This window comes from Polyodon spathula, chromosome 6, assembly GCF_017654505.1.
Source record: "Polyodon spathula isolate WHYD16114869_AA chromosome 6, ASM1765450v1, whole genome shotgun sequence".
Classification (NCBI taxonomy): domain Eukaryota; kingdom Metazoa; phylum Chordata; class Actinopteri; order Acipenseriformes; family Polyodontidae; genus Polyodon; species Polyodon spathula.
Genome location: NC_054539.1, coordinates 58,888,512 through 59,176,869, shown reverse-complemented (window position 1 = coordinate 59,176,869; position 288,358 = coordinate 58,888,512).

Here is a 288,358-nt window from a genome sequence, read left to right as displayed (position 1 = left end):
ATCAGCCTTAAAAGGCTGATTGAAAACAATAGTCTTATGCTTACAATGTCTGCTTTTACGATTCACCATCTCCAGCTGTAAATCCCTCTTAATTTTGCAAGCAGCTTTGGTTTGTTTGACATCTGCTGTTGCAATGTCTGCATGAAACCTGTGTTAGACATATCGCTGAGGAACTCTGACATTTTCGTGTCACTGTGCGAGTTATTTTTTTTTTTTCACCATAGAGTGCACACACCTGTGTGTGCTTTCCGTGCGCAATGTATTGTGGGTTATGCATTACATCAGTTTGTTCAGTTTCGATTGTAATGCGATTGCTTTCACACTGTCCTACTTTGAGACTGAAATGCATTACAGTTTCCGTTCATATTTAAGTGAACCTTAGTCCACTTGTTTGGTGTGCAATCAGATGCGTTTGGACGTTTCACACCTGCCAAAACGAACCAAACTTAGGTGTCAACTGAACTCAAGTGCGAATTATCCTCTCCAAACAAAGTAGGTGTGAAAGGGCCCTTAATGTATATTTACAAGCAACAAAAAGCAAAACCATCTTTACTTTCTAGCAGTTTTTGTGCTTCCTCTAGTTCTTTTTCCAGTTTTTCCAAATTTGTTTGAAAATCACGTTGTTACTGAAGGTAAATCCCTCTTTCTTCCTTTGATATTCTTCCTCTGGTATTGATTTCCTCCAGTTAGCACCACCTCATCTAGCAGTGTTGTTCACTAGTCTCAATAAAGCCAAACATTTATAATCAAATTTGAAAATGTTGCTTCATATATGTAGATCATCATGTTGTTATGTAACTGATGGTTTGAGCTGAGCAGAATGATACCTAAGCTATGGTTTTGTCTTCATGCCACAAGTCACTTAAAATGTTATGAACAATGATTGATAACATTCAAACAAAGACCCCAGGCCACTTCATTACCACAACTTCAGTTTTTTCAACTGAACCATAAAATAAATGCTGACTCGAAACAGGATCATAATCATGCTCTAGAAATAACCTCTTCTCAGTACAGTATTTCTAAATTATATATATATATATATACACACACACACACACACATACATACACACACAAAATCATCATTCACATATCCAACCCTATAAAATTGACATTGGTGATGGTTAAAAGAGTGTGACACATATCGGATGATTTCATTTTGGCCAAGTCCAACCTCTTTCAGGGAAAACAAAAAAGATACAATGTCAAAATGACATAACTGAAAGTTGGTTTTGAAAGCATTTTATGAGATTTTTAACTAGAGGTATTGGGAATATCACTCTGCATGCCCAGAGGTTCCGGGGCTGTGCCCCACCAAGACCAGGCACAAATTAAGCCCTGTTTCTGCAGTTCAAGATATCTTGATTTAATCAGATTAGTTTTACAGGAGAGAAAAAAAAAATCTGTTAAATACAAAATTAGGAGGCACAATAATGTGGTCATATTGCTCCACTTATGTTCAAAAGTCTGCTTTGTTTTCGTCTTTCCATTTTAGTGAATTTGTTTCATTGATCTATTTATAAGCACATTTTGCCACTGTATAAAGACCCCTTTCTCTGTGCTCAAATGAGTTGGATGGTTAGTAATGAATTTAAAAATAGCTACAAAGCACCAACTCCCTTAAGAGATATGGTGGCCATAAATAAATAGATAAAATACATCCAGCCATACATACATTAAATAAAGAGAATAGTGAGCACCAAATACTTCCCAAATGATTCACTTTTCAAGCATTCACTGTGCAACATTTTTTTACCTTTATTTGTGTGTGAACAAATCTGAAAATGAACTCCTAATCAGTGCTTTTTCTGCCGTGTTGTTTAATTTGCCATGGCATTATTTTTGTATATATTTTTTTAAAATATTGAATATCGACTACCTACTAATTTTGGAAAAATACAGCTGTTGCATTGTTTTTAATTAATTCAGAGTCTCGTTTGAGTGGTCGACTGTATCATTATTAAAAGCAAACTCCACCACCGCAGGTACTTTTAGTGTACTCTCCATGTTGTTGTTTTTTTTTTTTTTCATGTCTGTGACAAAACTAAAACATTTTCCTCAGTATTTTCTGTGACCAGTGATCAGAAATCTGTCTTTGCTTTCCATCTACACATTTTGATTCCCAGGCTCCCTGCTGCTTGTGACGTCATGATCACAGAACGGTGCTATAGGCTATAAAGGTGTTTTCTATTTCCTTAGCAATGGTCTTAACAACCATGGCAGTTAATTCTCAAACTGAACGCAGTTGGGATTCAAGGAAACACATGTACATGGATTAGGGAGTGGTTAACATGTAGAAAACAGAAAGTACTGATTAGAGGAAAAACCTCAGAATGGAGTGTGGTAACCAGCGGTGTACCACAGGGATCAGTATTAGGTCCTCTGCTATTCCTAATCTACATTAATGATTTAGATTCTGGTATAGTAAGCAAACTTGTTAAATTTGCAGACGACACAAAAGTAGGAGGAGTGGCAAACACTGTTGCAGCAGCAAAGGTCATTTAAAATGATCTAGACAAGATTCAGAACTGGGCAGACACACGGCAAATGACATTTAATAGAGAAAAGTGTGAGGTACTGCACGCAGGAAATAAAAATGTACATTATAAATATCACATGGGAGATACTGAAATTGGAGAAGGAATCTATGAAAAAGACCTAGGAGTTTTTGTTGACTCAAAAATGTCTTCATCTAGACAATGTGGGGAAGCTATAAAAAAGGCTAACAAGATGCTCAGATACATTATGAAAAGTGTTGAATTTAAATCAAGGGAAGTAATGTTAAAACTGTACAATGCACTAGTAAGACCTCATCTTGAATATTGTGTGCAGTTCTGGTCACCTCGCTATAAAAAAGATATTGCTGCTCCAGAAAGAGTGCAAAGAAGAACGACCAGAATTATTCCGGGCTTAAAAGGCATGTCATATGCAGACATGCTAAAAGAATTGAATCTGTTCAGTCTTGAACAAAGAAGACTACTTGGCGACCTAATTTAAGCATTCAAAATTGTAAAAGATATTGACAGTGTTGACCCAAGGGACTTTTTCAGCCTGAAAAAAGAAACAAGGACCAGGGGTCACAACTGGAGATTAGACAAAGGGGCATTCAGAATAGAAAATAGGAGGCACTTTTTTACACAGAGAATTGTGAGGGTCTGGAATCAACTCCCCAGTAATGTTGTTGAAGCTGACACCCTGGGATCCTTCAAGAAGCTGCTTGATGAGATTTTGGGATCAATAAGCTACTAACAACCAAACGAGCAAGATGGGTCGAATGGCCTCCTCTCGTTTGTAAACTTTCTTATGTTCTTATGTTCTTATGAACCTGTTTATGTGCAAAATGACAAGATGACTGCATGTGCTAGAGAGGGCTGCATGTGTTGAAATTAAAATAAGTTTCTTATTGATTTTATCATAACAACCATGACTCGAGTTAGATGGAGATTTTTTTGCGTGACCAGAGTCGAGTCATCTCTTTTGAGCAGGGAGTCGAGTCTAGTCTTTGCTTACAGAGACTCGAGTCAAGTAGAGTCATTTAATGGCAATGGTCCAGGTCTGACTTTTTTATCTTTACAGTCCAATATCAGACCCTGTCCAACATCATCAAAAAGACGTAAAGCACAGGTCTCTAGTTGTTTTTGATAGGACTGATAGGAGCTGAAAAAAAAGGTCGTATCTGATAGACCCACGCACCACAGAGATAACATGGACACAAACAAAGGAGATAGCTGCTTCTGCATCCAGCACTCAAAGAATATAACAGACATTTGCAGAGCTTTTTGAGATGTTATAGTAATAAAATGATGACTTGTGTTGCATTATTGAGGAGTTTGGTGATAAAACAAGTGATCAGGAGAGGATTTATCAGTATGCACGTCTATGAAGAGATATGTGAAAAATATAGCAAACAGGGGGTGGGGCTTGACTGGAGATGCAGTACTGAGTATCTTTTTGTGATTCAGTTCCTTTTAAACCTGTTTTACTCTGTAAACAGCGCGTGTAAAATAAACAATTCTTGTGAAAGTAAATTGGCCCTGACGCACCTGACAAGTACTGAATAAATGGACCGCTAAGGGTTAAAATTATGTAGCCCAATTATGGCATACTTCTTTTATTATAATTTCATTCCTTTATCTCTTTCATGTAATAGTCCTGATTGTACTACCCGTGTGCACTGCAATGCATGAATGAGCAATGAGTAGAGACTGCAATATCTGCAGACCTTGGATCCCTCTTATGATGCATGATCTGAAAATAGGGATAAGAGAATACAAGAGAAATTAAAACATGCCTACTACAGCTGGGATACCATCCTTCATGGTTTAGTTAATTAAAAGGCAGCTTATGAACCTATTAATTAAGTATTACCACATGGCATTACAGAACTGTATTAAAAGCAATTTAAAATGATACATGCATATCTAAATGTGATGAATCATATGAGTATATGGTATCATTGTACATTGTAAAGTGTTTTGATACATGGCTGCATTCATTTGATCTTCAATATAAAAAATCTGGATGTGTTGCTGTCTCTTTAGAGCCCACAAAACAATAAACCCCTTATTTTAACAAAGCATGTAAGTTTCACTGTTATCAAGTACTGAAGTCTTACTTTCGTAAAGAACCGCTAAAAACAGTGCTGAAATGAAGATCAACAATCTTTATATTGTATCCACTGTCACATGCAAACCTTACTTACCTCGGGCAGCTTTGGAATGAATCAAGCCAAGTACAAGGTTGTCCTGGAAGAAAATTTGCTTCCTTCTGCTCTGACAATGTTCCCCAACTCTGAGGATTGGTTTTTCCAGCAGGACAATGCTCCATGCCACACAGCCAGGTCAATCAAGGTGTGGATGGAGGACCACTAGATCAAGACCCTGTCATGGCCAGCCCAATCTCCAGACCTGAACCCCATTGAAAACCTCTGGAATGTGATCAAGAGGAAGATGGATGGTCACAAGCCATCAAACAAAGCCGATCTGCTTTAATTTTTGCACCAGGAGTGGCATAAAGTCACCCAACATCAATGTGAAAGACTGGTGGAAAGCATACCAAGACGCATGAAAGCTGTGCTTGAAAATCAGAGTTATTCCACCAAATATTGATTTCTGAACTCTTCCTAAGTTAAAAGATTAGTATTGTGTTGTTTAAAAATGAAACTGAACTTATTTTCTTTGCATTACTCGAGGTCTGACAACACTGCATCTTTTTTGTTATTTTGACCAGTTGTCATTTTCTGCAAATAAATGCTCTAAATGACAATATTTTTATTTGGAATTTGGGAGAAATGTTGTCAGTAGTTTATAGAATAAAACAAAAATGTTCATTTTACCCAAACACATACCTATAAATAGTAAAACCAGAGAAACTGATAATTTTGCAGTGTTCTCTTAATTATTTCCAGAGCTGTATGTATATATATATATATATATATATATATATATATATATATATATATAGTACTGAACTAGATAATATGTCAAACGGTATGGGTATTAATTGTGACGCCTACTTTGAAAAAAAAAAAAAAAAAAAAAAAAAAAAAGGGAACATAGCTTTGTGTGAGGGAAAATGTTTAATATAAATATATACTCACACAAGAACACATTCTCTGACATAATCGTTTTGAAACAACGCTCGGAAACAAAGAACAAATGAGAGACTGAGAATAGACAGTTATATTATTATTATTTCTTTACTGTGACTCTCGGCTGACAGCAGTCCTTTTTTTTAAGATTTATTTTACCTGTATTCACAATATACAGTTTGGACGAATACTGCCTAAGTGAACCTATTTATTTCCATGGAGCATTGTAATATACAGTATACCAATGCTGCTGATGAAGTCAGTGGGAAATTTGGGCTTGCTTGGTATTGCAAAAAACACTGATCGAGCCTGTGCAATACGATGTGAAACTTTCACTGATTCATAAACATAAACTAGCCCCTGATTGATTTCCTGCTTTAAGCAGGGTTTATTATTATTATTATTATTATTATTATTATTACCTGAATTACAGTATTATTCAAAAGTCCTGCTACAGTGCTTTTTGTCTATTTATTTTTTTGGTCCTCCAGTTAAGAATGGAAATCTTATGTGTAATTATGGAAATGTGTTTACCAGCGTTGCCAAACAAAACGAAAATACAAAGTATTTATTTAAAAAAATACTTTTTTTCTAAATTATGAATTTTTGGCAGAAGTGCCATGGGCATTGGAATCAGGTTTTGCAAGCTGCCCGTGACTGGCAGCTGCAGACTCGAGTTTCAGAAGTACTGTTGGTGGATTCTGTTTTTCATTTTGCAATAGCTACTGACGCCACCCAGGGAACATTAATAATGCTGATGATCTCATCAAAAAGAGGCAGATTTTCCTTCTTGAACGACTATATACCCATTCATAAAGTGCTTTGCAACAGTCACCTGTATTCTCAGATCATTTAATGAATAGCAGTATGGACAACATTCATCAGTTTTAAACAAAATTAATTTTATTACCACAGTCGGCAAGTACTTTTATGAATAGGGCCCTTACTCCTTTAACTCTGGGCTTTAAATGTATGCTAGTGACCAATTTCTGAATAATTAATGCTAAAAGGGTTATTATAGTAGCTGGTGATGTCTAACAGTAATACAAAGCTAGGAGATGGACAGTTAAGGGGGAGCGTTTTAATAAATAGTTTTTGTTTGTGTCTATATCCAAGGCTAACGTCAAGAGTTATTTGCAGTACAGGTATGGCTACTTTTATGTTGTAAAGTAGGGTGCGACTATTTTTATCTATGACCATATATATATATATATATATATATATATATATATATATATATATATATATATATATGGTCATAGGTAAAAAAAAAATAGTAGCACACTATGTTAAGTGTACCATGTGTAACAAGGGGTTTTGTTACATTTGGGTGGGATCACTGGATAAGGAAGCCGGACACAGAATACTGTGCTTGAAACGATGCACAGTTGTGCAGGTTTTATTTACATACACTCACGTGACACTACCAACAATGGGAGTTCATGGAGAACATACAAAAAAGCTAAATAAAACAAAGTACAAAACACTAAGGAAATAATACGCTATGCATATACACCTTGCTATAGTTTAGGGAATCTAATACCCCTGAACTAATCCCTGTTCCTAAAATCAGTTAGCCAGACCCCAGCCCTGTAGAGACACATGGCTGCTGGTGGTTGTGGGCTCCTCCTCAAAGACCCGAACATACACCTACCCCGAATATACACACGGTCGTCAGCACTCTCGGCTTCTTCACAAAGCTCTGATCCAGGTTCACCCAGTTGGCGATCAGAGGATTTTAGCTTGCAGATGTCTTGGTAACAGTCTTAATTCTGGTTCTTGTTGTAGCTTTGCAGCAACGCTGAGGTGTGTAATCTGGACCCTTTTATGCATGACGCTCCACTGGACTATGCCCACCTGGTTAAATATCAGCAGATGGCAATCACATGCTGCTTCTCCCCGCAACCAAACACAGCAGGCAGGCTGCTCCAGAGAGTGCACCAGGTTCACCACTAAACATTTCTACAAATAATCCAACAATTATTTTTGTAAGCACAATACTATTTACAAAAACAACACAGAGACCCCCTTTTCATGTGCAAAGTTCCTGCCCTGCCACACTATAATTCAAGGTAACGGATTAAAGACATGCATTTAGTAAACTTTAACCACTGTATAATAAAACAAAAAGCAAAAGGCACAATTTATGCATACAATTTCTAGTAATTTAATCTTTGTCAAAAACAAACATATTTAAATTAAGGTATTTGTTCATCACAAAAGTATTGGCACCCCTGCTTTTATATTTCTTTTTGCTTTTATATGGCTTTAGACATTTTGATAATTCTTAACCAGTAGGTTACATCTTGTTGGTGAAATCTGGGTCCATTCTGTCTTGAATATTTCCTTTCAGTTTCCTGGTCAGAGGTCACCACAAGCACATCTGTGACAAGTCTAACAGTAATACAAAGCTAGGAGATGGACAGCTAAGGGTGAGTGCTTTAATAAAAAGTTTTGGTTTCTGACCATATGTCAAGGCTAAAGTCAGGGGCTACTTGCAATACAGCTCTATCAGTTATATCTCCTATGATGGATCCAGTTAAATGGCTCTGCCCACTCAGGTCCTCAGGAGGGTGTTTAACAGGGTTTTCATGAGCTGTTTTTACAGGACAATCTGTCCTATATTTAGCCCTTGATAACAGGCTTGTGGGTCTGCTTATCGGCACCTTTGCAAGCTGGGAGGGGCAGGTTACCAGCTGGAGATTCCCTGCAATACACTAAACCACCTGCTCTAATATTTTTGTACTAGTATTCTGTAGAAATAACAAATCAAAATATCTTTGTTACATATGCACAAATTAATCTACCTAGTAACAGGGACGAATTGTCAAGGGTCAAATTGTCATGCACGCATATATCATATATCAAATTTAAGATGTCCGAACAGGGAATGGCTAAAGCAATAGGAAACAAAGCTGACAGAGGATGCTAAAAGTTAAAAGTTTCAAAAGCTTAAAACAAGCCACTTGGGATATAATGTCACTTCCTATTTAAATAATGTATATTGCTCTGTTAGCAACATCAGTATTTCAGAAAGTGTGACTGTTAAAAAGGAGACTTTTACACATAGTTGCTTTGTAGTGTGTTGCCCCCTTTGGGAATGGTATGTGTTTCTGCTCTTTGTCATTTCACATCAATCTGAAGCCTCCAGAATACTTACTGATAAGTAGGTATCTGAAATGTATTGGCAAACATGTTATTACGTTGAAAAGTAGAATTGCTTGTCATTACAAATGTAAATTATTATTTTACCCACTTGCAATTTATGTTATTTGATTTTTTTGTGCTGTACCCCCCCCCCCCCCCCCCCCCCCCCCCCCCCCCCCCCCCCCCCCCACCCCCAACCCCCCCAACCCCCCCCCCCCCCCCCCCCCCCAAAAAAAAAAAAAAAAAAAACTATGCATTTTTTATACAAGTCATACACACTGGCTGTGATGCAACGGGTGACACTGATGTGATGCAGAAGCAACACAGAAGCGATGCAAAAGAAAATAGGACTGGTGTACAAGTTTGCGATTTTGTTGAGCAATAGCTGGGGAACTGACCAAAATACCCAGAGCTGTACAATAAAAAGACACAAAAATGGTGTGTATGATTCATTTACCTTTACTGAAAGCATTCTGAAAAGCTATTATGTATTCTACATTTTTCTTAACAGGACTAACAATAGAAATACATGTATTTTTTTTTGTTTGTTTTTTTTTCCAGCTGATGATACAATCAGAGGAGAGTCTGCCAAACAATAAAAAATTAAATATATGTGCATTCTTTATTATTATTTAATCATAATGTTGATACTTTTCTTGCTTTTGTTATCATCTACGTATGCTTTACAGTACATTGAACTGTGTGTGATTAAAAACATAATCGTTATAGTAAAACACAACAAAAAACACAAAACTGCTATAAATCAGCAACCGTGACAACCAAGACCCTGGAGATTATGCTCTTTCACTGTTAATCACCTCACACCATCACTAAATCTCATATTCTTCCCACAGCGAAACAAATGTGTGATATTATGATTGGCAGATGTTGTCACCCAGTGGAGCTGTATTCTGCCATCAAACGATACAGTGAGTCATTGTATTATCGATATGTCCAATGACATAAGAAAGCAAGTGGTGGAAAGAATTAAAAGGAGCAAGTTCTCTTCATTGCAGATTGATGAATCCGCAGTTACTGGTCTATGTTTGATACACAGGGGAAAACACAGGCAAAGAAGGCTTTCTCTTCTGCAAGGCATTGCCGACAAACTATAGGAGAGGAATTATTTAAGCTTCTTCACGCCTTTATAACAGGGGAACACATTAACTGGAAGAGATGTGCAGGGATCTACATTGATGGTGCAAAAGCTATGTCTGGTAACAGGAGTGGGCTTGTCAGCAGACTTAAAGAAGTGGCTCTAGAAACCCAGTGGACACAGCGTGATTCACCGGGATGCACTTACTGCTAAGAAAGATCCCTATCTTAAATCCATTTTGAGTTAGGTTGTAGCAATTGCTAATTTTATTAAAGAAAAGCCATTTAATTCTGGACTCTTTGCAAGCCTCTGTGGTGAGATGTGATTGGAGCATCAGCACTTATTACTGCACTCAGAAGTTCACTGGCTGTCATGGGGAAAAGTTCTAACACATCTGTTTGGATTGAGAGATGAGGTGCATCTGTTTCTGCTTGAAGCTGATTCACCCGTAAAGAAGCATCTAAATGACATCAAATGGTTGGCAGCTCTTGCATGTCTAGAAGACTGCTTAAATAGAATGAGTCACTAGAAGGAAAAGAAACAAACATCCTTAAACTCAACGACAAAAATGTACTAATGTTTTCAATGCTTAAGAACTTCCCATAAATCTCATCCAGTGATGTTACCATTGATGATATAAAAGAACACATAACTGAACACCTCCCTGTGCTCCAAGCCCAGTTTATGAAATATTTGTGACCTAACCACATTTGACTCGATTAAAAAACTCATTCAACTACCAGCTATCTACAAATCTCACCTTGAAAGCTCAGAGGAATTGATTGACATCTCATGTGATACTGCTCTTCAAAAGCTATTCCAGTGACAGCCTCTGGCTGACTTCTAGGTTTCCCTGGAAGCAGAATATCACGAAATCTCAACTGACACAATTAAAGTGCTTCTCACATTCACGTCCACTTATTTATGTAAATCTGGTTTCTCAGCAGCTTTGATGTACTTGAAGAGCAAGTACCAAGCAAAACTGAACGTGGAGCACAATTTAAGGCTCTGCCTCAGTTCCCTGGAGCCCCGATTGAAAGAATTGTGATACAAAACAACACCTCTCACAAGTGTCCAGATGCTTTTTTGTATATGCATATAGTTGTGTATAAAGTGTCAATAATATATTTATTTATGCAAGCCAACTTGGATCCCTGCTAATAGGCAGCCTGGGCATTTCCAGTGCCATTACGGGTTTAACAGCATTATTACTTCAATATAGTAAGACCAATAGTTATCATATGCGTAGCCTTCAAGCTATAAAATGCAAAAAGCTAACGCGCCCACCGTTACATTCTAGAACATTCAATATACACTCTCTACATCTAAAATATAAATCCTATACCTTATAGCAATGCATCAACATAAAAGAGATAATAAATTAAAATATATGCTTACTTTCCAATATTTGGAAGTGTAGTGTAGGATATATTGCATAAAACAAGAACTGTCTTGTCTTCGACCAAACAGCAATCAGTTTTTCAGAGACCTTCAGAGCATGGACTACACAACTTGTAGTTAGCAAGTCAAGTGATACTTGACTGAGGTTTTACCTTGGTTTTTATTGGATTTTCCCTCCATTGAATACATCAGGAATTTAATTAAATTAAATCTGATCATCAATCTGCCTTGACAGTTCTTACCTTTGAGTTGACGATATATTCTAGAACAATCCAGTCAACTCGTTTTTAAAACTAATTGGAGTTACATAACAATCTTGAAAATGAACTGGATATAACTTCTTTCCAAAAATATTGTAACATGATCTCATAGCTTCTCTTTTCAACCCCTCCTTTTTCTAAAAATTCAGGTGAATCACAGTTCACAGGATCCTTGCTATAATACAATACAAGTTTATATGTGTATAAAAAGATGCTATATATATATATATATATATATATATATATATATATATATATATATATATATATATATATATATATATATATATATATATATATCTTTCTGTATGATTATATTAACCTAAGCCTAATATATTTCCCCTGACCAAAATCTCATCACCCTTTCAGTTTAGTTTACTTTCATATACAGAGTATTGGATAGAAACTGTAGGGGTTTATCACAAGCCTTTGATTAAGCATACAGTGGTTAGTTCAGTTACAGTTTTATATTAAGTCTTATATTAACTTGTATCATGCTTGGACTAAACCTGACCTCTGTGTGTTTTTTTTTTTTTTTTTTTTTGTTTTTAAAGTTGCCTGCACCAGCAGGTTTCCACACACCTCGTTTACTTGCAAAGCCTAGTGTTTTAATTAATATGTAACTCTACTGTAAGCACTTTTCCAAATTCATGGCAAGAAGTCATTTTTGGATAGCAAACATTATCCCAATTAAAATCACTACCTAACTGATAAGGACTGATACTGTAGATGACTTTTCTATTTAAATCAACTGTGTTCATTAATTTCTATGACATCATGAAGAGAGTTTATTTTGAAAGACCTTGGATTCAAAACTGCTGACGACCAGTGAATCTCACTTTTAAGAGCTAACACCAAACCTTGCTTTGAGCTGCCAAAGACCAAGCATTATCATTATCATTAGATTTATCTTTTGAAGGTCTAATGCTTTTCCAGAATTACACTGTGTGTCTGAGACAAACATTTAACAACTTCAACTCTAGATGAAAAAATGAAACCCCTTCAGAGGTAACAGATTTTGAAAATAATAATAATAATAACAACAATTTCAAACCTGTAGTTGCTACAAAATGTTAACATATGATGAATAAAACACAAATAAACTAAACTGTTTTTCATTAACCATTTATGCTCCTGTGTACTACCCATGTTCAACATAGAGATAAAAACAGTTTTTTTTTTTTTTTTTTGAACAATGAAAACAAAAACGTTGCTAATAACAATAATCAGTAAACAGTAATTATCAAATAAAAATCAGACATCAAAACATGTGCCATTATCGACTTGCTCTGTTCCATTTATTGAAATGTTCAATACAGCAGAACCCGGGGTTGCTTTTGCTTTTTTTGCAGTATCTGCTTCTCTTGTGTTTGAGGGATGGTCACAAATGTGTGTACACAGCTACTTTGTGCAGACGTTGTGATGGATCTGGCTGCCCACTACACAGCACTGCCATTTGAAACCAAACACCTTCCCGTTTGCAGCTGGCTTACCTGTAAAGCAGCTGCATTCTCTGTTGTTTGTACAGTTTGTAAAGTTCTTGGCTCCACATCCTCTTCATCATCATCGGTGAGTGACAAGTCAGCATCACTGTTGTTGGTATCAAAATCCTCCGAACCAACTTCACTCCTGTTGCTCATTATAGAAAGACCATGTACATTGCCATGTTTAGCTTTAGCTAAAAACAATGTAAACTACAACTAAACAAGAAAAACTAATAATATATATATATATATATATATATATATATATATATATATATATATATATATATATATATATATATATATATATATATAATAATATTTGGAGAAACTGAACTAATTCTTACATTAATTAAATGAACATAATCTCAAATGTGTCTTAACAATATTTTTATAATATTGTCAACAATATGCTTCTGTTACAATAAACTTGTAACACGTTCTTTCAACAGTTTAACTTTAAATGGCATTATACGATGTTTTTCTAATTAAGTAATTTCATTATAACAGTTACTCTTAGAAATTGTAATATTATTTTAATCCACTGATAAATCTTTTAAGTATTTAATTTAAGGTTTAGTTATTTATATCTAGATACAGGCTAGCAGTAATGTATTAGAATGCCATAAAGTTACAGTTTATACATTAAATGATTTTATAACATGTAGTTCTAATTCAGATATGTCAATATAGCAATCTCTTATAAACTGTAATACTATTTTACTTCATTGATATACACAGAAGGGAAGAGGCTAATTCGTAATTAGGTACCTGTTTGGCAGCAAATGCAACCTTGAATATTAAAACTTAGGACTGCTCATACATTTAATACAATGTTATTAGGTTTCTTATTTAAATATTTTTGTTTTTTCTTACTATAGTCAAACCTAGTTCGATTGCTTCTAGCATATTTACTGTGCTCCATAGATTCTGCCATTCTGCTCTTGCTGGATCAGAATATTTTGAGACTCTGAGTCAAAAAATTTTTTAAAGATACTTTTGCCTGATAAGGGAGGTTTGGAACTTTCAGCAGGCCAGTCTGACCTTCAAGGCAATTAACTCCTTCTCACAGGCCTTACACAGATCTGCTAGTAATATGTTCTATTACAGTTACAGTTATTACAATATTTGTTGAAGTTTCACAAATGTTCAATCTGTTTCCCAAAGATCCGCCTGCTGGTCAGTTTCTGCTCACAACTGTGCTTTAAAAGCCTGATACCTGCAAAAACTTCAATCTTGTTAGCTGGGCTCCCATCTCTACATTCTCATTCCCTTCATCAGTGGGCAAACACATTTGAACTGAATCTGGGTCCATCAAAGACCTGCTCACCCTTGCAACCGAGGCCTTCTATGCTAAAAGAGCTAATGACTTATAGCACCAAACGAATGTGCCAGAACCGACAGCTCGATAATATTTGTATATAGTTCTTTCTCAGTTGAGTACCGATCCTATTGACCCTATTGTGGGCCCTATGCACATGACATTCTTTATACTAAAGCTTTTTAAGGCTCAATAAAAACATCCACACATTGGAAATTAACATGAAATTCTTTAAAGCAAACAAAAGTAATTCAAGGTTCATTTGAGAAAATGATGGAATTGGCCCAAATAGTAAAATACTAAAAAAGTAAAAAATAAATCGATCGCACACTGGTAGGTCATGACTAAGGCTGTATTTTTTTTTTCATGGTTATCGCAGATTTCACAACTTTCATGAACTGTATCCATTGCCATGTAATATATAGTTCCCAGTGAAAATTTCCATTTCTGAAAGAGTAGTGTAAATATACATATTTATCACTTCAGCATAGGACGCATTTGCCTTATTGAAGCACTTCCTGTTACATTGCATTTAGGAACCTTGCAGTCAGTTAACTTTCCTGCTAGTAAATGATTGAACACATTGAATAGAGCTGCACAATTCCTTTAAAAAGTATTTAATTAAAATACCAGATGCATCAAAGATCAGACATATTTCTGCTAAAGTTCACTCAGTTATTTTTACATTTATTTATGTTTTGATTGCATTTGAGAATCCACCGATGGTGGAAATAGAATGTTTGAAAACAACTTGCAAACTATCAGACAATTTGCAAACTCTCCCCTTTCAACCACCTTGCACATTATTTCCATACCAAACCTATTCTAAAAAAAATAAAAATAAAACCTAAAACTGCAGCAAGTAAAACCTTCCATAAAATATTTTAACAAGCTACTTGTGACTTCAAGGGGCTGTTAGTATTACAATTATTCCACTCCACACAATATATTATCACAACACAGTCCCGAACAATATAAGCAGCAGTTTTAGGTGAAACGATAATTCCAATATAGTTACCTGTACCTCAAAAGACTCCGTTTGTAGGTCATGTACTTAATCCAAATTACCGAACACTGTCCCGGTAGAAATGCCAACAAGGAAAGGTAAAGTTGAAGGTGACCGATCCAAAAACCTCCTAATCTGTTGGTTTGTCCCAGTGCAAGGCTTGTATTTAGCTCCCTTCAGACTCACCCTCCCCCCTCCAGCACCACGACGCAGGATCCTGCGTTAGAAGAACAAAGCACTTGATCTCCACACTCCCTCTGTGTTCCTGGTCATTCACCACACATACTTTGATCTTGGCCCTCCCTACTCTAGTTTGTTATTCTGACCCGGCCACTGGTACAGGGAGCTGTCCATCCGTCCCTTGGCTGGTGACTGTTTGTTCATCCGGGGTATCAGTCATGGACGGGTGATACCTTGAAAGCAATACAACACCTTGTCATAAAATACCATTAATACTGATATTCTAAATATTTCTGCCAAGTGTCTTTACTTCTGAAGCATTTGTCAAATGCCACATGTTCCTCAGCATAATAATATTAGCAGGCTTCTTTTAATACAAAAAGCACCACTTGAACAGTAGAATTCAAGGATAAATACTTAGCTTTGCTATCACTTTCTGCCTGGTCCTTCCTTCCATCAGGCTGCTGTGTCTTTATCTTTCTGTATTCCTTTTAAAGTTCCAAATGATCCTTATTGTTTACCATCCACGTCTGTCTGTCAAAATGGCCGACTTCCTGTGTCTTTCCCTAGAACCACATGCTCCTCTTCTTCTACTTTTGGTTGTCTTTTTATAATGGACTATGAATCATAGTTAATTGGTGTAAATGGAAAACACCTGGATGCATTTGGAATTGGGGAATGGAACTAATTTCTTCTTCTATTCACCTATGCTCTTGTACAAATAATACCACACGCTTAAGAAATTAATACATAACACAAAAATCAACTAAGCAACAAAAGTGGCTCAATTTGGGTAATGAACAAAAATAAAGTATGAAACACAACCAGTGCAAATGAAACCAAAATAATATAATAAATACAAAAGCAAAACATAATGTGCACAACTCAAACTAATTAATCGCTCATGACATATGATTATTCTTTACCAATGTCTCTTTTCAGTTTATCTATCTTCCCCTGCTTAGTTAGTTTAAGTACGGTTTAAGTAATCAGAATCTTAAGGTGGCAATTTTAATATTAAATTGAGATTTTTTTTTAATACAATGATGTAATGTTTTTTTTTTTTTATACCTTTTTTTCTCCTACATTAAATATGTTTCTTTTGATTTAGATGAAATGAGGTTGAACACAATTTATAGGAGAATGCTATTTTCACTTTCTCCTAAACTTTTATTTACCTCAGACTCCACTACACCTTTCATACTTTTTCAATTGACAGCCAATCACATTTTTAACTATGAATCTTTGCCAAGGAAACCTTCACCGAAGTCATAAATCAATCACGCAAAGCAAACAACCCTCTGCCATGTGAGTTGGATTTGCAACATTTACTGGCTGCTTTTAATGATTGAATAAGAGATTAATTATTTATCCTACAGCAGTCTCACCTTTACAAGCAAGCTTGAGGAAATCAGATGATGCAGTTCACTCCGGTAGCATGTTTAATAAAGGCCTGCGGATATTCATTTGATTGGCAGGTTGTTAAATCATTCCATTTTTTACTTCTTAGCTTCCATGTAATTTAATTAAGCTTGACACACTACTGTTTGTGGGCTAGTTATTTCAGATAAATCTAAGGTGGAAATTGCTTACACTTCCACCACATGTGCACTGATGTATTTGACTTATCGTTCCAGATGGGGTAACTGGATGGTTTATGACCTAAGATTTTCATACTCATGTATAATATGATCTGAAACAGCTTCATATCAAAATGAATTTACCTAATCAGTTTATTTTTTAGTTACCAAGTACATGTTCTGTCAATATCTGGGAATATAGTTATTAATATACAGTGCCATTAGAAATGTTCAAGACAGTTATCATTACTTTCATTATCGATGGTTTTTCTTGTTTTAGTTTTTTTTTTTTGGGGGGGGTCGAGGGGGGTGATTTCACACCTGGATTTTATTAGAGGGCTTTGCTGTACTGGAATATAGTTTCTCTAACCACATATTTTTTTAGGAGTAATCCCAGGATAGCTACTGGCAAATGGTCTCTGCAATTCAGAGGGACTCCCTAGTGCTGTAAAATGCTTTGTTTAAATGCAGCTGTGTTTTATCCTAGCGGGTGTACAATATACTGAAAGTGTCCATCACAAGACTGTTATATGTTAATTAAACAGTATGGCCCTGATTACCTTGTTACATAAATAATGGATAACATCATTATTTTTTTCTTGAAAATCTACTTTTTACAATATAAAAATAATCCACTAGATATCTGTAAAAAAATAACATTATCTCATTATAGAATAACTCACTAAAAACTGTGGGTTGTTGCACAGTACACAGCTTGTTTAAATGGTGCGTATGGTAATCATTTACGAATCTGTCCAGATCATTTTAACTGCCACAGAGTCATTGCTTATCTCTAGGTTGATCAAAATATATTATTATTATTATTGTTTTTTTTATCTGTAAAAAAAAATGTTTTAGTTTTGTTTTGGTTGTGTTTTATTGCAGAATCATCATACAACTTTATCCGAGTAACATTTGGTAAATATAACTAAGTAGAAAACACAACATGTCCTTAAAGAATTGACCCATATTCATATCACTATTGTTGAAACTACGGAAAAACATAGGAGAAATATAAATTACACTTAGGACCTGCTAATACTTGGAACAATTAAAAGTATATTTGGTAAAGGCTTTCCACATCCTAATTTGGATAGACTCTAAGATAATGATTTTACCTACAGAAAATCATGGGAAATAGCAGAAAATAATTATTAAAAAAAAAAAGAATTGGAATCCACTGAAATTTTGTTAGCTTTGATGCACAAAAAAGATTAGTATCCAGGATATCTTAGGAGTGCCTAAAAGTCTTTGCTTTTCACAAGGTTAAAATCATGTTTTGAAATGTAAATACTCAATACAGCAACTGTTTAGACAAATGGTACATATTGGTACCTTTGAAATCCTCAAGTCTTAGATGAAACCTACTCTCTTCTGATAAAGGGAACTATGCAATCTTGGAAGCTTTTGTTTTGAACTAACATGTAACTGCTGTTATGGTTTCTATATAGCTGTCATGCACCAGAAATAATCAGATAAGTTCTCCACTGTGTGTAACAACATGCTCAACTCCTGAAATATATATCCGCCCGATATGAGATGTTTAACCCCTAGACTAAAAGAGATTTAAATGTGGGATGGATTATGTTTGGTCACTGCAGAGTATCCGGGTAATGACAGCTTCCTCCTGAAGACTCACAGTCACTACCTGTAGACAAAAGTCAGTTAGTTGTTTCCTTGCCAGATGGCTAGTTATTTTATTAAAGGTGATCTGTCTCTTGTCATTTCTGTGTGACAAGCTCTTCTCGTCTCTTTGGCTTTGCAGAATTTTAGCCAGCTTTTACAGGAGATGACAGCTGTGGTACCTGCCTAGGTCTTCCAGACATTGTAATGGTGTACAAGTTTAATCCATGCTTCTGATTTAATGCATGCAACATGTTAAATAGTAAATACGTTCAAATGTCATTTTAATTTATTCATTACATTTCTATTACCCTTTTTATGATTAATATGATCATATTAAGCGGTTCTGTCTTGTTGCTCAAATATTGAGTTATCACTTACTATATACAGTACCTATAGAAAGTCTACACCGCCTTTCAAATTTTTCACCTTTTGTTGCCTGATAGCCTGGAATTAAAATGCATTAAAATATTGTTTTATTTTTTTGTTTATCTACACATCCTACCCCACAACTTCCAAGTGAAAATAATATTCTAGAAATTTGTAGAAAATTAATAAAAAATAAAAACTGAAATTGCTTGGTTGGATAAGTGTCCACCCCCCCCCCCCCCCTGTAATAGCAATCCTAAATTAGCTCAAATGTAACCACTCACCTTCAAAATCCCAATCCAAGTTAAGTGGCTTCCATTATTAAATGTAATATTAAATTGTAGTGATTCACCTGATTTCATGATAAATTTAGCAGTACCTGTAGGTTCCCTCTGCTAGGTAGTGCATTTCAAAGCAAAGACTCAACCATGAGCACCAAGGCACTTTCAGAAGAACTCTGAAACAAAGCTGTTGAAAGGCACAGATCAGGGGATGGATATAAAAAAAATCAAAGACCTTGAATATCCCTTGGAGCACATTCAAGACAATTATTAAGATGTGGAAGGTGTATGACACCACCAATTCCCTGCCTAGATCAGGCCATCCCTCCAAACTGGATGACCGAGCAAAAAGGAGACTGATCAGAGAGCCTACAAAGAGGCCAATGGCCACTTTTAAAACAGTTTTATGGCCAAGACTGGTCAAAGTGTGCATGTGACAACAATATCCCAAGCACTCTACAAATCTGTCTTGTATTTTACTCAAGAAAGCCCACCTTGAATCCCATTTGAAGTATGCAAAAACACACTCAGGAAAGTCTGTAGCCATGTGGTAAAAAGTTTTGTGGTCTGACGAAACTAAAATGCACCTTTTGGGCCTAAATGCAAAGCGTCATGTTTGCCGCAAACCCAACACAGTGCATCACCCAAAGAACACCATCATGTTATGGGGATGTTTCTCATCAACAGGGACTGGGGTTAGGGTTATCAGGATAGAAGGGAAAATGAAAGGAGCAAAGTACAGAAAAGTCCTTGAGGAAAACCTGCTGCCCTGAAACTGGGACAGAAGTTCACCTTTCAGCATGACAACGACCCAAAGCACACAGCCAAAGCTACACCGGAGTTTCTAAAGGAACAAAGTGGTAAATATCCTTGAGTGGCCCAGTCAGAGCCTTGACCTAAATCCAGTCAAAAATGTGTGGCATTACTTGATTAAGATTGCTGTCCATCAATGATCCCCAAGGAACTTGACAGAGCTTGAACAGTTTTTTAAAGAAGAATGGTCAAATATTGCCAAATCTAGGTATGCAAAGTTGGTAGAGATCACAGCTGTAATTGCTGCCAAAGGTGCTTCCACCAAGTATTAACTCAGGGAGGTGGAGACTTGTCCAATTATGAGCGTTCAGTTTTGTATTTTTAATATATAATCTTTTTCTCAATAAAAACTTTTTTTCCCCTTAACAGGTTGGAGTGTGGTGTCTAGATAAGTAGAAAAAAAATCCTCATTTAAATGCATGAAACTCTGAGGCACTGACATAACAAAATGTGAAAAGAAGTTCAAGGAGGTGTAGATTTTCTATAGGCAGTGTATATATAATAAATATAGACTGGCTGTAATCGAAAGTCATTGACCTGAGGGAAGACTATAGTTACCGACAGAAGGCTATAATGTCCGAGGCTGCAGTTCATTTAATTGTTCTTCATCCAAATCGGCATGTCTACTTACTACTTTTGGGATTTTTTGCTGATAATTAGTCATTCAGTTGTATAGCTTTACTGTACATCTGTAACTGTAAACACGATGGCTACTTTAAATTCTGTGAGGCAGTGCAGTGATTCCGAATATGTGACAAGACTCCAACTGTCCATATCCATCCAATATACGGACAGCTGGAACCTTGTTCTATCAATCACATTGTCTCATGGAATGTAATGAGGAAGTCAGTGACAGGCAGTTACAGGTACAATTGTCCAGGTAAACTCACAGCCATGTAAAGACAGATATAAAGAATATTGAAGCAACAGAATCAATTGCCAGAATACCAGAAAGAAAGTAAAGGAACAGTTAAAATGACATTGGCAACTAATTACTCTTCACGAATTATTGATAGTGGTGGCCATGATTCATCCTTCCAGGTGAGCCTCTGGGTCTGTTTGCAGTGAGTGCTACAATTATTTTTAATAGAACAACTGGAAAGCAAATATTAATGGAAATTACTTTAGAAAAAAAGTAGCAAACTGTTTGCCAGATCCTGAGCTTTATCTTCTCCATCCAAATAAAAAAGACAAAAAAATAATCTCTACATCTGTTTTCATGCTGGATATTAACATTTGTGTTGCGGGAGAAAATAAAGCCTCTACTGCTTTTCTACAAAGTGACCAGATGAGGATTTTTTCTAAAACATTTCTCTCTCTCTCTCTCTCTCTCTCTCTCTCTCTCTCTCTCTCTCTCTATATATATATATATATATATATATATATGTGTGTGTGTGTGTGTGTGTGTGTGTGTGTATATATATATATGTGTGTGTGTGTGTGTGTATATATGTGTGTGTGTGTGTGTGTGTGTGTGTGTGTGTATATATATGTGTGTGTGTGTGTGTGTGTGTGTATATATATGTGTGTGTGTGTGTGTGTGTGTGTGTGTATATATATATATGTGTGTGTGTGTGTGTGTGTGTGTATATATATATATATATATATGTGTGTGTGTGTGTGTGTATATATATATGTGGCAGAGTAAAGCTCTGCCGTTTAGAAATTGGCAGGAATGGGGTTAATTTCCCCTACCTGCCTTGGTTTATTATGTTCAGGTGGCTGGGGTTGATTAATTGATTAAATGATTAACTTAATTAACGATCAATCAGTGCCCAGCCACCTGACTTAAAAGGAGGCCTCTGATTCTCATTTGGGAGGAGGGAGCTGAGGAAGCAGATTGGCGGTTGGCGGTTGGCGGTGAATTTTCTAAATCCAGTGAAGGCATTGCCCAGCCTGGAAATCTTTATTTTTGTAAGTTTTGTGTTTTTGTTATTTGTGTTTAAATCTTTGTGTGCTTTCATTTTTGTGTTTATTTATAATAAAATAGTTATATTTTTTGAACTTCAGACTGTCTCTGGGCCTCTATCCACTCACCAGCCCGCCACCTATATATATATATATATATATATATATATATATATATTATATATATATATATATATATATATATATATATATATATATAGAGAGAGAGATAAAAATGTAAAACCAATAATGTGTGCGTCCCAGGTTTGTATGTGCATAGGGGGCTTGGGGTATATTTACTTTTGATTATTCACTACATTCTCCACAAAGCATAATGATTAGTCTGTAAACTATATTTTTAAGTTATTTGTTTTGTTGTTGTAGAATAAATATAAAAGAGAATAGAACATTTCCGATGTGTTTGTGTTGTGAACGTTCAGCAGGACTGCTTACTGCACAAAAATTGGGGAAGTGGAAAATTCAAGTCATTAACTGTAAATTGAATAGGCAGAATATGAGGAACTCTCAATGACAAACTCAGGGGTGTTGAGAAGATTGTCTATACTGGGAAATGCAGTTCAAGGACAAAAACAACAAATCCTGTGGAAAATTAATTAATATTGACTTGAATACAGATCAGTTGAAAAAAGCTTTCTTCTAACCACTTAATTATAGGTTCTGCATATAGTGCTTTTTTCTCAATTTATTATTCTTTGCACAGCAACAATACAACAAGCCAGTGATTACATTAAACTTAGGAAATTGAAGTTGCCATTCCTTTAACTGAATCTTAATGAAGCAGTCAAAATGAAGAGCACAGGGGTTGATAATGCAAATGCAAGAAATTAGTAAAATGTTGATACACTTGAGAATTGGTGAGACTTTTCCCAGCCCCTCTGTTAGAAAAAATAATTTCTTTAAAGTGCAATTTACAGATATTGGAAATTAATTGTTAAATAGGACGATTGACAATTCATTCTGCTAGAATGAAGGACAGAGTTGTATCAGCCCACCCTGAGAGAATGTAAATTTACAGCATAGTGCAGAGTGTGGCTGTTAATTAACCTCTTATAGACAAGCTACCACTGTCTAAACATAATGTGTCACTGGAAGCTGCTGAAGGCTTGCCCTTTATTTAGATCGCCTATGTATTTTTTTTTAGTTTTTGGGCAATAAAAAATTAAACATCCGTGAAACCAATCGACTATGATGTTCTGTTACACATGGTGGAAGCCATGAAGGAAAACTCTCCTCGCGACCAAAGGGGAAAACCTATAGGATGAGAAAACAAATGCTAGAACTGCTGATGAAGCACTGAGAAGTGCTCAGTCTGAGTATTCCAAGTCGACAAGAACAGGGGTTCTTGCAGCTGGTGACATGCAGGCAGGGGTGGTTGGATGACCTGGATGGGTACTTGAATTATCCCTGCAGGTTTTCCAGGCATGCCAGTAGCAGTATTGGGAATGCCTGTAAGCAGTCAGCTCCACAGGTGGTAGGAGGGTCTGTGGATGGGTCTTGAATGTCTCTAACGGTTGGTTCAGGTTTCCCAGCCACTGTATTGGGAGGAATCAGTTGCTCCCCCACACTCCTCAATTGCTACCCCGCAGTCCCAAGTTGCCATCCCATTTCTTACCCACTGTATTCCAAAACTTGAGTTCCAGGATGCAGCTTCAGCAGATGTTTGACTAGTTTGCAGGTGTTTTAAGAAATTGTCCTTGCATTTCCAGCTGGCACAATAGCATCTCTGCACACTATCCAGATACGTTTCCTCCTTTCCTCCACCTGTGGCCAAGGCAAGGGCGTGGGTACCACCACCACAAACATGCTGCATTGGGTAGGACTATGAACTTTGCAGGCCAAAATCTTATAAAAGCCCATACCCTAGCTTGGAGGTAAATTGGTGATCCCTTACATAGCCCAGGATTGGGAGTTAAACAGAACCGAAATGGGCACCTATATTTAACCCCTTTGTAGCCACCATTGGCTGTGTTTTATTCCTCTAGTGGTCTTTGGGTAGCCACCATCAGCTATGTTATTACGCTATGCCTCCCTTCTTAGCTGTGTAACTATGGATATCCATCAGCAAACTGCACCAATCTTTGCATAGAGACAGCTAAGGCTTTTGCAAACCAGCTAGACTGGTCTTGTTTACTTACATAACATGATTGACAGGCAATCTTTGAAGAGTATGTCTTTGATCATTGTTTCCAGCTCTCTGTCTCTCTCACAGGGACTATTGCATCTGTACAAATGATTGTTTTGGCCAAACAAAACATAGTTGTTATTTCTATTTTTGATTTATTTTATATAATCTGTGAAATAATAGTAACTATATTTGTTTTATACTGTGTTTTATTCATTATGTTCAGGTGGTTGTGAAATAAACAAAGTTTATTATATGGACATATACATGTAAAACACAGATAAAATGTTATAGAAGTAGAAGAAGATACTAACAATTTTTATTTCTTCATACATCTAGATCTATATTATAGCTATGCTAAGGTGTTTGATAAATGATTAGGAATCATTTAGCATTTTTGTATATGAAAGCTAATTTTTATATTTATATATTTATGTATGTATTTATTAATATATGTATTAATCAATGAAAATGTCAACAGGTTGCATAATAATGCAAACATTATATAATACTGCTGGTTCTATAGAATATACGGTATCTGGGGTTAGTTGGTTATCTGCCAAGGGATCAGAATTCTGTAACTCCTGTAGCACGAACCTCGTCAGTTTACACACACCATGCTAGTTATTGTGATACAGATCTAAAGGAACAATATTTTTGGCAATGGATAAATAAAATAGATGTATAGCAACACCATTAAAATGTATTTTCACACCAATGATGTATGTTATTTGATGTTAAGTAAACTTCTAATATTGTTACTAATAACAATTACATATGTAGAGTTTGTACCCCAAAACTAATTAATTCACTAACCTAAAAAACAGTTTGACTACTGTAAATAATTTAAACCTAACTACTTTGAGAAAAAGTAAACTATCCTGCTTCAGATTTTAATTGACATATTATAACTTCTACGTTGACAGTTTTCTTCAGAACAATTATCACAATACTGCATCAGCTCAAAAGATCTTCCTCAGACACTTCTGTAAGATTGCAAATAGCATCACTTGGTTTTGAAGCATGTTAACATGTTAGTACATATATATATATATATATATATATATATATTATATATTATATTATATAATTGCTAGAACTATCATGACATATAATAGATGCTGAACACGAGCGAAAGATGAAAGGCAAAACAGTGGTGATGATGAGATGATGATTGACATTAAGACTGAAGTGGATAGAATGTTCAATGTAAGGCAAGGAGAGAAAGCTGAGCAGTACTGAGACTTGTTTTGTACAGGGCATTGAATATTAAAAAGGTGCTCATATAAAAATGGCCTTTCCTTTCACATTGTTCAACGGAACACAAACAGCATTAACCGTTGTATACTGTAATTATGATAACTGAGGTGTAGCATAACAGGGGGGACATACCAATCCTTCCCCTGGGCCCATGAGGGCTCTTGGCGGCCCTGGATACAGCATGCCATTTTGATTATAAAACACATTATAGAGGAGTGTATAGGAAATATATTGTGCTCTGTTTTTCCTGTATACTTTAAGCCTAAATACATACCAATTGTGATACAATTAACCCTGTGTGACAGACAGTGAGTGCATCGTAGTCAGCATTCTCCCTAATGGATGGTTTGGCAGTTCCAGGGTCAGTCGGAAGCCAGCTATCCAGGAAGGGTGATGGGACACGGGACCAGAAGTCATCGCTTTAATGCAATAGGTGATGTGTCAGTCACAGATTGGAGTATTTGTGATTGGCTACACCAACAAAAGAGGGCGTGACTGAGGGTATTTAGGGGAAATGGCCCAGCAATCTGTTCTTTTGGTTGGTTACTGAAAGGAACCATGGGAAAAATGGATGTAATTAATAATCAGGAGTGTTAACGTGTTTTGTTTGTTTGTCAGTCTGACCGTTTCTGTTTTTCTAACACAATCCGGGAGCTGTTGCTTAAGGTCATCTCCCAACCCGGACTTCACTGCACTTGTGTTCACTAATAAATTGTATTGTGTAGGGTCAAAGTGGGTCATAATATCATTCTGTGTATGAAAGTAACTGAATTGAAATATATAGTTGGTTTTTGATCACAAACTCCCCCACTGAATGCTTTTAAAAAGAGTCATACTAACCGCTGAACAAATGGCTTATCTTCCCGATCGCTGAATGACTCCATTGGCGCCTCAACCCTGACAGTTCTGGGTGCTTTGACACCTAAGACAGGAACCAGTCCATCACATAAATCCAGCCGACGGGCCGGAATAGCGGACCAATGGGGCTGAGTCGGAATGAGAACCACCAATGAGAAACACTCCATGTGGACTCAGGCACTGCCCAAAATAATCAAACTATCCAATCACAGGGGTAAAGAGAACATTACAAAAGTATGAGTGCGACACTCAAACAGGGCTCCCGACATGAAACCTAAGCCTGCGATCATCTGGATCAGAGATACTGTTTTCGAACACTCTAATAAGCGATACTATTCTAGTGTTTGCCTTGGTGTGGGAGTCTGCTGCGTAAGATGTCTAAAGTCCTAAAAGTACTTGTAATCAAATCTCTAATTTAGCCCCGAATGATCACCGATGAAAGAGTTGGATGAACATTTGACGTCGACATAAATTTAAATACAGTGTATTCCATTTATTGAGCTAGCAGTGCCGGAGTTTGTGGTGGAATATCCCAGACATAACCAGATGAAGAGTGCACATATTGGTGGAGGAATTGCTGTTTCAGTGAAATATCTAAACAGTTAATGACTCTAGTTCTTTGATCAACCAGCGGGAGTGGGGTGTTGTTTAACCCTTTGCAGTCCATTTATTCAACACTGCTCAGATGCGTCAGGTCCAATTTATTTTCACACACACTATTTCATTTACACACGCTGTTTAAACAGAGTAAAACAGGTTTAAAAGGCATTGAATCGCAAAAGGACACTAAGTACTATATCTACAGCCAAGCCCCACCCCTAGTTCACTGTATTTTTCACACACTTCTTTATAGATGTGCATACTGATAAAAAAAATGATGAAAATTCAACTTCACTATAACCTTCACAAAGTAAAAGTAAAAAGTGTTTGATCCATCTTAATTTTTATAGTTATAGTATCAAAGTTGGTCTTGCTGATTGGCAAGTAATACAGCTGGTCATAAGTTATTGTAACAATATCAGTCCTTGTTTCTTCAATAGGCACACACCTTAGAAGAGGGACGTAGCTATCTCCATCAGCATGATGTGAAATGATATCTGTGTGTACATACAAGATATAAAAGCCTGCTCTGATGTCTGCGGGGTAGATAGTCTTCTTATGAGCACTTTTCAGGGTCATAAAACCCTAAGATCTTTCTGAGTTGACCATTGGCATGAATTAAGATTTTGTTAACACTGATTATACATACTTTTCTTTCTACACATTGTATATTAATTCCATATCAACTTCCTGTTCCCTCAAAAAATTGTACACTGCCAATATTAAGTCCTTAACTGTCTCATAATACCCAGTCGCTATCATAAAATGCTATTTTAATTGAACTTCTAAGTTATGAATATAAAAGGTTTTGTCAGAGGGGCCTATGTTATCCCATATGTGAGAGTATTGAATCTCTGTTAAATGCACCTCCCATTTCCTGGTAGATTCAAGGTTTTAGAAACCTTGATAGTAAAATCAGATGTAGTGTTTTTAGGGAAATCATCCTGTCAAGTGTTTCTAGGGAGAGTCACATAAAAAGAGTTTTGGTCCATCTTGAATACATATTTTTTTAGGATAATGAATCCTTTACCCTCCTCTAAGTCTTAATTAATATCTGTCACTTGTTGGTCGATAACCCAACTATAAAAAAATTTGGCCAACTGAGCCATTTTATAAGATGATACTTTTTACCGTTTTCTTTTTTCAGTGACACAACCTTCTCTACCGTAAGCAACCTATCATTCTTTGCACTTATCTTCTGTAGTTCAGTTTTTTCTTTGTTTCAAACCTTAAATTCATGATTAGAAAGTAGGTAATGTTCTCCATTCCGATCTGTAATAATAAGTTTCATCAATGCAAATTCTAGATTTACTTGGATTACCCCTGCAAGTTTTCCAGGCATGCCAGTAGCAGGAATGGGGACAACACTTGTTAACCTGTTAATTTGTCTTTGAAGTAATCTTTTATCCTTCCTAATAGGTATCTGACATTTATTGAAGAGGGAGTAAAATTATCCCAAAGCTATTCTGAAAAAAAAATCATATCCCTATGCCAGATTTTTTTTTTTTTTTTTTAAGTGTTGCCAGCTATATTAATTGGTTTTCTTTGAAAGTAACATGCCTTTTTTCTTAAAGCTTGCTCTGCTGCAAGGATGGCAAAGTGTTTCCATAGTGTTTAGCATGAGTGGGATTAGAATTAGCCAGCTGGTAAATTTGGCTTACAGACAAAAAAAAAAATATATATTTTACTGAACATTATTCATTTAATCAGTATATTCACCAGGATATTTAAACTATAGTGTGAAAAGCACCAAAGTTTTTGGCTTATAATAAATATTATCACTATGTGATTCTATTTACAGCATTCCTTGGCTCAGGGGAGAAAAACATTTTCAGAAATACTTTTCCAGGATCTTTTCTCATTGTGTTTAGAACTCAATATGTTTTGATTAGTTTGCAGTGTAGTGTGGACAACCAGCTGACTAAATGCATTAGGGTGTTGGCCAGTAAGGACCTCCTACCTAGACAGTTTGTTTCTGCGCAGGGGAAAAAAAAAAGTAATAAAAATAAAAATAAAAAAGCTGAAACAACGTGATATATTATGCAAGTAAGCAGATATTAAAAATATAAAAACATAACTGTAAATATATAACAGGGCTATGTCCTACACTTACAATACATCAGCCCTAGTGTATAAAAATAAGATACTAATTAGTAGTTGCATTTTGCGGACGGACACATCACTCAGGGTTAAGTTAAGGGCGGTAGGTCACTGCAAAGGGGAAACTTCTTTTGTTATTGTTGTTATTGTTTTGTTTATATGGAAGATATCAAAGATTTGTGGATTAATTTAAAACAATACCAGTATATCAAAATCACATAAAGATGTAAAAAAGGGCCAAGTGTAACAGGAGTTAGCCAGAAAAGGATATGATATAAATATATTCAAATTAAACAAAATACAATTAGGACAGACTTGGCATTGTGAAAACATTTTAAACTTGGTCATTTATATTATATATATATAAAGATGTCTATCATATATTATATATTTTTAGACCGTAACTTGCCTGTGATGAAAAACATTTTATAACTTTATATAATTTATAAACTTGGTCTATATATATATATATATATATATATATATATATATATATATATATATATATATATATATATTATTATATTTATTATTTTTTTTTATTATTATTATTATTATTATTATTATTATTATTTTGCGAAACCACCTTTTTAATTATCACATATTTACATGCACATGGATCACATTAGTTCACTGTAAAGCTACGTCTTAGTTGGTCCTTATTTTGGCAAGAGCTGAGTTCAAATCATGTAATGGAAATCATGATATGTCCAGTGACTGCTGTGAATAGTGCAGCTGGAAACAAGGGAAAGACCTTATGACAGCCTTGAGATACAGCGGACAGGAGGAAAGAGACCCCATTGGGGCTAACCCCTGACAAGGGTTAGCTGCCCTTGTCGGCAGTATCCAACTCTGTGTTTACAGGATGCTGGAGACATCAGCCCAAGGCTTCTAAGAAATTTAAGAGAAATATTTCTGCTTGTCTGAGAGAGCAGGGGCGGAAGATACTCAACGTTGGACAACACGGTTAACGACTTAGGAACGGAAACGGATATGAGAATGGAGAGTACTTCACAAAAGACTAGTTCAAGCTCTGCAGTTAGCAAAGACGTGGAACTCCAGGTTTGTGTCTGCGGCTGGAGCAAGGCGACAATGTCAGGGGTTTGAAGATTCATCAAGGTAGAATGAAATGCTTAAGGGAGAAGTGACAAGCACCTTGCATTGATCAGTACTTTAGTCATGTCAGTCCAATGAAATCCAGCGACAGGAAGCAAACCACAGTTTGCAGGATATCAGCACCCCTGTCATAGATGTGAGGAGAACTTGCATGGATACAGCTACTGATGAACCTAACGATCCTTGTGAACCTGGTCAGACAAACCAGCATAAGAGAGAAAAGAACCTAAACGGGCACAAGCCTGGAGTTAAATGGCCAACAGCTTGTGAGAAAACTGCATGGGACACTGTAAACACAGATCTCTGTTTTATTTTGGAAAGGTTAAGTGGAACAGTTGAAAAGAAGCTCGATAAATTTGGGGACATCATCTACGCATATGGAAGCGAGAGGTTTGGAGTTGAAAAAAGGAAGGAAAAATTACAAACTATTCCTGGAAAGTCTAGATGGCAGCAAGAGATTGAACACTTAGTTAAAGAAAGGAGACAGCAGATGAAGCAATGAAGAAGAGCAGAACAAATTCAGAAGGAGGGACTCAATCTATTACAAAGGGTCATAAGAGATAAGCTTGCAATATTGCATAGACTGCCTATGGAAACGCTACAAAAATAAGGAGCGTGCAAGAACTAACTTTTATGAAGATCCATTCAAATTTGTAAAGAAGTTATTCACCAGTCAGAAAAATGGCACACTAAAACATCTAAGTTTGAGCTGGAAAAATATTTGGAGGAAACATACAGATTAAAAAAAGCAGGAGCTTATGACAATTCCTTCAGACATCCCACTTATCGATCCACCAGAATACCAAATGGAGGACTTTGCACCTAAGTGGAAAGAAGTAGAGCAAGCTGTGAAAAAAGCAAGGGCTTACTCAGGAGGTAGTCTCGAACTTGGTTGTCGGCATAACTGGGTTAGATAAACTGGTTTAACTGTAATCTGGACATGAACCGGGTTCGAGTCTGGTTACACAGTATCCTCCGATATCCCCTAGTGCTTTGTGGTTGTACTTTGCCATAATCCCCCTGGTTACAAGAGACAAGAATAAAGAAAAGACAAGCCTGAATTAAAATACAGGAGGATCTATTCTTGTCATATTCCACTGGTACAGTCAGATACGCTAATGTACTGTAGTAGACAAAACTTAAAATGTGTCCAACACACTTTTTAAATTATCTTAGATCCCATCACATATTAGCAAGGTAAAGGTCTTTATTTTGACTTGTATTTAAATTAAAGAACGTCTTATCCGCCCCAGATTTTCCCTTTGTGCAAATGCCCATCTAATTTATTTACTATGGCATGGGCACTTTTTCTCCCATACGAATTATTCCATCTTTGGTTACTTTGGCACTTTCTAGTAGTTCCTCCATTTTGCTCCTGTGTTCAATGAAAATAAACAACAACATTTACGAAGAGGAAAAAACAAAGATGAATGTGTGTACATTACAGTGGTTTCTGGAATACAGTCATCCAGCAAAGTGTTTTATTCAACAACAGCTGGTTTCATTACGGCAATATGGACCCTCTAACACTGTTGGGCTAGGGTTCAGGTAAATTGGTTGTGAACTTGGTTGTCGATTTTTTTTTGCTCGAATGTTGACAAGGCCTTAGACGACCGCCTCAGCGACTGCTGCTTTTAAACTTGAGCTCTTTGACAACATAATGCTGACATTTTTCGTCCCTTTAAGATTTCTCCAATAATGTAATAACAGTTTGTCCTTAAGTGAAATTGATGATCGTTCAGCGCTGGCAATGATAATACTGCTTAAATTACAAAGTGCAAGGTCAAGTTAAAACACCAAGAAGTATGCCTACGAGCACGAAATATGCGCAACACAGACCACTGCATGCCATCGCGGTGCGTGCGTAATAACAGGAAGTATGCACTATCAGAGTACGTACTAAAAGGAGAATTTAGACAGGATTTATTTCGATTTTATTCAGTTCCACTGGGTTATTCAGTTCCAACAACATTTGAATTGAAAACAGGATGGTGCCTGTATATTTATACTCTATACAAAACAAACAAAACAAAAACCTAATTCCCTTCAGAGTGCTACCTATACTTTTGCAAGAATTTAAAGGTAACCGGGAGGCTGATCCGTTTACTGGTGAACAAAACAGTTTAGCGATTCTTTATTGTTTAACTCACAGTTCACTTCCTTCCTTTCTCCAAACTCCCGCCCCGAATAGCCCATCCGAGGTTCATTGGTATCATTGCCAAACCAGACGCAGCTGATCAGCATGTCTTTAATTAGTCAAAGCATTATTCACTTTAGGACATCTTTATCAAGATGCCGTCCTATTGCCTTCAGACATATTAATATGGAGTGTCCTACCCTACCCCAGGGTCCTAAAGCCTCCAAGTTTTTGTTATGGTAGTACACTCCTTTACTATATATATATAGTAATAATAATATAAGTTCGATTTTGAAGTTGTCAGCCTCTTTAACATGTCCTTATTATTTATGGTATACAATTACAAATGTTCATTTCATACAGAATGGTCATTCCAAGGTCCCTATATATTGGTGAATAAAATACCCCATTCAAAAAGTTCAGAATTCCAGTTTGTGTTGTGCAAAAAAATAAAATCTGAGCACATATCAGTTAGTACCTCAGTAGTTTATGAGTCTGTATTCTGTTACACACGAGACAATTCTTTAATATATTGCACTCAGTCAAGTGGCAAACAGGATACCCAAACCATATGGTATGGCTAATTAGATAGTTTAAGGCACTTATCAATTAATTGACTTAGTGTTTATATCAGTCACGGATGAAAGTGTTTTTTCCAATGGTAAAAAAATTAGTTGCACTGTAACTTACATGTACTCTGATTTTCTGCACTGGCCTTTACAAAGCCTATGGGTGGTAGCAACTATTATTTTGAATTCAATATACAAAATATACTTTGTGACCGATTCAAGGACTTAGTCACACACTTCACATAAAAAAGATACTCAGATCAAATTGGAAGACCTCTAGCCTACAGTACTAAAGTCTTGTGTATCATAGTTTAAACTGCCTAGTGTTGTACATGCATTATTTTTCAATTATAAGCAATTTTACCTTAACTGAAAATGTTATTGTGTTGTGTTTTGTTTTGTTGTTCTCTTATTTTCCCATTTCTGGGAGACCAACTTCCTTGTTGGTTACCTAAGTGAATCCCTTGTGCATTTTCAATTTACATACTGGAAATAAAATTCCTGCCATCAAAGTGCAACTTGAAATAACACTGATTGTAGGAATCAAGATTTACCCGCTCACTGCAACAGAAGTAATCATTCAAATACAGCCACCTTATCAGTGGAGGAGAACAACACTCGGGTTAGTTATTTTTTTCTAAAATGACTAGTGATGATGTAAGTTCTTAAAAACATATTTGATATAAACATGTACATATTATTTATTAAGAGATGCATTTTCAAGATCCATGGTCCTGACCACAGTCAAGATAAGAAGTTAAACATATGCAAAATAAAACATAAAATATGTTTAGCATACACATATTTTAGTCAAACTGACAATTATTATAATGCTGTAGCCCTAATAATAATAATAATAATAATAATAATAATAATAATAATAATAATAATAATGCATATTTATATAAAAAAGAAAAGTGAAAAGAGAAATGCTGTTCTGTTGTTTTTATTTTCTTGCTGCCACATTATACAGAAAGACACGTTTAGGCACATTTTCAGAGTTCAGTGAAATTTTAATAATTCAAAGTGTTTGTAAGTACAGTGCTCCCTCGCTATAAGGCTCTCGGTTATAACGGGCCTCGGATGCTCTTACAGCATGTCCCCCAATTCCCTGTACTATTGATTCATGTAATATTTCTAAAGTAAATACAGTACCAGTGTTGTTCAAACTGTAAACAACTTCTCGGTATAACTTTTTCTGTCTCCCTTTTGATACAGTATCTGAAGTGAAGAAAAGCTGTGCTGGCACTTTATAACACAGACATCTTATTCAACATTCCTTTTTTTAACAAAATACATATTAGGCCTATTACGTGGTTATCTTCCCTAATATATTTACTTTTTTGCTGCGAGAGGAGCTGCGGCTTTCTTCGGGAGACAAGATGCTTCAGCTTAACTTCAGCCCTGCTCCGGCAACCAACCTGGGGAGAGCCCATTCCCTCTTCCCCTCTCCCAACCCACGTTCCTTCTCACACTCGGTTTGCTTGTCTGTCGCTTCAAACTGAATTCCCGACCGCCGTTTAGCCCAGTGTTGCCAAATCCACAAAGCAGGAAGTCGTTAGAGAAACCACAAAAAAGTTGCTAGATGTCGCTGTTTAGACAGTCTGAAGTCACCAGATGTGTCGCTAGACAATTTACCACTCCTCTTGGAATCACTTAACCAGAGTAAACACCAATATAAACAATATTAAATGTATTAATGATGGTTGATCATTTTTAAACAAACTACTTATATTTGTCTGGATTATCTATACAGATAATCTATAAAGAGTTAGTCTGATGTAATTGATTTTATTGAAACATTATACATCACTTATCACTGATTTAGTACATTTTGTTTGTTTAACCCTTTGAGTAATACGAACGTACCGGTACATTCTCTGTTCTCTGGTCCCCAGGGAGTACAAACGCACAGGTACATTCTGCAACTTTAAACTTGAATTACTGGGCCTACAAAACCCCTGATCATATGATATTGTAACACTAGGTTTCTGTAACACCTTTTATTGGTCTCTTGCACCCTCTGCCAGATATTGACTGAACTACATATAATTATCCCAGTCACAAAAATGTCAACAGTGTTTGTAAACCGTAAAAAATCACTCAGTGAGAAAGAAGTATTAATAATAATACTGAATTGAGATTCCGATTTAAATTCAAATACATACAATTCTTCCACTGAATCAGATGTCAGCAAATGTGTCAGTGAAGACATAAACGAAGAATATTTACCATTAACATCAAGTGACAGCAGAGGCGGTGCCAAGCTCTGTGCGTTGCTCCATGCTTCAAGGAGTATAATACGCTGAAGCATTATACACTCTCACTCCCTCCGCTCCCACAACCTGTTTACCCAGATTTGATTTATTCATGTCTCCCTCTCTGTCTTTCCCTCTCCCTCTCTCTCTAGTTCAGCCTTTTTTTTTATTAGGACGTGTTGTTGTGGTTGTTCTGCCCCGTTCTTTAATGTTTATTGCCTACATGTTATTTTTTAGTCAAAACCTTTCCTTATGACTAAATAAAAATATACATTTATTGTTTTTTATCTATTTACTATAAAAATGATTTGTCTGTTTTGTCAGTATTCATTACAAACATATAGCTTTCAGCTGGTTTGTTCACTGTACTCGTAATAATCAAAAGCATGCAGTAGACAGAAAAAAAAAAACAAAAACAAAACCTCACTCCCGTAGGACCTACAGTGCATTTTAGAATTCACTACTCAAAGGGTTAAATAACACTATGTAACATAATTTTTGTTCCTGGGTAGTAAGTGTTATTTCCTAATTGCTTATGCCTCAAAAGTATAGAAAATGGCTATTATTCCCCACAAACTTTTGCTTTTGTGACCAGGACAGTGATATTTCAAAATATCACTATTTCCAATGGGAAAATGGGCAAATGTGTGTCTTTTAGTTCACATAAAGTCAGAAAAAAACAACATATGAATCCAAATTAACATGTATTTATACTAAAGTAATACAAAGATGACTACAAAAGATTTAGAAGTGAGTTGTTTTTTGAGTTTTACAATTATACTGTATTTACTGTAATAATACTTTTGAAGCATAAGCAGTTAGGAAATAACACTTACTATCCAGGAACAAAAAAAATGTTTTTTTGTTACACAGTGTAATTGATGTTGTTCGCTTCCATTAACAAGTTGTCAGCAGTTGTAATTATTTGCATTATGATTAGTAGGTCACTAGTGATCTTTTTGGTTCACAGCCGCAACCAGCTCCACAGCAACTTTTTAAATCGGCGCTGGGCTGTGCAGGATCTGCACGGATTTCTGCGGATGGAGTTGAGTGAAGACCACAAAGAATGCATATCTCTGCGATTATGTCCAGAACCGTGCAAATCTGTGCAGAACTGCGGAAATCTGCACTACATGAAGAACGCCACACCTGTATTACTTCAAGATGAGAGAAGCATGGTGTATTGCGCTGTCTTATGTTGTGATGATACAACTTGGTGACTTCTTTCTCTGAAAATCCCTGTTGTCGGCAGTGAAAGTCACTAGATTTGTCACTAGTCACTTTGACAGTATTTTTCTCACTAGCGACAAAATCGCTAAGTTGGCAACACTGGTTTAGCCAGGCAATTTATAGTTTAAAACCTGCTAATTAAAATGATCAAATTAACTGTTTTTGTTTTGTTTTTTTTGTAAAAAATATAGTGTTAATAACATAAGAACATAAGAAAGATTACAAACGAGAGGAGGCCTTTCGGCCCATCTTGGTTGTTTGGTTGTTAGGAGCTTATTCATCCCAGAATCTCATCAAGCAGATTCTTGAAGGATCCCAGGGTGCCAGCTTCAACAACATTACTGGGGAGTTGATTCCAGACCCTCACAATTCTTTGTGTAAAAAGTGCCTCCTATTTTCTGTTGTGAATGCCCCTTTGTCTAATCTCCATTTGTGACCCCTGGTCCATGTTTCTTTTTTCAGGTCCAAAAAGACCTTTGTGTCGACATTGTCAATACCTTTTAGAATTTTGAATGCATGAATCAGGTTGCTGCATAGTCTTCTTTGTTCAAGACTGAATAGATTCAATTATTTTAGCCTCTCTGCATATGACATGCCTTTTAAACATGGAATAATTCTGGTCACTCTTCTTTGCACTCTTTTTAGAGCAGCAATATCCTTTTTGTAGCGAGGTGACCAGAACAGAACATAGAATTCTAGATGAGGTTTTGCTAATGCATTGTACATTTTTAACATTACTTGCCTTGATTTAAATTCAACACTTTTCACAATATATCCAAGCATCTTGTTGGCCTTTTTTATAGCTTCCTCACATTGTCTAGATGAAGACATTTCTGAGGCAACATAAACTCCTAGGTCTTATTCATAGATTCCTTCTTCAATTTTATTTTTATTTTTATTTCCTGCTTGCAGTACCTTACACATTTCTCTATTAAATGTAATTTGCCATGTGTCTGCCCGGTTCTGAATCTTGTCTAGATCATTTTGAATGACCTTTGCTGCTGCAACAGTGTTTGCCACTCCTTCTATTTTTGTGTCGTCTGTGAATATAACAAGTTTGGTTACTATACCAGAATAAATCATTAATGTAGATTAGGAATAGCAGTGGACCTAATACTGATCCCTGTGGTACTCCACTGGTTACCTCACTCCATTTTGAGGTTTCTCCTCTAATCAGTACTTTCTGTTTTCTACATGTTAACCACTCCTTAATCCATGTGTATGCATTTCCTTGAATTCCTACTGTGTTCAGTTTGAGACTTAATCTTTTACGCAGGATTTTGTCAAAAGCTTTCTGAAAAACTAAATAAACCATGTCATATACTTTGCAGTTATCCATTATTGATGTTGCATCCTCAAAAAAACTAATTGTTTCTGGAGACTTTGTTCTTGGTCCCTTTTAACCGCTCTGTAAATTGCCTTTTTTCTCTGAATATTTTTTTAATTGATCTATTGAAACATTTTGCCAATTTTGTTTTAGATTTAGTTTTATCTACTTTTGGGATGTAATTGTTTTGCACCTCTAGTACTACATTTAAAAAAAAAAAAAAAAAAACAGCCATCCTTTTTCTGCGGTTGTTTTCTCTATTTTACGCTAATCTACTTCTGTTAGTATCTGTTTAATACCTACATAGTTTGCCTAAAATTGTAAACCTTAACTTTAGTCATTACTTTTTGGGATTTAAAAAGAATTTCAAATGAGACCATGTTGTGATCTGAGTTTAGCAATGGTTCTCTGACCTCTGTTTTAGTTATTCTGTCTTCGTTATTTAAAAAGAGTAAATCAAGGCATGCCTCCACTGTAGTCGGGGTCTTGACAAATTGTGTTAGGAAGTAGTCATTTGTCATTTCCACGTGTCAATTTCGCCTGTCATGCTCCCCACCGGGTTTTCCCATTTTATATGGGGGAAGTTGAAATCCTCCATAATATGGATTCACCTTTGCTGCACGCATTTCTAATGTCATTGCATATTATTATGCCTTTTGAATTTGTGTCCATTATTCTGACCCATATTGATTCTGCATTGCTTCCAGATTTAACACCTGGGCTTCAAGACTATTTATGAAGTATAGCGCTAACCCTCTGTCTCTTTTGTCCTGCCTGTCTTTCCTATACAGAGTATAATCACTAATATTATATTTGTCTCCATCACTCTTGGATAACCAAGTTTCTGTAACACCTATCACATCATAGTTGCTTGTTAGTGTTGTAGCTTCAAGTTTCTGAGATTTCTAGCATTTAGATAAATACATTTAATGGCTATCTCACTTGAATTATTGACCTTGTTTTAATGTGGTATCCCTTCAGTTTTTTTGTTGATTTCTCCCCCTTCCTTTCTAGTTTTTAAATGCTTCTGAATCTCCTTGAGTATCCTTTCTCCGAGTAGGTTGGTTCCCTTTTTATTTAAGAGCAGTCTGTCTCAGTTATGTGCTTGACAAAGGCTCCTGGAAGCCAGCACACTGTTGTTGTAAGGGGGCCCAGGAAGCGCGTTGAACCTGCTGTGTTTCTCAGTACGTGTTTGTCGAGTCCCCGACAATCATGACCTCTCTTCTTTTTGCTGCTTGGCCAGCACTGTTTATAGGGTCCTATATGTTGTTCCTTTCGTTCTCTTGATATTTGTTTTGATCATCTAAATTTTGAAGTGGCTCAAATTTGTTTGATGTTTTGATTTTTGGTGGTTGTGTCTGACGAAGTTTCTTTTTTTCCCTGTCTCTGCCTACTTGAACCCAGCTGTTATGACCCTCTTTCAGCTCCCTGTGGCTTTCAGTCTGTTAAGGGTACAGTCTTTGAAGAATTGAGGTTGCTGCTCCTGTTGCTATCTCATTTCGTGCATTTCCATTTCTAGCATACTTATTCGTTTAAGTAAGTCCTCAATTGTGCAGCACTTTACACACACTTGCTTTAGCTCTGGTGGGTTTTCTCAGAGTTCCTACATCATGCAGGTGTCACAAACTGCTGGCTTGTAGGCCATGTTATTATTATTATTATTATTATTAATTAATTAATAATTAATTAATTAATTAATTAATTTGTACATTTACATGTAGTTTCTGCACCTGTCATCCTGCTTTCAAATTGTTTCCAACTGCTTTATGCATGGTTAATTCACGGAAAGTTACATTTTTGCTTCACTCTAAGCGCATTATAGAGAAGAAGTTATTTTATTTTGTATTTTAGTCAGATGCATGTAGTTATGTGTCCCACAGCCCCCCCCACCCCCTCCCCTTTTCTAACACTCTCCAGTTATAACATTCATATTGTGTTACGGAGACCTGTGTTACAGCGTGGGAGCACTGTAGTTAAAATAATGAATGAATACAATGAATACAGCCTAAGCAAAATGCCAGTATGACAGTTCAGAATGACCAGGCTTCTGGTTAGGAAAAGGACATGACAACTGAACACTGGTTCTGACCTCAGCTCACAACCACAGCGGTCTATTTTATTTAAATCACTGTATACAGTTACCATTGCAGTAGGTATGTTACAAACATTTGGAAATCACATTCAATGGTGCATAAAACAGAAAATAAAACATGCTAAAACTGATAGGCCATTGAGTTAATTTATTGCAGATAACACTCCTGCACGTGATGCCAGGCAGACTGTATCCTAGTAACTTGATTACCTGTAACTTAGCTCGGGGGAGTCTCGAATGAGAATAATAGATGCATCTACTGAATTTATGGTGGTGCACCAGCTACTACCTGACCAGAAATAATGAAGACACTAATTCTGGGACTGCAGGGATACGTCAGAGTTACCTGAAGCAGTTCATAATTGCAAAAAAGTGTGATCTGGGAAGATAGGAAACAGCACAGTAATGTCCAAAACATCTTACAGGTATTGTTAGACTTTATGTGGATGTGATAGAGGCTCTTCAGCATGGCTAGATCCAAGTGAACAAACACAAACATTTTATTTTGGCTTCAACTACATGTCAAAACATGCAATTAGACTGTAGTTTTAGATTTACAGTGCAGTTATAGTAAAGCATACTTTTAGTTTTAAATTTCATTCGAGTCTGTGCTTTTACTGACTTAACTTTTCAAATTCTCTTTTTTATTAGAGGTTCAGTGCAAGTTCATATTAATTACTGTTGTCATAAATGTTTTAAATGAACATTCTAAAAATGTACACAACTACCAGCTAATTACATTTTTACAATGACTTTCTCACAAAGTAAATTGACATTGACCCATCATTTTAGAGCTGCTCCAACTCAGAAATAGGTAAGTTATGTTGGTAAAAAATGTCAAGCAATACAATCAGAAAAGCAATTAAAAAACAAACAAACAAAAAAAAAACATATTTGTGAGTCATTGTGTAAAATTTTTATTTTTACCTTTTAAATAGCTTCAAAATATAACAAGAAAAAACACTCCTGACCCACACATTTGTTTATCAATATCCAATGGATTCACCATATTATGGAATATTAAATGTAAGGTCTTGCTTTTAAGTACAATCGTTATCTATTATATTCTGATTGGGAAGCACAAAATCATTTAAATGTGGAGGGAATGGGTGCTTAATATTTGAAAGACTCCATAAATTGATGGGTCACTGCTTTTACGAGACATCTTGCCAATTCTCCAATGCATAATTATTCAACTTCTTAATCAAATCTTCAGCCTCCTTATCATCTCATCACTGAACTTCACCATCTGTTAATGCTGGCTTCATATCCCCAGAATAATGTATCTTCCAGAAAAATCATTTAAAAAATAACTCCAATAATGATGAATGTGCATTCTTGTTTTAATACATCTTTAATAACATGTTTAAGAAAATATAGGAATTAGGAATATCTTAGGAACCTGGTCCTTCATTGTAATCTGAAATGAAAGTAGTGTGAATGTATATTTCACTCCACTCTAAAATCTGGTTTAATGGCTGCAATTCAGTTAGGTTTATGTACTGTAATTACACAGTAATAATTGCACATACAAATGTGTAGTAACATTAGGACAATGTGTTTATGAAAATGTTGGTGACTGACTGATACTGTCTTTTATAATTATATTCACAATGTGATTACTAGGTAGCAGTAGTAGAGTGTTTTTTTTTTTTGTTTTTGTTTTAAATCTATTCCATTCATGTGTATGCTTTTAATACATAGCTCTCTTAAATGTAACATCTTAGTGCAAGGTTGTCCCACCAGCTCCAGTAGAAAATCACAATGTTCAACTATAGTTGCAGTTTGTGCAACATGCCTCATGTATTGAAGATAGATAAATAATTCCTGCTGAATGTGAGCTAATCTCAACTTGCATCATCGCAAGCCAGCATAGAAGTGGCATTGTCAAACATCAAACCTACCCATGCAAAAAGCAAACATGCTAAAAAAAATGACTGACCTTGAATTCAGTAGAATTTTTTTCTTTATTAGAAATCTTAAATAATGCTTTTCAATTGGACAATGAGGAATTTAATTGAAATGGTAATCTCATACTAAATTAAATTTTAATTTAAATGGTTGTTTCATAGCTTTTCATATATAAATAGCATGTGAAGTCTCGCACCAATAGAAGACTGATACATTTGTTTTCTTCCACAACCGCAAAGGTAGCTTCCCAAGCATCTTTCCCCACACGGTGTAGTAGGATGTAAAAAGTCAAATAACATATTGGGGGAGATGCTGCAGCTTATAGAAACTGAGCTGATGTTCTATTTTATCATTATAACTTAGATCCCTTTCAAAGAATGTGAAGTGATGGTAAAGAATTAAGATTTTGATAATGAGAATGGCTGAATAACTAACCACTAACCATATGATTACAGTTTGAATACATTTTGATGACACTATATTTATGTCTGCTTTGAAAACGTATTCTATAAAGACACTTTTGTTGATCTAGGCTACTAAACATATGTCTATGGCATGCAGCTAAAACTGAGGAGTAGCCTGTGAGCTCAAAGGACCTTTACTAGTTCAATTAACTGTGGTGGTGCTACCCTTATGGTGGCTTTTATAAAGTATCAAAAAACTAACACTGGTTAGCTGTGTGCAACTGGTTTTATGCCAAATATAATCTTTAATGCTTATTTTAACTGCTAAAACTTCTTCTCTATGCAGCCCTATCAATGACAAGCTGCAAATATCCAATTAGCATTAATATAGCAAATATGTTAACAATGAGTCATTGAGATTATTCAACCCCTGGGGAATGTAATAAATAATAACAACAGTCAATTCTTATCAAGAAAAATAAATGATTAGACTGAAGTTATGGAAGGTAGATAAAATACCATGGTAACAGGATTTTAAAAATTAAGGGCTATTGTTTTAGCAGGCTAGCTGCACACTTTTTGGAGCTATTGGACTGTAACAGATATAGTTTAATTGGAAATAAATCTGACAGCTCCGGGGAAATGCATGGTTGAAAAGAAAAAACCATCAACAGACATCAAGACCTAGGAAAGAATAAAATGATGAATTAAATGCTATGAAGTGCAACTTAAAACATGTTATCCTCGTTATGTACAGTATGTATGATTTGCACTTGGAGCCAGGTCTAAAACAATGCTGGTCTCAGCTGGTGTTCCACAGGGCTCTGTACTGGAACCTCTTCTTTTTAGTAATGATCTTTTACCTTTTGGTCAAATACTTTGTAGCCATGGAATTAATTTTCATTGCTATGCCAATGATGTGCAAATTTATTTACAGGCCAAACCTGTGTTTTTTTATTCTTCTTGATTGCCTGTCTGATATTAAAATTTGGATACAAAATTAATAATGTGATATGATGTTAATTGGTTCTCCCCAACAGCTTCGTAAAGTGGGTAGTGTCAACCTAAAAATTGATGGGGTTGAAGTATGTTGCACTTCTGAAGCCCGAAATCTTGGTGTGATCTTTGACTCGATACTTTCTTTTGACTCCCATGTTAAGAATACCACCAAGATTTCCTTTTTCCATCTGCGCAACATTGCCCGACTTAGATCCTCTCTTACAGCTGTTGATGCAGAGGAACAGGTCCATGCGTTCATGACCACCAGCATTGATTACTGCAATGGACTACTGCAGGGGTCTCTGGTAAGCTCCTGCAGAGACTCCAAATGGTCCAGAACGCAACGGCCAGGGTTTTAACTAGAACCCCACTCTCTACTCACATCACCCCTATTTTAGCATCCCTTCTCTGGTTCCGGTAAGGCAAAGAATTGATTTTTAGATTATTTTACTCACGTACAAAGCCCTGAATAATCTAGCACCAGCCTATTTAAAAGAACTTTTAATTTTCCATACCTCTGCAGGTGCTTTAAGATCTGGGGACCAAAAATTGCTGGTTGTTCCAAAGACAAGGCTGTGATCAATGGGAAATCAAGCGTTCACTTGTTACAAGCCTCGTCTTTGGAACATGCTTCCCCTTGCAATAAGGGAAGCTCTGTCCCCAGATATTTTTAAATCTCTTTTAAAAACTATGGCTTTTTAAGTTGCTTTTAGTTCTGTAAGTGTTTTTTTCTGTTTATTTTTATTCTTGTAATTTTCTTGTATTGCTGTTTTCATTGCTGCTTTTATTATTTTGATTATTGTCATTTATGCATGTAAAGTGCTTTGTGATCCCCGAAAGGCGCTATATAAAATAAATACATTGTACTTATTATTATTATAAGAAGAAGACCTCCAGGAAGGTGGCAAGATGAAATTAGGAAACACGCTGGAGCAACGTTGAGGAGGGACGCAGCAGATAGGCTTTTGTGGAAGAATCTTGGGGAGACCGTCATCCAGCAGTGGATTAAAAAGAGCTGAAGATGATGATATGTATACACACACACACACACACACACACACACACACACACACACACACACACACACACACACACACAGTGCCATGAATAAAGTATTTGCCCCCTGTCTGATTTTTTGCATTTTTGCATATTTTTGACACTGTTATCAGATCTTCAACCAAAATTTAATATTAGATAAAAGGGACGAATGACACAAAATTGTGATATTTATTTAATTTATGATTAAAGAAAATTATGCAACACACAATGCCCCAGTGTGGAAAAGTAATCGCCCCCTTAGACTCAATAACTGGTTGTGCTATCTTTAGCAGTAATAACTGCAACCAATCGCTTCCTGTAGTTATTGATCAGTCTCTCACAGAGCCGTGGAGGAATTTTAGCCCACTCCTTTTTGCATAACTGCTTCAACTCAATGACATTTGTGGGTTTTTTAGCATAAACTGCTCATTTCAGGTCCTGTCACATCTCAGTGGGGTTTAGGTCTGAACTTTGACCAGGCTGTCCAAAACTTTAAATTTCTTGTTCTTAAACCATTCTGATGTAGACTTGCTTGTGTGCTCTGGATCATTGTCTTGTTGCATGACCCAGCTGCGCTTTAGCTTCAGCTCATGGATGGATGGCTTGACATTCTCCTGTAGAATTCTCTGATACAGAGCAGAATTCATGGTTCCTTCAATGATGGCAAGTCATGATTTTGCATTTCTGGAGGTGTTCTTGTTTTGGGAAGGACTACTGTATGGACAGATATGTGAGCGATTTTCCAATAGCACGAGTTTCAGTCATGGAAAAAATTTAGTTGCGATTACTAACTAGGCCACAGTGCACATCAACCACATAATGAAAAATATTGCTTATACCGTGTTATTATTTTGTATTATACACTTTGTTGTTTCATTTATTTTTACATACAGTACTTTGTATAATTTAGGACAGAAAACAAACATTGTGCATGTATTTCAATTATAAGTTTGGGAAGAAACAATACATTAATTACTTAAAAACTAAAGAGTTAACATCTTTGCTAAACTGTGGTAAATACCAGTAGTTCAATATCAACCAAGAGAACATACAGTATATGTAGGCCTACATTTTGCCATGTAGTAGTAGTAAATAGTAGTAAAGTTACAGCTATACTAATATTTAAATGTAAAAATACAACCCTGTCATACTAATATTAGGGATGCAGCATGTCATTAGATTATATTACTGAAACATTTTAATTTTGATTAAAGATTGACAACATTTTGACGTATAAAATAATTTAATATATACATAAATATCCATGATTGCACATAAACTACATCTAATTGACAATGATGTTATAGAAACATAAAAAGATGGGTTTAAAACAATTTACCATATAAAGAGTCGTCAATCACACATTTTAAAGTTCATACGAAAAGACAGTGGCACGAACACAGACCAACATACAGTCTTGCAAATAAAAAGGTCCGCTAAAAATAAAAAGCCATGCAGTGAACCTCCTCTTTAATCAAACTGTTGCCCCGCCTTATTTTGTCAAGTTTTGGATTACTTTACTTGCGCGATCAGCTTATTTCACTCTCAATTTATTTCCTACGACACCAGTAATAAGTGTTAAGTTATGAGTAAAGACTAAGTATGGTGTTGAATTAAAAAATGAAAAGAGGCAAGAGGCATATATTTTATATGGAGAACATTTGTGACCAAGACCGTTTGGTGAATTAAGCGAAGGTGACCACCAGTCGAGTTAACCAAGGTTGTCTGTATGTATATACACCATCTCCTAAGGTGTCATAAAACTTATCAAGCTACAGTGCAGTTGTTACATTATTGTGTTAAAAGTTAGTTAAAATGCTTTAAGAATCATTTAATTACATAACTTGTGGACACAAGTTTAATAGTTATTTTAAGTAACTTTACCAATAAATCTGAAGTGTTTATTGTGTTTTAAATGAATATTATAAACTAATATTCATTTTTAAATATTATCCTTTGATAGTATTATGATGTGTTTTATATGCTTGTAATTGTAGTTTTTTTGTAGAGAATGAAACTGAAATTTGTATGATTCTCCAATGAATGTAACTATATTGAACAGGAGATTTAAATAATAAATGTAAAATCCTTTGATAACAAAACAGGCAGATACAGTCCATTTCTAATACACCCTTTTTGTCTGACATGCAACTGTCTATCAAATACCATGGACCAATGGAAGGACCAACAAGGATTTGTTTACAGTACAAGGGAATGCCTATACATCGTGTTATTTAAACTCAAAACAAGGATTTTCCCTCTTTCTACTCTTCTGTCTGGACTCACTTGCTGGATTAACTCTTCAAAATATCTTCATCAATCTCAACTAATCAAAGTCTGAAGTTCTTCAATGAAGATGCAATGATGTAATCTTCAAAGCTGTCCCGGAGAAGATGGGCTGTCTCCAGAACAATGAAAGCTTTAGCCTACAGTACAGACTTCACAGAGATACTGCATTGCACTACTGCACAGCTAACTTCTACAGAGAGGATGGCTGTGACAGAATAAGTATCAAACTTATATTGTGTGTTTACAAGTAACTGAACTGAAGCCATGATATTGACATCGTCACAATACGTAATGTGCATCTATCCAACTAGATGCTGAATTGTACATGCATGCTTAGCCATGTGGAAGCTGGCACATGTATTTATAATGCATGATGAACTATTAAGACTGCTTCACTAATGCAGAACTCTATGACCAGAGAGCACATCAAGGATTCATTATGAACATTTAACAATGCATTACTTTTCCTTTAATGTTTTAATTTGTTTCTTCTTTATACATATGTTTTTAACTATGAAGCCTAACCTTTATTCTTCTTCCTCTGAGAATATGAATACATGTAATAATAACTTGGATTGTTAGGTTTATTTTTGTCTTATAACAAATACACTTGATTGATTTGAAATACTTAAACATACATAATATTAATTGTTAATCTCTTTTCATCATGAATCTATGGATAATTAAACCAGAATCGCTAGTTCTTACTGAGGTATTGTGCTTATTATGGTTAATAATTACATTATGAGCTATAATGGGTATTTTCTTTAACGGTAATTTACGAGGACACAGTTGTGACATAAACCCTAGATATACAACGTAAATATGCACGACACCATTAAAATAACAACGCTCTGTCTGCAAATTCTTAAAACATTGTAAATTAATAAGAAATCAATGTTGACATATTGTTTACCACCTTTTAAAAATGTGTGTGGGGGTGGGGGTGGGCGTTGCTAATGCATGTTTTCTGAAATCTGTTATACATACAAACACCTTTGTGTTGCCTTCAATTGAAATGTACTTTTGGAAAATCAGTATCTAAACTGTGTAACTGTTTTTTTTTCTTTTTTTTTTTTTAATTCACCAGCTTCATTTTTTTTTCTCAGATAGGGGCACTTCAGAATGCACCTCTATTCAGTTAGTTTTACAAACTGAGAGAAATACTTTCAGTGTTAGTGCTCATTTTTCTGATACATAGTCATAGTGAGTAAAGTGGAACTGCACAGTTCTGTTGAAAAAAACTGCACTGCTTAAGGGTGACACTGAGTTAGTGCCCCAGACATTTTAAAGCTTACACTTGTCAAATTCTGACTGAAACAGCAAATAGGTCTAGGAGTCTATAAAGATGTGGGATTAGTTCTGAAGGAAATGTAACATTTTTTACATCTAGTATCAGTGAAGTCATTAACTCATTCACTAGATGATTTAATTGGGACCTGTTATCAAAAACTCAGAAGCAAGGGAGGCCAAAAAATTATATGGGGCATTTTCTTTTAAATGCCCCCAGGATGATCATGTTAAAAGTTCTTAACACACTGATGCAATTGTAAGTGTAGCAGTTGCCTGCAGCTTTCGTACATCTCATTAGAATTTTGAGAACCCTCATTTGCACTACCTCCGCCCCTTTGCAAATTTATGCAGGAATGCCCATAATTACATATTCATCTATGCTTGAACCGCAAACACTCCCTAAAAAGTAGCAAATAGCATTGTGCTTGTTTAGTACATTTCACCCAAGACATCCAACTCGTTTGCAACTGGCTTGCAATGCAATGTCTGATTCTAGTGTCTGCAACACTTATTCAACCACACACTATTAGTCATATTCAATTTCTGTAGGCAATGAAGCAATCATATTTCATTAATATAATTATTTTTAAATTATAGCCTTATCACAGATGAGGAAGAGGAGTAAGAAGTCTACTAACAAATAGATTTGAGCTCCAATTTAACCCTAGTTTGAACATTACCTATCTGCTTGCCTTCCTCGGGTCTTGCAAGCTGTCTTGTAGCCAGGAAAACCAGAGGTCTCCGTCCAAATTGGGGTTATTCCTCTCCCATGAGTACAGGATATATTTGTACAAGACACATCTACACAGCTACCCACCCTTTATTTGCGATTGAGAGATATTCAAGAGTACAACACACTTCCCGAGGGGTGTTCTTTTAGCAAGAGACTACTGTACTTGCACACGCACGAGTGATAAATATAGGCCCAAGTCTGGGAAAGGATACACCCTACTTCAATGACAGTTTAAAAATGTGCATTCAACATGAGTTGAAACCACGTAATTGCCATTTTCTTCATAAATAATTACATTTTTAGCACATGACAATTGCACATAATTAGGTTTATGTGAACAGTAATGGAATTAAGTTTGAATTTGATTTGTATTAATTAATTCACAAATAAAACCAATTAGATAAGTAGCATGTGGCCATGTTGCTCATTCAGGAAATTGAGTGAGGCAGTTCCTTTTTTATTTGATTTTGGATAATGTCCCCGATAGCATTCTATTTTTTGGATTTGTGGTGCAGGTGGGGGAACCAGGATATTGTGTTTTGGGGATTGGTGAAGCTCAGCCCACAACTTGCACTTCCGTCAGCACTGAGAGTTCAGTAGTCTCTGTATTCCCATCTATAATATTCCCATATTATTTTGAAGAAAAATAATCAAGGTTATTTATTTATTTATTTATTTATTTATTTATTTATTTATTAAACTGTCTCAGGCCCTTCCTTTACTAAATTACTTAAATAGTTCTAGGACATACCATTCAGTATATCCACAGGTTCAGTGGTATAGTCAGGGCACTGGTGGTGGTACACCTAAGGTTTAAGATTATCCACATCAACAAGTAAACAGTTGACTACCTATTGAGGGCAGAAACCAGAAAGAAGGCTATCAACCCAGAGAGATACCATGCATTTACCAATTCACCATGGAAATTTGTGCCAGATGGGCAAGTTTTTTGCTTCCAGAAATTCTTGGTACAGTAATGTTAGGGTTTTTTTTTTTTTTCATGAGATTTCTTTTGGATAAGTGTGCATGCTTTTGGGATGTGCTTTTTGCATGTGCAAGTGGATATAGAGAGATATTAGAGACTCACAGTATCTCATGAAAGCTTTACATTCCTGGTATTGATAATGTATCAATCAGCTTTAATGAAACAGACAGGTCATATAATTTCACTTTTACACATAACTTGAGAAATGGTACATGCCTGTCTTATGGCAAAGCAAAAATAAAAAATCATGTCTGGGAATATCAGTGAATAAAGCACTTGGACTGTTTGAAAGGGACATGGTGATTTATAATAACTGACATATATGATAATTTATTCTATACACTGTTCATACATTCCAGAACAATACTTGGAACATTTCCATTTCAATTAATACAATTATTAATATATGATAGACATATATTACATTCTTCTGTAATTACAATATATGACTGTAATATAAGAAAATTATTTCTGTAGAGTATTCTCTTATGCAGACAACCGTCTTCAAATGCTGTTGTTTTATATTTTTCTTCTCACAAAGGGGTATATATAAGTATAGACACAGTACAAATAATTGCAGGTGCAAAATTCTAATTACATTGTGGCCATTCATTTATTTTGCACTGCGTCCTATGTAAGCTTAAGAGCAATGGAAATTACTCAACATGCACAAATAATGATCTGCAATTATGATAATGAGGGTCTCAATGAGCGCATCGGTCTTGTTAGCTGCCACACTTACAGAGTTAGGAGTACAGAGAGCAGTAGTCAATGTATGACATTTGTGGAGCACGAAAATACAAACAAAACAAAAAGTCATAGTAAAGGCAGCAAAGTCCTCTTGGTGCAAGGAAAATAAGAGAAAAGAAAAGTTTTCTGAGAAGGACCTGAGAGTCCTTACGGCTGAGGAATCAATATAAAATGGAGTTATTTGGAAGAGATTTAGCCAAAATCAGTTATGCTAGTATCCTTAAGAAATTATATTATTAGCCTGCCCTTTTTAGTATGACATCCAGAAATTTGCCTAGCTAGTTCAGAGAACACAGCACTTTCACATGGATAGGGATAGCGGTCCCTAGATCCCTGATGATGGGATCTAGCTTATCACTCAATTCAGCTATTAGGTCTAAGATGACCTGTGAAGTGAGACGATAATGCTTCAGCACCGCATCTTCCGACATCCCAAAGTGACCCTGGGATGGAATATGCAGGGTCTTCTTCGTCTTGCCCGTCTCCTCCGAACGTGTTCCTCCTCTCCTCAACAAGGGCCAAGTGTCACTGCATCAGGAAGTGTACCACAGCAGCCATCCTGAAGTCAATGACAGGTCTCTGCAGGTGTGTGCTTATATACAGCTTTTAGTTACTCGCTTCTACAATGGTTTGCAGCTTGTGAAGTGGTGTAAAGTTTTTGGAGGGTCAGCTATTTCCTAAGTGCAAGCGATCATGTCAAGCGACAGTAGCACAGAGCAAGAAAAAGTAACGCAAGTCAGAACAGCAAGTAATAGGTCACTCACCAAAAGAATACGTAAACCATCCTTCATAACACAGGAGATTGCTATATTAACAGAAGAGGTAGAGGCAGGTAGGGCAATCATTTATTATTTATAATAATTATACAAGGTACATTATGCAATAGCATTGACATTACTACATGTAAAGTGCAAAATACTTAATATCCTCCCTGAACTGCCTACCAGTAGCAGCAGCTGATTCATTTTCTAGCGGATACAAAGTGTTGTTTCACATTCCCTCTGTTTGTAATATACTAGAGTTTCAATATAACCGGGGCTTTGATTCTCATTGAGCATTGTACGTTTCAGTATTTAAGATACGGTTAGGTTCTAACATTTCTTAGCAACATAAATAAAATAAAAACGTTTTAGTTTTAAAACGTTTTAAAAAGAATCAAAGCCTCCTTCTGGCTTTAGAAGAGATGCGACATGCCTGTGTTGTTACTGTGATATGTTTAAATAAAGTTGCTGAAACTAATCAGACTGCAAGCAGTTGTTTGATTTCAACTCGTCATTCAAAACAGAGACTAGTTGCTATAGTATTGTGCTTACTGTATTGCCACTGAGAGCAAACACTGTCTAGGTTATTTTATTTATTTTTTTTATCTTTATTTGCTATACTAAATGTAAATAAATAGATAGGGAAGCAGAATATTTTACATTGACAGACAACATTCAGAAGGAGTTTTGCACTACTAGAATGGAGACTTTCTTTCAACAAGTAGGCAAAAGGTAAAATACACAAATACTGTATTTACGTTTTTTCGGGAGGATTGATTTGGAAAAGTGATTAAACAGTTTGATAGACAACATTCAAAATCCTTCATCAGAGATTTAAGCCATCTTATTGACCAATCAGGTTAAATGAAATCTCAGATCCATTATCTAATTGGTTATAGTGTTTCAAACTAGTTAAATTCATACATTATCAGGCAGCGAAACCGATATCTTGTTTCAGATCTGCCGATAGTAGTGACATATTTCAAACACGGAGCAGTTAACTCATTTAAAGTCGCACATGATACACGCACACACACACACACAGCACTAGCAACAACCAGGGAAAGAAAGGACAGGCATACACCTACAGATACAGACGTGGCGCTATAGTCTTTATGAAAATTAATCTAGTACTCCATTGTATCTGCAAACTAGGATTTTATTTATTTATTTATTTTTTTTTATATATTTATATATTTATTTATTATTTAATTTACAAATAATATTGTTAGTTTCTTAAATTTTGTCATTTTTTGCTTTAGGGTCTTTTTTCTTTTCTTTTACTTTTCTTTCTCTGATTTCCTCTTTCTGTTTCAGTCTACGCGCACGCAGTTGCTACTAAAGACTACTTTGCTTTTTATAGTGTGTTGAATTCTTAAAGTTCCTGATTTCGTTACTAAATAAACCTGGTTTCAGCGGTTCTTAACGCAGTGCTCAGTTGTCTATTTGGGACACCATTGCGGTGTCATCAGAATCGCTTTGGCCGATATGTTAATGATACTACACCCCGAAATTTATGTGACATGTGGCGATGGGGCAGGCACTATATAACGGCACAGGACATGTCTTCAGAATACCATTTCAGTGCAGCTGGTTTTTTTTTTTTTTTTTTTTTTTTTTTTTTTTTTTTTTTTATTAATGTCTCCGCTCCATTTTTCACCACAGAATTGACATTTGCTCTGTGATCAGAATAAAGCACATGTTTTAATACCAGTTTTAAACTCACATTTAAGATTTTCTTTAATTATTGAGCTGTTTGCTGCATTCCAGCCCTTCATTCAAATTATTTTTTCTATTTTAAGTTTTCAGGGTATTTTGTTAATAGTGTATGTGCGACACACAAACCTTAAGTGTAATTTTATTTTTGATTTTCACTGTTCTTGTTCTTAATTTTCTTTAATACACCTGTTCAGTTTAAGCAACATTTTTACACAACAGTACTCACACATGTTTGGTCGCCATCACAACTGAGGTTACCCTATTCTGCTAGTGTACACCACCTCTATGCACCTCTGCATTTGTATGCCAGCTGATATATGCACAGCTGATATACCATCATTACTTTTGAGGTGTTGTGGTCAATAGGAAACAAACAGAATGAGATCACAGATCGAAGGTTGCCCATATGTTTGAAACCATACAACTTTATTAACATCAGTTATACAAATAATAACATTCTATCACATCTGTTTACATGAGCAGAGAACAGTTTCACAAGAGAGAATCCATGTGTCATTGTGTTTGACATTAATGGTTATTAAAGATCTGATTTGCTGATGGATCGTGCCTGCTTTTTTAACATTTAGTTTTCTAAGTGTTGTCATCCACACTACTTTTCACACATCATCTTTATGAATAATAAACTGGGCCAAATCCGAGTGGTGGTTGAACAGGCGTTTGGGTTATTGCAAGGGAGGGACGGACATTACTGAAGTGAACCACGACTTTGTTCCCAAATTATTACTGCATCCTGCCCAATCTGTCCCAGGAATGTAAGGAGGTGTTCAGGAAGGAGTGGGTACTGATGGTGAGTGAAGCAGAGGAACAACTAACTAATCTGCCAACAAGCTGCACATCAGAAATATGAGGAGAGTGCTACTATTAGAGATGCACTGCTATCATTATTTTTGCTTTATTGGCATGACAACATTAGCAGTATTGTAGCATTTGGATGTGTTTTTGGGTCTTGTGGCCCGGGCTGTTTAGGGCCACAAATGTGTCACTTTCATTCATTTAATTTGCCCACCACTGTTCTAGGGGATGCAAAACTTTTGGACATAGCTGTAATTCAGTTGTGTAAGTATATATAATTGTCTTGATTGTCTTTATAATAATTTGTAAGGCTTATTCTGAACCCTAGTGGCCAAGTTATGTTGTAAATAAAATAAAAATAAATAAATATAATAATAATAATGATATTAAAAGTAGGAAAGCAGTACCAGTATTACTAAAGTTTATGAAGAATAACTGTAATGAACTTAAATGCAAAATTTGTCGTGCTTATTAGTGAAGATGCACATATTTTTAGTCAAATTAATATTTCTGTTAGAGACAATTTAAAAACAGCATTCACAATTGAATTTTCTGAGTTGACTGTGTTTATACGCATCTCTTACCTAGATTGTAATATTAAACCTCTGAGACTCTGCCTTCTGGGCATAGATATAATAATATATTATTTTTGTGATTTCTTTCTTTAATCTTTAATTCTTTAAGTTCTAATCTTTTAGACCCCAGGCTTTTCTGATGATAATTTAAGCCCTGTACTATCGATGTTATTTTCCAGCAGCACTATTAACTGAAATTCCCTGAAAAGTTCATATAGCTTTCTCAACCATAGAGAGAATGGGTTGACTATTGATTCCAACTTATTTCGGCAATGTTGAATTATTTTTTCCAAAAGAAACCCACACTTAAAAAAAATAAAATAAATAAGACAGAACCAAGCATTGTGGTATCCACAGGCAGACTAAGGTAAGGCATCTGCGTAAAATCTGGACCGTATATATGGACCGTTGCTGAAATGGGGCAGGTGCCGTAATGCCTGGGCAGTTCATCAACTGCCCACAGCCACCCGGGCTGATGGCAAAGAAAGAATTTTAACTTGCCTTAACGTTCGGTCAGTTGGATAAGTGCCCAAATGCGGCGGGCAGATGCCGAATTAGCTTCAAATTTTATGTCATTTCCGCATCTGTCCTGGCTTGTCAACTGCCCACTGCCACCTGGGCAAACATTAGTAATGTTCAGAAACATATATGATAGACAGATATAACCCCATATTGAAGGAAATACAGCACATTATGTTGTGTTCAGAAAAAAAATGTTGCGTGAGGATTTTAAACACAAAACTCGAAGGCACTTAGCTACCTGTGACTTGGGTCCCAAGATCATAAATAAAAGTTCTGCAAATAATGCCAATGCTGTATTGAAAGACTTCCAAATTGGCACTAAAACACAATTACTCCCCAACGTTAAATTTCACCCAACATAAAGAGATGTTATTTTACGTTTGTAGGGTAACTGAACTAGGTGGGTTTTTTTTCCAACTGATGACAAGTATGCCAGAGTATCATTGTCAAAAAAGGGAAAGGCCGCACACTCGTTTGCACTCCCTTCAATCTGATTCATAATATTACTAGGGCAATACCAATGTTCGGCACAAAAGTTATTAAAGTTACTTTTCTGTGCCAAAAAGTTGGTAATTTGCAGAAATAAATAGGTTTGAATGAAATGTAAAATTAAGGTCTTAGTTTTGAAATTTATTGTAGTTTGAGTCTACATTTTAAAAATAATAGAAAGCCATATTTGTCCTGACTATATTATTATGCGTTAAATGTTATTTTTTTGAAAATGTATTCAGGAAAACATCATGCTCTCCTGTATGTTAGGATAATATAGAACTTACTGTAAACATTGTTTTGTTTTGCAATTTTAGAACAGATCACAGATGCGATTTTAAGAGATCATTTTCTAAGGTTGGCGAATTAAATAGACAGTAGGTTAAACAACTAGGACTATGCCTCCCATAAAATCGGCTGGCTCCTCCATGGAATAAAAGAGCTGGAAGCCATTTCTGAGGCTGAATTCCTGAAGATTTATATAATTTTATTGCAGAGGTGTAGACCTGGTCAAATGTGAAATTGAGAAATGCCCTTTGTCAAGCACTTCTGCAGCATCACCACAAGTTTATTCATCTGGTTGCCCTGGAAGACCTCCATATATCATTTCAAAATCTTATTTGGAAACCTACCTGGGGTATGGATTTACTGTGCCCGATACAGCCATTATGAAAAGAGTGTTGGTCAAACCATCAGACATCGGATGGATGAGATGACATAAGGTCAGTTGGAAAAACTACATCTAACTAAGCTTGGGATAAGAATGGTTTCTGTTTAGATTTCTGTTGGATAAATTGATAACCGTTAACTTATTTTCATTACAAAACTACGAACTATACTAATTGAATTCTATCATAACCAAATTTTCCGATTCATTATATAATGCTTACAGCTTTGTAGGCAATAAAGTTATCAGAGATTCTTAATAATAATTAATTGTATTTTAAATTTCCAGGTGGCAGATTGCAGTTCATGGTGGAATTGATGGATGTAGCCGGATAGTAGTTTACCTAAAAGCTGTGTTCCAGTCTTTCTCGGATGCTGTATGAGAATATGAGCAACCATCTGGAGTCTGTTGCGATAAAGAACGTTAAACACTGATGTTGCAAGGTTCATGGTGTCAGTAATGGGCACAGAAAGAAACAGCCATATTGCGGGCAGAAGTGTTTATAACCAGAGGTAAATTCTTCACGTAATATATATTATAATTTTGTAACTGGTAAGTTGCCCATGTAATGGAGCTAAATGTTTTACTTACATTTTATATTGGTGGGCAGCTTTTTTCAGAACCATCATCAACTTACTGCTATTTATTTGTTGTTTTTAATCATTTCAAGACATAGGTTCACGTTTCTCTGAGTATTGAAAAAATACATTTAAAAAAGCTATTTTGTCTTAACTGTAGACATTATAGATGAGAAATTGAGATAATTTAGGGAGTCTTCTTTCAATCATTTTCATATGTCATATGTACATATGTATTGTCCTCATTGTTAGTAAATGCTTTTGAAAATAAGGCCCCAGGTCTATATATGTTATTTGTACTTTGTGACTTATTACATACATTAATCTGCTTTTAAACATACTGTGGACTATATTTTATTTTTTAAATGTCTAAGGTGGATGGAGAGTATGGTGTTGACTGGTCTTAAGCAGGCCAGTTTGAAGAGGACAGTGGAGTTTTTGTTCCTGAAATTGACCTTGGACGGCCTTTATCAGAGAAAGAGCTTTCCACCCTTCTGAGACCCACCTGCGACCTATCTAACATTGGAGTGGACTTGTGTATAAATACAGTTGATCAACGTAACCATTTTTTTGTGATTAATTTCATAAGGATTAACCTCCAATTCATACACACACACAGTCCTGAAGCAGGAGGTGGATTTGGATTGGATATTGTGGTCATGTAAGTGATGTAATGTGACTTTAATATGAAAACAAAATAATAGGGCTATCCTCCTGAGATTCGTTCGTTGATGTGTCTGAACATTATATAGAAGGCAACGCTTTTCCTAATAAACAGTCATCTTGTACATTTAACTTTTCCCACACTGTTATTTTAAACTATTCATTTGTTCAAAAACAAGTAATTAAATCACTGAAATAAGCCTTAAAACTGTTCTGTTAATTGCAGTAGGTGTAGTTATTGATGAATGGCTAACAAGGACAGAGGTTAACCTATTTTAAATTCAAAAGAAAAAGTTTAAATGTTTGTTACAGTGACATTTAGAAATATTTAAAGTTAAACAGATCAATATATTTGCTGTTGGATACTTACCACAGCCAAAATCAATGTGGAAGCCAGCCTGCAATTTGTTAATGCAGTCGCTTAAAAAGGAACAGCTCATGTCGTCTCCTACAGCTATGTTACGTGAAGCTTAAAAATAATAGGAAGTATAATCTGATCTGAAATATACAATGCTGTCAAAGAAGAAAATTGATAATAAAATTATATTATATTATGTTATGAGAGAAGAGGAGATAATTAATATTTTTTTACCATGTATTTACCAGTCCTTAGCACTGGGGAAGCGATTATTTTGGACGTACCAGGTACGTCTATAGCACATAAGAGGTTAATAACTATGTTAGAAAGTATTAATAAAGCATTAGATATGAGTTATAACCATGCAATACCCATAGACTGAATTACAGTTTTATAAAGGGGACAGTTTTTAACCACCTATTCTACTTTGGGATGTTTAACCAAGCAATAGCCATACACAGAATTACGTTTTTATAAAGGGGGCAGTTTTAGCCTCCTATTGTACTTTGGGATGTTTAAACGTATTTCTTTATATGGCTACTGCATGGTTATAAACAATCTATAATGCTTTATTAATACTGTATAACAGTTAATACGCATCCATTATTCATTTCTACAACATTAAGCAGCAGAACCTTAATGTAAAGTGATACTGTGTAGGGTAATACCTATACTTGTTGTGTAGAAATTAAATTACTAAGACAATAAGATAATTTATTCTCAAAAAAAGTAAAAGATTCCACTCTGAATATCACCATGAGTACCTGCATTCACTTTAAAATGATATCAGATCAAGCATTGCCAAAGTGAGAATAAAAACCCTTGAGCTTCCATGTAGATTGGTAGTTGGAAGTTATTAACAATACTTCCATACATATGCGTTGATGTGGTAAACTTTCTAATCACTGTGTATAAACCAATATGGGGTGTTTCACAGAGCAGATATGTATGATCTTTTCCTGCAGGGTCTTGAACAGAAAACTGAAATCCCCAGACAGTCAAGTAATGGAAGGAACAGTTATACATCTTTTAATCTGTAATTGTGTGTTTTGAGCAACAACAACATAATTTAATAGTCCAAGAGTTGATTTCAATGTCACAAGAAATGAAAAGCTTATATATTTAAAAAAAGAAAATGCAACTCAGTACATGTAAAACAAATATGTAAATTTATCAGCAGATGATCAAAGTGTATTGATGCTCTAGAGACACTGCCTACAAGATTTCTGGTTGAATTTGTCTAAGTTTCCTCCATGTTTCCTTTCTTCTTCCTTGTTGCTAAGCGCCAGACATTAATATAATGACTAAATTATATTTATCCTCGTTCAACATGTAAAGAGAATGATACCAGCTTTGCTAGAATGAGTCTTAACACATTTCATACATCATACATCATCCTAATGCAGTAACAGTCATGTGAAACCTAGTGGCATAAGACAAACATAGTGTTGCCAAAGACGTAATATTTGGAGCTTAGTGACATGCTACAAAAATTACAATGATCTTTGATTTAGTACTTACTTACATGTTTAAGCTTTCCCTTTAAACATTTCCTGTGGCTAAGAATACCCTGAAATCAGAGGTAACTCTGGTCAGACCATTGATGAAAAATAATCACAATTAGAATTCCTAACCTTTACTTTACAAAGACAGCAAGCAAATTAAAATACTGTAAAACACATATGAGTTTAAAGAAAAAAAATACAGAAATGGATTACAGTATGTTTGGATAGTATTTGCAATGTTGGATTGAAATTTCATTCCTCATGTTACCACGGAGGAATGGTAAAACGCTTTGCAAGAAATCACTTGTCAGAATTATGAAATGTGCCAATAAACCAATGTTCATTTCACAACCACCACAGACGTTATTCAGCCCCATGAGACTGACGAGGATGGTGCTCGACAGATCGGACACAAGGGCAGTTCTCTCAGCCAATGCTGATGACATGATCCTAGAAAAAAAAAAAAAATATGACCTCCAATTAGAAAACATAGGCTGATTTGTGTAATTTTATTTCCTATACCATTTAAAACCAAATCAAGTGAATATATGATATGTATTCAGATTCACTTCCATATCACAAAGCAGCTATATCACATACATTTCAATGTTCTAGAACATTTATTTTTAAATTATGAGGCTTTGTATTTTTTTTTAAATAAACTGTGAAATGGCATTTACTATATGCTTTCAATAACTTTTCCATTTTCTGCTTCAGGCAAAAACTATCTATGTATTGTAGGTTTTAGAATCTTCCCATGAAAGAAAATCTGTGGTGTTATCACTAAAGCAGGCTTATGCATTTTTCATGGCTCACAGTCCTTCAAGCTTTTGGTATGGATACATTCTGCCTATCACGAAAACAACACAAGAATAATTCATAAATATTACAAAGTAGTTGGATTGTGCTGATGTACCCTTCTGTCACCTTGAGATGTGACTGCATATAATGAGGTATTTAATGTTTTTTTTTTTTTGTTTGTTTTTGGAAGACATAAACTTTGGGGTTAGGTTTCCTGGATTTGGTTATTTACATTGAAATGAAATAGCACAGGCAGCTTAATAAATATGCTATACAGTCTCCCTTATAGCAAATGTGCAAGAAGCATATCCTAATTAAATGCATATTTATTGTAATTGTTTTGTTGAACAATCATTAATAATCAATTGAAGGGTTAGAATCCTTTTGACAAAAGTGGTGTATAGATTTGTATCTCTTAAAAGAAAAACCCTAATAATAATACAGTTTTAAGATAAGATAAGATAACTTCAAGGTAAATATATCAATTATTCAGGGTGGGGAAAGTCATTTTTGGGCCCCTTTTTTCCACTATTCTATAACGATAAGGCATGAAATACAACTTAAGAATCTAAATATAGCTGTCCTGAACCTCGGAAACTGTCTGCTGCTGCCTTCCCCCATAGTACGAGGCCTTGGTGTGCTTCTTGACAGCAACTTCTCCACAGATGCCCATATCTCCTCCATGGTCCAATCTTCCTTCTACCATCTTCGAAACATCTGTAAAGTCCGCCCCTACCTTTCTCTCCCGGATGCGTAGATACTTTGTCATGTATTTGTCTCCTCTCGACTGGACTACCTTAACTCTATATGGTGGTCTCCTGGCACGCACCATAAACAGACTGCAGCTAGTTCAGAATGTCGCTGCCAGAATCCTTACCAGATGTAAAAAACATGATCACATCACCCCCCCGTATTGCCCAGCTGCACTGGCTACCTGTAAAGTTCAGGATTATTTTCACAACTCTCCTGCTCACCTACAATGCCCTTCATCACACAGGTCCCAAGTACCTCCTCAACATTCTGACCCGCTATGTCCCTGCCCGCAAGCTGAGATCCTCCGACTCTGGCCTGCTTGTTATGCCCAAGCAAAAGTGCACCACACTTGGAGAATGCTCGTTTAGCTTCATAGCTCCAACTCTTTGGAACTCTCTCTCAGCTTTGGTGTGTCACACTGTCGTTTGCTTTAAATCAACTCTCAAGACTCACCTGTTCCTCTTGCTGTCCATGCTCTCTAAGCCTGATATCTGCTATTAGCTTCTGTGCTGCTGCTACTATTTCATGTATTATGCAACTATCATGTATTGTGCACTTTCCACTGTATTTAATGTATTATGCATTGTTTTTTTTTTTTTTTTTTTTTTTTTACTGTATATCATGTATTATGCATTTCTCTGTATTTATAGTATTATGGATTTTCTTGTTGTTAGTGCATCTTGTAAACATTGGTCCCTTGGCAGTGGTTTAGAGAGGGGACCAGATGATGGTTATATTCAATATACCACAGAAAAGAAACAAGGAGGCCAACATAACAGCAGCTGTGTAAGAGATAAAGTTGACCCACACATTCAACCTTGGAATTAATCAAGATCCGTCTGCAGAACTGAAATGATGTAAATTTGTCTGATCGTGTTTCTTGGCTCCTCTATAACATATCTATATTAAAATCTGTATCAACAGTATACACATAACTTTTGTCATGCATCCTGTACCCAGCATCACCAGTGTCTTGCTGGATCCCTTTTTTTAGCATAAGAAAATATACAAATTTACGAAGGAGAACATCACCATTTGGCCCAGCAGTGCTTGTATGTTTCCTAGCAGCTGATTGGTCTCAAATCTTTGACAAGTTTGGTCTTAAAGGATCCCATCAACCATATGCTAAATAACACATTGTATAATATCAGAACTCCCTGTAATGAAGTACCTCCTACCCTCTGTCCTAAGTTAATTTCAACTTAATTTGTAACTGTGTCATTTGGCCTTAGTTTCTGTGCTATGCAGAAAGTATTAGCCAGGGTAACTTTGTCAAATCCTTTTAAGATTGTAGAAGTATTAATGAAGTCTCCTTATTATTCTTTGTTATAATCCAGCTCTCTTCAGGACCACAATGTCCTTTTTGGTAATGTGATGACCAGAACTGAACAATGCAATCTAAGTATGGTCTCACAGGTGTATTGTACAACCTCATAACATCCTTTCATCTGTACTCTACACTTACACATAGTTTTGTCCTTTTGGGTGGCTTCCCTCATGCTGTCTGGTTGCTGATCTTTCTGGAAATCAGCCTGGTCTATAACAGGTCTGCAACCAGTGTTCAGGAGAGAGAAATGTGGTCATGAAATGACTGTAAATGTAAAAAAAAAAAAAAAAAAAAATGGTTCACTGTATTTTTCATTGTTTGTCTGTGGCCTTAGCAAACTCTTTCTTATGACTGAAGTAAACGTGGAAGGTTTGTCTTGGGCGTTGGGAGTGCTTGGGGCACAGTTTTGCATGTGCTGTTGCCTAAAAGTGTGTGTCATTCTACGGGTAAAGCACCTGTAAGAAGATAACTGGGTCTATGCGCTGGTATTAATTATTTCTTAAATTTTGAGTGCCAAATTATTATACTCCCAATTTCTTCCCAATTTAAAGTATTCAGTTATATTCCCACACCATAGCAATTTCCCACAACAGCTTAGGAGAACTGAAGGTCAGTGGATGTCCTTCAATCCCATGACCAAGCTAATTGCTTCTTTATTTTTTATTGAAATATTTATCCAGGTTGGACTCTTTACTGATCATGTCTTCTGACAACTATGGATTTTTTGGCCATGATTATCATGTTTCTATACACTGACATTTACTTTTGTTGTTGTAGTACCATTTTAAAATCAACCCTAAAATGATTTCCTCTGCATGAAAGCCTAAAATAAATTGTGGCTTCTGATGCTTGTATATCTTCCCTGTTCTACCAATTCATCACAAGGGCAATATAGATCAAATATGCCATCAAAGCCATGTTACTGCAGATTTATGACAGCTCTTGCACAAGTGGAACAATATATTACAATGCTAGCATTACATGTTAAAGCTATTGACATTGTGCTGTGGAGGCATTTGTATTGTTCTGCACTAAATAGAAAGAAAAATAAGGTTGTAATGCATACTGTTTAAAATATTTGGAATTCTATGCTTTCTTTCTTGTGTTTTTCATTACATTCTCACAATATGATTTGTTGAAGAAGGTGAAGCAAATATGTTTTCCAATAGAAGAATGAGCATATGCTTATATTTTGATCAGAGGCAAAGAATTCCATTTTGCAAGACATTAACGTTCCTAGCAGTCTACACTTGTCAAAAGGAATACATGGAGAAACAGTATAAGAAATGAATGGGTTGAAAGTGAAAAGAATAGGGTATGGGAAGAACAGCAAAGCCTCTATGAATACATTTTTCTACGTGTGCAGGGAATTGGAAACTAAGTACCCTGCAAGAAAAACTGCTCTCTTGAACAAAGGCATTTGTTTGAGGTGGAATCCTTGTATTATCATTTTGTATGTGAACTTCACAGAAGCATGATTATCTAGGATTAAAGAAATATTTTCTTACCAGTACTGTGGTTCGGTGGTTAAAATCCAGGGCTTGTAACCAGGAGGTCCCCGGTTCAAATCCCACCTCTGCCACTGACTGGCTCTCTCTGTGTGACCCTGAGCAAGTCACTTAACCTCTTTGTGCTCCATCCTGCGGATGAGATGTTAAATCAATGTTCTACTGTAAGTGACTCTGAATATAATGCACAGTTCACAGCCTACCTCTGTAAAGCACTTTGTGATGGTGGTCCAGTATGAAAGGTGGTATATAAAGATATTATTATTATTACTACTACTACTTATCTGTGTTACTATGTCCAAACATGCTGGGCCATTGTAATAGAGTCAGGCCTGTTTGTGCTACACCCACTGGGTATCGTGATTAACATTAACAGAATAAGTTGCCAATCTGTGCAGTACTGAATATATGCAATGGAAAAATATATTTAATAGAATAATGTTACTACACTGAAATAAAAGTCTAATCTAAGAAAGTTTATTTTTAGATTATAAGAAAAATGAATTAGAAGTTGACGTTTTAATTGATGCAAAACTACTAATTAATTTTCTTGAGTCAATCATATTTAGGGAAACAAAGCTTGTTAGAAGAGAGGCTTTATTAAATGTTAACTATAAAATTAAATTATTGTTTTTCTGTATAAATAGGAACTGGTGACCAACAGAATTAGGTTACTGCCACATTTAGACAATGTTGCACCTAAGCGGCGGTGAAAATTCCTGTGCTCAAAGGTAAAACAACTGAACAACAAAGTGTTAATTTGTCATGCTGACTCTGCAGAGTCCAAGTGAATCCTTGTTTCTGTAAAACTGAATATATTGAGAGGTATTTCACTTTAAACATCATTCAAATTTAGAAATAATAATAAAATAAATATAAATTAAATGACAAAAGTTTTGACTAGAAGTCTTTTCAATGTCTTTAAATGATGGAATGTTTGAGTTTCACTATATACTCCAGTGTGGACTCTACTTCCCGTTGATAAAGTGTTAATGGTATCTTAATGGTTTGCAGAGGTTTAAGTGGCTGGTTACAAGAATGGAAAACAGAAGAAAAAGGAAAAAAAAAATTAAAAGCCTGTTACAAGAGGGGGAATACATCTTTTTTTTAAAGATGAGTGGGTGGAGGAGGATCATAGCGTGTGAGTTAAGTGGGAAATATTTTGGTACAGTGGTTTTATTTTGTTAATTCTGAATGGGCTATTAGTTATGCTAGTAATTGTTACTCTTTGTTCTTTCATTTTGGGAATGGTTTGCTTGGTTCAGAATTAACAAAATAATGCCTTCTGCCTGAACACCAAAAAATGAATTTAATGAAGATATTGCTTCTGCATGACACATCACAATCACCAGTAACCTGTGTAAGTACTTTCTCTGCACATCTTGAAATGTACCCTTTTCAGTCAATCTAATTTGATTAAAGAATTGAACATACAAATGTATTCCCACAGACAATTTTCAGGTGAAGGGTGTTTATTAATGATTATAATGTCCAGTGCCTTATGGCAAAACCTGTAAACAATAATAATGATGAAAGTGGTACAGCGGCGTGTATCACTTCTGTTTGTAAATCCAACGGGTTTGACCCGAAACCAAAAGTCCAGTCTTTTCTCACCCACAGAAAACACAAAACAGACACAGTTCCTACAGTATGTGAATTAAGTGCTTGTGGTGCAAAGACAGTTCCTCAGTGAAAAGTGAGTGGTGATTTCCGGGTTTGATGCTCGACTGTGGCTGCAGCTCCGGATCGTGTTAGTAATCTTGAAACAGACAATATAAACAAACAGCATTACAAGACAAAAATAACGAACACTCAAGGTTTCTTTCACAAATAATGGGGGACTCCTTCTATGTTGTTGCTAACCATCTACAAAGGAAAAGATCGCTTACACTACGCCCCCCTATTTATACCCTCGCCCATGACCCCTAGGTTAATGAGCACATCCGCTCCTCCGATCCTCGGATGCCACGCTGTCTCCCGTCCGAGTCATTGAGCTTGGGTGCCATAGCTCAGCCCCCTTCCTAAATGACTGACCTACTCTAAGGAATAAATTGTCATGCCATTTAGTTAAGTGTACTTCATTCCTTTTACATAGTGCCCTCACAGGTTGGAAAGGAGATCTAACATCAAGAATCGTTCGATCTCTGTCACAATGCTATATCATCTGCTTAGTCTTCTTTGTATGATTAACACTTTGCCACTTTGCCATTTGTTCCACAAGATGCTGCAAATACTACTCTGATGATTGATAAAGTCATACAGTTCCTGTAAAGCCCTTTGCTTAAGTACCAAATTCCACCAGACTGCAGGTTTTGAAAATGGAGTGGTTATGTTAGATCCTAACAATGAAGGAATTGCATATGACACACACACACACACACACACAAATAAATAAATAAATAAATAAATAAATAAATAAACAAACAGATTATGTAGGTTCATATTTTCCCGAATATGGTATACAAAGTTAAATACTGTGGCGGCACAGGGTCTCCTTTGCTTTTATTTTAAGCAAATAAATGGACAGACTCAGGGATTGCAGGTGCAAACAAAATATCCACTTTTTAATTTTCTGTAGTACACCCAGTCTCTTTAGGCTAAGACCATGCCAAAACAAAAAAAAAACTATTATCTGACTATCTGGTTCTCTCTCTTTCTCACCAACTCCTGACGGTTCTTGGTCTTGCAACTTTTAGGTCGCTACTCATGGTTACTCTCACTTCACCACTCTCGCTCACAACTCGCACTCTTTCCTTCACCACTCTCGCTCACAACTCGCACTCAAACTGACGTCCCTCCCATTCTTCTACCCCCCCCCCCCCCCCCCCCCCCAGCTGGCATGCTTCCCACCCCAACCTGCTCTCCTCCAATCACTCCAGCACGTCACTCTCCCTGAGTGCATATTATTCAGAAAGCATAAACAAACCCAACATTATGTTATTTAAAGTTACAAGAAGATAATCATCATAAAGAAAATCTGTTGTATTAGCCATAGGCTAATTCACTGGTATATACAATAAATATTAAAACATAACTTAGTCAATCACAGGAAAATCAGGGTCTAAAGTCATAAATACATACTATATAGTGTGAAAGATCTGCACTCAATTGAGGTCGTTTTCCCATTTTAAAACACTGACCCAGCACAGGGTTTCTTGCTTTTTGAGCGTCAGCGTACTTTTATTATTTACAATAACAAAAAAATAAAACCTAAAACAAAACCTAATTCCGTTTTGGAGCGCTACCTAAACTTTTGCAGATTCCTTAGTTAAACACTGAAAGGCTAAACCATTTCCCAGTTACAAAAAAAAAAAAAAAAAAAAAAAAAAAAAAAAAACACTGTAATTTTTCAAACAGTTTATAGCAAAACCCCCCACGAGTAAGCTCCTCGGAGTGTTATCTAACAGTTTGACAAAAAAATACAGGACTCTACGTACATAAGTAAATTTGAGTTAGGCTGACTGTCATTACTCCAAAAACTAAAAAAATAACTCTACCCCTGAAAGTTGTTTCAGTACCAGTTTAATTAGTTCTAGAGTAAAGACAAAGAGGTTAATCATCTTATAGAATCATTGCACATGTACAGTGATAGTATTAAGGTTGCTTTGTGTTTTTTTTTTTGTTTACTGAAGTTTTTACTTTGAAGACAGACCTTATATCCACATACCCAAAACACAGCGATTGTTAAAGTTGGATTTTCAAGAGATAAAGAAAAAAGAGATCGGAAATTACGTTAACGGAGGATAATAGTCCTGGACACCAATGCCTCTCAGACTCTACTGTTAAGGTATTTTAATGGGAACAACGTGGGAACGCTCTCGAAAAGAAAAGGAACAGATGCCCTCTTTTAATTCTTGCATCTTTACCATCTACTGAAAAATGACTGGAAGTGCATTGTAGTGAAATGCATTTGTTTGCCACTTGGATAGTAATTCAGGTACTCATGTTCAATGTATTGATTTATTTACTTTGCAAATTTCAATTGAACTAAAATTATGTAATGGAATGAATAAACATAGGATTGTATGTTTAATCAAACTCATAGGTGTATAGTTGTGTACTCAATAGTTTTTTTCCCCTCTCTTTAACCTGCAGATAGTTTGTTTTGACGCATTCCACTTCCTGGCAGTTTGACACTTATCCACTGGGACAGTCCACTAGCGAGTGATTCTGAAACCGCATGCAAGTTTACCCCATGGCTGCATGAACTGAATCAGACGGGATGGAGGATGCAGCTGAACCTCTGCACTATGGGAAGCCGATGAACATTTTAAAAGTAATTTTTCCATACAAGAAGCCAAAATAAGCACAGCAATGAAGAAGGGTACAAAATGTTTAAAAGAACAGATATTGAAAAAAACAACTAAACAAGAAAGAAATACACATATATTAAAATGAATGATGGTTACAACTGGTGATAAATCAACTGTATGAAATTCAAAGTGGATGGTTTGGTGACTAGGTGTTGGGAGACTATTTCCAGTGCCATTCTCCCTCTGCTTCCATTGGTACATGTTTTTAAAAGGACAAATAAATGTGGCACTGGACTGTTAATTCTGGCCACACATAACAATGTCATATGTTAAGGACATGCTGGCCTAGGGCCAGTTTCAGCCTACAAAAAGGGCCCAGAGCAGAGCAATATAAAAAGGTTATTCTAATCAATGTGCTTTTATTACTAAATAATTAAACTCAACATGCTGGAACAACTGCCATGTTATGTCTACATTAAAATGCAGTGTACATTTTAAAGTTATGTTAAAGATCAGTGCCCAACAGTTAAGGGGTTAGGAGAAATAATAAACACACATTTACAGTGCTGGATTAATTAGCTTTTTGGAATGGTGAGATAAAATCCTTCAAAAATAAACAAATATGAATGGTTTATATAGCCTGGATTCATGTATGTTCAAGGGAATAATAACAAGATCAACAACACCAGCTTTTCTAAACAATTGACAAGTGAAACAATAATTGAAAATGTGTTTACCTACAAAATTAAGTCTAAGTTGATTACATCATGACTAACACATGTTTGGTAATAAAAAAGGGACAAATAAGACTGTTTTAATGAACTAAACAGAAACATATCTAAATGCTATTGCCCTTTAATTTGATATGAGTAATGCAGATGATTCTGATGACCCTTTATTAACATCACTCCATACATTATAACTGGTATATCTGTCTTATATGGTAGGCTAGATTAAATAAATAAATAATCTTTAAAAATCTCTACACCAATATGTTACATTTGTTAGAATGCAAATTTTTTAAATTAAAACTTTAAATTATCAATGTAAAATTAGATGCAAAATGTTAAAGCCACTTAAGAAGCCAAAGTTTGTATTTTACGATTGTCGTTTGACTGCCTTTGATAACACTATGTAACACAATTCTTGTTCCTGGGTAGTAAGTGTTATTTCCTAATTGCTTATGCCTCAAAAGTATAGAAAATGGCTATTATTCCCCACAAACTTTGCTTTTGTGACCAGGACAGTGATATTTCAAAATATCACTATTTCCAATGGGAAAACGGGCAGATATGTGTCTTTTCCTTCACATAAAGTCAGAAAAAAACAACATATGAATCCAAATTAACATGTATTTACACTAAAGTAATACAAAAATGACTACAAAAGATTTAGAAGTGAGTAGTTTTTCGATATTTACGATTATACTGTAAATACACCGCAATTAGGAAATAACACTTACTACCCAGGAACAAAAAAAAAAAAAAAAAATTGTTACACAGTGTAATTTACCAAGTATTATTTCTGTAAAGTGTGTGCAATATATGTAAGGTACTGTAAAGTATCATAACATGCCAGTGCAGCACTACTATCTATTTTTTGGTAATTGTGTACTAAGTAGGCTATGGTAAAAAAAAAAAAAAATCACGCAGTTTCAATTAAAAATGATATTTTATTATTTTCACATTGTACAGTAATGTGTTCAATAGAGCATCATGATTTATTTTGGGTTACTGGTAGCCTATAGGCTAAAATAAAAAGTGTGCTAGGTATTAATTCACTACTGTACTATATACTGTACAGATTTATGTTTTTACATAATGCATTGTGTACACTGCAATGATTTATACATTTAAAATACATTGAGCACTATAAATGTGCGTGCATGATTTTTGTAATCTGGACAACCTGCTTGTCTCCAGACATGTCCAGTTTAGAAAGGAAGGAATGTACTGCATTGACATTTTATTTTTAGAAAAATAAAGAAGAATCTTTTTTTTTTTTAACAGAAGATCCAATAACCAAATACACTGTTGTGCAAAATAGTTAAAAAAAAGATTCAGTTTAGAACACTTCCGATTAAAAACAAAAAAGGAAATATAAAGCAAAGGACTTGAACTTTTAACATGGGCATTAGATTTCAATTCCAAATTATGACAACAAACAAAAATAACTATATATATAATTTAATTCGTACTTATGGTTGTTCATTTTTGTAAACTAACATTTTGTGTTCAAAGCAAAGCAAACAATTTTATTTAATCTCATAAATCCTGACTAATTTAATTACTGTTTGACAAGCACAGGACTGCTGGTGGTAGCTGGTAGCTTATTGTCTTCAGACGATTCATCAACAGTTTTCTGCCTTTTAGACAAATTAGGACGACCAAAACAAACAGCTATTTTTTTTAATTATGTTTCCCTTTCCCCTACAGCTGTCAGGCCATACTTCACGTCTCTCACTCGATATTATGTCACGTTGCACGTCCGTTTGGACTGTGAAGTGTAAAAGCTGTGTGCATTGTCCATTCAGAAGAGTTCAAGGTTGAACCTCTCACAAATGACAGTAAATAGCCCAAATCACAAACAGAATTTTGAAATGCGCACTTTGGCAGACATTGGTCAGTTGTGAGTGGCATTTCATGTGTACACCAATTGAAAGCGGTACTGATTGAAGCGTATTGAGGCCACCAAAAAAAACATATTTTCAGCACTTTTCTTTTTCTGTAATGCAATGGCTAAGCGACTGCCTGGCAGAAATCTGGGGGGAGGGGGCACACGTGACCAGGCGTGACCCCCCTTACGTGTCGCCACTGACCAGGGGAGTGCAGCTGTAATTTATATTATGTCTGAAATTCAGGACAACCAAAGGATCATTTCTAAAACCACCTCACTTCAGAAATGTAACTTTTAGAAACCTTTTAGAACACTGAAAAATGACATTACTTAGTATGTCTAGTGAAGAAGAATAGTACAAACAGAAATAAAGTTAAATATATAAATATATATATATTATATATATATATATATATATATATATATAGATATATAATTATATATATATTATATATATATATATTAAAATAGGTACGTTGTCCTATTCTTAAGTTTTAAGACTTTTTTACCCAAACCACAGTGACGGGGTAAATATAAAAAGAAGTACTATATTTTTCTTCATTTGATGTGAATTTTAAAATAACAAGAGTTTCTTCTTTTTGCAGAGAACCCTGCAGGGTTATTCGATATCTGTCAAAATGTGTTTCTTTTTTGGAGTATTAAGAATTTAATTAGGCTTCTGCATGCTGTGATATGCCATAATCCTGTATCAAGCAATATAAGCTTTTAGTATCTTCAAAATTTTTTAAAATACATTCTGCATGTTTGGTCCCTCAATCTAATTTGCACAACTGCAGGGTGGTTCTTTAAAGTTAAGTCAAGAAGAACTTTATGTGTATTTCTATTGAAATCACAAATACTAAAGCATTTTAGCTTTGCAACAATAACACATCACAACGTGAAACTGTTTTACTTAAGGGCAATGAATTACAGCACACATGCAGATATTTGAGAATCACTATGAATTGATCTTTGGAAAGCTCCATAACAACTAAACTACTGTAACAATTCTTCTCAAACTTGGTAAGCTGCTTATGATTTGATCCTTCTCAAGCTTGGCAGGATGTCTTTATATTTGCAATATATCACTATGGAGACTTTCCAAAAGGAATGTTATTTTTGCCCAAAGAAAACCCATTTCAATTTTTTACAATATTGTTTTGCTACATACAATACATACATACAGGTAACTTGACTAGGTCACAGACATACATGGAGGGCACTGTTGCTTCACTTACCATTTGCCCTGTGGATTTGCATAGTGTAGTCCCAAAATTGAACTGTCACCCCTGGCTTCAAAACCATTGTGGTTGGATTCCAAAGCCCTCACTGCAAGAAAGGCCACCAAACAAGTGATAACACACATTCTTATACACTTGTCAGTAAGCAGAAAGGTAAACGTGGATGTCCTATTGCACCTGTTGTCCTATGATGCATTATCTAGTATCAACAGTAGATGGCGCTGTTAATAAGTATATATATATATATATATATATATATATATATATATATATATATATATATATATATAGATATATATATTAATAAGCTTATTTTTAACCAGTGTGGAGTTGAATAAGATGGCAAAGCAATAATAAAGATGTTAAAATTACACTGCTTGCTTCCTGCTTTAATTCTACTACTAAAGTCCACAGCACGCCATAGGCTATCTTTTGTTTGTTATACAGAGTTGCACTGTATTATTAAAAAAAAAAGAAGAAAATAAAAAGATTTCAGCTGAAAAGCAATATAGTTTCCAAATGATCCTTTCTGTTTAGATGAAAGGTCAAGAAACCCTGTAAGGTGAGTCAAAGGGGTTTCGATTTGTAATTCAGCCTCCTGACGGTGAAAGGTAACCCGAGGCTTTCCTCACCCAGATCACGTGACCATGACTCAAATCACCTTTATGGGGGGGCACCACCTTTGTGAGGGGCAGACGCGTGAGTATGTAAATGCCTGCGACTTGAGTCATGTGAAGGTTAAGAACGCCTGTCGTATCGTGATTGGTGTTCCACTGGCAACGGGGGCAGGATTTGGCATACAATAGGAGACATGTTGCTGTGCTCCATGAAACACAGGAGGAGTCTGTGAAGCATGTAAGTGCTGACTGGTTGTTTGTTTTGTTTCTTGTTTTACACGGTTTGCCCTGACATTTACCGGAGTAAGGAAACAGAGAGTGTGCAGAAATGGTAGCTCTATTTTTCTTATACAGTAATCCCTCGTTATATGAGCGTAATTCGTTCTTTGAAAACTGCTCGTTAGGCGAAATCTTGTATAACAGAAATGAAATCCCCTTTGGTTCCCATGTTATAATCTTCGATTGGTTCCAGAGCCCAAAAGATTTCCTCTTCAACACCTCAAATTTCCCTTAATAAAGGAGAGAATGTTATCTAAATATGAAATCACTGAAATTTTGTGTCAATTATTGAAGAAATTAGCCTAAAGTTGTTAAGTAAATGACAAATAAACAATTTCTTGCGGCATACATGAATCCCCCACATTTTTCTTTCATGAGCTTATCGTAGTGTTAGAAAACGTACGTTATAGTAAATATTAATGAAGTTGTAAAAATGCTAACCATAAATAATGCACAGTAATGAAAAAGAAAATTAAAAGAAAATATTAAGTATAAAACAGAAATAAAAAAGCACTTAATAAATAAAGAAAAGATAGCAGAAGCAATTAACAACCGCTACACACACGAGACAACACAAGAACGGTACAAAGACAAAGAAGGCTCACAGGGCATGCTGGGATGGCGGTGGTGGTGGTGAATGCTGTAACGTACGCCTTGCGCAGACGCAATACGATCGGCCACTTTGCAAGCTCCTTTCTTATAAGAGAGAAAATATACTTTAATGGAAAAACAGGTATTAATTTCTGTGTCTTGTATAATTGAAATCTTGTATATCGATAGCTCATATAGCGAGGGATTACTATATATTGCTGTATATAAAGACTCACGGCATCCTGCGAGACAGTCAAAGCTGAGAAAGTAATTGTTAAAGGAACATTTATGTTTAACTCAATAAATATTTGTTTGTTCATCTTGAGCTCCCACTGATTTTAATATTAATCAAAAGTTAGCAAAGCCCTTTTTCAGTCAATTAAAGCTTCACTATTTACATTTCAGAAAGTGTTTGGTGAAACATCAGTTTTTTAATGTTCAAAAAGTGATGTCATTTGATTGCTTTTGTTTATGACTGCACCTCAACTCTCACTCTGTACATGGTTTTCATAATTTTCTTTTGTATATTTTAAAGCTATTTTACGTATATCCTACTTAAATAGCACATGCACATGGTGACTATATAAATATATTAACATAGACAAAATAGTTGCATATACACCTGCCTCGTAATCTTCATATATCCCAGACTGTATGAGGATGAGTACACTGTAACATTGTAACTCAAGTTGCTTTTGAGCAATCTTTAAAAATGTAATAAACTTTTGCAGGAAACATGAGTTGTTTAAAATGGTCTGTGTTGTTTTTAACAGACATTTTTCTTTAATGAGTTCTGTTGACTCCTTGGTGGACAAAGTGGCATGTCATAATGTTGGTGGCTGCGGTATTTTTGTTGGTTAAGCTCTGCATTATTGAATGCTTTGATCTGTGAAATACTGTCTGTGTTAATTTCTGTTTACTCAATGCTTTAAACTCTGGTTATACTGATTGTACTATTTATTGCATTTACCCATCTGTTATTTGAATTCTTGTGTTATTTGATTTGATTTCCTTCTTATTCTTTTATATGTGTTGTAAATGATCTTGCCTTACCCAGCAATTTTCTTGGATCTATCGTACAATCCTACTGTCTTTGGTATTCAAGTTATTTCAGGGTAGTTTGTTTATACTTCCGTCACAAAATACTTGTTATTGACGTTGCTCTAGGATTTAGATTTTTTAAAGAGCTCTAGCAACATTAAAAAGTCCACCAGATCAACAGATTCATTTGAACAGAGGTAAAGTGAGGTCCATCATTCATCCTCATCATCCTCATTCTGAGATTTTGAGCTGGAGCTCTGAAAATGTTTAGTTTCTTGTGAGTGTAACACTCATTGTGGTCCTTATTGGCACAAGGAAATACAGTTTCCTCTCTCTATACTGATCGATGAGAATAATGCTATTTGTGGTCCCCTTTGGAGAAGGAGTGGACTACTACTTTTTAGAAAGCAGGTTTTACAAACCCCAATCAGCAAAACAATACCTGTGGAATAAAGACAGAGACTGCTTTGCTTCTAAAGGTTTTTAGTTGAGATGATGACAACATTTTCAAAATAACCATTTTGAGAGCTCCACTGGGCTACTGAATCTCATTTAAAATACTGTTTTCAAAGTAGTTCAAACAAATTAGATACATATCAAGAGACATACAAATCACTGTATTTGTTTTTGCAAGGCTTGCTGCTGTGGCGTTTAGAATTGCACTGAACTCAAAGACTGAAGAAGCTGTCTCCTCTTTTCTGTTTTGTTCTTTGCTTGTTTGATATTTTCCATTTTGCAATTTGATCAAAATAATTTGCTCAAAGACCGAAATAAACTTTCATTTCGTTCTTTGATCATTTGTAAATGGCCAAATCTCTAAATTTTTGTCGGCGATTGACCAAATCCTGACTATGAGTGTAACATATATAAATTATATTTAAAAAAAATAAATAAATAAAAAATTAACATGTGTTTTTTATAATACCTTGTAGAACAGGTCATCCAGTCAGGCGTTCTGAGGGATATACAATATAAAAGGCTTTTAGATGTAAACCTCCTGTTGCTTTCCAATTTGTATCGGGCTTAAAGGTTTAGAAAATTACATTTAACATCTCTGCTGTGCATTTCTGAGCTCTCTCATGGTGATGCAAATTGGAATGCAACAGGAGTGGGTAATAACTTTAACAGCCAACTTTAAGGGAAGGAAAAAGTTAATGCACCAAAACCGGGTTATGTATTTTTTATTGCAATGCTGTCATTAAAGTATAAATGGTGTTTAGAAAAAGTACTACATGCTAATCAGTTCTGTTGTAGAATATTAATGTAGAATTGTGACAGGCTGCCCTCCCCTTGTAGTATAAAATATATATATATATATAATTATATATATATATATATATATATATACCTATATATATATATATAACTTGGTTCCGAATTTAATTGTAACTTTGTTTTGACTTTGAACCGACTACACGAAATTTACAAATTAATAGCTAGCGCCAGACCATACCCCACCCCCCGATCGCATTATCGGATTATTGTTTTTTTTTCTTATCTAGAAACTGATTAATTAATTAGTTCAGCTGAAGTCTTTTTAGAACCTGGGATTGTCCAAACATATAGCTCTGAATATGTACTATCTGCCTTTTTACTGTATGCCTTAAAATTGGATTAAATCAAGCTGTCTTAAACTGTCAGAACTAATGACTCCAAGTGACTCGAGCCAGATATGTAACTCGACTCGACTCGAGCTTGGCATGTCACTGACTCGACTCGTCTCAAGTCTTTACTCCTAAATGACGCAACTCGACTCAAGTCACAATTTTAGTGACTTGGTTACAACTCTAGCGTTAGGAAAGACATACAAGGTGGAGCAACTCCGCACTGGACAATGGGGGTTTGCCAGGCCTGAGAGGAAGACATTATTGCTGGTCTTAAACTCACTGTCAACAGAGATGTTGAACTTCTTGCACTGGTATAAAATCCCCCCCAGAATGCTGCTGAGGTTTTCTTAATGAAAGATTTTAATAGATAAAATAAACACATTTCCGACTTACAAAATGGAAAGATAATGTTACAGTCAATTTTACAGAGTCTCAATTACATGTCCTGGTTAACTAAAGATCATGATTTTATGGCAGTTTCAAATGTATTTGAAAAAGAAAAAGAAAACCAAGCACAAAAAAAGATGGGACCCTCACAACAAAGGTTATTTTTGCGAGGTCAAATAGTTTTTTGTGATCTAACCTGAAGAGCTGTACTGAGCTTCTTCAGAACCCAAAATTTCAAATCCTTATAGCTGAGGAACAGATTCATATTTATTCACCAAACCCATGAAAGTCACTAGTTCGGGCCAGTCCCTTTGTACCCTAAACATTTCAGACCAAAATTCCAAACCGTTTGGGATCTGAAGAGTGACAAAAAAAAAACAGTGCCACTATAAGACAAACTTTTCACCAGCGGACAATTATGTACCCTTTATTTGTACCAGTCTTTTTTTTTTTTTAGTATTGACCCATATGTATATATTCAAATTAATTCAAAATAAATAAAAATCCTCAATTAGCAGAGATTAGAGTTTTGCTACTAAGTTTGAGAAGCAGGCTAAATCTTATTACTGGAAAAACAGCTGAGAATAGTGTGACATTAATGCACTGTATACTAATCAAAATGGAAATAAGACTTTTGCAGGACTCAGACTCAAGAAAAGAAGACCAACAGAATCAGGAGAATAAGAGTTGACATCCAGCTATGAACAAAGGAAAAGGGCTGAGAGGCCATATTTGCTCTATTATTCAGCACTAAATGATGTGCGACAATGCTGCTGTCGGTTTTGGTAGCAATATGCATCATTCTCACTTGTAATCAATATCGCTAAGAGTTGATGGCTAGCAGGGGACAGAAGTGTGAGAGCACTTAACTGGTTGTCTGACTGCACTCTGTCATTTAACTTTATCCAAACATATGCTTCAGGATATCAAATACACAAAACTGAAATCCCTTTGAATAGGATCCAGCACTTAGTCCCCACACCTGTTATGTGTGGAAGTATCCTTAGTGGCAGTAGGATGACATCTGAGTAATGCCCTAGTTATGTCAGTAGCTGATTTACACCATGTGTATTGCAGAATGTAAACTGACATGGCTTTTAGGGATGGGAATGTTAAAATCAATAGTTTTTGGACCAGCTAATAAAAGAATACGCAAAGTAATGGTCTTCTAGAAGATTAGGGGTTATAGTGTATTATTTTCCCTAGAATTATATTTTAAATATAGCACAAAATAACAAAACAATAACTGTGATAAAGATAACAGCAATAATTGGAAACAATTATTTTGATATTTGTTTTTATTTTATTTATTTTGTTGTTTCATAAAAAAGTGCAATAAGCAAATTATAATTACAATGTTTGTTATAAGGACATAATTTAGGAAAGTTGTTTAATCTCAAAATAAAGAGCACATTGATTAAAAAATATTGGCCTATAGTTGGCCCTACTGTTCCCATTTCACAGATCACTCTGGCCCACCAAGAATGGTAAAACACAACATCCTGTGAAAAACAAAATCAACACTCATCCCGCAATGAACTGCGCACTGCTCAGTGGAGATGAAAGAAATACAAGCTACTCTCTGAGTTAGACCACTACAGCTGACACTGCCAAACACTTCTACTATGAATTTATCAACCTGTCCTCCATTAACAACCCGCAAAGACTTCTGTCCACCTTTTCCTCCCTCTTCACCCCCTCCCCAATACTTCTCCTTTATACCTGATGACTTTGCGGCCTTCTGCTCCAAAGTATCGGTCATTCAGAAGCTGCCCCTAAACACATCCTGCCTTCCAGCACCCCCCCCCCCCCTTTGTTTTCAACTTTTACACCACTATCTGACTGTGACATTCACTCCATATTCCCAGACTCCTGCTTGTGCCCTGGATCCCATTCCTACTCACTTCTTGTAATCCATTTCCTCTGCTCTTTTTCCTTTTATCTCCTCTCCCCATTAACACCTTCCTGCTCTCTGGCACCTTTCACTCAATCTTAAGACAAGACATAAGACAATAAGTTAAAAAATATGTACATGTAAGAGGACATTTTAAACATATGCACACAGACATGAATATGTCTAAGACCGTCGTTCCCCCAACCCCCCTCCCCACCCCCCACCGCTCTGACATCATAAAGTGGAAAATAGCGTGAACCAATCCTCCATGAGATGAACCTAGAACTTGAGGCCCAAGTCACAGTCTAACCTGTGAGACCAGTGGTCTTGTTTCAAGATGAGCCTGGAAGAACTGCAAGAGCAGGCCACTGCTGGATAAACTGTCAAGGGACCAGTTGGTTGACGTTTGCAGACACCTGACATGCTTCCCGAAAGACGAGGAAGCCGGGAATGGGAAAAGCAGACGTGCTATCGTCTGTGCAGCAGAAATGGAGCTACAGGAGGTGGAGGTCCAACAAGAAGAGAAAGAGGCCTGCAAGTACATCCACGACCTCATGTCCTATATCAGGGCAATGGGCAACGAGGCAAGTGCAAACCAGATATGGGGACAACTAAGTGACAACCAGCATTAGAAAGATCTAGAAGAATTCCAAGAGATACTAGAGAAGGAAATCAAGCTCTTACATGAGAAGGTGGAGTAATTGGTCAGGCCAGAGTGGTGGGCACACCTGTGCCTGTCCTGGGCTTCAGGGATATCCCAGAAGTGATCATTATAGTGGAAGCAGACCTCTGAAAGTGACACAGTTAGCTGGAAATTGTTGAAGTGGTCATCAAGGTGATGAGCCTGGGGTTGAGTCTCCGAGACATGTTGGAGTCCAGGACAAAATTGATGCTGAGCAGACTAAAGACCATCCTTAAGGGGCACTACCATGAAGAGGATCTCACAGAGGTCTTCCAGAAGCTGCTTAATGCAGCACTGAGGTCCAAGGAGTCACCACAGAGCTTCCTCTTGCAAGTCATTGAGCTTCGGGAAAGGCTTCTGACAGCAGGTACAGAGGATGGGTCTATACGTATAAGTCGGAGATGATCCAGAAAAAAATCCTGAGGATGATCAGTACAGGGCTATCAAGTTCATGCTGAAGCCCTACCTGGATGATGAAGTCCTGACTGAGAAAACCAGTGAAGCATCCAACCTGGCTGCTCAAGTGACGGAGCTATAGGCTGAGGAAAAGAGGGAGCCTGAGGGAGAGAAACCTGCACAAGGAGAGTCACTATCTTCCAGCGGGCCACCCAGTGTGGAGAAGGTTTGGGGAAAACCAATGGCTCAGAGGAATACCTAGGTGATGGTACAACAGCTGAGGATCGGGATGATGCAGATCTGGCAGATGCTGGTGGCAGTGATGAGAAACAACACTGCACCAGGAGGAAGAAGGAAGCAGTCATCACAAGGTTGTCAGGCGTGTCGGGAGGCCGGCACGGAACAGGTGGCTGACTATTGATTTAGATGCAGTCAAGCAGAACATCTGTCCCAGGGATGCAGAAGGTGCGGCCAGCCACAGGGAAATGGAGTGGGGCCACTGTGAAAGGGCCAGCAGTGACATCAAGAAGTGAAGGAGGATTTGCAGGATCTCCTGAGCTGGGGATGAATTGCACAGCCCAGGTCGAATTACTCCTCTCTGATTGTATGTGTCCAGAAGGACAGCACCCTCTGTCTCTGCTGTGAATACCAAGAGTCAGGGAGGTGTAGCTATAAGCCAGCACTAAACCTGGACTACACTACAACACTGTTTCATGAACTGTTTATCTTTCTCCACACCTGCACAAGAGCACTCACTATCAGAAGTGACCATATCTCTGTTGTGTGTTAATTATTAGTGTTTTATTATTCAGGATTGAAACCTTTGTTTTGCAGAGCGATACACATTGCTGTGTAGTGTCCGTGCTTATTATTTAAGTTTTGTTGCCACACAACCCAACCAATTAAGGGAGTTGTTTAATTGAACTTTTACTGTCTTGTTTGTGTTATTCCTGAGCACTGCACCAACTACACTTGCACACTACAAATCACTTTACCACAAATCCCCTGTGCTAAGTTACCTGGATTTTGACAAGCCGTTAGTCATTCACTGTGCTACCTTGCAGGAAGGCCTGGGAGCAGAGTTATACCAGCGTCAGGATGGGAAACTCACCTATGGGTCGAGAACCCTCACACCTGCTGAGAATAAGTACAGCCTTCACTAGGGGAAGTTGGAGTTCCTACCGCTGAAGTGGGCCATATGTGAGCGGTTCTGGGACTATCTATACCCCCCCACCCCCCCCCTTTACAGACTATACAGACAATAACCCGCTCACTTATTTACTCACCACTGCTAAGCTAAACACCACAGGCCAGAGGTTGGTGGCACAGTTGGCTTTAACTTTGCTGTCAAGTACCACCCCGGCTGCACCAATGCCTCACATATTATGGGATTTTGAGGGTTTTGTCGTGCATGGCAGACTGAGTAGGGAGGTGATTGGGGCCATGTTTGAGAGAGCCTCTAGTGAGAGAGAAGAAGCATCCCCACTCCTGATTGCAATGGCCTTAAGGGCCAATATATCTCATGAGGTGCCGGACGAGCCACCAGCCAATCCCAATTGGCTGAGTGCAGAAGTATAAAATCCGTTAGGAGAGATCAAACATGGCAGCTGAAAAACAGGAGAGCAGGGAGGTGAGGACATTGTTGGGAGAGTGGCCACAGTAACATTCAATGAGGACAGTCTGTTCTTCCATAAATCCACCCACTGGAGCCAGCTTGTGCTGCCCAGCAGGTGCAAGTCTTCTCCTCAGGTATAGAGAACTCCATAAAACCATGGGCCATCCAAAGAGTGAAAGGACATTGAGACTCATCCGAGTACGGTTCTTCTGGCCTGAATGATTACTTACATTTGCTTAGTGAGCAATGCTGTGGAGTTGTTTATTTTGCAATGTAAGTTGCCTTGAAATTGTGATACAAATATATACAAATATATACCTGTGGTGATGAACCATAACACACACTTTGTCCAGGCCTATGCAACCACCAACAAGTCGGCCAAGACAGTGGCCAGCAAGATTTTTTAATGACTTTGCTCTAAAGTTCGGGTTTCCCACACGCATCCACCATGATATGGGCCGTAAGTTCGACACTCAGCTTATGGCCCAGCTAAAGTGTAGTGCATCAAGTGCTCTCACATCATGACATACCACCACCAAGGTAACGGCCAGGTGGAGCAGTTTAATCGAACGCTGCTCGGGATGCTGAGGACCCAAACAGAGGAAGAGAAACGTGACTGGGAGACCTCGTTGCCCAGAGTCATCCATGTGTACAACTGCAACCAAAATGAAACAACAGGGTTCTCACCCTTCTAACTGCTGTACGGGAGGCCACCTCAGCTCTCAATAGACAAGCTGTTTGGGCTAGGCGGCACCAGCAGAGTGGGGTCATACTACGTTGAGAACTGGAAGACCCATGTGAAGGAAGCCTATTACATAGTCAACAGGTACATGGCAAAGGAGGCTGCCTGGAGAAAGGTTGTATGATCGGAAGACATATGTGGCAGGAATGTATGTGAGAGAGAAGGCCCTAGTAAAATCCATACTGGGAGGACCAGATCTATGTCGTCCGAGGACAGAACAGTGGGCTCAGACAGTGAGAATGAGGACGAGTCCCTTGAGGGTGGGACAGTGTGGTAAGTGTTTAAGTGACCGGCTGCTCTAGTGCTCAAATTGGATGTGGAAGTGTTCACATTACCACCCCGGCAACAAGCAGCAAGACTGCAATGGAATCCATTGCCAACACCATCACACAATGAGTGGCAGGTGGAGTCGGAAGCAGAATGGAGATGGGTCTAGAAAACCTGCAGGAGATAGAGGATGGAGGAAGGAACCAGGACAGAGGAAGCAGAGAATGCAGCCACATACTCTAGGCTTAAATGCCAAAGCAACCCCTGAGGATGTTGAGGTATGAAACTCTAGGTAAGCCATTGGTAGTAAGGAGAGAATTAATGACACATGTATCCCAGCTCCACCAGGTGTCAGGCAGGCAGCAGCACACTATCAGTGAGGATTGCGGTGTAGGGGCAGGAATAGAAGCGTTGCTGGAAGACCAAGCCGCTGGAGTCAGTAGGTCTCCACAACTACAAGGGAGACCTGGGGAATGTTTCACATTGACTCTGGGAGAACTTGTTAATCACAAAGAGCAGAAACACCCAGGTTCTGAGTGACAACAGTGTCCATCAGAGCCTGGAGGCCATGAGAAAACACTTTCTAGACCACGGGTAACAAACTTTATTGATATGACCTCCTCCCATAAGATTAATCTGTAAACAGTTGCAAGTATTAGGTAGCAGGGTTTATTTTGTAAAGTTGACTGCGGTTCAGCACATAGAGTGGGAAGATAAACTATGATAGAGAGAACAGGATGAAATGCTTTGTATAATGCCTGTGTATCATTGGGGAAAGAGTTTGGGGAATTAGTTATGGATTCACTGCATTACAGCAGAGGGATAACGGTAGTTGTGTTGATGTACACATTGCAGCCGCCACTTTGCCATACTTATGCCACTATTTTAGTTGCATGACAACAAACGGCAACTGTAGATTGACAGTCATAGAGGGCAGTATTCACTTAATGACAATACAATAGTTATGCATGAATGATTACTTACATTTGCTTAGTGAACAATGACGTGGAGTTGTTTATTTTGCAATGTAAGTTGCCTTGAAATTGTTTAATTAGTAAAAAAAAAAAAGTGAATATACTATAAAGGGCACTTAAGAAGACTCTGTGATTGCTGATTGACATTGGCTGAGGAGACAGCAGGCTGCATACACACTGCACTAACCTACCAGACTGGAAAATTGCAAACGTAATACCGATCCACAAAAAGGGAAACAAAACTGAACCAGGTAACTACAGACCAGTAAGCCTGACTTCTATTATATGCAAACTTATGGAAACTATAATAAGATCCAAAATGGAAAATTACCTATATGGTAACAGGGTCCTGAGAGACAGTCAACATGGTTTTAGGAAAGGGAGCTCGTGTCTAACTAACTTGCTTGATTTTTTTGAGGATGCAACATCGATAATGGATAATTGCAAAGCATATGACATGGTTTATTTAGATTTCCAGAAAGCTTTTGACAAAGTCCCGCACAAAAGATTAATTCTCAAACTGAATGCATTTGGGATTCAAGGAAATACATGTACATGGATTAGGGAGTGGTTAACATGTAGAAAACATAAAGTACTTATTAGAGGAAAAACCTCAGAATGGAGTGTGGTAACCAGTGGTGTACCATAGGGATCAGTATTAGGTCCTCTGCTATTCCTAATCTACATTAATGATTTAGATTTTGGTATAGTAAGCAAACTTGTTAAATTTGCAGACGACACAAAAGTAGGAGGAGTGGCAAAACACTGTTGCAGCAGCAAAGGTCATTCAAAATGATCTAGACAAGATTCAGAACTGGGCAGACGCATGGCAAATTACATTTAATAGAGAAAAGTGTAAGGTACTGCACGCAGGAAATAAAAATGTACATTATAAATATCATATGGGAGATACTGAAATTGGAGAAGGAATCTATGAAAAAGACCTAGGAGTTTTTGTTGACTCAGAAATGTCTTCATCTAGACAATGTGGGGAAGCTATAAAAAAAGGCTAACAAGATGCTCGGATACATTGTGAAAAGTGTTGAATTTAAATCAAGGGAAGTAATGTTAAAACTGTACAATGCACTAGTAAGACCTCATCTTGAATATTGTGTGCAGTTCTGGTCACCTCGTTATAAAAAAGATATTGCTGCTCTAGAAAGAGTGCAAAGAAGAGCGACCAGAATTATTCTGGGCTTAAAAGGCATGTCATATGCAGACAGGCTAAAAGAATTGAATCTGTTCAGTCTTGAACAAAGAAGACTACTTGGCGACCTAATTCAAGCATTCAAAATTCTAAAAGGTATTGACAGTGTTGACCCAAGGGACTTTTTCAGCCTGAAAAAAGAAACAAGGACCAGGGGTCACAAATGGAGATTAGACAAAGGGGCATTCAGAACAGAAAATAGAAGGCACTTTTTTACACAGAGAATTGTGAGGGTCTGGAATCAACTCCCCAGTAATGTTGTTGAAGCTGACACCCTGGGATTCTTCAAGAAGCTGCTTGATGAGATTTTGGGATCAATAAGCTACTAACAACCAAATGAGCAAGATAGGCCGAATGGCCTCCTCTCGTTTGTAAACTTTCTTATGTTCTTATGTTCTTACCTACTCTTTATTCACATGTTTCAGATGTGCAGAATACAATTTAATTGTGCCTTGGACATTTAAGTCTCCAGCTACTTCATTTATTTGTCTCCACCACCTGATACAATTGAGGGTGTTACATACAGTCCTTAAGTGTATCAATCTGGCTGAACACATATTATTGCATATTTCATTTCAGTTGGGGAGGGCAGGTTTTCTTTTCTTCTTTCCCCCTTGCTGTCCAATAATCACTTGTTTTCCAATTTAGAATAACTAATGGAAAAGTCAGAGAGAAAACAATAGTTGACTTTGTGATTAAATTCCTTGCGAAAGAAAGAAAACAATTAGTTAATGCATATTGATGAATTTCCTATGAAACATACCGCTCCTAGCTAAAACAAATGATTGCCTTGAATGGAGAAAAATAATTGTGCAAAGGAATGTGAGAAAACAGTCTCTGTGCTTCAGGGAGAACAACTTTTCACAAAAGCGCTTGTATATATTTTGTATACTTCCAGCTACCAGTCAAGAGAAGATGTAATCTTCAGAAGATTCAGGACTGAATAATTTCACAGAAAAATAACTCCCTTTTGGGCTTTTCCCCTCAATCCACAGAGTGATTGACAGTCTTGATCAAGCTCTCAGTCTAACTATCACAAGCTGTGGTCTAAATGAAAGCTGTAGAACAAAACAAAACAAAAAACTAAAACAATTCATTAATTTAGTTTCTGACCATGGATAGTAGCAAAATAGCTACCATGTTTAATAATTAATTATATACCTAGGGGTTGTACTGAGTGTAAACAAATATACCAGTAATCATCATCTTTGTGATGTAGGTATTTTCAGTTCTACTATATTATGACCAACATATATTTTTGCAACCAAGTGAATATAATTTATAGAGCGTAACTAACTCCAATCCTTTGCGTTCCATTCGCTCCCATATTTTACTCATATCATGCACATCAAATCATACTGCCCCAGCAGTGAAGAAACAATATGCTGGATATGACATGTGTCAACAAACTGAGATCTGGTCATGTGAACACAATTCCTGCCACGCAGTGCATGAGGGACAGCAGCAGCTAAAGAGAGAAATAAATAAAAAAACAGTATGGGCACGGGTGTGAGAGCGAATGCCCTAAAGCTGTGAAGAATTTCTAAGGATAAATATTGGGACTGTGTTTCTATGCATTGGGACACAGGACATTTGCTAGGAAATCAGGACTGTACCGACCATATAGCGTCTGTTGGTATGTATGCATGTTGCCTTATTTTAATTAAGTAGAGAAGTTCAGATTGAACAAATGCCAGTCTTCAAGTTGCATTTCCATCTGTTTCATAAATACATTACCTGTATATACAGTAGATAGTGAATTTATGTGTTTTGAAGTTATACGTGTGGGTAATGACTATTTTTTATATTTTTTCGTTTGATAAATTGTGGCCTGATGGTTTGTATTAATTATTTTGACTGCAAAAAGTTTCTGTTTGTGAATAAAGTCACCAATCATCTCAACAGGATATAGACAATGTAGTTCATTCAGCCTTAACAGCACAGTGAATAGCAAACCAAAATGATCTGTTTCTGATAAATTATGCCAGAGGCTTTCCCTTGAGAAGATCTGCAATGTGTTCTACAAAATTCCCTAAGAGGAGGTTGCATACTTACAATAAGTCTATACAACCCATATAAGCAGTTCATTTTAAAATAGTGACGATGGAGGCAGATTCAGAAATATGAGTTATCCATATAAGGTCCTTCTATATTAGGACGTCTATAAAGCCTAAATGTTAACTCGATATGCATTCTTGCTATTTGTCAAATGAAAAGTAGATACTGCATCACTGTTAATGTTGTAATGTGACCTAAGATAATCAATACACTTGCCTTTAAATAACGTGAGATTGGACTTATGGTTGCATTGTTCTGGGAAATGACAGGACTGCTGTTGTTTCTTAATGAAAATAAATGGGGGAAACACAATGAAAACAGTCAGAAATAATTTTTTCCTCCTTGGTGTTTTCAGTCATGATAGTTGTCACATTAATGTCCATTACACTGGGTGTGCAATTGAAAGATGAATATCTTGTAATTAAATCACTACAGTTGCATATGGAAGTACTGTTGGGGTCCATATGTTTGGTAGCAATTGTTGTGCAATTGAAAATATGCAGAGTGAAATACTTTCCTTGCTATAGTAACATGCCTACACACCAGAAACTTATTTTGGGGTGGCAGGCAGTCAGTTAACATTGTATGCTGTTGCTGTGACAGAGCTTTCCAAATTGACTTGAGATTCAATTACCTTGGCTCACAGCTTTAAATAAGAGATAATATGTACTACAGCTACCCATTTGTTGCTATGTTACCATGTTACCATTTGTACAGTCCTGTTTCCCCTCTCTTGTAATCATTTTTATTGCATGTATTATGACACCCTATGGTCTTTCAATTGATCGAAATGGCAAATACTAAATCTAAATACTGTAATAGTTTACATCATTAAAATAGGTCATTTGTTTACTATAGATTAGAAAATTGGATATCTAATAATGCGCTCAAGTCTCTTTAGTGAATGTAATTAATACATTTCTATTTGTATATAAACACTAGGGAGGATCCTATTTTAAATATTGCAATGCTGGAATTTTGATCTGTCACAGTTTAAGTTTTAAATAGACACCACTGCATCCTGATTATGTTCCAATACCTGTTTACTACTTTTATTTACTGTAATCAACTGAGCACTGCATTCGGGGTGGAAAAGGTTGCACTTTAATCTCAGAACTGTAGAATCTGAAACATTTGCAAAGAAAACTAATAAAGAGGGAAAATACTACATAAGTACAGAGTTATGTAAGTGTATGGGGGATATGTTTTGCTTAAGTCTTTCACTGTTTGATAAAAAGTCAGGGTATTGGTGTTGAAGCTTTAAATGAATATGTGGTGATAGTTAAGTTGTTTAGCCCAGTAAAGCTAATGATGTACTATGGAGCATGACTGTGGCACAATGAGCTGGAATGCATGACCCCAGTGCCAAGCAGTGAGCTTTATTATCTGTCACCACACATGTATGCCCATATTATTTTGTGTAAACAAAATTTTTTACTTTGCAATTAAATTGAGTCATACACAATGGAAAGAATGCAACTGGGTCCTGACTCCTACATATTTATAAGGGTTTTCACAACATGCTAAAAGTGATCTAACTTGCTAAATAGAAAGACACAGTTGCAGAGATATGCGTAAAATATTTGGCAAGTGATTCATAAAATGATTTCTCTAAATGCCTTTTAATAACTATTAATGCAATATCTGCTTCTGAAACACGTTGACTTGTTTATGTTTGATTGTTACCTGATAGTGCAGTTGATGTTGTCCTAAATAAATTAAAATGTTAAAAATGTTGTATGTATCACATCCCAAGTACTCACAGTATAAAGTACCAGTATATAAATATAAATGAATATGAATATAAAATAATAACAGTAATGTAACAAGAGTATGGTTTAAAATGAAATATAATCATCTGCTCACAAAATACAGTGTATTGGTACAGTGCTTACAACCAATGCAAAATGTCTAGTTGACAAATGTGTTCTTTATTCTACCCACAGACACTGGTTTCTGCATTTTGTTTTCATAATAAATGTGGTTTGAACAGCTTGAACAATGCACATTTACAAGATGTAATGGTTTAATGGATACTATGCAAATTCAATTGCATGTTTATATTATCATTTGTTAGAATATAAGCGTCCTTATATTTTAAGCCCCATATATATTATTTCAGAAAATATAAAATATACAGTACTCAAATAAGTGTTACGCTAGTGCTGTGTTGTTTACAAATATTTTACTTTGTATGTATTACTTAAAAATGTCACACTACAAAATAAACCACACTGAGGTGAGCAAAACTACTTTTGGACTACATTTTACTGTTGAAAATATATTCAGTGAGCCTGGTAACAAATGACATATTTTGTTAAAGAATAATACAATGTTTGTAATGATTCCTCAATTTGTTTTTTAGTGTTATTGTAACCAACTATCTACTGGTGAGTAATGTGTTCGATGAAGCACTGGTTACGACTATTGGACTGATTCAATGGCAATTAGCTCTGATGCTCTTCCATGCTTCTGAACTCAAGCTGAGAACATTCACTTTTTTCACCAGCCACATCTATGTTATACACTTCTAGAGACCCATCTCAGCTTAGCCTAATTTTGCTTCTCATTGTTCACAGTCTACATAAGTGGCTTGCCAGTAGGGCAGAAGTATTGTAGGATTTTATAATTGTATTAAATCATAAGCCTGTCTGACTATATTTTGCACCATACTAGATGGGGCAGTTGGGGGAGGAAAATGAGGATAAAAAAGGAGAACAACCAATAATGTATACACTGAATTGTTAAGCCACTGTGGATTCATATTAAACACTTATTTAAAGCTGTACCATATAGTCATATTATAATATTATTATTGTAATGCATAGCTAAAAACTTTGTTTCTTTGTTAACAAAAAATATATATGTTTCTTCTTTTTAAGTTCTGTACAAATAAAAATAAATCTGCTAAAACAACCTACACTTCTTATCTTCAGTAGCAGAAAAATTAATTGTTTTTTTTTTTCTTTTTTCTTTTTTTTTACTTTCTGTGGTATAGAATCAACAGTATATAGCCCAGGGACATGTACATGTCTTCATATTCCAGTTTGCAGTTGGCCCGCAGCTAACTTCAGGCAAGTACATCTAAAATCACTGCACCAGGCAGCTGGAGTTACGTCCGTGGCTCCCTGACAGAAAGAAAACATGTCTCTGTTCACGTGTACTACTGAGTGTGCTCTGTCAGAAGAGTCACTTGGCAGAGGTACCCAAAGTTACAGCTTGGTATAGGATTTAAAACCAAGCGCACAAAGCTTTTAACATATACAGCTGATTTCACTTACCCCAATTATCACTAATGCTACTCCCGGTCTGTGAAACCAGACAATATTTTCAAATTCTTTAAACAAAACTAAAATTTAAAAAATCAACAAAAGCAAAAATGTTACAGAATGACAGGTGTACCAATGGACACATGTATAGGTTACTTATTGTGGGCCATTTGAGATGTTTGCAAGTGGTACTACATTTATGGTAATATTCCCAATTTTGTTGTGCAAAAAACATAAAATAAACACACTATTTTCAGAATCTGTGTTGTAGATGTATTGCTTCTGGCATGACGTGAAGGAGGCGCTGGTGATCCCACTGCTATCACCACGTGTGACAGGGTTGGTAGAGTGGTGACATCAGGCCGGAAGCAGGAACAAAAACACTGACACTGCAGGTATGGTGCAATGGCTCTTGCGCCGTTTATTTTTAAACAGAAAAACAAAACAAAAGGTTTAACAAAAACACTATGCTCACAGAGAGAAAATAAAAGTCAAACAAAAACAAATCTCGAACACTAAACAATACGATCAGTAGTCTTCACTCTTCCTACTTATTTTTATCTTTATTTTTACTCTCCTCTCTCGCTCTCATTCACTCTTCCGAACACCCACACAGAGCACAGAAAGCTACAGACTTTTATGCAGGTGACCACCTCCCAATTAGCAACAATGGTCAACTTCTGCACAAGGTTTTTGTGTGGATGGGGCTTTCCCATCCACGCTGCCAAATCCAAAACAAACTACAGCTTTTCGCCGTCATATATTTAATAAATACACAAATAAACAATAACAAAACACCTTGCTTGTCCTATATAATAATACATAAATCATAAAACACAAATACAAAATAACACAAATGAGACACAGGGGCGGAGGGGGAGACCTCCTTCTAAAAATAAAAAAAATCACAATTATGTACAGGGCTCCTCGCCCTGTTACAGGCACCTACTATTTTTTTTTTCTCCTATGTTCCCTCATGGTTTCTAATTAGGATGTTTTAGATAAATTGAGAGGGAGGATTTGGAAAAGTTGAACGTATGACATTGATCAAAGTGTTTAAGCAGTAAAAATACTGGAGAAGGGTGTATGCTAACGGAGAGTTTCCTGTGGACCATGAGAATATCAGAAGTGTTTTCATTTGACATCTATTATGGGACAGACATAAGCCACATGAGGACACTCAAGGCATTACATTAATGCATAATAAGCACACCCTCTTTTTTTGCCCATCCTCACTATTACTAAATAAAACAGTTTTTATTTCTGTCCTTTTGTTCTCCCCACTTTGTCTTCTCAGTTTCCCCTGACAATTCATCTGATAACCACAACTGAAATAACCTTCAGTGAGGTGAGTCACTGCAGATTTTCAAATGTTAGGTTCCACTGTTGCAGTTTTGCCCTCTAGTATTGGCATTTTTTTTTTCTTCTTGTTTACTTTTTTTATTTTTTAAGCAACAACATATATTTTAGTTTTTTATTTAAAGAGGTCAGATTTAATGTTGCATGCTTTAGGCTCACAATGATGTATAACAGAAATGCACAATGCTTTTTAGCATCCATTGCCATTTTAACAAGCTCCCTAGAGTATTTACTTCTATAGAGTGTCACTTCTATATTGATGTTTGGATACTGAAGAGCACAAATAATGTAATGTTTAGGCAAGTATAGATTTAGCCAACCTGAAGCATTGTGTGGTCATCAGTTACTACAGTCACCCTAGCTTAATTTTCACATGTAAATAAGGATTTTTGAAACCTAAAAACAGAAAAGGAAATACTGTCTGTGACACATACATGAATACATGTTATTTAGCAATTGTTTAATCATCCTCCACACTCAAAAACAATGCACTTGCTAAGGGCAGCACCAAAGCTGTACATAAACAAATAGAGCACCTAACATTTTCAAATATATGATGGGTGACTGTTAGACTTGTATCCAGGTGTGGTTTGTGGCATGTGGTGGTTTTAATAAAAGTATGTTCACATTATGTTATATTTATTTATTTAATGTATTTTAAAATTGTTTAATGTTGGTACTGTTCATAAGTTTATTTATTTTCTAGTGTTTGTTTGTTTAGTTGGTAACATATTATTGTTCTTGTGTTTGGTTTGTAGGGGGGCTGCTCTGTAGTGTTGTTGATCCCAGTTGATTGCCTAATCGATTAAATTGTTTGACAATAGGTTACAGATGTAACCCCAGTTCCCTGAAAGAGAAGATGACCAACAACCAATACTTTCAATATATGCCTGCCACAGGACAGGTATTTACTGAGCATTTTATGTCAGAGCTGCTGATAGGCCCCTCTGGGGAGTGACATCCTCTGTCACGCCTACCAAGGGATTAAGTAATCATTCCGTGGAAATCATTTTCGCTTTACTAACCTCTCCAGTTGCTGTGATTGAATCTGTGTGAAAGGTTTCTGGATTTCCCATGTAATTTTATTACTGGAAGTCAGCTTGCCACTTCCCTGGAATCAGAAACTCGGCTTCTGAAGACTGAGCTATAAACGCTGCACAACTGCACTCTGTTTAATCTATTCTTTTCAACAGCCTACATTGCCCCATGACTGTAGTGTGCTTTCTTAACTCTACTGTGGTCCTGTTTTGTGTTGTCCTTTTCTTTTGCTATTTGCAGCACAAAAAAAGAGAAAGAGAAGCAAGATGCATGATTCCTCCACTGGGACCCAACTCTGCCACACCCACTGTTGAGTTGACGCCACTGGATTGACTCAGCCCACCCACTCAGTGTGTGCGGTCCAAAAAAAAAAGAAAAAAAATTCCTACCCCTTCAGCTTCTGCAGTGTGAGTGTTTTTTTCCCCCACTGTCTTCGCAGTTTAAAAAACGAACAAAAAAAAAATGTGTTTCCTCTACTGGGTCTAGTTCTACTAGCCCCACTGTCCACTGTCGAGTAGACTCCATGGATACATTGACCCACCCACCGTGGTGCGTTGCGTCTTAAAAGAAAAAAAGTCTTTCTTTTTTCTTACTTCTTACTGTCTGTAAGAATGTGCTCCCCTCTGCTGTAAGCTACACTCTGCTCCTCTTGTGTGACTGCATGCGGTCCAGACCAGAACTGTCTGTAGGCTGTGCTCCACACCACTGCAAGCTGTGTGCTGCCCCGGCTGTGTGACCGCACGCGGTCCAGACTACACACCCAGCCCAGTTCCCTCAGTGCTTGCGCCCTCGGTGTCTCTGTGCCCTAGAACCTCTGTGCCTCAGCGCCTTCAGTACTCAGATGCTCCCTACATCGGTGGCTTCAATGCCCTCGGTGCCTCTGTGCCTCAGATCCCCCATCTGCCTTAAAGCCATTCGCAGAGCATACCCTGTGCACAGGCTCCAGCATATCATTTGCGAACTCAGGCATTGCCTTTAGACTTCCATGGCAGCTAATAACCAAGGCCACCCACAAGGATGAGGAAACACCGGTCATGGGGTCCCAGCGCTACAATGCTCTGGGAGGCAGTTCCAACACCGCCCTAGGCAGCCTCCAAAGCAGGTTCCAACTCAGTCTCAGGCCTTTTTAGAGAAGGTCCAGAGAGAGAAGCAGCAGTTCTCCTTGTGGCCCCCAGATGGCCCAGGAGGGTCCTTGAGGTTGCACGCTTGTACCACAAACATTAGTTTGGCAGTAGCGAGATGTAGATCGTCTGCTGTCTCCGCTCACACTCTGTCACGATGGCTTTGATATACTTTCCCAAAAGTATTGGTTGTTGGTCATCTTAGAATTGAAAGGGAATGTCCTTAAGGGCTCTTCACATTATAGCGTTTATTCGTTGCATTTTCTGTGGTAAAAAAAATCTAACCTATGGAACTGAATACTATCTTTCATACCTGATCTTTCGTACCTTTCATACCAGTAGAAAGTGAAGAAAACAGGTCTGCATCACTGTCGTCTTCAAGCTTAGATGGGTTGTGTAAATACTGCTGTACACCAGATAGATTTGAATGCCGTTCAGAGATTCTTGTTTTCACTGCTTTGCAGGCGATGTTTGTGATTCCAGTTGATGCAACATGAATTTCAGTAATGTATCGGTGGATAGGAGATTTGCATCTCTACGGCAAACTTAATCGACTGAAGGGCAGATACAGTGTTCGATAAGAGCTTTTTGGATGCGTAATAGAACCTTTCCAACATGCCAAGTCATTCCCTGTGTCTGTCATCACATGTTTCAGAAGAAACTTTTCATTTTTTTGTTGGGGAGCATCAGCAGATTTTTACAACATTCCAAAATTTCTTAATGAGGAGATTCAGTGTAAAAGTAAGCTCTAGTTGCATCATCTTTTAAGACTGTCATCCCATCTTCTTTGTCCAAGTCAGATTCCGAATTGGCTTCTTTCTCTGCCACTGGTACTCTGGCTCAAGAGTTTGTGGCGTCGAACACATTGACCTTCTTCCACGTACTAACGTATACTCATCGAAAAGAAAAACGAAATCTTTTGCCCTCTTCTTTCCTCTGAGTGATCTCTCCCAGTGCACCAAGTAAACCGTCCTTGGCTAAGATCCACCTTACATCCTGTCAAAATGTGCTTTAATGTTGCAGGTGATGAACACAAAGGACATGAGGGATCCTCACCCACCCAGAGGTTTAGGTTCTGTGGTGATGGGAGAACATCATATGTTGATCTGATGAGGAAACTGATCCTGCTCTGTTCCATTGTCCATAGGTCTTGCCAGCCGATCTTGCGTTATTCCACACTCTCCCATCTCATCCATTCTCCCGCTTGACCTGGGAAACGGCCTTACACACCTGATCCTCTCCTTCTGCTTTTGCACCTCATTGACTACCAGCTTCCTCCGTTGAGCCTTGGTTGTCTTGTGATATATAGGAGGAGCTGAACTGAGACCAAAATCTCCTTTTCCATGCTGAACTTGCCCCATAATTTCTCCGATTCGAAGGGCAGCCTTAGCATCTTCTATAGCTTTCTTTGCCATCCATTTTCTTCCAGTTTTCAACACAGGTGCTGCCGCCCTTATGCATTTGTCGTGTGAATGATGTCACTCCTCTGTTAGAGCAGAGATTGGAGAGCAGAGATTGGTAGCTGCAGTATCATTTAATATATATATATATTATATATATATATATATATATATATATATATATATATATATATATATATATATATATATATATTCATTCCCACTGTGGACAAATTGTCCATGTAATGTGATTTAGGTGAAAATATAGACTATGCTGTTTGTTTGTATTGCAGTGTGCTTGATAGGACAACTTGCAGCAGCTCCTGCAGCCATGACAATTGAAGCATGGTATGAGGTGAAGTAACCCATATGAAAGTAAAGTAAATGGTAGTAGGTAACTTAAAGAAAAAAAAAAAAAACTAGGTAATGGGCTGAAGGTGATCGATATTTATGAACATTGAATCTAGATACTGCCACTTGTGAAAATCTTTGTGAATAAGGTTTTTTTTTTTTTTTTCTATTTTTGCTGGTCTAATCCATTGCTGTTTAAATATACATATAAATGTTCTACAACAACATTTTCATTATGAAATTGAAAAGTAATTAGCTAATTGGAAACTAAATAAGAATTTCCAGCGTGTAGTTAGTGACTAGTGATATGTAGTACACAGTGCTGTAACAAAAGGGAGATGTGACAGGGTAGTGTCACTGGCAAGGCTGTTATCACCAGGAAGTGAGATTCAGAGACAGAACTTGCATGTTTTGAAGCGCTTTTGTGCACTTTAATAATAAGAAAAAACAAACAGACACAATGGCCAACACAAATAGTTTAGACAAAAATAATATAAACTGAGCCACTTCTTTCAGACACTAAACACGGCTACATAAACTCCCTTACACATCAACGATAAGTACCTATATACATTTACATAGCACATATACCTTCACCATGAACACCAACATAAATTCTCACCACTAATTCCAATCTAACACCCATGATCACCCTTTTTATACGCTTGTGGCTGCATCCTAATTAATCATTTAATTATGTATTCAATTCATGGCTCCAGCCAAATTCCCACGGTTTTTTTCAGGAAGGAATTTAACTCCCTCCCTGCCACCCAATATTCACCACATCTGTGCACCTGCAGGGCTTTCACACTGCCACAGGAGATTATCAAATCATTTCCTGTGTAGATAAGCTGCAAGGTTTAAGATTGATAAAACGTGCAGAGGTCATACAAAAAGAAGAAATACCAGACAAATGTGACCGCATTTTTCATTCTCGTTTTTTGCATATAGTATTTGTAGTTTATATCCACTTATTGATCTGTTTAGATTTTTTATAGTACACATCAATACTAATATTTGTTTTTTTGTCTTGAAGATCAGCGGGCAATCACCCCTTTTCACCTGCTGAAACTTTGCAACAGATGGACTCAAGCTACTGACCCCTGGAGGCAAGGTTGCTGCCTGGGAAGTGGGACGGACCAATAACAGTTGCTGAAGCCGATTTTCCACCCCAACCCTTGTGAGTGCAAAGCTAATGCAATGTTCTCTGTGGACCCCTTTACTCAACAAAGTTGCTTCCTAAAACTACTGTAACCCCCGTTATATCCAATGCCTCTTTTTAAAGTAATGTTTAAGATGTTGGTGTTTTTGTGCTGTGAAACGTATAGTACATTGCTCAATTAATAAAATATGAAACAAATGCAAAGCCTATTAAAATAAAGACCATGCAAATAAAAATACGATAAACAGTTTAACTACAATGTTGAATCTAAATTCGTATAAGCATCAGGAGAAAGCAATATTCACTGTCTTCCAACAAGCATTAGGAAAGAATAATTTGTGGTGGGCTCAGACCTCTTGAATGATAGTCTGTAAGAGCAGAAGCAAGTTTGCTTCAGAATGAAAGTTATTGTTCACAGTAGCAGCAGATGAGATTTAAGCCACTCTTGGCTGACTTTCTGTTTTCAGCTTCTTTAAGGATCCCAGGGTGTCGGCTTCAGCAACATTACTAGGGAGTTGGTTCCAGACTCCCACAATTCTCTGTGTAAAAAAGTGCCTCCTATTTTATGTTCTGAATGCCCCTTTGTCTAATCTCCATTTGTGACCCCTGGTCATTGTTTATTTTTTCACGTCGAAAAAGTCCCTTGGGTCGACATTGTCAATACCTTTTAGAAATGTGAATGCTTGAATCAGATCGCCGCTCAGTCTTCTTTGTTCAAGACTGAATAGATTAAATTATTTTAGCCTGTCTGCATATGACATGCCTTTTAAACCTGGAATAATTCTGGTCAATCTTCTTTGCATTTTTCTAAAGTAGCAATCTTCTTTTTGTAGTGAGGTGACCAGAACTGAACACAATATTCTAGGTGAGGTCTTGCTAATGCATTGTAAAGTTTTAACATTACTTCCCTTGATTTAAGCACTTTAAACTATATATCCGATCATTTTGTTGGCCTTTATTATAGCTTCCCCACATTGTCTAGATGAAGACATTTCTGAGTCAACATAAGCTCTTAGTTTTTTTTCATAGATTCCTTCTTCAATTTCAGTATCACACATATGGTATTTATAATGGACATTTTTATTGCCTGCGTGCAGTACCTTTCACTTTTCTGAATGCTATCTAGATCATTTTGAATTACCTTTGCTGCTGCAACAGTGTTTGCCACTCCTCCTATTTTTGTGTCATCTGCACATTTAACAAGTTTGCTTACTGTACCAGAATCTAAATCATTAATGTAGATTAAGAAGAGCAGGGGACATAATACTGATCCCTATGGTACTCCACTAGTTACTCGCTCCATTTTGAGGTTTCTCCTCTAATCAGTGCTTACTGTTTTCTACATGTTAACCAGTCCCTAATCGGTGTGCATGCATTTCCTTGCATCCCTACTGAGTCAGTTTGAGAATTAATTTTTTATATGGGACTTTGTTAAAAGCTTTCTGGAAATCTAAATAAACCATGTCATATGCTTTGCAATTATCCATTGTCGATGTTGCATCCTCAAAAAAATTAAGCAGGTTATTTAGACACAATCTCCCTTTCCTAAAACCATGCTGACTGTCTCCCAGGATACTGTTACCATATACATAATTTTCCATTTTGGATCTTATTATAGTTTCCATAAATTTAGATATAATTGCAGTCAGGCTTATTGGTCCGTAGTTACCTGGTTCGGTTTTGTCTCCCTTTTTGTGGATCAGTATTGCGTTTGCAATTCTCCAATCTGTCGGTACAACCACTGTCTCAAGAGATGGTTGTATGATCTTAGTTAGCAGTTTGTAAATTTCAACTTTCTTTGAGAACTACTGGGAGGATCTCGTCGGGGACTTGGAGTATGCTGTTCCATTTTTGAAGTGGCATTAAAGGCATTACAAACAATACTTTTTTTGTTAAATGAAGCTTCAACCTATCAGGTTGAAATCAGTGACAAATGAGAGGTAACATAACAGATCACAATTATATAGGTCGTTCATATCAAACAAAATATGGGCTCCCTAGATGGAGGAAAAAGTACAGAAAACCAGCCCCTGTCACCCCTAAAAGATCTAACCTCTAGGGTTTTAAGAGACTGGGAAAATGCTTTATCATCATCTAGTAACCATACCTAGAGTATATCATGTGGTGGATATCCATTGTCTCAAAAATGTGTTTTAATTGTGTATGGTGTCTGATTAGAATGACATTTGTTCATTCATTCCCTTGCGTAAAATAACTGCAAAGCCATTTATACTGTACGCTTGTGCCATATTTTGAGCACAGAGTACTTGACAATGTATTCATAATTCATAAAATACCTGTCTACAGATTGTAAAGAAGATTTTACCCAGTCGCATCTAAGGTAAGGAAGAGAACTGCACACAGATTTGTGGGCAGACCAAGATACTTTATTAATACACTGAGCCACTAGGAACTACATATCACAACATCGCCGCGAGTCCAAGACCGTGAAGACATCACTGCGCATGCCATTACAGCAACTGCCCATACAGTGCTACGACATCATTTAAAATTTAAACAAACATAGTACCTGCACACTTCTATATTATGCTCCAAAGTGTTTATATTTTTTATTATACCCAAGGTCAACGTTTCGATCTGCAAGAGATCTTCATCAAACCTGGTATGCAACTGCTTTGCTATTGTGCACTACAAGTCATGACACTGATAGGTCATATTAAAACTTGCATACTGAAGTGGATGAGGGGATTCCCTGGTAAGTGACGCTTTTGTGAACTTCACAGAGTCTTCTGGGAATTGTAGTTCTGCACAGTGATGTCATACCTCTGTTATGGGTAGTCATTGTAATGTCCATCGCCGTGAGGATTCGCTGTCATGTAACCAGGAACATATATAGTCTGAAGGATGAGCCAACATACAGTACAGGTTGGCGTAGTATACCTCAGTAATTAATATAATAATCCTTTTCAATTTGGCCTATAATAATGCATACGTCATAATCTCTCCATACACAGTATGTTATCTGCAAGACATTTGTTAATTATTTTATATACAATATTTCTTATAGTGGTCTCTCAGATATTAATGCTTCAAATAAATGAGACCATCATTTCAAACTAAATTCATTCACTTGTAGTAAGGCAGAATGTTACAGAAAAACCCAAAAAACTGGACACATCAAAGAACGGTATATTGTGAAGAAGATTATCATCCAGCATGTTCTTTAACTAAGCAAAACTGACACTTGGACTCCAATCAAAGGTTAGATAAATAGTACAATCATGCTGCACTGCATGCCCATTTCATTGTTGATTATAAAGGAAGAACATAACACTTTGTAATTAAGCTCCAAATACTCATCTCATTTAAAGTGGTTTTGATTTAAATATAGCTGATCTGAATAAGATTACTAACCACATTTAGATTGTATTTGATTGAAGATGGTTATGTCAGTCTACACATTGTATCATATTTTTTTTTCTGCTGTGTAGTTGTATTATAGTTAACTTAGTTAATGCCCTGTTATACACTATTGTTCACAATGAAGATAGTTCTGCCTCCCATAGTTAACTATTCGCAGACTAATTAATTGTCACATCCAAATAGCACTTTAGTGCTGCTAAATGAATGTGTAATAAAATAAGACTGAAGCAATTTCTAAAGAATGCATTAATATAATTGTTGATGCATGAATAATGCATACCATTAAGGCACTTGGTGGAACACTGCAATCATGTTAATACTGGTATAATTTTACATTATTAAAAAAATCATATGTGTGTATCTTTCAAAGTGTCTACAGTCTTTGTATTTGCCTATTTATTTGAATAGTGAACATCCCACATTAAAGTTACACAATGAGAAACGCACAAGTTGAGAGTAGTCTATATAAAAGGCATGGACCAACATTCATGTTATTATTAATCGGATATGATTGTAATTTGATTTGCTTATTTATTTATCTATTTATTTATTTGATAGCCACTCAGACAACAGCACCCAATAAACTCAACAAACAATAATTTAAAACAGCAACAACAATATGTTGTGCAACAAGACAACCCCATAAGCATTCCTTTTTCTTTGGTCAAACACACCGACAGAAATAGAGAAAAAGTGCAGAAATAAAAATTAAAAAATGTTTTAAAACAAACTACATTTTATATGGGGAGTTAAGTAGTCAAGTAGTAGTTGTACTATAATTGTTTTGTTTTGTTTTTTTCTGTAAAAAAAGATTAAAGCTGACACACAGTTTGAAGTATTGGACAGTTTTACCTTTAATATTGTTATTTCCAAAATGAGCCCTAAAACATGTTTCCATTCTGTCAGCCTTCTCCTTGTATGGTAGTAGATGGCAATGGTGTACCAATCTTACCAACTTGTTGTTGACTAACAGGTATTTTCAATACAAAAACACAAAGCTACTTTAACATGTCATTTCCATTTTATACAATGCTACTTTAACATGTCATTTCCATTTTATACAATGCAGACATTTGCAGTGTCAAGGAAATCATGGTTAAATTCAGATATTGTCTGTTGTCTGTGTGGCATGCTGTGTGATTAGGTTGTTAACACCAATTCCAGAACATTCTTAACCAGATCTACTTCAAAGTTTGTTGATTATGTTAAGGCACAGGCCAAAAGTAGTGAAAACTCTTTGAAGCTTGCCTTCCAAAATGCTATCTGATTGCGTGGTCTCCTAAGGTGTCATAAATCTTACCAAGCCAAGCTACAGTGACTAAGCAGTTGTACCATTATTGTGTTAAAAGTTAGTTAAAATGCTTTAAGAATCATTTTTAATTACGTAACTTGTAGACACAAGTTTAATAGTTATTTTAAGTAAGTTTCCCAATAAACCTGAAGGGTTTATTGTGTTTTAAATTAATGTTATAAACTAATAACTATTTTTGAATATTATCTTTTGATTGTATTATGATGTGTTTTATATGCTTGTAATCGTAATTTTATATAGAGAATGAAACTTAAATTGATATGCTTCTGTAATGAATGTAACTAAAGTTATATTGAATAGGAGGTTTAAATGATAATTCTAGAATCCTTTGATAATGAAATAGGTGGATACATTCCATTTGTAACATACCCTTTTTGTGTGACATGCAACTGTCTTTCAAACACGGTGAACCAATGGAAGGACCTACAAGGGAACACCTATACATCATTTTATTTAAACTCAAAACAAGGATTTTCATAGCTCTCTGGATTCGCTCTCTGGATTCTCTTTCTCTCTTCAATCTCATCGGTCTCAACTCATCAAACTCCGAAGTTCTTCAACGAAGATGAAATGATGTAATCTTCAAAGCTGTCCTGGAGAAGATGGGCTCTCTCCGGAATGACAAAAGCTTTTGCCTACAGTCTTCACAGAGATACTGCACTGCGCTACTGCTCAACTAACTTCTACAGAGAGGACGACTGTGTTAAGAAGACTTTGTTTTAAACATCACACCAACAGAATAAGATTCAAACTTATATTGTGTGTTTACAGATAACTGAACTAAAACCATGCTACTGATATTGTCACAATAAGTAATGTGCATGCATTCAACTAGATGCTGAACATTGTACATGTGTACTTAGCCACTTGGAAGCTGGCGCATGTATATGTAATGCGTGACTGAACCAAACAATGCATGATGAACTATTAAGACTGCTTCACTAATGCAGAACTCTATGACCAGAGAGCAAATCAAAGATTCATTATGAACATTTAACAAGGCATTACTTTTCTTTAAATGTTTTATTTTGCTTCTTCTTTATACATATGTTTTTTTAACTATGAAGCCTAACCTTTATTCTTCTTCCTTTGAGAATATGAATAAATGTAATACTAATTTGGATTGTTAGGTTTCGTTTTGTCTTATAATAAATACACATTTATGATTGATTTGAAATACTTAAACATACATAATATTAATTGTTAATCTCTTTTCATCATGAATCTAGGGATAATTAAGCCAGAATCACTAGTTCTTATTGAGGTATTGTGTTTATTATGGTTACATTATGAGCTATAATGGGTATTTTCTTTAACGGTAATTGGCGAGGAAACAGTTGTGACAAATCCTAGATATACAACATAAATCTCATGACATCAGTACACATTAAATACAGTAACAATAGCATAAAAACGTTCAGCCCCTAAATGCACACATATATACACTGCACCTTTTGTTAGTTTGATTGAATATCATCATGGAATAGTTAAAATACATTTTTTTTTTAAATATATTTCCTTACTTGAGTAATCTGCTTGGAACAGCAAGCACTTGGTTTTCAGAACGTTCCTTGGTCACTACCTGTCACATTGTGTGCAATACTGCTGGAGCTGCCCATCAACTGACAATCATTTACAAAAGTTATTGTATTTGTAATAATTCCAAGCAGTAATTTATTTATTTATTTATTTATTTATTATCCAAAATTCATGTTTTTTTATTTATTCTATTTTAATTTTTTTTTTTTATCAAAAGGCCATTTATCTTAAAAATAACATTATGGTTATGTTAGAGGGATGGGGAAGGGTATGTCTTATGCAACCCCAGGCTATGTAGGACAGGCAGAAACCCTAGGCAATGCAGAGAAGGCAGCAACCCCAGGCAATGCAGGACAGGGCAGGAGCAGACCCTCAAGAGGCGACGGCAGCAGCGGACCCTCGGGAGGCGACGCTGGGAGGGGAGTCCCTGGCCAAGAAGGTGGCAGTGGGAGCTCCACTTCTCCCTCTAGCAGGGAAGGTGGGAGAGTGGCAGATAGTCTTCCCATGGCAGTGGAGGTGGGAGCAGCAGGCACTCTCCCTCTGGCGGTGATGCTGGCTGCAAAGGCGATAGAGGTTACCCCCCCTTCTACCTGCGAAGACGGTAGGGGCTCCTCCCCTTCTGACTGTGAAGGTTGCAGGGACTCCTCCCCTTCTGGCTGCGAAGGTGACAGGGGCTCCTCCCCTTCTCTCAGTAGCACTACTGGTAGCTGATGAGGGTCATCCACTACTTGCCCTTGTCTCCTGGGGGGGGGGGGGGGGGGGGTGACCTTAGCTCCACCATCAGACGATCGCCCCCCCCCCTCTCCCCCCGTAAATTGCCATAGCAACGGTTCTGGGCACGGCCGTGCCTCTTCCTCCTGGAAGAACAGCTCCTACTTTGCTCTGGACCTTGAGCTCCTCCCACTCTAGGTATGTGTCTACATCTTCTTCCCGCTCATGACAGGTGGCCTCCACATGCCAATACTCATGGGTGCACAGGCCTGGGCCAATTGGGACTGCTCCATCTCCCACTGCTCCCTATGGATCCGGTTGACTACCCTGCCCATGGCGTCCAAAGCCCCTTTCAGTACCCCCGGATCCCCTTGAGCTGGGCTTCTGAGGTCGTGGATGAAATCCACCAGGATCTCCACGTGGATGGCCCCCGGGTATTTCCTACTCCTTCAATCCCATGAAGGCACCATATACAAGATGGCTGGGTGGACAGAGACTCAGAGACAGTAAAACTGCAGTTTAAGCACTTCTGTGCATTTTTAATAAACACAAAATAAAAAGGTTGTACAAACAGATCCACAGCTCACAAAGCTAAATAAAAAGGTTTAACAAAACAAGTCAAGCACACAATAAACAGAAACAAAATAACCAGCTCAAGGGCCAAAACAAAAGCTTTAAACAAAACACAAAAACCGTAGGCTGGGCATTCGCCTTCACTACCTTAAGAAAACAAACAGCAAAGTCAACAAACCTACCTTCAATGTGGTCCCCTCTCTCACAGGTAAGTTCCTCCCATGGAACTGTGTAACTCCCTTATACAACATGTGGCCAGGGTTGATTGACAATTAATCATTCAATCAAATTAACCCTATCCCTGCCACCAAAATCACACCCAAAACAACCTGGGCTAGAATCTTAACTTCCAGCCCTTCCTTATCTAACAAACACTTTTTTTATATAATAGTTACACATATTCATTTATTTGCCACACTGCAATTACTTACATATGGTGTTGCAGATCAGTGCGGGAAGATACCGTTGGTCCCAGAGTGATGCTCAAATCGAATGCAGAGTGATTTTTTTTGCCTGCTGTGTGGTCCCATCAGTGGATTACCGAATTACAGCCAAGTGTTCGCAACATGTGCTTGCCATGTTTCTTTGCTAAGTTCAGATCACTCAATTCATACACCTGCATATATATGACAGAAAAACAAAGTTGAAAAACAACTGTGTTTTTATTTAGTAGATTAGATGGGAAAAATGTGACATTTCGAAATCTAACATGAAATATTGTACTACTATTGTAGTTTCCGGTAAACTTTTGAGATACCACTTTGCATGATCTTAAATAAAATATCGAAATTATGTTTTTTTTTTTTTTTTTTATTATCCTATTCCTTTGAATTTACCACAATTTTTTTACCATTTTTTTGCTTCTCAGAAATAGCCTACATCCTAAATTCACATACAGTAGTGATGTGTATATTAACATCGCCAATAAAAGACGTGATTACCCAAGTACACCAGCAACAACGTGACTGGCTGCCGAGAAAAGACAACAAAGGCGTCTACCTGAATACACAAGCAGCAACTTGACACTATTGAGGAAAAACAAACCAAGCTTCCTGAGGAATACCAAGAGAACATTTGTAATTTCAGCATTTCTAACAAACAGTACCAGCTTGCTGTTGCCAGGATGTGTGATGCCATAAGCGAGTGGTGGTGTGTGTACGACAGAGACACCCTCTTAATTATTATACAGTGCACAGCACAATAAACAAGCTCTGTGGTTAATCTACAGCAATACTGTTTTGTGTCAGTTTTGAACAATACAACAGCATAACTGAGGTTGTATTTCTGTAAATGCATATTTATTTGATGTTTTTTTTTTTCCTCAAATTGAGGTGGGAAATTTGGGCTGCGTCTTAAACTCGAGAGCGTCTTAAATTTGAAGGAACATGGTATATCTGCATCTGAATATTCTACTAGGTGATGAAAAACTTTTGGCCATACAGTGCAGTCTGCTTATAAGAATCACACCCATCCTGGTGATGATGATTCTTAAAAGCATACCAATATGATTGATGTGGTGCAGAATCAAACTTAGTATGAGAATGATAAGAGCTTGAACCTGGTTACAGTGTAACGGGTTGACCACTGCATGTCACGACTTCCCGCATGTATTCATGCTCATGGGAAAATCCACAGCTGCTTTCCTTAACGAATTATGGATCGTATTCAGTTGGCTAATTGCTTGTTAAAGTTAATGACATCTCAATAGAAATGGCTTAGTGGACAGCTTTGTGATGGGGTATAGAGGCGTAATGAAGCAGAAGTAAAAAAAAAAAAAAAAAAAAGAAACCAAAGCTTGAGTAAGAGATCTACTAGTGTTTGTTCCACACAGAGTACTGTTAGTTAGTGCTACAGCTAGAGCTCAGTTTATTTAGTTTGTTTTATTAGCGGTTGTTTCGCCACTACAGTGTAAGAAAAATAGAACCAACACTGGTTAAGAACTGTAAATCAAGACTCCAGCCTGATAATTTACAACATCCTCGGCCACTGTCGCATTACAATTAGCAAAAGCGTGCCTGAACTGAAAAAAAAAAACTGAAACCCAGTTTTATTTCGCTGTGTAAACTACACATTGGTGTGTAGTTGTCAGCACTGTTATTGAACAGTGCCAAACCGCAAAACAGATAATAAAAGAACTGCTTGCACCTTGAATTCTGTCTGTGTGTTATTAGAGTACTTCATCACCTCTACACCTGTGCACTACTAACCACTTTGCCACTGTTGTGTGAAATTTAATTACTTTAAATTTAAAAGGAAGTTGATGTGGAAGTAAATAAGACAATTACTTCACAGAGTAATTTTAAAAGGTCCTTTATTATTTCACACACACACACACACACACACACACACACGCAGTTACATGCACAGATGCTATACTGAGAATAACGATATCCCTAACGGGACACAACCCAACAAGGTTACATACAAAGATTATATTAATCACAGATCAATACAATCCATGAGACGCAACTGAACTAATTCTTACCCTTCCAAGCGGATCGGGAGAGCCCTTCGACCCTGGTAAGAGAAAGCAGCTGTCTCCAAGAAATTACCGAGCAGGACTGCGCGCTAATCCTCACGGCTGACTCTCATCAGAGCAGGGGAGAACCCCGTCCTTTATAACTTACCAAGTTAGGCTTTTGCATGCGAGAGAGTAATTGGCCAGATCACTCCCTCGAGGCTCGGCCCTCTGAATAAACCATTCCTTTCCCTAGAACATTCTAACCAAAACAAGTTATATAAACGTGACAAAAACAAGTTATATAAGATACAGGGTTATTATAGGGCAAGGGCAAAGATGAACTCGAACGCATTTCTAGAACTTTCTAGAACACACTTTTTTTTTATTACAGCCACATAAATATATTCAAATTAAAAGGTATTGTAGAGTAATGGGTATTTGCTACACATATGTTGCAGAAAATATGCCAGATTAGATATTCCTTCTAAAATACATGTTTCTGTGGAAGGGTGGTGGACAATTAACTGACACAGAGAACTTTATTTGTAACGCCGCTCAGGCTCACTGATTTATTTTTTCCCGCAGAGGGAGCAGTTGTTCGTGGCCTGAATACTGCCAACAGTAAACAGGACCACAGGGTTGCCAATGCTGGTATACAGTCCAGTGCACATACAAGTGCTCAAAAATAATAATGAAAACAAGAAAAAGGGAAAATTAAACGCAAATAAAACTACAACATAAAGGTGCTGCACTCGGCAGTGTTACCCCGACCGTCGTTATCCGCACGGCCCGGGTCTCTGTCCTGTTTGTACTGTTTGGGGTTCTGCAAAATTGTTCCCCACTCCGAAAAAATCCTTTTCTTTTTAATTAATTATTTATTTTGCTCGTTCTCCCCCTCTTAGCCACTCAGAGAGAGGGAAAGCCAACACACCCTTTTCCCCACCTCTGTGTCACTGCCCTGACTGACAGGTAGAACTATGAAGCCGCTGCCCTCTTCCTGCAGTACCACGCCTGCGCCAAACAGCCAGCACAGATCTCCCCTGTTACAGTTTGATTAACAAAACAATTTGATTATATGAACAGGTATCAGCTGCAATGAATTCTGATAATTGACTCAATACTGTACATTGTTTAAACTTAAAAACACACAAAAAAATAGATTCTGATAAAGAATGTACTCTAGTGACTGAACCAGCAAGCCTAATACTCCCACATATGTTTTGCTGCAAAGGCTGGTGGCTACTCTGAGTTATTTCCAAATATGCAAATATAAAATGCAGTCCAGAATTCAATGTGCCGGTCATGATTCAGTCACTATTTTTTTCCCATCTTAGAAATTAGTAGCATATCAAAACAAAACAACTTCAAACCATAAGTTTTAATCAAGTTTTAATAATTAATATTAATTCCAAAATACTTACTGTTACATGAAAGCTTCAAAGTCCTTGATATTACCGTCATGTAACACAGGCTTTAAAATACCCCCTTTTTAAACCTCTTATTTACACAATATCACTAGTCCTTTATTGCTGTGTTAAAGAGCTTTATTTACCAGTTGTTGTTGTTTTTTTTTTAAATGTATTTATTTTGTTTTTGTCCTTACCATCAGATCCCCAGTGGAGGGTAACATGTTTTGTCTCATTACTTCTTTCAGTAAAAATGTAGTACTCCAAATTAGCAAGACAGTTTTGTGGCAAAACATTTAAATACAACCTCCCAGTTCTGCAAAACTATTTAGTGTTCACTCTCTGACAATTCATTGTATTGAAAGCTGCATCATGGCTTTTTCAAAACCACTGAGATCTCAAAGAAGCCTCAGGATTTGAGGGTGAGTGTTTTTTTCCTGACTTGTCTTTGCTTGGTTTTTGACATTGTTCTGGATTATTTCCAAAAAGGCTCCTTGGATTTAAAAGGATACATGTTCAGTGGGGGGGAAGAAAGCAAAAACAAAAGCAAGCAGGTTGAAACAGTTTTTTTTTCGGTTGTGTTAGCTGAAAATTGTGGCTATAAACAAATATTGGATAGATGTAAAATATGGTTTGAGGAGCTTGTTAAGTCTGAAATAATATTGACTGAATGGATTTACATGGCTCGACACCTTCCAGCACTTTATGGAGTCTGCGCCACATTGTGTCAAGGCTGTGATCAGGGCAAATGCTGGCCTAACCAGAATGTTAGGGACAAGCCCTTCTCTGTCCTTCTCTGACATCACGGCTACCCACCCACAGTGAGGTAAATAATACCTTAACAAAGGATAATTTGAGAAGGTCACTGCAAGTAAATGTATTGCATAAGAAAAGCTGTTCTTGGTAATCTTTGTAACTTTTTTTTGTTGTATTTGTATTGTGGAGGCTCTTTTCATTGATAGTGACACAAATTTTCTATTTTATAATATTATGTGGCATAAAATTGCATTAAAACAGACAAAGGTGGATTTGCTTTTCTTTTTTTCATTTAAATTATGCTGTCTTTGAAATCACAGTTTAAAGAAAACATAGGACACACAATGGAATAGACTTAGAACATGCTCTGCAGATTTTACAGATGGATAAAGATGTGCTAGCCTAGCAAACAATATGGTACATTGCAGGTTTAAGCTGTGTGACCTGTTTTCATAATTAAACAGAGTGATTAATAAACAGACTACAAAACTAAAACATTGAGTCAGTATTTTAGTTGTTTTGATTCATTTTAAAATTAAGCAATAATGTCCAATGCAGCAGTCATTCCAGATAGATTATTGAATGCGGTGTCAGTTAGGTGTCTCAAGTTGCAGGCAAAAAAAAGTTTTTTCTTTATAATTTGTATTTTTGGTTTATATCTGAGAGATTTTATTGTGATTTGTACTCATTCGCATATGGGAGATTGGAAGTTCTGTGTCCACATCAAATATGTTTGTACGGTATGAATCAATTCACAAAAATAAATAAATAAATAAAATCACAGATTTTTCTGTCAAATAAATAAATCAGTAAGTAAAAGTAATGATTTTTTACTCCGGAAAATGTCATAAGAAATTTTGTTTGTATGACTAGTTTTTGATACGATGTCCCTTGTTTCCAGACCTATGTTTGCGTGTTTGCACTACAGTGAACCAAATGAAGTAATTATTGTATTTGCGAGATAACTACTAAGCGTTGGTGCAAAATGTGGATCTATTTAATTATTTAAAATATTTCTCTCATGGGTGAATGTGAGAGATTGAATGTTTCTTGGTGTTAGATTTCCCCCCTGACCTGTGAGGGCACTATGTAAAATGAACAAAGTACCCTTAATCAAATGGCACTACAATATATTCCGTAGGGTAGGTGGAAGTCGGTCATTTAGGAAGGGGACTGAGCTACTGCATTCAAGCTCAATGACTAGGATGGGAGACAGTGTGGCATCCGAGGACTGGAGGAGCAGATGTGCTTGTTAACCTAGGGGTCAGGGTGAGGGTATTAATAGGAGGCGTAGCATAAGTGATCTGTTCCTTGGTAAATGGTTAGTGTTTTAACCTACAAGGAGTCTGTGCTGAGGTATTGTGAACCATGAGTTTTGTCTTGTGTCTGTTATTGTTTGTTAACTGTTGTCTGTTTTTTAATAGACTACCAGTAGCACGATCCGGAGCTGTAGCGAAAGCCAGCATAAACCCGGATATCACTTTCACCCCTGTATTTTCATGGAGAACTGTAATGCACCATACGCACTTATTCACTATCACCAAGAAATGTGTTTAGTGTTAGTGTGATAAACTGAACTTTTTGGTTGCGGGTCAAACCCGTGGGATTTTACAAACTAAGTGGTAGATGCCACTGTATTCACTTCCATAATTTATTATTTACAGGTGTTTGCCATAAGGCTCTGGACATTGCATTTAATTTCAATAAACACCCTTGCACCTGTTAGTAATTGTCAGTGTGATTCTTACCTGCACTGCACCGCACTCACCTATACCTACTCACCACTTTGCCACAGTGAAGTATACCAGGTGGATGTAATGGCCTCTTAGGTAGGTGTTGGCTGAATTTATCTAGAAAGAATGTGAGTTTTCTAGCATTTTACTTAACATTTTACTTGACTTGCTAGCATATACTTACTGTATATATTTTTCTACAACAATCGGACATGCTGTTGGACTACCAGGTTTTTTTAAAACATCCTGCCACTGCAATGGTTTCAGGTTGTTAAGGCCGCTGCATACCAGACCAATGCAATTTTACATCAGGAAATAAGACACTTGTGCAGAGACATAACCACACACACCTGAAGATTGTAAAAACTGCCAGATCTGTTGCGATGTATGCTGACGGTATTTCAACATATATGTCAATAAATCATTGCGGCACTGTGCCCCGCCCATGTGTGGATTTTGTCTTATATGTTGCGTGTGGTGTATTAAATAAGTATTTAATTGTATGTGAGCATAGGGTTGCACAAATTAGTTCACATTCAAGTGAATACTTAATACCAGCATGCGAATAGTAATTGAATCTGGGCACAGCAGTGTATATGGATGCATATTTCACTCACTCTGGGGTTGTGTGTTCAGGGCAAAGGAATGGGAGAGAGTGAGGAGATAATAATAATAATAATAATAATAATAATAATAATAATAATAATAATAATAATAATAATAATAAGCCATTGCTGTGTCGTGCTGGAGGAACAGCACGGTACTTGTTTTTTTAGTGTTCGTCCCTGTTGGTTAGTGTCTGTTTGTTTTGGCCAACACACCATTTTCTTTTAAAAAGTGTTTTTGTCTGTGTAAACTTTTTACTTTGCAATAAACGCACTTAGCACCGCAGCGTCTCAGTTTTCACCTGACAGTACTGCCTGTCTGTCTGTGTACTCCTTTCGGGCCTGACGTCACCCTACAGCTAGTCTGTCCACAATCATACATACCAAGCTGATCCAGTTTCTTCAAAGTGAACTCCCATATATAATTTTCATCTCAACATCTTTATCTTTGTTTTTCCATGGCAAATATTTTTTATTTTTTTCCATTTTGGATACTGCTTTAACCTGCTGGACCACATGCATTGAAGCTGATCTACGATTGCTCAATTCCCTAGTTGTTGCATGAAGAAATTGCAAAAAAAAAAAAAAAAAAAAAGAGGATTCAATCTTATTTATTTTGCGTCGCTCCATTTTGTGTCGCCTGGTGTGTGAAAGATTCTACAGGTTCTATTAATTTTGTCGCATTGTTACACATGTCTGATGTGTATCGGCCTTTAGTGTTAAACACTACTGATATTTTTAGTTTCTTAAATTTTGCACTGCCCCACTTTTCATAGCTTTGCACCAAAATACTGTTTTCAAAAGCCTTTTGTAACACAGCCAATCGCTTGATCCACCAGCCCCATTGCCCCTATGTATTTCATTATCTCAGTGTGCGGGTCACTGAGGTCCAATTTTCAGTCTGAAAAGAAGAACAAGAGAGTTAATTTAGCTCCACTATTTTTCAAACGGTTTCAAATGAGTAACAAGTGCCTTTCCATTGTGTTTTTTTTTTTTTTTCATGAATATTGCAGTTTGCTCCTGTTTGGCAGAGCAGAGAGAATTCAAAAGGGTGTGTCCTTCATTACCATGAATATTTGATCGTTTGCACCGGAGCAAGTCCACGCAGGGCAGTTTGCATGAGAGCAAGCAAGGTGCATATTAGCTTAAAAAAAACAGAACAGAGCAAAGTCTTTGAAAATCGGTCTGATTGTGTCTAAATTGGAGTGTTATATCAATATACCATTTTGTAATTACTGCAGTAGAAATAATGTTCTACATAAATATCTTCACGCATGAAACATACATTATCCCATGATAAACATTTTCATTATGATGTGAGACAAACACGTCACAGAAGGGGTTTGTGAAGTAAACAATGAGTTTAAAGGGTACATAAGGCCCTTTTTTATTTTATTGTGTTACACATTCCCATGTGTTGCTACAACTGTGTACGTAAGGTGAGTGTATTATTTTTTTTTTTTTACATTTTCACCACTGGCTTTCCACGTACCAACATGGACCTCTTAGATCTACATTTCCCATCATCCTCCTGCTCACTGGTAAATCTCAGTTATAGGGATACAGACAAGGTGTGCAGCAAAATTGCTATGTGTATTTGTACCCATTCAATTTTAATTTAGTGTGTATTTAGAATTTTTTTTATGTGTTTTATGGTACTGTCTGTATGTTTTACAAATTAAACATTTGCATATCACCACATAGGAAATGTTTTTGTATTTGGTATGTTTTGCTTTTATGCTGCCCACACTCGTTAAAAAAAATCATCCCTGAAAGTTAAATTAAATAAATAGTGATAAAAAAAAGAGTAACAAATAACATTACCTATCAACTTATTTCCTAGGCTTGATCTACTTATTTCCCAGCCTAAACTCATAGACATTAGAAACAATGGAAACTCCCTTTTAAATTCTAGAGCTTATTTCCTAGGACACTGGCATAGATATAGTGTATATAGAGCACATGGTCTGTTTTGTCCAGTTTATGAATTTGTTTACTCTTTTTTTTCTTATTATCACTATTTATTTATTTATTTACTTACTTCTTTTTATAGTTATCTTGCTTATGTAACACTTTAATATTTAAATATTTCATTTTTTTTTTTTAAAAGGCGCTGTGGTTAGAAAGAAGACCCACAATGTATTTCCATATGTCTGGCCACCAAATATTGTTGGTTACTTTTGAGGAACAGTTTATAATAATAATAATAATAATAATAATAATAATAATAATAATAATAATAATAATAATAAAAAACACTCATTTCAGTTTCAAATCACCCAAACAACAATTCCATAAAAACAAAACAGGTACATAATACATAGGACATAATGTAAACAAACATACCTCTGACCGTACTTTTACTTTTTTTTTTTTTTTTTTTTTTTTTTAACATTTACTGTGCTTTATAAAAGTCACTTATTTTAGACTGTGTTAAGCCTTTTTCAGGTTAAACAAACTGATCCGTTCAGTCAAGCTAAGTCATTTGTTTTTTGTCCATCAGAATGTTTCCAATTGTCCTTCGATTAATAGTATATGTGTCACTTAGGCGAGAAAACATTTGCAATGTCTTGCTGACTTGGTTTCTTGCTTTCAGATGCATACATGCAGATTTTTTTCTTTTGTTCTGATGTTAAATGTAGGGTCGACTCACCATGTTGTACTTTCTGTTTTGCTTTGGGAGCGGGAGTGTTGATGACATTGGTATGAACATTCAGTTAACAATGAATTAGGAAAGCGTGTCAAAGGTTAACTGCATAACTTTGTTGTTTTAATTGGCCATAAATATTTCGCTGGCACTACAATGAGGGAAACTACAATGCTTACATTTACATTGACTTTGCTTGACTTTGCGGGTGGCGAAATAACAGATACAAATAGCACTGTTTCTATATTGGTGACATTTGTTCAGAGAGAATAGCTGGTGGTATGCAAGGGTGGTGTTATAAAGGAGGGCGGTATAACGTGGGACAAGTGTACATACACTAGTACCTGCTAATAATAAAGAGAAAAAAAATATATATATATATATATATATAATATAAATAATAGTGATATAGCTTAGTAGATGGGTATATTGGTTTATCTCTCCTGGGCTATGTGAGAGAGAAAATGGTCCCATATTTCATTAAATTCACAGTGATTATCCAGTATCCTTACTGTGAGTCTCTCCATAGATGCATGATTAGACATGGTATTTAACCACTGAGAAACTGATGTGTTTGTCCTATTTTTCCAGTTTAGTATTTTTTTTTTTTTTTTTTTTTTTTTTTTGCAATAGTGAGGGATAGTAGTGATAGTTATTTTCCTTTTGGAGTGGTTTTGAATTCTGATAGATCCTCAAATATACACAGAGCAGGGAAGAAAGGACTACACTATGTAACACAATTTTTGTTCCTGGGTAGTAAGTGTTATTTCCTAATTGCTTATGCCTCAAAAGTATAGAAAATGGCTATTATTCCCAACAAACTTTGTTTTTGTGACGAGGACAGTGATATTTTGAAATGTACCTATTTCCAATGAGAAAATGGGCGAATTTGTGTCTTTTTGTTCACATAAAGTCAGAAAAAAACAACATATGAATCCAAATTAACATGTATTTATACTAAAGTAATACAAAAATGACTACAAAAGATTTAGAAGTGAGTAGTTTTTCGAGATTTACAATTATACTGTAAATCATTTTCACAAATCAGCCCCCAAATGTAGTCTCCCATCATGTTCTCATTATACTGTCCTTGGTAGCGACGTTCAAAGTCCAGTATATCCTGGTGGAAGCGCTCGTCTTGCTCCTCCGAGTACACTCCCATGTTCTCCTTGAATTTATCAAGATGAGCATCAAGGATATGGACTTTGAGGGACATCCTACAGCCCATTGTGCCGTAGTTCTTCACCAGAGTCTCAACCAGCTCCACATAGTTTTCGGCCTTGTGATTGCCCAGGAAGCCCTGAATCACTGCGACAAAGCTGTTTCAATCCTCTTTCTCCTTACTAGTGAGCTTCTTGGGGAATTCATTGCACTCCAGGATCTTCTTTATCTGTGGTCCGACGAAGACACCGGCTTTGACCTTTGCCTCAGACAGCTTAGGGAAGAAGCCTTGAAGGTACTTGAAGGCTGCTGACTCCTTATCTAGAACTGTGACAAATTGTTTCATAAGGCCCAATTTGATGTGCAGTGGTGGCATCAGCACCTTCCGGGGGTCCACCAGTGGCTCCCACTTGACGTTGTTCCTCCCCACAGAGAACTCAGTCCGCTGTGGCAAGTCCCACCTGTGGTAGTGCGCCTTGGTGTCCCTGCTGTCCCAAAGGCAAAGATAGCAGGGAAACTTGGTAAAACCGCCTTGGAGACCCATCAGGAATGCTACCATTGCAGCCTCTTGATGCCATCTCAGAAAAATGCAGATATGTATCCACTTAGGCAGCTGGAACTAAACTGAACTGCTGGGCTTAAGGCCCCTGTATTTATACTACTACAATTTATATTACTGGAAAGTTCTAGAAGTTACTCCAAGTTTACTCAGCACTGAGTCTATCTGGAATGTTCTGGAAAATAGGTAAATTTCAAAATATCACTGTCCTGGTCACAAAAGCAAAGTTTGTGGGGAATAATAGCTATTTTCTACACTTTTGAGGCATAAGCAATTAGGAAATAACACTTACTACCCAGGAACCAAAAAAAAAAAATTGTTACATCGTGCTATCACAGCCAAGGATACAGGACAGAGAGTTCAGTACCTTTTTCTAATAGTTCTCTATTGTTAGGCAATGCCATAGTTCATGGATATACTTGTCTACTTTCATCTCTTTGACAGTATTGTCATGAATAGGTAGTTAAGAGTCCCATTAAAACAGCCTTCTATTGGAAAGATGTGCTCTGTGAAGAATGTTATATTAAATGAGGATGATTTTTGCATTCTTAGAAACTGAGAGGGTAGTATTACATATTTCTCCCCAAAAGAGATTGGCAGATTAAGCTCCCTGACACTTTTATCAACTGGGGCAACAATCTCCTCTTCATTGGATATCAGGAAATGGTATATATTGTAGACAAGTCGATTCACCCCTCTATGTTTTAGGAGAAATTGGGCTAGGCCAGAGGGGGGCAAGAGTTTTAGTTCAGTTTATTTTTAGGGAATGTCGAAATTGAAGATACTGAAAGTAGACATTTTTATGGAGGTTAGATTTTTCATTCAATCTCTCAAATGAGTGGAACTTCCCATCTTCAAAGAGGTGGTGTAAATCGGTGATACCCTTTTGTTGCCTAGAGATAAGATGAAATGGTTTCCCTGTTATGAGGAAGTCTCGATTGTGCCAAATGGGAGAATATTGAGACAGGTGCAGATTGCTCCCAGTGAGTTTGTGAGCTCTTAACCAGGCTTCAGCTGTAACAGAGATACATGTATGACTGAGGCAGGAGTGTTTCCAAATCTCTATAAATGGAAGGTCCTTAATAGGAAATGATCCTAAATCTGAATCCTCCAGGTCTATCCAGGCTGGGGAGGTTGCATCTTAAGGGTCTAGCCATTTTGCTAAATATTTAAGTTGGAAAGCAAGAAAATATTTAAGAAAATCAGGGGCTGCTAAGCCATGTGTCTCAGCACAGCGCTCCATAGTCATGCGCCCTTGGTGCTTGTACCCCTCAGTGCTTCGACACCCTCGGGACCTCAATAGCATTGGTGCATACGGTCCCCAAGTTGCTTCAGCGCCCTCGGTGCCACAGAATCAGACACTCTCGGTGCTCGTCACCTGTCGGTGCTTTGGTTTCATAAATATTATTTCTACATTTTCTGTGTTGACAAAGTCATACTAGCATTATCATGTTAATGATTACAATTAAATCATTGATTTAATTACAGGGATGCACCAAATCCAAGTTTATTGAATACCTGATCCATCTCAAAAGATCCGGCCGAATATCGACCCGATTACAGAATCTACAAAAACGGTCAAGAAAACTAAAGAAAACTGTGGAATGAAAAACATACTGGCAGCTACTAACAAGGGATGCGCACAATCTAAAGTTTTGAGCCTTTTAGTTAATAGTATTTTTTATTACTGAATGGAAATATATCTTGGAATAAGATTTCAGTTTGAAACGTACACAATGTACAGCCCCTTCTCCCCACAACATCAAAATACAAAACAGTTTACTTCACCTTTACCAGAAAGGAGAGCTGCATCTTTAGCGTATTCCTCTATTTTCTTTAATGACTTTTCAATCTGTGTCACCTGATCTGAGAGTAGAGTTGCCAACAGGCTCCAGAATCTTGGGACACTAAGGAAAATCAGATTTTGTAAGTCACCTCTCTAAACTGCAATGCATTCAGTTAAGTGAGTGTAAATGGTGCTAACTGTCGCTAAATTAATTGAATTGTTTTATTTAGTTGTTACCAAAAGCAAACACATGCCTGTGAGGACCATTTCCATCAGTTAGATCTATACAGCAGCTGATTGGCTGTCTGAGTCTCTGACTGGGCGGGACTGTGTGAAGCAAGAAATATTAAACAAATAGAAACTTTACATGGTTAAATGGTTACAAGGTTAAATGAAAGAATGCAGGTGAGTGCAAAGTTATCTATAATAACGGTGTTGCACTATTTTGATAGATATTGTTTACTGTATAAAAATAAAATAAAAATTCAAGCAATACGATTAATCGTTGTTACAAGGCTCTCCGGATAGTATCACCACCACAATTAAACAATTAAATACATTTACTAAACTGCTCAAGCAATTCACAGTCACTTTACATGTTGAATACATTGCAGTTTAGAGAGGTGAGTTAAAAAAACCTGACCTGCCTTAGTGTTCCGAGGTTCTTGAGCATGTTGGCAACCCTATCTGAGAGCTATGAGGAAAACATTACCATGATGAGTGACCTGAATCACCCTGCAAAATAAAACCCACATTGATTTAAATGCAATGTGTTTAACACATATCAAATAGGCTATGAAATAGTTTTTAATTAACATAGCAGTTCCCAAATAAATCAACTTGTATTGGTACATTAAAATGGATATGTATCTGGGAGGATATAGAATTCAGTTCAATCCGAAACCGAATCCTGGATTAGGTGCATGGCTATTTAATTAGATTTAATGTTGTAGTTTTTTTTTTTTTTTTTTTAATAATACATAGGGTGGTAATTTTTTTCCAATTCCTTTTTCTTAATGATTTAAGCTTGCCTCTTTTGACAGCCTCAATCTCCCCCTGTCCATGATATTTTCTAGTTGCAGCTGTCTGTCACCACTTGATTGCATTTGCTCAAAAAGTGTTGATAATTTACCCTGAACCAATGCTGCAGCTAGCTGTTTGTGTGTATGGTGGCTATACCGCTGTAAAATAATATTTGTGTGTCAGACAGAAAAATACATACAACCGTGACTATGTTAACATTTATTAAAACGTTTTTAGAAGTTAAAAAACAAAACAAAAACAGATACCGGTATTAATATACTCAGTCTGTTTTTAAAGAATCAATGGAGTTTTAAATTATACATTGTGGCTAAGTGGTTTGCAGGGTACAGGTGTAGGTGTGATGCGGTGCGCAAGGAAGAGACAGACAGTGATAATCCAATCAGAAAATAGATTAATTTTGCAATCCAGGTCAGATGACCTTCAACAATCTTCCCAGGCAATACACAGCAATGTGTATTGTACTGTTCTATAAAACGTGTTTGCAGTCCCAAATAATAAACAGTTATTACATCCACAATATACAAACACGATCACTAGTCCTAGGTGATCACTAGTCCTAGGCTAGGGCATCGATACCTAGTGGACCACCGTAGCCGGAGGGAGAACCATAGGGAGCAGTGAGTTGTCTCTGCCATGGCGAAGAGATCGACTCGGGCTTTGCCAAACCGCTCCCAAATGTGTTTCACCACTTGAGGGTGGAGTCAATAGCCTGAAGGCTATGCGATGTAACCCCGTTGACCGAAGTCCTCCCTGGCAGTTGACATACGCCACTACTGACATGTTGTCTGTCCGGACCAGCACATGTCTCCTGTGGAGCGTGAGGTGAACCGTTCGCAGTTCCAGCGCACTTATGTGCATGGATGTCCAGCGGCCCAACCAGACTCCGCAACAGAGCTGGAAACTATATATATATATATATATATATATATATATATATATATATATATATATATATATATTATGAAAAAAGGAGTAACACAGGCATATCTCTGTTTTGAATATAGGTTGTCAAAAAAGCACCCTGCTTGTTCAGCAACCATGCAGCAAAGTAAAATTGATTAAAGAAAAAATAAAAAAGTGGCTGCCACTTCGTTTTGCTTCCGGGTCAATGATTTAGTATACCTTAGCCCCGTCCTCTTTCTAGATGGATGAATTCCACCTATCCCTGGGAATAAGGGCACTCTGTTCCATTTATACAGCGCCCTCACAGGTCGGAGGAGAGATTTATCACCAAGAATCATTCTCTCTCTGTCACAGTAGCTATAGCTAGCAATATTACACCCTCTGTCTCTGGTTTTCCTCCTCTGTCACAGTACAAAATCTTATCAAACTAGTGTACTTTTGGTGCATGACAGACTCCAGTCTTTACCCACCACTATGAAGGTGACGAGCATTTCTTTCTTCTTACAGATTGAAAGTGAAAAAAAAAAGATCACATAGATATGAATGCTGGTAATTTAAAAAGGATAGAGGGAAACAAGTTATTAGTTACAGTGTACTCTTATCAGCAGATGGATAATTTTAAATTGATCATATTCTATAACAGAAATTCATACTTTTTTTGTTTGTTTATTTTAGAATTCATTGCGGCAATAAAATGAAGAATTGCTACTGAAGTGAGAGGTGATTATGAACCTTTTCCTCATCCCTATGTGGAATTTAATTGAGTTTAAATGGGTTTAGTATCCCAAATATACTCATGTAGTCCACTGCATGTAGTCTGGATACTGAAAACACGGATGTAAAAAGTTTAGATGTAAATTGCATTCTAGATACTAAAATAACACTAATTATCCAGAATACCTACAGTGTATCTAAACACCAGAGTTGCAAATTGGTTTAAATCCTTACAACATTTTGAGCACTAATATAACAATGTAATGACAAATGTGTTCAAGAAATGAAGACTGAAGAAAAATAAAAATGTTATTCTTTTATATGTTTCCTTTTCAGGTTAGTAAACATGCTTCATCTTTTTTACATAGGTGACATAGTGTAGCAGCTTTTTTCAGTTATAAATTGATATAAAACTCGTAAGATTTTGGGCATCCATCTACGGAAAATATAAATGCAGTATGTCAAAGCTCTGGCATTTCATTAAAAACAACTTTATATTAATGTGACAAGGGTAGAAACGACGTAAACCAACCTCCAGCTGCACCTGTCAGGAAGAAATAAATAGAGAACTCCACTCTCAGTAACACATTTTCTCTTTCCAACTATTGTTTTTCTGTTATCTTAATTGTTCAGCCATTTGTGCTCTCTTAAATAAATGTCCATGACGCAAGATCTAACAGTAATTTCCACCTTTCATGAACACAGTAAATATTTAATTTACCAGTATTAATGTGCAGCCATGCAGACTACTAAAAACATGCTTTCCATCCATCCATATCACACTGTATCTAACAAATTAAGTAGGTCACAGAGGCCAGTGTCATAAAGCTAATCCATGTGGTATACATGGTATGGAGGAATTAGCATGGAGCAATGGATATTTCAAAATACATTATTTTTTTTTCCACTGACTTTTTTTTTTTTTTTTGCAAAGTTATAATTTCACCTACAGTACAAACTGAAATTCAGCCCAAGGCAGTTTGTGAACCCTTTGTAATCTATGATGAACTACTCCAAGTATGCCTGAATCCACTACTGCGTTCCTGATTAAATTCAGCTCTGGAAACTGAACTCTCAAAAAGTTTAGATCGTCAACTCAGTCCTTGGTGTTGAACTGACCCCAGCGAACATTTTACTGTTAGATTTGTGGCTATAACTCTTTAACTGTAAGGGTGCACACACTAGGCTTCCATAAAAAAAGTTAATCTGAGACTCACCCTGTTCAATACAGAAAAAGAGACACTTTTTAGATAAAAACATATATTGTTTGTAAAATTTCTTTTATCATGGCCAGCTCAAATCTGACAGTGTGCAGAAACTTCAGCATGCAGGTTAAAGGGTTCATTTTTTTGGTAAGAAATTGGATAATAAATAAAGGAATTATGGCCATATATACAAAAGGGACCAAAACCAACCAACAAAAAACTGAACAACTGAAAAATGTGCAAAAGAAAAAAAAAACGTATTCAAATTATTCCTCCCAGAGACCCTGATCATGTGGCGCAAGATGAAGCTATTCACTGTGGCTTGAATTAACAGCAAGGTGGTGACTAAACTAACCTAACAGTTCTTGTCTCGTGCATCTGATCCACAGACACGAAACACACACACACACACATATATATATATATATATATATATATCACAAATTGAGGTTAAAGAACCACTGGCAAACTCAGTTGCAGCAACAGAAGTCTATTTGAAGTGATGTTACACAGAGAATTAGAGGGTGGGCAATCACATCTAAAGCTAATGTATATATAACAGATGTACATCAAAAGCTGCTATGAGATAGAAATTGGAGATCAATAATCTACTAAAAACACCCAGGTGAGCAAGATGGGCCGAAGGCACAACAAGATACAATATGTGGTGGTGTGTATGACATATATTCATATATACTATATATATATATATCGATATATATATATGCCATACATACAAAAGGGACCAAAAATTCTACTGGCCAGTTTTCTTACACATGAGGGAAATTGTTGTGGAGGGTCTTATGGAATCATACTCCCCTAGTAATGTTGTTTGAAGCGGGACACCCTGGGTATTCATTCAAAAAGCTAACTTAATGATGTTCTTGTCTCAAGAAGCACTAACAAACAAAAAAGCAAGATGGGCCCAATGGCCTCCTCATTTCTAATTTCTTATGTTCTTATGTTCTTACTATACAAAGAAGATGGCCACTTTTTTAGCTAAAACTCTGTTCTTGGTTTGTAAAATTTCTTTTATCATAGGCCAGCTCAAATTCTGACAGTGGCAGAAATCAGCATGTAGGGTAAGAGGGTTATTTTTTGGTCAAGAAATTGATATAATAAATAAAGGATTATGGCCATGTATCTACAAAGGGACCAATAAAACCATACCCAACAAAAAAATGTTTATTTGCTGAACAATTCTTTTTGATCCATTCTACTGGCCAGTTCAGAAATGGAATTACAAGAATTGGTTGATTGTTTAGACAAAGCCAGCACTGAATACAGTCTCATGATAAACATTGAAAATACCAAAGTAATGAGTCTAAGGGGAACAACAATATGCAGAATATTGATTCAAGGTTCCAAACTAGAACAGGTGGACACCTTTCCCTATCTTGGGTCGCTCATTACAGAGGATGCTGAATGTACGAAAGAAATTAGTGCTAGACTAGCTAAAGGTCAAGGTGTTGAAACAACTCTAAATAAAATATGGAAGAGTCACAACATTTCTCTGGGAACAAAAAACACTTTAGTATGGCTGGTGGCAACATATGGTTCTGAAAGTTGGACCATCAAGAAGAAAGATGAGAAAAGATTACAGGCTTTCGAAATGAAAGGACTCAGGAAGATTTTAAGAGTCTCTTGGGTTGCCCGAAAAACAAATGAATGGGTTTTGGCCAGAGCGGACGTACGGAGGGATATACTGGACAACATCAAAAGAAGGAAACTGGTCTACTATGGTCACATTACACGGAAGGAAGGAGACTGCTTGGAGAAACAGATATTACAAGGTACAACACCTGGTTCATGAACATGAGGGAAAACAAGGACAACATGGATGGGCAATGTTAGAACTTAACATGGATGGGCCTTACAACTGAAGAAGTGATGAGGAAAGCTCAAGACAGTTCACTGGCGAAGATTTGTATATAATGCGACCACCCCTTGGATCGAGGAAGGTTGAAGACAAGACAAGATAAATATATATATATATATATATATTTGAAAATAGGTCTTGTGCCTTCGATGTCACCATTTCTCTTGTTTTGTAAAGATTTTGTGTAAAAATGTTTGTTTACTGCACCGAGGTAGGTCTGTCCTACAGAGCAGCAGTACCACTGCAAAACACTTGCATTGACGGCTATCTCCGAACATGGTCCACTACTGGAAATACACAAATAGGACCTTGTTGTAAAGCTCTGATTCTACTCTTTTCAATGGTGCAATGGTGCCGGGCTGTCTCTAATGGTGCCTGACTAAAAAGATTTAGGCAGACCCTATAGTCAAACTAAAAGAAAACCTGTTACAGGAAAGATTGGTTGCATTTGAACCATCATGGAACAGTGCATACTAGCAGACAACATTGAAAACCACCTATAGGCATTTAAACAAGTAAGCAGGATGGGAGGCGATATAAATGGGGTCATAGTTTAAAGGTAGAAACAATCAGTATGGTTTCATGCCAGCATATGCACAACTCTAATATGTTTTTAAATACAGGTCAAACCATAAATAATCTGTGTACTATATAAAAAAAAAAAAAAAAAAAAAAAAAAAAATAGGTACTGAGGTGGGGATGGATTCTAAAGAGGTATTTAAAATTGAGGTTAAAGTATCCTGCCATCCCTGCTACCCACATAGTAATCAGAGGTGTGCGCTACAGTAATCTTTGTCAAATTCCTATTATCCCTGCTCAACCACATGCTCTGGATTGGATCGATTTCATCTAGGTATATTTAATGTCAGATCTTTTTCTAATAAGGCTCTGTTGATTAGTGATTTTATTCAGGATTACAACACTGATATTCTCTCTAACTGAAATTTGGCTTGGGCGTAATTGACAATGTTTTCCTGATTGAGGCTTCTCCACCTAACTATTCTTTTTTCCTGAAAGCTCGCTCTACTGGGCAGGGAAGTGGACTAGCTACTCTCTTCCGTAGTGAATATAGAATCAACAGGAAATTATTCATCTTTTGAAGTTTTAACATTAAATATCCCATTGCCTGTTCAGATTATAATTATTGTTCACCTAAGTCAAACCCATTATTTTTGCCAGAATTTGGCGATCTGCTATCTATATTGACAGTTAACTATGATAGGATTCTTTTATTGGGCAATTTTGATAAAAACATATATATTAAAACACATGAGACCGAATAAATGGTCTAATATAATTATAAGTCAGATATATCAGATTTACAGTCTTTCCCCTTTTTATTAGCTCTAAAAAAGATCCTGTGATGTTTTCTTTTGCTTTTGTCTCTGCCGGGCTGCTGAAAACTGTTTCCACCCTTTAGACACTAAATTCCCCTCTCAGTGATGTCACACAAAGAAAAAAAAAATCAAGAAGTAAACATCAGTCCCTCCCCTGTGCAATGATACGTGTTTCAAGCCTGTACTGCAAAGTTCGGTGGCCCTGTAAGTACTTTTTTATTATCCCAGAAGTCCACTTCAGTATCATCATGTTAAAACAATCCCGGTCCTTAAAGGGTTGACCTTCATGTTGACATTGGTTCTGACTCTGACTCATTTCTTGTGATGTAGCTGTTAGAAATGTCACAACTATAAATCTCGCTATTTCTGATCATCTTGCCTTTGTTTTGCCTTTGTAAACTGGGTTAATTCATTCTTCAACTGCTGCAAAGTTTTCTAATATATTGAGTTAATTGCCACTCCCTGACTCCTTGTCAGTAGATGAGTTGGTTAATACATACAACATCTCCTTGACTGGTATCTTAGATACAACAGCACTAGTTAAAACTCAAAGAGTGTCTTTTCTTAAAGCTCACAGTGGTTTAATGACGTAATGAAATATGAGGGTCATAAATTAGAACGGAGACAGAGGGAATCTAAATTGCATATTCATTACATTGCATGGAAGTGCCATCTGGTTAATTATAGGAAGGCTCTGGTGTTAGCTAGATCATCATATTATTCTACATTAATTGAAACAAATACAAATAATCCTAGATTTATTTTTGCTACCGAAGACAAATTAATTAGTCCTACCCTTAATAGTCCCACCCTTGACATTGGCTCCTCTTTTTGCTGCAATGACTTTTAAAGCTTTTAGATTACATACACACCTTCTATTAAGGAGGATTCTATCGCAATATTATCAATTAGAACTGTTAAGGCTACTAGGGAGGATTTTTTTTTTTTTTATTACTTTACAAGAACTAATAGCGCTAGTTCAGCCTGAGGGTTCCCACATGCTCTCTTGATCCTATTCCTACAAAACTTTTAAAAAATGTTTCTGGTGTTGTTAATGTCCATATTTTTAAAAATATAAATGTTTCTTGTTTCTCTGGTATAGCACTTAAGTTAGCTGTGGTAAAGCCTATACTTAAGAACCACAATTTGGACCCTAAAGTCCTGATTAACTATATGCCAATCTCCAATTTACCATTCTTCTAGAAAGTGTTGTTGCAAATCAGTTACAAAAACTTCTAATTCTTAATGATGTATCTGAGAAGGTTCAGTCTGGATTCTGTGCTGCACATAGCATCAGGACAATTTACAACTTGTCAGAGTTGTAAATTGTCTGCTGATAAGCTCTGACTTGGGCATTCCATCAGTTTTAATTCTCTTAGATAAGTATTGCCTTTGATACTGTAGACCAGGCATCCCCAACCCTGGTCCTAGAGAGCCCCAATCCTGCAGTTTTTTTAGGTGTATTTACATCATCAATGGCTAAAGATCTGAACACCTGTTAATCTTGATTAATTAAACCAACCATTGGTGCAATTAAGTAACTAAGAGCTCGGTGGACCAGGGTTGACTACCCCTGCTGTCTTTAAAACACAGTGGGACTGTCATAGACGGCTTTGTGGGTGACATCAGACTAGGAAATTGACACAGGAAGTTTTTATTAAACATAACCATACTTTAAATAAGAAGCAAAATGTCACGAGGGCTGAACAAAAAAACATACACAAAATAAAACAAAGTACCGTGCTGATATAGAAGTCCAACACACGTAGCAATTGTCTTTTGTTTATTTCCTCTTTCTCTCCACTCTCATTCCTCTTAACCATTCTCAGCTTCGGTCAGCCAAAGTTGCTTGTTTTTATAGCGGTCGAGTGATTAACTGGTATTAATTATTTCATTTATCCCTCGAACACATACTGCACAGGATTTCGACAGCCGACAGCCAATTTGTCAATAAATTATTAGCTGCCAACGACACTTTCTCATGGGATGTAGTGTGGTAAAGATGAGAAGCAAACATCGTCCCTGCAAACTACATTTAACTATAAAAATAAAAGAGGGTTTCACCCACATCATACATTTAAATAATAACAATAATAATATAAATAAAGACAGTGGCAGGGTATACCACTCTCACCAGTTATGCATACTATAGTTAAAACCAAACTAAAGGATATATTTCCCTCACATTAACTATTATTAAAACGCGCTCATGGCTAATAATAAAGCCTGAAGTCACCGCACCCGCCCCCCAAGACGGGGATACCCTGAGCTACATCAGCTTGCCGGTATGTTCGCATTTATTCAAAACATGAAATGCATTTAAAAATGTTAAAAAGTGCTTTCACATATCTTCTTTAACTAAAAGAACTTCTGAGCTTTAAAATAAACTTTTGCAACTCACTAGTAACATCTTGTGTCCTTGTAAATCGTATGTGCACCTATTCATTACCAAATACAAACATGTATCCATGTTCCAGTGGTGGTCTCAGAATTAACTCTTACTGTACCTTTTCATAGCAATTTGTTATTATTTCACATTTATAATGTTAATCTTTAAAAAATCATTAAAAAAGACAATCTTTAGGATAATGTCCTTCTGTTATATAATGTACGACCGTACTGATGGAGTATAATTCTCTCTTGTTTCTGACTCCGTCACAAAATATAAATGCTTTTTGCAATGTACTGTACAGTGCTTTGCAATACTTTTGTATGAAAAGTGCTATATAAATTCAATAAATAAGAAAGACCTTGCCATGATCAGTTCTGTATGTCTTTCTGATTCGTTATTAAACTCCCTAGGTTATTATCAGAAATAATCTAACCACTAATGCTGCTAAATTATATTTGCATTCTATGATTTGATTCCACATATCATACTATAATAACACATTATTACCACTTGGTCACCAGCTGGGAAATCTGTCAATCAACCAATTTACTCTCTGTATAAACATAGCATAAAAATTCTAGATAAAAAAATAAATAATAAGATTCCACCATTGCAGTATTATCGAAAAATACGATATACTAAGTGTGAAACAAATACAATGAATCTTGGTTATAAATCTCCTTCCCCCCCGACCTGTGAGGGCGCTAAGCAGTGGGAACAGAGTTCTTTGAATGGACAGGTCTGACAGTTCTTTCCCAGGGTCCGGAAGAAGGCGAAACTCTATTGCAAGAGCGCATTGACCCGGAATGGAAATGATGTAGCAGCCGCAGATTGGAGAGGCGGTTGCATTCGTTTTCCAAGGGGTCATGTGTCACAGCATAAAAAGGGGACGGAGAATTGAAATCTGTTCCTTCGCTTTGGTTACGAGAAACAACCCGGAAGGACCCTTGCAGTATTTGTGATAAAGTATTGTGAGTGGTTGTTTGTCTTGTCTATAATTGTTGCTTGTGTATTAATATATGGCTAACACGTTCTGGAGCTGTCGCAAAGGGCCACCATTGAACCCGGAACGGCACTACACTATTGTCACGCGTTAAATTGTATCATCCACCATGAGCACTACAGTGCGACCCAGGATTGGTGACCGTGACTGTATATTGTGGGAGGGATACCTGTGTTTATTGTTTGGGACTGCAAACCCGTTATTATTATTTTGCACATGCATTACACATTGCTGTGTATTGCCAGGGATCATTGTTTGGTCACCATACCTGGATTGTATACAATAAAAGTACTTTGCGCACTGCATCTGTACACAATCAATCATATTGCCACATATATGACTGGTAAACAGCTTAGCTGTCCAATTTTATTAGTTAGGGACTGTGAATACTTCTAGTTAGCACTCCATGTGTGAGCTTGGTTTTTTTGTTTGGTTTTGTTCATTTGTTTTTTATTTCTGTAATTAATAAAAATGCACAAAAGTGTTTCAAAACACCTGAATCTTGTTTCTGGGTCTGGTTCAAAGGGGCTATGAACCTTTAAATAATGTGAAATCTTTTACATTCTCACTTGTAGTGACGCACTTGCATCAGCACATAAAATTTACTGAATAAGTAAAAGCAAAACAATAGGCAAATGTATGTTAATAAACTACAATAATAAAGTAATAGACAAACTAATGTTAATAAAACTAAAGCAAAACAATATGGTCAAAAAGCTTAAATCGCTGTGTACTATGAAATTAGCTACCAAGTGTGTTTCGGGCTATCACAGTGGCAGAGGTAAAAATAATGGCCATTACTTGGGGTTAACTTAACATTAATTGATAGAATAAGAGCAGAAAGCACTTTCTTTGGTTTGTGTGATTTTGGTCGCACATCATGTTGTTTGACAAATTTAGATACCAGCTTTACTTCCAGGATGGCTATGTCCAAAACCTTTTAATTGTGTTATATCTCTATATAGACTCCCCTATGTAAGTAATGCATATTTTGTTTATCCAATATTTATACTGACAGCAGTCAAGTAATCTGTAATTGAATGTAGTGAATTGCAGGGGTAGGGATCCTTGTCTGTTCTCTGCAAAAAAGCATGATAATTAAGAATCTGAATGCAGCAAAATGGGATGGAATTGAGGAGCCCAGGTTACCTAGCACTGATCTTGATGAAAATGCTTGCTATAATTAGCAATTTCACTATATATGTTTAATTTCACAAAACATCTGTTTACAATAGAGATAATGGTAAAACTGTTGTAGATGGATATTTAGGCATCTGGATCAATCTTTAATTTGAGGTACTGCTGAGGGAGCTGCTCCCTGACACTATGTTGTTTGTCTCTGAGCAGGTGCATGTATTGTTCGGGCAGAGACCATGCCGGGGAGAGTTAGGTTTGGAAAGCATGGAGAGTGGCGTGCTGCAGTGATTGGAGGAGAGCGGGTTGGAGGCGGAGGGGGGGGTTCCAGCTGAGTGGTACAAGAACAGAAGCAACATCAGTGAGAGTGGTGAGCGAGAGTAAGAGACAAAGCGAAAAGCTGTAAGAATGAAACCTGCGGGAGTCAGTGAGAGAGAGAGACTTTAAAGGCTGCGAGCGTGACCAAGTAAGAGTGACTGAACTAGCAGAGGCGTGGTGTGGAGGATTGGATAGTGAGACAATAGGGGGCGGTGGCTTGGTTTTGGCTTGGTTTTAGCCCATAGAGACCAAGTGTACAGTAGAGAATAAAAAGCGGATATTCCATTTGTACCAATCCATGAGTCTGTCCATTTATTGTGTAAACGAGAGACCTAGTGCCATTACAATATCTTCGATATGAGATGTAGAGCTTTACGGCATTAAATAAATATTGTTAAATACATGATGAAGGCAAAGTAAACACAACAAAACAAACAAAACCAACAAAATGTTGACATATGCAATGACCTAATTTCCTCCAAGAGGATCCCATTCATTTCACATTTACCTTCAAGTTTTAAGAAAGCTTTAAATAAAATATTTTCACTAAACCTGGGGTACTACGGAAAGCTGGTAAGTACAATGAAAAGTAAAGTAAAATGGACTTTAAAAAGGTAACCACTTATTGTACTAAAAAATAACTTGTCTTAACTAAAAAAAAACATATTTATACTTTGTATGCATTGTTTATCTATACATTATTCATTTTCTCATTCATTATTGTAACCTTTATGGTTATTGATTTAGTGCGGTTATCAGGATGCTGTCTAGCTGTGTTATGACCCAGAAGAGACATCTGTGCTGCAGAGTAAGGCTAATGTAAAGACATTATAGCTAGTAAAATATTGTAAGAAAATATTTTATGTAGGTAAGTCTGCAGCAGCTTTCAGTTTACATTAAAAAAATAATTAAAAAAATAATAATACGACATGCATTACATTAAGCTATTCTTGTCAAAGCAGCTGTCTGATGAAGATTTTTTTTTTTTTTTTATCACAAAGTGGTAATGTGTGTGTGTTTCTGTTAATTTAAAACTATACAATGTACTTTCATAGTCATAAGCATATTAATTACAATCTATTTACCATTGCTGAATGCACCACAAAGGCATTTGTTAACTAGTTTGCTGGTGTTGGCAAATGTTTCCAACATAATAAATAAATTGATATCATATATCAAATAAAAATCACCGACACCCTGACAAAGCGTATTTTGTATTCATGCTTCATGCTGTGTAAATAATTGCCTACCTCAAGAATCTTTGTCATTGTCAGGGAATGCATGTTATTGTTCCTTTTATTTCAATGCTTTCCAGTTTTATTGATACCCAAGTTTGCACAAATGTAAATGCACCTTTAAATATTCACCAAACAACTGCATCGACCAAGGTAATTCAATGGAATGTATAGAGGGTTTTAAAAGTATTTTAGTTAAATAAACATTATGTATAGCAACACAGATTGTTCATAGTTGGTTAACACTTTGACCAACAACCTTCCCTCAGAAAAAAATAACAAAGAGACACCACATATATAATTTGTTTGGAAGCTGTTTAGTTCCTATACATTTAGATATATCCTGTAACTCTTCTAACAGCTATAAAGGTAGTCTGTCTCAAATGATTTTAGTGGTTGTCATTCTCATGCAGTTGTTACAACTGAAAGCATTGGTAAGTAATTTGTAAAAAGGTATTATTTCCTTCATGATGGAGACAACCAGGTTGCAAGCTGGTTCTCTCTTTATTTAAATCACAGATTATCTCTCAAACAAATTATACACCAGTCTCTACCTTACAATTAACTGTGCTGGAGGCAGAAAAAATTGTTTTAACTGCCCAAATATGCTCAGATGATTGAGGTTTTTCTGAATCTGTAGCTTAGACAACAGTGATTGGAATTATGCAGCTAGGACCAACACTTTGAACAGCAACAAGTGGGACCTCATTCCAAAACAGAACTCCAGCCCAAACTGAAGTTGCTGCAGGAAACTGACACCTTATAAAGGTAGGGCTTGATTAGGTGATCGCTGCCTGCTGGCACTGTCCAACAGCAGCAACCACCTCAGGGAGCCCACTGTCCTAAAGTGAGAAGGGTTAAAGTACTACATCTAGCCATACAGTGATGGGCAGGTGGGTAACTAGGTTAGTCATATGCCACTATAAGTGTGCATCACTGAAATAAAGGTACAATGATGGATGTGCTACACTATATGAGGGTATAATTAATTGACTGAGGGCGGTATAAAGGACCGAGTGGTAGCCAGGTCCATTATGTTGCTTGAAGTAAATCAAAGGCAGGGTAGAGGGCTTTTTTAAAATTATATATTCATATGGATTAACAGGTTAAACCCCCAGCCTCCCACAGGCAATTTCCGCCTGGAGGGCTATGGCCTTAAATAAATTACATTATCTTCCAAAGTATAGACAGCACAGGCATGGTTCGGGGCTTGAATTCAAGGTAACCCCCTGGCCATTAGGACTAAGATATAAGTCTTGCTCAGCACCACACTGGAAGGAGATAGCCAGAAAAAAAAAAAAAAAACATAAAAAACAAGAAATGCTTTTCATTTGTTTTTATTCTATCACTTTTTCACCTTGTAGCATATGGAAACATGTCTACTAGACTGGATAAAAATTTGATTGAATAAAGGGATCAAATTCTACATAAGTTTTTACAAAGCTAGGCCCAAGGGTCCCCAAACCTCTCCAAAAATGAATATTGTGTAAATCCTTATGGCCAGTCATAAACTAGTTTCTTGAGCAAGTTCTAAAAGAGAGGTCACCTTCTGGCACCTGACATCTATACATTGCCACATAAATTAGATTTTGTAATCCTCTTTTTTACTTATTTGTCCAATATTTCATTCAAAAGGTGGCCATTTTGGAGTCTTTGGGGTGCCCGAAATGTATCCATGATGAGTATGCATGACAAATACTTTCAGTTCATATGCCACAACTGTCAGGCACATTGCTCTCACATAACTGTGTGTTTGTGCAGGAGAATGTTGCTACTGAGATTTTTTTGTAGCTCTGAATTTTCAGTACCTGACTGTATTTTTATTACTCACTTGCTTGAAAGTATGTAAATGTCAAGAAGCAAAATAATGAGGAGATTTTTTTCTTTTTCAAAATAAAGTGGTTACACTCATTCAAGCACTGCTGACAGGTGAACATGTGTTGATTATTGGATAAAGGCATCTGCTAAATGCCTACATAATAATAATAATAATAATAATAATAATAATAATAATAATAATAATAATAATAATAATAATGAGATTGCAGACACCTTTGCTGCTCTAAATCAGGCTGCCAGACTGAAAAACCTCAGTTCCTTTCATCTTTACTTTGATTGACATGTGGCAAACAAAGGAACTGAGTGAGTGATTGTTGGAGCAGGCAGACAGCTTATCTTGAAAGGCTAGGAAACCAACACTATAAACCTATCACTCCTTGTAATCATGGAAATATAAAAAAAGTTTGCTAAACACGCCCATGCAATAATCTAAATCAATGAACATCAATGAGAAAACAATAAAGATCGTCAGGAAGCAACAATTACTTCTTGCAACTTGTATTGCATCGTGAAGATCAGGGACCATATACAGCAGCTCAGCACAGATGAGACATGGTGTTGCTCTTTACTATGCAATAAAAATTGTTAAAAACCGTGTTATTACTATGTGCCCCTTGAGAGTCAAATGGTTGCATTTTCTAATAACATTTACAGTAAAAATGCATATTGAAAATTACACATAATAATAATAATATAATAATAATAATAATAATAATAATAATAATAATAATAATAATAATAATAAATGCAGTGTGGATCCATTTTATTTACAAATCCTGAATAGGCTTGTGGCAGGCTGGTGAGTGGAAAGAGGCCCAGAGACACACTACAGTTCAAAAAATCCTAATTTTATTATAAAAAAAAACACAAAAATAAAGTGCACAAGGGCAAAACAAAGATCTTTAGACACAAAAAAAGCAAAAACAAAACTTACAAAAAAATAAGGTTTCCAGGCTGGGCAATGCCTTCACTGAATTCAAAACTTGCAAACTAACAAACACCCACAAACACCAACCTGCTTCGTCAACTCCCTCCCCTCAGATGAAAAGCAGAGGCCTCCTTTTATGTCGCTGATTGATCATTAAACTAATCATCTAATCAACCCCAGCCACCTGAACACAATGAACCCAGGCAGGTAGGGGAATTTAACCCCATCCCTGTCAATTTCTAAAGGGCAGAGCTGTGCTCTGCCACAAGGCTCCAATCCATCTTCAAATGCTGCTTCACAGACGTTGAATCAATGCTCTCCAACCCAGAAAGTCGATCATTTTCGCCGTCACTTTCACTATTATCCATCTCTTCCAAAATTTCAAAAAGATGGAATCTACTTATTTTGGGATGCTTTGGAACATTTCTTGCCATTTTGTTCGATTTAATAAATTTTACAAATTGAAAAACGATCAGAAAACAGTAAGAAACCTTGATTGCTAATATGTGTCTCGTTTACATACCCACATCGATTACTCTTCAATGGATTAGGCTACAAACAAAGTCAAGGTATGATTGGACAGCTTGTGACCTCCTCTACAATGTGATCATGGAGATTTCATCATCAACAGATACATGTAAGGCCAGAGCAGCGAAACACACATCTAGCCGATCGGAGTTGTTTTTGAACCGTGAGGTACTAGGCACATTGTGAAGGGAATATCTCAGCAGTGAAATGGTGAATTGGAAAAATTCCTTCCCTGTTTGACTGTAGGAAAACAACATTGTTGATATTGAGTCAGTTTTTTTTTTTTTTTTTTTTTTTTTGCTGTTTTGCTTTTGTAACAATATTACAGATGATTTTTGAAATATAATATGTAATTGCAGTACTATGTCCCACCTGCGGGACACAGGGGGCGTAAGAGGTTAAGGCAGATTTAAACAGGCTCATCTGTCAGAGAAGGATAGTTGTTGTGTGCTTACAATTCCTAATGGATCTTTGGCAAAACATTTAGAGATTTATCATGTCTGTGATTATAACCTCAAAAAAGGTAGTTCACTTGGCAACTGCACTTTCACATAATCATCACTAAACAAATACACTTACCTTGCTTTGCTTTGTTGAAGTCCTTATAGTTGTAATGTATATACAGTGAAGAGGAAAGCCACTCATTCACTTATATTCACATTCCTTTATACTGTAAAATTGAACTAAAGCCTTGCTGAATTGCCAGTAAAAAATATTTCTAGTCTTCAAGGTTACTGACCCCTGGGCATCAGGCATCTGTTATGAAGAATGAAAAGTCAGTATTTCCATTAAGCAGATAAGATGAAAAGCCATTTTCCCTGCTCCAGGTTTTTCATCATTTGGGGTTTTTATCCCTATCACTAGTTGCTCTGATCTATTCTCAGATGATGGCAACGTAATTTATGAAAGTGTCAAACCTGATTCTTACCACAACCTTATCACTCAGTTGCGACATGATCCATAAAGTATATTCAAGGTAATAGACCCTCGTGGTAAATTAGGCCTGAATATATTGGATATAGTCTGTACTGTAGTGCTAGTGAAAAATAAAACATTGAACCCATTGTTTTGCCCTTCGGTTATGTTCTGATGAAGGATACAAATAGATCAAATATATGAACTGCAGAGAGTTTTATGATTACATGCAATATTCAATTAATACAAAACAAATTGAAATTACATTATTAACTTTCTACAAACATAGACACATTCCACACCCATGGTCTCACCATTCAGAGAGATACATGACTTGGCAGTCACCAGCAATTTTATTTTGTTTAAAAGAACAAACATCCCATCCAGTTTTTTCTACATTGGTATTAAATAGGTAACATTCAGTCTGCCATTGTCTTGGCAAATTACATGCCAATGGATACATTTTATCATACTGCTTACAGCTATTAAAACTTGATGGCAGCTGCTGCTGGCACTAGCATCGGCACAAATGAGTGCCATGTTTATTTTATAAGCTGGAACATCAAGGGACTGAATCACCTGGTGAAATGTAATAAAGTGTTGTCTCACCTTAAACAACTCAAGTTGGGCATTCCTTTCCTCCAGAAAACACTTCTTCAAAACTCAGACCACTATTTCCAAATTTTATGGCAAGGATGCGCATAAATCCATTCCTTTCATTGCCTCCCAGGTGACTACAGTCCCAAATAGCCGTTATATTGTTGTCACAGGTGCATTTTTCCACACACCGTTATATGATTTAACTTTCTATCCTCCTTACCCGGTATGCACCTATTACTCCTGTGAACTGCACTTTAAACCCCAAGCTGTACCACTCTTCCTCAAATCCACCACCTCCTTCAAAATCTTCCTTGACTATTCGTTCCTTTCTTGACACATATGGGGTTTCCGATCCATGGTGCTTTCTTTTACCAACCGTCCTGCAGTACTCTTTTTTTTTTTGCATGTCCATCAAACGTACACCTGTATCGATTATTTTTTTCTGGATAAAAATTTGCTTCCCGTCATCCGCTCTTGTTCTTACCATACATTAGTTATATCAGATCATGTACCTCTGGTTCTGGAGCTTGCTTTACCCAGACAGATGGCATTTTGCCATTTTTGGAGATTCAACCCCCTCTTGCTCTCAGATCATAACTTTATCCAGTTTATTTCTTCCCAAATATACCTTTTTCTTGGCACTAGCTCGACTTCAGGGATATGCTCGGCCATATTATGAGAAACCCATAAGGCATATTTAATTGAACAAATAATCTCATACAGCACACAAATCAACAGACTCAGAGAGGAATTAACTAACCTTATTTTACAGCTAGATTAGCGACATGCTAATTCTCCCACTTCAAATTTCTACAATGTTTGACTTTACAAACTGAATTTGGCCTTCTCTCCGCTACCTAGGTTGAGCAATTAATGATTAGATCATGACATGCAATATATGAACACGCTGACAAGGCAAGCAATGTTTTAGTACATCAGCTGTGTCAGTCTGTTGTGTCACATCTGATCCCACAAATTTTTTTAGCCTCCCTGTTCCAGCTCCAGACTTCTCCAGTCTTCTCTTCTATTATTTTCCTTTAAAGAAACCAAGTGTAAATCTCCCTCTCTCTTTCCTTCTGTCTTCTGTTATAATTAGTGTAACAATTATTTGTTTGTCATTGTCTAACTTATTAATTTGTAAAAACTAAAACACAAAGTTTAAAAAAAAAAATGAAGCGAGTATTTAAAGTCATAATGACAGGCCATTGTCTTGAAACCATGGCAGCCTTTTTCCATTTCCCAACAGCTATTTATGCAAAACAAAATGAAGATTGCAAAGCTCAGTGAACAGAGAGCCTAGAATTCAATTCCAAATGCAGTGAGGTTCAAAAACACTAAATACACGGTTGAAGAAATATTTTACTGAAAATGAAATTTAGAGATGCATCAAGAAGCATGGTCTTAGTGGAATTCTTGTCTGTCGCTGGGCTTTTACCTGCAGTGGCTCTCACTACCAGACAAATATAATCTCTACATTTCTCTTAAATAATGAATTGTCTTTAGGTTAAGAATATGTGCCCTCCATAAACGCATGTTATAGTCTGTAAATGAAAGCTGTCCTACTAGGTAAACTAATAACGGTTTACAGTAGCAGCTGGAACAATATAGGATCACAAGTTCCCATGTCATGGACTAAATAGCTTGATCTATAATACTTTAACTGCATCTTTGTCTATTTTAACGTGCCCTTCACATTTTCAGCTGGAGATAATTGTTAAACTAGACTAAACAAGTTGGTTTAATCCAGTTTCAGGGACCATTAAAAAGCATTAGATCACCAGTTGTTGTTACAAAAACATTAAAAAAAAAAATATGAGGGAATTAAATTTGATAAAACAAGTTTTTAGCTTCTGTACACTGTATTACTGAAATGAGTGAAGCAGGGAAGATTTTAAAGTTTGGGTATGGTGAGATACACTGTAACCTTTAAAACTAATAGGTTTGATATGAGTCATGATGATATTATGAATTAAGCATACGTTCATTTTGTTTTTATTTTGCGCTAAACTATTAACATGCTATCTCCTATAATTCCATTGCAAGTATTGTGTTAAGAAACACTTACCGCACAACGTCAGAACAAATAACTCAAGCGCCAATGAAACGCAGTATCAATAAATAAATAAATAAGAGCAGACCAGGGAAAGGGCAAAGATACATCAGTGCTTCCCCATGATTGTCAAAATTAGTCTCAAGAATTTCTCAAAAGACTTCTCTGAATAATCTCACAACAGGTTAATCTGTTTTTACTGTAATTGTTTTAAATATAAATTACAAATACAATGTCACGACACACACACCTCCAGACTGATTTGGAGTAAAGAATCATACATATTTTTCCAAACGTATTTGGTTTTAACTTGAAAATTGTTTTGCAATGATGCTGTTGATACTACTGATTGCACTGTAACCTTATGAAACATACATTAATAGAGAGTGTAATTCCAAAAATAAACTTCAAAGGTGTTGATAGCCTATTGGCCTCGGAGATAAAATAAAATAAAAGCAAAGATAACAAGTATAACACTCCAGTTACATCTACTTTTAAATCGGATGGCCACAATTCAGTAAGTAAAATTGGAACATTTCTGTAATATCATTATAACATCTTATAAAGTTGTTGTAAATACTGTTTTTAATGTGATGTATATTTAATTAATAACATGTCACTTATGCGTGACACTGTATTACCATAAAATTAAACCCAGTGGCACCTTAGAAGTATGTTGTAAACTGATGTTGTGGTAAAACAAAATTGTCAACTTACTATTTTTTTCAGGAATACTATCTCTACAATCACACTGTGTTATCTCTATTTTTGTTGTAAAAATAGTTATTTGTGGATCATGCTCTGGTGTGCGTTATAATTAGGGCTTCTGTTTTTTGGTTTTGATTAATTTCATTTTTCAGTGATTATTTTGAGCTATTTTTTTACAAGCCGTTTTGTAGGCCACCACAGCAGCCCCTGGTTACGTTGAGGTTGCCGGCCCTTGCTCTAAATGATTTAGAGATATCTGAAATGTATTTAAAGACATCTCAACAACATTTTGAAATATCTTAAAATGAGTTAAAGATACCTGAAAATGTATTTTAGATATCTCATTGTGGCATATTTGGGGATGAGTTTTCGATAATAACTGGCCAACCCCAATAAGACCTCACCTGGGACTTGGTTTTGGGGATTGCCGCGTCTATCAAAGCCTGGACTTTGGTGATAACAGGTTTTACCCATCCATTTCCCATAATAGATCCAAAATATTGAGCTTCTGCTTTGGCAAATGCACTTTTTCTCAAGTTGGCTGTCCGCAAGGCTAAACAGCATTGTTATAAAGTGGAACAGACATCAGGAGTTTAAGATGCAGTTTTCTCTCTAGAGCTGCGGGTTAAGGGGACCTGCCAGTATCCCTTTGTCAGATCTAAAGTAGAGATGAACCTAGAGGTTCCCAGTCTGTCGAGGAGCTTGTCGACTCGAGGCATGGGGTAGGCATCGAACTTGGCAATAGCGTTTACCTTACAGAAATCAACACAGAAGCGGTTGGTGTTGTCCTTTTTGGCAACTATCACAATCAGATGACTTTATCTTCAATTATTTGTCTTTGGATCAGCGGGGGGAGGGAGTAACGTCGAATGGCTGCTGCTGATTGACAGCCTGAAGTGGAGGCTGTAGCCAAGTTGTATTCTGGAATGGGCTGCCTGAGCTGTGGTGAGCAAGGTAGCCAATGAAGCGGAAGATACAGTGAAGGTGGGGGTGGAGTCTGGCACCTGCGAAGCAGAAGGAGAGGCTGCAATAGTGCTGGATGGGATTGTTCCTGAATTTAAGCGATTGTCCATGTCATCTAATAGTGTTTGTAAACTAGCGAAAATCGCTCAGTAAGAAAGAAGTATTAGTAATAATACTGAATTCGGATTCCGATTTAAATTAAAATACATACAATTCTTCCACTGAATCGGAGTGTCATAGGGAAGGAATCCTGCTGGCGTTTCTTTTTGGAGCGAAGAATATTTACCATCAACATCAATTGACAGCGAAGAGACGACGCCGAGCTTTGTGTGTTGCTCCATACTTTCTTGATTTTCAAAAATCCTTTAACAAATTCCCACATGAAAAACATATGTAAATAAAATCAGCTAGAATACAGAACTGATTAAAAAACAGAAAGCAGAGAGTAACTGTATGAGGTGTAAAATCGGAACAGATCTGTACTTGAACCCTTACTGTTCCTCATTTATTTAAATGACTTGGACCAAGATAAACGTTGCAAGATTGTTAAATTTGCAGATGATACCAAACTTGGGGGAGTAGTGAACTCTGAAATGTAAAAACAATTCAATAATTGATAATTTAATGTTTATCTGGGTTGATTAGTTCTCTTATTAATAATATTTAATTGACGTGTTACAAATATCAAGGATTCACTGTGAACACACATGCACGTGCAGATACAAGGAATGTTTAATAAATAGTAGTATTTTATGAAGTACTCAAATAATAAACAGAAAACAGAAAAGTCAGAAACTAAATCTCTTAGTCTCTAAGCACAAAACACAAACTCTTACTCCACTCATGCTAGAAGGCAATTGAAATATGACACCGCCTGTCTCCTCATACACAAGCAACAGCTTCAACAGCAAGCAACCTGTGACGTAGCTAGTGCCTGGCTCACACACACACACACACACACACACACACACACACACACAAACACACACACACACACACACACAGCCTAACTGAAATGATGTAGACAATCTTAGAATATATCACATTAAACTTATTAATGACTTATTAATGGTATATAGATTAAGTATATGGCAAGTTTACTTTTAAATAATTGTTCATACAACATGAGGTTGAACCCCAAAGCAAAACTGCTGCCGCAAAGTAATCCCTAAAAAGTCGCAAATAGCATTGTGCTTGTTTAGTACATTTCACCCAAGACTTCCGACACGTTTGCAACTGGTTTGTGAATATTGTGACAGGAGTAACACTTTAGTAAACCTACCCCTGAATGTTTAAAAGTCAACAATAAGAGTAGATGATATTAATAGATAGGGGGTGTCACGTATTATTACAGAAAGCTAATTTAAAGAATAAACTGTAAAACTATTAAAATAATCTTCAGATAAACAAACCAGCTTACTTTACATACTGACTTTAACAGTACAATCATATGAAACACTTGTTTCCCTAGTAAACATACTTAGTAAGGAGAAGTGCAAATTTCCTTTTTTGAAAGAGAACCTCAGGGAATAAAAGACAAATAAAATGCAAGCTGAGTCATATTTATCTAAATAAAACATTTCTATTATCATGATAATAGTAGTCTGCCTATTTAAATTTATCAGGCAAACTGCAGTGTTATAGCATACATAAAGAGAGGCTTAATATTTAATATCAATATGAAACTTACATTTATTTAAATAGATATTCCTACTCGTAGCCCTAGAGTCAAGGAGTTATGCTTATTTTAACGGTAAATGTTCTGTTACAAACTCATTCATGCAGTTACAACTGCATGTAAAAATAATGAAGCAATGTTTTAGTTATTGAAGGAACTTACAAGTGAGACTTAATTAAAGAAAGATGATGTTAAAGTGAATATTGCTGTTAAGTGTTAAAAAAGAAAAGAAAGACAAGCAGTTCTAGATAACCTCTCCTAATGGTATGCACATCAGCCCTTTACTACCTCATATGTTTTATCTATAAAGGAAACTATTATCTATCTGTGGAAACAAGGAATTGTCCCAGGACCTGGGTAAAAAAAAAATGGTAAACGTGATATCATTTGCGGAAAGCAATTAACTTGGCAGTAGACGGCTGCGTTTGTTATCATTGTTTTGTTTACTGCATTAGGTTTCCCTAGATTGCTTCATTAATATGTTAATTCCCAAAATATGTGTGTTTTCACTTCATTACTTAGTTATCAACACCATTTTGCACATTATGCTAATGATGCATGAAAATTGCAGAAGGAAAAAAAAACTGATGCATGTCAAAAAGGACTGGTAAAAACATCAACCTGATTTTTTGTTTGAAGTTGGATGAAAAAAACTGAATTATAAAGGTAGCGGGGAATTCAGGACATAATACTTGAACTAAAGAGTAGTTTATTCACTGGTGGGTAATTGTTTATAAAAGAGAGGAATAACAATGATGTTGCCCAAGAGATGAAGCCAAGAGATGAAGCCAATAGATTTGCGTCTTTTCAGGACTCCAGGTGACAGACATTCGACCTTGGAAACAATTTAAAATTGAAGCTTTACCATTATACCATATCATATTCCTGTGATATTACCAATGTATCTAATAGTGTAGAATGAATGTGAAATACTGTAAAACCCAGTTGGTATTGTGCAACTGTTGTGCATCAGTTCTGTCTTTGGTGCCATAACAAGATGTAATATTCAACCTAATTTTACATATATACACACACACACAATACATGGATGAAGGCCATATTTGCATCCTGAGCAATTAAAAAAAAAGGTATTTTATCGTGTCAATCACTGTAGTTTTAAAGTAAATCCATAATTAGCAATACTTAAACTTTGACCCATTCTGCTCAAAATAAAAACAGTATATCGTATGAACTCCCGTAGAGTTTAAAGTCTTTATGTGAACTTGTCCTTTTATATGACTTGACAACTTGCAGTTACAAGTCAGTTCAGTAATTGATCAAAAGTTCAAATTTTCAAACATAAAATGTCGACAACACCCACAGTACAGAAATGTTCAGTAATGATCAACAAAATGAGAATATGTTAAAAAAAATAATAATAATTGATGTAAAGCAGGTACATTCGTATCTCAGAGAATCTGAAGAGGAACAGGAAATTAGACATTCCTGTCAATGACTTTCAAAATTTCAGTCACTCAACAACACCCACAATTTTCCACAGTGTTAAAAAGTTTTTATTGAGAAAAAAATTGTATATTAAAAATACAAACTGAAAGGTCATAATTGGATAAGTCTCCACCCCCCTGAGTTAATACTTGGTCTAAGAACCTTTGGCAGCAGTTACAGCTGTGAGTCTGTTGGGATAGGTCTCTTCCAACTTTGCTCACCTAGATTTGGCAATATTTGACCATTCTTCTTTGCAAAACTGTTCAAGCTCTGTCAAGTTCCTTGGGGAGCGTTGATGGACAGCAATCTTCAAATCATGCCACAAGTTTTCAATTGGATTTAGGTCGGGACTCTGACTGGGCAACTCAAGGACATTTACCTTTTTGTTCCTTAGCCACTCCAGTGTAGCTTTGGCTGTATGCTTTGAGTCGTTGTCATGCTGAAAGGTGAACTTCCATCCCAGTTTCAGCTTTCTTACAGAGGGCAGCAGGTTATCTTCAAGGACTTATTTGTACTTTGCTCCATTCATTTTCCCTTCTATCCTGACAAGTGCCCCAGTCCCTACCAATGAGAAACATCCCCATAACATGATGCTGCCACCACCATGCTTCACAATAGGGAATGTGTTCTTAGGGTAATGCGCCAAACATTATACTTTGCATTTAGGCCAAAAAGTTCAATTTTAGTTTCGTCAGACCACAAAACTTTTTGCCACATGGCTACAGAATCTCCCATGTGTTTTTTTGCATACTTCAAACAGGATTCAAGGTGGGCTTTCTTGAGTAATAGCTTCCTTCTTACCACCCTACCACACAGGCCAGATTTGTGGATTGTTTGGGATATTGTTGTCACATGCACACTTTGACCAGTCTTGGCCATAAAAGCCTGTAGCTCTTGTAAAATTACCAATGGCCTCTTGGTAGCCTCTCTGATCAGTCTCCTCCTTGCTCGGTCATCTAGTTTGGAGGGACGGCCTGATCTAGGCAGGGTCTTGGTGGTGCCATACACCTTCCACTTCTTAACAATCATCTTGACCATGCTCCAAGGGATATTCAAGGCCTTTGATATTTTTTTTTTATACCCATCCCCTGATCTGTGCCTTTCAATAACTTTGTCCCGGAGTTCGTTTGAAAGCACCTTGGTGCTCACGGTTGAGTCTTTGCTTTGAAATGCACTACCCAATTTATTCTGAAATCATGTGAATCACTACAATTTAACACAGATGGGGGCCACTTAATTTGGTGAGTGATTTTTAAGGCGATTGGTTATACATGAGCTAATCTACAACGGGGTTGGACACATATCCAACCAAGCTATTTCAGTTTTTATTTTTAATTCATTTTCTACAAATTTCTAGAATATTTTTTTCACATTGAAGCTGTGGGGTAGGATTTGTAGATAAATGAATAAAAAAAAAACGATTTAATGCATTTTAATTCCAAACTATAAGGCAACAAATGGTGAACATTTTGAAAGGGGGAGTAGACTTTCTATAGGCACTATATATATATATATATATATATATATATATATATATATATATATATATATATATATATATATATATCCTGGCTTGTGATTGGTTAAAACCTCATCATCAGAGCAAAAATAGATTGAACTAGTGCCCTGACATCCTTACACTGCCAGGCAATAATCTCAGTCTGTCATGTGCTTGGTTCACATCACTGTCAGTCCCGCCCCTTCTCCCCTGCACTCACAACAAGAGAAAATGGCTGAATACCGAATCTTTGATTTAACTGAAAATGATTTTACCAGACATACTAGAAAAGAAAGACGCTCCAAACACTAAAATGGTGATAGAAATGTCACTGCCACTGTGTTCTGACTCGACAACGTAAACAAATATGATGGCCAGGATGTAAACTGAATTATGTTGCAGTCAGCAAGCCGCACGGAGAACTGGATGCCAAAACTTTTGTCTAATATTTTTGGGCTTGTCAAACAAACACACACATGTGTAAATGAAGAATCCGGCAGAACTTTAAGTCTACTTCTTGGTTTATGTGGTTTATGAATGAAAAAAACAAGTTGGCAGCCTACATTCTTCCAAATAGATTATGAATACAACCAAAGATGAATAATCATCTCCTGAACAAAACAGGTCTAATAGAAAAAAAGAAAAATAATAAAATTAGAGTTATAAAGTTAAAGATTACCACAACCCTATGTCCTTTGGTTTGATGTAATTTTCTGTAATGAATCACTGCATTGGCATTAACAGTAACAGTGTTATTATATAGTATTAGTTCTGCACAAAATGTACTTCCATGTTATGTCAGCTAAGTACAGCAACTGATGTCATAATATGATGTTTCCCCTCAGAAGAGCATTTCACTATGTATTATGAAGATCAGCCATTTTCCCAAAAATGGGTATTTCTGCAATTGAAGTACTTTGTTGTAAGTAGAAACAGACTCAATTTGCACTTTTCCAGAGGAACACTGCCAATATATTGCCAATTATTTTGCCTGTTCCTCACTCTCAACAGCCCCCACCATTTTAGAACCTTATTAATACAGAGTACTGACACATTTTAGAGATGCGTGAAATACCCAGGTGAGGCTTCTGTCTTTGGTAACCAGTGATTTTTTAATTAAAGACCCAACTGTGTACATTGAATCAATATGGCTCTCTGAGTAAGTCATAAGTAAAGCAAATGTTTTCTGGAAATTACAAAATATTTTGCTAGATTCAGATGTATACATTTAATAATATAATTTGCACTTGTTTCCTTCCATATATATATAAGAAATAGTTAATCAGGTACTAGTGATATCTTCATTTTTGTATAAAACACATATATGTGATCATATATATCTATTATATATATATATATATATCTATATATATATATATATATATATATATAACATAGCAGCAGGGAAGGGGTTAATAGTTTCCTATATACGAATGCACATTTTTAAAAATTATTTTATTGTTTAATTATCACCCACACCTGGAGAGTATTGCAAATTAGGACCAGGTGCAGGGTATAAATAGGTATAAAATCAGGGCTGCTGAGTAGAAGGAGGCAGAAAGTGTGCTCTGCTTCCGAGTAGTCAAAGTAAAGTAATTGCTGTGTTAAACCGGTGTCGTTTGTTTGGTGCTGTCTTATGTCAGGTAAATGGTTTGGCCATCCTGCGTGTTAGTCAGGGACCTGTTAATGTATAGTCAGAGGTCCAAAACTGAGTTAGGTTTTGTTTGTGTTTGTTTATTTTTATTCTGTGTTATAAAAAAGTACGCGTAATTATTTGCAGGTCTCACAAACAAACAAAAAAATGTGCTCTACATTATGGTTCTATCTTTGCAAATACTATAGCTAACTTCAGGGCAATAGAAAAACACACGGGGTATAATATTAAATGGCACCAACATTTACCTGTCTGGCATAACAGTGCTGTTTGGTCGGGTAACCAACACTTTGTGTTTGACTCATGGTCTAAAAAAGGACAGGCTTATTAGTTTCCAGTAATTGGCCTCACATTTTAATTTACCAGGATCGTCCATTTTTATATATCTTAAACTGCATTCTGCTTTACGTGCTTATGGGGTTCCCTGGCGATAGGAACTTACAATACATCCTACAATAGATTGAGTCTCAGGTTATTCCTCTAAAGGGCTACTCTCAACTATATACTCGTATCTACTAAAAGCTTCATAAAAGCTGGCTTTGTTCAAATTATGGGAGAAAGATCTCACCTTAGAAGATGTGCTAATTGATTGGAATGCAGTCTGGGACAATATATTTGATGCATCTAAAAATCCCAATCACCTACGAATTCATTTTAAATTATGTCTCTGGACATACTGGACTCCTCATAAGAGATATCTTGTAGGAATCACCTCAGACCCACTATATAAACTCTGTGCTCTTATTACACCTGGCACTCTAATGCACATGATCTGGGAAAGTCCAGAGGTTAACTCTTTTTGGAGCCAGGTGATAGTTATACTCTCTGGGATAATTGGGAGAGACTTCCCATTAGATCCAGTTGTACTGTTACTTAATGATGATTCAACACTTTGGTTGCTGGAACGCCAGCTGAAAATTTGGCTTGCTGGTTTAACAGCGGCAAAGAAACTAATAGTACAGCTCTGGCTCCTGCCTCATAGACTGCCTTTACGGCAATGGTTGTCATATTTTAATGACATAGTTCTAGCATGACTATCTACCGCCAGAATAAATAAGGCAAACAATGTCACTTTATCTGGAAGGGAGCTGCAATTGAGATAACTAAGCTTATGTCTGAAGTAGCTTAGTTGCATTGGATAAAAACTGTAACTGTCAGGATTTAATGTCTACTTGCTATTTCTAGGTGAAGGAGGGAGAGGGAATATATGTTATGTGATATTGTTTTTGCTTGTGCTCTGTGAAAATAAATACAAATTTGATCACAACAAAGTGTATATTCCCGTTTTACTGTATTGAGGTTTTTATACAGTTAACCGAGCATGTGTATTGTGAACTGACGGGCCCGATGTCAGGAACGTGAATACTATCAATACATTCCTGCAGGAAAAGAAACTGAAAGACTTTGCATTAAGAGACCTTAAAAGACTACATGATTTGCTAAATACTTAGACTGTAGTATAATGCATTTTGTAACTGGTACAGTAATATTTTATAATAAGAACTAGGATCACAGATCACCGACCTGCTTAAGTGTATACTTCATTTAAGTGCATAAATATCCGTGAAAAATAGGTTATACACTTAAGCGAGCTAGACTGTACTACTTTGGCATAAATATAAATTATATAAATAAATCCACATGTAGTTATTAGTGGAATATCTGCATGCTACCAAATACAGTGAAACTCTGATACAACGTACTTTCTTGGGACCGTAAAAGCAGTATGTTATAACAAAGGTATGTAATAACCACATACATGCACATACCCGCCAAATGAGCACGAAAAATCAAACCTAGTACAGTACTAATTGAATAATGTATGAAGTATAAAGGTTTATTACAGAAGAAACAATATAAAGCAATGTAACTAGTATGTTACATTACTATACAGTATGTAACATTCTGTATTTTAATTATTTAATACAGTAAAATTCTATGTTGCCTTGGATAAAGATGATCAGCTAAAATCAGCTGAATTATAAAAAAAAAACATGAATGTACTGTATACTGTACTGTAATTCGTAAAATAAATAAATGAATTAATACAAAAATAGAGTACAGTAATAATAATAATAATAATAATAATAATAATAATAATAATAATAATAAAATAATATACAAGTCAATAAACATTACCATACAAACTGTCAGTTCAGGTACAATACAGCAGTAATCATAGCATGTACACTATTAAAGAAGTATCTTAGGCCCTGGCCACATTAGCGCTTTAGAACCGAGTTAAGGGTTCAAAACTTGTTTAACGGTGCTAAATCGATTTTCATCCACACTTAACACAGTTAATAACTGAGCTCAACAACTGAGTTTGAAACCTACTCAGGAGGTAGTCTCGAATTTGGTAGTCTGCATAACTGGGTGAGATAAACTGGTTTAACTGTAATCTGGACATGAACCGGGTTCACGTCTGGTTACATAGTATCCTCCGATATCCCCTAATGCTTTGTGGTAGTACGTTGCCATAATCCCCCTGGTTACAAGACAAGAATAAAGAAAAAACAAGCCTGAATTAAAATACAGGAGGATTTATTCTTGTCATATTCCACTGGTACAGTCAGCTACGCTAATGTACTGTAGTACACAAAACTTAAAATGTTTCCAAAACACTTTTTAAATTATCTTAGATCACATCACATATTAGCAAGTTAAAGGTCTTTATTTCAACTTTTAATTAAAAAAAATGTCTTATCTGCCCCTGATTTTCCCTTTGTGCAAATATCTAATTTATTTACTGTGGCATGGGCATTTTTTCCCCCATACAAATTATTCCTCTTTCGATTACTTAGGCACTTTTTTGTAGCTCCTCCATTCTGCTCCCGTGTTCAATAAAAATAAACAACATTTACGAGGGGGAAAGAAAGAAAGAAGAATGTGTGTACATTACAGTGGTCTCTGGGATACAGTCATCCAGCGAAGTGTTTTTTCAACAACAGCTGGGTTAAACTAACCCAGTTTCATTACGGCAATCTGGACGCTCTAACAGTGTTGGGCTAGTGTTCAGGTAAATTGGTTTTGAACTTGGTTGTCGATTTTTTTGCTCTAATGTGGACAAGGCCTTAGATGACTGCCTCAGGGACTGCTGCTTTTTAAACTTGAGCTCTTTGACAATATCATTCTAACTGCTTTCGTCCCTGTAAGATTTCTCCAATAATGTACAGTTTGTCCTTAAGTGCAATTGACAGATGTTTAGCAGTGGCCATGATAAAACTGCATAAATTACAGTAATAGAGATCAAGGTCAAGTTCAAACAGCAAGAAGTAGGCCTATGAGTATGCAATATGTGCATCAGTGTGTACATTATATCTCAGGTACGTTGTAAGTCGGTTTGACTGTTGATGTCTGTTCCGTCCTAAATTGTAATCTTAGGCTTACTCTAAAAGTGATCAATTATGCGCACTGTCACATATTTTTCTTTGAGTGATTTAAGAGTTCATAGACTGGATTTGTAAATCAATTTTTCAAGCTGGTCTATCACATGTATACAGATGTATTTCCTTCAATAAAAGTTTGAGTGGGCGGTAGACTCAAAGCTTGCATTATGCCAGAAAGGAAATAATCTACAAAGAATAAACATTTTAAAATGAACTGTCACATGTATAGATTCCAAAGAAATGCAATTCTCATATGCATGGTTATTTCATGTATTTTTGTTCTCCAAAATTATATTACAAATATCCAAATAAGTCTGCCAGGACAGCAATGATTTGATGTGACACTTAAGGAAGGTTTTAAAATAATTCTGGAAGAATGAGACCATTCCTCAGTTTTTACAGCATCTAATTCCTTCAAGGAAGTCAGGGGTGGAAATCTGTAGCAAATTCCAGAAATGGAGTCATAACTTTGAGACTGTTCCTTGTGAAACATCAGTCATTTGGATCTAAAGTGAGGGGTCTGAGAATTTTCAAGGTAACTGATTATTGTTTGGAACAGGGGTGGCCAAAGTTGTTTCTTGGTCTTTAGGGGTGGCCAAAGTTGGCCCTGGACTTTGTTCCAACGTTGGTCTAAATTGTATGCTTGAACTAATTAATCTTTCATCCAGGTCATAAAGTAGTATATTATTTAACTGTAGTGGAATGACCGAAACTGGCCATCCATGGTTTAGAGTAATTGCTCAATTAACTACACCTGATAATTTAATTATTTGATATTATTATCAACTGGTATATCAGTATATTGCAATATTCATCAGGCAATTCAATAACCAGTATTTGAACAATAATACCAGTATTTTTGATTAAACTGATTCAGGGAATTATTATGGAAAATGTAGGCTATTATCTCACGAGATAATCACTTCCCGTGAGAACTCGTAATTTGAGCAGTGCTAACACAAAAGAAAATACGGCAGAAGCACACAGATTTTGAGCTGCTTAAATTCTGCAAAGCAGTCACATGTGTGGAATCATTTCCTAATAAAACAATCTAAAAAAGGATGACTGTATAGCATCAAACATTGCTGTTTGAAGTAATAAATGCTGGCAGTACCACCAACCTTACATACAATGGTGTAGTCCTAAAGTACCACAACAGCAATTTAAGTATTAATTTTATTCTAAAACAAATTATACGAATTTACGTTTTAATTGTACATTGAACTTAAAGTAACATTTAATAGGTAATGCATGCATCTCGAATGTGACCTTTACACAATCAGTCTTGCTCTGAAAAGCGACCTCTGTACATCATTTGAAAATACTGTATCCCAATTAAACAACATAAATACAATTTAAGCAGAAATCCTGATTTTCAGTATCCCACTTAGGCATCTTTGAATGTGTCAATTAAATCTTATTATTATTTAGTTTTCTACAGTTATAGTTACAGTTACAGTTAGTTATGAGGTGCATCTCAATAATGTTTTCTAGCTTTTCCTACATCCAGTATTTTAAGTTGACAAATGTCAAACATTTACAAGCATTCCTGTTTTTGCAGCCTACATTGTTACTTTAGTGCTGTGGTCTCCAACTGTGGTCCTGGAAAGCTACTGGGGCTTCTGGTTTTCATTTTAACCAATCTCTCAGTTACTTAATTGAACCAAAATTATTGGCTTAATTAGTCAAGATTAACAGGTGTTCCATATCTTTAGCCTTTGATGATGTAAAGACACCTATAAAACCTGCTGGATAGGGGCTCTCTGGGACCAGGGTTGTAGACCCCTGCTTTAGTGGGTTAGTGTGTTACATGCTATATTTCATAATTGTTGATGGTCTGTAAAAGTTCAATTAGTGTATTCCCCAAAGACAGCATGTCAGTCCAGAGGTTCACTATATGTGTAGTATGCATGGGACTATTAAGCATTAACTACATAATTATTTTCTTCATAAATGTATTATAAGTACATATTTTTGATACATTTAATCATTTCTTCACAATATTCTTACTTATTTTATAAGTTTAATCAGATCCATCTGTCAGTCATAGATAATGTGATCTGAGAATTGATCTAATTTAAGGCATTGTTAAACTTCTTCAGTCCTTCAGGTCTTGTCCTTTAGTTTCCACCTGTCTATACATCTGCTTTTTAAGCGTTGAACAGCAGCTTTTTAAAAGGGCAGTGCATCAGGAAGATTTCTTCAGACGCGTATGCACTTACATGGTGACAGCAAGGTAGGTTCTGACAGCACGGCTCACCCATGAGGGTATTTAAAGACATATCTATAAACTGTGAGACTGGAGAGATAACAGCCATTAGCAACACGGGGTATACTCCTTGTCAATTTTCCAAAAGGTAAAATGCATTTACTGGAAAGATAAACTGTGGCTGTCAAGTAAAGCAGATATTCTTATCACTGACAAGATTAATCTCTAAAACGTACTAAAAGACTGCAGTCAGTGTGGATGAAGGTCTAGTTGTTATTCCTTGTCTATTATTTCCCAAATCTGGAATCTATGTACCCCCTATTAAACATTGGATTGCTTACTCTAGTATGTTTGTACAGACAACTGAAAAAGTGTATTTCATTAGATATTACCAGTTCCATCTGTTTAAGTAACAAGGTGAGGGAGTTTAAAACCTAACAAATAATGTCAACTCTGTACAGCGAGTATTTATGTTAATATTTTATTGATTTTGTATTGTTTTAAATAATAGTGCATAATAGTTTCCACCATATAAAAGAGCTATTCTTACTGAAAAGTAAACAGTAGTTTGCAAGGTATATTTGGATTTGAACTAGTTTAAGTTGAAATCATATAATAACTTATTTGAATTCAAAATCATGTAGGACCCCCAAATATCAAAATAATCTGACTGGACAACACTTCTAGTGAATATAAAATATCAGTTTTATCAGGAAAACAAAAGATGCAACAACTAAACTAAAGTAATACAGAAAGAAAGAATTAACTAAACTAAACAGTACAGAAATTAAAATATAAACAACAACACCCCACTCGCGATAGTTGATTAGAAATCCAAAGCAATCTATGGAAGAATCCATTAAAGGTTAGAACATCATCCCTTATGGTTATTTAAGACAAAGGTTAGTCTTAACAGGGGTATTGTTAGTAACACAAATATTTACTAAATCACATACAACAAACAATTACTATAGTGTTCATTACTGAAAGCATAAATTGAAAGCAATAATACTTTTCTTACATTCTACCTAAAACAAAGTGTTAATTTTACTTTAAGGTCTGCTTATTCTCAAGTTCATAAGATGATAAAACATTACTCATTGAATACTTACCAGGCTCTTGGCTGCCTCCTCCAGCTGATCCATGTCTTCAACAACACAGGCGCTCAAATGCTTTCCTGTTGGCAGAGAACTTCATGTTCTGGGGTCTGTCTTCTTTGCTCTTGTATCTCCTTACCAGGGAACTAAAGAAATGTATTTGCAAAAAACAATAGCATGATATGAGTCATTAACTATTTAGGTATTCCACTGAAACAGCAAATTCTCCACAAAATGTGCACTCTTTGTCCGGTTAAGTCTGGGATATTCCATTGCAAACTCAGGGACTGCTAGATTAATAAAAGACTGAATAAATTTAAATCTCTGTCGACTTCAAATGTTCATCCAACCGTTTCTCCGGTGATCAGTCGGAGCTAAGTTAGAGATTTGATTACAAGCACCTTTAGGATTTTAGACGTCTTATACTGTGGACTTCCACACCAAGGCAAACACTAGAGCAGTTATCTCGTATCAGATTTTCCATCAATCTCATCAATAGCCTTGGGTTTCATGTCAGAAGCACTGTTTGAAAGTTGAGCTTGTTCTTTTATAATTATCTCTTCACCTCTGTGATTGGTCAGTTTGTTTATTTCGGGCTGTGCCCAAGTCCACATGGGGAGTTTCCCATTGGTTGTTCTCGTTCCGAGACGTCCCAGTGTTGTCAATTGATCCGCTGTTTCTCCCGTCGGCTGGATTTATAAGGTGTCCTGTCCTTTCTCAGTAGTGTCAAGACATTCAAAACCATCTGGTTTTACCTTTTGAAAGACACCACCGGCACCACAGGATTTATTCAGAGCTGGTAAAGATAAACCACTTGTCCAATATTTAGTTTACGACTCATTTTAAAAGCATTCTTTCTCAGTGGGGTTTGTGACAAGAAACCAAGTAGACAGAGAGAATGGCTTAGGACCCCCCCTGTTAATTTCATAAGCAGAATGGTATTATGACCCAATTTGACGCTACAAAGCTATAGCTTAAAGCTGTAATATTCGTATTCCCATTGGCAACTTACAGCCAAACACTTTTTTTTTTCATTCAGTTCCAGCTGATACTGTACAGCAAAGGAAATTTTCAAAGAAATCAGTTAATATGATGTTTTCCCCATATCTAGTCTGTCTATTCTAATTTCCACCATCAGTGTTTACTCAATGTATCAAAATATTAGATATGCTTAATATGGATGTGCCTAAAATCATGACTACCAGTAGAAAAATGCAACCTATATGACACTGCTTTACTTCAGAAATGATGTTCGTATTTCTACCTGTAAACTAAGGTAAAAAGCTGTGAATTATTCATGCTTAGTCAAAATCCGGAATGTCCCATAATTTGGTAAGGTTTGACATTGAGGTTTGACACCTGCTGAAAGGTTTCACTTCATTTTCCTCCAGGGAGAACTTTGCGGCGCTTCGATCTGATTCTCTGAAATAAACAGTAGCTGTCATATAGTCCCAAATTACTATCACTACATTGTGACACTGAAGCAAATCCTTGATTTTGCATTTAAGTTAATTCATACTAAGGGGTCTACTTAAATTCCATGTAAAAGGCTTTGTTGAAATCCTTTTTTTAGAAAAAAAGCGTGAACAATGCATTTGTATCACAATATCTTGCTGAACAAATGTGTTTTAAAAAACCATAATTGTTTGATTTCTCTTCAGTTTGCTAGAAAGAGGGGAAAAGAGGAAATCCCTTGTTGCAATTATTATTTTACTTAATAACTTCTGTCCCATTAAACACTATGATGAGATGTTGCCATGATACGCTCTGAATCCATGTCCCTTTAGATTTGCAATTAAATTGATATGCAGATGATGTCCATTCTCTTCACCTATATAATTGGGTATGTAATCTTAGGCTAGAAATGTTCACTTCAAAAATCCAATACTTCCATACACTTCTATTTAAAAAAAAAAAACAGAAAACAGACTCTTACCCTTGTTTTTTGATTATAATCCTAAAAATTAGTAATTAAAAGCAAAAAAATTTAACCCTTTGAGTAGTGCGTTCTAAAATGCACTGCCGGTCCTACAGGAGTGATTTTTTTTTTTTTTTTCTGTCTACTGCATGCTTTTGATTATAACAAGTACAGCGTACAAACAAGCTGAAAGCTATATGTTTACGTGTATGTAATGACACTGATGAAATACAGACAAATAATTTTTACCGTAAAATAAAATGAATACATATAATGTTTTATTTTGTCGTAAGGAAAGGTTTTGACTAAAAAATAACAGGTAGACAAACAATGGGTTGAAACAACCACAACAACATGTCCTAACAAAAAAAAAGGGGGGGCTTGTACTACTCAAAGGGTTAAAAACCACAATGTATTATTATTTATTTTATTTTATACAACAAGCTTCTTAGTTTTTTTGTGAATAACTCTACTGATATATGCTTAAGGCTTTATACAGTATTTCTCAATCACATACAGAAAACCTCGCAGGACAGAAATGATTACAGAAACAATAACTACCTGGTCATTTTTTATTGGAAGAACAAATATGGTATCTGGTTTGCAAAATAAAATTGAATTACTGTGACACTGAATTGTATTGTTAGTTTTTAGTGTTTGAACAATATGTAATTATTTGCATTATATCATGATATATTATTAACTAATAATTTTATGCAAAAATGCCTTTGTTTTTAACAGTAAAAACAAGTAGTCATTTTTAACTGACCAACTGTATATAGGTTTGCAAATAAATTACCAGTGCTACAATCCCATCATGATTCAATGTTATACTCTAATTAATGGACAGCAATGTTAATGTATTTCATTAGGTGTAGAAATGTGAAAACAATTGCTACAGCTGCTTTTCTTAAGATTGATACTCTCCTATTGTTTCTAGAATAAATATTCTTCTCACTGGCTCTATTTCCATTGAAATTGTAAAGCAAATTTGCAGTTATACATATCTAAAAATAGGCAAAGTTACGTGCAAAATCAGGAAAAATGGCTTCTGGTAGGCCTGTATCCGTAATGATTATGGACACTTCTGAGCACGAGTAGGGCACAAGTAATTTTGCTAACTCTGCTGCTGTGGTTTAACATGGACTTTTCTATCACCACATTATTTTTGAAATCTTGAAATGAAGAATGGCTTTAAAATACCACACAAGTTAAATATCCATAGATACATACATATCTGAATGGAATTAAAATTTTCTAACAATAGATTTACAATAGATTTCATAATCGAAGATGAATGAAAACTACAACGCATCTCATATATAGAATACTAATATGCCAAGCATAAGATATTTGGTATCATGTGGAAATGTAGTATTAAGTGGATTAAGCTTGATAATCACTCATAAATCATTTCAGGAAATCTCTGACATTAGATCAATTGTGTGAAGCTGCACAGCTTGTGAGAACATCAACGAGAAGGTAGTTTATTCTTCTTGCAAGAATTCCAGTTTTCCCATCATTTATAACTCCCTGAGGATTTGAGTGAGTTGTTTTATTTTAGGGGTTGACTACAGTGCTTAACATTGATTTGTTTTGATTCTGACTGAAATTCCTTTTTAATTAAAAAATTAAGAACTCTGTTAACTGTGCTGCCCAGTTACACTACACATGATAACACGGTACACTGGTCTACCTAAAAAAAAAAAAGAAATGTTTGATGTCTTTAATTGTTTTATTGTTAACTGCGCTGCGTGGATATTTTTTTTTTAAATGCCCTTCACTAAAGCTACCAAATGTCCCAATTTGGCCGTGACAATCCCAGTTTTAGAAAGGCTGTCCCCAGTGTCCTAAAGCAATTGTGAAAATCATGATTTTGTCCCGGTTTCAAATTTTCGTTCTGTGAGCTGGCTGGGCTGATGGAGCTATTATCCCAGCTGAGAGATATTGTTTTTTTGCTGCTCTGGACTGCCTTGTGCTACCACGTCTTTCTACCATTGTAAGACCATCTCGGTGGATTAACCCTTTGCAGTACATGTATTCAGCACTTGTCAGGTGTGTCAGGTCCAATTTATTTTCACATGCGTTGTTTATTTTACACATGCTGTTTTTTTTGGTTTTTTTTTCAGAGTAAAACAGGTTTAAAAGACATTGAATCGCAAAAGGACACTTAGTATTGTATCTCCAGCCAAGCCCCATCCCTTGTTCGCTGTATTTTCCACATACCCTTTTATAGACGTGCATACTGATAAATCCTCTCCTGATCACTTGTTTTATCGCCAAACTCCTCAATAATGCGATCCAAGTCATTATTTTATTACTATAACATCTCTCAAAGCTCTGAAAATCAGTAATATTCTTTGAGTGCTGGATGCAGAAGCAGCTATATCCTTTGTTTATGTCTGTGTTATCTCTGTAGTTAATAGGTCTATTAGATACACCCTTTTATTTGGCTTCATTTGGCTCCTATCTGTCTTACTCAGCCAATGAAAGGTTTTCTTGGCTTTTTCTGGAGAAAAAATGACTAGAGACCTGTTGTTTACATCTTTTTGATGATGTCAGACAGGGTCCAGCGTCGGACTGGAAAGGGAAAATTGTAATGTCAGACCTGGTCTGACATAGGACCTCAAAGGGTTAAGCTGGTATTGCGTTATTACCAGTAATAACGGAAAAAGTGCCTTATAAATTTAGTTCATGAAACATTATCTGCTTAAATCCACTAGTTTCTTGATATTTATAAATGTTGTAAAAACATATATATATATATATATATATATATATATATATATATATATATATATATATATATATATATATAAAACACATAAAACAGAATACTTTCTCCCTTTTTTTAAAACATTGATGTTTTGTTTCTGCATGCTGCTGTAAACTGTCTCCCTTTAAAAATCAAATGCCCATCTCAGTGACATCACACGACAATAAAACAAACAGGCAATGAACTTCCGCATTGTATCTCCTGCTGTTGCATGCAGAGAGATGTATTTGTTTTTCACAAACCAAAAAGAATGGGTGAGAGAGAAACCTGAAAGTGACAATCGGTTTTGAATGCTGTAATTGATTTGAGTATGAAATCAGTTTGAGATCAATAATGGGTTTGATCTCATGTATCTAGATGGTCTTATAGAGCAATGGCTGGGAAAGCAGACAAGGAGCAGTGGCAGCAACAGGTAGTGATTTGTTGGACTGTGGCTCTGTGTGGATATGAAGCTGGTACAGTATTCTGTGACCATTATTAAGCAGGTACTGCAGCAACACGGGTGTGTTTCATTACTGAATTATGTGGTGGCAAATGCTTCTGCGTGCACATCACCACAGTAACAGCACACAAATAACATCTATGCAACTGCAAAAGTGCCATAATTGCAATTTTCTTTTTTTTTTAATTGCCTTCATTCTCCGTATGGTTGTGACAAAATATACAAAGAGGATGGAAAATACAGACAGGACTTCGGGTATAGCAGAAACAGAGGGCTGGCTGATTAAAAACTGTTGATGTTAGGGGCAGCACTGGAGCAAACACAGGGTAGCAGAATGATTAACTGAGCTACAGCCACCACATGCATATTGTATGTGTAACACTGTCTTAACGACTATTGGTGTAAATTTCATAAGTTGAAAAAGCCAACACAAATTCACTGATTGTAGATTTTTTTGAAAATCTGTGGATCCCAGGATTTATTAAAAGGGACGTAAAAGTTATTTCCTTACCTTCAAAAGTGTTATTTTTTCAGATGGAATGAAATGGAGTGCATTCTTGTAGAAGAGAAGCCAGATGGAGAAGTTTGCTGCACTGTTGCTAGTGTAGTTAAAATCATCTGAGTAGTGCTGACAGATTTCTGTTGCTAGGAGTGACGAATGGTACTGAGAGGATGATCTTCAGGTCCCACAGCACCAATGAGAAGGATGCCTGTTATCAGACCTTGAAAGTCTGGATGTTCTTGTCGAATGTGAGCAAGACAGTGAATCAGGTAAGTCCTGAATTTAATATTATGTATAACAAATCACAAATGAGATGGGAATTTTAACCTCTTTAGCCCCTTGAATCTTTAAGAATTGCACTAGCTAAATCCACAGAACATGGTTCCACAGGGAAGTTCAGACAAACACAACTATGTGGTCTTTAAGAAAAGGTTGTGTTTAATGTCAAGAGCAAAGAAAATAGATCATAATTACACAAAATATTGATTGTTAAAGAAATTGCAGAAGAAAATCCATATGCATTTTACCCCATAACTGTGTTTAGTTTAAATTAAATAAAACACAAGGTCCTCTAAACGTTCATAATATTTAACGCTTTGTGTAATAGACAAAATGTGAATATAATAAGAAGAATCTCAACATTAAATCAGTCTTCACTCTATGGGGATATGAGAAATACAGTATATCTATGCATTGACCAAAATGCATTTTGGTTCCACTAATGTGTTCAAAAAAGACAAATATGGAGCTTGCTGCAAGACTTACAGAATAAAGTTACAGAAAGTTACAAAAATGCCCATGTGGACTAGCACCTATTAAGGAATTTGTTGAACTTATATGGGCTACCGGTATACTGGATCCCATTAACACAAAATATTACAACATTTTTGCACTCGTCAATTTAATAATTCTCTGTTGGTAATTTAATTAGAATTTCTTAGGTGACTTACTTCTTGTGGATCGTGACTTTATCCATTTCATTTTTTTTTTTTAATGCTTCCAAGCTCAACTAAGGCAGTGAAGCTAAACCCCAGACGCAGTACCATGATTGACAGCGCTATCTCCAATGGGGACTCCACAAATTGATGCAGCAATGAATTAAATTGTACCTCTTTTAATCCTCCTATTAGGTTTAAAGGTCTATTTGACCCGATTCTAGTTTCCAAATAGTTTAAATGTTATTTTTATTTTTATTTTCTGTATAATATTTTATGACTTTACCTAAATTGGGGTCATGAACTTAAACACAGAAAACAGAACAGATGTTTGTTTTTTTTTTAGAACAGGTCATGTATACAAATAAGATGTTTCGGGTCAGTGTGACCTGTGGCATTTATCTATGTAGATTTGTGTGCAGGAATAAAACAAACTTCTTCAATTTATTATTTTATTATTATTATATTTTGTATTATTATCTCTGGAAATGGCTGCACCTGTCTGGAGATATTGATAAACAAAAAAAATTAACATTTGTTAAACTTTGGAGATTGACTATCTTGTAAAAACATATATATATATATATATATATATATATATATATATATATATATATATATATATATATATATATATATATATATATATATAAGGTCTGAGCCTAATTTTCACTGTCAGTATTGCAACAGCATTCCAATGGTAAAGAAACTCCAAAATGAGGAGCTCCCAGGTTTGCAGTCAAAGACGTTTTATCACAGCTCCTGGACTAAAAGAGCATAAAAGAGAAAAACCTTTGCAAATAAAAACAGTTAATCAATTTAAGGCTGTTTAAATTAGTTTGAAATTGCATCGGGTCAATATGAACCAAAACATAACAGATGTACTTAAATTTTGAACATAATAGGATGGTTAAATATTTACAGCCAAGATATTAGTCACTATATACAGTAGAACCTGTATTTCTCTCCATAAAAGAAAATTACATGTAAAACCAAATTGCCCGAAAGGTAATACCTAAATAGCATGCCAAAAAGGTGAGATGTTATATATATTTTTTTGCATGTAAACCAAGCCAAAGAAGAATGTGATTGCACTATGTGCAACAGAGCAACATGTCAATTATCAGTAATATTTTCCCATACATATGAGTGCAATAAAATATATACATATATACACCTCTACAACTAAATAACAAAAAGCACAGAGCAGAATATTTTCAACATTTTTGCTTTTAACGTTCGCCTATTAAACTGATAAAAGGATAATGGAACTTTTTCAAGCTCATTATCTGAGATTTTGAATAGAATTATCATGTTATCAAAGCAATGGAGCTCTGACAGAAATGGAAGATAATGAACCATACAGTACTGTTGTCATATGGCCAAAAAAAAAAAAAAAAAAAGATTTCTCAGTAATGAGAAAAGATGCCCTTACTGAAAGGCTTTGTATTATATCTTATGGCATGGGTGTTTTTGCCTGTAGAATAATAATGAAGATACCTTTTTTCATCTGTCTGTTTATTTCTTGTATCATGTTGTTTCATGCTAATGTTCCTGCCAGAAATAAATTCTCTGTCATAATGAAACATTGGTTTTGCTGTCATCTTCATTTCATATTTGAAAAATTCAGTCTATTAAATCACTATTCTGACTGAACACAATTACTGTTTGTTCAGTTGAAAATATCTCTATAGAAATTCTCACCTCTATAGCAGAATGATTGTTGGTTTTATGGTTCTACTTGAAAAATGGCACTTTTTTCCACTAAGCCTGTGACACCCTCTCACCAATGCAAATACTTTTTTCACAGTGCTAATTTACAACAATGAAGGTGTCCTTACACCTACATGCATTTACACAATCATTTTAATTTTTTTTATTTTACATTTCTGAGATGTATATTTTGGATGCTACTGCCCTCTACAGAAATGCTCAGACACTGAGAAGTTTATATACCTCATCTGTCTGTCCTCTCATTCCAATGTTTTAATCACACTCCCTAACTAGTGGATCCATATTCTCACCTTTTTATTGTGTCTCCTGAAGAGCGTGGTATGCTGCAGAATTGGCCTTCTTTATCAAAGCATCACTGGGTTTTACATTTTAAAATACAGTTTTTTTCTCCAAAATCCTTGCACATCCCCCCCCCCCCCCCCCCCCCCCCAAAAAAAAAAAAGTGAAATCGCCTGTATCCAAGTAAGGGTTACAGGTTACTTGTCTTTAATCATTAATGCTTTGATCATTAATGCTAAAATATTTTTCCAGCTTGTTCCTTTGAAATATAAAAGAGTTATCTTTGTTTAGATTTCCACTCCAAAGGTTTCAAAATGTGCATTTAAAATGAAATAAATATGTAAATAAAAAAAGGGAAGCTAGTTTTTGCTTAAGGGTCTTTTTACAGGAGAAGTCAGTTTCTCATTCGCACTGTAAAGAGGCTGCAGTGCAATGTAAGTTTCCCATACTCCAGAGTCATGCGTGGGAGGAAAGAGTGATAAGGGGCTTGGTGGAGGGGTGTTAGGATCTAATGTAGTGAGCCCCATAAAGTAAGACAAAATTAACGAAGTAATAATGTATTACAATTGGCAATCTAAATCACAGGAATTTCTTCTTTCAAATGTGTCTCTTTTTAATGAAAAAATTTATTTTTGGTTTTTTTTAGACATCACATTCTGTTTAAATGCAATATTGCTGCGGCACAGGGAAAGATTTCTCCTCTCCTGTGCCAGCTGAAGTGCATGTGTTGTTTTTTAAGCACAACTACTTTGGTCAATTCAATATCTTCCAGTCTTCTGAGACTCCCTTTTCTAATAGTGCAGTCAGGAACATATTTGACTGGCTGTTTTCTGAACACCATTGTTGCATACATAATAAACTGTGAGGACTTCATGTCACTTTCAATAGGGCTTGTACATAATTGTTTCAATAGGGGACTCTCCTGGTATTTAAACTAAATCCCCTGTACAAAAAACTGAGGATTAAAAAGTGAGATCAAATACTAATGCAAAATACAAAATACATTAAAAAAGCAGCATTTGTTTTGAGATTGCAAGTGGTTGGGTTGCCTTACATTTTTAAAAGGCCATGAAATGCATGTCAATTTTAAGTTGAAAAAGCTTAAAAATTTGGTAGATTGCACTGAGGTTGTATGCTTACAATAGCAAGCTACCTTTTGTGAATATTAAAATAGAATATGATATTCATCATATAAGTTTTTTTTTTTTTTTTTGTAAAACATGATATCTGGTCCTTTCAGGTTAGAGAAATCTCAGCCATGCTTTGAGTCTGACTGGGACATTTCACCTGGAGGATGAAATTGTTCCCCCTCTCTTCAATAGCATCTTTTCTGTGAACAGCCAGTCAACTGTTGCCAATATTGTCTGACAAGCGTTCAGCCAATAATTCAGCCCAGAAGATACTGCTGAGCTGAAATGACACAGGAAGTGCAAGAGGCATAGAAACTAAGAGCTTCCTTTAACCTAAAGTAGTACAAGATTTTAGCATCCAGGAAATTATTTTGCACTGAGGCCTATGTAAGCTTAAGAGCAATGCAAATTACTCAACACGCACAAATAATGAGCCAAAATCATAATAATGAGGGTCGCAATGAACACTGTCTGTGCTATTTAGAGGCCGCACTTGCAGACCAGAGGTGAGGTGAATTAGGAGTATAGAGAACAGTAGGCACTGTATGAGACTTAATCTGACCAAACAATATGAGAGGAAGGGAACCAAAGTCCTTTTGGCACACGAAAAAGAGCATCAACCAAGCATCAGTTATGCTACCAAAGAGGTCATACGGTCCTCTATAGTGGAGACAGTCAATGCTGTCAGCGTTACCAAAAGGACAGTCAACCAGGTGATGAAAATGTGAAATTCAGCAATTAGGTCTAGGATGACCTGTGGAATGAGATGATAATCGCTTACCACCGCATCCAACATCCCAAACAAAGTGACCCTGGGTTTGAATATGTGAGGTCTTCTCCATCTTGTCCTCCTCCTCCAAAGGTTTTCCTGCCTGTCCTCAACAATAGCCAAGCATCAACGTACCAGGAAGTGTACCACAGCAACCATCCTGAGGGCAATGACAGGTCTCTGCAGGTGTGTGCTTTTATACAGCTCTTAATTACTCGCTTTTACAATGGTCTGCACCTTGTAAAAGGAGGTGCAACGTTTTTGGAGGGTCAGCAATTATTCAAGTGCAAGGTAAAATCCTTACATCCCATTATAATTGTTTTATTCTTCATTTGAATACATTTCAATGTAATTTAAATGGATTAATGATGGCAGTGCTAATCTGACAGCGGGTGCAGAACGCTTGGTAAAAACCACTCTACATATGCAGCATTTTTTGTGGCTGTTAAAGGCCCACTTCACGGCAGCTAAATATGGTTTTTTTTGGCCGTAATATGGATGTTTTGCAGCCGCAAATCACTTTACACGTTTCCTTACAGCAGCTCCTTAAGATCTATTTAACTTATCACATTATTTGACTACTGTATGTCAAGGCTAGAATATTCTTCTCACCTGCTCCAGAAGAGCACTGGTTCAATGGGAATAGCCTGCTAGGTCACCATTTCTAAATGATTATCACATATATTTCATTCATGTAGAAATCAGCAGCAAGGTCCCAGTGGCTTATAGAGTCAATATGTTTGATTTAGTTCTTTGTGAATCTTCAGTCATTTGTCTTGGCTATGTAAGTACCTGCTACACATCTACAATCTTCCTATCAAAGTCAGATCTTCTGTATTGGTAACTGATATGCACTTCTATGCAGTTTTTATATATTTAAGCATTAAACCTTACCTTTCATGAGTTGCCCTCACTTTATGACTACAAATGTAACTTATACTGCAGTCAGTTTTTTTAGCAGCTAATCACTGATGTAGAGAATATTAATGTTATTGTGTATAAAGTGTTTTAGGTTATTGTTTGGATTGGAAGGAGTTAGGCTGATTTATGTACATTACAGTTTAAAACAAGTTTCAATATTCCAAAAACCTGCAAGCTTTACAGACCACTGTACTCAAAACCTAATTGGTTGAGAGTGATCCATGAGATTTATAATGCTAAAAACCTGCTTGGATACGATTTGCTTAACAAATTAATTATTAATGTGAAGTCAGTCCAAACAAAACTGAGAGCTAAATGTCATCGATATATGTAGGTTATTTTTACACCTTACTTTTGAAGATCTACAAAATATTCACCTTGTGAATTAATAATTGTATGCACCATAGAGCATATAAGGGTTTCTCTTTTAAAATGAACTAAAGTCTGGGTACACACCCTCTGTTGCATGTACAGTTGGTCCCTTTGCTTCCTATCCTGTACATATTAAACATCATTGATTTATTTTAGGCCTAATTAAGTTGGCTATGCATCATCCTAGGATGTAAGGTCATCAGAATCTAGGTGATGCAGCTTCTTCCTTGTAAATTACAGATTACTGTTACATAGATATATCTGCCTCTCCCTCTCTCTATCAATTTTAAGTTTCAAAACATTCGTAGATCTATATATTGCAGTTTCTTGTTTCTTTGACCACTTTTATTTTGTGTTTTCCGATTCACTTACTGTATATCTATGGGTGGTCCAAAGCAATTTATTTTTATATAAATCGATGTCCAGCTTGGAAGAAAAAGGGGTGACACTTTAAAATAACAGTTGCAAATTCATAATGAATTCCGACTGAATACCACAGGGATAACATCTTAATATCTTATGGAAATCCTCTGGGTTCTGAAGTCATTCATTTTAAATTCAGCCCTGTTAATTAATGTGGATTTAATTACCAATATTAATTCCATGTTCCATTGTAACAAATGACTGATCACATGTATAAGGCATGCATTCATTTGTGAATGAACACTTCTCATATGAATTAGGGTATGCATTAGTGAAGAATAAACAGCGAATTCAGTAGGAACAGAGGAGAAGGGAACCTAAATGTTTTTAAATCAAAATTATTAACAGGGCTTGAATTATTAGAACTCAGAGAAAGTGCATATGATATTTAAGTCTTATTCCTGTGCTATTCAATCAGAATTCACTATGAAGTTGCAGCCATTATTTTAAAGTATTATCGAAAAAAGTAAATTACATCTTCCATTTTTGCAGGCTTTGTTTTAATTTAAAAGATTCAAAACTGTGTGTGCATATTATACAAGAACACCTGTACTGTACCTCTTTGTTGTAAGGTACCACCACAGTCACCGGTGTAAGGTCTATTAATTCAGGGAAATATGGAAATTAACTACTTTTTTATGCTGTAAGAATGAGACCAGACCATGTTTCAAATTTTAACAACGTTTACCAGTTATTAGTTCCAAATGCCCATGTTACAACTTACATTGAACATTATTGTTTAGATGCAATACATGCCACTAGTATTAACAGAGATAGGCAATTGATTGGATTACCTGAAGCCCTGGAGAGACAGCTTCAGACTGATACATCAATGGGCCACGATGCCTGGAGGTAGTGGAGCTTTTCCTCTATCCCAAATGTGTATACTCTAATATGCTCAAAGCACATGTGATTATAATGTTTTTGTGACTAGTGTTTTTGTTGTCTAACTAATTATCCACATAATGTAGCCCTTTAGCAACCAAACAATAGCCACCTTCTTTTACAAGGTTACTGTGGTTAACTGTTTACTATATTTCATGTCATACATTTCTGCACATGCGTTATCTCTCCAATCATTTTAAACATAAGTTACCTTAGTAACTCTGCTTATGCCAAAGTCACCTCCAGCAAACTGGTTTAGCATTACCAATACATTTTATTCTCATATGATTACCAATACATTTTCACCATCCATTAGCAGATTAACCTTGTCAACAATCTCTATTCAACATCTATAATAAAGCAATAGGACAGCGAGGAAGCAGAACAGTCTACATTGACAGACAGCATTCCAAGGGTGTATACAAGAACAGAGATTTTCTTTCAACAAGCAGAAAAAGGTCAAATACACTAATATTGTATTTACGTATTTTCCGACAGATTGACTTGGAACAGTGATTAAACATAGTTTGATAGATAACATTCAAGGTCTTTTATCAGAGATTTAAGCCCTCCTATTGACCAATCAGGTTAAAGGAAATCTCTGATCAATTTTCTAATAAAAGACAGGTTGCATTCTGTACAAAAGCCTGGGACTTCATAGGCATTCTCCACAGGGTCTAAAAGAGTAAGATTTCAACATTATAAAGAAAAGACATCAAAGGAAATACATTGACAATTTAATTTTATACAATTACGTTTCATTTCTGTCAGTGTTTGACTAAGGAATAATTATGAAACAGTAGTAAATGCAGCAAAATTATACCACAGGTTTCGCCACTGTTTCTGAGTCGTTCCTGACTAGCTGAGCTGATGTCATGCCATGATTAAGTGAGGTGGAGATATTTGTTACCAATGTTATTAGTAGAAATCATTAAAGTAGCAAAGCCCTTCCACCCTGTTGCACAATTAACAGGTTTGTATGATCTTTTGATAAAGAACTGGAGTTGGCTGAAAAATAAATATGTTACTCTAAAAGGTGACTGATTTATGACAGTATTTTGCAAGCTCCTGGAAAATAAACATTGTGAAGGGTCAAGCCTACTTTTAAATTATATATAAAATGTGTGTTTTTATCCATAGTCTAAATAGCCATATAATTTAGATTTATTTGATAGATGCACATGCATAACTTCTTAACTCTCCTATTATGTTCAGAATTTAGGTACATCTGTTATGTTTTGGGTCATATTGACCCGATGCAATTTCAAACTAACTTGCACAGCCTTAAACTGATTAACTGTTTTTATCTGCAAAGGTTTTACTCTTTTATGCTCTTTTAGTCCAGGAGCTGTGATAACATTTCTTTGACTGCCAATCTGGAAGCTCCTCATTTTGGAATGTCTTTACCAGTGAAATGCTGTTGCAATACTGACAGTGAAAATTAGGCTCTGCCTTGTAGCTATATATTGGGTTTTTGTTTGTTTGTTTTGTTTATAAATATCTCCAGACAGGTGCAGCCATTTTCAGAGATAATAATACAAATATAAGAATAAAATAACAAATTGAAGAAGTTTGTTTTATTCCTGCACACAAATCTAATCTACGATTCTGTTGTCTGTGTATAAATTCATGACCCAAACTTAAGAAAAATCATAAAATATTATACAGCAAATGAAAAGAAAACTAGCATTTAAGCTAATTGGAAACTACAGTCAGGTCAAATAGACCCGAAACCTAATAGAAAAAAAAAATAATTGCAAAAGTAAATGTTACCATAATCTTATTAAATTGTTTTTATTTGTACCTATTTTGCTGTTTTATTAAACACATTTTACAGGCTACGTCAGATATAACCATATCATACAACTCTCAAAAACCTTTTGAATGAGGGGCTGAAAAGTTTTTTTCCTTAATTGATATCTCTAAAAAACAGATGTAAAAGCACCTCCACCTGTTGCCAGAATGATAATGGTACATTTGTGAAAAATCACCAACAACTTTAAAAGAAAGATATTGCAAATGCATAAGTATTAGGGCTGTGTAACAGGGTGATGAGTGGTAAACAACAAATGACACACAGTACACTGTAGTACTCCCAAAAACAGTCTGTGTTTATTTAAATGATTATGTACATAAAAGAAAACAAGTTGCCCTATTCCAGCTATAGTATAGGGAAATCTAAAAACGCAGCAGGTTTGCAGTCCCAAACAAAATAACACTCGGACAGCCACAATCCTTTGAGCACAAAACTGAGCTCTGCATTTCAGGTGGAAGTCATATGAGTGTTCGTGCTATGCTGTGCAGTGAGGCTGTGAGTCATGCTGTGAGCTGGCTCCATGGTTGCAGCTCCCGATTTCCTCCTTACTCCTCTTCAAGACAAAAAACAACAACAATGCATGCTCCGGCTGATTACTAAGTTTCAGTGTCCCTTTGAACTACTTAACTCCTCCCTGCAATCAGCCTGGCGGTAGGTTTTCTCCAATCACTGACTGCCCTGTAGCCAATAGCAAAGGAATTGTTTTGCCTATAAGCCACTACACTCTTACGCCAAGATGGCTGTCTTCTGGTTTCTGCCTACTGTCAAGTCAACCTGTCTATGGGGAAGCATACCATCCACCTTATACAGCGCCCCTTCTGGTCGGGAGGGAGATTTGCAGCTTAGATTCTTTCTCTCTTTGTCACAGGCTGTCAGGATATTAAAAATATTAATCGCGATTAATCTTGAGATAAAAAAATATATATATAAGTTAACCGACATCACAGCTGAAGGGCAGTACAAATAACTCTACACAGTTCCTTGAAAAGCAAACCGCAAATATTTCCTGTGGCCGTGTTTTACAGGGATGTGAAATAGGCATCCTTCAGGTTCACCATAGGGAACCAGTTGCATGTTCCAACTGACTGCAATAGTTGTTGCATTGTTAGCATCTTGAACCTTCGTACTCTCAAGTACAGTTGAGATGTCTGAGGTGGAGGACTGGTCTGAGGCTGCCATCCTGTTTTGGCACCAGGATAACCTGGAGTAAGGCTCTGGTACCGACTAGGTCACTGGTACAGGCTCTGGTACTGACTGACCAGGTCACTGGTGCAGGCTCTGGAACTAAGCAGGTCACTGGTACAGGCTAAGGCACCGACTTGTACTGGCAGGAGTTGATGGCTTTGATTTAATTGTAGCTTTCTGGCAACATGTTATTTATGCATGTTGCATATTAATGTTTGATTGTGAAAATAGTGGGGCCAAAACTGGTCAAGGAATGTTCATGGAAATTAAGCAGAATTTTGCATTGCAGCTGTTGTCAAACCATGGTATCACTGTATTTTAATATTTCAGGGCAAATTAGTTTTTTTGTTTGTTTTTTTTTTCAATATGGTTGTAATCTGCTATGCATTACAAATATAGCCAAGTGTAAAAATCACCCCGGTGGCGTCTAACTGTGCTTAATAACTTTTACACGATATTTAACTTTGGAACAGCTAGCTTTTGTCTTATGCTTCCATCCACTTTCATAGCCCTGAGCTTGTTTGACATACATTTGTAACTCTAAACATTCATTCAAACCAAGTTTATCTTAGTTTCAAATTGTACTTTCAAGCTTCAGATGTGCTACAGAGCCATTTGTTTAGCTGGGAATTGCATTTTCTCTCAAGCAAAATTACTGAATTTCCCTAATTAGTAAGCAAGTAAACATCCAAGATCTGTCTTCATTATCTAATTAATTTCTGACAGAACCCAGGCCTGTATTCTATATGTTAATTCTACAAAAACACATTTTGCATAAGAAATATCTGGCTTGATGTTCATAAGATCATTACTATAAGAGTGGCGCCACAGCAATGGCAATGGTAGATGCATCTGACAGAGCATCAATATTATGTGCATCTGTTGATCAGAAATGACAAAGCAAAGTAATCATTGTCATCTTACAAGTAATTTACTTTTACATTGTGAAATCAGTTGCCTTTTTAGCTCATACCTTTTAGCTTTTAAGGTCTACAAGCTATTGCCAACAATATCTGTACTATATGGAAAGGCATTTTAACATATAATTTAGACTTACAAACCAACTGCAATCAGTACTTTTATGACCAACATTTATTTGTCTGTGCTTTGAACATTTTCTGAAGGTGAGGAGAGTATTATGAAAGGAGTCTACTGTCATTCACTTGAAATAATAATGATATTATGAATGGCCTTTATGATCATTAAGGGATTCCAAAATGTGTACAAGGGACATCTATAACAACTTTTATATCTCTGTAAGGTAAAGCAGTATCCACACTTGCCGTGATCGAATAATTTAGAAGTCACTGCAGTAAAATTGGAATATCCACACCAGCAGTGAGTGAAGAAGTGTTGAGAAAATTTTGCATTGCTAAAATAGAACCTGTTTCTATTTATTTATTTTTTTTGCCACGTGACTGGAATGACACTGACCAATCAGAAGCAAGGTTAACACCCTTAACACAGGTCAAACACACACCTCAAAACAGAAAAGTTAGTTTATGAGGTGCAGCAGTATCCATTATTACATGATTGCAAATTGAATGACTACAAAGACATCCAGAAGAAAGACAATACCTGGGTGGCTTGCAGGTGGTGCATTTAGCAGCATCGAGGTATTTTCTTTATGATTATGAAAGTTGCATAAAAATAGGTTTATTAATAAGTAAAAATAAACCTGACCATACATGCAGTCTAAATATCCAGCATTTAAATGAAACAAATGACAATAAAAGGGTCTTCGTTTGATTTGATTTGCTTGACTTGATTTGCTGGGCCACCATCATTTGCTGCATAGCTTGTTAACGCATATCATTGGATAAGGGGAGGAATTTAATTTCACTGTCCGCTTGTTTGTTTTTTCGTGTGACATCACTGAGACGGGAATTTCAGTTTTAAAGGGTGGAGACATTTTCAACAGGATAGAGAAACCAAACATGACACAAGAATCTGATTACAGCTAAGAAAAAAAAAAACCATGAAAACACTGTAAATCTGATGTATTTAATTTACAGTTATATTCGAGCATTAGTCTGTCTCTTGTTTTTTTAAACGAGTGGATATAAGCAGATACTATTTCATTAACTAAAGTTGTTAGGTACTTTTTTCCCCCTATTACTGATATAATGGAATAAATGAGCAATTATTTTATTTATAAATATTTATTTTGAGAAAATAATTGTTTATAAAGACCCTGAAAATAAATGTGTATTATGTCATTTCAATCACTCAGGTGAAAACAAATACGTCTTGTAATTTGCCCAAACATCAATATGTCTAGTGTATTCTAGTAAATTATTATAAGAAAAGAGTCAACAACAGCCAAAAAAAACCTGGTCCTGGGGAAAAACGTTGGGTCGTTAAAGGGTTAACCACATTCTATATCATTATAAGACATGTATGTAGGTTGCATTTTCCCCCTGTATCTGTTTTCTTTTATTACAGATGTGCAGTACTTATTGGCGACTCAGTGAATGCAATACCTGTTAGAAATGGATAGATGAATAGGCTACACAAGGTAACGGTTGTTGGGACCAGCACTGGCATTTATATTTACTGGATCTAAGGATGACCCAAGCCCAAGTGCATTATTTGTCAGGAGGTTTTGTCAAACAAAAATCTTAATCCTGCAAAATTGAGATGCCATTTGTCTACAAAGCATTCAGAATGTGGGAAAAAAATAAATAAATTAGGAACTGTGCCAGAAGCAATTTTCAAAACGTAAACTGACAAAATTCCTTGATGAACTGTTAGGGAAGAATCAAGCCAAGGAATCTCATTAAGTTAAGTACATTATATAAATACTTTACTTTCTACATGTACTTGTACATATTCACATAAATTAGTTTCAAAATGCTGTTATGAAAATATGCATGACAAGTGGTCTGTGGGAAAAATCCAAACACCTACAGAAAAAGTTTGCTGTAGTGCATCACAGAACACTATACAAAATGAATACATCTCAAGATAAAAGCAATTAAAACATTCACAATGATTCCCAATATAATAATAAATAAAGAACAAGGCATTGGAAGGTATTTATTCTCGAAACTTTCATATGATAATCTGATTTTTGAAAAGGTGAAAACAAGGTTGAGCATATATCAACATGTCTCTTTCAATATCAAAATAGTCTGCCTCAGTGTTAAGCTTTTGACAGCTGGGAAAGATATCAAATATATAAGTTCTTGTATACCTTGAACATGAGTGGAAGTAAACTTGTTGCATTTAAAAAGACCTACAATTTAACTAAATATGCAGTTTTTACAAATATATATATATATATATATATATATATATATATATATATATATATATATATATATATATATATATATATATGGTGGCTTTATTGATCCCCCCACACACCCCAAATTATTGTTCTAATATATATTTCGAGCAGAATTTGGCCATAATCATAATCAGCAAACTTTTACAATCTACAAAATTAAAAGGAGTAACAGGGAAAATTGTATATTATTTTATCTAAATAGGGGCTTATCTTTATACCACCTCTGCATAACTCTTTTTATTAACATCCCTAAATAGGAGTTCTGAGCAGCATTATTATGCTATTAATTCTATTTTTGTATCTCTCCAAACACGTTATTAGATTTAGCGGCTGGGACATTGAAAGTCTTTTAAATGGAAACCACAAGCAGACGTAGATGCAGTTTTACAGGAAACCCCAAGGTGGAAGTACTTTTCCTAATATATCTATTGTATTATTTCATTGGAGGCATGCTAGATTACAGCATCAATTGAAACAAACATCCATTTGATTTAATAGAAGGGCTTATGAGGTTACAAAAGGTTCTGTCTCTTTACAACTTATAAGAGTGACAAATATATAGAATATATAGTACAAATAACTTTTCCCACAGTCAAACTGTGTAAAGAAATTGCCCTTGTGAGTAACTTTGCTTCCTCTAATATCAATCACTAACACTTTTTGTCCATAACCTTTTGAAGTTAAACATGTAATGTTAGCAGAATAAATTGCATTATGTGAAAGATACAATCGGGTCTAAGCCACATATTTTTAATTTAGTTTGTGTTGACACAGATTTCTATCTATTATCACTTGTCCCTTATCAGGCTGACAAAATAGAATTTCAGCAGTGGATATATAGGAAATTCTCATAAAGCCTATCTGTCATTGTGAGAATATGTGCTATCTGTCAACAGAGCAGACTTTATTTATTTTAAATAGCTTTCACCCATACCAGGAATTATAGGTATTTTGTCCTTGTACAAAGCCCTGTGACTAACCTCTTGCTCAATGTGTTAAATTGCTACCATATATTATGAGCACATTTACAATACAATATGTATACTCACAGTTTTATATTTATATTTTAACATGAAGTACATGTGATTATGTAACATGACTGTGGCAATGAATACTAATGTTTATGGGTTTGTTGGTATAATCCATTTAAATCATACAATTACAGCTATTAGCTCTGTTATGAACATCATATTTTTAAAGGTAGTGTTTTTACTTTGCTTATTTCATCTAAAAAGACAATATTTGTATAAAGCTATAGTTTTGTCAGTGATTACTACTATCACAAAAAATAATAATAATAATAATAATAATAATAATAATAATAATAATAATAATAATAAAACCTGAAACGAAAGTGTGACCAGGCTGGCTGTAGGGTGACATCAGGCCAGAAAGGAGTACACACACAGACAGTTCTGGCAGGTGAAAACTGAGACTCTGCGGCGCTCGGTGCGTTTATTGAAACAAATAAAAGATTTAAACAAAAACAGCACACAGCACTTGAGGCTAAAATAACAGACAAACAAAATGGACTAAAACTTAAACAAACAGTGGACTAACAGAAAAGCAAATACGGTGAGTCAAAACAGTTCTATTTACTTTCTCTTTTGTTTCTTTTTTTGCTTTTAATTCTCTCCTTCTCCACACCCATTCTGCAGTCACCAAACACCCAACCCCGAGTGAGTGAAATGTGCATCTATATATACTGTTGTGCCGGGATTCAATTACTAATTCACTTGAATCCCAGCATGTGAATTAATTTGTGTAACCCTGTGCTCACATACTTCAAATACACATGAAGTGATACAACTATATATTTTAAATCACTCATGCTACACAGACCCATTTATATCCTGTGCACCAATACCAACATTAACACACCACACACGCAACATATAACACAAAATACACACAAAGTTACAGATCTGAATCACTGGGACACTCCAACTTGGAAGCGCTTGGAAATTTCTTAGAAATAAAAATGAACACATTCTATGTTTCATTTCAATACCTAAAACCACATACATTTAAATAAAGAAAGAAATCAACATACATGAAGAACATACAAAGTAGTCCTTTAAATTAATAAAGGCAGTGTTACGTGTGTCTAGATCTTGTGTAAATGCCATTATGTTAATACTATAGCTTTCATATAGTTCAAACTAGTACATATATAATAAATGTTGTTTTTTTCCACTATATACATTTATTTCTTATCCTTACTTGCCTGTTGTGACACAAGATAAAAGCCTACAGCTGCAAATGTAGTATACTTTTTGTGAAGTAGGTGCAATCACAGACAGCAAGCAACACTGGAGACCTGATACGTATTTAGATAGATTCTTTAAATAAGAACTAGATTGGATTTCAGTCCATTAATACTACTTGGCAGCTTGTCTACTGCGGAGGTCTCTATTCCTTTTTCTAGTTCACTCTCTCACACAGCTTTGCATTTGAACACATTTCTATGTGGTACAAAGACGGAATTCCACATTAGGTCCCTGCTTGAATTGATCTCACTGTCCTATTTAAAACCTGTGCAGAATATTGAAAGATGTGGCTCTAGTATTTGTCAAACAGACCCTTACTCTGTTCACATTAATAATACCAATGCACTGTGCGATGTCAGCCATGGTAAAACAGTATTCTGAATGAATGTTAAAGGTCTACTAATTGAGGTTTTAAAATGAATTTGTCTTTTTGTTCTCTTCAGTATGCTTTTCATTGTACCGCTTAGTTTTACCAAGTTTGATTTATAATCTGTTTTACAAGATATGAAATATCCGACATAGCGTTGGACGCTGGCAAATTTTGCAATTATTGATTGGCAACTAAAACAATATCACAATAATCTGATAAACACTGCTTTTCTTTTTTATATCATTTTTTTTATTTTTAAAGTAATTTTCAGATGAAGAGTTAAATTATGTAGAATATTCGGTAACATTTTAGTTTAGGGGTCCGTTATAAGTGGTTATAAATAATAGTAAAGTGTATAGTAATTGTATTGCAAAAGCAAAGCAGCCCCATACAATTGGTAAGACGGACATATAAAGACAGACAGGCAGGCACAGAAAGACAAACTATATGAAAAAACCAGGGGTGTAGCTATGAATAGATTTTTACTGAGGCAAAATCAAATTTTTATATTAAGGTACTGCTTATTAATGTTTTATACATCATTCATAAATATATAATATATGCTTAATAACTGTTATACAGTGTTAATAAAGCATTATAGATGGTTTATAACCATGCAATAGCCATGGACAGGATTACAGTTTTATGAGGGCAGCTTTTAACCACCTATTGTACTTTGGGAATTTAAAATGTAATTCTGTCTATGGCTGTTGCATGGTTATAAACCATCTATAATGCTTTATTAACATAGTTAGTAAGTATATGTTACATATTTATAAAGTATTAATAAGCAGCATCTTAATATAAAGTTACCAATTTTTGTCTGAAAAAAACGGACTATCCTGTTTATGTCCGAATGTGATAGTTATCATCTTGAGACTGGAGACTATTAATACAAACTGCAAAGCGATATAAGTCGCCAACTCTTTTTAATTCAGTGATCCATCTTGAATGATGTTTGAAATTTCATGACCCATATTTTTTAAAACAAATTTTCCATAAAAAACACCTAAAATTACCCTATTCACACTGTCATAAATATATGATATTAAAAAGAGTAAGAAAAAAATAACTTGGTTCACTGTTATTGAAGTTAATGCTGAGACTGGTAACACTGATGCTACAGCTGCAACTGGTAAGACTTGTGCTGACACTGCTGACACTGGTAAGATTGCTGATACTAGTGCTTAAACTGATCGGACTGCTGAGACTGTATGATGCCACGATTTAGAAGGCTTTACTTTAAATACAGAGTTTGCCAATCCTCTGTATTTCCTGATCTATTGAAATGCTGTAACACTCCCGGGACACCTCCTTGTCTCTGTGGACATATCAGTGCTAGGCCATTCAGTCTATTTTCACCTAAACTCCTGTGAGACCAATCAAACATATCAAAAGGATGCATTTTTATACTCTTTCTATGTCAAGCACATGGATCATAAGATTTTGTTTGCTGCAGAATAACATGGAAAAACAACAATTTTCAATTATTTCAGAGAATTTTTAGTTTTACACTTGGAGCGGGGCAAAAAAATATGCAAGGCTTTTTTTTTTTTTTGTTTGATAACCAAATCAATACACTTATCATATATAATCATCAACACAGGCAATGCTGCTTTAAATCTACGTAAATATACTTGTTCAATAAAACTGCTTCTGGTGTACAGAGGTCAAGGTTGAATAAGGTGGTTTTCACTAACTCTGCTGTGCAGAATAAATTATTGTTTTCTATGAGTAAATATTGGGACTTTCTTCCTATGTATTGGGACATGGGACATTTGCTAGGAAATCAGGACTGTCCTGACCATATAGGGACTGTTGGCATGTATGAGATATAATGCTAATGGTTTATAGAAATACAGCCACTGTCAAAACAATCAAAGAACACAACCAAATACTAAATCACCTGGGATAAAGCCTATGCAGAAGGTAAAATGGATGACAAATGACATGTTAAAAATATCATCACATGCACTGAAAAAGATTTACTAAAATACAGTTACTGCTGAGATTTACATGATTAAAGTAAGAAAATTATCCCAATTCACCCAAGCTGGAGTTTATTTGTAGTAAATTTGGGAATGGCATTAAGTTAAACAAATTTCAAAAAGCTTGTTAGAATAATATTCAAACAAATGACTATTAATCCTATTACAATGACATTCACTTATGGTATTCCTATAGATGACCTACCCTGGAATCTAACTGAATATCACTGCCCATCTGAATTGTCTCGAGCAAGTAAAGATTAGAATACACCACACGCTTCATTAGAACTGGCACTGTCTCTGTACTGTTCAATATTACCTAAAAGTAAGACAGTTTTCAAGTGAAAAGTGACACTGAGTATAACAAATTACTCTTGCCTGAAGAGCACATTAATGCCAACAGAACACCTGTTGAAAAAGTCAAATGGAGGAGCCAAACCTCTAGATAGCAAAGGCTGTCTATTCTACTGTTGTTACTGATACACTAAAGGTCACATTCCTAGTGAAATATATTTGAAGAGAGGAGAACACATTAAGTTGCTTAATACATTTTTACTTTACCTGGAATCTCTTTCACTATCTCTATCCCTCACTCTGATTTCCTCTAAGTTATTTCTCCACCACAATCTTGTATTCTTACTGGCCAAGCTTGCTTATGTCTTGTTGTCCATGGGTTTATTTGCATTAAGTTTTTGTAATTTCCCAGTCGACTGTCTGGAGAAAGAGTGGCCCATGTTTTTTTTTTTGATTCCAAGAGGTTTCTTCAATAAAAAAAAATAAAAAAATCATAATAAAAAAAAAACTTCCAGACCTTATAAATTAGCTAGTGTGATGGTTTCAAACACTTGCTGTTTTTAATACATCACACTGCAAATGAATTGCAAGAACAAATACAAAAGGAGCAACTGCAAATGACAGACATCCAGTTAATAAACTTATTATATTTCATTGGCCACTGCATAACCACTTTACCAGCAAAAAAAAAAGTATGCTATAATCCCCTTCATTTCACTCTCTATTTCACCACTTCACTTTATATATTTTGCTTTCATTTCATTATATATTGGTTTAGTTCACTGTAGAAAATTCAGTAAATAACCTTTTATACCACATTTGTACAGGAGGAGAGGAAAGCAAACTTTAGTCTAGGGTAATGGATGGATCCGTCACCGCAGTCTTACTTGTGGAGATACTGTAGTGGCACAGTGTCAGTGCTGTGAAAATGTAACATAGCACACACATATCACATACACTGAGTGTACAAAACATTAGGAACACCTGCTCTTTCCATGAAATAGACTGACGAGGTGAATCCAAGAGAAAGCTATGATCTCTTATTAATGTTAGCTGTTCAATCCACTTCAATCAGTGTAGATGAAGGGGAGACAGGTTAAAGAAGGATTTTTAAGCCTTGACACAATTGAGACATGGATTGTTTATGTGTGCCATTCAGAGGGTAAATGGGCAAGACAAAAGGTTTAAGTGCCTTTGAATGGGGTGGGTAGTAAATGCCAGGCACGCCGGTTTGAGTGTGTCAAGAACTGCAACACTACTGGGTTTTTCACACTCAGCAGTTTCCCGTGTGTATCAAGGATGGTCCACCACCCAAAGGACATGCAGCCAACAGCAAGCCAGTGGCAGAAAATGGCTCATTGATGAAAGAGGCCAAAGGAGGCTGACACGAATTTTGTGCAGAGCAACAGATGGGCTACAGTTAGTCAACTGACAGTCCAGTACAACATTGGTGCCAAAAGACTCATAAAAGAATGCACAACTCGTCATACCTTGACACGAATGGGGTATGTTAGCTGACAACCTAACAGAGTTCCTCTTCTTTCAGCAAAACACAAGAAACTGTGGTTCCAGTAGGCTAAGGAATGAAAACACTGGACACTGGAGGATTGGAAAAACACTGCCTAGTCTGATGAATCCCGGTTCCTGCTGTTTCATGCTGATGGGAGGACTAGGGTATGGAGAAAACCACATGAATACATGCATCCTTTGTGCCGTGTGTCAACATTGCAGGCTGATGGTGTTGGTGTGGGGTGTGTTTTCATGGCACACATTGGGCCCCTTGATAAAAGTGGAGCAATGTTTGAATGCCACAGGATATCTGAACATCATTGCCAATCAGGTGCATCCCTTCATGGCAGCAGTGTATCCATCTGCTAATGGATTTTTTCAGCAGGATAATTCCCCATGCCACAAGGCTAGGATTGTCCAGGAATGGTTCCACGAACATGACAGTGAATTTAGCTTACTGCACTGGCCTGCCCAGTCACCAGATCTCAATCCAATTGAAAGACTGAGCTATTCAGAGTAGAGATCCACTACCAGCCAACTTGACGCAACTGTGGGAAGCATTGGAGTCAGCATGGGCCAGCATCCCTATGGAATGTTTTCGACACCTTGTAAAGTCAATGCCCCAACGAATTGAGGCTGTTCTGAGGGTAAAAGGGGGTGCAATTCAATATTAGGAAGGTGTTCCTAATGTTTGGTACACTCAGTGTAGATAAATCACCTTCTCACACTAAAAACTGCACAAATTAACTAAACAGTAAAGTTGTTGTGCATGGAAACAAGTCTGAAAGCTGTACCATATGTTCACAAGTGAAGGTCCTGTTTGTTATGTAACCAACTTTCTACTCTAACTATAGGCCATACCAAGCAATTCTTTATTAACAACCAAGATCTGCTGGAAATAGCCCTGGAAAACTTATTTTGTTTTTTTGGTGACACCATTTATTTAACATTTCACATTATTGCCATTTGACTCATAATATCATGGTGGTTTACAGTTTACTTGTTCTATAAGCAAGGTTATAACAAATACTACAAAGTAAAAAAGAATTCAGCCCTTTGCAATAGATACATAAATAAATACATAAATAATGAAGCCCTTTGTATTTTTATTATCTTTGTGTTTTGTTATCTTTGTGTTTGGTCATGGGTACCTACCAAGTACAAAAAAGTCATGTGTGTACACCAAAATGTATTAAATTAGCATAGCTGTGAATTCATGCCACTGGTCTCCTGATTTATTGCTGCACCAGCACCAGGCTTAAGTCAAATCTCTTAAACATAATTTATTGAGCAATATTTGTTTTATAAGAATGAAAACAGTGGAAACTGCTGGTTCCATGATTGTGTTTACTAAAAACAAATACAGGCCTCCAGAAAGTCACAGAAATGCCCATGTGGATTAGCACCTGCTGTAAAAGGTATTAAACTCGTAAGGACTACCGGTATACTGCATCCCCAATACAAAAGAAAAAAAGAAAACATTACATAATCTTGTTTTCTTGTTGACCTCCCCCTCACCCCTAATAAACACTGTATAATGGTGTTTTGTTTAAATGGAGAGTAAGCTTAATTTTCTTAACTTTTCTTAAATATAATTATATATTACAGATTTCAGTTCCTTTTTGGGAAATAGTTAGAACTGCTCCATCGGCCTTTTAGTTACTCATACAGGTTCTGGATGGAATTGGATAGCGCAGATTTCTCAAGAAAAAAGAGAAGAGAATGGAGGCCAAAGCAATTCTTTGCATTATAACTCACTTGTTTGAAATTGTTAATTTCCTCTACTCGGCAATAATCAACAAATATTGACTTTTTTTTTTTTTGTTTAACATATTTTGTATATTAGCGCAAATGAACACTTTTAAAACACTAAACTTTTATTTTCATGCTGTTAATCATTATAGACATCCATTATGTTTGCTTATGTTGAAAAATCTGCTGAGCTCTGGAAATTCTCATACAATGTAAATTCTGTCACTGTCATTTTGGTATTATTTTGGACAAGCAAAAGTATTCCCAGAAAGGAATTGCATTGTGACAACACCACACGCACATCATAATGTGCCTTTTTGAAATATGAATAAATGTGCTGTATGAGTTTTGTCATCAGTTAAAATATTTTCTTTCTAAAGATGCATAATCAGTAAAGGTTTGTGACTTTAATGATGCTCAATTTCATGCTAAGTGAGAATACAAAGCAGAGCTTTTCATTTTCTTGCTGATAATATTTTAAAGCACTGGACAAGCAACTCTGAGATTAATGGCCTGTCAAAATAAGTAAGAGTCAATAACATGGATCACTGAAATTATAAATTGCTATATTATGTTGAAGTAACAGATAAATATGCTATAGGATTAAGATAAATGTTTGAATATATTAATTAGTAAATGATGGTGCTGCTCTTTATATCAGATTAAGTACAGAATAAACAACGATAAGTGTTGAACGAACTGTTTCTAGTGATGTTAGGCATGAGAAACTGGATTATTTTCTTACCGATTCAACACTTAGTTGTTTATGCCTCTGACAGAGAGAGAATGAATCATGGTTATAAATCTCCCTCCTGACCTGTGAGGGCGCTGTCTAAAGGGAACAATGTGCCTCTGACTGAGTGTGCTGTTAATTCATTCCAGGGAAAGTTGGCCATCCAGAAAAGGGGTGGAGCCACAATACTGCAAGTCATTGTCCCCATGGTTGGAGAAAGGGCTATTGCACTCCTACCAAGAGAACGTGACTGACAGGATATAAAGGGGTGTGGCGAGGTAATCTGTTCCTTTGTTTTTGCTACTGAAGGAAGAGGGAATCGCAGTAAAACTGTGCGTGTTTCATGTGTTATCAGTGTTTTGTGTTAACATTTGTTTTTGTACTTGACAGATGGTTAAACTTACACCCTGGGAGCTGTAGCTAAGATCAGCCCCACCCCAGGATTTTCACCCACTGAACTTTTGTGTTTGTGTTAGAGTGTCTTGTGTTGTAATGTTTGCAACTCTGTTTTGAAGGGCTATTATTTTGGGGATTGAAATCCTTGTTTTCCAGGCTGTGTGTTACATGTAGTTGTGTATCACCAGCCACCTATTTGATAAGGAACCATGAAGGAAGCACAATAAACCTGTCCTTCAAAATCAGTTTATCTGTTTATACAGATAATGTCTCAACTTAGGTACAGATAATGTATAGATTTTAGCTGATGTATGTTCTGTAGAAATGGAAGTGCCCCAGGGAGTTGCTTGGCTTTTCCTATTGAACGATGCACATGCCGTGAGTGCTTCCTAACAGTAGAGAGTCAAGTTCTGAGCTATCGCCATTATCAGTGTGTTTTTTTTTAAATATAAATTTGTATGCCGCTGTGTGATACATGTGTGGATATATTATATATATATATATATATATATATATATATATCTAATATATATATACATATATACATACACACACACACACACACACACACACACACACACACACACACACAAAAATTGCAAAACTTGCTAAAGCAACTGTTTTACTGCAAAGAGGTTTTTGCCTGCTATTGTAAAACTGCTCACACCTAACAGACCAGGAATAACTACTTATTAAATGCACCCCTGACTTCTCCCCTATTTTGCAATCTGTAAACCGTAACTATTAAACACTCAATATTGCTGAGCTTAGAAATAATAAAAGACACTTAAAAAATGACAAATATTTTGACAAAGCTTTATTTATTTATTTATTTATTTATTATTTATTTTTTAAATCACTAAACCAAGAGTAATACAGCTCTTATTTAATTTTTTTTTTTTAATGTTTTTTTTTTTATTGTTTACCTTAATCAAGAGGTTTGGGAGTTTAAAAAAAAAAAACACAAAACCAATAATAAAATATTAAAACACAAAAACAATGCTCAGCAGTAACTTAGCAGGCACATGTCAGTAAATCTAAAGTATGATATAGCTGTTAATTTTCCTCAGATATAAACTTTTGTTGAAACTCATTCCAGTCATTGGCTGGCTGCAAACTGAAATGAGTGATGATCAAAAAAAAGCGGATACCCTGGAAACAACCAGTTTAATACAATTAATGGATCTTAAGTTATACAATGAAAAAGAGAGCTTCCATAAACTACTCAAGTAAGCAGGTGTTTTCCCAATTAAGGTTCTGTTTCACTCGCCTTATCTGTAGAGAGGGCAAATTAATCAGATTGTAAAGGTCACAATGATGAGTTTTGTTGGGGGAACCAGTGACAAATCTTATAGCCTAATGGTTAAAACATCTAGTTTCAACAATGGGCTTTTAGAGGCTTTGTTATAAATAACATAATCATCATCTAAAATAAAATTGAACAAAGACATATTTGGTGGAATGTGTGAAACATGATTTATTACAATAAAGGAGACCAAGTCTAAATTGTATTTTATTTTGTAACCTATCAATATGCATTTTAAACATGAATGTGCTATCTAGCCAAATTCCTACGTATTTGTAATCTACAAATTGCACCAATTCAACCTTATTAAAGGTGATTCATTTTCTGATACCATGTGAAAGAAATACTGTAAATAAACAAAAAATGTGTTTGTCAAGCAACAAAAATATCGTTAAACAGAATAAACCAAAATGTTCCTTGCGGAAGTGAAACCTTTATGCAGATGTGGTTGTTATTTTATCGGCTTAAGAATGGCCATCATGCATTTAGTTTCTCTCAACCCGGGTCAAAGCGCATCGAACCAGGGTCCTGACCAGGGTAGGAATGCCAGTGTCAAAGGGGCTTAATATGATATGACAAACGTGTAGTACTGCCTCAAAACCAAAGCACCGATAAGCACATGTTGCAAGTTCAAGTCTTTTTTCTTCACTTTGAGATATTATGAAATATTGGTTATGACTTCCAGAAAGTACCTTCCAGCATTTTTCAAGATTTGTTTTTTGATACCACACTCAGGTATACAAGATGAATCAATAAATTGTGTTGACTAATTAATGAATCACTAGAACTGCCACAGCAGTCATTTTGACAGTTTTCACTCTGTGTGTATGTGTGAAAGATACGCTTTTGTCCATTCTGCACTTTTCCTAAATACATGTATTAAATACCCTGATAGAGTTTGAAATGCAGGATCCCCTCTACCTAGTACCACCAATCACTTTGAATGCCTTTTACAATACATGTTTTTATTTGAATATAACCTACAATATTCTATTTTATTTTTATTTACAAGCTTTTTGTTGTCTCTACTAGACCTGGCAGCCATCAGTTCCTTCATTTTGTACAAGGAGTGCACCTGGGAAAATATCGCCAGAAATATTTCGATCAGAAAACTGCAAAGCAGCAGGCTGCAGCAGCTCAACCTGGGTTGCTTTCAATAGGCACAGCACTCGCCGTGGCGCTACATAACATAAGTTATCTCTTATTGAACGCTGTGTTACGGAGAGAGAACTTTCAAGATGGCAGAAAATACAGCACTAGAGCTGTTTTGGATGAATTTATGGAAGATTGTGCAGTAAATCTGCTGTTTTAATGTCTCTATTGCACTTGCACTGAGAGCCAGCACCATGGCTTTGGCAGCAGTGAATTCAAACACATGCAAGAGTCCTGTACAGATTGAAAACTGTGTTGAGAGCATTGTTCCTCAGTACTGTAATTGTTGCATATTGCATGTTTTATTCACAGGTTTCACAGTTTACGCTTGCAATTAAGATGTTTCTATTGTATGTAGCTATTGTTGTACAACAAAATAAAATAAAAAAACCTTTCCAAAAATAGAACAATTTCTTTTTTCAACAATTATTCAACCCAGTAACATGTTTATATAGCAAATCAAATAACTAACATTTTTTCAAAGATTCTTTAAATACATCTGTGAATCACTTTAGCCGTTAGTTCCTTTGTTTTGCAACCTTCTGCATTTCCATGATTTCTTGCATCTGCCTTTTCTGTTCCTCTGCAAAGTCTTAAAATTTAAGTACTACTAAGTTTGTTTATGTTCTCTCCAAGCAAATTAAGCATCACATTAAGCAGCATTACATATAGTTCACCTTCAACACAGCACTATTCGTTCTTTATTTTTCTTTTTAAATGCAGTTAAGAAAATGTTCCTTAATGAAGGCAGATCGAACAAACAACAAGCTGGGCGTTTTGAATGTTTGTGACAGTGTGGTGGGTGTGGTGATGAAACAGACGTCACAGAGTCACTAGTCCAGGTGCAAATAACCCTAATACCAGCAATGGTAGAGGGCGTGTTTTATTTACAGGAATCCAGTCCAAAGCAACAAAACCATACAAATCATATGTCCCAATAGAGCGAGTTCCTCTCAGCTTTATTGTGCACTTGCACTGTGGTGGAAAGTGCAGGTGCTCAGGTGCTGACGTGTCAAGTTCATTTGTATGGGGTGTGTGGTGTCCAAGGTGAAAGTGCTGGCAGTAGTGCGGCAGCTCCTTGCCATGACGTCTCACTCCAACCCCGGTCCTAACAATAAACAAATCAAAAACACATAGCAAACAAACAAATGGCTCAGCAATCCAGGTTCCGTGTTACCTCCAAAAGCCCTGCACTTGCAAAATGATAGCCCTTATATACCAGGAGACTCCTCCCCATGATCAGCGCAGCTCAACACACCTGCCAGTTGTCTAATGCAGCACAGTTGATCACAGTAATCTTGTCCCCTAATATGGTCATTCCGCCCTGCACCAAGATGGCCGACTTCATTTTCCACCCCTCTCTCCGAGCCAGCCCGTCTCATTACAGGTGTGCAAGTACCTCTGCTTAGCACCCTCTTGGGTCGGGAGGGAGATTTACAGCTCAGATCCTCTCGCTCTCTGTCACAACGTTACATGCAGTCCTGCAGATTCACTTCATTTAAAAGGAAAAATAGTTAAATAATTATGCTGTTAATTTAAAGAAATTATCTTTTTTTATGAAAAAGAATGCACACAGATATGTTGGTCAAAAAGTCCAATATGTGGGGAAATTACACCACAGTCGCCGCACTGGTATTGTAGCACCACCATTTTGAAACACCAACCTACTAAGCTCCTCAGAATGTTAGCTAACGTTACGAAGCACTCTCGGCGTGCAGGACATTCAATAGAAAGTGCTATGTAAAGCTCTGGAGCGCTCTGCCAATTGCATGCACCCCTGAATTCTATGATGCATCAAGTGACAAAACACGCAGGAGAAAACATATGTTGCTTTTGTTTTAAATTAAAAACAACTTTCATTTTTACAGTTCTGTATGTACATACACCTGTTTACACACTAGTTTCTTTTGAAATGTTTGTTATAGTTTTTCGTTTTTATAAGTAGTGCTTTATATGTGTGTAGTGAATTAGGTATACAATTTATTTAAATATAATTTAATCTCTAGTCACCCACTCAGGGGACATCAAAATGGAAGAAATGAGATATACCATATTTATGTTCAGGATTATTTAGAACTTGGATTGCCTTGACAATAATTGACATTCGCAGAATGTTTCTGAAATACAAAACAATGTTTTATTTAATAGTAAAAAGGGTGCACAACCAATCTAATATTACAGAAAGGAAAGGCTATTGGTTAGAGATATGTGTGAATAGTATACAGTTCATTGATTTCATAGTCAAACGAATACAACAACCACAATATTATTAGCATACATGGTTAATATACTAATATTAATTATGGCTGATCACACAGTGTCCACATTGCATTAATATTTTCAATACTTGTTTCTCATTGTAATCAATTATGTGTCATATCAAAATGCACAAGATTTAATTCAACTTTCCATTCAGAACGGAATCTAACATTCCAGCACCCAATTTAGCAAATTCGTTTTACTGTGTTAATTTAGTTTAGAAGTGATCTACCAAACTAATAATATGTTATTTACCTCAATTGCTTATATATTCAAATTTACTCAGAAATGGGGCAATGATCACATTCTCTGCATTTATGAGACAAAATACAGTTCCGATGAAAGAAGACGACACTTTGCTTGAAGTACGCATTGAAGTACGCATTGTATTGTGTCGGCTCGCAATAAAAATTTTCAAATGGAGATTAGCTTGTTGATTTTCAATAGTTTTGCAGAATTATCTTCTACTTGTCAGAGTTTTCAGAAACATTAGTGTTGACTCAGAGAATGTGATGCAATTGAAAAGTTATGTAGTTTGTAGAAGTGTTCTCTTTGCAATTCTTCTGTATGGCAAGTACATGACCTTAGGCCTACCTGCTGGCTATGCTTCTGGTCATTTTCACGGAAACCAAGACCCATTTTCAGATCAATGCAGTATCCCATTTACTTGTTCAGTTTCTTGTAAAGCAAAGAGCTAGGGCCTTGTGATGAGTCAAAGGGATTTCGGTCTGTGATTCAGCCTCCCGACAGTAGATGGCATCAAACCAACTCGGGACTTCCCTTACCAAGATCTTGTGACCATGGCAAAAGTCATCTATTTGAGGGGCGGCACCTTGGTGAGGGGCGGAAGTACGAGTATGTAAATTCCAGCCACTGGAGTCAAGTGAAGGATAAGGACACTTGTCAGTTGGGGATTGGTGTTCCACTGACTACAGAGGCGGGACATTACATACTAAAGGGAACGTACTACTGTGTTCGGGGTGGGTCCGAAAGTAAAATAGGCGGAGTAACGGGTGGAGGGAGAGACTAGTTTGGTGCAGAGGGATTTTTTGAAAACACTAACAGTTCTTTTGTCTTTTTTTTTGTTTATGTATGGTTCGCCACGAAGACGATTAAAGCGAGTTCTCACGATCTGTTTTGGATTTCACCCCTGCACTCCTTCCCTCACGCCTTTTTGTTTTCTTTCGTTATTTAATTATTTTATTGTGTATAGATAATAAAAATAAATTATTTTATTTGTGTACACATAAGTTACTGTCTGGACATTCCATTTAATACACTCTCGCCTCACAGGCCTCTTCAAAGCTGATTTCAACCTTTTCAGAACATGATTTTAGCAAGTCAGATCACAGATTCCCTCATGATTCCAGCATACTTTTCCCATTGCTTTCTCCAAGCTTCACAAACTTTCTTCAGAGCAGTTCAGCTTCCATTTTGTTCCTACAAACTACTTTTTCAGCAATACTCCTGATTGTCAAAGTTCAGTGACTTTGTGTGTGGATTTGAGTTTCTCCTGTGAGGAGCTCTGTTTCTAGGGTGGGGAGCACCCATTTGAAAGTCGTGCTGGCTCTTTTTGTTATCCTCGCTTCACCCCTGTGATTGGACAGTTTGTTTATTTTGTGCTGTGCCCGAGTCCATGTGGGGTGTTTCCCATTATTTGTTCTCGTTGATGTTGTTTAAAATGTAACCATCATGATGATTGCCGGCGGTGGTTTTAGATAGAGTATAATCACGGTGGTTCTAGTGTTAAACCATTAAAACTTCTGTTATAAAATTATGGTACTGTCAGATTCAGACATACCCCTTTTTTAATTATTGTATATAGTATTATATACGTGGTAGTAATAGTGTGTAAGACTATAAATATGATGTAGTGACCTTGTGGTAGGGTGGCATGGTGAAAGGGGTTACATTTAGAAACATGTGGGAATGTGGCTGAAGCCATGAATTGAATAAATGATTAAATGATAAATTAAGGCTCTAGCCAGGTGTACAGAGTGTTAGAAGAGTAATGGTTAGAGTTGATATTGGTGAGAGGTGAGGGTGTTTTTGTGTTCCATGCTGTCCCATCCCATTTGTTTACGTCTCTGTGAGTGTTTTTGTAGGCCCAAGCGCTGTTTATTTTGTTAATGTGTTCTGTTATTTGTTTATATGTTATTAAATGTGTGCCTTTGCGCTTTGAAACTGCAACTTCTGTGCCAGAGTCTCCCTTTCTGGTCAAAACAACATTGCCAGTGACACTGTCCTGTCACAGACCTGCAAAGAAATAGAAAACTGGACTGATGTGTTCACATCCTTCTTACACAAAATACAACAATTACATTACAAATTAAAATAAAAGCCATATAAATTGCCATATAAACAGCTGTAAATACTTTGTAATTGAATAAAAAGAAAAAGTCAATTGTGTATCGAGATTAAGCTTGGATTTCCTGTTTACAGGATACAGGTAGTTATACTCATATAATAAACTCTTCAACAAAATAATTCTGTGAATCTCATGCTGTGTAATGGGAATACAAATGACCGCCATTCTTCCTGTTTCTATAGTGAGTAATGATGAATAACATTGTTTTACATACATCCTATTATAAAGATCACATGTCCATTTACTGTATACTGCTACTGTGTTTTTAGCAAAAATAAATATAATCATATCTATTCCAACAGTACAATTAAACCAAACTAAATAATATCTATGTTGAGTGGGTATATAAAGATTGCACATATTATTTCACTGTATAGCAGTGTGCACTATTATTTCCTGATTTTAAAGCTACTTTGAGTAAAAGTGTCACCTAAATAACTGTAATTACAGATTCTCTTGAGTGCTGATTACCGTGTGCTGATGAAAACTCCCATTGTGCATGACAAGATTGTTTTTAACAACTATAATCTGATATAGCAATTACTCATTCTTCTCAGGACTTCCTAAATAATGCTTAATTAAAAGTGCAAGCAGGTTTTTGATTACAGCACTTGGAGATCAACTTGAGATTCATCAAGAGTGAATGCCATTCCTACCATAAACAGAATGACATACAAACATTTGTTAAGACAATGTCTTCACTTACAGCAACTTGAGTAATCTGCTTTGAATAAAGTGGTCATAGTCTAGGCTTAAAATAACCTTTTATTAGCATAATCAAATTCTCACACTTGACCTGGATGAAGCCCATTTATCTTGTCACAATAATAAAAATGACAAACATGTAGGTTTCCATGTGGGGCCAGGTGCTCATAATACCTGCACAACAGCAACAGAAAAGTGCTGTGCATTTTATTGAAAATATGTCTAAATGAACTTTTAAAAAGTATATATTGCAAATGAACTGCACTTGAAACCTGCGTGTCCCATTGTGATCATGTATTTAGCGTCCTCAACATCAGGGCATTGAGCAAATTAATAACATTGACAGCTTGCATCCAATTTGCTGTTCATAAGCCTGAATTATTGTTTCCCGTTTGTTTAGAATGGTTGACAGAGTGTTCGTGAGAATGTTGAAATTTGTATCGACATTTTTCTTTTTCTTGTATGGTGGTGCACCATCCACCGCTTTCAACACCAAGGATCGTGCACTTCTTTTGCATGAGCACTGTCTATGGCAACTTGAAATGCATCATCAGATTTGTAGTGACCTGCTACCACAAAATCAGCTGCAGGTCACCAAGATTCCTTTTGCTAAAGAGGCGAAAATTTGAAAAAAATGGCGTCCCTAAACAATTTTTGGTTTTTGTGTTATTTTGATAGTTTGAAGTCTAAACTATAACTTGTTAAGAGCTATTTATGTTAAACAGTTTTAAAATCTTTATTTTTAAGCGTTTTTATAACACACACACACACACACACACACACACACACATTTCAGTCAAGTGTTTTTCGTGCAAGAACTCTTTTAATTATGCCTAATTTAAATTGAAGCAGGCATTCATTCAAAGCCGCGTACCAACTCAAGTTATATATCCCCTGAAACCTGAAAGGTCGACTTACACAGTTGTTATTTAATGTGAAGTATTCATTTATAGTTAAAATAATCACATTACTTCACATTAAATGAGAATGTCAAATCTCAGTAATTGTTTTATTTTTTTTTTTTAATATATGTTTTAGTTTTAGTAAATTGTCTAACAAGAAGCAAAAAATAAATAAAAATGTAATAAAGCCCTGCATGTGTTTAGTGCCCGATTTACAAACTTGACATGGCATCCTCAGTAAAATATAATGTAACTTATATTCTTAAACACAATTGCTTTATCAATAAGATCCATGTGAGATATTTAATGAGCAAACCGTATCACACTTGCACCAACAGCCACATAGCTACCTTGACAAAATCCCTAATAATCCATTGGAATCCTAGGTCAGTCTGGCCGGGAAGTGTGTAAGCGGGGAGCAATGTCGTTGCGGGGCGCCCACTTTAGGTCAAATCACTGGGACCCATGGGAAACAAGTTGAGGACATTTGGATTAAACAGATGTCAAATTAAAATATGTAAAAATGAAATGGCTGTTGGGACTGTGAAGTTTAATATTATAGCTTTTGTGATATTGTGAAACCTAAATCTTGCTCTGGCTGCCTACATTTGGTCAGACTGAGGGAAATATGCATACATACATTTATATTAGGGTCTGCTGAAATTTTAGTTTACATTACCAAGGACAAATTACAGATATCGAATATGTTACATTTCAAAATGCTATCACAGCCCATGAGTACATGGGACATTAGTCAGGCTTTTTTTTTTAAATCTAGCATTCATCTGAAACATTATTTATCAGGACATCACAATAATAGCTTTTATCATTTTTTTTGTTTTGTTTAGTTTTTTTTTTTTTTTTTTTTTAAATAAACATGCACAACATACACAAGCTATACATATTATGTGTCCACTAATAGATAATTGAAAATAGAATAAAATGAACCTGTTTTTATAAGTTTGGAATACTGCTTTCTATTTTAATGGGGATAAATATGTGGTACTGTGTTTTAATGAGTGGTAATTTGTTTAGGAATGCACTTTTGCTTGATTGATACAAATAAAACATTTTAAAAAATGTAGTGGATTTTGATTAGTCGTTTATTGCTTAAATTGAGTGACATTGCTAAACGTTACATATTAAATATTTAACGCTGTGTGTATTTACTATTACTATTTTTATTATTTACCTTGTTTAAAGATAATTTAGCTTCAGCATTCTTTTTACTGGCATAACAATGTTGGTGTTACATTATGAAAGACTGCACAGAAATGTACTTGTTACTCAGCACACCCCTAGTAGATACCTCTACAGACATAATACAGTTAATATACTATAAATGTGACCAATCTTTCTGGTAACTAGTTTGGTGGTCTGATTTAAAGAAGAGGTAACATAAACTCATAATAGGATGTAAGCTGGAACGTACCTTACATTGTTCTGTCTTCACCTGTGTAATTTGAGAATCTTAGGGATAGCATAGATGAAGACTGAAGAGGAAAGTGCATGTAAGAGAAAGAAAATCTAATTATAGATAAGAAGAATGACAAAATGAAAATATTAGTTAGTATCTTCAATTCGCCTTACTTTTCCTGTTGATCTGTGGGTGTTTATTATCTGTTGTTTGTATACCACTGCTATTGTTTGTCTTGTTTCTCTTTTTACATTGGCCTGTCCTAAAACTAAAATTCCTCCACCACTTGAATACCTGTAAGTAACTACTAACTTTAAAAAAAAAGAAGTTAGGCCCTGTGACGAGGAACTCCCCGTCTATATAAATATGTTTGGAACTGGCAAGGAGGGGGTTAAATTTCTCCCTGCCAGAAAAACATGTGAGAATGTGGCTGGAGCTCTAATTGAATAATTATTGGTTAATTGGGCTCCAGCCACAGGGGATAAAAGCCAGGGGAGAGGCCCTGGCTGGGGGTGTGTTCTTTTGTTTGGGAGTTTGCTTTTGTGTTGGAGAGTTTTGCGTTTTAAGAAGAAAAGAGTATCTTGTTTAAAGACCTGGAACTTGACCATTTATTTTTGTAAGTTCACTTTGATTATTTATTTTTGAACCTCTTTCTGTTAGCCCTTGTGCCTATTTATTTGATTATTTTCTTTTAATAAAGAACTTTATTTTTGCCTTTACTCGGAGTCTCAACACTCTGTCATCCTGTCACAGGCCCAGGATCCAATGTTGATCTTTTTAATGGAAAACTGTTTAAGAATGGTATGAAGACTAATTTCCTGAACTGGAAAACTAATATATGGTCTGGTGGAACGCTTTAATAAGACCCTTAAGAACATGTTGTGCAGGTTTATTTGTAGTGATATGCTTTACTGGGACCAGCTGATTCTTCCCCTTCTCTTTGCGATCAGAGAGGTACCCCAGGCTACCACTGGGTTTTCACCATTCGAGCTGTTGTAAGGGCGGAGACCCCGGGGCGTGCTCGATCTGGTCAGAGAGATGTGGGAGGAGCAGCAGGACAATTCGACCAATACCGTCCGGTATGTGTTGGACCTGCGCAAATGTCTTGAGTCTGCTGGGAAATGGGCGCATGACAATTTGCAGCAGGCTCAGCACAGACAGGAGACACAGTACAACCAAGGAGTTCGGTTGCTTACATTTCAGTCGGGGGATAAGGTACTTCTATTATTACCCAGTTCCGAGTCGAAACTCTTGGCTAAGTGGCAAGGACCCTTTTGAGGTTACACGCCAGGTTGGGAAGGTGGACTATGAGATCTGCCAGCTGGAGCGACAGAGAGAGAGAGAGAGAGAGAGAGAGAGACATTTACCACATCCGGAGGCTTGTTAGTGGTGCATGCAGATGACGTCCCAGACCTGAGACCTGATCTTTCTGTGTTGGCAAGAAAAGAATCGGTACAGACCGCAGAGAATCTGACACCAGCACAGAAATGTCAGGCTCACGGTCTGGTGGCGGAGTTTCCTGACGTGTTCTCTTCCATCCCGGGGCAGACTCAAGTAGCCCATCATCACATTAATATTGACCAGGGGGCGCTAGTTTGCCAGAGGCCATACCGTATACCTGAGCGTAAAATACAGGTAATAAAAGTGGAAATTGATGAAATGCTGAGACTGGGGGTAATAGAAGAGTCCCAAAGTGACTGGAACAGTCCAGTAGTTTTAGTCGATAAGCCAGACGGGCCAACTCGATTTTTGCATTGATTTCAGACGAAGCAATGAGAAATCGAAGTTTGACGCTGATCCCATGCCCCGGGTAGATGAGTTGCTGGAGCTTCTAGGCACCGCTCATTTTATGACAACACTGGATTTAGGGGTACTGGCAGATACCCCTGACCCCGGAATCTAGAGAGAGGATGGCGTTTTCAACTCCCTTTGGGTTGTACCAATTTAGGACCATATATATTAGTGACAAAGTAGTTTCTTCTTTGCATACTTAAATCACAAGTTTGAGCGGGGACAACACAATAGACACAACAGTTGAAGTTATGTTAAACCTGTGGGTTTATTTTTCAAGGGGAAATCCAGTAAGCAGAGTCGTAATGCTAGTCCAGAGTTCATAAACAATCAGGTAGTCATCCAAAACAGGATTAAAACAGCCAACATGGTTATTCAAACAGTCCAGGGTCATACACAGCAACATAATCTAAAAAAATCCAAAGAAATACCAAACCTTCTAGTCACACTACCAAAACACCTTCTACTCTCCTCTAACCATGGTGCTATCAGCTTGCTCTTTTTTATAGGGCTGGTCATTACCCTTGATCACATGCAGGTGTGCTAACTTACACCTTAGTTAACTGATCAAGATTCTGGGTAATGTAGTTTTTAGTGGGCAACCATTTTGTGACCTGTAGTCCTATTGGGACTTCCATTTTCTGAAAGGGCAAAGTCCTAACAAAATCTCTGCCATCACATATCTCCCATTTAGGACCATACCCTGAGGTGTGTGTGTGTGTGTGTATGTATATATATATATATATATATATATATTATATATATATATATATAGCCTTTTACAACAGACTTCATAATTTTCATAATTTCAAAAAAAATAATCTTAAGGATGTTGTTAATCATACAGGTTGTAAAATAGTTTACATGAGGCTATAGCTTAACAAACTATTTAAACATGTGTTCTGTCTGAAGCATAGTGTACAACAAGCTAAACTATGGACTATAGCAATATGCACCAAGGAATTATACTTTGGTTTAAAACTTTGGTTTCTATTGGAAATAGACTGTAAGCCATAAAACACCCTGACATATTTAATTAATCACAAATCTTAAAATAAAATGTACATGCCTCAACTCCACCAAGAAATTATACAAAGCTTAAAGGCTCTTTTGACATGTTTTGTTCAGTTTAAGCTCCCCCCCCCCCTTCTCTTCATTTTTTTTTTTATCTAGCAGTTATTTCCCCACTAGCTCTCGGCTCTTATTGTCTCTCTCTGCTAAACTTGGATTAGTATTGATAGTGATGTTAATTGTATCTTTCTTTACCATGCTATTAAGAGTTTTAATAAAATATTGTTTATTTATCAATTCTTTCACAAACAAGACCCATTTTATTATTTCAGCGAAGAGGTAACCCTGAACCATGTTTAATTGACAAATCAGATTTTTTTTTCCCCCACAGGCAATCCTCCCTGTACTGTATCTTCTCGCCCCTTATCTTTGAGTGAAAGCTCATGCAAATGTACTATACAATGGAATGTTCTGTAATTAAGTAGATAAAATGTGAAGCACATTGTCAATGTTATTGAAGCTAAATTATAAAACACTTTCAGATTCATGCTTGATTCTGAAGATCCCACTTAAAATAATCAATGACACAATAACAGAAGTAGAGACTAATCATTTTAAAACCAATGTACATTTTCTGAAAGCATAACTGGCAAAAGCAGCAAACAACCATTAATATAATCAAGGCACATCTGCTGCCTTTTGATTGAAGACATATTTTCAATACATTTATTTCAATGATTGTGTTCATTAAATCGCATTGAATATTATGCAAATGATATATGTATATCGAAGTGGTTAGCTGCCATTTCTCATTCAGGCTCTGATGATTGACTACTACCTTGCTAATATTACTACATTACAAAAAGCCAATTTCTATTCTTAAACTTGTTAGAAAATTACTTGTCCACAAAGATTTCTTGAAAGACTGCTGTAAGGATTTACAAATTAAGTGCTGGTAATGTGGGAAGTTTCAAGTCTCAGGCGTCACACGGCTTAGAGAGGAACAGAAATGTTTTACAAATGTTTTTTTTTTTTTTTTTTTTTTTTTTTTTCCATTGAAACAATATTTGTGGAAGACATAATGTCCCATATACTACGAAAACCAAGCTTTCCTTCCTTAACCATCCTTATAACTATGTTATCTATTTGTTGAATCTCAGCATTGGACTATATTTTCCAACTGTTCTGTTATGACAAGTTGCTAAAAAATGTTATTATTACAGATATTTAGTTTTGTATTGCATGTCTCTTAAACCAGAATATGCAACAACTCTTGGCTTTGTTCTTAAGGAACATCATTTTTTATTAAACATATGCAGCTGTGTTCACATTGCAAAAAAAAAAAAAAAAAAAAAAAAATCTGATCATCACCAGAGCAGTTAATATGCTTACTGTAATAGTCAAAAGTTTATTTATTATTATTATTATTATTATTATTATTATTATTATTATTATTATTATTATTATTATTATTATTGCCTTAACCTATGCAGTCCTTTTCTGATATGCATTGCTGCCTATCCTGGAATACAGTTTATGCTTTGACAAACTCTGAATCTCAAATAACTGTACAGAGCCTTTTCTTACCCCACTGCATTTGTGAAATGTAACTGTCATGGTCCTGATATATGTTGCATGTATATTTTAAGGTTCACCTGGCATAAACGTCATCTCTAGACTTTTCATGACATGATGATTGATTAGATTACCATTCACAGGTATTTTCAGAGGTCCGTTGGATCAGCTGCTCAAGTGGGAAAGGTACTGGAAATGACATCAGTATTCTAAAGTCACAGTCTCCCAGTGTAATCATAGGAGAGCTTCATGCAAAATGTAACTGGGAATATACTGTGGTATTCGTAGCTTTAAAATATAGCAACACAACAAAATCTACATTGCTAATATACTGTAATATAAAAACTTGGGCCTTGTTTACCTTTTGTAAACGGCTGTAGGTATGACAATGGCTTTGTCTATAGCCATGTATTGATTTAATTAAATTATTATTTTTGTATTTGTTAACATTTTTATTTGTTGATAAAGTCTATGGTATTCCAGTTGAGTACTTTTTTTAGGACCCTTTCACACTTTCGAGCAGTTTGAAATCAAACTAAGTGAATCAAGATCAATTGAACAAATCTGAATTCATTTTAAATCAAATCTATGGTCTATCCAGTTTGCGTTAATTTGTAAAGACATTTTTGTAAATAAGCGATGGATTGTTTGAAAGTCTGTTTAGCAGGTTAAATTCATTTTTTTTACTACAGTTGTTTTTCTCCCAATTTTCATCTGGCTGCCATTCTTTATCAAATCAATTCTGTGTTTCTCTTAATAACTGTGGTGTGCTTGCCTCAAGGCTCCTTATTAAGAATGGCAGTGGGCACGGCTAAAACCAAAAGTGCCTAAAATTCTTGCCACTTATTTGCTTTCTCCCAGTGTCGGGATGTGATCAAATTTATCATATGTATAGTATAGTAATTAAAGAGTCTAGGAACATTTCTGTCTTATTTTCATATATATATATATATAGAATATAAGATATATATATATATATATATAATATATATATATATATATTATGTGATGATGTGGGTCACCAGGTGTGGTGTGTCTTGTAGTAATCCACAGGTAGGAGACTTGAATGTCAGTTCAACAACAATCTTAATGTTCTTTATTTCTTTAAATCGCTATAACAAATGAACAAACAAAACAAAAAAAAAGCCTAACTCCGGCAAGAAGTGCTAACTTCACTTTTGTTAAAGTGGCCCTGTCTAACCCCGGGATGGCTAGCCATTTACCCCATTACAAAATAAATATTAAACTTAAGTTCTTCAATAACACATTTGTTCTCTTGAACTTCTCTCCACACACACACATGTGCCCTTCTTCCATCCACCTTCCCCCGACGGGTTGAACCTGTCCCTTTATAAGTCATTACTTAATTTAAGTCCACCTGCCAACAATAAATTAATTAACTGGGCCAAAAAGCCAAACCCTATGGCCTCTGGGCAATGTAGTTTCTTCCTATCTCCCTAGTAATCAGGTCAGGACCTCAAGTGGTTGTACAGTGAAATCACAGAGTATAAAGCTCTTTCCATCCTCAAGCTTATATAGTACCTTTGAATGACTTTATTATATATATATATATATATATATATATATATATATATATATATATATATATATATATATATATACATTTTGTCAATACAGAAATACACTAACCGACCGTCTATTGTCCCTAACAAAGTCGTAGTGGTGGGTATGTTTTCTTTGTGTCGTCTCAGAAACACAGTAATAAATGCAGATTTTTTTAAAAGCATGTACTGTAAAACTTCAAATAATCACCAGTCTCCAATATCGTCGGGTCTCTAATGAGTACTGGGGCTACAAGGAAATATAATCTATAGACGCCGGGTCTCTTTTAAACACCGGGTTATGAATAATAATATTATACGCGTCATACTCAATGTTCCAAACAATACAGTACACACACATGGCTGTACAGCGAGCTTACCAATTTGAGACTCAGGATGATGGAAAAGAAAACTGAATTTTATTTATTTTAAAAGGTACATGTAATGCATACAATTTTTTTTATGACATTATTCATTTTAAAACCAGTTGTGAAGCTTTTTTGAGCGTGCTAAAAGTAAGTAAAATACAAATTTGTTTTCTGATGTTAACAGGGTTGCCTCCCAATCCTGCCATATCTAACACAAACTTTATTTTCAAATTATACACATTTTATTTACAAACCAACCAAAACATATTATTTCAGCCTTGTCATAGTGATATTATAGAAATAATTGTTTGACACTACAAGTAATCCCGTGCTATATGTATCAATAAAGTGACTGCATAAAATTCCCAACCCATTTTCAGAAAAATTAGTTTTATTATTAAAATCAGTTATTAAGTTATTTTCTATCTAGAAAATCAAGACAGACCCTGGTTGCCCACAGCTGTGATGTAAAGTGTTGGATGAAAGGGCCTATCATGGTGTTCACAGAACAAATCCGAGCTGAGCCTGGTGCAGAGTTTGAATCTTGCTGGGAATGTGCGATTTGTTAGATATGAATTAGATCATTTAAACTAACGTATTGATTGAAATAATGATATACTCTTTGTCAATAATAATAATAATAATAATAATAATAATAATAATAATAATACTGTATGTCCTATTTTTAAATAGATCTGTAGGAAATATTGTAGGTAGCTTTTGTGTGCAGCTTGTATGGAGGAACCTGCTGGAAGAGGTCGAGCTGACCTGCTCTTGGCAGGCTCTTATCAGTTGAAAGCAACTCTTTGAATTAAGTGCTAAACCTTGTTTGCACATTCCAGTTTGATGAGAAAAGGTAGCCAACTTCCTGGAGAAAGTTGCTGAGCTGAGCGAAAAAGGAATAGCTTAATTTACAACAAATATATGTGTTTCACTAGAGTAGGTTTTTAATGTAATAAAAGAATAGAAGTCTTACAATAAGGAAACTAAAAAGACTTAGAAATCCAGTATACAGTTTGAACTAGTTCAAGAACAGACTCACAGTCAAGTCTCTTATTTAAAAAAGTAAGCTCAATTTAAAGATTTTTATTTAAAAGTAAGTATTCTAAAATTATGGAAAAAGAATATTTAAGTCAACAACCTAAGTCTTAAAACTGATGCTATATATATATAGTTTAAATGGATTAGCAGTGATGTATCTTATTTGGAATAAGTATTAAGGCTTGATCTAAAAGGAGCCCCTGAGTTAAAAGTAAATATTCTAGAAAGACTGAAATAATACAACCATTAGAATGTTATATTTTAAAAAATAGACAATAAGGCAAAATAGTATAAACTGTAACTTTAAATATACAGTGAACCAATTGAAGGAAAATAACTAATTTTGTACCCTCATCCTTACCTGCTTGTTGATGACTGATGAATGATGACTCATTGGTTTTGGTCAATGTAGCAGGGATTTTTGATGGTCAGCAATTTAAAAGCCAATATAATAATGAGCGATCTCGTTAATATTAACAAATGAAACACCTTTTTGGATAACAGAAGGTAGGAGTTTATATTAAAATAAACATTTTTTCTGTCTATCACAGAAATTAATTTGAACCTGGCAAGAAGAGTTGACTGGATCCTTCTAGAATATATAATTAACTCAAAGATAAGAACTGTCAAGGCAGATTGATGACCAGATTTAACTGGGACTCCTGATGTACTCAATGGAAGGAAAATCCTATATAAGCCCAGAGCAAGACCCCATTCGATACCATTGAACTTGCAAGCTGACATGGTCCATGCTCTGTCTCTGAAAAACTGATTGCTGTTTTGTTGAAGTCAGACAGTTCTTATTTTTCATATATCCTACACTACACTGCCATATACTTGAAGATAAGCATATATTTGAATGTATAGCTCTTTTATATTGGATAAGGTATAGAAAGTGTGGTTTAGTTTTACCACTAGAAGCCCTGTGGTGGTCATTTTGGCGGTTTTTGGTTTTAAAATGTAATTTTCTCCAGTCGTGCAAAACATATGGGGCGCGCATTCATGTACTTTTCTGTCCGTATGTATTAGATATTCTCACAAAGCATGAAACGCGGCAGTGCAGAAATAAAGGAGATATATAACATTATAGCTAAAAGCCCCTGGAGCAGTCACATTGACGGCCACACAGCTTTGATTATACAGAACGGTAGTCTACTTTATTAATTTTATTTACCAGTCTGCAGTGTGTTTAGCTGTAATTAAATTAGTTTCTACTCCTTGCCTGAGTGAATGACTGACAGTCTTTTTTTTTTTTCAATCAGCCTTTTGAAAGCTGCTGCCTGCTTGCTAGCTGCTCTGCTTTGTTAAGTTGATTAGCATCGGGGCTAGAAAACAAATACATACCAGAGACCGTGGAGTTTTACTATGTAACAAAATATGGAGTTGATGTTTTGGATCCGATGACACGGAAGTATTCTGTGAAAGCTGGCTCCCGATGGTGATCTGTTCAGGTGTTTCACAATGTATTGGACCTAGCAGCCATCAACTCCTGGGTACTTTACAAAGAATGCACAGAGAAGAATTTACCAAGGAGAGAATATATTTTACAGTTGGCACAGGAACTTTGCAAGAAGCATTTGAGACTGCCAAGAGTGTACCCACAGCTGAAGCTGGCAGCCCCGTTGAGAGATGCAAGAGACCCCAGTGCCAGGTTGGCAAGTGCAATAAAAATAAAATCTCGGACAGCTGTGCCCTGTACAGAAAGGCAGTGTGGAGAAGCACATTATCTGTGTTGATTGTGAACAACCTTAGAATCAAGGTAAAAGAATACCCGTTTGTCAAAAAAAAAAAGAAAAAGAAATTATACTTTTTTTATAACTTCTTGTGCTGTGCACTTCTGTAAAATGTTTTTTTCTAAGTCGTTTCTATTGTTTCAGTTTTATAAATATGTTCAGTATGTTGTAAACGGATGTCTGTTCAGATGTTTATTTATTTACATTTTCTGTTTTGATTTGTAAAAAAAATGTGTGTGTGTGTGTTTATATATATATATATATATATATATATATATATATATATATATATATATATATATATATGCACTTCGGTTGTTCAGATGTTTGTGGCTTACTCAATAAAAACAAAACAAAAAAATTATATCCGACTGTTTCTCGTTTTGTTATGCTATTTAGTGTTTTAAATAAAGCAGTAAGAAGGACTGCTGCGGGGCTTCCAGTTATGAGTATATCTCTGGTCCTTCTAGTGTTAAGAGTGATATATTTGCTCTAGAACATTGCCGTAGGTGCTCTAGCTTTTTGCATTGCTAGCCTGAAGGCTAAACATATAATAAGCATATTTGTATAACTGTATTGAAGTACTATTGCTGTTAAACTATTGCTGTGATTTCCATTACATGAGAGTAGATGTTGAACTTCATGCTGATTTGAACTCAGCTCTCGCCAAGATAAGCACCAACTAAGATGTAGCTTTACAGTAAACTAATGTGATCCATCTGCATCTCCATCCATTTGCTTTGTTTTCCATCTGATGATGTAGATATCCTTCTGTCTGGTGTTGATTGCTGAAGTGTAATGCTGGCTCCAGGGATCAGCTCATTTTGCCTCCCCAGTGCATCAGCACACACAACGGCTGTGATGCTGGCTCCAGGGATCAACCCAGTACGGTCTCCCCAGCGCATCAGCATTACAACCGTCTAGATTGAGCTAAGTAGGGTACATCTCTGGGATCTTCAAGTGGGCACCTTCCATCCTTGGTGTTTCGCTGACTAGCCCACAACACCTCAAGAGGGCTCAACCCGACGTCTCTGAGAAACCGGGTTGTAGAGTGTGCCACAAATCCTCGACAACCCACCTCCACTGGGTAGACTTGGACTCTCCATCCTCGCTGTTCCGCTTCAGCAGCTAGTTGAGCATACTGAAGTTTCTTCCTCTCATACGCCTCATCCACAGCATCTTCCCATGGCACTGTTAACTCTACCAGATTAACAAGGTGTGCTTATCCAGACCACAAGGAACTGGTGGCAACTTATTGGTCAGGTTACACTTGTCTTCCAATGCTAAGGCCAAACATCACAGCACCTGGTCATGGCGCCAATTAAACCATCTTTGGCTAAGACCCACTTTACATCCTGTCAAAATGTGCCTTAATGTTGCAGGTAATGAACACAAAGGACATGAGGGATCCTCACCCACACAGAGGTTTAGGTTCTGTGGTGGTGGGAGAACACCCTATGCTGATCTGATGAGGAAACTGATCCTGCTCTGTTCCATTGTCCATAGGTCTTGCCACCCGATCTTGCGTTTTTCCACACTCTCTCATTTCATCCATTCTCCCTGCTTGGCCTGGGAAACAGCCTTTACACACCTGAACCTCTCTTCCTGCTTTTGCACCTCATTGACTTCCAGCTTCCTCCGTTGAGCCGGGGTTGCCTTGTGCCATGTAGGAGGAGCTAACTGAGACCAAAACCTCCTTTTCTATGCTGAACTTGCCCCATAATATCTCTGATTCGAAGGGCAGCCTTAGCATCTTCCACAGCTTTCTTTGCCGACCATTTTCTTCCAGTTTTCAACACAAGTGCTGCCTCCCTTATGAATTTGTCACGTGAATCTACTATTGTCATTTCCAGTCGGACTTTGGCACACTTAAACTCCTCGGTTAGAGCAGAGATTGGTAGCTGCAGTATTTCTTTACCATAACGTCCCACTCGGCTGAGGCAATGTGGAACTCCCAACCATTTCCTGACGTATGAACTGATTAAAGCTTCCAGCTTCTCAACTGTTGTCAAGGAAACCTCGTACACAGTCAGTGGCCACAGTAGTCTTGGCAGTAGACCAAACTGAAAGCACCAAAGCAACTTCTCCCACACGAACTATGTCCTTTAGATCCCCGTCGTACCATCTCCCTAGACTTTTCACTGGCTTCTCGGACACTGTTGGTATTGCCTCACCATTAATGTAGAACCTTTTGTCTACTACTTTACCTTTAATTATAGAGATGCTCCTTGATTTAGTGAGCTTGAATTGCATTTGTGCCCATTCAATGTTATTGGTTAATTTGCCCAATAACCGAGTAGTGCAGGCTACTATTGTAGTCATTGTTGTCATGTCATCCATGTATGCTCGAATTGGTGGCAGTCGCATTCCAGAAGCCAAGCATTCCACTACCCATTTTGGTGCCCTTATAATTACTTCCATTGGCATGGTAAAAGCCAGTGGAGAAATGGTACATCCTGTCATTATTCCATCTTCTAGGCATTGCCATGTAGTGCTGAATTCTGAAGTTGAAAAACTAAATTGCAAATCTCCAAAGTAGGCTTTCACTAAATTTGTTATTGTCATCAGTATGCTGAAAAAATCAAATGCTGCCCAAAAAAGTTCATGTGGCACTTTACCATATGCATTAGCCAAATCCAGGAATGTCACATGGAGCTCCTTCCTCTCCTTTTGTGCTGATTGAATTTGTTGCCAGATTATGCTGATGTGTTCTAAGCATCCTGAGAAACCTGGAATGCCTGCTTTTTGTACTGAAGTGTCAATGAAGCACTGGATCACCTAGATTGCTTATTACTTGGGATGTATGGTGGTCTGTGCCCAACCAATCAAAGTTTTAAAGCTTTTAATAAACCAAAAAGAGCACTACTACTGCTCTGATTCGTTAAAACATCAAATTAAATGAGTCTGTGTGATTTTCTTTATTATTAAAAAGTTGTCTGGACATACAGCACTCCCAGTGCACAAAATAAAACATCTCTGTCCTCCTTAAACATCTCCCCTGAGTTTAAAAGTGTGCCCAGAGCATATATATATAAATAAAAAGTCATCAATTCTGACATCTTCAAATAAACATTTAAAATATTTTGTTTTGTTTTTTTCTTAAAACAGTTTTTAAATTAAAATAATTAATGTATGTTATAATTTCATTTTCTTCCAACCTCAATTTCCCTTTCAGTTTGTGAACGGAAATCAACAAAGAGCAGCACAGCTTGAAGAGAATCATCTTCGCTTCTCCACTTAATGAGCAACTCTCTCTAAAATGTTGCATTGCAACCTAGCATTTATACATGTTGCTTACATCAGTAGAGGGTGTAGAAAAGTTTGTTCGTCATTTATTTTCACTTACTGTGCAGCTGGGTAAACTTGTGTGCAAGTTTTAAATGGTTAAGAAATGATGTTGTTTATTATATTACAGAGGGGAAGTAGTAGGACCAGTGCACAGCTACAAAAAAGAAGCAGTGAAGTTTTAAAAGAATGTTGTTGTATTATAAATATGAGGGTGCTTGTGGCAGGGCTGAGTGTATATATTGTGTAATGTTTTATTGTGTAAATAAAGTTGTATGTATTTTCAATGTAAGATAGTCAGAGATGGGGTTAAAATCCCATCCCTCCAAAACTGACTTGTTTGTTTGCATGACACAGTTTTTTTTTTTTTGTTTTCTTTAATGTATTGCTTTCGAACACCATGGCAATCTCGTTCTATAAATGTTGCTGTTCAATTTACTGCAGGTGGATTACAAAAAAAATAAATAAAAATTTGGAACCTTGGTAATATGGCTGTGGACAAATAAGCTTTTTATTGTTCCAGGGAATTCACAAAGACAATGACGTGGGGAAGATCTAGTAATGTTTTTATACTAAATATAATGGTCAACAAAATGTATTCATTCTAATCTAAACTGCCCAGTGGCCAAGTTCCCCAGCATGGCCATTGTTTTTTTGTTTTTTTTTCATCAGAAGCTTTTCACATCTAAAGCTAGCATCAATGAGCCTCTGTAATTATACTTTTAAAACATGTATTTCAATGGCAAGAAGAACATTTCAATTACATCAAAGTGGTCACGATTAGCTAAGTAAAATTGGATCGCTTCTGTAATATCATTCTAAAATCAAATTCCTTGTTAAAAAGTGTGTGTGTTTAATTCATAGTACAGTTCTGATCGGTGACATCCAATTTTATAGAATGTTTTGTTGAGTCTAAACAGACCAATGTAGTTGCGTGCATAATTAGCTCTGATGCCGATTAACTTTTAATATTGGTCAGTAGAGTAAGGGTTAATGTTCAGGTTGATTTTGGCCCTCGATAAAATGATTGGAGTGTCAGATTAACACTGAAATATATGTAAAGCAAGTCAATAGGAGATTACAGGGTATAAGGCAAGTTACATTTTGTACAGGTAAATACCGCACTGTCTGTTTCTTTAGCTGTAAAATCATTATTCTGTATCGCCATTTTTACTGAGAATGAAATACGGTCTGTGGTGAACAATGACTACAAACAAATAATCGTAACAAGTGTGGCCATTTTTCTGAGCACAGGTAATATACTAGTAATATTGGTATTACTTGTTATTTGGGGGGAAAAAAAGCATGTACAAATGTATTGAATCAGCTCCTGGCTGCAATCTCAAGTCTAGAGATAGAGAAGCTGGAAATCATTATTATGTCTTGTTTTGTAGCCCACCAGCACTTATATCAATACAGGTAGACTGATTTCATGTGACTGTTGTACAAACTTATCTTGGACTTACGGCTAAAAACCAGGCTTTTCCAGACATCCTTAAGTTTAAAAAAAAAAAAAGTTTTTTCTATTTCTTTCTTTGTTTTAGTTAAACCAAAGTAATCTAATCCTTTTCAATGAAGCATTTTTGTTTGTTTATTTGTTTGTTTTTCTCATTTTCCTTGTTATTTTATTAGAAATCAAGTGTATGATTTAATGTTGTACCGGTAGTACTGGTACAGGTATACACACACTTGATAAGCTATGTGCCTGTAAAATGCACACGCAAGCTGTTGTCTATTTTGCTTTAGTTTTTAAGAAGACTTATTTTTTATGGAAAATATATTTTTCAAGGGGTTCCCCAAATGGCTTACCTGGTAAAAGCACAGCTGTGTGGTGTGTAGGGTGTGTGAGGGGAGCGCAGGTTTGGGTTCTAACTGTGAGAAGTAGCCGGTCTTGGGAGGGAGCATTGCATTGGTTCTAGCACTCTTACAGGTTAGGGAGGCAAACCATCAGGGACTGTTTACCTCATCTTATTACAGCGGACCCCAGCAACCAGGCACCAGGTGAACTCAGGCAGACACTGGAGGGCTGGCCATTGTCCTCCAGAGGCTGGTAGTTCACTGACATTCGCTCTCGAGTTCCTGAGTGCAAAAGAGAAAATAAGCAAGGTTGTGGGCTTGGACAATGCCCACTGAATTTTTGGTTCTTCTGAGCTGTGTAGGGAATTGCTGTGGTGAGGGAACATAACTGGTCATTCCAAACTGGAGAGAAAATCAGTACTAAAATAACAGGGCACAAAAACATGTTCCATGAATTTTTGTTCCCCATACAAGCTATTTAAAGGACAATGCATTGTATTTTTTTTTTTTTTATTTATCAGAGATACATTGAAAATCACTTTTGGGAAAATGTGTGTGTGAGTATGTAAAATGTAAACAATGTAAAAAAACAAGTTAGAAAAAAAAAGCAAAAAAATGCTCCAACACCCCAGCCCTGGATCTCCAATGCCTGCCCCATCAACTGTCACTTCCCATACACTTACCTTGCATTGTCATTATCCCTTGACTCGTTGCCATTATTGGTCTGTGATGACGCCTCTCCCATTCCCTGTCTGTCTTTCTCTCTGTAGGAGTGCTTGTAAGGATAACCAAGAAAACGTTAGTCTGTGTTGAGCATTTTCCTTGGCACATGTGTCTTAGCATCTTTATTCTGGTTAAACCCAGCTGATAAGGGAATGAGCATTTCAGTGTAAAGTGGAGCGATAAATTGGATCGATCAAAAAAAAGGAAGTCAAGTTAGAAGCAACAATTGTGTGAATGTTTGGCCCATTGTGCCTATTTGCTTGATGCTTGACAAGGTTGCCCCAATTGCTTCTCCTAACTTGGGTTTTTGTGTTTGATTATCATCATTTTAAACCGCTGTTGTGTTTTTCTAACTTGCTTTTTTTTTTTTTACATTGACAATTTTTGTTGTTATAGATTCAATAAGCAACCATTAGTCTAATACGGAAAAAAATATTTTCTTTTTTTTCCATCGCAATAAATACCTAAAATCCCCAAATAATATTCAAACAATAAATGCCCTGCAGATTTGTTGCCTTCACTTACTGATGTTATCGTACTTTACTATGTACTTACTCAAGCACAACTGTGTACATTAATCACCACCCCATCACAGACATCCCATATAATTTGTTAATAAATAACAATAAAGTCTTATTCAATAAGATTTAAAATGACACATTTGCACTTAAAAATGATTAAAAAAAAAAAAAAAAAAAACACATTGTTAAATAAAGATTAAAATACCGTATGGTCACTTTGAGTGAAAATCAGGACAAGAAAATGATCAGAGTATGAATATTTGTATTGGTTCCTGAGTATGAGTACAAGTAATGGGTTCTCTGCACACCCCTAATAATAATAATAATAATAATAATAATAATTTAGGGCATTACAATACGTTACATTTGTCTTCTGTATATACTGTATTTCATTGATTTTATGCTGCAAAGGGAAAAGTCTAATCTAATAATGTTCTCACTTTGTTCCAATTGTATTTTGATTGTAACATGTAAAATCCCAGTAGGGCCTTGTCATCTGTTAAAACAAAAAGCCACTGACAAAATAATCTGTAGAGGTCCCTTATATACAGTATTTCGGTCATATTGCCCAACAACAAGTGGCTCGCAGCAAAAAGCAATTGTATCTTCTGTCTACAGAATGTGGTGGATCAATAGTTCTTTATGTTGGCCATAGATAGCAATCAGAACCTAGCTTCTTACACAGAAGGGAAAAACACAGCACAAAATGTCTTCAATAAAAGGTATTGATTGAAGAAAGCCTGATTATGGCCCTCAACAGAGGGGATTTGAGTGCCAGATTACCATTTCCAAGTCTATACAACAGTACTTTCAATAACTTGAAAAAGTAATAGAGCGTGAGAATTTTTTAAATATTAGTCAGAACTATATAACGAGCAGGGTGGTGCTCTTCCACACACATGTCCTTTTTAGCTAGTGGTCAGCTATATATAATATTAATGATTCCTTCTTTATTTCATATTCACTTTCAATTCCTCAACATGGGTCAGTAGTGTCTGAAGAGGTCATATGACCTGCTGTGGACTCCCTCTCATTAGATGTTTGTCCAGAGGTTCAGCAGCTTGCAAATTAATGATTATGGTGATTCATCTAAATCCACAGTTTGCCTGAGTCCAGGGGTAAACCAATTGTCCAGTCACTGAAACCAGAGGAACAATAACCATCTCGGTCAGTAATAAGCTCCATAACATTGCAGCATTTGGTAAAATATTATAGTCATGAATTTCTTAAGATCAACACACTTAACACTAAACACTGCAGTATACAATTATATGTATATTTTATAACTATCCACTACAATACCCTAAAATGACCCTAAATCGGGTCAAACTACCTAAAATACTCTAATCACCCTCTGTTTTGTATTCTTTTTTAACTTTATTTCACCATTTTACTAGGATTCTATCATGTATACAAGCTTAAAAATTCAGAAATCTTGCATTTGTAAGATGTGAAAATAGCTTATACCGTAGGGTACAATGATCTATTGAAAAGCATTCAATCCCCACATAGTTGCAGCAAAAACATTTTTAAGACTCCTATTTGATGCTTGACACCAGCTTAGTTTCACATTCATTTCCCACATCATGTTGTGAGATAAAATGTGAAATACTAAAAAAAGAGGAGAGATGGAATATTTCATGAAGCTGATCACCGACTTCATCATCTGTCCTCCTGGCATTCATATGGACTGAGGGCTTCCAGTGTCAACAAAGTGAGGCCGGTCAGCGAAAGCTGCTATGGGCTGCTAAAAAAAAAAGAAACACCTATATATTTTTTAATTTGTAAAAAGAGTAACCAATTCCTTATTATTCATATGTTTCTTATTGTTTACTGCTTTGATTGGTCATCTCAATGAACACTGTTAATCAAGTATATTCAGTCAAACTGTCAATATATTGCTGTTGAGATAAACAAAATAGATAGGCAAATAGTTATTTGTCTACAAGTGTGCTCGTGTGTTTCCTTCTACACAGCAAAATGGCCATGCAGATATAGTTTTATATGGCTTAAGTGAGAATAAAATCTGGACAGACAATGATTTCAGTCAGTGCTGGTTAGGGAATGTTATTCTTATTTTAGTAATACCAGTTATACATTTAAAAATGATTAAGTAACACATCTGTTAACTTGTACTTTGTAATCCTGCGTGAATGTGGTTAAAGATGCCAGTGGGCTTCAGTGTATTGTAATCTAAAGGAAGAGTATATATCAGTACAGGTGTATTGGATGTTTTCATTGTTAAGTGCTCAAATATTTAATTAACAGAACATGAAAAAAGGCAGCCTTAGGCTAATGGCTGACACTACTATGTACGCTGTTTCCAAAGATGTGAAAATAGATGAAGCAGACTGAGACACGCACGACTACATTTCTAAATGTACTCCTGGATGATAAATGCTGTTGTTTAGCAATGACCTACATGCAGTACAGAACCTTTTGTAATATGACAATCAGCGCTGCAGATAAGGTTTTGGGTCATTGATTAATCTACTCTCCAATTTAGACTCTATGTGAGTAAAATGTAGTTTGGGTGAGTAAAATGCACCATTACCTTAAAGTCATTAATACTTTCAATAAATACAACTTCAAAGCTAACTTATGGGGTATGCATTAACTATAGCCTTACATTTAAACTGCAATGTTACTTTGAATTATTTTACAATAAAAACTAAAACAAGTATTTGCATTTGCTTTATTGACCACAAAAATTATGGCTGTGAAGAAAATAAACATAGAAACATATCTTAAAAAAAAATAAATAATTTCAACCCTGCAGATGGAATATACAGTACTTAACAAAAGGCCTGAATGCACATGCTATATATTTCTAACTTTTAAAAACTCTACTGATACTGCACTAATGCAAATAAAGAAATAATAATATTGTATTCCCTATTTATTGCCTTGCTATAGCAATATGAAGGATAAGCACTTTCTCCAAACACAGAATGTTGTGTTGGACTAAGATGGCACAGTGAAGAATCAAGAACCCAGTCACTTATTCAGCAGACACAAAATAAAATGAAACCCCAAACTTACTGGTCTATCTGGCAATTCCCAGGCAGGCTACAATTAGCCTATGATCCAGTCACTAGTTACCACATGCAGTATACTAACAATTGGCCATTGAGACTCCGGGAACCAACAAAGTACATGAAGCTTCATAATATGCAAACTAAAATTATGCAACAAAATTGCTATGCATATTATTTCAGCATTACTTTAAATATAATACATAATTAATATGTTTTCAATGTATAAAACATCCAGTATGCAGCTTATTTGGAGCACTGATTACAAGTAATTGGATTCAACAATACACTTTTTTAAGCATATTATTATAAGCATATTAAACATATGGGGATAATGAATTATATGCCTGCTAAATGGACCTGAATATGAATTTTGAAATAGTTTCATGAAAATGTAAAAAAAAAATGGAATGGAATATATTCCAATTGCTTGTATAACATTTGTGAAATGATTCCTAGTGAATGTGTTTTGAATCCTTTAACACATAAGATAGCACTGTTGGTTTGTTTTTTTGTCCGCTACAGTAGTTCACATGTTAAAATATTTTAGCATATATGGTGTTTAAAGTGTAATCTGAGTGATAAACTTACCAAGACAGTAATTCGCTCTATTTCCTTGTGGAATTAATATGCAAATGTATTCTGTGATACAAACATTCACACAGTATGAAGACAGATGTATGGGCAACAGCCAAAGGAATTAAATGCAGGAGGTTAGAGATCCTCCCTAAAACAAATCTTAAGCTTGTGTGTGCTGTAGATTAAAAGCAGCTTATAAGTATGTAAATTACTTGATTATTATTCAAATTGCACAATTTTGCCACAACTGCTAAATGTCTTATAAAAGGCAGTTTCTCTGTTTAACTGTCTGCTGACACACACTGGTAGGAACGTTGCTTAAATTTTTCTACTCCTGCAAAACATTATGGACACTTTACCATAGAACAAAATAATTTTCAGGTTGTGACATTCTGGGTTTAGCAGCAACTGGACTATTTTAGTTCCCTATAGATCAAGACCAATTACAGAATATTTCATCAGGAGGTCCCTGGTTTAAATCCCAGCTCACTCACTGACTCACTGTGTGACCCTAACCAGGTTACTTAACCACCTTGTCTTTTGGGTGAGACATTGTAAGTGGCTCTGCAGCTGATGCATAGTTCAAACACCATAGTCTCTGGAAGTCACCTTGGATAAAGGCGTCTGCTAAATAAACAGATAATAATAATAACTGAAACAAGGCACACACACACGCACACACACACACACACACACACACATATATATATATATATATATATATATATATATATATATATATATATATATATATATATATATATAATATCTATAATATATAGTATTATATATATCAGTGAAACAAAATATTGTCTAAAATGCAATAAGAAATTACATTTTAATCTTAGATTCAACATGCCTCTATTAACAGCAGTTCTGGCTCCTCAGAGGAGGCAAGTCTCTGTTATACTCCTATCTGCTATTAATTGAGCAGTAGCAGATCACATGATCTGAACACAGGTTTTAATTGGAGGAGTCCAGAGAGTTTTTTTCATCAGAGACAAGCCTTTGTTACAAACTCCCATCTGCTATACCACAGTACTAGCAATGACAGGTGACATAGTCAGATCCCTGGTTTTAATTGGAGCAGCAACTCAAAATCTCGTGCTCTATGCTGAAAAAAAGATTTTAAAAACATTTAAAAAATATTTAAAAACAGCTGGTTTATCATTATTAGTGCTTGTCTTGTTTATATTATAGTACGTAATTGATAAATATCACATTGAAATGTAATGGCCTACGAATTTGTGCTAGTATTATTATTATTATTATTATTATTATTATTATTATTATTATTATTATTATTATTATTAATACTGTAACAGTTCTCATATTAGGCATATTTGTAGTGTATGGAAAAAGACGGAGGATTTACACATTTTGAGGATTTAAAATGCTTCAGTTGTACCTTTCATTTTAATTTCTAAATACATACAATATTTCAAAATTACACGAGGCGACTAGACTAGGCTAGATTTAACGAATATTTCAAAGCAAATATATTGGCGAAAAGTAGACAGAACAGAAAGTAATAACTACTGTGTCAATTTAAATTGCACTTGATCTGTTTTGTGTTTTGGTGTTTTTATACTGTTTTGAAGTCTAAAAAAGCACATTTCATTTATAATGCCAACAGTTCGCATTGAAACCATGGCGATGAAAAAACTAATATGAAACGCTAACGCATTTGCTAACACATAATGCAAAATTTGGCATGACAGGGAACTCATATTTGGAACAAATAATTGCTCGCTATGATTGCTGCTGACATTGAACAACCAATCTTTACTAGGATGTCAAAAACTATACAAAATGATCTGATTTCATTTATTTTCCTTTACTATGCTAGATCAAATAATGAAATTAATGAAGCTCCTTTTTTTGCATGGCAGATTGATGATGGGTTTGTAGTTATGCCTCTTCTGACAGAAGCCACCACTGGTACAGAACGGGAAAATATAATTATTTTGTTGGTCATTTATTTACGTTTAATAAATTCATTCAATACTTGATGATTTTTGTCTGCCTTTCTTAACAACTTTGTTTAGAAAATATTTTATGTAAAGTACATTAGCAGGGTGCAATATGGGCATGTCCCTAGCTCTGCTCTTTCAATTTTCATGCCTGGCAGGGGAAATAAAATTTGTACTGACAATGTATTTCTGCTGTAAAATGTCATTTGTACTGATGATATTCAAACATTTTGTGTATAGTATGTCAATTCTGTGTACGTTTTGCTTAGCAAATTTTGTTTGTAGCATTAAAGCATACATTGTTATTGCCTTTTAGTTATCAATAATAATAATAATAATAATAATAATAATAATACATGTTGAACGACAATGGCATTTGCATGGTGGTAGATATTAGAATATTAGTGGTGTATCAAGGTGTTGTATCTTTACTACTGGCTTGCCTACTGTTTTGTAGTTTTTGTATTGTATCCCACCTCACCCCACTCCACACCCCCACCCCCACTAGAAATTTGACAAATCGCACCCTGTATGTTAGTCAGGGGCGTAGCTACCATAAGTGCAGGTGGTGCAGCTGCTCGACGGCCTACAAGCCTTTGGGGCCCACTCCCACTTCAAAAGGGATAAATAAAATATGTGAACATTTTTTAAATGTTTCTATTCAAAACACACAGAAAATAAAATAAAACAGTAGGCCTAACGAATAATGACAAATGAGTTTAAGGACTCGCTGGCACATTTCCACTAGCCAGCACACACCGCCAAGTACCCTATCACTAGTAATTTTGGTTTTAACCCTATAGTATCATATTAAAATGACCATATATGGGCATGGATATGACCACTTAGTGTTACAGCCCTTTTAGTTTCTCAACCGTAAATTAAAAATTAAAACCCAATATATCCACAACAAGGCATTAAGTAGATGTTTCCAATTATATGTTTTTTGACGTGGAATTTATATATATATATATATAACCTTTAAATGACTAAATAAATACAAGTAAAACATAGTCAATCTATAAAAAATAGTCAAAAACCTCTGTTGAAATTACCAAAACCTGGGGAATATCGCAATGCTTCGAAGAGTGCCAAGCACCGAAAGTGAAGAAATTCTACGACAAGCTCTGTCAAGACCAGAAAAAAAGTGATTGTGTTTTACGCTGCACTACTAGACATAGCCTCTAGTCTACATAGACTAAACAATGCTTTGAAAGGCTGAATCAAGTACATTCAAAGCTCTTCTGCCGCCAATACTGATCGGTAACTGATTTCTGGCCCATTCCAACCTTATGGAAGCCCATTTACACCACCAAAAAAACCCAAGAAAAACTAAATACATTTTACATTTTTATTATAAGGTTTACATACTATCTCATTATGTTGGCTTAGTATCTCATTATTTTGACTTAGTATCTCATTATTTCGAATTACTATCTTGTTTTTTTGACTTCCTATCTCACGTGACTTACCATAGATTTCCACAGTTTTACTATCAAGGTATGTTTTTAATACTGTTTGTGATTAAGTTCTGAATTGAAAATGTTAAATGTTAAATAATATATTCTTAATATATTCCTAATGGGTGTGATTTATTTTTAAATGCTGTATACAGTAGCCTACCTCTATGAAAGGGATGCACAATACAATAGCAAGACAAATTCTGTAATGGCGGAGAACGTATTTATTGTATATAAAAACTAAAGCTTAGTCTTTAGTTTTAATTTCATCAGTTTAACAGCTGGTTTCTATACAATACTTTGCTGCTCTCTAATCCCTACTGATGCTCCGTCTCTCCCCCTCCCCCTCCTCTTTTTGACTCGAGAACCCAGGTATGTTTTTTTTTTAATTATTATTATTGTTTGTCCCTCCCTTAGACCCTTTCTTTTAATTAATTACACTGTAAAACACTGTTTAAATCAATTTTAGGGAGTGTTTGAGTCCCGTTGCTTGTTTATTGTAAATTAAGTGATGGAGTTTGTGCTGCGTTCACTCCATCACACAACACTAATGTTAGAAATTAATATTAGCACTGCCATAGCTGCTTTTTGAACGGCTTTTGCAATTCATATTTAAATATCTCCTCGTATGTAAATATCTTGTGCATGTTGGTTCTTAAGTGTTACTAAATCTTCAAATTAAATACCCATACAGTGTTTCAGCTGCAGAATCGTAAAAATGAATGTTCTAAGCACCGCCAGACCTGCATTTTATGCAGCATATTGAAATCCATACAATATAGCTGACAATTTAGTCTGGGTTTATAATAAAATCACTAAAAAGTCATTGTGAAAAAATTTATTATATATGCCTTGTTGAGTGCTGAAACACTAATGAAAGTCAATCTACACATCATATTTTGATAAGAGATACGAAAGCCAGCTGGCAATTGCCCCTCAACCTACAGCCAGCGCTGCACCCACTGGCAAACGGAATAAAAGACAATGCCAGGTTGCTAAATGCAATAAAAAAGAGAACTTTTTGTGTCTGCGCCCGTTGTGAAAAGGCAGTCTGTGGCAAATGCACTGGCACAATTGAAAAGTGTGCTTTCTGCAGATATTTTACTTAGAAAGCTGTAATAGAACTCTTTAAAGACAGACAGAGCCTTTGAACTCTGTTTCACTGAGAGCGCTTTCACGTTGCAGTATAAGCATAGTTTACGACCATCTTACAAGCTGTATCATTAAACCATGGTGAGCTTTTTTTAAAAGTCACTCTTTGAGTTTCAATTGGCTCAACAGTATCTAAGATACCAGTCAAGGAGATGCCGTATGTATTAACTAGCTCATCTACTGATAAGGATTCACAGAGTGGTAATGAGCTCAATACATCAGAAAGCTTAACAGCAGTTAAATGATTAATTACCTGGTCCAGTCTTTGTAGATACTGGCAGATTCAACTAAAAAAGAATGACAAAATGATAAAAAATAGTAAGATCTGGGGTTATGATGTTCTTAACAGCGAAACCACGAGAAATTACCAGATCTAAAGTATGGCCATGATTATGTGTGCAGAACATTTGACATGCAGGATATAATCTAAGGAACCCAGTTGCCTCAAAAATTCCTAGGAGTTAAAACCAGAATCAATGTCAACATGAACGTTAAAATCACTATAGACAGCAGATCCCCAAATTCAGTCAGAAATGGTGGGTTTGACTTATGTGGTCGATAAATAATTACAATGTGAACAGGTAATGGACTGTTTAATGTCAAGGTTAAAATTTCAAAAGATGAATAACCTTCAACAATTTCCTGTTTGATTCTAAGTTCACTACAGAAAACAGTAGCTAGTCCACCTCCCTGCCCAGCAAGCAGAGCTTTCTGGAAAAAGGAATAGTTAGGTGGAGAAGCCTGAATCAGGGAAACATTGTCATTCGGTCCAAACCAAGTTTTAGTTTAGTAGAATATCAATGTAGCAATCCTAAATAAAATCACTAATTAACAGAGCCTATTTAGACATAGACCTGACATTAAATATACCTAGGCGTAACTTGGTCCAATCAAGACCATGTGATTGAGCAGGGGTAATGGAATTTGACAACGGTTACTGTAGCACAAACCTCTGTGTTTATTCAGCGGGTAGCGGGAATGGCAGAATATTTTAACCTTCATTTTGCATGCCTGTTTAGAGTCCCTCCCCTCCACAGTTCCTAGTTTAAATACCTTGCTAGGTGGTGTTTGATGTTATCAGCTAGGTGCGGTCCATCTTTACTATAATAGCTAGTTATTTTTCCAAAAGCATCCCAGTTGTTTAAAAATCCCAGCCCTTCTTGCAGACACCAACCAGTCAGACACGTATTTAAGGCCCTTCTACTGAATACTTCATCCCCACCACCAACAACATGTAGTAGACCTGAGAGAATAATTCTGCATCCTAACTTTTGCAGCTGTCTTGTTGATGATTTGAAATCCTCTTTCAGAATCTGAGATTTTCTGTTCCTTACATCGTTTGTACCAGCATGTACAATGACCACCAACTCTTTTTTGTGATTTAATAATCTTTGCACTCTTGATTCAGTATCCTTTACTTTTGTTCTAGGGAGGCCGGAAACAACCCTATTTACAGGATCTTTACAGCTAAAATCATTGTCGATATAGTATATATAACGGAATCACTTCTTAGCACCACCCCTGTTTTCATCCAGCACTAGGTCGTATTTGCTGAGTGCTTGGAATCTATTAGCTAGATCATTCTCTATGTTGACTGCTCGGTATCGTCCTCCTCTTCGTACTTTTTCTAACAGTTACCCTGCCCCTACTCACCTCCTGTATTTTATCCATATTTATCTTCTCAGGTCCCTCTACACATACAGTTCCACTCTCATGCTGTGGCACTAAAACGTCACAGGGAGCAGGCGCATTTATAAAGTTAAAATCAGAGTTGTTTTCAGTCTCACCTTCAGTATCCAAAACTAGCCAAGTGTTATTAATTTTGTTAAAACTATTTTCAATGAACTGCTCATTTTCGTTTATGCTTCTAATTATTCCAGTTTTTTTTCCCCAAGTTTGGCAACTTTCTGCATTAAAGAATGTGTGACAGAGCACTTCTTGTCTGTCTGTTTTTCATGCATATTGAGAACACATGCTTATCTAATGACATCTAGGTCTTAAAACATAACAAAACCATTATGTTGATATATGTCATGGTTATGGATTTTTTCACCATTTTTATAGCTCAAATTTTGAATTTGCAGCTGTGATGGGGGGGTTGATATTATTATTATTATTATTATTATTATTATTATTATTATTATTATTATTATTATTAGTGCCTCAGTGCTATCACTGTCACTTGTTAATTAACAAGGGTTTATTAAGTAGACACTTCATGTGAAATAAATGAATAAATAAATGCATACATAATTTTAAGAAAGCAAACAGTTTGAGCAGAAGCTACTTGTTTTTGCAGAAACATTTGACAGATTATGTATTACTTTTAGTACATGCAAGTCCATTGGCAAATGTTGTATAATTAAGACTGATGAAATCATTAGTTGTCTTGTAAACAATCAGTGTATCCAGGCAAAGGTTGGCTAGAACTGAGAGGCCTTCTGTCCAGTTCATTTAGAGTTTAATTATTTGCTGCTGACACCACTTTCCAATTGTATTATTCCTTTTTTCACAAGCATATTTGAAGCAGAGTATCTAATTTAATCAGTAACCTGTTATTGATTTAATTGCCTTGCCTTATTTGCCCTGTGCTGACAAGGTGCTAAGGATTTTATGCAAAAAAAAAAAAAAAAAACCTCTTTTGAGGACTGTATAAACAGGCAACACAAGGTCTTAAGCCTGGGACACACATGAGTGGCACGGCACCACTAGCGGGGAGCGGTGAGGGGCGATACCGCAGCAATGCTGGACACACATAAACAGTGTATGCAACGGCGGTTTCCAAAGTAAATCATGGCCATACCAATACAGCCAAACTGGCCACAAATGATGAACTGCAGTTCTAGTAGTGATGAGACAAAAGAGGAAGAATCCAAATGAAATGATATGCTGTTTAGCAGTATAAATCCAGTATATGCAGTTAATTTATTAAAGAAAGCATTGTTATTTACGGACCAGGACAGAAATGGGAGAAATTGTACTGTGTGACAGCATGTTTTCCATCATTTCAATGCTACCTTGTCATTCATGAATAGTGAGCTTATTTAAAGTTGACATTTTTTGCTTCATCTGTGTTTGAGATTTCTTAGTTACATTTTAAATAAGCGGAAATAAAAGAGATGTTAATTTAGTAAGGCAACCCTTCATTATGCTTTTTAAAAAATTGGCTTATGTTTCTAAAAGCTTAATTTTTCCCCCTTAACTTTCTGTTCTTACAATATTAAATATCAAGAACTGTATTACCCCTAACAGGCACCAAACAAAACCAGGCCAAAATGTTTTGAATGTAATTTTGTATTAACATGTCTTCTTGTTACTTATGTGTATCAGTATCAGATATTAATCACACATATCATGTTGATGGATATTCTGAAGTTTTCATCCAGATATGACGTATCATACAATCCCAAACCACCCATCTGATTGGTTAGAGCTTGAGTTGCCGCTGCAAAAAAATGTCTCAGCTGCAAAGTATCGCTCGCCTAGCGATATTTTGCCATTCTAAAATTCTGCCGCTGCAATACTTTTCCACTTTTTTGTCAATGTGAGTTCAATCTTATAAAAATAAATGGTGAGCGATATGCACGACAAAATACTGCTTTTTCCACTCCGCTCCTGTGTGTCCCAGGCTTTACTCTCCAAAACGTTATGAACAATTTAGTTTTAGAGTATAAAACAAATGCAATATTGTAGCGGAGTGTCCCGCCTCTTTATGTTTATAAGTGTTTTATGTTGTATGTAGTGTGTTTAATGTTGGTGTTTATGCCTGTCCTGTGTGTTTTGATTTTGCAACCTTTTATTTTCTGCTTGTTTAAATTATTAAATGCTGAGCAGTACCAATCGTTCAACTCCACCCAACTCTACCTCTCTGTTGTTTATTTCCTGGTTCCTGTTTCTGGTCTGACGTCACCCACTCCAGCCGTCTTTGTGACATTATATATATATATATACACCAAACAACATTTGTAGAAAAGTTCAACTAAAGTAGAAAGTAAATTAAAAAAAAGAAAAATGTTATATATGAAATTTAAGAGTATATTTTAATTTTCAACAGAAATACTTTGTGAATGATAAAATATAAAAACTGACCAATCATTGTTAAGGATTTGTCAAAATTATAGTAAAGTACATCTTATCCTAGACATCATCCCGACCATAAAATATACAGCATAGTTCTAAAGTTAAAAAAATACACTTTTTTATGTTTAATAGTAGTTCATGAACACAATCTTAGTTTTTGTGATTTATGATAAATTAATACATAGTGTGTATTAATGAATTATGTTATTACAACAGAAATCATTTTGCATATCCTGAGCAACCTCTTGCCTAACATGCATGAGATAGCATTACTTATACAGTATAGACACTTATACAGTATAAAGCGGTTAAGATGTTGCACCCTCAGCAGCAGTAAAATATTTTTATTGTACTCTGACTAACAATCACATCTTCTTAACATTTTACCCCAGTTTGTTTGTTAAGCTAATTTCTCCACTAGCCAATAGAGAAAATAAACCAGTAGCCCAACATGCTGCCAGTGTATATTTAAAAAATGCACTGTACACAATATTAATATATTTCAAGACCACGTCACTAACATCAGGGGCATAGCTAGGTTGTATGGAAGCCCATTTTTGCCACTGTAACAGGTGCTGACTATTTGACGTATGCCTGGTCCTGCAGGTAAGGGGCAGCAAGTCCAATTTATTTTCACACACGCTGTTTATTTTACACAAGGTTTAAAATATATATTTTTCAGAGTAAAACAGGTTTAAAAGGCATTGAATCGCAAAAGGGCACTAGGTACTGTATCTCCAGCCAAGCCCCACCCCTTGCTCGCTGTATTTTTCACATACCTCTTTATAGACATCCATACTGATAAATCCTCTCCTGATCACTTGTTTTATCACCAAACTACTCAATAATGTGATCAAGTCATTATTTTATCACTATAACATCTCAAAAAGCTTTGCATGTCCGTGATATTCATTGAGCTCTGGATATGGACGCAGCTACCTACTTTGTTATGTCTGTGTTATCTCTGTAGTGGATGGGGCTATCAGATACGCCCTTTTTTTTTTTTGGTTTTCATTTGGTTCCTATCAGCCATTGAAAGTTTTTTTTTTTTACTTTTTCCAGAGAAAAAACGACTAGAGACCTGTGCTTTACGTCTTTTTGATGATGTCAGACAGAGTCCGACATCGGACTGGAAAGGGAAAATTCTAGTGTTGGACCTGGTCCAACATTGGACTGCAAAGGGTTAAATTTGCATTGTAAGGTTGACATACTATCTCATTATTTTGACTTAGGCTGGTAGCAAATCAAAACTTTGACAACCCGTGAATCGCACTTAACAAAACTGTATTTAATATTTTCTTTTTATGAGTAGAAGAAATAACACTATTTGTTAAGTGTGATTAACGGGTTGTCAAAGTTTTGATTTGGTCCCAGCCTTATTAGTATCTTGTTATTTCTACTTACTATCTCATTATTTCAACTTACTATTTCATTATTTGGACTTATTATCTCGTTATTTTGACTTAGCATCTTGTTATTTCAACTTGCTATCTTGTTATTTTGACTTAGCATCTTGTTGTTTTGACTTAGTATATCATAATTATTATTTAGTAAGAGGTAAAAGAAAAAAGACCACCAAAGGCTTTAGGAACCGCAGACACTAAGCTAGGTGACAGAAGGGTACATCTTACTGTTTATTAGGCATTGGAATATAGGAGTCACATTGCTGAATACTTCAATTATGGCTTACCAACAAGGAAATACTTTCATTATTGTAAGAGTTGCATGTAATCAAAATTGGTAATAGAACTAGCTCTGGAGGAAAAACCAAACAGGTGAAGCAGATGTAGCTTGCTTTATCCAACAACAGCTGTCAACGAAAGGAAAAATGCATGGCTACAGGTGGATGTACCAGAAGTGCTGGTTGAATGATATAATACCAAGTAGAGAAATGGTTCAAATAATTCTACAATTACTGGATGGGGAAGGAGTTGATTTGAGAGCCAGAAATCATCTTCACAGAGGGGTATATAAAAGTCGTGGACCAAATTATGTTTGGCATATCGATGGTTATGACAAATTAATGCCATATGGAATAGCAATAAGGGGCTGCATTGATGGGTTTTCGCGTAAAATAATACAGCTTAAGGCGTATAAAACAAATAATGATCCACACACTATTTCTGGCTACTTTATGGATGCTGTAACTGAGTGTGGAGGGTGTCCTACAAGAGTTAGACTAGGTCTAGGCACTGAAAACATTCATTTTGCTGACATGCATACATTTCTATACTTTCCCGAAAGTAGACAAGATGCACATCAAAGAGTCACTTTTTGTCCACGTACAGGAAACCAGTGAATTGGTAATGCCAATGATGTCTTGGCACACCCATGTCCAGGTTATCTTTTTAATTGTTTTACTTAACAATTAACATTTTACAGTTAGAAAGAAATAGGGGGAATGGGTAAACTTGACTAAGACAAAACCCGTCGGACGGAGCAGTAGACATGCTCTGATCATCCAGAAACCGGCACCAATCGACTCAACCTTGCCAACAGCTTACAAAGAAAGAAGAACCATCTTAATAGCACTATATATATATATATATATATATATATATATATATATATATATATATATACAGTACTGTGCAAAAGTTTTAGGCAGGTGTGAAAAAATGCTGTAAAGTAAGAATGATTTCAAAAATAGACATCTTAATAGTTTATATTTATCAATTAACAAAATGCAAAGTGAGTGAACAGAAGAAAAATCTACATCAAGTCAATATTTGGTGTGACCACCCTTTGCCTTCAAAACAGCATCAATTCTTCTAAGTACACTTGCACACAGTTTTTGAAGGAACTCGGCAGGTAGGTTGGCCCAAACATCTTGGAGAACTAACCACAGTTCTTCTGTGGATTTAGGCAGCCTCAGTTGCTTCTCTCTCTTCATGTAATCCCAGACAGACTCGATGATGTTGAGATCAGGGCTCTGTGGGGGCCATACCATCACTTCCAGGACTCCTTGTTCTTCTTTACACTGAAGATAGTTCTTAATGACTTTCGCTGTATGTTTGGGGTCGTTGTCATGCTGCAGAATAAATTTGGGGCCAATCAGATGCCTCCCTGATGGTATTACATGATAGATAAGTATCTCCCTGTACTTCTCAGCATTGAGGAGACCATTAATTCTGACCAATTCCCCAACTCCATTTGCAGAAATGCAGCCCCAAACTTGCAAGGAACCTCCACCATGCTTCACTGTTGCCTGCAGACACTCATTCATGTACCACTCTCCAGCCCTTCAGCGAACAAACTGCCTTCTGCTACAGCCAGATATTTCAAATTTTGACTCAACAGTCCAGCGCACCTGCTGCCATTTTTCTGCACCCCAGTTCCTGTGTTTTCGTGCATAGTTGAGTCGCTTGGCCTTGTTTCCATGTAGGAGTTATGGCTTTTTGGCCGCAAGTCTTCCATGAAGGCCACTTCTGACCATACTTCTCTGGACAGTAAGTAGATGGGTGTACCAGGCTCCCACTGTTTTCTGCCAATTCTGAGCTGATGGCATTGCTAGACATCTTCCGATTGCGAAGGGAAGTAAGCATGATGTGTCTTTCATCTGCTGCAGTAAGTTTCCTTGGCCAACCACTGCATCTACGGTCCACAACGTTGCCCGTTTCTTTGTGCTTCTTCAAAAAAACTTGGACAGCACATCTGGAAACCTCTGTCTGCCTTGAAATTTCTGCCTAGGAGAGACCTTGCTGATGCAGTATAACTACCTTGTGTCTTGTTGCTGTGCTCAGTCTTGCCATGGTGTATGACTTTTGACAGTAAACTGTCTTCAGCAACCTCACCTTGTTAGCTGAGTTTGGCTGTTCCTCACCCAGTTTTATTCCTCCTACACAGCTGTTTCTGTTTCAGTTAATGATTGTGTTTCAACCTACATATTGAATTGATGATCATTAGCACCTGTTTGGTATAATTGTTTAATCATACACCTGACTATATGCCTACAAAACCCCTGACTTCGTGCAAGTGTACCTAGAAGAATTGATGCTGTTTTGAAGGCAAAGGGTGGTCACACCAAATATTGATTTGATGTAGATTTTTTTTCTGTCCACTCACTTTGCATTTTGTTAGTTGATAAATATAAACTATTAACATGTCTATTTTTGAAAGCATTCTTACTTTACAGCATTTTTTCACACCTACCTAAAACTTCTGCACAGTACTGTGTATGTATATATATATATATATATATATATATATATATATATATATATATATATATATATATATATATATATATATATATATGCATTTTTTGTTCTGATTAGCTTGTGTTTTGCTTTCACGTCATATAGGGATGTCACCTTTTCAACAGACCAAACCAAGACATATTTCTCAGTTTGCTACCACAGTCAAACACCTTCATCTCCATATAGACTACAACTGTAATAGATTAAAAGGAAACCACAAGTTCAGCACTAAGAAAGTAAAGCTGAGGTATTTAATATTGTTCTACAGTATTAATGTACACTTCTTTATAAGCAGTATAAAAAAAAAAACCACAACATTATTATTATTATTATTATTATTATTATTATTATTATTATTATTATTATTATTATTATTATTATTATATTATTATTAAATCAATCGTTAATGTAATACAATAATGTATATAATAAAACATACAAACATTAAACTTTGTTAATAATTTCCACCCCAACACAGAAGCCAAAAAACAGTCAGGTGGCAACCCTAATCACATCTCTTTTAATTTTACATAACACTTTGCTGTTTACAGGAGGAACTGGATAAAATTTATTTGGCCTGGAATCATGGAAGCATATGTACATCTCACAATCCTAGATCTCCCAGTGGTCGACCATCAATTATGTATGCAGTTCCAAACTTGTACGGGCCTCGAGATTACCTGCATGCAGTGGACCTTGATGCAGCAGAAATGTGTCATGAAGACTGTGTTTTTAAGGAATATCCATTGGGTGAGGACCTAAACCAATTTATGTATAGAACTCATAGCTGAGCACAATCTATAAATTCCAGATGATGTGTATGAATCTGTAGATTTTTATCTGAAACTTGATCAGATTATTCTAGACAGACTAGATCAGGAAGGTTAAATCAAATTTATTCTACTGGTTTTGTAGGCAACTCTAAATCAGTCAGTAATTGAAATAAAAAGTAATTTTGACAAACACCAGTAATTGGTGTAATTAGCTTATTATAAAGGGGTTTGGGTATAAAAAAATATAGAAGACAAAGGTTGTTCTTGCATAATAGGGTGGAGAAACGTGATTTAGAGAATTTATAAATAAATAAAAGCCTTACCTGCCATGTGGAAGAACAGCAAGAACAGACTTTGAAAAGAAAGGGAAGTGTGTTTTTTTATAGTAATATGATATTCTTGTTCATTTGAAATTTGTTTCCCTGTACAGGATGTGTGTGTGTGTGTGTGTGTGTGTGTGTGTGTAGAGACAGTGGAGGGCAATTTGAACTTTCAGGTGTGTATGCCGTGGGGTGGATATCTACCTCCAAAGGTAAGGAATCAGCACTATTTAGAAGCAAAATGGAAATAATGTAACTAAAATTAAACTTTTCCAGGTGTATCCATAGATAAGACTCATAAAATATGTTACTGTTCCAAAATAAAAGGCTAACGTTTCTGTTTTACAATTTGTCAGTCAGTATGAAAAAATAAGACTCTTATACTAAAATTTTAATAAAACAGATTTTGTTATACTAGTTTTATTTGCATTTTTGTCTGAGGAAAAGATCAATAAACATAAAGTGGACTACAATTTGAAATTTGGGGAAAATGCAACCGTATACAAAATGATCATTCAATCAGTTTCTTCAAATAATATCCATAACCCACTGTGACGGAAAGACAATGAGTTCTGGTGGTAAATCTCCCTCCCGACCTGTGAGGCGCTAAAGAACGGGAGGAGAAGTGTCTGGAAGGGCTGGTCTGACAGTTAATTTCCTGGGCCGGGAAGTCGGTCAGCCTGGAAAGAAGTGAGACTCTGTTGTAAGACCGTACTGACTTGAAAGGTAAACGAGGGGCTGTTTCAAGCAATAAGGCAGCTGCAACCATTTACCAAGATGTCATACAGGATTGCATATAGGGGCCAGGGTAATGCTGATTTTTTCCTTCGTTTGGGTAAGCTCGGCAGAGAGAAGGACCGAGAGAGGAGCTCTCAGTAAAAGGAGATGTGTTACATGTTTTGTGTTGTTTTTTGTCTGTGTTGTAATTGTCTGTGTTTTGCACCACCAGAGAGTTAAAGCACAGATCCAGAGCTGTCGCCGACGGTCAGCACTATCCGGACCACCACTGCACTACCGTCACGAAATACCTGTGTCTGCACTCACCACCAGCACGACTACACTCACCCAGGACTGGTGACCGTGTGTTCGTTTTTGTTTGGGACTGTGCCCTGTTTTGTTATGCCCGTGCCTTACACATTGTTGTGTATTGCTTGGGATTTATTATTTTACGGTCACCAGACCTGGAATATAAATAAAAGCACTTTCCACAGGATTACAATTGTCTGCCTTTCACTCCTGCACTGCATCACCGCTACACCTGTTCCCTATTCACCAGCCACTTTGCCACACCCACACATTGCTTTCCAGGATCTTGTTCATTTCAGACTGAAAGTTAGGGTAGCAGTCATGGAAAACTGACAATTCAAGAATGCAACCACAGGTGTGAGAAATTGTTCTTCTCCTGAAAACCTTGAAGTTGTGTAAATTCCACAGTTATTCTCTTTCCTATAAACAAATCTGATCCAGTGTAAAATCTAAGGAATCTCGCCAGACATTGTGTGCCAAACTCTCTGAGGATGTAGATGCATTGGTTGCAGGTTTTCATAAGCAGCTGTAATTTCCTCAAATTCCATACACATAGGAGTGATTATTTGTAGCCCATTTATCGATAACATACATTGGTTCTTGAATATTTTTTTTTTGTGTGTGTGCCATTTCTCGCAAGATTTCTTCAAAATTACTTTTTGTCGGTATTCTTCTACAACTGTGACGATCCATGATTTCTATCAACTCCTCTTTGTCAACTGAATAAAAATTTAAACAGCATTCCAAAAACGACACGGTAGGTTTCTGCAACATACTTAAGGTAGTTCCCAGTTAGGTCACTTTTAACACCACCTAATATAGCTTTCTCCAATATTACAGGAGCTGTTTTAACAGAAAAGTATTTTTCTTTCTGCCAATCAAAAACTACAATCCAGGACCCACTTTTCCATTCTTTTTTTGCAAAATCATGGCCGAGAAATGGAACCTTTTATGCATTCCCCATGGTACATTGCTCATAGAATTCATTCCAAACTCTGTCAAACAGTCCCTTAGTACTCCTCCTTCATCCTGTGCCATTTCATACTCTCTATCAGGAAGGACAAGCTGGATCTGTACTTCAGAATGTAGAATGCTTTCATCCCAAAAATATGACATGAGCTCTGGAACAACCTGGCCATGATGGACAAAGACAGTCCTCTTCTTTGTGTATCCGCTCTCATATGTATCCACTGGTGATAATGGCAGAGTATCATCCAACATGTATTCATTAATTCCACGAGAAGCTTCCATCAGAAATGTTATGGTATTGCTGTCATCAAAAACATTCTCTATTAGAGCTGGAGAGCATTCAGATCGACTCTCAATAAGACAGGAATCATCACCTCCTTCTACTGCAGTATAACACACAAATATGTGGTTTCGATTTACATTGCTTTCAGAATTTTCAGGTCTATCAGAGTTGGCTTCTGCAGAGAAATTTGCCACTACTGTATTTTCTGGTGGTGCTAGATTTCCCTAAGGTGGAGTAGAATGAGTGGAAACACCAGGAAATGATATGGAATTCTCAGTGTTTGTTGACTCCGGGATTTCCTCCCGATATACTGTGGTATTTGACTATGGCTCTTTTTCATTATTTTGTAATTTTCATTTTTGTTAAGTAAAACCGAAAAAGTGACAACTTTGTTTCTTTATAAAGCCCTCCAATTGTATCATCCTCATCAAGGGATAGTTCCTAATAATCTTTTATGTCTACCTCAAAATCAGAAGCTCTTCCTAAAGAATTTCTGCCACTTGGGAAAAACAAGCGCATTAAATATTTTTTTTTCATTCCTTTGGGACCTCAATTTTTCTTGTGCCCTCACCTTTCGTGGTTCTCACCTGTATAAATGTCTCTTTTCATGTCATCAAACATCATCCATCCCATTTCTATCTTTCTAATATTCTTTACAACATTCTTGGATGCTTTTGGAAGGCATGTATCTTCTGCATCTTCAGTGCTTCATTTCTTCTGTAGCTTTGATTTCAATCACTCAAACAACTTTGACTGTCAGCCTTTAGGATCATTTTCTTTCCTTCTACAGTATGACAGGAGTGCCAAACTATCACCATAGGAGGGGAAGTATGTTCTAAGTTGTTCATCTGTCATCAGCAAAATGACACTGGCATCTATCTACAAAAAAAGGCAAAACGAGTTATTTTAAGTTCAGTGCATATTAAAGTACTTAAATGTTTTATGCTTTATATGTGGAACTAGTATTCAATAAACTGCAAACAGGTATCATTAACATTAAAGTAGTATCCATTTCTCCATCTATATACAGTGCCCTGGCAGAATAAAATGAGCACCTATGACATTCTCTCTCTCTCTCTCTCTCTCTCTCTCTCTCTCTCTCTCTCTCTCTCTCTCTCTCTCTCTCTCTCTATATATATATATATATATATATATATATATATATATACAGGTGTTGTTTTTGTTTTTGTTTTGTTTTTTGTCAGGGCACTATTTTTTAGCATAGCATTGCCAGCATATAATGATTGGCCACAATATTGGCTGTGGTCATTTATTAATAATCTGCATTTCCATACTCATTTTTCAAGGGTCCAGCTACGGAGGAAGTCATTTATGTTTCAAAAATTCCCCAACTCGCATTTTCTCCATGATGAAAATTTAAAAATTGATAAAGTACACAGTGCCCAATTTACCCCTTTATCCCCTCAGCACGGCTTGGTCACTAAACATCTGGGTATTTTCTAAAGCATAAATCACTTTCTATATAACACTTATGGGGGATATTTAAATATCAAGTTTTATATAAAAAGTTATATTTCACAGGTGTTGTTTTTGTTTTTGTTTTGTTTTTTGTCAGGGCACTATTTTTTAGCATTTAAATGTAATTTATTGCCAGCATTATAATGATTGGCCACAATGATTGGCTGTGGTCATGTGGTCATTAACAATCTGTAAACATAGTTCCATTTTCAAGCATTTTTTATCAAGTAATTCCTTTCTATCCCAGAAGTGAAAGAGAATATGGCATAAAAATGCAATTCTAACTGTAAAAAAAATTTTTTTAATATATTTTTTTATATCTCAGGAATTGAAAAAGATCTCAAAATGACATTTTCTCTGGAGCTGGAGCAATATTATGTGTCTGTTGTGTGTTAATCGCAAGTTGATAGTAACTATACCATATTTTATTTTTGTACTCATTTGTAGACCTTATGACCTGTGTATTTTATTATATTTTTTCACTGTTTGTAGTCGTACTGTATATGCACTCATTTGAATAATAAAGCCTTTTATGTTTAATTTTCCATTTAAATACAATGTTTCTACAATGCAAATGTTAGATATGATGTTCATAAATAAACCTTTTCAGTTGTATCTGATAGTATGTCTTTCATTTTCATAACAAAGCATTTAAAAATGTATGGGTCAAAGGGACCCACATGGCGATTCTAGGTAGTTTGAAAATCTGGTGGTTCTAGTGTTAATGCCCACATTTAAAAACTTACAAATGGTTCACTTTCCTCCGCTATAGTTCCCTCAGCACTTAAGGTAGCTGTGGTAAAGCTTATGCTTTAGAAACACAATTTGGACCCTAAAGTCCTCAATACCTAAAGGCCAGTCTCCAACCTACCATAATGGTATATTAGAGAAGTTTTAGTCTGGTTTTTGTGCTGCACATAGCTCCGAGGCCTTGTCAGCCCTTTTCAGAGCTCCGAGACAGTCCTCATCAGAGTTGTGAATGATCGGCTTACAAGCTCTGACTCAGGCTTTCCATTAATTTTAATTGTTCTAGATCTAAATATATTTATTAGTGTAGCACTTTCTTCTGGTGTCCCAAAACCTGTGGTATCCTGCTTGCAGCTTGTTCAGAATACCACCGCTAGAATTCTGACTAAAACCAGGAAAAGTGAACATATTACCCCTGTTTTGGCCTCTTCACACTGGCTCCTTCTGCAGTATAGAACTGATTTTAAGATTTTGCTGTTAACTTATAAGGCTCTGAATAAATTAGCATCTCATTATTTGCAGGCGTTACTGACCCCGTATCATCCAAACCACACTCTGAAATCACAAGATGCGGGGCTGCGGGTTATTCTTAGGGTCAACAAAAGCATCACGGGAGGTAAAGTTTTTTCTTGTAGAGCTCCTAAATTATGGAATGCTCTGCCTTTGTTAGGGAATCTGGGACCGTTACAGCTTTCAAGACTAAAAAAGCACTTTTATAAAATGGCTTTCTTATCTTAGTGGGTTGTAATGTAACTTTAAAATTACTACTTTTGAATTATGTGTATACTGTTATTTAAATATGTTATTTAAGTGGTCTGATTGAGGCATTTGTATGTGTGACATGCTACACAAATGTATTGAGGTTTGTAATTTATCGTGCTATGTACTGTACAGTGCTTTGCGATACTTTTGTATAAAAAGCACTATATAAATGCAATAAATAAATCAAACAGTTGCATATATCTCCACAATCTGATATTCTTAATAATGCTAATACTCAGGGGTAGATGTACTAAGATGGACCAGTCGCAGGGCAAACATACCACAATTTGCATTTTCGTTGCCACATTTCACAAAGTAAACATTTTGTCCAATGTACTGAGAGAAATATGTTAATGAAAAGACCTACAATAAACTAATTTCAATATTTGTTACATCATCTTACTGAGATCTCTAGTATTGTGAGAGTCGTGTGATATTGTTTTGAATAAACAGTGGGAGCTTAGTTGTGGTTTGCTGCAGCAGAGAGAGCCTGAAGGATAATGCCTATACACAAGGGTCCAAGAATCAAAATAACATTGTTTTTGTTAAATGTAAAGGTCATCTGTACAGTGTATTCTGTTCCATTTTCATTTTACCTATGTTATTACTACTATAAATTCAAAAAATGAAAGGCAGTTTAATCCCATCAGATTCTACTATGGGTGAGCCTCCTTCACCCCAAATAAAACATGTGTTTCTATCAAAAAGCTTTTCATAATCATACAGTAGCCCCTCGCTACACCGGACATGCTTGTCTGACATAAGGAGGTTTCTGGCTTAAAAACATTGCACACACATACATTTATAGTGCACAATGTATTTTAAATGTAAACCATTGCGTTGACATAACACTGATGTGTTTTGGGTAGGCTACACATTACATTATGTAACAATTAACTCCTAGGTCTATTGAATAGATTCACGGTATATAAATTTCTGTGTCTCACGAGTTGTTTACAGTAGTAAAATAAAATGAATACCTAGCACACTTTCTTTTTAATTTAGCATTTAGGCTACCCGTAACAGAAAATAAATTGTGCTGCTACATTGTATACATTGGTAAAAATGCAAATAAAAGATTATTTTAAATTAAAACTAAACTCTTTTAGCACTCTATTTATATATATATATAATATATATATATATATATATATATATATATATATATATATATATATATATATATATAATATAAAACTTTGATATGAATCTTATCATGGTAAGTACATTCCTGCTTTTAGGGAAAAAAAACTAGAAAGACAAAATTAATCATGGTAAGTACATCCTGCTTTTAGGGAAAACCTCGGTGTTTGCCAGCAACAATTGTGACTGTTTAAAACGTGTTTCAAAAGTTCTTAACAAATTGATGCAATTGTAAGTGTCGCAATTGCCGACAGCTTTAGTACATCTCATAATATTTGTGAACCCTCATCTCCACCCCATTTTTATGAATTTATGCAGGAAAGCCCATAATTGTATATTCACCTAAGGCTGAACCGCAAAGAAAGCATTCCCTAAAAAGTCGCTAACAGCATTGCGATTTGTGACAAAGTGCCCGCCCCTGTGTATATTATCTGTTGTGTGTTGCGTGTGGTGTGTTTAAATGTTGGTGTATAGATATTGGTACACGGGATATAAACAGGTCTGTGTAACTACGAGTGTTTAAAATGTGTATGTATATTTAGGCACGAGGATTGCACAGCACTTCACGTGCAAGTAAAATGTAGTAATATGTGAGCACTGGGAATTGCACTTTATTAATTCACATGCTGGGATTCAAGTGAATAATTAATAGGTAATTGAATCCCAGAACAACAGTATATATAGATGCACGTTGTCACATATTCGCGGTTGGGTGTTCGGTGAGTGGAGAACGGGATTGGAGACGGAGGAAATAATAATAATAATAATAATAATAATAATAATAATAATAATAATAATAATAATAACAACAACAACAACATAAAGTATCTGCTCACCGTATTTTTGTTTAGTACTAGTCCGTTTCTGTTTGTCTTTTTATTTTGACATAGAGTGCCGTGTCCTGTTGTTTTCTGTTTGTTTAAACCCTTTTATTTACAATAAACCGGCGCAAGCAAACGCCATCATTTCATTTCACATCATCTGTCTTTGTATATTTCATTCCTTCCTGGTTCTGACACCGCCCACTTGGCCGTCTCTGTGACAGCTTGTTTAGTAGATTCAACCTAGACTTTCGAGATGTGGAAAAATGCAAAGTGTGACATACATGCATCTATAGCCCAAAGTTTTGCATCACCCTATAGAATTAATACATTTTGTTTCAAAAAGTTGAATGAAACCTGCTGAATAATTTCACATCAACATGTTGAATTACATATCGCTTTGTAGTTCTCCATATATGAAATACTGTACTACTATTATGGATTCTGGTAGGCTTTTGCAATATAATTTTGTAGTTTCTTGATTACTATGAAAAATCAAAATTATGTTCATATACGGTAGTTTTTTTTTTTTTTTTTAATGAAGTCTCAATCCTAAAATTCTAGGTGATGCATTCATAGCTGTACATACAACCCCCTCCGCTATATTCTTATCACTGGGTATTTCCGGGGATGCCTGGTTAGTTGGAATACCAAATCTTAAATGATATTACACTAAGTTGCTTGGTTACTTGTATTGTACTTTGTCAGTAAGCGTGTAGTGCTAAAAAATGAAAGCGAATTGGTCCCTGATATCAAAGACTATTCTCACTGCACAGTGGCTTTATAATGTTGTTATCTGTGTATTGTTTTCCGCTAGAACAGATTTTTTTTTTTTTTTTTTTTTAATTTAGTAGTTGCCAATTATTTTTTGTATTTTCTCGCAATTTAGAATATACAATTATTTTTTTGGCTGAGCTCACCGCTACCACCCCTGTGCTGACTTTTCACACTGTAGACTCTCCATGCAGCCACCTCAGAGCTACAGCGTCGGAGAACAACGCCGATCTGGGCAGCTTACAGTCAAGCCAGCAGGTGCCCAGCCAGACACGGGTTGCTGGTGTGTGGTGAGCCGAGGACACCCCACCCAACCTAAACTCCCGCCCCCCCCGGGTCCGGCTCAGGCAATTGTGCAGAATTACATTTTTGAGACATTGTAAGCACCCAACCAGTATCTGATGTCAAAGGAATAAGTTAGATTCCACACCTCTGCAAGCAACCCAGTTCAGAAGTGGATATATTTTACTGGTCCCATCACAGCATTGCCCTACCAGATCATTTGTACATCACATGCTGTGTGCTGTTTGTCAAAAGATTCACACGGTAACAGTGCTGTAATGTGGTGCACTCAAATCAACTTCAGCAGTTGTTCAAGCCATCAATCAAATGCTGTATTTCAATTCAGAGGGTTATTGCAAAAAATAAGACATCTTGTCCAGCATTATTGGAATAGACTTGCCTTGGATTTAACAAAAAAAAAAAAAAAAAAAAAAACTGTAGAACATTTAATGATACTTTGAGTTGTAAATCATAGCCTTGTGTCAATACAAGAGGAGGTATGTAGGTGTATCAAGCAGAACCTCTACAGCTGTCATCACTGAAATGTGGCTTACCCCAAGTGATGGAGAGGAATACTCAATTAGTGGGTTTAGGCTCTTTAGGGGGAAGAGACAAGACAGTAGAGGATGAGTGACAATGTATATTACAGACAACATAGAGGTAAAATCAATGGTTCTCGGCAGACCGTTTTGATGAAACTGGATGCTTGCGCCCCAGGTTGAAATCTGTAGTCAATTGATCTGCAGTTGCTCGCCTGTTTTGCCTTTCACTTCGAATTAATGCACGGATAGCACTATCCTTGAGAATGTGTTTCCGTCCACTGTTGCCCTTTGCTGATGATGTCTTTTCCTCAGAGTTCCATGCCGACATCACCTTAGACACTGTTGCTCATGAAACATCAGCAAGTTGAGCTCTCTTGGTCACTGAAGCTTGATCACCCCTCCTTCAAAGTTACTGAGGCCTCCTCTTGCAGCCATGCTAGCCATAATTATAGGCAACCAGGCCTGTCCAGCAATTTTTACATGACCCTGAGCATGCTGGGATGGTATTTGCTTGTTATGAGCCACACCTGTGTGGAAGCCCTTGCTTTCAATATACTTGATGTCCCTCAGTTACTCATGTTTTAATTTTTTTGTGTGTGTGTGTGTGTGTGTGTGTGTGTGTGTGTGTGTGTGTGTGTGTGTGTGTGTGTGTGTGTGTGTGTGTGTGTGTGTGTGTGTGTGTGTGTGTGTGTGTGTGTGTGTGTGTGTGTGTGTGTGTGTGTGTGTGTGTGTGTGTGTGTGTGTGTACACACACACACACACACAAACCAAACATCTGTGTGGTCCAGTGGTTAAAGAAATGGTCTTGTAACCAGAAGGTCAAAGTTCAAATCCCAGCTCAACCATTGACTCATTGTTGTGACCCTGAGAGATGTATATTTCCCTGATGCATAGTTCACACACCCTAATCTCTGTAAGTCAACTTGTGTAAAGGTGTATTTGAAAATAAACTAATAATAACAAAAGTATGTTTTTATTTAGATAGTGGTTGATCCCATTTAAATGCATCAAGATTTCAGATTGTAACACAAACTGTGAAAACATCCAAGGAGAGTGAATACTTACGTAGGCACTCTAGTTTCTAAAGATGTATTTACATTTGAAGCTATCTCCTTCCACAACAGAAAATAGTTCCTATTAACTAAAAATAATATTCATTTTCTTTTATTTTTTTTGTTTCAGTCAAAGCATGTTTTTGTTTTAATAAAAAAAAATGAATGTTACTTGCCTACCCTAGTTTTTGTTTTCTATTTTGAGAAAAGGTTTTGTCTCTCCCCATCTACCTACCCTATTTTTTCATATCATTACCAGAAACACAACATTCTTTTTTTTTTTTTGGCCTCAGAAGGTTACCTCTTGTTGTTTGTGGTTGATTGTTTGCTTCCTGTACTGTCGATTTGACAGTTTCACTTTTTTCAAACCATCCGTTCCTTTCTTTGAAAAGAGAAACCCCTCCATTAAGCAGCTAAGTTGTTCCTTAATAGTTTTTTTAACATTGTTTTATTCCACTTAGAAATGTGTTTTGCACTTGCTTGAAAATATGATATAACCTGTATATGATATAACATATATCATCACAGCAGTATACAATGCACCAGAATGCTTGAAATGATCTTGTCTTTTCTCCTGAAAAAAATCTGAAGATAAATGCTTCCTTGTGTTTAATAGTATCAATTTTATTAACTACTAAAGTAATATTGAAAAATAAGTGAGGCTAGCACATTCTAATTTGTTGTTACCAAGGAAATGGTGTTGCTGTCTCTTAACTCACTTAAAGACACAAATAAGAACAATCCTTCTGTTTTTGAAAGGCATAAAACAAAAATAATTAGTCAAGGCAATAGCCATTGAGTTAACCCAAGTCAATACCCTAAGCACAGCACAGAAACCAGGACCAGAAGACACAAGTGAAAATTAGGTGGCATAAGAGTTGAAGAAACTTTTTTACAGAATGCGTTACCGAGCCACGTTGCTGATACTGAATCATTGATATCCTTTTAGACATGACACTAATAAATCAAATTGCAATGTCTACATTGTGGCTGTATCTGACAGAGGTTCCAGAATGTGCCCTGCATCACTACATTTGGTGTGAAATCATTAATCTCCAATCAATATAGTAACTGTTGGCATATATTAATGGGAAGTGAATAAGTGTTTCAGGGTGCAACAAGTGTCTGTGCACGTTATGATTATTTTGTGTGCTTTTTGTTTACATTTTTATAATGCAATATTGTTTGGTTATCTAGCACTTATTATTATTTTTGTATGATTATTTATTTTTGACTGCACTATATGATTTTTGGTTTTGTATATTGTATGTTTACACTTAAGGATTTATGTAGTTTATTTTAATAAGAGATTATTGGAATTGGTCTGACTACTGTGAACTTTCCTTTAACTTTGACTTTCCTTTAACTTTTACTGTTTTGGGAGGGATCTTAATTAGGCTTTTAGGCAAAATTGGGGTAGAACAGTGCCCCATGAAACATAAGGAATACTACTATAACATGTTTAATTATTCTCTTAAAATATGATACTGTACTAAATATTTTATATGGCCACTACATGGTTGGGATAACTTTCACAACATTAACTTTGTTATCACCCTGCAGATAAGAAGCAAAGAAGTTTTAAGCCCCTTTTACAGTGACGCTCCACCCAGATTCCAACCCTGGTTCTGGCTACTTGGGTCACAATCCTGCATACTGTGGAACCACATACCAGCCATGCTTTTGTGTAGGTTTCACTTCCGCAAGGAACATTATTGTTTATTCTGTTTAGCCATATGTCTGTTGATTGAGACACAGCATAAGCCAAACTGTTGAAGAAGCATTTGCTCTTATCAACATTTGGGCCGACGATTTAATACAGAGAAGCTGAACAGATGAAAGGGTGGTCCTGTTAACGTTGCTGCTTTCGGGGCATTGCGTACCCACATTGTGTGCTTGCTTCTGTCACCAAGGTGAAAGGTGAAATCATGTAGCCAATCAGCATGATACCAAGTCACGACCTGGGTAGAGCATGCCAGTGTGAAAGAGGCTCTAGATAATGTTTTGATAAGTGCCATTTATTTCTCTTCACTGGCACTTTAGATAACACATGTTACTTGGTATGAACAATGCTATCATACTGTGGGCATTAGGCTTTCTTGTAGTACCCTACTTGGGACACAATTGCTTTCTGTTAAGAAACAGATGGGTGTCATTCCACATGAATAAACAGTATTGCACTGAACACAATTTGGAAGTTTTCCAGCTGTTTCACACAAATCCCCAACAGAATTCTGCTTTCATGATATATTGTAGGCCAGAGGGATAAGTGGTGACTGGTCAATCCCTGACTAGCCTTCTGGTATCATTTGCAAAGACTAGGGCTTTTCATATCTTGACAGGTATAGGTATAGCTTTTGTTCATTCAAACTCATGTATATCAAAGGTCTATGATTGAATCCATATGCAGACTTCTTACAAAACAGCACTAAACTCATAACTGATTAATTAATTATGGTGAAATGCATTTGTAAGAACTAGATAAACATAAATTGTCTTGCTACTAGTGGTGCAATTGGCTACCTAATTTCTTAAACAATTATCACAGACACATTTATCGACAAAAATCAGTGCATCAACATTATTTTATTTCTCAAAATCAATCACAAACATTAGGATTTTGATAATAAGATCAAATAACGAAAAACACTTCTGTGCATAGTAGTTAAACAGTAAGGCAAAAACAACAAAGAAATTAGAGGTTGCCCATGACAACGATGGGTGAAGTCTTTATAGTGCAGAACGTTTATGTCTCTGAGATGAGTGCATTAGGCAGAAATGACTTGGGTGATTGAAGCACTGGGTGATTCAAACAACTGTTGGATACCTTCAACCTCCACCACCTCAATTTGATATGTGAAATGAAGAAGGGGCAACAAGAGCAATGAGATGACAAGTGCCATTTCTCTTAATGATAGAGGAACCCAGTGAAGAAGATTGAATGTGGTATTGCCCTTCTCTGAAGCGAAAAAGAAATAATAGGAATGTGATCAACCTATGGCTCAACCAAAGTAAAAAGAGGATTAACAATTTATATAACCTGTACTGTTTACAGATCTGTTGGGCAAGAGAATAAATCAATGTTACTAACTAAATGACGGCTGACATGCACAAGCAAATAGATTAATTGATAGGCTTATCGTGTGGCTACAAGAAGCAGTTTAAAGCTTAAATAGTGTTATATTTAGGGAATAAAACATCAACTTTTTTTTTTTTTTTTTAATCAGTGACCTTTCCTAGACTTTCATTGTGCAATACAGTATAACAATATTGCACTGCTAAAAAAACGATTTCCTCTACACTGCCTTCAGGTTGGCATTGAGAATATACACAGTACAGTTTTGGTTGATAAAATTAAATTGATGTTGAATGCAAAGAAAACAGACAATGGCACAGTGTTTATTATACATTGAGAACAAAACTAAGACTGCTAACGTAGTCATTCCAAACGCTTAGGAACCATGGTCCAACATACTGTATATGAGGAAACATTTAGCTTTTGGTCAATGAAGAGATGTGACTAATCAAGTTCCACCTAATTTTGGCATTTGCTAAAATCTAAAATGTATTGATATGTATGCATATATATGTCTATATACATATTTTCACTGCATTAACACTTCCATGCTTTCTGTATAGCTGGAATTAACATGGGTTGCTACAAAATATTTCACAAAAATGTTTCCTGAGAAAATGTGTTCTCCGTGGATGATGAACTTTAGAGTATAATGTGACTCGCTGCTGTTACAAACAAATCTGAACCCTGCAGGTGAGACGAGGTCATTCATAATAAGTCTGCAGATTTGTTTCATTTGTGTATTGCTATTGTCCATGTCTATTTTTTTGTTTTCACATTGTATTCATGTGCTTAATTGAAAAATGACTATGGTTTGTTTTCTTATTAAGCTGACCCTAGTACAGTAATTATTACAATATAGTGTGCTGCACAATGTGTATAATGCACACCCTGTGTGTCACAGGGTGATTATTAAATTCACAAGCCTAGTCTCTGACCATAATTTATTATGTTTAAAGAATAATTTACTTAATTTCTATAAACTGTGGAAAGCGTGTTTGTTTTTTTAAATATAATAAGTTCTTACTTTTTGTTTGTTTTTGTGCATGAAGGATTTGTGACTGTGGAGAGGTGGGCATACGTGTGACACTATCACCCTGCGACTTATATAGACTTTTCTCAGTGGATTCTAGGAGGTGTAGTTTTTGAGCATTGCGTGCTGTGTGATTGGTTCTGAACAGGGATGGGAGGGGCCACCGGGGTATATAAGTTGCTGGAGAGGAGCACAGATAGGGAGAGGGTTCTGGGACTGTAAGAGAAGGAACTGCTGTGCACCACTTGACTGGGAAACCACCTAGAGGAAGTGATGGGCCAAGACTGGATACCTTTGAACAAAGGGGCTTGGGCAAACGAACAAGATGGTGTGGAACTGTGGCTGCTACCAGGATGGTAGAGGAGTGGACCACAAGAACTGCCGGTTAAAAGCAATTATTCAAAGGATATTGGACCTGCCCTTCTTTGTTAATGCATGCAGTGTGACTAAGCCCTGGTGCAGTGGACCCTGGTGCACCTTCTCTCCCAGTGTAATTTTTACTGACTATTTGCGGGCTGTTTTATTCTTTTTGGATTTTAATGAAGTTTTTAGCATGCTATTTAAGTCCTGGGGTATTTTTATCTTTGTTTTTAAACCTCCATCTAGCTTGGTTTAGTGGGCGTTTGACTAACGGTGGCAAAAGTGATTAGTGAACTATTTAGTGTTGCTGCTGTTCTGGTCTTTCCTTTAGGAGGGGACATATCTGAGGGGTGGATGGGCCATGAGGTCAGTGCAGAGACAGGGGTTCTTGGAACCGCTGTTTGGCATAGTTTCACTACTCCAGGGGACCTAAATGGAGATTGGACAGACAGCCATCATGCAACCTTGAATCCAAGCTTTTGCACCCTAGCCATTGGAGTGGGGGTTTCTTATTGTTTTTATTTGGTACTTTGCACCCAAGCTAATTTAGTGGGTGTCATTTTGTTTATTGCACATATGATCTATTTGTATTGAACGTATACTTAATAAATTGCAGTTCTTAAAGGTGCCTATCTGTGTTTACCTTCCTTAGTATGGTTAGTGCCTGTCGTGGTTCCCACACTTAGTGAACCAGTGTTTAGAATCTGGGTCTTGGTGCCCAACATCCACCAAGTGATGTAGTCGGCTACTAATAAAACCAAATTGATTATAGTTCAGAGAAGACTAATTGGGTACCCTTGTGTCGTGACGTGTACTGAGCAACACTGTGTTGCAAAAAGTTTTGCACCTCTTGTATAACATGCACCTCTTACATGCTACCATATAAAAAACACCAAAGTAATCTATATAGAATAATACTATTACATGAGTATACTGGACACTTTATAGAACCTGTTACCTGTTAAAAACATTTGGTAAAAGGCTGTGGATTACACTGTGAAAATGATAGTATGCTGCATGGCGTAATGTTACGGATTGCAGTGACTGCACCTGCAATGCACAGAACTGTTGACATGCTGAAAAGGTCAGGCCTGACCTGAATAACTGCCATCTATGGCTGACAACAATTGTCTTATTGCAGATGTATATTATACTGTACGAGTGCTGTACAATCTTAGTGCTTGTAGCATTAAGCCCTATGGGATAGATAATTATGTACAGTACATTTTACGAACCTTGTTGTGCTATATCCTGTTGTCCTAGAAATCTGCTAACCAGCCATCTATCTCTGGTATTTACAGGTTGTTTTTTTAAAGATACCATTGGCTTAGTTAGTACAGTTCTGCAATGGTGGGGCTGGAAGTTATTTTGCCGATGTATATAATTTTGTTAAGTGCATGGTGTCTTTCAGGTGAGATGTTGTTATAAGTGACTCTTCAGCTGATGCATAGTTCACAAACCCTAGTCTTTGTAAGTCACCTTGGATAAAGGTGTCTGCTAAATAAATAAATAATAATTTAATATATGATTTCTCTTAGTGTTGCAACAAATGATTACCCTACTCATTCGATGTGTCAAAGTGGTTAACAGTGTGCTGTTGCAGATGATCAATAAACAGACAGACAATTACAATTCAGGTGCATTGGTTGTATTTTGTAATCCAAATGCCTGATGGTGAACAAGAGTAAATAATAACAATGTATATTGCTTATTAGTAATCCGCGGGTTGGCCCCAGATAATAACAGTTCTGTTTTAATTCAGCCACACATAACACAAACACAAACACCAGTCCGCAGTGTGTGCTTTTGTGCTCGTGGTAAAAATACAGTTCTTTAGTGAAAACAAAGTGACTTGTTGTCCAGGTTTGTGCTGGCCTTTAGCGACAGCTCCTGGATCTTGCTTAGTCGTCTAAATAATAACAAAAGTATAATTCAGACATGACAAAAAACAAACAAAGCACTCACAATTTTATATCAGCAGTTCCGTTAACCTTCTGGGACAGTGATTTAGAGTACTGTAGCTCAGTCCCCTTTCTAGATGGCCGACTTCCACCTAACCCTAGGAATTAACTGTCAGGCCATCCAGTCAGGGGTACTCTGTTCCCTTTACTCAGCACCCTCACAGGTAGGGAAGGAGATCTAACACCAAGAATCATTTTATCTCTGTCGCACTCAGTAACAAATTATAGGTTGTCAAGGCAGTGGATGTCAACATGTTTTTCTTAACCCTTTGCAGTCCATTTATTCTGCGGCTGTCAGGCTGGTCCGGTCCAATTCATTTTTGTGAACAAAATAAAATTTCAGACCACGTGCTGGTCAAATTGAAATAAAGTGACTTTGTTTGTTTAAAACAAGTAACAAAGCAATGCAAGTCCAAAGTGTACCCTATACAAAGACAACAGTGCCAAATTTTTGATCAAAAAACATGTTTTTTGTTTTATATATATATATATATATATATATATATATATATATATATATATATATATATATATATATATATATATATATATTATATATATATATATCAGACGAACATTGAAAAAAGTAACAAAATGTCACAAAATTTGAGTTTTTGATTATATTACCTTTACATTAATCAGACAGGTACAAAACTTTTTACAAATCAATTACACTCTACTACAAACAAAAAAAAAATAACTAAAAACTATTTTTCATCAATGTTATAACTATTTACACCAGGCAAGGTTTGCAAACAAAAAAGGTTTAGTGACAGAAATTATCTGTATGTGTCCATGGTAAGGTATTTTTCAAAACAGTCACCTGGGTGTAACCTTGGTTGCCTTGAGCATGTTTTGCAGAAGCATACAGTTTCTCTCCTCCCCCCCTTTTGTCTTTTTGTCACTGCACACTGCACAGTCTTTGGTGCTCTTGGATTCATTTTTTGAAATGAAATGTGGCTTTCCATTCCATTTCAATTCTTGATGAAAATGGCATGTTAGGTCTCAACATGGAGTCTGTTGTTAGGAACAATAGCGGAGACATAACCAGTTTCACAGTCAGCCAAAACAAACACATGCATCGTCACTAAATTTATCACAATCATCATCCAAACTGCTTTTGTCTGTACTTTCTGCCTCATCCATCATTTGTGCAAGTTCTTCAGTCTGCCTTGACTTTCTCTATCTTCTCTGCACCATTCTCACTCTGTGCATCTCAGTCTCCATCTGTTCAATTCGGCTTTGCTCAGCCTGTACGTGGTCTATTCGGCTATGTCCGCCTTCTTTCCGATCAGAGACGATTAGGAAATGCCTCGCCTTGGATTTTTCCGGCTTAAACGCAACACATGCTGTGTTAGATCATGGTTTTCGGTAATGTTGGACAAAGTCCAACAATGGACCGGAAAGAGATTTTCGCGATGTTGCACCAGGTCTGACATAGGACCGCAAAGGGTTAATTACAGGCAATTAATTTAATACCATTTATTTTTGTTGTCAATTAACCAAACAACCACCTGGTCCAATAAAACTTGTACACCATATAGGGGGTACCTTGTGTGATAGAGAAATTGAAAGATTTGGCCAGGAGTACACTCCAGCTCTCGGAGAACCTTCCTCTTGGAGACCGAGGCCTAAGGTTGGGAAGTGATCGTCACTTGCCCCCAAAAGAGGACCCCCATCTCTCCGCATCTGCACCACAAATGCATAATATAAATAAAATAAAGGTTACTAAAGAAACATAATTAGGGACAAGCTTTTTTTTTTTTTTTTAATAAAGGACTTACCTGGTCAGTGGAGAGGAACCTCCCCCTCTTTTATAGGGAGGAAACATCTGGTGGTCCCGGCGGAGAGATACTAGCAATAATCTGATGGGCTGAGTAAACATCAGGAATTGAAAAACAAGTGTAAGATTCCATGGCGGAGGAAGACCACCACCCCATTTTTTTGATAAGGAACTGGATTTTTTTGACAATTAACTTTAGCTGCTGAGGTCGCTGCACCTATACAAAATGAATGAGGAGAATAGAATTGATGGGGGTAGACCAGCTTTGGAAAAGAGAGGGGAAAGATAAGACTAGTGAAAATAAATGCCAGAGACCGTGGAGTTTTACTACACAACAAAATATGGAGTTGATGTTTTGGATCAGATGGCACGGAAGTATTCGTGAAAGCTGGCTCCCAATGGTTATCTGTTCAGGTGTTTAACAATGTATTGGACCTAGCAGCCATAAACTCCTGAGTACTTTACAAAGAATGCACAGAGAAGAATTTACCAAGGAGAGAATATATTTTACAGTTAGCACAGGAACTTTGCAAGAAGCATTTGGAACAGAGGGAGACTGCCAAGCGTGTACCCACAGCTGAAGGTAGCAACCCCATTGAGAGCCACAAGAGACGCCAGTGCCAGGTTGGCAAGTGCAACAAAAATAAAACTTTGGACAGCTGTGCCCTGTGCAGAAAGGCGACATGGAGAAGCGCATTATCTGTGTTGACTGTGAACAGCCTTAGACTCAAGGTAAAGGAATACCCTTTTGTCAAAAAAAAGAAAAATAAATTTAGCTATGTTGTTCAGTTGCTTTTGCTCATCTGATAATGTTGTTGACAAGTTAAAAATGTATTGCTATTGTTTCAGTTTTATAAATATGTATGTTGTACATCAATATCGGTCCTTCTAGTGTTAATGTGACTTTATTTACATAAAACATGTTTCAAAATATTATATAATCAAAGTGATACTCTGAGGAAGGAAAACTTTACCCATTTTTTAAACCAAAAACAAGTTTTTATTTATTTGTATGAGTGGAACATTGTGGAGCGTTCTCAGTTCCCACAGGCAGCCGCATCACACAGGGCGAGGCAATCCACACACAGGCGAAGGGCGGGTGTGAACCTGGGACCTCTCATACTAAAGCATAGCACCGATACCGCTGTACAAAAGAGCCAGCTCCTTTGCAAGGCTTATGTCTTTGTGTGTGATTTCATCACCTACCAGCCCTGCTGCTGCCTTTTCCCGTGCACACTACAATTACAAAAAGAAAAATTGTAAAAAAAAAAACATAAAAATATTGCTTTTGCTGAGTTAGAGTGACTTTAGAGCAATCATTCAGGTTCCAAACTTATTGTAAATTAATAAGACACCCCTACCAAAGAAAACAAGTGAAAAAAAAATCTATTTTATAACTATTCATATGATGCGAGGATAGAAGGAAACAATAGAAAAATGCACTAATGTATTGGTTTTGTTGCGTTAGGGTGACAGAGCAATCAGCAGGTGCAGGGTCTTCTCCTTAGTTAACCAAGCAATCTATCAACCTCCCTATTTAAGCCCTGGGTCTTACTCATTTTTACTCAACATTCGTTTTTTTTTTTTATTTGTGTACACCACACAGCTGTTAAATAAATAAATACAAATAAAAATAAAGAGTAAAATGAAGCTTAAAATGGATACTCACCCATTAGTTTTCTCTCTCTTCGGATTCCGGCGGCCACTGCATTTCTTCTAACCCTGGTCATTCTTCACATAAAAATCCAGGGAAAAATCTTTAAGCCTTTGCGGTCCTATGTCTGACCAGGTCCAACATTACAAGTTTCCCTTTCCAGTCCAATTTTGGACCCTGTCCAACATCATTAAAAAGACTTAAAGCACAGGTCTCTAGTCATTTTTCTCCGGAAAAAGCTGAAAAACAGTTTCAATGGCCGAGTGAGACCGACTGGAGCCAAATGAAGCCGAAAAAAAGGGCGGATTTCATAGCCCCATGCACTACAGAGATAACACGGACATAAACAAAGGATATAGCTGCTTCTGCATCCAGCACTCAAAGAATATCACAGATATTTGCAGAGCTTTTTGAGATGTTATAGTAATAAAATAATGACTTGGATCGTATTATTGAGGAATTTGGTGATAAAACGAGTGATCACGAGAAGATTTATTAGTGTGCACGTCTACAAAGAGGTATGTGGGGCTTGGCTGGAGATACAGTACAGAGTGTCCTTTTGCAATTCAATGCCTTTTAAACCTATTTTACTCTGAAAAGTATATATTTTAACTGCACATGTAAAATAAAATGCGTGTGTGAAAAGAAATTGGACCTGACACGCCTGACAAGCTCTGAATAAATGGACCAGCTGCCTCAACTTCTTCTGATCCTGCCATGCTTATCCGTGCCGCCATTTGGGCTCCAGTCCCTTCAAATCTGCCCCATCACTCCAAACGCCACACACCCCGAGAAGATCCACCAGCTCAGCTTCACACAGGATACTTACAACACCCAATGGTTACAAAAATAAACACATTGCTTGCTTCCTCATACTGCATTATTAAAATGCCCACCAAGGCACTAAAGTTGTAATAAAATAAGTTATTAAACCTTAAAATTACCCTCTTACCAGTGTTTTGGCATCCAAAAAAATGACACATGGACCCCGTTTACATATATTGATATGAATTTAGTATGGAAAATAAATTAGTAAGAATTAACAGAGAACACATTTCTTAAACTGTTTCATGGGGACAGGTTAATGGTTACACTGATATACCTGCTATACTTAGAGAGAAGACTTGTTGAGAGCTCTATTGAGGCTGCAGGCATACTTCTAGGTATTAAAAATATTATCAACATCAACTTCAGTGAAAAAGGTGACAATGTTCTTCAATAGGTCTGGTATGAAATGAGTGTTAACATACATCCATAATAAACTGTGTAATATAACTGCTACTCTTGTAGATTGGTTTATTTATTAGAACCAGAGCAAAACAAAAGAAAGAGCACTCTACATAAATACAAGAACATGGACAAAGAGAGTGAGCGGAAATAAGAATCTGTAAATCAGACAGTTGCAGAAGAGAAAACTAAAATTGCCTGATTATAGGAATACATAAATACATAAAAACTCATAAAACCCCATTAGACCTATAAAAGATACAGCATAAAATGTTATGGAGACAAATTGAAAGCCATTATTCACCAGTGACTGGAATATTGTTCCTGCTATGATTCCTGAAATATGTATTTCTTTACATAGGCCTGGTACAGCATAGTTTATCTGGTACCCCACACATTCAGCTGTTAGAAATAGAAGGGATAACTCATTTATTATTTTCCTAATGTTTTTAAAGAGAAGATTTAAGAAAGCAATGTAACATACAAAGCAAAAACTGGTGAAAATTAAAATACATTTTCTGTACATTTTCTGTATTTTTCAGTTTAATTTTCATGTAGCTGAATTAAATTTAATTGCATATTATGGGGAGAGAGAATATCTTCTGAAAACTATACATATTTACCTCTTCAATGCCAGGTAAGTTTAGAATTAAAGAAAAAGGATTTTCTACTCTCTCTCTTTAAATGTCATTAGTTCCTTCAGGGGAACTTGAGATTTGAAATTATATCGTAAAAGAGCAGTTTATTGTTCAAGAAATTCAGCTACGACACTTCATTATCATTAATGTACTGTAATTACCACCATTCTCTCCTGTCAGGATTTTTTTATTTTTTTTATGTAAACCCTACAAGTTCAAGATCAACAATAGATTGGGAACTTTAGGGAACAATCCTGGATTTAGCTAATGCATACGGTTCAGTACCACATAAGCTTTTAGGGCAGCATTTGATTTTTTCAGTATACCGAGGACAATAACAAACTTAGTGAAAGCCTAATTCTGAGATTTGCCGTTGTGTTTTGCAACTTCAGAATTCATCACTACATGGTAATTATTAGGTTGTCAAAATGGGTATTGGGAGGTGAATGCTTGGCTTCTAGAATGCGACTGTTACCAATTAGAGCATACATTGATGACATGACAATCATGACTACAAAAGTAGTCTGTACTAATCAGTTATTGGGCAAACTAATCAATAACATTGAATCGGCACTGTGACCAGGACAGCCCTGTGGGCCCAGATGTTACCGACAGGAAAAGAAGACTCAGACACAGGGAAGTGCAGTTTTAAGTGCTAATGTGTATTTTAATAAACAAAAACAACAATCAAATAGGCACAAGGGCCAAAACAGAAGTTTTATACAAAATACAAAAATGTAGGCTGGCATTCGCATTCACTACTAACAAAAACACAAGATACAGAGACACAGTAACAAACCACAAACTAACTCACCAACTCCCTCCACCAGTTAATCACATGTATTTTGGCAGGGAGGAATTTAACCCGCTCCCTGCTGATCCAAAACACACAATAGCAAAATTATAATAATAAAATAACAAAGGAGCATCTCTATAATTAAAGGTAAAGTAGTGGATAAGAGGTTCTACATTAACGGTGAAGCAATACCAACAGTGTCTTAGAAGCCTATAAAAATTCTTAGGAGATGGTATGATAGGAACCTAAAAGACACAGTTTGTGTAGACGTGAGACAACAAGCAGTGCAAGAGTTAGCCAGCAGTGCGTAGACAGCAGTGCTTTACCGGGCAAACTTAAATTGTGGTGCTTTCAGTTTGGTCTACTGCCAAGACTTCTGTGGCCACTCACTGTGTATGAGGTTTCCTTGACAACAGTAGAGAAGCTGGAAGTGTTAATCAGTTCATACATCAGGGAATTTGGTTAGGAGTTCTTTACTTTATGGTATAAGGAATATTGCAGCTCTAACAGAGAAGTTTAAGTGCACCATGGTTCAATTGGAAATTACATTGGTAGAGTCACACGACAACTGTGTGAGGGAGGCAGCACCTGTGTTGAAAACTGGAAGTGGGTGGCAAAGGAAGCTGAGGAAGATGCAAAGGTTGCCCTTCATATCAGTGATACAGGCAATTACAGCATGGAAGAGGAGGCCTTGGTCTCAGTTCAGCTCCTCCTACATGGCACAAAGCAGCCCCAGCTCAACGAAGGATGCTGGTAGTCAACAAGGTGCAAAGGCAGAAGAAGACAAGGTGCATAAAGGCAGTTTCCCAGGCCAAGCAGGGAGAAAGGACGAGATGGGAGAGTGTGGAACAACGCAAAATCAGCTGGCGAGATATATGGACAGTGCAACAGAGCAGGATCAGTTTCCTCATTAGGTCGATATAGGATGTTCTCCCATCACCACAGAATCTTAATCTATGAGTAGGAGAGGATTTGTGGTGTCCTTTGTGTTCATTGGCAGCTACAATAAGACATATTTTGACAGAATGTAAGGTGGGTCTTAACAAAGGACTGTTTACTTGGCGTCATGACCTGGTGCTGCGATGTTTGGCTTTAGCATTGGAAGACAAGTGCAGCATGACCAACAGGTTGCCACCAATGCTAGCAATATATAACACACAACGAACAACATTCCTCCATCCAACCTCCAAGAATAGGTATTAAAACCAAAACTTTTCTAAGACAACTAGAAGCTATTAGAGACTGGAAAATGTTGACAGATGTTGGCGCAACGGATTATTTTCCCACCTGAGATTGCCACCAACAACCTTCGACCTGATATTGTCTTGTGGTCTGGATCAGCATGCCTTTTTCATCTGGTAAAGTTAACAGTGCCATGGGAGGATGCTGTGGATGAGGTGTAGGAAAGGAAGAAACTTCAGTACGCTCAACTAGCTGCTGAAGTGGAGCAGCGAGGATGGAGAGTCCAGGTTTATCCAGTGGAGGTGGGTTGTTGAGGATTTGTGGCATACTCCACAACCCGGTTTCTCAAAGACATTGGATTCAGTGGTCAAGAGTTGCGACGCATAGTGAAGAACTTATCTGAAGCAGTCAAGAGAAGCGGCAACTGGCTCTGGTTGAGATGAAAAGATTCTGGGACCTCCAGCACAGTAGAAATAAAATTTAAAATAAAAACGTTTATGTAAAGGAAGGTAAGGAAGCTGGGCTTAGCTGAGTGGGGGACGTAGGTGTGTGATGCTTGGATGCCAGAATCACTGTGAAGCTCTCTTAAGGGGTTAGTCGATGAAACACCAAGGATGGAAGGTGCCCACTTGAAGACCCCAGGGAAGTACCCTACTCAGCTCAGTCCAAACGCTGTCATGCAGATGCGGTTGATAGGCCGCACTGTGGTTGAACCCTGGAGGCAGCATTACACTTCAGCCATCAACACCAGGCAGAAGGATATCTACATCAACAGATGGAAGGAAATGCAGATGGATCACATTAGTTTACAGTAAAAGAAGTTATGTCTTAGTTGGTGCTTATCTTGGCAAGAGCTGAGTCTAATCTCAGCATGAAGTTTTAACACCTACTCTCATGTAATGGAAATCACAAGCCTGTTATATCAATATGCATTTATGTAATTACTAGTGCAGATAAAAGTAGGTTAGCCTGATTTGTCACCTCGTAGCTTCACCCACTAGCTTCACAGTGATCATTCGTTGAACTTGTTGCTAATTAAATATCCAAGATGGAATTAAAGAGCAAAGGGTTACATACATATATTCATGTTTCTATGTGTTTGCGAAAATGCGGAAATGAATTATTAATTAATACCCCCCTGCTCTCTACATCAGGTTAATTACCCTGTACTCACATGCCTGGTTTTATTCAGAAGTAACTTCTCCTGAATACACTAGCATTTTCAGAAGACAATTGCCATATGCAAAGCGATGTTCTAAAATTCATGAGATGCCCACTAAAATCTTTTTTTTTTTAAATTACATTTCCATTTTTTTTATGTGATAAAGCTCTATTAAACAAAATAAATAATCTTAGAACATAGTTCAGCAGACTCATGCATGATAATACTTTCATTTGAAAGACATCTAATCAGTTCTGCAATCAAGAAGAGCTGATGATAAAGACAGTGACACATATGGCTTTTAATATCCCACTGCTTGGCATTAATTGCAGTTCACTGCAATTTGGGAGCACATCATATGGAGGGATGTTAACACTGACAATGCATACAAAGCTTTCAATGACCCAGGTCACTTAAAGGAATGCTAACCAGTTTTTTTTTTTAATGAATTCTGTTTTTCTCCCCAATTTAGAATGCAAAATGACAGCTATTCCCCAGAATAACTCAGGAGAACTGAAAGTCAAATGGGGGTCAGATTGGGCTCACTGGCGTCTGACCAGTAGGTTCCACTGTAAGGAAAACTAGTCCCTGCAGATAATGCACATAACCCTGCACACCACACAGCCATGCTTTTACCTGGTGAGCCAATCGAACTTTTTTTTTATCTAGTATGGTTCCAGATATACTTTTTTAGAAATACAATACGTGTTTTCTGTAACATGTTTCTTTAAAAAATGAACATGTCATACATATTCAGTGAATGGAAGTGCTCATCAACAGTAAAGATTTATGGAATTTGTTAGCCATAACCCATTTAAGGATGTAACAACAATGGGGTGTATTACAACCATAGTGTGCTAGAGGAGGAATTGGCAATGTGGAGCAAATAGACATAACATTTCTAAATAAAGTACCAAAGCACATAAGTTTACCCTGGATTCTATGTCAAATATGCTGAAAATCTGCCAGTTAATTCTTTCATGTTTAATGTACAGCTTAGTTTCACACAATTTGCCAGGGGTTGTGGATATGTCTGAGCTATAGCTGTCCATTTTAAACTGCAACAATTGCCCACTTGAATGTGATTATGGCTCTTTGCATACAGAGTGGTTGAGTTATCAGACTACAGTTGATGTTAGGTGTTGTATAACAAACATAATTAGCCTTTCAAACAACGCTTGTCAGGTTAGAGCTATACTTTTTCATTAACGCTCAGTTGATGTTTAAACTTTACCATCCTTGTCATTTAGGATGCTTCCATATTCAATATTTGACTTGGAGGAATTTAAACTCAGGTGTGCTGCAGGTGCTGTCATTTCTAGAAAATAACTCATGCTTGTAATCTTTTTTGGTATATAATACTTTAGAAAAATGTGTCTGAATACATAAATGAAATGTACATAAACAGTACATATGCATAGAATGCAAGTCTAAGTAAATATGTTTAAAACTAACTGCCAACAATAGATCTATTTCCACATGATGTAAATGAACTATGTAACCAGTACAAATGATTTGTAAATGATACATAAGAACATAAGAAAGTTTACAAACGAGAAGAGGCCATTTGGCCCATCTTGCTGGTTTGGTTGTTAGTAGCTTATTGATCCCAGAATCTCATCAAGCAGCTTCTTGAAGGATCCCAGGATGTCAGCTTCAACAACATTACTGGGGAGTTGATTCCAGATTCCCACAATTCGCTGTGTAAAAAAGTGCCTCCTATTTTCTGTTCTGAATGCCCCTTTATCTAATCTCCATTTGTAACCCCTGGTCCTTGTTTCTTTTTTCAGGACAAAAAAGTCCCTTGGGTCAACATTGTCAATATCTTTTAGAATTTGGAATGCTTGAATCAGATCGCCGCATAGTCTTCTTTGGTCAAGACTGAATAGATTCAATTATTTTAGCCTGTCTGCATATGACATGCCTTTTAAACCTGCAATAACTTTGGTTTCTCTTCTTTGCACTCTTTCTAGAGCAGCAATTTCATTTTTGTAGTGAGATGACCAGAACTGAACACAATATTCTAGATTAGGTCTTACTAATGCATTGTAAAGCTTTAGCATTATTTCCCTTGATTTAAATTCAACACTTTTCACTATATATCCAAGCATTTTGTTGGCTTTTTTTATAGCTTCCCCACATGTCTAGATGAAGACATTTCAGAGTCAACATAAACTTCTAGATCTTTTTCATAGATTCCTTCTTCAATTTGAGTATCTCCCATGTAATATTTATAATGGGCATTTTTATTGTCTGCATGCAGTACCTTATACTTTTCTTTATTAAATGTCATTTGCCCAGTTCTGAATCTTGTCTAGATCAATTTGAATGACCTTTGCTGCTGCAATGGTGTTTGCCACTCCTCCTATTTTTATGTCTTCTGCAAATTTAAAAAGTTTGCTTACTATACCAGTCATTCATGTATATTAGGAAGAGCAGAAGACCTAATACTGATCCCTGTGGTACATCACTGGTTACCTCACTCCATTTTGAGGTGTCTCCTCTACTCAGTACTTTCTGTTTTCTACATGTTAACCACTCCCTAGTCTATGTGCATCGGTATTTTTGTGGATCGGTATTACGTTTGCAATTCTCCAGTCTGTCGGTACAACTCCTGTCTCAAGAAAGTGTTGCATGATCTTGGTTAGTGGTTTGTAAATAACTTATTTAATTTCTTTGAGTACTATTGGGAGGATCTCATCTGGCCCAGGGGTTTTGTTTATTTTAAGAGCTCCTAGTCCTTTTAACACTTCTGCCTCTGTTATGCTAAAGTTATTTAAAACTGGATAGCAACAGGTCGGCATGTGGGTCATGTTGTTTGTATCCTCCTTTGTAAAAATTTGTGAAAGCATTAAAAATTAAGGTTATTTGTTTATGGGCAATTATGTTTGTTTTGTTATTGATAACACATATTTAGCTAAATGAAATATATAACATAAATACGCGATTATCACTGATAAATGGTTTGTTAGTTATTTTTCATTTCCATAGGAAGTAGAGTATTACATACCTGTTTATTATTGTCACGTTGAAATAGCAATATTTGAAACGTTGCAGAATCAACAGATTACATGATGAGTTAGCTCAAAACAAATGCATTCTTTTAAAAGGTGAGTACTTATTGCAGTATTTTGAGTACTCTTTAAAGATATAGTTCAAGCCCTAATTACAGTATATATCATCCATAATGAAAGAAATGCAGTTAATCATAAGGGCCCAGAGATAATTTCATAGTCATTAATTAAGCAACAGTATCCGACACATTTATTGAGCCCAGCACTAGTCTAAAATTTCACTGGTAATCCCGTATGTGGCAGGTATTTCATTATATTGTATGTCAAGGAATATATTAAATGTGTATATTATTTCTGTTTTACTTTTAGTTTTGATACATTTTAGAATTGCCATTCCTCCACAGGGAGAAAGTACTATCTTAGAAATATAACTTTCCTTTGTTTTCATTGTAGTACACATGGATCTCACTTCCAGCTTCTGGTAATGATGTCAGATAGATTGTAAAGGATTGCAGACTAGTTATTAGACAAACCTTGCAGGATTTCTGGTAATTGACATACAATATAATGATGAGCTGTTATTTGTTAAGCCAGAAGCCACACCACCAGTGCAGTGCTACTTATAACATGAAGTGCTGCTTTAGGACACTGGATGCTCATATTTAACGGAACATTAATTCTATAGTGTGCATAGGCATACAGGGATAGTTACACCCAGTGTTTTCTTATATATTCCAGGATGATACGTAAAACCGAGGTCCTACAATAAGTGACTATGCAACAGCAGTTGTTGATGCATAGGTCACCCCTTAGTCTCTGTAAGTCGCTTTGGATAAAAGCATCTGCTAAATGCCTAACTTTACTATGATACTAGGTATCTTTTGGTTGCATATCAGAAATTATATTGTATACTTTGGGGAAGGTCTTATTATTTTCCTACAGTGGTTTCCTGGAAGATGAGTTAGTGTCTAATTTCAAACCAAGGTACATAAATAATTCTGGAAAGCTAAGATAACTAATTCATTTAGAAAAGGCCCTTGTATATTACTTACCTCTGTACCTGATGGATTTAGCTGATTTGACTATTAAACAACTATTTTAATACCAAAATTAGATTTTTTTTTCAATACAGACTGTGTCTTATGTTCTTATTCAAAGTTATGATTAAACCAGAAGCTAAACAATTCACATTCTTGAGTTCAGGAAATATAAACAAAATATTAATTGTATCATTAATAGTAAATAATATAAACTTAATTGAAAAAAAAATGCAAGAGAGAAAGGATATTCCATCAAGGAGAACTATACTTCTGAAAGGGAATGGGTGAGTTGCTTGGACAACCTAAGCTAATCAGGGGGCCGCAGGTCCGGCCCTCAAACAACTCCAAGGGCTATAAGACACCCTTTACCGCATTTACAAAGCAAAAATTACAAATTGTAAATGAAAGAGCTATATATTACTTTATATAAACATAAAGATTTGAACACAGCAATACAAAAGAAAAAGCATTTAAATACTTATTTTAATGCTGCCTCTGTGTGATCATATTTTGCACCAGCTGTTTGAACTTAGGAGAAATGCAGGTGCAAGCATATCACACCTCAGCAGTGAATGTCTGTTGGCATGTATTGTTTGAACCAAAAATTGTCAACAGCTTTGCAGCACAAAGGTGGAAAGGGCCTGGAAAGGTTTGCCATAGTTGGGGAATTCCCTCTTTCTTCAGCTGGTTGATCCCGTGCATGAAAGGATTTTTTTTGTCAAGCCCAAGCCTCTGGCACACAGTTCCACTATTAGCAAAGTCAACACCAAATGGGTTTGTAAGCAATGACATGAATGGCTTCAGCTCATTCAGTGATGAAAGCCGTTTTTCAAAACCCTCCGCCAGTCCAGTAAGCATGCCTCTCGGGCATCAGGGCAGTTCATTTTTTTTAAGATGGGTGAAATGCGTGAAATCGTGAGACTGCAGCTGAGCTGACATTAACTGTAAATGTAGCGTGAATTTCCTGACGCTGGCAATTAGGGTAGGTAGGAGGTGATTTTTTTTCCCCTGCACAGCCAAGCTTTATGAGATGACCGGTGAGATCAGTGAGACATGCCAAATCCAGCATCCATTGTTCATTGTCAAGTTCAGCCTGTGCATGAGAACACTAAATAAGAAACTGGCGGACAGATGGGAGTAGTGCAGTGAAACGTTCCAGTACCTTCCTCTGCTTAGCCAATGTACTACAGGGTGTAAGATGAGATCCCCATATTAAGTATCCAGTTGATTCAGATAAACTGTCGGTGGTGCAATAGCAGACCTGTCAACTCTCCCATATTCACCCTGGAGTCTCCCATATTCACCCTGGAGTCTCCCATATTCACCCTGGAGTCTCCCGTATTCACCCTGGAGTCTCCCGTATTCACCCTGGAGTCTCCCGTATTCACCCTGGAGTCTCCCGTATTCACCCTGGAGTCTCCCGTATTTTCTCTTATATTTTGCTAAAAACTCTACTGTTAAACCCCCTTATGTCAGCATTGTCGGTGTGTGGTTATTGTAATCCCTGTCTGCACCTAGCAGGGTTTATCACCCCACAACCCCCCCCCCCCAGGATTACACCACAAATCGATCCATTTATTTTTTTCATTCTCCTTTTTTTAAAAACTATAATTATTACCACAGAGATGTGTCCAACTAAACTGACGGGTTTAGTCACAACAAAACTCTCGCGTGAACTGAAATGTCATACCTTGCAATGGCTAAATTATACAATTATACACTTTTTAAAGAAACAGTGAAAGAAACAATAAATTATACAGTTTTTATAGAAGCAATGTATGTTTATGTTTTGAATTTATATTCATCAATGGAGGAGAGCATTAACTCACTTTCGTTCTTAGGGATTTTTTTGGATGGATGAGTGGTGCTGGTAGATGTGTCGCAGGCCGAGGGATTTTTTTTTTTCAGCTGGATGAGGGGGCCGCAGGTAGATGCGTTGTGGGCCATGAGTTGCCCACCACTACTCTAGATCAACTACCTGTCCATTCACTCATTCAGTAGAGTAAGCCTATAGACTGAGGAAAAACACAGGACTGGAAGCTCATTAACCTGTGATGAATTCCATCAATTTTATTTATTTTTCTGCAGAGGGAACGATTAATTTGCCTCCACTTATCTAAGTTGTTATTTATTATACTAATTAATGAACCGAGGATATCCTCATAAAGCAATCTGTTGCTAAAAAGGGTAAAAACTAAACACAATAATGTATTGCCTTGGGAAGCTAATTGAAATTTTTCAGTTTTGAGAGTCACTATCTCAGGAAGTGGGAGGGCCTGCAATTTTTTCCAGTTTTTTTTTTTTTTGTTTTTACATTTTTTTAACAAGAACTCCCTAAGCAAGCCTCAGTTGGAGACTGTGGATGGAGAGTGGGAAGCTGGTAGAAAAAGGCTGTCTATATAATTCAACAGTAAAAGGCAAAAGCAACATATTTTAATATCCTTTTAGCTACCGGTAACTTATTTGCACTAGATTATATTACTTCAGAAGCATTGTATACAGCAAGGGTTTTATTTCCCAGTAAATATGTTAAAATGTAAACATGCTATAATTATAGCTGTCATTTAAATGCTTGAGTTTTACTTGAGGCATACATATATACCGTTTATGCATTAATAAGTACATATATACAAACAGTCAAACTTGGCCCAATTTAACAATATGGGCAAATTGGCTATGTGTTATATTTACTGTACTATTTTAGGGGCAATTTGCCTGCAATTGAACCATAAGGAAAAATATAGACACCACTGTATTAAAACTCAACTGTTGACATATAGGCATATTTGGATATTATAGTTAGACCGGTGGATATATGCAGCCTTTATATATTCAGTTTAATGTAAAGACCTATTATCTTTATTTGAATTAAACACAATTGCAACTTCTGAAGATTCTGATTGTTGTTTTCAAATGTAATCTGCTGACCTGGATGGTAATCAATTTTCCAGCAAGGCTATTTAAGATATAAAGGGTTAATATTATAGAGTAAATTAAGCACTAACTATACAGTGATAATTGTGGATAAGAACAAATGCCAGCATTCAAAGGCATAATAATGACAGATATTGATTTTTTATTTTTTATTTTTTTGACGTATGTTACAGGATGTTACTGGTAGTTACAGGATATTATTCTTGTAGCGTTTCAGTTTTTGCCAATAAACAACACTGCACACATGAAGTAAAAGAACAATCCTCAGAATTGTGTGATACTTTGTGCAAAATCTATAACATTAAAGCATGTTATTAGTGCAGACAGACTGGCTCTTGCATTAGACATAATTTATTGTGGCAGCACATTACCGCCAGCACTTACAGTGATTTTGTTGGATTTAAAGATAAATTAATTAGGAAAAGGTTTGCTAATGACAGATTTTCAGTTTCACAAAGTATAAAATGTGAGTAATCAAAGTTTTAGGCTTCCTGGACTAATCTGATAGACAGTTTTATCTATACAAAAGTTGGGACAGCAAAAATGCACATACGCAAACGCACACATCACACTAAAGACTTCAGTGTGCAGTGCCAAGAAAAAATATATATAAAATAAGCCTGTAAGACATTAATTCAGTGATAAAATGGCTTTTAAGGCAGAATGGACTATTGATTTTTCTGTTGGCTATAGGTTCAGTGAGTGGTGTTTGTTAACCATTCGATCTGCCCTAGATAAATGGAAACAACAGCCCCTCATCATCAGTGACAGCAGGACAGACTTCTGAATACTTCAATCACTGGAAGCTCATACAAATTAGGCCCGGACAATTACAAAGTGCCAGAATCCATTACAAAAGCAGGTGTTGTATAAACACCCACTTAGTCATGGTGAGCTTGGTTGTTATTGCTTTCTCAATATATAAAGCACCGGCAACACTATTAAATTGTTTTACAGTGTGCACATGTTCCATCCTGATGTACCATAAACATGAAATTACAGAGGAGCAAAAGCCACACAGACAAAAACCCAAGATTTAAAAATGAGGGGGCAAAACCGCACCATGTATTCTGTGGTGATGGTCAGGGGGTGGGGGGGGTTCTGAGATCACAGAACAACTTTTCTGAAATGTTGCCCATAGATCATTCTATATGTGTGTGTGTGTGTGTGTGTGTGTGTGTGTGTGTGTGTGTGTGTGTATATGTGTATACAGTATATACACACACGTGTGTGCATGTGTAACACACATATTGAATATATGTATAAAAGAGCAGGTGGCAAAAAAATAAGCAAATAACAACTATCAACTAATCCACAAAATATAAAGACAAGGCACATTAAATAAATATAAAAAAAATAACTTGCCAATGTCATGAAGTAAATGTCCTCACATAGCTGCAAGCTTTGAATTAAACGTTTCTCTCTCCTTGCCGTGGAATCATCTGGTGGAGTTGTTGCTGTATTGAAGCATGCACACACGTCATAGCAGAAATATGAAGTTGACCAAAACACACTAAAAAGCTCTTCAATTTGTACTGTATATTAATGATTTATAAAGGGTGGGAGAAGAACAAACTGGGGGGGGGGGGCACAAGGTTGAAACTAGCCAGGCAATAGCCCCTAGCGCCCTCCCGTTGCGCCAGGCCTGAGGCAGCAATTGTTACAAATTGCTACAAATATTTTATTTGTGTACCCCCAACTAATCCCCATATACCTTTGAAATGTATTCAATCTGACGATTTCAAATAATTTGGTACCCATCTATTAAGGGGTAAAAAACACATCTTCAGTGCTCACAACCAACGAAATAGCCACTCATAAAACACCACTAAAACAACATAGCTAGAACATTAGGAGTCAAGTTTTAGGCTGCCACATTCAGTGTTTTTTAAAATATGTATTTTGTTTTAAGTATGTTGCAATGTGTTTTGTTTTTTATTATGTGTTGTTTTAGTGTAGTAAATGAAGGCCTTTTTTAAAGAGTTAAATATCTGTGTTTGGCTCCGTGTTGTACAAAACCTTTTTTTTTTTTTTTTTTTTTATCATTTTAATATGGATATTGTAGTGAAGTTCGTGACTGAGATGTTGAGAAAATAAGGTTGTAGTTAAATATGGCGTGAAAGGAGGCCTGGAAGCCTTGCATATGAAACAGGAATTTTGCATCAAACACTGTAGTACTTTGCTTCAATTCCAGGGCTGTTTCTTAATGCACCTATAGGCCTAGACCACTGCATAAACCACTACATACTAATTTGTGCCAGCTCACACCTGATCCGATACCCTTTTGTCTGACAGACAAGTATTGTACAGTTTGTGAATGATGAACCATATTAAAAAAAAAATGTACATAAATAGCAATACAATAATTTGAAAAAATCACTTTCATGTTCTATGAAATGAATGACAAGAGTGTTCTGTAACAATATAGTTTAGGATTTAGAATTTGCTAGGAAACGGTTGGCATGCAACTAACAACATCAACAATAAGGCATGAAACCAACAAGTAGATGAGAACTCGAAGCATATATGGAAGCTACTGCAACTCAAGGTCAGTACATTAGATGTATTTAAAAAAAAAAGTTAATTATAAGATCTGATACCTTTTTGTTTACAAATTAACCCTGCTTCTTCCCTTCCCTCTCCCACCAGAGAAGTCCTAAACTTTCAGTCACAATTATGATGTATTGAGCACGAACATTCATTATAGAAAATTGTTTTTTATACATTTAAAACAGCAGCAGGGGAAACTTTATAAAATAACTTAGGTGTCAAAAATTATTATTATTATTTTTTTAATATCGGCCTGTCACAGAGACGGCCGAAGTGGGCGGCGTCAGAGCCAGGAAAAGTAATGAAATACACAAAACACAGGACGGATGAAATGAAATGATGAAGACGCCTGTTGGCGCCGGTTTAATACAAAAATAAAAGGTTTAACAAACACGAAAAACACAGGACACGGCACTCTACGCCAAAATAAATAGACAAACAAAAACAGACTAAACTTAACAAAACGGTGCACGGACAGACACTGACAAACACGGTGAGCGGATACTTTCTCCTCTTATTATTACTACTACTACTACTGCTTATTTCCTCCGTCTCCAATCCCGTTCTCCGCTCACCGAACACCCAACCCCCAGTATGTGACAACGTGCATCTATATATACTATTGTGCTGGGATTCAATTACCAATTAATTATTCACTTGAATCCCAGCACGTGAATTAATAAAGTGCAATTCCCCGTGCTCACATATTACTACATTTTACTTGCACGTGAAGTGCTGTGCAATCCTCGTGCCTAAATACACATATACATTTTTAAACACTCGTGTTACACAGACCCGTTTATATCCCGTGTACCAATGTCTATACACCAACATTTAAACACACCACACGCAACACATAACAGATAATATACACAGGGGCGGGCACTTTGTTACACGGCCCCACTTTGTTTGAGGAATTCAAACTGCTAGGACGGTCACCTATTTCAGTTGTACAATAAAAATTAAAAAAATGTCTGTCTAAATTTGTAAATGGGCAGAAGAAACATATGTACTTAATAACTACCAACTGACAGCAACATATACAGAACTATTAATAATGTAATTAACAATAGAATGTCATATACATGGCACTAATTGCATCCACAACACTAAAAGTGTGTAAATATGAATACTATATACTGCAGGGTGGTTGGTATAATGTAAAAGAAAGAAACAAGCTGTTTATAATCCTCTAACCCTAAAATTGTCCTTCAAACTCCTTGATGGTAAATATGATCCCAATGGTTTGTGCTTATCTTGACTCAAGCCCACTTGAGTTGTGTATAGCCCGTGGCTTTGCTTCTAGCCAAAACAAACAGCAACGAAACCTACAATAAGCTCACACTTATTGATGTGCTTATTCGCTTAACAGAAAGAAAAATAAGTTTAAGTCTTCAATATTTAAAACAATAGCTAGAAATAAATACTGTTTTTTTAAGGCGGGGGGTTGTCTTTTTTATATTACAGTATTATTAAATATTTGATGTATGAAATGCTTTTGTCGCTTAGAATACCAGTTGGATTTGTTTATTACTTATCACCATAATAACATTCTGCATAAATTTTCAAGACAAGACACATATTTTATTCCTATCAAACCAACAACATCTTCAAGCTTAAAAAATAAATAAATGCACATATATTAACCTAGAAACATCAAGTTTCTAATTTGTGCTGTTTCTTTTGTAAGCTTGATAAGGATAATAGTTGCCACGACTGCTGTGACTCATGGCCATGTTAAGTTCTAACATAATTCCTTGATGTGTTTTTAACGATACCTTCAATGGGTTAGTCTCTGTGCACAGTTTAGTTTTTTTTTTTTTTAGTTTTAACACTTCCTCCTAAAAACATCACCACAAATAGCCATTCTATTGTTACAGCTTGCAGCAATAGGAGGTTATAAATTATACCTTCAAGCTCTTTATGTAGCATTCAATGACATTTTCTTCGTGTTTTTTTTTTTACTGTCGCTATAAATGGGAGTGAGGGTAATCCGCCGACAGAAGGGAGAGACATAGAAGTTGATGTTGAAAACGAGGCTCAGGCCCTCAGGATTTATTTGTTACAATAATCAACAAGTGAAAAACCTCGATATCAGTTCCACACACAGCGGTCAGAGGTTGTTGGGTGTTTGTTTCGGTTTGGTTCGTTGTCCGCGGAAGTATAGGCGGTCCTGCTCAGGCTATTCAACAGCCCATGGTGTGTCAGTAGTTCCCTTTTATAGCAAGACATGATCATCTGCTGGACAAACCCAAGCTGCCATTCCCTGTAAACTAAATTCAGCCTGCAGACCCATGCATGTACCAGAGAAGCCAGTGAGAGTATATTGTCCCTGTTACAGTCTTTCTCATCTTATTATGTTGTTTGATATCATTCTGCCTTAATGCAATTACTCACATGTTGTGGTTTCTATTTTTAAATAAAGGCTATGTTCAGCTGTTGTTCAGGAATGCTCTTCAGTTCTAGTTTATAGCCATAAACATATTTAATATAGACTAGATCAGACAGTCCTCATGAAGCTCCAGCATCATCTAGTGTACTGCAGTATATTGACAGCAATACAAAAGAAAATGGAATCCTAAGTGACAGATCACTATTCGCTGGCTCTTGATTCTTGTCAGGAGGTGAGTGGTACAGGTGAATAAGTGAATGTCCAACAACAAGTTTCATAATGAAAAATGGTCCGTATTTAAGGGGCTGATCTATTTTCGCCTGTTTTTTTTTTTTTTTTTATTTTTTTTTTTTTACTGTTGTTAGATTTGTAACTCTTTAACTCACCCTGTTCAATACACATAACAAAAGCCACAGAAAAAGATAGACACTGTTTAGAGAAAAAAACTAAATATTATGTATTGTTATCATGGCCAGCATCATTTGTTGCCAAACAACTGTTTGCCTGTCCTGTCTTCCTGAAAGATTAATTCACTTATCTGCTGACCAAACTAATTAAAATACACATCAAATCATTTTTAACAAAGTGTCTAATCAGTAACTATATGTGCAGGCCATATGTTTTGAAACATGACCAATCATTTGCATAATGTTATTTACTATAAACTGAGGCAAGATAACAAATCTGCTGACTAAAATAAGTAGCATTACAAGTAAAGCAATATGCTAAATCCTTCATGCTGAATCATTTAGTTAATGTTCCATTCATTTTGGATTCAAGAGTGTGTCCTTTCCAGATTCGATGTGCATACGATAAATCTGGGGTTATCCGTTATTATGTGGCATTTTTCTGTTTCCAATTGTGCATGTTTACTTTGTGCATAATAAACTGCATAATAGCTATCTGCTTTTATATTCTACAAAATGTACAATGTATAAAATGTATAATACGGAACACCAGGTTTTCTTTACCACCAGCTCACTAAAATGGCTTCATTTCTATGTCTTGCTTTTGTGAAGGTGAATAAGAAAATAAAAGGCCATGCAGGTCAAGGTTGCAAGTTTAAGTTATAAACCCCCACAGAATATGGGAGACTCCAAAGGGTGTGGAGACAGGGGCAGAATAACAGAAAAATTATCCAAGGGGGTAGAGGAACATTTTCCATAACAATAATAAGTGTCGCAGAGCCCATTTGAGGAGGCAATACATCATAGAGAAATGCTTCTGCTATGGATCAAACAGTTCTCAACAGACTTGCTTTTCTGTGATGCTAGGGCAACCACATTTAACACAAGCGCAGCATTTATAACTTGCCTATGAAGAAAATCGAAATCTGCAAGCTGTGTTCAATGTGAGGTAACGTGTCTTACATACCACATTAGGTCTTATCTGACGCTAAAGATTCATGATAAACTGGGATTTCATGATTTCAAAGCACCTAGTTGAATCAGCCTGTTTAGTATTAACTGTTATTTATTAGTATTACATTAGTATTACTCCAGGTAAAAAGAAAGAGAACCACATTTGCATGTTGCCTGCATAGATATACGTTATATTATTAAAATAATAAACAAATAAATAAATAAACCGTACAAACAGATTGTAACCCCTATTTATATGTAACATATTGGCAGGGCTGGAGTCAGCACCTGGGCAATCTGGGCAAGCACCCAGGGCCCTGATGCCAGAGGGGGGCCCCACACATACAGAAATAAAATTGCAAATATCAGTAAATGTATTATTTCTGTGCCAGTTATCTTACTCAATCAGCCTTTAGGGTTAGAAATGTTTAGTTTTCACTAAACTAAACTGTATGCTTGCAGTGCAGTTAAACCTTTTAGATCTCCGCTTTTTTCTTTTCTCTTTTCCTGCTTGCATCCTGTTCCTTTCGTCCCTTAGTTCTTAGTTCTTAGTTCTGATCTCGACACACAGTTTTAAATGTGTCAATTAAAGATCTTCTATAATTGGCACGTTTCCGTCATACTTTCCAACAATTAAGACTTTCATTTGACAATCGTTTTGTATCGCCTATTATCAAAACGTCTATTATTATTATTATCATAATGCCTAAACTCCAATTATAATTATACAATTTTAAACCATCAAATAAGAAACTTGCCCAACCTCTGGAACATCCAAATAAACAGAAACACAAATCTGCATGTCAAAAAAGTAAGGCAAAGACTGCAAAAAAAAAAAAAAAAAAAACTGCAATTAAGCTTTATACAGGTTATCTCCGGTCACAGATGTCACAAGAACGATTGAATGCATTAGCTCTCCTCTCAATCGAATGAAAGAAGCAGAATTAGTTAACAATGATGCCATACTTCACAAATCTGCCTGTGGAAAATCAAGATGGAAAGTCTTTTGTTAATTTGACTGATAACTGTAAATTCAGCAAAGCCAAAATCACTACTGTAAATACACAGTCAAATGTGTATTTATTGTTTCTGTAATAATGTGTGTGTTCTGTTTGCTGTTAATTGTGTACTAAGCACGCTACAGTAAAAAAGAAAATGTACCAAAATTGCTTAGTTTTAATTAAAAATAATATTTTACTATTTTCACACTGTATAGTAACGTATAAAATGGAGAAGCATATAGGCCTGTACTGTACATATTTATTACAAAATTATTATTATTATTATTATTATTATTATTATTATTTAATCAGAAAACTCATGCCTCCAGACATGTACGGTTTAGCGAGGGACTACTGATTAAATCCAAAATATCAAAACTTTTTTGATAGTACAGTTTGTTTTTTTTAATTGGGGTGAAGTTGGGGGGTGCAGGGGGACTGGAGGTCCATTGCCCAGGGCCCACAAAAACCTGGGGTGCAGTAGTTTATCCATCTTGTACTTAATTATTATAGGCTATATCAGAGGTGGCCAAACTGTATATGGCTCCCGGGCAGTTCAAGTGTGGCTCCCGATTAAATGCTGGGTGACGCATACTTTTCAGCTCGAATGAACTGAAGATAGAGAAGAAAGAATAATAAACAAAAGTTAAATAAAAGAGAGAACAAGTAAAAATAAACAACACGTTTATTGTTTGTGTTCTCCTGTATTCACTTATGTTTATTATTTTTCCATTGTTCGCCCCCCCCCCCCCCCATCTCTCTCTTTTTGTTCCTTTGAGCCTGCATGTTCACTGCAAGGACTTTTTGTCACTTAGATGACCTACGGCACTGCTCGCTGGCCCATGCATATTTCAATTACTTCAAGTGAAAGCCGGTCGTGCAGTAGAAAGTAAGTTTTATAATTTAGAATTAAGTGCTTGTTCGTTTTGTGGTGACAATGGCATTGAGTAAATCCTACATGAGTAATAACCAAAAGTATGAGGATGAAAACCAGGCTTTCAGCCAGAATGGGAGGAAGAGTTTGCTTTCACTGAAAACAGTGGTAAACCTCTATGTCTCATCTGCAACAAATCGCTTACACACTACCAGGTGAGCAACCTCAAATGTCAGACTTGAGGCAAAACTTACTAGCCCCTTTAAAAGCTTTCCCCAGCAGTCAGCAGATGCTCTTTTTGGCATTCAATAAAGAACCAAAGTGAGTTTTGTTATGGAATGGAATATCGCTCATGCCGAACGTCCTAATCAGATGAAGAATTTATTAAAAGAACATAACAGAAGTGGATCCAGATAACTTCATCGACTAGTAATCCAGATTCCATCTTCGAGACACACTACCAAGAGGCGTCTCTCCGAGATCAGTGCTGATGTTGCAACAAAGATGCAAAAGGACTTAAATAACTTATTGCCTTTTAGCTTAGCATTTGATGAGTCCATTGACATCCAAGACAAACCACAACTAGCAATATTTGCTAGCAGACAAGTAGAATCTTGTAGCAGTAAATTGCAAGGACTGCTGGATGACTTTTGTGTCAGATTTGAAGACTTGCAGAAGTCGAAACCCTGCTTTGCCTTTCTGGTGATCCGTTCACAGTTGATGTGATCAACGACGGCTCTCCGATCCCCAGACCTTTGTAACAAATACATCTCCTGTGGAAATGAAACTTCTGGAACTCCAGAAGGGTCTAAAGATGGCGCATAAATCAGAGTCTACAATAAAGTTCTGGAAAGAAGTGCCAGGATCCGCAACTCAAGAACACAACCATTGAGTCATATCAATTTTCAGAACATACTGCTGTGAGTCGCTCTACTCCATGCTCAAGTTTGTGAAAGCAAAACACTGTTTTGTCCTTATTGACCATCACATCACAGAGCTCCTCCATACATACCAACATATCAGCGGAAGCAGCTCATGTCCACGTTAGAGATCCACAAGGCATCCAGCAGCAACTAACGATTTTTACGGTGAGATGTATGCGAATCTTTTTATAAAATTAGAGTGTTGGTGCTAGACTAGAGAATGCATGTTTGAATGTTATATTGCAAGTCTAAAATTAATATTAGATTTATATATCTTACGTCTCGTCATGAGCAGGTACTGTAATCCCTTTCAAAATAAATACAGTGCATTTGTCATCCACAAAGCTCTCAAAAGTATTTAATAAGTGTTGCATCGAGTAAAAGCGCTCCACATGGAGTGCAGGATGTGCCCTATAGCCTGGATGTTGCCGGTTTGAGTCCAGGCTATTCCAATGCTGACCGTGGACAGGAGCTCTCAGGGGGCGGCGCACAATTGGTCGAGCGTCACCCAGGGTGTCCTCGGCTCACCCCTGTAGACTGGCCGGGCACCTACAGGCCTGTCTATATTTAATCATACAAAAAAAATGCATATTTTTTCTGGAAAAAAAAACGTAATTCATACAGTATAAACTAATGGGGAAAAAAACACCATAGTGTTACATTTAAAGTTTAATAAGCTGTAGATCTAGGGTACAATACAAATTACACAGAAACTGTGTAAGGCCCTACAATGTTCTCCCTTGTTCGTGTGTGTTTTGCTGCCAGCTACTACTGCACAGAGTAGGTGCAAAATTCCGTTGTAATGTTGGAGAGAATTAAAAAAAAAATGTTTCAAACAACGCTAATATTTAAAATGTCTTGCTTGCAAACATTTCATGTTCTGCAGTATGTGTCTTGAAGTGAAATTTTTGGCATGCGGCTCGTAGGGTCAGGAAGTTAAAGCCTAGTGTTTAACACAACTTTTTTTTTTTTTTGTAATGGAGATTCTCATTCTAAAGAAAGAATCTTCAAAAGAAGATTTATAATTGTCCAACAAAGGAAACGGAAAATCCTATTTCAGGCAATAGATACTTGTCAAATTATCTGTACTAATAGCGAGTAATGGCTCTTTCTATTAATAGCTTTTGTATATGTCCCAGTCAAGTATGATTTACATAGGATTAGGAAATTAAACATGTATTTTATGAAAAAAAAATCCTTTAGCTTTAATTTACTATATTGATTTAAATAAAGGGTCAGATTAATTAGAAAGTCTTCCATTAAATAAGGTTTCGAGGGACTTTTTAATGAAGAAACTCCAGCAATTAGCCCCCCTTCAAGTTAACATACAAACTGACATAGCATCACAAATTATAATCCTAGTCCTCTCAAATTGATGACACATTAATGAAATGGACTATGCATTCTCAATAAGATTATGCAATATCGGTTCAAGTTTCCTGTATTATATACTGTTAGGGACTGGTGTGCGAGTGTAGATAAAAACTTCAAGTGAAGACAAAAAGTATTTCTTTCTTTGCGCCAAGCTGGCAATATTTTATTATTCACAAGCAGTGCAGTGCAAGAACCTCAGAACAAGTGGTTAACTGTGAATAACGATAGGATGCGGATGCAACCCCGGTTCCCTGAAAGAGAAAATAACCATCAAGGTATGGGATATTGCCGTCAGGCAGTAGGATTGGCTGAGCTTTACATCAAAGCTGCCGATAACGCAACTGCGTAAGCAATACATCTAGGCATATGCAGAGCTGTGCCTCAGCGTCTATGCTCGCAATGACACCTGTCCTAAGGTGGAGTAGTAAACACCATATTGGCATCCTGAGGTGCCATAGTGTAGTACAGATGCTCCAAATAGTGTAGCAGAGGAATCCAGTACATTTAATTGGTAAAACCTCATAAAAGTATGCCGTGTAGCCCAACTGGCTGCTATGCAAATGTCAGACACCGGCACCCCTCTAAAGAGGGCCCAGGGTGTTTCCATACCCCTAGTGGAATGCGCCTTCAACTGCCCTGGTGGTGCAAGGCCTGCAGACTCATAAGCTAATTTTATAGCATCCAATTATCCAATGGGAAAGGCACTGTTTAGACAATGGCTGACCCAAGGTCTTAGAACCATGGCATATGAACAATTGTTCTGTTTGCCTCACAGTCATTGTACGGTCAATATAACACAACAATGCCCGCACAGGGCAGAGCATGTGTAACTGTTCTTCCTCTGGGGAAGAAAAAGGAGGAAGATGGAACGCCATCAACTCGACTGGTTGGTTCATATGAAACGGGGATATGACCTTTAGTAAAAAGGCTGGATTTGGGCGCATGGAGACCTTAGAAGGCGTCTCCTGCAAAACGAATACATGATGGATGCACTGACAGTGCATGTAACTCGCTGACGTGTTTGACTGATACCACTGACAGCAGAAAAGCGGTTTTAATAGACACGAGCTTCATATCCACAGTGTGGAGAGGCTCGAATGGTGCCTTGGTAAGGGCTTCTAGCACCACGTCAAGGCTCCATGACGGTAAACTGGTCGTTCTTGGAGGTCGCAAACGTCTTGCACCCTTGAGGAACTGCGATGCCAGAAAATGGCAACGTGGTGATAACCTGTCAATGTGTACATGGCAAGCTGATATGGCGGCTAAATACACTTTAAGTGTAGAGGGAGATTTCCCTTCATCTAACAGTTTCTGTAGAAACTGTAATGTCACTGCCATAGGACAAGATATTGGGTCATGCCCCCCCGCCAGACACTAATCTTGGAACAACTGCCACTTGTACGTGTACTGCGACCTAGTAGAGGGCGCTCTAGTACTCTGAATGGTCGAAATCACCGCCATTCAGAGCCCTAAGGCTGACAGCCGCTCCCGTTTAGGGGCCAAGCCCATAGCTGCATGAGCTTGGGGTTCGGGTGCCAAAGCCGTCCTTCGGCCTGGGATAATAGGTCTGCTCGCAGGGGAAGCTCCCGCGGTTGACCATGCAGCAATTGCACCAAGGGCCACCGAGGAGCGACCAGGATCACTGTCGCTCGCTCTACCCTGACCTTCTCTAAGAAGGCGGAGAGCATCGGAATCAGTGGAAATGCATATAGGAGCCCTGGCGGCCATACGTGAGCCAGTGCATCGACTCCTAGGGGGCTGTCGAGGTCCCTCACTGAGAACCATAGGGGGCAATGTGTGGTCTCTCGCGAAGCGAAGAGATCTACTTGCGCTATGCCAAACCATTCCCAGATGAGTTCTACCACCTGGGGGTGGAGACACCATTCCCCTGCAAGAGGGCCTCCTCTGGATTGGAGATCCGCTGCATAATTGACTCTGCCCGGTAGGTGAACCGCGTGCAGAGAGGTCAAATGTGACTGTGCCCATAGCAACAGTCGTGCTATCATCCGGTGAAGGCGAGCGGACCATAGGCCACCCTGGCGGTTAATATACACCACAACTGTGGTGTTGTCTGACTGCACCAACACGTGCTTGCCTAGAAGTACTGGCAAGAAGTGCCGAAGGGCAAGGTCCACTGCTTTGAGTTCCAGAGCATTGTTGTGGGCTGACCTCCAGGGTCTCACGACGCAATGCCGAAGCAAAGCGTGAAAGTGAAAGAAGAATATATATAAAATATATCAAGCTCAAGGCTGTCAAGTACAATCAGTGGAAGTAAATCTCTCAGAGAGAACTTACCAGCTCAAAGTCCTACAAAGGCTGAAGGCAAAAGAGGAAGAGAATCTCTGCACGCTGCATATAGTAAGCTCCCAGGGGGGCGGGCTTACACATCAGCTCGCGCAGAGGCCTTTCAGCAGCTTTGCTATAAAGCTCAGCCAATCATACTGCCTGACGGCAATATCCCATACCTTGATGGTTATTTTCAACTTGAAAGGGAACAGTGGTATCACAGATAAAATCAAAACCAACAAACAAAATCGTAATTAAGTACTGGCTATTCAAAAGTGGCTATAACCTGGTAAACAGATGCCCACTAAGTGTACATGTTCACAGCAGTCTCACAGACTCCCTTGGCAAGACTGACCCAGGCTATTTATATTTTTTCAGAATTTCAAACCGGCAGATTCTTTATTTCATTTTTTCTTTTAAAACTGTATACACATAAGGAAGTCCTTATTGCGACATGTTCGCTATATACAGTGTTTACAATGTCTTTGAGTTGAGAAGAGAATTCAGTCCGTTACATATACCATTATGTTTTTTAGCTGTTAATTATTTTAAAATACTGTAAAAACATACTGACGAATTGCAAATACGAGCAGCTGTTTTTAAAAAGACAATCTTATAAAGTAATTACTTCTCTGAACCGCAAGGTATTTCTTTATCTGTAGAAAACAGAATACAATGTTCTCCTTTATAGATCACTCTCCTGCTCTTTTATGCAATAGGTATGTGGATTAGATCTTGGATACCCACCTATTTTTTCACTACTTTATCAATGTGCATCCACTGGAACTGAGCTTACAGCTGCAGACCATTTCCAATGGCTGCTGGCAACATGAAATATTGTTCACTTAGACTTCTCATTATTCATTTTGGTTTCCTTGTAGGAAGCCAACAAATTGGTCTAACTGCATTTAATAAAACACATTTTTTATATATATATATATATATATATATATATATATATATATATATATATATATATATATATATATATATATATATATATATACACACAGTATATGATTGTATCATCCTGAAATTACTTGTTTTTATGCCCCCATAGGCATCATGTAGGATAAATCACATTTGTACGTAAAACAAGAAATATAGAATACGATGCCATTCACAGAAATTAATCTTCAAATTCTCAGCAGTAATGCTTTTTGTTTGTTTGTTTTTGGTTAACTACTGGAATAGCAGAGGCAGGAGATTGCAGATTGCAGAGAATTGCAGATTAGCATGTTTCATACACTTTTATTATTTAACTATTAAACAAACAAACTAGGTAACCAAAATAAATAATCACCCAAGGGATGCTTTCCCTACTGCTCTCGGTTATCCCTACTACTAATCCAGGAGCTGTCTGCTGGCTCCTAAATATGTGGACAAGCCATAATTAATTGCCAATCTGGCTTGACCACATTCTTAACATTTTTTTTTTCTTTCCCCTCTATTTAGGTTAGACATTCCTTTCAAACACATACATTCTCACGTTTGGTTGGCCCTCTCAATTAGAGGGAGAGTTATGCAGTATTTTACCCTGCACGGATGAATTTTCATCCCTGCCAAATCCACACGCATATTTGCCATAGTTATGAACAATCAATAAAACACGGATTCTTCAGCCGTGCCACAAAAATCCCACCACCGTGCCGCCACATGATGGGTATATTGGACCTAACCTCAAGGGAACAGAGCATTTTAAATAGCAGCAATGTTTGGGAGAAAGAAGTGACAGTTTTATAGGTTGTTATATTACATGTTGGAATATAACAAAGCTGGGCCATCATGAAAAACTGTATTGTCAAGTGGTCAGCTCTGAAGGTCTTAGTTTGACTTTTATGTGTCCTATCCTTTCCTCCTGCCTCTACCAGAGGTGCAAGATTAGACCACAATTTAATTTCTCCCACTGGCACTGTGACACAGAAACCACAGTTGGTGAGTCAGTAAAGTAACACATGAACTTGAGATAACTAAATTACAGAATTGGGAATTCCGATTTACTGTATGCATTTGGGTTTTGTCTTATGCAATTATTCACTGTAAGATATTAGTGAATACATATGTTCCCCTTTATTTATTTCACCTTTTTTGATTAATAGATATTATGGCCCAAAGAAGTATTATATCATTATTGAGCTGATTTTCATTTATTGTATTGAAGAACCAGAAAGACAGTGTGGCCAAAGGGGGGCCAGAATTCTGCAACAAAGGTTCAATGAAAAAATAGCAATAGTTAAAAGTATAAAAGTATATGAAAAATCCATAAGTTGATTTTTAAAATCATGGATACATATTTTGTGAGACTCAATTACTACACTGTAATACTCAAGTTATATGTGTTGCAAACAGCATTTGCATATAATAGCATACATGAAAAGGGAACAATAATGTTGCCACCATAGGACATGTATTGAATCCTTTGTGATACTGTTACTAACAACAACAACAACAACAACAACAACAACAAACGTAATAGATAATAAAAGCTGGAACTTAGAAGTCCCACTGCCAGACAAAGGGTTAATAAATAAGGAAGTATTGGTAAAGTATTAGTAGTAAAGTACTAGTAAAGTATTAGTAAATGAGTGTTAAGTGCTCTTTTATGTTAGCTGATACAGTTGTTAGTTGAAATGTGTATTTTTTTTTTATTATTATTTTTACATTGACGAATTGTGAGGCATTAAAGCTGATATTTACTTCATCATGAGTCCAATAGGACAATCTCTATTGAGACGAAGATGGACTGTTTCAGCAGGCAGCAGACCTCTGACTGTTTTAAGCACAAGTCCTTCAGGACAACTCTTGGTTTTGCTCATTGAAGCGCAAAATGAAAGTACTGTGGATGAAATCCAGAGATGCAACCAGACCTGAGACAAATATAGTTGGATTTTATATTTTATTTGTAAACACCACCTGTTTCAAATATTTATATACTGTATATTATATTTTCAAATAATATTTGACTGTGCAATTAATATTGGAATATTTAAAAACACATATATTCTTATCACTTATATTTGAGCATCAAAAGAAACTTATCACTTATATTTGGATAAAATTCATTAGATCTAATAATAACAAACAGTTTTAGAGCAGGTGCAGTGACTTTTTATTGTGTTGATTAACAATTGACATCACGAAGATGCTGCAGAATGATTTGTCGATCTGGGGCAGGTGTTGTGACTATTGGTTTCCCAGTTCGTGGCCTGTCATTGACAGAGTGTGTCTGATTATACTGTCTCGCCAGGTTTGAAATTGCTCGCTGTGAGCACCCAAGATGGTGAGCCACAGTATGCTGTCTTAGTCCAACCTCCAACATGTCGATTGCACAAAGGCGCTGCTCTCTTGACAGACGTGGCATAGTTTTTTTCTGTGATTTTCTTTTATTGCTTTTATTCAAGCTTGCAATTCAACAGCTCAAATCACTCCACTCCTTACAGCACCTCCCAAACTGAGCAGCCGAATAAGAATGGCATTGGTCAGAAAAGCCACCAAGAGGCCAATGACAACTCTGAAAGACCTACAGCGTTCTATGGCTGAGATGGGAGAAACTGTCCATGTGTCAACAATAGCTGAAGTACTCCACAAATCTTGTCTTTATGGAAGAGTGGCAAGCAGGAAGCCATTTCTGAAAAAAAAACATGTAAAATCCCACTTGGAATTTGCAAAAAAGCATGTGGGAGACTCTGGCAAAAGATTCTGTGGTCCGATGAAACAAAAACTGAACTATTTGGCCTAAATGTAAAGCGTTATGTCTGGCGCAACCCCAACAAAGCACATCACCCAGGTAACACCATCCCTACTGTAAAGCATGGTGGTGGCAGCAGCATCATGCTATGGGGTGTTTTTCATCGGCAGGGAGTGGGAAGCTTGTCAGGGTAGAAGGCAAAATGGATTGAGCTAAATACAAGCAAATCCTTAAGGAAAACCTGCTTCAGTCTGAAAAAGACCTAAAACTGGGACGAAGATTCACCTTTCAGTAGGACAATGACAACCAGCACACAGCCAAAGCTACACTGGAGTGGCTTAAAAACAAGAAAGTGAATGTCCTAGAGTGGCCGAGTCAAAGCCCGAACTTGAAGATTGCTGTCCATCAACGATCCCCATCCAACTTGACAGAGCTTGAACAATTTTGCTAAGAAGAATGGACGAGTATTGCACGATCTATATGTGCAAATCTGGTAGAGACTTAACCCAAAAGACTCACAGCTGTAATTGCTGCCAAAGGTGGTTCTACCAAGTATTGACTCAGGGTGGTGAATACTTATCTAACCAAGACATTTAAGTTTTTTTTATTTTTCATTAACTGTTGTTTCACGATAAAAATTCTCTTGCCTCTTCAAAGTGTTGAGTAGGTTGTGTAAATCAAAGGAAAAAAAAAAAAAAACATTTAAATGCATCAAGGTTTCAGGTTGTAACACAACAAACTGAAAATGTCCAAGGGGTGCGAATACTTACTATAGGTATTGTAGGTGATTAAGTGCATATGCTTCAGTCACAGTCACTCAAGAATGTCATGGTCAAGGATGAATGATAGAGTGATTAAAAAGAAACCAAATACATTTCGTCAATGTCCGTCATATACCTTTTTTTTTTCAAAAATAAATGTGTTATAATAGTGATAAGTTTCATTTGATACTCGGTATATATATCTTCAGCTATTCCCAAATAGTTAATGAATAATCAAAAACTAAAACCTAATTAATACCCTAAATGTATAATTATGTATCAGCTCTTGCAATTACCACATGGTGGTTGAGGAGGATTTCTAACAAGGAAAATGCTAAACATGTTCAATTCAATAACTTCAAAACAGGCCATTAAACCAATGGTTAAAGATATGTCATTGTTTTCAAATATTTACCCACTGAAATAAAATATTCAAATATTTCAATTAATGAATAGAATTTAATCTAATTGAAATAGAGCAGTTTCCAAAAGATAATTGGGTGATTAACAAAGATAAGGCTTAACTTGCTTAAAATGCAAGATAATAATTAGTCTGCTGTATGTTAGTTACATATTCGTGAAGAGTTTAAAGTATTTCAATGCGTTGCAACTGCTTTACTCATATTTCAATATGTTCAAATAATAATTGCTTTCTACAAACCATTTAAATATGTTCAGATAAGTTGCTTTCTGTTCATAACATAATTTAATTATGTTTAATTATTTACAATTTGTATTTAATTATTTCAAATAATAGTTACTTTCTGCAATATGCATTTAATTATTTTCAAATAATAGTTACTTTTCACAAAACATATTTATAACTATATTTTTTATATAAATTTATAACCCAGGTCTGCATGCAACAGTGCCAGAATTTCTACTGAAAAGCTTTAAAATTCTAGAATACATAGAAGGAATAAAGGAAAATGTCATGGTCAAAGAAAGGGAACGTGATTTTATTGAACTTCCCCATTGCTTTACAGCTTTTAGCAACATTGGGGCTCACTCAGGCACATCGCTGGAACAGTAAATGTGTTCTTGAATTGAGTACTACACTAGGATGTTATATAAGACACAGATTAAGACTTTAATACTTATATGTTAACACTGATTAAATGTAACTCAAACAGTATTTCCCATTTTTCACTTTTTTTGAATGAATAATAACATAGTTTACTGTTTATACATGCCTGTGTGCAGTTACTTTCCTGGTCACATGACAACAATCTACTATTAAAAAATATGAGGAAAATAAAGTAGTACTATATCTGATGACACAAGATGAAAAGAGCCACTGGCTGTATATTGGATTAGAGTTTATTGACTTCTGAACTGCAATGACATAATCCAGATGAGTTCAAACAAATAGCCCACTTACATATAATAATAATAATAATAATAATAATAATAATAATAATAATAATCCTATTGTTATAAAACTACTGTGTCTACAGTAAAGTGTCAAGAAGCTACTTTATTTCCTGCAACAGCAGTTATTTCCAAGTGAAGAAACTCTCTCAGCATTACAGAATCAGCCACCTGTGATGTAACCTTGACACCAATCTTGGCATCCTATTTGCGAAAGTGTTGTAGAAAACAATGTATATATTGCCTTCTTTCGGTTCATATGTTTTCATAAACTGTATGCACTTGGCATTGTGATTGGCATACTATTAAAATCAATGCACTATTATATCATAAACTAGTTGTATGCTAATGTAACAGCCTTTTTGTCGTTTTCTGTTTTTGTAAGGTTTTACTTAATTAGTGACATGCTGTTATACATTGAAGCAGGTTGTGAAAGCCTTTTTCTACACCAATTTAAGAACTGTATAGGTGGACATCAAAACATATTTGTATTGGAACATGTTTTGTCATAGGTGGCTGATTCCTTTAGAAGAAATATCCATCCATTCCCACAATTAATCTATTTTTCAGCAGTCCCTACAGGAGGCAGCAGCAGTCAGTGTTCACTGAAGCATACTGATGTTCAAACACCAATTCAAAGGCAACCCTCTACAACAGACATTTTTGTGATTTCATTTTTTAAAGTTGCAGTGGCATGTTAAACGTTTTACAAAAAAAGTGGTCCCTCAACAGCTCACCTGGTAAAGGTGCTGCTGGAGTCAAGGGAGAGCAGATTCTTGACCTAGCTCAGAGCATTGCAGGGGATTCCATAGGGAACAAAGCATTGGCACTGATGCTCCTATGGATTAGGGAGAAAAAATAGGCAGGGACTCATAGTCACTTCACTGTGCCACAGTGTAGGATGAAAATGCATTATTAATAATATGAAAGAAAATGTATTGGTAATCCATATGAGAGTAAAATGTATTGGTAATGTTAAACCAATTTGCTGGAGGTGACTTTGGCGTAAGCATAAGGTTTAAAATGATTGGAGAGATGTGGCATGTGCAGAAATTTATGGAATGAAATATGGTCAACAATTTAATATGGCAACTTTGTAAAAGAGGGTTGTTAGTGGTTGGTTGCACTTCAGTGAAGTAACAGCTGAATGGCTAATGTCTATTGATAATTAGTAAGATAATAAAAACACTGTAGTCACATATGTCCCAAGCCCAGTATAGTATAAATACCAGGCATAAAGGCATACACAGCCAGAGGAGCTCTAATACCTCCAGGCACCGTGGACCATCTATTTATCAGTTTGAATTCATAAACCTTACAATGGCGACTGTGTGGGTTCTCTACAGTGAGATTCAACCTTACAACAGTGGCCCCTAATGGCCAGGCACCCCAAGAGCTCAAGAGGACACTTTCAGGGTTGTGCCTTTTCCCTCCAGAGGCTCACCAATGTCTGCTATCAAACTCTTGGGTCTTAACAGGCATTTAGCTTCCTGTGGGACACAAGGATGCTTGCTGACCTTCAGCTTTCCTGAGCTGTTGTGGGGATTTACTGCTGTGAAGGGACATAATTAGACATTCTAAATTGGGAAGAAAAAACCGAGGTAAAATAATTGAGCACTCCAATTGAAAATAAATAAATGAAATTTAAAAATATACAAAAATATGATTCCTCTGCGATTATTATTATATTCTTCAGTAATTTACCCTTCTGTACACTGCACTTCATCAGACACAGTCAGCTTTCCTGTTTATATTTTAATCTGGTGAATGAAGCTACAATTGCCTTCTGACCCTCACTGAATCCTACATTTGCATTAAATCAGTGCTCCCTCAAGCAACACTGCTGGTGCTGTTTTTCTGTTTCCTCAAGTGTTATTGAATCAAGGTAATATTGTTGCAGGGGGAGCATTGATGTGGAAACACACACAGGATATGCAGTAATGGACATAAGGCAATTGCTGCTTCTCTTGATGAATGCTGCCAATGCTAATTGAGACAGCTAATTAAGACAGTGATATGTACAGTACAACACAGGATATTGTTTTGGATGTCCTGTTATTTTGTATATCAAAGGAGCCAACCCTACTGGATGCTGCTGAGAAGACCCAAAGAGATACCTGTATTTTTTGTTTGTTTTGGCCCAGATCTATATTTTATGAAACCATTTCCAAAAAGTAAATGTCAGGGGTTTTATGGCTTCATGTTTACATAAGCCTACCTTGCAGTGCACCAACACTAATGTCCAACAAGTATCGAAACAGCTGTGTTCCTGTATTTGTAGGTGGGCAGTGGGATAGATATTTACAATTTCATTTCTTTGATCCTATCACATATGTGTGTTAAATGTGTATGCTTGTGGCTACACTTATGACAAATGTCTTTTGCAGAATCCATCAGTCATGAATTGAAGCAAACAGACTGAGTATTCCACCCCATTAGTTTGAAAGCTTTTCACTTTTTGTCTGCACCAATCTATAACATGATATACTGCGTATAAATATATTTATAATAATGTTTTAGTGTAGCTCTAATACACATCCATGGAACATAAAAAAGGAAAAACAAGCATTATAAATCCATTTACCCAGTTCATTTTCAGAAGAACACAATATATTGTTTTAATGGTTATACTGCTGTGAGGAAACAACACTATTTCTTAAAAAATATATATATATATGTCCAGTAAAACTAATCTGTCTTGAACCTTGCTTGAAGGGGGTTTGATTATATTTTGTAGGTATCTGTGGAGAGAGGGGATGGCTGATGCAGGCCCATTTATTTCAATGGCCACTCATCACTAAGGTCCATTAAAGTATTTAATAAAATCCATGCTTCCTCATGCAGTAGCCTACAGTTGCATCCTTAAACTGCAAGGAAAGCAAACACATTGAAATCAGTAATCAAAAGTTACATTTTAACAATTTAATTGCAGATTATAGAATGAGGCAGCATGGCTTTAAGTAGATGCAGTGTTAGTGTACTTCTTGCAAACTTTATTTATTTATTTGCATTTCAGAGGAAAATTGATCTGATGGCAATTGGTTGCCACTCCTTTCTCACATTCACTCTGGTGGCTATACTGTATGTCATAGCATAAGACTATTCCACTGGTTACTTTGATGCAGTTGTTTTCCAATAAATGTGACCTTTTCAAGTAATCTACTGTGCTAAACATAAACAAGACTCATCCATCTTTACATGTTGATGTGCATATGAATCAGTTAATAAAGTTTCATATTTTCAGTTGTTTATAGAAAGCAGCTGCTTCAGCCCAGCAGTCCATCCTCACATGCTCCACTGGGTGCACCTGGTACCTTATTTTCAGTCGCCGTGAAGTATCCCTCATGCCTGCTTCAAACTCCACACAAACTTGGTGGATATCAAAACAGCCAGATGGCTGCCATCATGAATACAGGTACTTATTGTTGGCGTGACACGATAATGTTACGGCCAAGGCTGTTACCAGCAGGAAGTTGACTCAGAGGCTGCAAAGCTGCAGTTAAAGCACCGGTACAAAAGTTTATTGATAAAAACAGGAACAAAATAAAAGGTTTAAACAAAAACAAGTAAAATATTCTTTACCTTCAGACTGGGCATTTGCATTTACTGACAGACCTCTCCTGAACTCCTTCAACTAAACAAAGGCTCTGGCTCCCTTTATATAGCATGTGACTGGGGCTTGATTGACCATCAATTATTCAATCAAGGCCCCAGCCACATTCCCCACGTGGATTCTGGCAGGTATTGAATTAACCCCATCCCTGCCAAACTCAAAAGAATGAATCTTTATTTATAGAGCTATACAAACATGCACTACACATTCAGGCTTCTGTTCTGTCATAGTTGGACTATACTATCCTTGAAAAAGAAAAATCATTCCTTCTGAAAAGTAGAGGTCGGTACCATGAACCAGTTAAGCTGCACTTTGTCTAAGAAGGTATTGCAGTAAACACTCTTTGTGTCTTTACCTAAACATTATAGCAAAATTTGGAAAGTACTGTATCCGTGGGCATAAAACAATCCAGATTTAGTGGAAACTGGGCACAACAGAATTGCTTATAGTTCTGTGAAGAATTAGGGATCATATGGCTATACTGTAAAATAATGAAATAGAAGTCCTTACTTTTTTGGTTGATATTCATTAACAGATGCAATGTTTTGTTTGTTGTTTGTTTGGGGGGGGGGGGGGGTCCATCCATCCATTCTAAAAAAAAAAAAAAAAAAAAGACATTTAAGAAAATGTCTCTGGACAGCTACAGACATGTATCCATTGAAGCAAAGTAAGTTAAATTTTCCGTAATCTGTTTAGTTGTTGTTTTGCAGAGCATTTAATCATAAACAATCTCACAGCCTTTTTTAGAACTTTGTGTTCCAGCTGTTGCAAATAAGTCATTAGGGAAATAAAGAGACAGCTAAAGACTAGGCACTTTATAAAACATTTCAGGCTCAAACGATAAACTACTTACTAACAGAAACGAAACATTTTATTATTTACAAAAAAAAGAATAATAATTGTGACATGAGTGAACAGACATTTTCTTTAATACATTTTGACTAGTCAAATTAAATGTTTCTATATATCTACATATAAAAATTATACTCTGCATATAATAGATTTTCTTGCTCAGGACAAGGTGTACTGTAGTGATCTCATCTCAGTCTAAATTATCCAACATTCCAGTCCATTAAACACCAACAGCAGCATCAATTTTTAAAGACTAACCTCAATTGTACCTTTAAATATACATGTTTACCATTATGAAGGTAATTGATGCAGGAAATGTTGCAAACGTTAGTTATGATTTTTGTTTTCTTCTTGGGAATAATTAGTGCATGTATTTCTATATACAAGGTGATCATGAGGTAATTTGCCTGGGTCTATGACAATTCATCCCTAGCAATTCATCCGGGGCACAATTGGTCCCCACGACAATTAGTTCCACATTACTAGGTAGACATATTTTAAGCAATAATACAAGAACAGTTTGTGTATGCTTTTAAGATGCTGGACTGTGTAACAATATACACGTTTTTTTTTTTTTTTTTTTTTTTTTTTTTTTTGTTCATTTTGCAAGCTGGTGTTGTTGATGACACTTTTTAGAGGTTCACCTGAAGTGAGTTTTTTTTTAAGAAAACCCTAGTTATCAGTACTTCAAAACTAGGGTTATCAGGTTTTCAAACCCCAAAGCCAGGACCAAGTGTTAAATAATTGATAAGACTAACTAAACTATTTAAATATAGGCTATTTAATGGTTATTTAAATAGCCACCCTCTCACACTTAGTGTTATCTGTTTTTTTTTAAGCAGCTAGCTAATTTCAGTACACTACTGGGTGTATAATTTGTGGCTAATTAGTGTAAGTTGCCATATTGTGTTATATGTATTGTTACTTTTATTTTAGTTCATTTATTATTATTATTATTATTATTATTATTATTATTATTATTATTATTATTTATATTATTATTCATAATAATAATAATAAAGAATGCAGATAAATCATGTTGCATTGCAGAATTTCTACTATCAGAATAAAATAATAGGGTTGGAAATAACTAATATAAGGCAAAATAATTCTCCAATTAAAATTAATTGTACTGTAAAAACCTTTGAACATAATAATGTGCCTGAAACTTAAATTGATGTAATTAACAGCGATTTCATGGAATACATCAAATTAGCCTTCACTTTTTTTCTTTCAGAACAGAGCAACAGTATTGAATGCTAATTTTAAATAATATAATGAAGTACTGTCCCAAAAGCTATTCCCCTTTCATTTGCAGAATTTGTCATGCATCTGGGCACGACTCATCTTTAACAAAGTGCGCGTTGTGTATTTATTTCCAGGTCTATCATCAATTTATTTTGTTCAAGAAAATATTAAAATATAAAAATACTGACGCTACTACAAATAAGAATTGAAAATGCCCTTTGCAATAAATATGGAAATAAATAACAAAACCCTTCTTTACACTTACTTTGTGATTGGGGGAGTCATGCTGAACTTGTATGGACTACCAATATACTGTTTTATCAATAACAGCAAAAACCAAGTATATATCATCTTTATATCATTAACCAAAAGTGCTGTTATTATAGCTCCATTTGTAGACTACGAGGATCAGATCTGAAGCTACGGTTCTGTAGGAAAACTATTGTGTGTGTATATAGTACAGTACAGAATGATTATTATCATTATCATTATCATTATCATTATCATTATCATTATTATTATTATTATTTGTGTAATGCTATGTCTGTTTGTTTGTTTTTTTCGTGCTTTTTTAATAAAAAATTTTGGTGGCCTGTGGCAATGTGCTCCACCCCTGTGCATATGTTTGTGTTATATGTTGTATGTATGGTCTTAATGTTGGTGTATTGTAGTTGGTACACAGGATATAATATTCAATTCTATTCTTGATTATTTTGGACTTTCCCAAGTGATTCAGTCCCCCACATATGTTCATGGACATATCTTAGATCTTTATATCTGTAAAGGTAGAGGACTTTCTGATCTAGTGCTACAAGAACTATATATGATAATTTCCTAATAACTGCAAAAATGAATTTTCCTTCTTTTGACCATCCTAAACAAAACTGAGGAAATTACTTACCTTGTAAAGAGTCTTTTAAATCCAGTTCAATGAATGTCTCGCCTTTTCACCATTATTAAATGTACTACAGAGTAATGTTGATGATGCTGTGGCACGTTACAATTTGACCTTGACAAACACAATTAACCATATTGCCCCACTTAAAACTAATTTCTTCACTGACAAGATTGTTACAATAAGGAATTCTCTTACCCTATCCAGTGAAGATTTAGCTGATGTGGGCATCAAGACTATAGTAGCTCCACATAGACTTGCACATTTTGCTACAACTGATATTACTGGCGTTTTAGATATTGTCAATAAAGCTGGTTCCGCCTTGTGTTCTCTTGATCCTTGGCCGACTAATATTGTCTGTCATTGTGCTGTTATGCTTGCTCCTGTGATTTCTAATATTGTGAATCTCCTCCTAAAAACTGGAACTATTCCATCAAGCTTAAAGTTGGTAATTGTAAAGCCAGTATTTAAAAAATGTACATTGTATCTTGATGCCTTGTCTAATTATTGGCCAATTTTTAATTTACCTTTCCTTGCAAAAGCCATGGAAAAGGTTGTTGTTGCTCATTGTCTGCATATCTCTCTCCTAATAATCTCTTCCTAATATATATATCCTATATATATAACCATATATATATATATATATATATATATATATATATATATATATATATATATATATTTTAAAAATCAAAATCTGAACATGTAAATACAACATACTGTACATATTTATAAAACTGAAATGATAGCAATACATTTTTTACTTTTCAACAGCAATCGGTTTATTATCAGATAAGCAAAAGCAACTGAACAACGTAGATAAATAAACTTAAAAAAAAAACATTTTACAGAAGCGCACAGCAGAAGAAGTTATGAAAAAAAAGTATATATTTGACAAAAGGGTATTCCTTTACCTTGAAGGTTGTTCGCAATCAACACAGATAATGTGCTTCTCCACATCGCCTTTCTGTACAGGGCACAGCTGTCCGAGGTTTTATTTTTATTGTACTTGCCAACCTGGCACTGGTGTCTCTTGCGGCTCTCAATGGGGTTGCTAGCTTCAGGTGTGGGTACACGCTTGGCAGTCTCCCTCTGTTCCAAATGCTTCTTGCGAAGTTCCTGTGCTAACTGTAAAATATATTCTCTCCTTGGCAAATTCTTCTCCGTGCATTCTTTGTAAAGTACCCAGGAGTAAAACAGGTTGTAAAACACCTGAACAGACCACCATCGGGAGCCAGCTTTCACAGAATACTTCTGTGCCATCTGATCGAAAACATCCACTCCATATTTTGTTATGTAGTAAAACTCCAGTCTCTGGTATTTATTTTCACTAGTCCCGATGCTAATCAACTGACCAAAGCAGATCAGCTGGCAAGCAGGCGCCAGCCTTCAAAAGGCTGATTGCAAACAATAGACTGTCAATATTCACTCAGGCAGAGAGTTTAGACAAATTTGATTGCATCTAAACACATTGCGGACTGGTAAATAAAAATAATAATACCATTTTCTTTTTTGTTGTGGCCATCAATGTGACTGCTCCCGGAGCTTTTAGGTATAATGTAATATATCTCCTTTATTTCTGCACCCCCGCGTTTCATTCTTTTTGAGAATATTTAATACATACAGACAGAAAGGTACATGAACGCGCAGCCCCATATGTGTTACACAACTGGAGAAAATTACATTTTAAAACCAAAAGCCGCCAAAATGACCGCCGTGGAGCTTCTAGTGTTAATGACATCCTGATGAATGCAGATGAGGGGCTACCAGGGATCTTTGTGGATATAGCTGCTGCATTTGACACCATTGATTATGTAATTCTTCTGAATCGTCCTGAGAAAACTATTGGCATTACTGGCACAGTACTCTCTAGGTTACAGTCCAACTTAACCTCCCAACATGATGTAAATGTAAACTCCAGATTATCAATTTACCTTGGCAAAATTGGGGCTTGGGTGTCAAAACATGTTTTGCAGTTAAATGCAAATAAAACTGAATTTCTTTTAATATGCTCTAAAACAGCATTAAATAAAATCCAACAACCAATGACCTTTGGCAGCCCCTTGCAGAATCTGACATTTCCATACAATGAATGAATCTAGAAGGAGGAGGTTGATGTGTATGCAGTAGCTATTTGAATATATTTAGCCAAGAGGATTTTCTATAAGGACTCCAAGAGCATCCTAGCAGTGAGCAGAACATCTACAGTGGCTTGCGAAAGTATTGACCCCCATTGTTATTTTTCCTATTTTGTTGCCTTACAACCTGGAATTAAAATGGATTTTTATTTGGATTTCATGTAATGGACATACACAAAATAGTCCAAATTGGTGAAGTGAAATGAAAAAAACAACTTGTTTCAAAAAATTCTAAAAAATAAATAACAGAAAAGTGGTGTGTGCATATGTATTCACCCCCTTTGCTATTAAGCCTCTAAATAAGATCTGGTGCAACCAATTACCTTCAGAAGTCACATAATTAGTTAAATGAAGTCCACCTGTGTGCAATCTAAGTGTCACATGATCTCAGTATATATGCACCTGTTCTGAAAGGCCCCAGAGCCTGCAGCACCACTAAGCAATGGGCACCACCAAGCAAGCGGCACCATGAAGACCAAGGAGCTCTCCAAACAGGTCAGGGACAAAGTTGTGGAGAAGTACAGATCAGGGTTGGGTTATAAAAAAATATCCGAAACTTTGAACATCCCACGGAGCACCATTAAAGCCATTATTAAAAAATGGAAAGAATATGGCACCACAACAAATCTGGCAAGAGAGGGCCACCCACCAAAACTCACGGACCAGGCAAGGAGGGCATTAATCAGAGAGGCAACAAAGAGACCAAAGATAACCCTGAAGGAGCTGCAAAGCTCCACAGCGGAGACTGGAGTATCTGTCCATAAGACCACTTTAAGCCGTACACTCCACAGAGCTGGGCTTTACGGAAGAGTGGCCAGAAAAAAGCCATTGCTTAAAGAAAAAAATAAGCAAACACGTTTTGTGTTCGCCAAAAGGCATGTGGGAGACTCCCCAAACATATGGAAGAAGGTACTCTGGTCAGATGAGACTAAAATTGAGCTTTTTGGCCATCAAGGAAAACGCTATGTCTGGCACAAACCCAACACCTCTCATCACCCCGAGAACACCATCCCCACAGTGAAGCATGGTGGTGGCAGCATCATGCTGTGGGGATATTTTTCAGTGGCAGGGACTGGGAAACTGGTCAGAATTGAAGGAATGATGGATGGTGCTAAATACAGGGAAATTCTTGAGGGAAACCTGTTTCAGTCTTCCAGAGATTTGAGACTGGGACGGAGGTTCACCTTCCAGCAGGACAATGACGCTAAGCATTGCTAAAGCAACACTCGAGTGGTTTAAGGGGAAACATTTAAATGTATTGGAATGGCCTAGTCAAAGCCCAGACCTCAATCCAATTGAGAAACTGTGGTATGACTTAAAGATTGCTGTACACCAGCGGAACCCATCCAACTTGAAGGAGCTGGAGCAGTTTTTCCTTGAAGAATGGGCAAAAATCCCAGTGGCTAGATGTGCCAAGCTTATAGATACATACCCCAAGAGACTTGCAGCTGTAATTGCTGCAAAAGGTGGCTCTACAAAGTATTGACTTTGGGGGGGGGGGGGGGTGAATACTTACGCACACTCAAGTTTTCTGTTTTTTTGTCTTATTTCTTGTTTGTTTCACAATAAAAAATATTTTGCATCTTCAGAGTGGTAGGCATATTGTGTAAATCAAATGATACAAACCCCCAAAAAATCCATTTTAACTCCAGGTTGTAAGGCAACAAAATAGGAAAAATGCTAAGGGGGGTCAATACTTTCGCAAGCCACTGTACATATTTACACAAGCACTGCCACTTAATGCAGTTCTTTTACACTCTCGCAATATATACTAGCCTGTGGATAAAAACATAGAAAGGAGATAGGAGGGGATAGGAGTAAAATTAATAATGTGGGAAAAGATGTGTAATCAGATCAAGAAATGGAGTTGATAATTAAAGGGAAGTAAACAAATTGGAAAAGTGGAATGAAAAGCGAAATACGGTATGTTGGCAAATAGATACATTTTAATTAAGTTTGGTTTATAAAATGGTTCAGATGCTGCTTAATAGAACACATTTCAAATTTAAGGCACACAGCTCTTCTACACCCCCCTAGATCAGAATACCACTGGCTTAAATCCAGCCCTGGAATAATATACTGTACATAACAGCTTCAATACAGTACCTTAGTGTTTTGAGATTTGAGGCTTTTGAAGGATATCACAATATTTAAGGTCCCGCTGTCTTTTCAGAAATGAAAGATCTTTTAATAGATGAACAGAGGTCCTAACCTCAATGCTCTGGGTAAATAACCAACCTTCATCCTGTCTTTTTCAAGACAAGTACCTGAGCTCAACGGAATGGCCTAACATTGACAGTGAAAAACCACACAAACACTTATCTTAAAGCATTTTCATCCCACCTCTTAGAACATAAGTGGGTGTAATTTAATGATGTGCGCTGTTGTTGGAACAAAAATATATATATATATATAATATATATAATATATATATAATATATATATATATATAATAAGTATATATATATATAATGAAAGTACAGTCTCTACGGCAATGTAATTATTAATTATTTAACTCCTGCCTTTTATTTTCTTCAAAAAAATCTCTACTAATTTAAAAACATGATTATAAAAACAAACAATACGTTAAGACTCTATCGTGTCTTCATCAGGTTCATATTCATTTTTTTGAAGAAAATAAACGGCAGGAGTTAAATAATGAATCCTTTTGGAGCAAGCTGACAAGAGTGTGACATGAATGTTTACGGAAACCCCACATTTCTGGTATTTTGATGAAGCTATCCAGCCCCTTGTGTAGTGGGGCCGGTTGTAGCACTGTTTCTCTGTCACATTCCTCTACCCCCCACCTGAATGGAGCCATTTGGTGGATCTAGCTTAAGGGGGCATTTTACATGACAAGGAGAAAGTAGCACAGTGTCTCCACAGTCCACGTGATATGAGACACTCCTTTTCAATGGTGCTATACTTTTTCTCCCAGGGGAAGGAAGTTTCCTACTAATAAATAGGACTGGGTGCTTCTTCAACGTGACTTCCTGGGACAGCATTGCCCCTAAACCAGCTTCTGACGGGTCAGTGTTGTAGGACTGGCTGGTTGCATAGCCTGGCCTTGATCTCCACAACGGCCCTCTGTCATTGCTTTATCGACCAGACCCTGTTTGGAGTACTCTTTTAGTGAGGTCTGTTAATGGAGCTGCCAGGGTCACAAACCCAGGTATGAATTTTCAGTACTACCCGGCCAACCCCAGAAAGGACCTCACATTTCTCTGGGTTAGCTGTAAGCCCCACGGCTCTCAGAGATGCAAGAGCAGCAGCTTCTCAATCAAGATGGGAATCCCAATCACAGCTGAAGATCACCATACCATACAGGCTACATATTCTTCATGATGTGAAGGATTTTATCCATCATTCTTTAGAATGTGGCAGGGACCCTATGTAACACAAAAGGCATAGTGCAAAATTGGCAACCCAAAGGGAGTATATTTGTAGCTGTCGTCTGCATCCTGGACACTGAACTTCATAATCCACCGGTCAGCAATTTTGATTCGGAACTGTGTAACAGTAATAGAACTTTATCCCCAGGTCAAAACGTACCTAAGAGGGCACCGTGGTTGTAGGAGGCTTGTCAATTGGGCTGGGCCTGTCTCAAATTAATTTGGGTAAAGTTCCTCAACAACTTCAGCCTTGTTCGCAACTCCAACACACTTCTCACTGCATCCATTGTATCGAAAGCTTGTTCCTTACAGAGCTCTCTTCCCAAATCCAGAATGCCCCTGAGTTTCTTCCCATAAAGGAGTTCAAAAGGTGAGAAACCCAGAGTAGCCTGAGATACTTCTCAAATGGCAAAGAGCAATGGGGGCAAGGGTTTGTCCCAATTCCATATGTCAGAGAGAGAGAGAACCGGCAAATCATTGTCTTCAGTGTTTTATTAAAGCACTCCACCAGGCCATCTGTTTGGGTATGATAGAGGGAGCGAATTCTCAGTAATCTGCACAATTTTCTCATCTGACTGGACATAAAAGGAGTCCCCTGATCAGTTAAGATTTCTTGAGGAATGCCTACCCGGAAGAAAACTTTGAGAAGCTAATCACCCATTAATGAGCCGCAATCATGATGATCGGGTTATTTAGCGGCCGCACTTACAGCACAGAGATGAGGTGAGTTAGGAGTACAGATATGTTGTATAAGATTTGTGGAGTACAAAAATTAAACCAAACAAAAAAATATGTCAGTGGAAGGGCAGCAAAGTCCTCTGGCGCACGGAAAAGATAAGAAAAGTTTTCTGAGACGTAGCTGAAATCCTTAAGGCTGAGGTCACTCAGCATGAAATTGAGTTATTTGGAAAAAAAAAATCTCTGTTATGCTACCAAAGAGGCCATATGGTCAGGACAGTCAACCAGTTGATGAAAATGTGGCAGGACCTGCGGTGGCAAACAAAAGCGAAACTTGCAACACAGCACAAGCATGCAGGAGAAACAGGAAGAGGAACCCCATCCTCATCACAGCTGACCACTGGAGAGATCCCCACCCAAATCCATTGCTCTTTTCTTCATTTGAAAACTTTACAGTACAGAACACCAGGTGAAAACCATGCTTTATAAATGCCACATTTTTAGTGATCACAAAGGTATGCATTACGCCAGCTAAACACATTTTTTGGCATCAGTATGGGTGTTTTGCAGATGTACGTATCCTTACATCGGCCCCATAAAATGTTCATTTATTTATTAATGAGTCCAGTTGCCAGTTCACAATTAATTATAAGTAACAAACCCAGGAATAGTTCCCACACAGTGACGTGTCTAAATACTGGCAGCCTAAAATGCATAAATCTGATTTTTCACAGAGCCCATTTTACTTTGTATTTACTACACTGGTTCCATAAGCCCAGTGATATCTGTCGTAGTCAAGCAGTCAAAGTAATCTAGTAGTTGTTGGCTTCTTAATTAAAAATGTTTCCATTGCTTCTCCCAAAGTAATGTTTTATACATAAACCTCTGACTAATAGCAAGCTGATAGAGCCTTCATGAAGAACATAAGAAAATCCTAACTCTAAATCACAATTTGACACCAGATTGCACAATTTCTATTCAGCCCCCCCAGTGGGGCAATTTCATTATTTTTCTCTATAGAACAGCTGCTATTCCTGGAGCATTTACTACTGGACAAACCAACAGTGTGAAACCAAGCCATACTGTATGCCATTAATGGAATAAGCTACATTTTCTTTAAGTGCATTTTCACAAGGTTGTGCATAAAAAACCTTCTGTAAAAAAATCTAATAAATAAATAAAGAAAATTAGAAAACTAAAATAGGAAAATAGGAACATAGTTTTACTCATTGTATGAAGTGTTTAATACTATTTTGCTTTCTAAGTAAAATATGTGCTTATTTTTTCCCTGTGTTTATTTATGTATTTACTTTATGTAACTATTTATTCAGTATATAAACACCTTTAAAGTGTAGTATTTAATTAAAATGGATTTCCTGTCAACAGCTGGTGAGAAAATGCATTTGCAGTACAAATCATATACAATTTAATGTAAATCTCCTTTATAGGTTCTACATGACCGGATTGTTTGTCCATTAAAATATAAAGTAGGTAACTTTTTTATACAAAAGAACATTATTCACTAAATAATATGAATAAGCTACTTATTCTGTTCAGTGCAGAACAATATTGAAAGAGTCATGAAAAGCGCTGGTTAGACAAATATGCTCAGGAAGTGGGTTTCATTATACGTTGTCTGTAACTGGACAACTTGTCTCTGAGGGTTTTACTGTCTGTGTAAAGGAAAGCCTATTCATGCTGCATTCTGTGTGCAGGTGGAAAATGGCATAGGAAATTACCTAATAGAGCTCCTTATATAACCTCTCCTATTTCAGATAGCAGACACTTCAAGGCTATTGTGCCTGATGCACGTGCCTTCTCTACCTGGTCAGGGTTCAACATTAACCATGGCCCCGTGGCCCGGGGCCAGTAGAGAGCGCAGTTTAGCCAGTAGTTATGAAGCACCACAGGCCCGACTGGGCCGTTTGCATTTAACTATTATAATATATGTTTTCTGAATAAAATAACACCTATCATTTAGCAACCTAAATATTCTACATGTGTTTAATTCTAACAAATAATATTTATAAAATAATCTTAATAGTGTAAACATTGTAATCTGGCCAAAACAATAGAATATTCATTCCAACATTACAATAGTTTAACATTACTAATTAAAACTAGCCTTCGAGTACTGACATCACATGAATCTAAGTCAAGTTGCTTTGTATATTCAATAACCTTTAAATAATTCAAAACAAGGACACCTGGTTGTACATTTAATGTTCAGTGCAGTCCAGAGTTAAAAAAATAACTCCTTTCCAACTCCAAGTATCTTGCATTTTCTTATAGTCGCTGCGTTGTTCTGTTTAACATTTAGTATGTCTTTATATTCATCATAACGTTAAATTACCTTTCTAATTTCGATGTTACCAAAGTTTGGATTACTTCTTTTAGCACTTGCTATATACATTATTTTATTTCAGTTCACACATTCAAAGTTCACCGATGCCATGCTCCCGGAAGCTGTTTCACGACTGGCTAGCAACAGCTGCAGAAGCTGCTGTGTACAGTCATTACAGAGGAACTCATGCAGGGATCTGTTAACATTAGCTAAAAACAAGGCAATAAAATTGGCAACATTTTCAAAAGAGTTTAAGACTGACATAACACGTGTTAAGTGTCAGCATTAAAAAAAATAAAGCCGCATTTTCTTCTACTAGTAGCTAATGTATAAGGCTTTTCTTTTTGTGTACTCGAATATGTAATATGCTATTCAAATATTTTTTCTTAGTTTTTTTTTTTTTTTCGTGTAATCGTGTATTTGACTACACATCCCTAATTA